Consider the following 249,629-nt stretch of genomic DNA (forward strand, 5'->3'; position numbering starts at 1 on the left):
TCATCTTGACTTTGGTAATCAACCAGGGATTTTATGTTTTTTTCTTGTTGTATGCGGTGGAGCAATAAAAGGAAAAAAATAAAAGAGGATATTTGTGAAACAGTGAATCAGCAAGTCTCATGAAATGCCATTTTGAAAGTTACCAGTTTTGATGATGACATACTAACTGAACCAGCTTCACCCACGCTAAGCTGCTGATATACTGACCTACATCTCACGACATTACCCCATTGTCTTTTATCTGTGCACAGAGCAATGAGGCAGATTTACTAAGCATAGAAAGGCATTCTAAACCTGCATACAGTGGTGTAATAGAACCCCAATTTATTTTAAAAACCCCCTGCCCCCGGCCCCCAAGCATCTTCCCCACAACCCCCTCTGTTGAGGCTAGTCAAGGCCACCCATGCTTGCCATTCAACCCTCACCCACTCTGTAGTTATGACCCCTTAGTGCCCCCACACAGTGGATTAAGTTAAGCCTCCTTAGTGCCCCCATACAGTAGAATGCCATAATTCTCCCTGCACAGTAGTTATGCCCCCTTAGTACCCCCATACAGTAATTATGCCCTCACATAGTAGTAATGCCTCATTAGTGTTCCAATACAGTAGAATGCCGTTATTCTCCTTACACAGTAGTTATGCCCACTTTGTGCCCCCTCACAGTATTTTTGGCCCTTTAGAGCCCCCACACAGTAATTATGTCCCCTAAGTGCCCCCACACAGTAGTTATGGCCCCTTACTGTCCCCACACAATAGTTTTGCCCCCTTAGTGCCTTCACACAGTAGAGTGCCCCCTTAGTGTCCCCTTCACAGTATTTACGTCCCTTTTGTGCCCCCACACAGTAACTATGGTCCCTTAGTTCCCTCTCACAGTAACTATGGTCCCTTAGTGCCTACACACAGTAGTTATGCCCCTTTAGTGCCCCCACACAGTAGTTATGGCCCCTTAGTCCCCTCTCACAGTACTACTCCCTTCTAGTGTCCACCTTACATTAGTAAAGCCCCTGTGGTGTTAATAAAATAAAAAACAATCATACTCACCTAACCTCTTTCCCCCAATAAACGGAGCACATCCCGCTCTCCCCAGCAGGCACAATGCGGTGATATCATTGAGTCTGCTGGGCGGAGTAGGAGAGCCCAGCAGACACAATGATGTCACTGCTTAGTGCCTTCTGGGGACAGTACAGGCCAGGTAATGAGGCCTGGACCGCAGGGGTAGAGATATCCATTATAGTCCAGGCCTCGTCTGCCAGTGCACACACACTACAGCTGCTACAGAGGTAGATAAATCTGGGGCAGGGATAGACACTTTTATCTAACGTTATACCAACTATTGGTTGGCTTACTTTTTAGACAAAATTAAAATACAAAATTGTGGCACAATTTTGGTGCATAATGGTTCATCTTCGCGCTAACCACCCCTTTTTCGAGAAAAAAATTAGAAATCCTAGTTTCACCAAATTGCAACAATTTGCAACACATTTTAGACATATTCTAGGTGCAGACACCTTAGTAATTCTGGGCCAGTGTTCCTAATAAAGTAGCAGGTGAGTAACTGATCTCATACAAATGATAGTACCCTGTACAGCTCTCTAGTATGGAGCCGTACAGCCTCTTCCCTAGAAGCAATGGAAGGCTATCCTGTGGTATATCCATAGACTTCGACCTCTGAGACAACAAGAGCAAAGGGACTGGATGTTAAGTCCTGGACCTTTGTACTTTTCACTCAGACACAGTGCCACTAGATCCTGGACATTTTATTACTATTAGGCCTCATGCACACGACCGTTGTTCTGGTCCGCATCCGAGCCGCGGACCCATTCACTCCGTGTGCTTTCCGCATCCGTTGCTCCGTTACGTAGCCCCGCAAAAAAAATATAACATGTCCTATTTTTGTCCGCTTTGCGGACAAGAATAGGCATTTATACAATGGGCCCTATGTTCCGTTCAGCAAATTGCGGAAGGCACACGGGCGTCTTCCGTGTTTTGCGGATCCGCAATTTGCGGACAGCAAAAAACTGAACGGTCGTGTGCATGAGGCCTAAGGGCCCATTCTGATGGCCGTAGTGCTTTGCGGATCCGCAAAACACGGATAGCGGCCGTGTGCGTTCAGCAATTTGCGGACCACACAATAATAGAAAATGCCTATAAGACATCCGGAACCACGGATGCGGACAGCACACAATTGCGGACCAGAAAATACATTTTCTATTTTAAGTCTCTGTAATGTAACGTCCGCAAATTGCGAATCGCACATTGCAGGTGTCCGTGTTTTGCGGATCCGCGAAACACTCACGGATGTTACTTTATTACTATTATTCTTCGGTGCATTTCTCATGTTTCATGTACATTTGGCCATAAGGTAACCCATCCAATAATGTCCATTGTTTGTAACAAAAAATATGGACACAATCTAAAATGCTCTTGAAATCTGAACATTTTTTTACTCTGTGAAAATGTTGATGACCATGTTCAATAATATGAGAAAATATGAATAGAAGTAGTGTCACTACACTGTCGTGTAGGACTAGCTCAGCTGAATGTAATGATACCTTTTGATTTTTGGAGAACAAAATACTTTATATCTGTATGTAAATGAACAGTTAAGTGCACCATGGGTGGGCCCAGGCCCCTTCTGTGCGCTTTTGCTTCTTCTGCCAGCCCCTCCCTTTCCTTCTTGATTGACAGAGCCTGCATAGTCATATCGCCTGACTCCATCAATCAAGAAGAAGAGCGAGGGTCTGGCAAAGGAAGCAGGAGCAGCAAGGGTGCACCGAAGAGGATAGAGCCTGCCTATGGTGCACTTAACTTCTCATCTGCATATGGATTAAAAATACTTTATGAATGAAGCAACAGATTGCTAAGTGAAATATATCATTCCATTCAACTGAGAAAGCCCTATAAGGCATTGTGCCTGGTTTATCAGTGAATTTTCGGCTGAAAGACTCCCTACCTCCTTGCGATTTGCTGTTTTTGTTTTTTAATGCTGCCTGTCCAGGAGCTTTTTTATTTTTCACTTTGTTTTGGGTTCACAAAGCGGTACTAGGGCTTGTTTATGGCACCATTTAACATTGCATACAATGTACTGGGAAGCTAAAAAAAAATCCAAATGGGGTGAAATGGGAATAAACTCATTTCAACCACAGTTTTCTAGGTTTCGTTTTTAGGCCCCTTTCACACGGGCGAGTATTCCGCGCGGGTGCAATGCGTGAGTTGAACGCATTGCATCCTCGCTGAATCCGGACCCATTCATTTCTATGGGGCTGTGCACATAAGCGGTGATTTTCACGCATCACTTGTGCGTTGCGTAAAAATCGCAGCATGCTCCTCTTTGTGCGTTTTTCACGTAACGCGGGCCCCATAGAAATGAATGGGGTTGCGTGAAAATCGCAAGCATCCGCAAGCAAGTGCGGATGCGGTGCGATTTTCACGCACGGTTGCTAGGTGACGATCGGGATGGGGACCCGATCATTATTATTTTTCCTTATAACATGGTTATAAGGGAAAATAATAGCATTCTGAATACAGAATGCATAGTACAATAGGGCTGGAGGGGTTAAAAAAATGTTACAATTTTTTTAACTCACCTTAATCAACTTGTTCGCGCAGCCCGGCTTCTCTTCTGTCTTCTTTCTTCAGGACCTGGGTAAAGGACCTGTGGTGATGTCACTACGTTTATCACATGATCCATCACCATGTTGATGGATCATGTGAATGACCATGTGATGAGCGTAGTGACTTTATCAAAGGTCCTTTTCCTCACAGATGAAGACAGAAGAGATGCCGGCTGCGCGAATAAGTGGATTAAGGTGAGTTAAAATATATATATACACTGCTCAAAAAAATAAAGGGAACACTTAAACAACACAATGTAACTCCAAGTCAATCACACTTCTGTGAAATCAAACTGTCCACTTAGGAAGCAACACTAAGTGACAATCAATTTCACATGCTGTTGTGCAAATGGTATAGACAACAGGTGGAAATTATAGGCAATTAGCAAGACACCCCCAATAAAGGAGTGGTTCTGCAGGTGGTGACCACAGACCACTTCTCAGTTCCTATGCTTCCTGGCTGATGTTTTGGTCACTTTTGAATGCTGGCGGTGCTTTCACTCTAGTGGTAGCATGAGACGGAGTCTACAACCCACACAAGTGGCTCAGGTAGTGCAGCTTATCCAGGATGGCACATCAATGCGAGCTGTGGCAAGAAGGTTTGCTGTGTCTGTCAGCGTAGTGTCCAGAGCATGGAGGCGCTACCAGGAAACAGGCCAGTACATCAGGAGACGTGGAGGAGGCCGTAGGAGGGCAACAACCCAGCAGCAGGACCGCTACCTCCGCCTTTGTGCAAGGAGGAACAGGAGGAGCACTGCCAGAGCCCTGCAAAATGACCTCCAGCAGGCCACAAATGTGCATGTGTCTGCTCAAACGGTCAGAAACAGACTCCATGAGGGTGATATGAGGGCCCGACGTCCACAGGTGGGGGTTGTGCTTACAGCCCAACACCGTGCAGGACGTTTGGCATTTGCCAGAGAACACCAAGATTGGCAAATTCGCCAATGGCGCCCTGTGCTCTTCACAGATGAAAGCAGGTTCACACTGAGCACATGTGACAGACGTGACAGAGTCTGGAGACGCCGTGGAGAACGTTCTGCTGCCTGCAACATCCTCCAGCATGACCGGTTTGGCATTGGGTCAGTAATGGTGTGGGGTGGCATTTCTTTGGAGGGCCGCACAGCCCTCCATGTGCTCGCCAGAGCTAGCCTGACTGCCATTAGGTACCGAGATGAGATCCTCAGACCCCTTCTGAGACCATATGCTGGTGCGGTTGGCCCTGGGTTCCTCCTAATGCAAGACAATGCTAGACCTCATGTGGCTGGAGTGTGTCAGCAGTTCCTGCAAGAAGAAGGCATTGATGCTATGGACTGGCCCGCCCGTTCCCCAGACCTGAATCCAATTGAGCACATCTGGGGCATCATGTCTCGCTCTATCCACCAACTGTAGTTGCGCCACAGACTGTCCAGGAGTTGGCAGATGCTTTAGTCCAGGTCTGGGAGGAGATCCCTCAGGAGACCGTCCGCCACCTCATCAGGAGCATGCACAGGCGTTGTAGGGAGGTAATTTTGACTTGTTTTAAGGACATTACATCAAAGTTGGATCAGCCTGTAGTGTGTTTTTCCACTTTAATTTTGAGTGTGACTCCAAATCCAGACCTCCATGGGTTGAAAAATTTGATTTCCATTTTTTTATTTTTGTGTGATTTTGTTGTCAGCACATTCAACTATGTAAAGAACAAAGTATTTCAGAAGAATATTTAATTAACTCAGATCTAGGATGTGTTATTTTTGTGTTCCCTTTATTTTTTTGAGCAGTGTATTTTTTTAACCCCTCCAGCCCTATTGTACTATGCATTCTGTATTCAGAATGCTATTATTTTCCCTTATAACCATATTATAAGGGAAAATAATACAATCTACACAACCTTGAACCCAAACCTGAACTTCTGTGAAGAAGTTCGGGTCTGGGTACCACAGTCGGTTTTTTATCATGCGTGTGCAAATCACATATCACCCGCGCGATAAAAACTGAACAACGGAACGCAATCGCAGTCAAAACTGACTGCAATTGCGTACCTACTCACGCGGGTTTGCCGCAATGCACCGGGACGCATCCGGACCTAATCCGGACACGCTCGTGTAAAAGAGGCCTTACAGTGTTCCCTATGTGATAAGACTGATCTGTTACCTTCATTCTCCAGGTCAGTACCATTACAGCGCTACTACATTTAGTTTTTCTTGTGTTTTAATACTGATTTTTTTTTTTCTTTGCATCGCCATAATGTTTTTATAGTTACGTCTACTGAGCTGTGTGAGGGATAATTTTTTGCAGGGCAATCTGTAGTTTTTACTGATACAGTTTTGAAGTGTGTATGACGTTTTGATCACTGTTTCTAAAAAAAAAAATTCCCGAAGGTGAAGCGATGAAAAAGCGGCAAGTTGGCCATTTTGATATATTTTTTCCATTACGGTGATCGGACATTTCGAGACACAGCCACAGGCAGTGGTAGCATCTGATCCTTTAGTAGGACCAAGGTTACCACAAGGAATGAACGGCTCCCCCGATCACCACGCAGGGGTGCCGGCATATCACCATGGCATCTGAGGGGTTAAATGTCTGCAATCAGTGTTATCGCTGATAAAACAGCAGAAATCTGTGGCCCCAGCTGCACTCCGGAGTGGGTGCCATTTTTTAAAGAACAGACTTCCACTGTCCATGGGATGTCCTCAAAGAGTTAAACCGTAACTGATGTAAAAAATGAAAATCATACATCATATATTACATGAAAATCTTTCTGTAACAAAACTAGAACCAGCCTTATATATCACATGGAACAACCCGATTAAATGTAAAAAGGTCCTCACCCACTTAGTTTGGCTGGCTCTGCTGGATCAGAACAGATATTACTGAGAAGCAAACAGGCCGGGACGTCTCCTGGCGCGTTTAACCACTTCCAGACCGGGCCATTTACCCCTAATTTTGAAAATCTGACATGTGTCACTTTATGTGGTAATAACTTTGGAATGCTTTTACTTATCCAAGCCATTAAGAGATTGTTTTCTTGTGACAGATTGTACTTCATGTTAATGGTAAATTTGAGTCAATATGTTTTACCTTTATTTATAAAAAAAAAAAATCCAAAAGTTAACAAAAATGGGAAAAAATTCACTGTTTTCTAAATTAGAATCTCTCTGATTTTAAGACAGATAATAATGCCTCATAAAATATTTATTAATTAACATTCCCCATATGTCTACTTTATGTTGGAATCATTTTAGTAATGTATTTTTTTTTTTTTTTTAGGATGATAGAAGGTTTAGAATTTTAGAAGCAATTTTTGAAATTGTTTGTCAACTTTTTTAAGGACCAGTTCAGTTCTGAAGTCACTTTGTGGGGCTTACATAATAGAACCAACCCATAAATGACCCCATTTTTAGAAATGACACCCCTAAAACTATTCAAAACTGGTTTTAGAAATGTTGTTAACCCTTTGGCCTCTTTCACACGGGCGTTGCGGGAAAATGTGCGGGTGCGTTGCGGGAACACCCGCGATTTTTCCGCGCGAGTGCAAAACATTGTAATGCGTTTTGCACTCGCGTGAGAAAAATCACGCATGTTTGGTACCCAAACCCGAACTTCTTCACAGAAGTTCGGGCTTGGGTTAGGTGTTGTGTAGATGTTATTATTTTCCCTTATAACATGGTTATAAGGGAAAATAATAGCATTCTGAATACAGAATGCATAGTAAACTAGCGCTGGAGGGGTTAAAAAAAATATAATAATTAACTCACCTTCTCCTCTTGTTCGCGTAGTTCCCGGTCTCTTCTTTACTTCTTTAATGATGAGCTGTGGGCTAAAGGACCTTTGGTGACGTCAGATCACATGCTCCAAACACATGGTCCATCACCGTGGTGATGGACCATGTGATTGGAGCATGTGATCTGACGTCACCACAGGTCCTAGCCGATAGTTCATCTTTTAAGAAGTAAAGAAGAGACCGGGAACTACGCGAACAAGAGGAGAAGGTGAGTTAATTTTAATTTTTATTTTTTTAACCCTCAATTGATCACCTACTAAGCATTCTGTATTCAGAATGCTATTATTTTCCATTATAACCATGTTATAAGGGAAAATAATACAGTGAATAGACTGTCACCTAGCAACCATGAGTGAAAATCGCACCGCATCCGCACTTGCTTGCGGATGCTTGCGATTTTCACGCAACCCCATTCACTTCTATGGGGCCTGCGTTGCGTGAAAAACGCAGAATATAGAGCACGCTGCAATTTTCACGCAACGCACAAGTGATGCGTGAAAATCACCGCTCATGTGAACAGCCCCATAGAAATGAATGGGTCGGTATTCAGTGCGGGTGCAATGCGTTCACCTCACGCATCGCATCCGCGCGGAATACTTGCCCGTGTGAAAGGGGCTTTTAGGTATTCCACAGGAATTAAAGCAAAATAGAGGTGAAATTTCAAAATGTCACTTTTTTTTGCAGATTTTCCATTTTAATCAATTTTTTTTCTGGAACACATCAAGGGTTAACAACAAAACAAACCTCAATATTTATTACCTTGATTCTGCAGTTTGCAGAAACACCCATATGTGGTCATATACTGCTGTTTGGGCACACGACAGGGCACAGAAGGCAAGGAGCTCCATATGGTTTTTGGAGGGCAGATTTTGCTGGAATGGTCTTTAGGCACCATGTTGCATTTGAAGAAGCCCTGAAGTAACCAGACAGTGAAAACCCCCAAAAAGTGACCACATTTTGTAAACTACACCACCCAAGGAATTTTTAAGGGGTGTAGCGAGCACTTCACTCAACAGCTGTTTCATATAATTTTTAATACTTGGGTGTGAAAATGAAAAAAGAAATTTTTTTTTGCAAGAAAATTGTGCTTTAGGCCCTTACTTTCTTTTTCACAAAAGATAACAGGAGAAAATCCCCCCCAATTTGCTTCCCACTTTACACTGAATACAGTAACACCACAATTGTGGTATTAAACTGTTATTTGGGGATACACCAGGGCTCAGAAGGAAAGGAGCGGCATCTGGATTTTCTAACATGGAATTTTCTGTCATGGTTTTTATGACCAATATTTTTTTTATTTTTTTATTGCTTATTTGTGCGAGACAAGCTGTACTTTCTATTGGCACCATTTTAGAGTACATTTGGCTTTCTGGTTGCTTTTTATCTAAATTTTTTTAGGTGAAGTCACAAAAAAGCTGTTTGGTGTAATTTTTCTATTTTTTTTTTTTACACTGTTAACTTGGGGTAGATCATGTTATATTTTTATAGAGCCAGTCATTACGGACGTAACGATACCAAATATGTATATTTTTTTTTACGTTTACACGTAGAAAAAAAATCAGGTTTTTGTATTGCCATTTTCTTAGAGCCATATTTTTAAAATTTTTCTGGCTATAGTCTTGTGTAAGGGCTTGTTTTTTGCGGGACGAGGTGACTTTTTTGCTACCATTTTGGGGTACATACGACTTTTTGATTGATATAGATCCAGTCATTACAAATGCAACGATACCAAATATGTATAGTTTTTTTATTTATTTTTTATTAAGTTTTACACAATAAAAACATTTAAAAAAAATCATGTTTTTGTGTTGCAATTTTCATAGACCCCTATTTTTTTTATTTTTCTGGCTATGGTCTTGTGTGGGGGCTCATTTTTTGCGGGATAAGGTGACGTTTTTATTGCAACCATTTTGGGGTACACACGACTTTTTGATTGATATGTTTTTTGTGAGGTGAGCGCAAGGTTTATTTATTTATTTTTTTAAGACGTTTAACTGATGCCGTAGATCATATGATATTATTATAGAGCCGGTCGCTGCGAACGCGGTGATACCAAATATGTCTGGGTTTTTTTCTTCAATTTTTTACTATTTTTTTAATAATGGATTTTGGGCGAAATATTTTTTTTATGTGAAGCTTTTTTTATAATTTTTTTTCCTGAACCCCTTATTTTATTTATTTTTTACATTTTTTTATTTTACACTTTGTGTCCCCCATAAGGTCATACAAGACCTCTGAGGGACATTTAACTTCATTTCTAACTATTGATTTCTCCTGTAACTGGGGCTGACATAGTAGCCCCAGTAACAGGGGAAATACACACCCCCATAGAGGCTATACAGCATAATACAGCGCTGTACAGCCTCAGTGCAGGGCTAATCGAGGTCTATGGAAGACCCGACAGTTCCTACACTCGCCCGGCCCCGGCGATCACATGACCGCCGGGCCAGGACAGGAAACGGCATAGTGCTGTGTATATCGTTGAGCGCTGTGTATACAGCGATCTATAAGGCAGGGACATATGTAACGCCCCGTGTGGCATTACCACACCTACGCCCTGTTTCTGTCTGGGTATGCAATCTCAATGTCATTTTATACATTTATTCCAGGTCCCATATATTGTGCATTTCCTGTTATGCATCTGTTTATGTTCAAATTTAATGTGCCAGGTTCACCAGCAGGTGGCAGCGAATATGGCCGAGCAGTAGATAGAGTAGAGTGAACCTTCCATTCCATTCTAACCCTCCTGTGGAGGACTGGGCAAGCCCCATGTCCTGTAGGAAGGGTGGGGACCAGTTAGTTCCAGTTAGTTGAGTGCTAGCTGACCCCTGCTAAGGGAGCAGGTCTGCAGTGCTGCGTCCCTCCTGGACATGTGCTGCCCACCCCAGACAGAACACCTCCAGTTCTGCTGGAACAGAGAGACCACTTCTCATTAGCCAGGAAGAAGTTGCCCTGTACCTTGCCATAGAGTCAGACAGAAAGAGAGAAGTTGCAGCAGAAAACAAAAGATAAAGTTCCTATTTAATCCTGACAGATGTAGCAGAGCCGAATATGTTTGCCTGCCATTTTCATGCTAAAACTTGCTGGAAACCAAGACCAAGTCTGTAAACTGTTTGAAGAAACGTTTCTGCAAAGTAAAGCTGCAGTTGAACTATATACAAAGTCTGGACTCAATCTCTTTCGTCATCCTCTCCACCACCTATTCACCCTATTTGCTCTGCTTCGTCCGGCGACGCCTGGGGTTCCGGATATCCAGGTAGGAGCATTGTGACAAGTGCTAAAGCCACACCTAAGGGACACTATAGGCAGCCCTCATACCTCTCTGGCATTCCTACACCTGGGTACCACCTACCACCAACACCATCTACTTAAGGGGACTCCGTTCCCTGTTGCTGAAATGCAACTGGCGTCACGAAAAATTACATTTACCACATTCTAAAAGGACTCTATCGCACGTATGGGAGTTGCACATACAGGAACGGTCCCTGCCTTCTCTCTGGGTTGCCCTGCTGTCACTGACAGTGGGCCCCCCGCTTTGCAGCTGCACGATCAACTGGACATGGGCGTGCCAAAGGGTGCGTAGACCGAGCCTCTAGGTGCTGAAGCAACGCCCTAATAGCACCTAGAGGCTTATTAGCATATTTTAAAAGTCTTTATTTTAAGAGAACGGCGGCAGGCAGGGAGTTATAAGTCATACAGTTATGTTCTGCTGACATTAGCACATCGCCAATGTCAGTCAGCTACATAAGGTTTTTTCTGATGACAGAAACCCTTTAAACATACCCTTACCCTACACACCCCTCTGGACTATGGGCAGGGTGAATGGGCAATAGCTAAATGGCTGAAAGACATTCCGTAGTTAATGATGTCTACTATATATCAGGCTCTGGAACGCAACCTTCGCTATTTACTATCCAGCCGCTACAGGGAGGTGACCCTACAAATTTATCACCGGGCATACATCTCTCTAGTTCGGGGTCACCGTATGGGCGTCTTTGAATCGTATGGGCGTCTTAATAGTGCTGGAACCCCTGGTCAATTAATGGTCTTTAAAATAGCATCCATATGAAGCAATAGTGCAGTAGATTTTTTTTTATCATTTTTAAACACATTTTGCATTTTATTAAAAGTTTCAATAAAGGTTTAATATAAACAAAACAAAAATAAGGATAAAAGACCATGTCAGAAACTAAAGAGAAGGCGTAAGAAAGACATGGAGGGAATCAGACACATGGCCAGTTCTGAGGTAAAGTTGCTGACAGAAATCTGGCTGATATAGTAGTTAGAGTGACCCTTTATAGTGAAAGAGGCATCTAATCCCCCTCCTGCGTTGAAGAGGAAGTGGAGGTGTCACATCTGTGCCAACAAATGAGCAGATGGTAAAAGGAGAAAATCCAATTCAGGCCTCTTGCTCACGAACGTAAGGGCTCCGTGCCCGTGCTGCGGACCGCAAATTGCGGTCTGCAATGCACGGGCACCGACCGCGGGACATCCGCATGCGGAATCGCGGACCCATTCACTTGAATGGTGTCCGCGATCCGTCCGTTCCGCAAAAAGATAGAACAAGTTAGATTTTTTTTGCGCAACGGTAGTGCTGTCATGGGGTTCCGTTCCGTGCTCCCGTTCCGCACCACATCTCCGGATTTGCGGACCTATTCAAGTGAATGGGTCCACATCCGTGATGCAGAATGCACACGGCCGGTGCCCCGCGTATTGCGGAACCGCCGCAGCATGGGCACAGAGCCCTTACATTCGTAGGAGCAACAGAGCCAAGTCTGAAAACCATTCCTCCAACGTGGAGGACACACTGATCCTCCAATGAAGAGGCAGAACTTTTCTAGCCACCTGGGAGAGGTGACACCCGTGGAAGGACACCGTAGGCAACAAGAATATAATTTGCCATTTTTGAATACAAATTTCTCTATCTACAGCTGACAAATATGCAGGACACAGCAGGAATTAGATTTTTATACTCCTACTCGGGGGCATATTATGGAATTGCTATGGATGCAGTTACTTTTAGGCTTATTGCACACAAACGTGTGCACTCAGTGGCCGTATTGCGGACCGCATTTGCATTCTGCATCACGGATGCGGACCCATTCACTTCAATGGGTCCGCAAATCCAGAGATGCGGAATGGTGCGGAACGGAAGCACGGAACGGAACCTGTATTTCCGTTCCGCAAAAAGATAGAACATGTCCTATCTTTTTGTGGAACGGCCGGATCGCGGACCCATTAAAGTGAATGGGTCCGCGATCCACTGCGGCTGCCCCACGGTGGGTGTTCGTGCATTGCGGCCCGCAGTACGGCCATGGGGCGCACACGTTCGTGTGCAAGAGGCCTTAGTTGCAGGTTGCACTTTATGCTTTTTCATTCAGAACACTCAATAGACATTTTCTTGTCTGTTCAGATGCACTTTATCACTTAAACTGATATATATGTGGTTAGGGCACGGTACCGGTGATCTTTTATGGGTTACACTAACACCCAACCATCTAGACTGAAACTTGAAAATTGTCTGATTATGGTTTATACCTTTCTAATTTATAACTATTTTATAGGGTAGTTTCTGGGAGCTGACATGGGGGTGTACAGTACGCCAGTGACCACTGTACCTCACAGACGTCACTACGTGTGTCACTATAGCCCTTTGGCAACCAGCACTAGAGAACACTAGTAGGTAGAATGGTGGAGCTGCACAAGGTGTGATGTCAGTCATGTGGGAAGGCAGTGTGTGGAGGGACTTTCCACTTCTCAGATTGTAGTGAACACACACCCAGTCCCCGGCTCCTCCTAGTACTTCTAATAGGCTGCTCCAAGTACTCAGTGCTCAATACCCAACACTGCCCTGAGCAAAAGAACTTGTTTGCTGGGGAAAAAAAAATCTGTGTAGAATCTGGTCATCTGCACAGCCAAGCTCCAAGGGTTCTCAGTGGGATCATCTATGGGTCTGGAGCATCGGTGAACCTTCTCCATAACTGCTGATCACAGAACACAGCCTTTGGTGACCCCATACCATTTTTTATACAGGAGAACTTAAGAAAGCCTTCAAAGGGGCAACTACAATCTCTCCCTTTTTTTGATACATATCCAAGGACAAGCGGATCCACTAAAGGTGATCCACCATGGCAGGTAAGTGTCTACCATGTTTTAGCCTTTTAGCTTATAAAAGTGCAGATTATAAGAAAATTATAGCAAAAAATAGTCTGTGAGGGTTAGACATATATAAAATAGAGTGACGCCCATAGGGGGCAGACATCTTTTAGGACTCCCTATAAGTAAGTCTACAATGGAATAAGTCTACAATGCATAGCAAATGGAAACCAGACAGATATTTTTTTATATTGAGCGCTACCACAAAAGTAAGTACAGTATTGGAAGTGTCTGGCTTAGTGTATAAGAAAATATGTCTAGTACTTTCTCAGATCAAAATGTGTTTTGTGTGGCGAAATCTCTTGCCAAATATGTGTTTTTGTCAATGTAGGTTTGTGAAGGAAGCCGAATGAATGAATGATCGGTGGAAAGTCTACAGATTAGTGTCATTTATTGTTGTCTTGGTGGCATAATTTTTGTGTAGTGACACAAGGGATTTTGTTATTACTGTAGCAAATTGTTATTACTGTAGTAAATTCACCAAAACTCAAAAAAGGAGAAGTTCTGTCTTCTCGGTATGTGTCACGAGAAAGGAATCGGTCACTTCTCCAAATTTGTAGTCACTCGTAATCAAACTGGGTATTCCTCTGAGCGGGCAGTATCGTTGTGGTGTACATAAATTTATGCCATTGAGAGAGATGAGGAAGTCCTGACATGATCAGTTGCAGCTGATCACCAGCTAATTACATGTGATAATGTTATCAGATATGCAGATCTGACACAGACATGGCCGAAGTGAGCTTTTCATTGGACTCAGATCGTTGTGAGATGGGTTTTCTACACAGCCCTGCAGTTTAACCGAGGGATTGTGATACACCAACACCTTTACCAGTAGAACATTTAATGATACTCTATGTTCAGATCAACGTTATGAACACTAGAGGGCGGAAGACTATTTCATGTCTAGATGTAGCAGAGCGGATTTTTTTTAAAATTGAAATTGTTGAGGTTTTATAGTATGGAAACTTAAACTAGGAACAAATAAAGTTTAAAACATGGGACCTAATATAAAAAAGTGCAAGAACAAAAATAAATTTAAAAGAACACATAACACATTTTAAGCATAAAACTGTCACTATTACAACTATTGACATACTCATACTGTATATATAACACCATTATAAATACAGTCAATTAAACTACCTAAGATAAAGGGATATTTCAAGATTTTTTTTTTATTGATGGTCTATCCTCAGGATAGGCGATCAATATCTGATCAGCAGTTGTCTGACACCCTGTACCCCTGCCGATCAGCTATTCCCAAGCAGCTTCAGTGCCAGAGTTACTCAGCTCCATTCACTGTATGGTTTAGCGAGCTGTTACTGCAGTACTGTTCCCATTCGCTTCAGTGGGAGCAATGCTGCAGTAAATACCTCCATCCATTATGCAATGGACAGAGCTGTGTAATTCTAGCGCCAACTTTCGGAGCTGGAGCTAGTGCAGAACAGCTGATCGGTGGATATGCAGGATATAAAAATGATAAAATACTCTAAGAGATTTATCTAACATTTTAAGAGGGTTGGCCCATCTGGGACATTAATGGCGTATTGCTAGGATATGACATTAATATCACATAGGTGCGAGTCCCACCTCTAGGAACAGCTTCTATCTCTAGAACGGGGAACCCCTAAGTGAAGGAGAGGACACTGCTCATGCGTGGCATGCTCTCCATTCATTGCCATGGAAGTTCTGAAAATAGAAGCTCACTTGGCTGTTTTTGAAATCCCACAGCAGTGAATGGAGAGCGCACTGCCGAAAGACCGGCCACCTCTCCATTCACCGCTATGGAACTGCTGGGAAGAGCTAGCACTCGTCTATTTTCGGAACTCCTATAGCGGTGAACGGAGGGTGGCCACACATGCCCAACTGCTCTCTGTTCACGTCAGGGGGCCCTATTCTGGACATAGGAGACATAGGACCTACACTTATCCTGGTAATATGCCATCAATGTCCCATATAGGGATGCACCTAATTAAAAGCATATGGAAAAGCAATCTTGGGTTCATTTCTTCAGCAGTATAAATAGTATACAAAATAATATGCCTCAAAACGCTACCTAAAAAATAACATGATACAAAATGTATAGCGAAAAAGTTAATGAAGTAATGCAGTGAAAAAAATCTATGCTGCCTTGAAGGCCCAAATCAGTATCATCCCTAATTCCTTTTCTTTTCCTTCCCTGTTGCCCTATTGATGATGGATCTGGATAATCACTTATCTCATGAGCACAATAGGCCTCATTTATCCACACTGTCTAACAGGAAATCCGTCTTAGTGGCCCATAGCAACCAATCAGAGCTCAGCTTTCACTTTAAGAAATGAAAGCTGAGCTCTGATTGGTTGTTATGGGCAACTAAGACAGTTTTCCTGTTAGGCTGAGTTCATACGAGCGGATGCCGTGCGTGGCATCCGCTCCGTGAAAGAGTGTCAAGACCCGATGCAGACTGCAGAGGCACGGAGCATTAACATGACTGATAATGCTCCGTGCCTCTGCAGTCTGCATCGGGTCTTGGCACTCTTTCACGGAGCGGATGCCACGCACGGCATCCGCTCGTGTGAACTCAGCCTTAGACAGTGTTGATAAATGAGGCCCAATCACTTTTAGACTGAATACAGCCTAGCCACAAGTCCTGCTTCAAAGTCCCCTGGTGATCAGCTTTTATGGCTACGGGCTCATGCACATGAATGTGTATGCTCCATGCTGTCGCCCGCAAATTGCGGTCCACAATGCATGGGAACCTTTCGTGTGCACGCAGTTTGCGGATGCGGACTAATTTACTTGAATGGGCCCGCGATTTGCAAGAGACGGTCTGCACCACAAAAAAATAGGACATGTTCTATTTTTTATTTTTTTTGCAGTGCGGACGCATGGACTGAAATCCCACGAAAGCGCTTTGTAATGTTTTCGTGCACTTCCGATACGTGCCTCCGTTCCACAAAAAGGTGAAGTCCTATCTTTGGTCGTATCTGACGGATGCAGACTCACTCAAGTCAATGGGTCCTCATCTGTGATACGGAGTGCACACGGCCAGTGTCCATATATATTGCGGACCGGCCATTTACGGTCTGCAATACGGGCACGGGGCACGCACTTTCGTGTGCATGAGCCCTAGTACTAAGTAATGTATTATTACATGCTTGCCATTAAATGAATGGCCGTCGGTGTAATACATGGAGAGCCCCTCTATGACTGAGCATGGAAAGGGGTTGTCTTCATGATAATGTCATGTATCTCGCACATAAAAAAATCCCACAAAAATAAAATAGAGCAAGAACAGAAAGGGGAATTTTGCCCAGAAAATCAGCTACTTCCCGATTTATCCAATTATAGCTACATCAGATTACATGATATTATCACATTATATTGCTATCACTGTATCACATGGGTGTATGGGTCTAGCTATCCATAGGTGGCCTCACTGATGGCACCTCCTACAATAAGCCAATGAAATCATTCAGTGTCAGTCACGTTCTACATAACCCTTTATGTTATCGTGCCCTAATAGACAAGAATTTTAGTAGGGGAAGGCCTATATAATGCTTAAAGAGGACTTGTCACCTCTCCTGACATGTCGGTTTTAGTAATATCCTTCATTCACCGTGCATTAACAATTCCCAACGTTATTTTCCTATGACTCTATGTTGTGCTATTCCTCTATTATTGCTACGAGAAGTTTATGAAGAAAGGTCCAGCTGTGGGCGTGTCCCTGCACAGTCTGTGATTTTTCATTCAGTGCTGCCAGTGTCAGACTGTGCAGGGGCACACCCCCAACTGCTAAGGGTACTTTCACACTTGCGTTGTTTGATTCCGGCAGGCAGTTCCGTTGCCTGAACTGCCTGCCTGATCAGGCAAACTGTATGCAAACGCATGTCATTTTTTCAGACTGATCAGGCATTTTTCCTGATCAGTCAGAAAAATGCATTGCAATACTGGATCCATTTTTCCGGTGTCATCAGGCTAAACGGATCCAGTATTTATTTTTTTCTCATTTTTATGGTTTAATAAGATTTTATTATCTTTTACAATCATAAAAGAAACATCACAAATTTCAGTATAAATACCGCATACAAGGATACATTCGTAAACAGCAGTATAGCATCAAGGACAAGGTATAAGCATGTATCTGTATCTGTATAACAAACAATCAGCTGTCATAAAGTCAGCGGAATCAAAGGCCCTGAAGGGGCTTAATAAGGCCTCAAACAAATGATGTATAGGCCAATAATTCTAGACAAACTTTGACATAAAAGAGGGGAGACAGGATGACACACAAGAGGAGGATGGGGGGGGGGGTTTCTCATTCTTAAAGGTCTGCGCATGCGCAGACCGGAAGGATGGATCCGGCATTCCGGTATTTTGAATGCCGGATCCGGCACTAATACATTCCTATGGAAAAAAATAGATCCGGCTTTCAGGCAAGTCTTCAGGTTTTTTTCGCCGGAGATACAACCGTAGCATGCTACGGTTTTCTCTTTTGCCCGATCAGTCAAAATGACTGAACTGAAGACATCCTGATGCATCCTGAACGGATTACTCTCCATTCAGAATGCATGGGGATATGCCTGATCAGTTCTTTTCCGGTATAGAGCCCCTGTGACGGAACTCTATGCTGAAAAAGAAAAACGCTAGTGTGAAAGGTAGCCTAAGGGCTCTTTCACACCTGCGTTCTTGTCTTCCGGCATAGAGTTCCGTCGTCGGGGCTCTATGCCGGAAGAATCCTGATCAGGATTATCCTAATGCATTCTGAATGGAGAAAAATCCGTTCAGGATGCATCAGGATGTCTTCAGTTCCGGAACGGAACGTTTTTTGGCCGGAGAAAATACTGCAGCATGCTGCGCTTTTTGCTCCGGCCAAAAATCCGGAACACTTGCCGCAAGGCCGGATCCGGAATGAATGCTCATTGGAAGGCATTGATCCGGATCCGGCCTTAAGCTAAACGGCGTTTCGGCGCATTGCCGGAGCCAACATTTAGCTTTTTCTGAATGGTTACCATGGCTGCCGGGACGCTAAAGTCCTGGCAGCCATGGTAAAGTGTAGTGGGGAGCGGGGGAGCAGTGTACTTACCTTCCGTGCGGCTCCCCGGGCGCTCCAGAGTGACGTCAGGGCGCCCCAAGCGCATGGATCATGTGATCGCATGGATCACGTCATCCATGCGCATGGGGCGCTCTGACATCATTCTGGAGCGCCCGGGGAGCCGCACGGACTGTAAGTATACCGCTCCCCCGCTCCCCGCTCCTACTATGGCAACCAGGACTTTAATAGCGTCCTGGGTGCCATAGTAACACTGAAAGCATTTGGAAGACGGTTCCGTCTTCAAATGCTTTCAGTACACTTGCGTTTTTCCGGATCCGGCGGGCACCTCCGGCAACGGAAGTGCATGCCGGATCCCAACAACGCAAGTGTGAAAAAGGCCTAAGGCTAGTTTCATGTATGCGGTACAGCCTTCTGGCAGGCTGTTCTGGCATAGGAATCAGCCGGACAGTAACTGCTGCCCGCTGTGGTTTCTGTCCAGCTGATTTACAAGAAATTTGCCGGGTTGCGGCCAGACCTCCGCCAGAACCCATTAGGGTCCATTCACATGTCTGCAATTTCGTTCTGCATTTTGCAGAACGGAATTGCGGACCCATTTATTTCTATGGGGCAGTACGATGTGCTGCCCGGATCCGGAATTACGGATACGCACTTCCGGGTCCGCTATTCCATTCCCGAAAAAAATAGAACATGTCCTAGTCTTGTCCGCAATTGCGGACAAGAATAGGCATTTTCTATTAAGTGCCGGCGATGTGTGGTCCGCAAAATGCGGAACGCACATCGCCGATGTCCGTGTTTTGTGGATCCGCAAAACACACACGGACGTGTGAATGGACCCTAATAGTTCTCCGGATCTGGAGAACTCTGGCAGGAGTTGGAATAGCCTGCTGGAATGCTGTGCCGCATATGTTAAATCTAGCCTAAAACAAAATTGTACCTTTTTTCTTTATAAATTTCTAGTAGGAATAATAGAGGGACAGCACAACATACAGTCATAAGACTAGGTGCTCCAGAATTGTTATTGCATGGGGAATGAAATTACTTACTAAACCAGACATGTCAGGAGAGAGAGAACAGGTCCTCTTTAAAGGCACAGGCAAGAACATTGTGGGAGATTTATCAAACTGCTGTAAAGTAGAAATGTCTTATTTTCCCCTAGTAACCAATCAGATTCCACCTTTCATTTTCCACAAGTTCTTTTGAAAATGAAAGGTGGTATCTGATTGGTTGCCATGGGCAACTAAGCCAGTTCTACTACTTTAACCCAGTTTGATAAATTTCTCCCATTAGGTTTATGGCTAGGACCTAAAATATGTTTTTAAGCGAAGAGGAGTCGACAGAAAAAAAAATTACATGGCACTGGATGAAGAATTAATAGTTGAAAGGTGTAAAACAATTGTGTCTGAACGTGTGCAGTACATTTTGTACATAAATAGGGCGTGCTTAGTGAATAGGATGCGGTTGGGGGAGGTGAGGGCTGGGGCTGCACAGGAAGCTTTGCAGGGCTGTAGCAGCAGTATTACCAGCTTACAATGCTGCCATCACAGCCTGTAGGCGAGGATTCATTGTTGACATGCCTCGACATCAGGCATCGGCAACCTTCGGCACTCCAGCTGCTTTGAAACTACAACTCCCAGCATGCACACTTTCTTGGCTGTTCTTGTAACGTCAATAGAAGTGAAAGGAGGATTTGAGGAGTTGTAGTTTCAGAACAGCTGGAGTGCCGGAGGTTGCTGATCCCTGTAGTGTTGAGAGAAGCGATCTTCAGATGCTTCATCCAAAGTCGCTTTGTTCAAAACTTCGGAATAATACTGTATGGAGATTCGTCTCCGTACAGTATTAGAATGTATGGGCTCCGATGAGCCGAAGTTAGTTATTCACAAAGTCGCTCATGACTTCGTTGAATACCTTCGGTACTTGATTTATAAAGTGGAAAACCACTTTAAAACTTGAAACCAAACTCGGCTTTGGTTCAGAGGTACTAGTTGGAACCGAAGCCGAGTTTGGTTTCAAGTTTTAAAGTGGTTTTCCACTTTATAAATCAAGTACCGAAGGTATTCAACGAAGTCATGAGCGACTTTGTGAATAACTAACTTCGGCTCATCGGAGCCCATACATTCTAATACTGGACGGAGACGAATCTCCATACAGTATTATTCCGAAGTTTTGAATGAAGCGTCTTCGGATGAAGCATCCAAAGCTCGCTTCGCTCAACACTAGATCCCTGCTCTACATGTTCTACAATGATATATCGAAACAGTAGGAACACCTTGGAACGAGCTTCCTGCAGCCGCAGTGGAAGTACATGAGTGTGAGCATGCCTGGGAGATGCTAGGGTCTAATGCTCACAGTCATATTATGGATCTGTGTTGCACACATCTGTAACATGCTGCCCATATGGCACCTCAGCTTTTGTATGAAGGAACATATAGGTTTTTGTGTATGAATCAGTGAGAAAAAAATGTGACATACCCAGGGGCGCACCACCAATGAGGCCAGGTGAGGTGATCGCACCAGGCAGCACCAGGCAGGGGCTAGACGGGGGCAGCCGAAGGGCCATGGGCTGAAGGGAAATGAATTGACATTAGGAATGGGGGGCACCGTTTCAGTTTTCTCCTCAGGCAGCAGAAAGGCTAGGTGCACCCCTGAACATACCCCACTGTATGCTGTTTTCCCGTAGAATGGCAGCACATGGAGCGCCAATGGGTCCATAGTACAGTTACATGTCAGTGCCAGTACTAGACTTTTTGCAGTGTGGCCCTACCATCAAGTATATGTCTTAGGCAACTTTCACACTGGCGTTTTGGCTTTCCGTATGCGAGATCCGTTCAGGGATCTCGCAAGCGGTCCAAAACGGATCAGTTTTGCCCTAATGCATTCTGAATGGAAAAGGATCCATATAGAATGCATCAGTTTGCCTCCGTTCTGTCTCCATTCCGCTTTGGAGGCGGACACCAGAACGCTGCTTGGTACAGGTTTTTACGTGAAGCTCCCCTACTGGAAGTTCTGCTAAACTGTTATACGTGTCAGTAGATCACGCTGTCATTTCTCACAGAGTAAATTTTACTTCACTTCAAGACTTTCACTTGAACTCACTGTAGTACGTCATTTAAATACTAGCGTTCTTGCTGTTGTGGCTTTACCCGTCATAGTCGCAAAATCAGGATTCTAAATGGCCGCTAAACCTAAAAGAGCAGATGAATAATGATACTTTACTAATAATAATACTTATGGATTTAAATTTAAATACATATTGCTTGGAAAAAATTGAAAAAAGCTTGTAGAAAACCCCTATTCAGCTATGACGCGTCCTCATTGAAGAGAGAGGAAGAGAGTTCGATCATCCTGCTCTCCAGCCAAGGGCCAGTGCTTTGGCAATGGTGGGGATCTGCATCTAACTGACATTTAGAAGGCTACTTTCACACTTGCATTTAACTTTTCTGGTATTGAGATCCGTCATAGGGTCTCAACACCGGAGAAAAACGCTTGCATTTGTCCCTATTCATTATCAATGGGGACAAAACTGAACTGAACAGAACGGAGTGCACCAGAATGCATTCAGCTCTGCGGTTTTCTGTGTGGCATTGGATGCGGCATGACACACAATGCAAGTCAATGGTGCTGGATCAGTTTTCTCGGACACAATAGAAAACGGATCCGTCCCCATTGACTTACAACGGTTTTAGAGACGGAACCGTCTTGGCAATGTTAAAGATAATACAACCGGATCCGTTCATAATGGATGCAGACGGCTGTACACTGCGTGCAGAATTATTAGGCAAATGAGTATTTTGACCACATCATCCTCTTTATGCATGTTGTCTTACTCCAAGCTGTATAGGCTCGAAAGCCTACTACCAATTAAGCATATTAGGTGATGTGCATCTCTGTAATGAGAAGGGGTGTGGTCTAATGACATCAACACCCTATATTAGGTGTGCATAATTATTAGGCAACTTCCTTTCCTTTGGCAAAATGGGTCAAAAGAAGGACTTGACAGGCTCAGAAAAGTCAAAAATAGTGAGATATCTTGCAGAGGGATGCAGCACTCTTAAAATTGCAAAGCTTCTGAAGCGTAATCATCGAACAATCAAGCGTTTCATTCAAAATAGTCAACAGGGTCGCAAGAAGCGTGTGGAAAAACCAAGGCGCAAAATAACTGCCCATGAACTGAGAAAAGTCAAGCGTGCAGCTGCCAAGATGCCACTTGCCACCAGTTTGGCCATATTTCAGAGCTGCAACATCACTGGAGTGCCCAAAAGCACAAGGTGTGCAATACTCAGAGACATGGCCAAGGTAAGAAAGGCTGAAAGACGACCACCACTGAACAAGACACACAAGCTGAAACGTCAAGACTGGGCCAAGAAATATCTCAAGACTGATTTTTCTAAGGTTTTATGGACTGATGAAATGAGAGTGAGTCTTGATGGGCCAGATGGATGGGCCCGTGGCTGGATTGGTAAAGGGCAGAGAGCTCCAGTCCGACTCAGACGCCAGCAAGGTGGAGGTGGAGTACTGGTTTGGGCTGGTATCATCAAAGATGAGCTTGTGGGGCCTTTTCGGGTTGAGGATGGAGTCAAGCTCAACTCCCAGTCCTACTGCCAGTTTCTGGAAGACACCTTCTTCAAGCAGTGGTACAGGAAGAAGTCTGCATCCTTCAAGAAAAACATGATTTTCATGCAGGACAATGCTCCATCACACGCGTCCAAGTACTCCACAGCGTGGCTGGCAAGAAAGGGTATAAAAGAAGAAAATCTAATGACATGGCCTCCTTGTTCACCTGATCTGAACCCCATTGAGAACCTGTGGTCCATCATCAAATGTGACATTTACAAGGAGGGAAAACAGTACACCTCTCTGAACAGTGTCTGGGAGGCTGTGGTTGCTGCTGCACGCAATGTTGATGGTGAACAGATCAAAACACTGACAGAATCCATGGATGGCAGGCTTTTGAGTGTCCTTGCGAAGAAAGGTGGCTATATTGGTCACTGATTTGTTTTTGTTTTGTTTTTGAATGTCAGAAATGTATATTTGTGAATGTTGAGATGTTATATTGGTTTCACTGGTAAAAATAAATAATTGAAATGGGTATATATTTGTTTTTTGTTAAGTTGCCTAATAATTATGCACAGTAATAGTCACCTGCACACACAGATATCCCCCTAAAATAGCTAAAACTAAAAACAAACTAAAAACTACTTCCAAAAATATTCAGCTTTGATATTAATACGTTTTTTGGGTTCATTGAGAACATTGTTATTGTTCAATAATAAAATTAATCCTCAAAAATACAATTTACCTAATAATTCTGCACTCCCTGTATTATCAGAAACAGAAGCGTTTTTGCTGATCTCTGCCGGATCAGGCAAAAACGCAAGTGTGAGAGTAGCCTAACCTGTCTGATTTACAGTTTATAAAGTAAATGGGCCCATGAATGCTGTGCTCGGCTACTGTAGTCAGTGCAGTAGACTTCAGAGCGCATGCTTGACCACCTCTCCATGCAAATTCCAGCGACCAGAGTCTTGGAGGTCCCAGCAGTCACGCCCTCACCAAAATAGCATTTGTCTCCTAATCAGTCAATGGGTGCTAAGTGCTTCTGGTCGGAATACTTTTTTTTTTATGTTTTCTCAGAAAAAATATGGTGTTTGGTACAATATTAATGAAGTTTCAATGCAGCTTTTTCCAACACATCCAAAAATGGATGGAATCTGTTTTTTCAGCTACTTTTTGATTAGAAAAGTATAAAAAGACCAGATCTGACCCTGGATGTAGCTCATAACTCCAATGCATTAGTGGATTTGCTGTGAAATGTGTAAGCAGTATACAGCGCTTCCATCAGTGGAATCCGAGTGGTGCTATGGGCAACTAAGCCAGTTTTCCTTTGCACCAGTTTTGGTAAATCTCCCCCTCTGTGTCTGGACAGAGATCTGATCTATTGACCGAATTGGCAACACATACATCATAACATTATAGCTGTAGTATCGGTTACCTAACTTACACTTGATAGGGTTTCTATAACTTCTATGGATCCAAGCACCAAGACATGTTCCAATTTTACAGCTAAGCATCTGTGACTTGGGAACCTCAACTAGAGGAGGGCAAGAGATAAAGGTACACTGATTATTTAGAAACTGTGCGCTTATACTAATAACTATATCTGTCGCTGCAATACCGCTATTGCTGCAAATAATCTAAAACATCAAAAAGTACAAATAGGTCCGGCGCGGCTCTAACCCCACACCTATTAAGACACCTTAGATAGAGGTATATGTGCGTACACAGCATGAAATCAAGTACAGTAAGGACCTTACTGAGCTCCGCTATAACTCGCTGCCCGTGTTTCTCCTCTCTTGTATACTGGTGCTTCTTATCGGGGTGAGATAAGAGGTCCTATCAACTAGTATGAGATAGAGTGTGCCCTGGCCGGTGGCGCCACTCTAGATCCTATCCGCTTACTCGCGCTCAGAGTGCCTAGTGACGTCACCTACTGAGTACGGATGCCTGAGAGTGTAAAAAATCGGACGCGTTTCAGATACTACGATATCCTTCATCGGGGATGTACACTGACTCTCCTGCTGTTCCTTTATATAGGCTCCTCTTCCCATCCCATTTTAACCTTTAATGCACCTTGCAGGACAGAAAAGAAGGTAACCTGGAAATTAAAGGGGTTTTCCAAGATATTTTTATTGATGTCCTATCCTCAGGATATGTCTCAATATACCCGACACCCCCGACGATCAGCTGATTGTAGAGAAGGCTGAGCGCCGTGCGAGCGTAACCTCCCTTTGTTTGTTTACCCGCTCGCCGTCAACATCGCAGCGGTGAGTAGGTGTAATTACAAGAAGCCGTCCCATTCACTTCCTCATTCAAATGCAAATAGTTAAATTTCTGAATTTAACCCTGCTGGGATACACTAATACCAGCAGGGTTAAATTCAGAAATTGAACTATTTGCATTTTGAATGAGGAACTGAAGCAGTTTTAAGTATCAGGTGCATTAAGGGTTAAAATGGGATGGGAAGAGGAGCCTTATTTGTAGCTTGCCTATAGATAAAAGATGCATAAATAGATCCAAATGGTTCCTTCCACCCTCTATACCACACTATGCCTAGAGAAGACCATACACATGAGATAGATGTTGGACAACAGCTACAGTAATTGTCCCGAATTGGTTAGTGGCCCAATGGGTATGTTTATTTCATTGGGGAGTAGGAAAAATGCAGATGCCAGATCCTTCCGGCAGTGGCTTGTCTCACTCAGGAAAAAAAAGGAGTGGGTATGTTAAACTCCAACATGCTAGATACTTCTATCCCTCAACATCTGCCATCAGGGGAGTTGTGAGGTCCTCATACACATTAGACCATCATGCAATCCTTTCAACCGGCTCTAATCTTAAATCATGCCATTTTTATTTGTGTTGTCCTGGAAAAGCCCTTCAGCGAGAGAGTGTTAACCATTAGAAACGGTTTTATTGCCCTGAAGACAATAACATTTCGCCGTGAACATTTGTCATCACTTGCCTTTGGTTTGCTTTGAAGTTCGTGTTCACTGTACTTTGAATTATGTCATTAGAATTTTTACATTATTCTTATCTATTTGTGTCAAATGTGTAATCCAAAATATCCTGGATGATGATGATGATGATGACTAAGCCTAAGACTGCCTCTCAGAATCTTTTTTTAGCTACCGTAAAGTAGGGTGAATGAGTGTCAGTAGCGAAAAGATATCTGTATGTGTTTGAAAATTCTGAAGATTACCACATTTTACCAGAAAGAAAATCGTAATCTACAATATTACATTTTTTTATTATCTCATATGGGAAAAATTCTATAACATCATCATAGGTATTTCTAGGGGTGACTACATACTGTATAAAACATGCACTTTCAACTGCATTCATGTATAGGTTTTCTTTTTAGAGGCACCATCTAAGTTTCATCCTCAAACGGGTTTTCCAAGATATTTTTATTGATGACCTCAGGATGGATCATCAGTATCAGATTGGCGGGGGTCTAACACGAAGAACCCCACCGATCAGCTGGTTAAAGAGAAGGCTGTGCGCGTTCCTGAGCAGCCTTCCCTTCATTGTTTACCTGCTCACCGTCAACATCGCAGCGGTATAGGAACGAGCCATCCCTTTGAAGTGAATGGGACGGCTTCTTGTAATTACACCTACTCACCACTGCGATGTTGACAGCGAGCAGGTAAACAAACAAGGGGAGGTTGCGCTCGCACAGTGCTCAGCCTTCTCTACAACCAGCTGATCGTCGGGGGAGCCGGGTATTGGACCCCCATCCATCCGATATTGAGACATATCCTGAGGATAGGACATCAATAAAAATATCTTGGTGGAAAACCCCTTTAATTCCCAGGTTACCTTCTTTTCTGTCCTGTTTAAGGTTGTATGCATTCCCATACAACGTCTCAATTTATATTAATATCTAAGATAATGGAAATAATTTATTTTCATGTCTGTTGATGGATTCAGTTCATGGATATTCTAAATATTGGTTTCCATGTGCAATTACAATTTAGAGAAGTATGTTCTGCCCCGTCATTATCATCTCATGTTCCCCATATGTCATCTCCATCTACTCCAGAAGTTAAAGGGGTTGTCCGAGAGTATAAAAAACTCCCCAATATGGCGGGCCCTCCACACTGAATATACCTACTCCGCTCCCCACTCCCTGCGCCGCTTGTGGTCCCCGCACCACCGCTGCTGCATCTTCCTGTGTGTGGATGAAAACATCGGGTGTCGGGGAAGAAGCAGCCAATGGCAGGCGGGGACGAGCCTCCCTAGCATCACGGGTGACGCTAGGGAGGCTCGTCCCTGTCACCGCCTGCCATTGGCTGCTCCCCCCGACACCGGATGTTTTCATCCGCGTACGGGTAGAAGCAGCAGCAGCGGTGCTGGGACCAGGAGCGGCGCAGGGCGTGTGGGAGGCCCTGTATATTGGGAGACTTTTTATACTCTCAGATAACCCCTGTAAGGTGACCATGCACATTGGTCTTAAGCTGATCAAAATGGACGATTTCAACGAAAACATGTGTTTTTCGAGTAAAACAATCATTTTTACCAAACGATGACAATAATCGTATGAGAAAAATGTGTCTGTTTTTTAAATTTTCATCCGATAGTTGGACGAAATATCTTTTGTTTAAAGAAAGATTGTCCGTGAACAAAATATATTTCTTTGAAAGAATTGTTCCTGAAAGATATTTCGTCCATCGCCCAGTGTCATTGAATGTGTATGGCCAGTTGGAACACACGGTGACTGCCAATGTGGACTAAAATGTATATGGCTGCATCTACAAAACGATCATTCACTAGATCAGTGATGGTAAACCTTTTAGAGACCGAGTGCCCAAACTGCAACCCAAAACCCACTTATTTATCGCAAAGTGCCAACACAGCAATTAATGGTGAAAAAGTCTAAGGCATATTGGTACACTATAGATTTTTTCCAGGGTACAAGTGCCCACAGAGAGGGGTCTGAGTGCCAACTCTAGCACCCGTGCCATAGGTTAGCCACCACTGCACCAGATCATTTCTTCAAATAATGTTCAACCATCAACCAACTTCTATTTATTGTGTATGGCCACCTTTACTCCTACCTTTGTGAGTGCATGGTCCAATGCTTCCACTTGCATATTTGAAAATTCATGTCTATTTGGAGAGGTCATATAAGAATGTTGTAAAGTATCAAACCAGGCACAGAGCTTAACTGGTTCTGAATTTTCTACTGCCTAGATTGGCAATGATACCAGTGGGCAGATGTTGGTACGTGGGTGGCCAGCCTACACCTTGTGGCAAACCTACATCATCTATATAAACTATTTGTGGTTTATATCTGATTAGTTCAACATTTTTGAATGTCATGAGAGAGAAGAGTGTTAGCCCCGCTGTATGACTTTTCTAAAATGGCTTGAACATTTTCCTCCATTCTTGGGCCTACACAGTCTTTGGCTTCATCGTATGATCAAACCAAACCGTATTTTTTATAATGCTCTAGTCTGCAAGAGATTTCTACCTGGAAATTAGGAAAGCCTTCTAGATATAGGTAAAGCAAAATCTAGTCTTAATCATTTGCTGGAATGTGATGTGGAATGTGGACCTTTGGTGTAAAGGGCCATTGCCTAGCGAATCTTCATCTTTCTCTAACCTTTTCCTTGTCCATGCATGTTTCAAGCAGGGAATTGTAATGTGAAGTAGCCACCATAGGCTGGGTTCACATCTGCGCTGTGAACTCTGGCATTTTGTTCCAGCGGGGGAAAAGACTGCCGGAGTTCAATGTATCCGGCATAGCCGGATACCATCGTACACACTGGATCCCCATTCACTGTAATTGGATCTGGCTGTTTGCCGACATACATGCCAGCTTTTGGCCGGACAAAAATGCTCCATGTAGTATTTTTTGTTTGGCCGAAAGCCGCCATATATGCTGGGTACTGTGAATTTCGGCAGTCTGTTCTTCTGCCCGAACAGACTGGCGGAGTTCACAGCCTTAGGAGAATGGCTTTTTATAGCCACTTGTGATACAGAACAGAACAGTAAGAAACAAGTTTTCACCAAAAACCTCTGACTGAAACAAATGACGTTAAAGTACTCCCAAGGCCAGGTCATCACCATAGACAAAGCTCCCACCGCTTCTGAAAAGTTCTCTCATGGAGCTAAATGATAGATTTACATTTGAAAAATAGTCAATTGCTTTGGAAACTGCACAATGGGTTTTTCATGAGAAGTATACCACAGTATATCCCCTTGAATCCTGACCTAGGCCTCTCACCCAGTTAAGCCAGTACTCTGCTCTGCACTGATGAGGGGCTATCTCCCCAAAACAGCTGTCTGCAGATGAGGTGCTGGCTAATTTAATATCTGAGTCGTGTCTCAAGGCCTATTTAAAGGGTCAAACATTGACTTATAGGATAGCTGCCTTAAATCTGGTGGCATTAGAGCTCATTTGCATACCCTCTTCCCAGCATTACAGAGAAGCATTGCCTGGCCTACAAGACTCCTCATGCCTACTTTGCACTCTCTATAAGGATAAATTGTATCTCCTGGATATAGATCTAAATATAACTCATCATTGCCAACTCTTCTGCAATATCTGACAGGTTGACCGAAAATGGGGAGACCTCCCTGACCTCCCAGGAGCCACAGAAGCCAGCCATCACTTCCTGGCAAGCAGCTCTGTCATTTGTTCGGGATGCTGCCTTATTAATCTCAGCCCTGATGCTTGAATGCATATCGAAGGGGTGGTGTCATGTCACAAAAAGTGTGATGTGGCCCACAAAAAAAGGGTATGGTCTGTGAAATGGGACGTGTCTATGAAAGGAAATGGCGGAGCACACATTTTGAAAACTAGGCAAGTATGTTCTAAAACCATAGATAGGAACTATTCACTAAAAATAAGTCAATATCCATATGTGCCAAAAAGTCCCTTTTATTCTGGAAATTCCCCACCATGCTGCTTGGAAGCATATCCAATTTCAGTGCAGTGAGGTGAGCACATGGACGCTGCTGTGTTTACTGTCAGCTTCATTGCGTGTGATTTGTAGTCACTTGACTCGATAAGCTTTTATCATCCCAGCAAAAGATCAAATCAGATATTAAATCCAAACAGATTAATACAATAGGCACCAAAATTATTAGAGAATGCATGTAGTAATTTGCATTTGAAGCATTATTAGTTGTGAGACATAGAGAATTTTATACACGTTTCCTGCTCAGTCTCAAATAGGGAAAAGTTTGATCAGAATTTGGAAGCTCTTTGGCTGGTCATGCAGTTTAGATAGCTGTCGGATGAATGCCCATTTGGGTATTCCTCCCAACCTCCCAGTACACATGCCTGTTTAGAAATTGAGCGTACATATGTTCTTAATGAGGAGACACCAATGGTAGCAACTTATCTTCTCTGAGAACAAAAGGATCTGGCTTGTTGAAATCCAAGAGCTCTAACCTTCTTTCCCATCTGCCTTCAAGGGAAAGTAGGCATAACCCCCATACACATTAGTTAATTGGCTGGTCCTGCAGAAATTGGTGCGTTTGGCAAACATTGACGGGTATGGCCAGCTTAAAGGGATTGGGCCATCTGGGACATTGATGGCATATCGCTGGGATATGCCATCACTGTCAAATAGGTGTGGGTCCCCAAAGTGAAGGAGAGTAGGAACTCCCATAGCAGTAAATTGAGAGCACACTGCACAAACACAGCCACCTCGCCATTCACCGCTATAGGACTTCACTTTGGGTGTCCCATTCTGGAGATAGGAGCGGGTCCCAGGCATAGGACCCACACCTATCTGATATTGATGGCATATCCTAGTGATATGCCATCAATGTCCCTGGTGGGAATGCCACTTTAAAGGGATTCTCCGGGAATTAAGAAAATGAAAATACTTAAATATTACTTTTATTATAAATATATTCCCAAATACCTTTCATTACTTATAATGGCTCATTTTGTGTGCAGAGCAATCATTGGGGAAATAAAATGGCCTCCGTCCTATTAGTACACACATAGCCTGTCCTAATCACACAGGAGTTACTGATCCTGAATACAGATGATGAGATCTTCAGCTCTATCTCTATGGGAATGGAGTTCATGAGGAGACATGAAGTACAGAGAGGACAGACAGGACAGACTGTGGCAATGGAGACTGTATACAAGAGCTGCTGCTCATCAGCCACATCCCCACCTCCTCTCTGTACTTCTTCATATCTCCTCATGAACTCCATTCCTACAGAGATTCAGTTGAAGATCTTTCAGCTGTATTCAGGATCATAATCCCTGACGAGCAGAGAGGATGAGGCAGCCCTTTAGCTCAGTGCTCTGAAGTAACTTGTCCTCCTGTGTGATTAGGACAGGTTCTGTGTGTACTAATAGGATGGAGGCCATTTTATTTCCCCAAGGATTGCTCCCCAGACAAAAAGACCCATTATAACTAATGTAAGGTATTTGGGAATATATTTATAATAAAGTAATATTAAAGTAATTTTATTTTCTTAATTCCCTGAGAACCCCTTTAAGGCCCCAAGTTCACATCATAATATGGCTAACTGCAGCAGCCACATACTTATTTCCAAAGATCTAGTTGGATCCCATTATGTGAGATCATGAAACCCATTCCCCGTCTGACTGGATGGGATCTGATTCCCATAACACAGTGGATGCAATAGCTTATACTGAAAGGTATGCTACAACTCAAAAATATCTGTTTCTACTGCATGATGTCCATGTGATCACTTGTACTGTTCTATCAATGGTGTAACTAGGAGATCCATAAGCCAAACGTTATAGTCCAGAGCAATGCATATTACTATAAAAGTGGCATTGTGGCTTGGTTGTCAACACCAGGATCATAGGTTTAATTACTTTGCAGGTCATCCTCAATTCCATTGCGGTAATGCTGGAGAACATCTCTATCAAGTTTACACTCTCTGCCTGTGTTCTCCGGTTTACGATAATTGTCTTCCTATGAAATTAGCTGTAGGGTAGGTCCTGAGATGGGGGACAAACTGCACAAGGTGTTGGTGCCATATAAATGTTACATGTCCAATGGCATATTTATTTAAAAATATGGATATAGTAACTCTATGTAACTAAGAGAGTGTGAAATCTATAGAAACACATCAGGCACTCGCCTTTCGTATAAGGCCTCTTGCACACGACCGTATGCCCTTTCAGATATACGGTCCGTGAGCGGGCCATATGTCCCGGAGCGGCATTGATCGTGCGCATGGGAGCACACAGCATCATAGAGTAAAATGATGCTGTGCACGTCGGGCCACCCGTGGGGCTATTATTCCGCACTCATAAAATCATATAAGTGCGGGACATAGCCCCGCGGGCGGCCCGACGTCCACAGCATCATTGTAATCTATGATGTTGTGTGCTCCCGTGCGCACGATCAATGCCGCTCTGGGACATATGGCCCACTCTCGGACCGTATATATCGGAGGGCATATGGTCGTGTGCAAGAGGCCTAGCGCTCCCTAAATGCCCTGAAGTCTTCAGTTTTGGCCCCTGTGAAGAACACTTTGAAGCTTGCTGCGTCTACAGTGACTTGACGTCTCGTGTTTTCTGAAGTTTCATTGATTCACAAATGACCCTCGCAACAAAATGTGAACTGTGACTTTTGCTTTCTCCCTCCTTCACACTTCCTACTGTTGCCTTTCTCTTCCTGTCCTCGTCTTTTCTATATAGTTGTTATTTGCATACCTACTGAAACCTTGAAAATGGAAAAAAGTTGTATTTCAGAACATGGTTCGCCTATTTATAGGATACAGAGTATAGTAGTGCTATAGTATAAATGTACAGTACATTATATCTGACCACATACTGGAAAAGATCTGGGCCCTATAGCCTCCCTTCCTGCTTCACTCAACTGCCATCTTGCACCCTATATGGTGGGCACCTGTGGGGGATGTTAAGGGGGTAATAAAATTGTTATGCAGTGTAAGGATCATTTTTACAGCCTGTGGGTTCCTCTGGGGCAATAAAAAGGGTTTTATATGACCTTCATGGACCCTATAGGCCAAAAATAATTTCTTTGATGGGTATCTGGGTGAAGGAACACTTTTGCATAAGTGAAATGAATGTTACTGCCTTTTGGAAAGACCATTTTTGTTTTCTGTGACTGGTAGGCAGCAGGTGGAGGCTAACAGTTGAGTGTGGGCCATTTTTGGCTTGGTCCCTTCCAGAAGTATCACTGGTTATACTGGTTATACAGATTTTGGCTCTGCCTCACATGGCACAGAGACCTACTGAATAGTTGTAGTCTTGGGACCAAGTGACATTGCTAGCATAGTTCTTTATTTTCATGCAGGTTTGTTGTTATATGTATATTTATGTGTAGGGTCACCTTTGAAGAAGCTACACAACTTTACTAGGACTTTGTTTAGAGAGGTTATCCATGAATTTAAAATACTATTTACTTACGTATCTGGAGGTCTTTCTTCCCTTTCTGTAGGTGGGCAGCAGCTCATCAAGTACCTGCATCTACCAGGATGCATTGCACTTAGTTCTTTTTAACCCCTTACTCCCCTTAATAGAAAATAGTCTCTCACATATAGCCTCAGAGATGCATATGTATGCATATGTATAGCCTCAGAGATGCAGATGCATATGTATTTCATTTTCCACTGAGAGATATAGCTATATACTTTATATGAACTTAGAAGTATGGATGAATGAATGAAAGGTGTCTGGAGCACTTCACCTGCTTCTCTATGAGATCACAACATTGACGTCGGGGGAAGGACCAGAGTGACAAACAGCAGGGGCGTTCCCGGAGAGAAATATGCAATAAACGTACATTTTTATTGCATGTATACTGCAATAATACTTCATTTGAAATGCTCTATTCATTGTATTGTAATACTTTTCATGGGATTACACTCATTATTTTTGCCTGCCATATAAAAAAAAAAGTCAGATTGCTAAAGTTATATCGGGTTGTTTAGTTCTCAGAGTAGTTGAGAAGGTTGTTAATGTTCGGTAGGTTATCTAGCCAGTGAAAAAAATGGCAGTTATAGAAACGTATAAGTGGGTACATTAATCTATATTCATTTATTTGTTGGAGAGGAGCCGCCTGTACATGGCTACCAATACGGAGGCGTTCGTGATTGTGAGTGTACTAGCTACTGGAACGCATAGATTTGACATTTTTAAACTGCTTTACATTTATCACATTTTCTATTATTTGAATTGTACCCATCTGTGGTATGTCTGAAGTACAATCATCATATATACTGGGGTGGTCCTGATTTTTAAAGGGGTTTTCCAGGATTTTGATATTGATGACCTAATTTGAAATTGGCAGTGTCTGACTTCCAGCACCCTCGCTGATTAGTTGTGATCCCTCTGCAGAATACCAAGGACAGCGCCATCCATGGGATAGCAGCTGTACTTGGTATCGCAGCTCAGGGCTGTTCACTTGGGCCTGGCCCATGTAACTGGTGAGCGGTGACATCACTGGACTGGGAAGAGGCCATGGAGTGCAGCGGCATCTTCAAACAGCTGATTGCGGGAGTGCCAGGACCCTGACACCTGCCAATCTGATATCGGTGACCTATCAATATCAGAATCTCAGATAACCCCTTTAAAGGGAATCTGTCACTAGCAATTTACCAAATTTTTTTTTTCATGAATCCATGTTTAACAGAGTACCTTTTTTCCATCTGTCTTATTCTTTTGATTGTCCGTCTTGTCATTTCTTCAAAAAATCGATTCTTATGATATGTAAATGACGCTGTAAGGAGCCCAGAGGGGCGTTCTTTTTTCTCCACGGTGCCCAGGAACGCCCCTCTGAAGTGCCGTGCCCGCCTAAATTTGAAATCTAATAACGCCTCCAAGTTCATCTAAATCGCCTCCCAGAGGCGCGGCTAAGTGCTCAACACCCCCCCTCCTCAGCGCCGCGCTCTGCGGCAAACAGACCGGCATCCCAAATCCCGCGCAGGCGCAGTGCCGACAGTCATCTTATCATAGCCCAGGAAATAGCCGGCACTGCGCCTGCGCGGGCGGGATTTGGGATGCCGGCGAGAGGAGGATCGGGGTGTTTGCCGCAGAGCGCGGCGCTGAGGAGGGGGGGTGTTGAGCACTTAGCCGCGCCTCTGGGAGGCGATTTAGATGAACTTGGAGGCGTTATTAGATTTCAAATTTAGGCGGGCACGGCACTTCAGAGGGGCGTTCCTGGGCACCGTGGAGAAAGAAGAACGCCCCTCTGGGCTCCTTACAGCGTCATTTACATATCAGAAGAATCGATTTTTTGAAGAAATGACAAGACGGACAATCAAAAGAATAAGACAGATGGAAAAAAGGTACTCTGTTAAACATGGATTCATGAAAAAAAAATTTGGGTAAATTGCTAGTGACAGATTCCCTTTAAGGATTTGCCCAAACCATGTTGACTTGGAACTTGACTTTAAGTCATAGCACTGTAAAATACAATGTGATGGGCATTGACCGGGACAGATTTGTATTAGTTGCCATTATAGCTTAATATTCAGTGGTACAATTTGTGAGCCAATGATAGCTAAGTATGTTGGAAATATATGATATTACCGATACAAATAATTGTACAGCATGGAGATATTGGTAGGTATTCTGTCATTGCATGACTGCATTGGTGCCGCAAATGTATTTTTCTTTGGCCATTGTTTGTATTTTTTAGATGGAAGCTTGCTGTTATGGTCTCATGCACACGACTGTGTCCATATTGTGGTCTGCAAACCATGGATCTGCAAAATATGGATACCTTCCGTGTGCCATCTGCATTTTTCTCACTCCCATCACTAGAAATGACTATTCTTGTCCACAACACAGACAAGAATAGGACTTGTTCTATAATTAGCGGACACGCGGATGCCAACAGCTTACAAGTGACATACGTGTGCTGTCCTTTTTTTCTGCGGACCCATAGAAAGGAATGGGTCCTTGTGCAATCAGCAGAAAAAGCAGATCGGACACAGATACAAAATACAGTCGCGTGCTTGAGGCTTTAACTGTTTAATTCAGTGTATGACCAACCTAGTAGATTCCTGCGCTTAAACAGTTAAAAATTATACCATGCTTCTGGCGTGGTAAAATGTTCCATTGCTGGTCAGGCTGCATTCTTTCTTAATTCCGTCAAATGCAGAAGAGAATAGGTTGGCAGGTCCCCAAATTCACCCCTGTCACAGACCACTTTAACCCATGGAGCTCAAAGTAAAACCTACATGATGCAACCTTATGTAAGTTCATAGAGTGAGCTCTATAAGAATGCTTGGCAGTCTGCTAACATGGCACAATGGTTTGTTTGCTTGGCAATATTCACATCATTTCAGGAGTCATATTGGCAAAGGATCATTAAAATATAAATCTGATGTCTGATTTTCATGTTTTATGTCAGTCATGGTATAACCCCTATAATCATCTTGTAGTGTCCAGGTACGGTGTGTATGCGAACTACATTATCGTTTCAATATGTATAATTATTTAGAATATTGCTAATTCTTTTTATAATGGGGTTTTCCGGCTCTTACGTTTTGATGACCTATCCTTAGGTGATAAATACAGTATCTAGTTGGTGTGGACCTGACTCTAAGCACCTATTGATCAACTGTTTGAAGGGTCTGCAGAGCTTGGACCGGCACTTCATAGCATACCAAGCACAGGCCGAGGAAGGAGCATCAGCACTATTCGAAGCACCGTGGCTCCTTCAACAGCTGATCAGCAGGAGTGCCAGGAGTGGGCCCGCCACTGACCAGATATGGATGTCCTATCCCGAAGATATGTCTCAGAATTTAGGTAGGTAGCTATAGCTCTATACTCTGTGGTCAGTGTCTGTTGGGCCCAGTGGACTCCCGTTCAGGTATATCGTTTTGAGATTCGGCAGATATGCAAACTAATATGTGCAGTATATATTAATGCCCACTGTGCACATTCATGAATATTGAGTAAAACAGCGGTATCCAACCAGGATGGGGGATCCGACCAGCCTTTGCCTTGGCCAAGATAGTAAAACTGGGGCTTGGTCAGCAAACTGAATCCTTGCTCTGGGTGAAAGAAAGGGGCACATTATTGTGTCAGGAGCAGGGCCCACTGGATGATCCTCTGGTGGGCCAGAGGATCATCCAGTCTGTGGTTGTGATCAAAATGGATAATAAACTAGTTCAGGGTCATCAAGTGCAGGGACAGACACAGGTAGATGAGGGGCCCCATGCAAGAACAGTATATGGAGCCCTGTTTATCCAATGGCTCATTATGGAGCACCCCCTTACATCTCTCTAACAAGAGCTCTTGTTTGTAGAGCTCCCTCTTATGTCTCCCTACATAATCAACCATGAAATTCATTAGCTCAGGCTTTTACCTGCAGTCTAACAGACAGTAGAAACTGATTTTAAGGTGACAGGGGCTCCATACCTACTGGGCCCTTGTGCAAGTCCACGGTTTGCCCCAATGGGATGTCCGCCCCTGATCAAGTCTTAGGTAGGATACATTGTACATATTATCATGGAGATTATTTTGTTTTTATTGCAGCGGAAACTTTTTTTTTTTTTTACTTCAACATCTTGACTGCTATGATACTGTAAATCTAGAAACCTGCTTGCTGATTACGTCTTCTTTTTGTTCTGATAGGTCATCATGTGATTATGCACAACACACTTATAGGTAAGTAAAGTGTGATGTCATATACAGCAATATAATGTGAGTCTGTCAGCAGTTTTGAGCCCTCAGAACTGCTGACAGCACCCTATAGGTGACAGAGAGCAGCACAGACATAACTTGCAGGCTGCATGACTAACAAATTGAGTTTTCATCACCCCTCGCGCTGCAAGTGCTCAGGAGGCAATCCCTTACCCTAAGTTCACACCTGAGCGTTTTACAGCGCGTTCCTATGCGCTGTAAAACGCACAACAAGGAGAAACCAATGCTTCCCTATGGGAATGGTTCTCACCTGGGCGTTTTACAGCGCGTACGATCGCGCTGTAAAACGCCCGACGCTCAAACAAGTACTTGAGCGTTTTTTTGGGCGTTTGTCGCGCGTTCCCGTACATAGACTTTCGGGAACGCGCGACAATGTGTGTTCGCTTGTCTCTGTATGCGCGCTTGTAAACGCCCGTACAATCGCACATACAGAGCGCTCCTTTCAGAACGCTCAGGTGTGAACCCGGGGTTACTGTTAAGTTCCCTTGGTTCTCAGCACTGAATGCCTCCACACTCCCATCTCTCTGCTCTGGGTGACAGCTCTAGCGTCCATTGAGGAGACCGCTAGATCCACAGAGGAGAAGGGACAGGAGGCGTTCAGTGCAAAAAGTAAATATGTTAATCCAAGGACAGACAGTCATAATGCTATTAGCTTGATATTTTAAAATTTATTATGACAGATAATGGTTCATCCTTGTATGGCTCATGTAGATAAATTCAGGGATTCTGGTACTAAGATGATAAAACTTATTTTCAGGTTTACAGTGTATAATTAGTGGGTCCCGACCCCCAGGACCCTACCAATGAGTGGAATGAAGAGGCCACAGCTGTTGCAAGAGTGCTGCAGTCCCTTTATTGGTTGTGCCTGGTACTTCATCTCATTCTGTTCAAGTGAACTGCAGTACTAGGCACAACCAAACCCATACTTATGGTGCTATATCTGGTTAAGCATGAAGGGGCCACAACCCCTCAGCAAGCGCCACATCCGCTTCGTTCTGCTGACTGGTGAGGTCCCAGGGGTTTAACCCCACTAATCCTGCATTTATGGCCTTTCCAATTGAAGGTCTCAATATTGTGTGACGTACCGAAAATAGTAGTAGTACCTACGAGAACTTCAGTGAATGCATGAAGCTTGATTTTTCTTGATCCTGGAAACCATGGCATGATGGTCTCCATACATCTAAAATTAAAAAATTTAAGTCATGCAGTGTTCCTGATACTTTATTCAATTTTTATGAGTTACAAGAAATAATTCAATAATATAAAAGAAACTGGATGGAAGTAAATGTTCCACACACAGACCTCTGGATGGGCTTGCTTCATGGTCACTTATCTGTTTCAGGTGAACCTTACATGGAAATATTCGAGCAGCCCCGTCAGAGAGGGATGAGATTCCGATACAAATGTGAAGGGCGATCAGCTGGCAGTATCCTTGGTGAACGAAGTTCAGAAAATAACCGCTCGTACCCATCAATCCAGGTATTAATCACTGGTAAATTTAAGACATTGCTATTAAATAAAGGACTAACCAATATCTTCTGATCTGTTATTGGAACACCAATATCTTCTGATCTGTTATTGGAACAATGTGCAGCATTTCTTGTCCATAGAATCCATTAGCTTCATTTTCAAGTGTATTATTTAGTAACTTCCTCCATGTACCAAGTGCTGAACATACAACATCTGTTCTACGTGCAATCATAGAAGGGTGATGACCACGCATGGAATATAGTAGCATGATATAAAGTCTAACCATAAGCATCCCATCATTATGGTCAGTGGAGGTTGTTTCTGCCTCTGTTTGGTGGAGCTTTTCTGAAGTGTAGGTGTTGACAATAATAATAGCCTATTGGATGATTATATCCTGAAAGAAAAATGACTTCTGACTGCTAAAAGCAACCAACACTGCCTCGGACTGAAATCACTTGGGCTCACCAGAGTAAATTATTCTGAGGGCCCACGCTCTGTGTATATAGGACCTTAAGGGCCATGTTTTATTAGGGATCCATTATTGTCAGAGCTTGGGCCCACCAGAGGGTCCTCTGGTGGGCCAGTCAGACGTGTACCGACACCTTCACTTTCTCCTACATGTGCAGTTTTAACCATGCCCTAATCCTGAGGAGTAACAATCAAGGCATTTCCAATATCTTTTCTAAATATCAGCTTAGGGCATGTTTAATAAGTAGAGGGGTTACCATGCTAAGGACTCTACCCTATTTGATGAGTGGAGAACGGTCTTCAGCCTTAATTCAGTGAGGACTCCAAGATGATGGAAAGCAGATGACTCTAGTACGCACTTACTGACCTCAATAGCCTAGGTAGGATACATTGCTAGATTTGCAGGTTTTATCACGGCTTGTATTTTCTTTCTTTTTTTTTTTTTTTTATCACGGTTATCAATTTTAGGCCAAAATTTTATATGCTGAAATGCTTATTTAGCAACCCACTAGTCTTTTTCTATTTTTAAAAGTGAGGGAGGTGTTAATGTTGAACCAGAACCACAGCGCACACGCACTCATGGTTCTAGATGTGTTTCGGAAATAAATATACACTCTTAAATAGCATTCATACAAGATGAACAACACAAATGTTCCACCCCACAGGAAGTCGCCTGTAGGAAGCCAACCATGAAGAGGTAAGATATTCAGTACAATCACAAGCCCATTCATTTGTATGTACACAGTAGTTGTGCTGCAGCATATGTATTTCATGTATTTGAACATGTCTTCTTAAAGAGGACCTGTCATCAGTTTTTGAATTTCACATGGCTAACCGATTCCCACTGATCCCTTGATCATTGTTGTGTTTTAGTTTTTTTGCAATCCATCTCCCCGTTCTGTAGTTAAGGCCCCAATACGTTTTGGTGCTTTATATGGTAATAGAAAGCCAAGGTCCAAAGGGAGGTGAACCAGCTGTCTGGTCCATGGGTGGTGTTTGCACCATCTCTCTGCTGCTGTCCAGTCATAGAGAACAGCGTCAGAACAATGTAGAAGTACAACGTTGTAACTAATCTCACAAGACCAGGCTGTGGGAAGACCAGACCAGATTTTAATATAGCTGAACACACTGCATCGCTCTGATGCTGTCCTCTATGAGAATAATGTTGTGGACCCATGCATGGAGAAGGGAGCTGGTCTCCAACCCTTTGGACCTTGGCTCACTATTAGCATATAGAGTAGCACCACAATGATTAGGGGACCAGTGGGAATCATGGCATGTGAGCCATGATGATTTCAAATACTGATAACAGATCCTCCTTAACAGCTTGTCTGATCTATAAGATCATCAGTTAACAAGATTCTACCGATGAAGTCAGAATCAGGAACCACCTAAATATGTGTAAAAAGTTACAGACCCCCTTACACATTAGTCTAATATGTATGGGGAGCTCCCGAATCAGGGAGAGAACAATCGGGTGAAATTAATATTTTAGCCCGGTCCTTTTGCTCTCCAGGGAGATAAGCTGCCTCCAGAAGAATCTGGCAGTGGCTTTTTCATTTTTCTCCATTAAATACACATACACATTTGGCCGAGCAGAACGTGTATGAGGATATTGTGAGGCAGCCAGGAGACATAGGTGTTGGCCAAACAACTATTCAATTTGTATGGCCAGCTTAATTGCTACAGTGGTTTCATCATAGCCCTTATACATAAGACTGAACATTATACCTATTATGTATGTTAACCCTTCAATCTGTCATTTTTAAAAATGTCCTCTTGAATGTAACCTACTTTTCTCAAACGATGCAAATATTATGTTTTGCCATTATTTGTTCCTGACTTTTAACTCAAGTGAATGAACATTTTTCTTTACAATTTTTTATATTTTTTATTTTGGCAGTACTATACCATTGAAAATTAAATACTAAATATTGTCATTCCAATTATATAGATGGGTAATCCACTGACAATTTACTGCTGCCATGAGTGAAAGATGTTACCTGCTAGTATAATGGTAGATGTAGAATTGAGATAGCAGTATGATAGCTCTATTATTCTCTTGACAGGCCTAGATAAAGATGCCCACAGAAGAGCATTGCATTGCTAATGGGTGATGCTCTAATTGAGTCACTCATCCCCCTTCCCTCTTTGGTCGCAGTGAACAGTATGACAAAGTCAGACAAGGCTGTTTACGCTGCTAAAAGTCCAGTAGAATTTTTTTAATAAATATTTACATATAGGCTGTTAATATATGTTAAAAAATGGTATTATCCTTTTAAATGATACAACCCTGTCTGCTTATAGACACCTGCCTGGTAGCTCATTGCCTACTGTGTATACATTGAACTCAACAATAAAACATTCTGTATTAAGCTCCCCCTAGTGGTGGCTGCTGAAAGCAAGAAATACTAAATGTAGCCTTACATCTATGCAGAGAATTTGAAGCTTTCCAGAAAAAGCTAAAATGTGATAAAAGGTGGACATGTGCATTAAGAAATCTCATTACTGAAATAATGCTTGAGGTCAATGTCATATGTTCCTCTCACATTTTACTTGCAGCTGCAGAACATGAACTACAATGGTAAAGGCAAAGTGAGGGTGACATTAGTCACAAAAAATGAACCATACAGGCCACATCCCCATGATCTGGTTGGGAAAGATTGCAGAGATGGGTATTATGAAACCGAATTTGGTGCTGACCGCAGAGTTTTGTGGTAAGTACAGTTCAATGATGCAGTTACCCTTCCTGTCTCTAAAATCACAGAGCCATAGAATGTATTTGTACCAAATTTTAATGATTTACAGTTTAAGGAATGACAGATATATATTAATATATAGACAGATATATATTAATATTTTTGTGCTAAGAATATTCTCTTGACTTGAGCTGAGGCTGGGAATACCAGACACAACCTAAGGAGAAGAGTTTCTAGGGGTAACAAATATCTCAGAGAAACCTTTTAACGATTTATACCCAACTGGAAATGCTCTGCTAGTTGGAAACCATGTTTGAAAGGATCTGTCCCATAGAGAGACCTTCGGATTTGGAAATTTATTAGAAATTAGGACAGTTGTTTAGACTATAATCGAATGGGTTGCCAGCTCCCAACTAAACGACGACCGAAATCTAGTTGAGGGGCTACAGGGAGCAGTCCTTCCTCTCACACTGTGTTGGCCTGAATGACCTAAAAGCTGCCATAATAGATCCTAATTGTTTCTGACACAACAGAGAATGTCTCAGACCAGCAATTCACATTTGTCTTCTGATATGTCTACATTTTGCTTAAAGGGAACCTGTAACCAGTTTTATGGTGTCCTAACTAAGGGCAACATAAATAAGTGACTGATTCTCTTAGCAAAATGCTGGGTCACTTTCTTTAATTGACCCAGTCAATCTGCCAACATCTTGTATTGAAAAGCTCCAGCTGATAATGATCAGTCATGAATATTCATGAGCTCCTGACTCTTCCCGCCTACCTGCTGCTGATTGACAGTTATTTTCCATATGAATCAGCAGCAGGTGGGCAGGGGAGTGGCTATAGCTCTGAATTAAATAAACGCTGGACTCACTGACATCACGCTGGACTCGAATCAGCTCATTAGCATGCGGCATGTGGCATCTTTGTGTGTATATTATGAAGTAACCATCTGTCACACCAGTAAGTGAATACATCTAAGGTACTTTTTAGTAGTTAATAATTGTATATAATTAGTTAGATTATAATCAAATATCCACATGACAGGTTCCCTTTAAGTAGGACAGTATTCTGATATGCATTGTATTTTGTTTTTTAGCTTTCAGAACTTGGGTATTCAGTGTGTTCGAAGAAGAGAAGTAAAAGATGCCATTCATTCCAGAATGATGCGGAAAATCAATCCTTTTGGAGGTAGGTGTCCTATTTATGTAGGAATACAGGTACTGTTTGCTTTGTAGTCCATCCAATAATGTAAATGCAATGGGTTGATGTTACTTAATGTGCATTTGAATTCCACTGTGTGACAGTACATTGGTTACACTGTATGCGTCCAGATTTAAGGCTCATAACGGCTATATCCGCCTTTGCAACTAATTCCTTTTTTTTATTGTTGCACTGCATCTAAAATAAATACAGTTTTGTGCACAGCAACTATGCATATATATGTCTCCATAGTAACAGACTACAAACAGACTTTGTGTAGTCTGATCCTGCAGTCATGTTAACATCCATCTGCCCTCTGTTTCTTGATAACCTGCAAAATGTATAGAAGCATGACTACAGGATGAGGTGACACAGCGTGTTAGTAGTCTGTAACCATGGAAACATATACCGTAGGTCTGCACAATACCTGGCAAAGGGAGATTTTTGATAAAGACTATATGCAATTTTTTTTCTTTTATTGGAGCAATGTGAATAGATTGGTTGTAAAGGGAGCCTTTTGAATTTCTATGGTTTTTAAGTCATTCCATACTGAATGTCAGGGAAACAGATGCTGAAAAAACATAATTCCAAAATGACTACAATACTAATGTGAAAACTATAATGGCACACAAAGGTGTTACTGTTTTTAATATATAAACATATCCCATCAATGGCGTAACTGAGGACTAGCAATTAATGTATCATCTATAAGCTCCGAATGAGGTGGCCTTCACCTTCTGGTTCGCTACCCAGTTCAGCAAGCAAGGAGTAAGTCATCTGCTGCAGTTGGCTACATGGATCTTCTCTTTATCCTCTGCAAAGTAATTAGAACAAGTTGCTGTTTAGCTGCCTAGCCAATAACACCAAACGTATTCATTGAGAAGATATTTGTTTTTGTAGCAACCAGACAGCACAGTTGGGTTGCTCAGGAAATTTGGATTTTGGGTGTGCCTCACATTGTGACTGCTGTGTCATATATGCAGATATCTTACTCACTGTCCAGCTTTTCCAGCAATTATAATGATTTACATAAGATGATTTTAATACTGCAAGTAATGATAAAATGAAAGTTTCAATAGAGAAACTGATCTGAAGATACAAAGACATACAAAACACAAGGAACTCATGCTGTCCACCTGAAGGCAAACCACCAGCTGCCTTCATGCCCAGACAGCACCCAGAGGAAACAGGGTAAACGTACACACTGGCACCTACACCCACCACAAACCGAATGGACCAGACAGCCCACCCCAGGAAGCCATCTTCTTGTTAAGAATAGACAGACAGATTGGAGCAGTGCAGTGTAACCACAATAAAGCACCTGTTATTGCACAAGATGCCAAACTTATATTTCCTGTTACATAGTAAGATATTCTAATTACCTTGACGTGGTAGAGGATGGACGCCATATTAGACATTGTTCTCATATAACAGGAGAGGGGAAAATCTCTGTTAACTGCATCTTGTAAAGTCACCTCCAGACACCACGATGGGTTGGCATACACAACTATTACCATTGATGTTAGCCTTTACTTTGCCTTTCTAGGTTGATACTATTGATAATGTTATACATTATTAGCAGGTTCATGCAATGTGAAATATTTTTTTCAACAAACTGTACGTCATATAGGATAGACATATTGTAGTGGATAAGTCCTATGGATAGGTGGAAGGGGCTTAGTTTGGATCCACGGTTCTCCCTAGTTATAAGCACCAAAGCATTAACAAGGAAGGAAGGAAGGAAGGAAGGAATTAACCCAAGTATTATCCTTATCATTAGCAAGGTACTGGAAAGGGGTAGGGGCAGTACAAGATTACATCTCAGGATCCTGTAGGCACAGATTTATTTTACTACCTAAAGGCCCTTTTACTTGGGTCGATGCCCATTAATTATTGGGAATCAACTGAGCGTTCCTGATAATTGCCTGATCATGAGCGGAGATGAGAGCTGCATTTATATGCAGCAATCATCCCCTCTGTTTGGGGATGAACGTTCCCATACTTTTTTTCTAGTTTGTTCATCATCAATATAATATCTATTGGAAAAATGATTTGCAGACTACTATTAAGAATATGTTTAGCCTTTTATTTCAAATCTATTGACATCTTTGAGGATTTTTTTTATATTATGATTGCATTCTACTTATCTTGGGCTGAAATATTTTTTCCCAATTGGTCTTATTAAAAATATTCAGCAGTTTGCCTTCTACAGCCTTCGGTTTCACTGGATCTGCAGGCGATTGCTTTTCCTTCTCAGTGAATTCCATCTGAGAACTGCTCTGATGGCTTAAAGGAGTTATCCTGGAAAAAATATTGATGACCTATCCTCAGGATTGGTCATCAATATCAGATTGGTGGGGGTCCAACACCCGGGACCCACACAGATCAGCTGTTAGAAGAGGTTGGGCACTCTGTGAGTGCTGCGGCCTCTTCCTAGGTCATGTAATGTCACCGTACATCAGTCCCAGTGAATGGGACTGAGCTTCAATACCAAGCATAGTCACTATACTGTGTACGGCGTTGTGCTTGGATAGCTGCTGGGAGTCTGCAGTCCGGTGAGCACCGCGGGTCTCTAAAACAGCTGATCAGTGGGGGTGCCGGGACTCTGACCCCCGCTGATGTGATAATGATGACCTATCCTGAGGATAAGTTATCATTCTTATTTCCAGTATAAACTCTTCAATCTAGCTTAAATGAGAGTATATGACCTGTTAGGAAATTATAAATAAGAGCTACATATCAAGCCATCACAGCAGTTCTCTGCCAGAATTCAGTGAGAAGGAGAAGGCATAGTCTGTAGATCCAGTTAAACTGAAGGTCGTAGAAGTCAAACTGTTGAAAATTGTTAATAAAGAGTAAAGACCATTTGAAAAAAATGATTTTTGCACAGGATAATTAGAGTGCAAAAATAATTTAAAAAAAATGCCAACCAAAAGGTCCATATCCTTTAAGTATAAGCAAACCATGTAGATTCCAAGTAGCACTTTTAAGAAGAAATATATTTTCCTCTCACAGAAACTGTTGTAATTGTTCTTCTGTAAACCACTGTTTATGTCTAACAGGAAGTGAAAGTGAACATTTGTTGGCTAGAATGGCCGGCCTGTCATAAGCTACTTCATCAGTAAACATGAAGTTGAAAAAACAAGATAACCCCATCTCTGCTGCCAAAGACAGGAAATACCTAATTTACCAAAAATTTAAAATAATAATTTCAGACAAAAAGTGGAAGCTAATGAGGACACATCTTTACTTTTTTAACCCCAATTATGGGCAACTGCTTCACTGTTTTCCTGCCCAGGTTTTCTAGATGAGACCTTCTGGGTTTCCATAAGTTAGGCAGCTGATAACATTATTACACTTGGCATCCGGCAACTGAACAGCTGCAGCAAAATCCCAAAATTCTAATTTTTCCCAATATCTCCCTTTTTTTTAAGTGCATGGAGTGATATCATGGTTTGCATGTTTTCTCTACAATCCCACTATATCTTGTTAATATCCCCAATAAAGGAAACTTTTACTGGACAATGATACCACTCTGGGCTTCATGTATAAATTTTAAAAATGTCATATTGGTATCTGATTGGTAGCTACAGGTGACCCTTTTGTCCATACTATTTATGTACATGAGGCCTACTGTGATTTAATAAAATACGGTATCATAATCCAGAGGAAACTGGGTTTATAGATTATAGGACTTTAGGTAGGTAAGGCTATTTTCACACTCACATTTTGGCTTTCCGTTTGTGAGATCCGTTCAGGGCTCTCACATGCGGTCCAAAACGGATCAGTTTTGCCCTAATGCATTCTGAATGGAAAAGGATCCGTTCAGAATGCATCAGTTTGCCTCCGTTCAGCCTCCATTCCGCTCTGGAGGCGGAGGCAGTCTGCTTGACGAAACTGAGTTAAACGGATTCGTCCTGGCACACAATGTAAGTCAATGGGGATAGATCCGTTTTTTCTGACACAATCTGGCACAATAGAAAACCGATCTGTCTCCCCATGACTTTCAATGGAGTTCATGACGGATCCGTCTTGGCTATGTTACAGATAATACAAACGGATCCGTTCATGATGGATGCATGTGGTTGTATTATTGTAACGGATCCGAATTTGCAGATCCATGACGGATCCGCCCAAAACGTGAGTGTGAAAGTAGCCCAGTATTATAGGGATGGGAGATCAGCCCTAACCTGGTCATACACTATCCATGACTTTATGCCTAGAGCAGTGGTGGCGAACCTATGGCACGGGTGCTAGAGGCGGCACTCGGAGCCCTCTCAGTACCAATATGCCTTAGACTTTTCCTGCCATTCATCAGCGCAGCGCACTGAATGCAGGCAGGCTAATATAGCTAAATGATAAAGTACATGGAAGATATAGTATATTGGACTGTAGTATTCAGGGTAAATTGCCTTGTTGACACTTTGCGATTAAGTGTGTTTTGGGTTGCGGTTTGGGCACTTGGTCTCTAAAAGGTTCACCATCACTGGCCTAGAGAGTCACTGTCAAAGGTCATACTGTACTTTGTATACATTACAATACAGAATATTTTTTTCATTTTTTAAATGCTATCTCCAAGGTCATATTGTGATTTGTATGTCAAGGATAGTACACTATGGTGGCATTTAATTTTTAAAAGAATTGACCAGAATTTGAAAAAAGGCCTGCATTTTTCCCCAAGCACGTAGGCTGCATCTAGTCGCATGGTGGCTCAGTGGGTAGCACTGGTGCTTTTCAGCACTGGGGCCCTGGATTTGAATCCTCCTGTGTGTTGTGCATTGGGGTTGAACGCCCTTATGGCAAGAGATGCGCTGTTTGTCAGATCCTTCTTCTAATCTTGGTCTCATACTTTCATAATTAAGATAGAAATATAAATCTTTATGACTAATTTATTTTTCACACTTCTTTTTCACTCACATGATATGATACAGAGTACAATGAGGCTAAAATGTCAGACACCTGCACCATTCATTATTGATCCTGTGTAAATGGAAAATAATTTTCTGCAGAAGTACTACCCAATTAGTTTGGTGCACGTTCTTTTCCTTTTTGAACATGTAACCTTCCTAGTGTATGGCAGTGAATGCGTTACCTTCAGACTTTTTCCATTCAGCAGCTGGCGACTTACTTGTTGCTTGACATATGCTGCTTTGCGTTCAGTACATTCATTTTGCTTCTGTCTCTCCTGGTTAGTATGACACGGCTGCGTCCCTTAATAGAAACAATGTGATGACAGCAGAAAGTTCTTTAGAAGTCACCTGATGCATGTACTAATTAGAACCTTCTGAAGACTTAGGGAGGCAGATGGCGTGGTAGAGAACCATTACCAAACCACAGCAAAACGAAATAGAAATTTATGATTTTTTTTCCTTGGTTTTACCAAGATTGTGGTATTCCACCTTATATGAATATACCCTCATAAGGGCTTGTTCACACTTTGTTATGATGTGGCTACATGGGCGTCCTGAGAAATTAAAGTGGCCCTGGAAAAAACCCTAAAAGTGGCCCCAGATACCACAGTGCAGTACAAAATACTTCTTAAATGAATTAATGCTGAGAGAATCAGATCTTTATGTACCTGGCTTTTGGCCAAGAGGAGGGTTTAGGTGGCCCTCTGGTCATTGGCCCACCAGGAAATTTCCGTGTAGGGTCTATGGCCAGTCCGCCCCTGTGTGGCTAAGAGCCTTGTGTAAATAATCAATAAGACCTCTTCCATCCCAGAGCTAATCACATTTCTGAAGGCATTCAATGTCTCCGTACTGCCTACCTGGGTTCATTGTCTCCGACATGCTGCCTAATCCCAGCCAAGCACTGGTTTTTGTCTGGCCCAATCCTGGCAATGGGGTCTGGTGGTTATCCAGCCCTTTCAGACTATGTTGGATACAATGAACTCTGGCAGCCTTATCCAGTCATCTAGCCTTCAAAATATAGCCCTTGTCAATGTCACTCAGATCTTTATACTTGCCTATTTTTCCTGCTGCCAACATGGTATTCCGGTTGTTAGAAGTTATCCCTTATCCACAGCACAAGATAACTATCAGAAGGATGGGCATATCCCATTCATCTCTATAGGAGTTCCGGAGACAGCTGAGTACAGTGGCTCCGTTTATTTAGGGGAGCTCCAAGGGGGGGTGGGAGGGCGAGGAGGTTATGCGAGGTCCCACCCTATGACAGGAGCCATTGTAGTGAGATAATCTATGTTATTCACTTCACCTGTAAGTATTTTTTATGTTCTAGCTGATCAGTGTATATGTAGAAGGGCCAAGTCTCCTCACCCTTTTTTACACTGTTGCTTAATAAAAATGATTGTAGTAAAAAAAAATCTGATTTGCTATGGCATGTGTTATAAAACTTTATGAGGCAAATTGAGTCACACAAAAGATTTACAGTGAAACTGTCACTCGGGTCACGGTACTATGCAGTAAATGTCACTTGTCGCTGGTTTGGAAGCAAGCTAGATCATATGTGGAGATTTTTTTATTATATTTTATAGAAAATCTCTCTGAGATAATTCCATCAGTGTTGTTGTCACCACTGGCCTGCAGTATGTGTGGTGTATGTTATAATGATAGATGGGGATCTGGCGGGAGGAGGTGAGCTTTATTTTAACTATAAGAACCACCCCATACAGCAGATAGTTAACACAGATATCTGAAAAGAGGAAGCGTAATGTGCAGGGGTGCACAAGTTCATAGGTTATTCACAATTAGGAAGGGTCTTGTCCTCGGGTCGGCTCGGTCTCTGTCAGCACTGTCTGCTGAGTCAATTATTAGGCAATTTGTGGTTGATTGAAACTTTCTGTTTGGTATTCAGTTACATGACACATATTATTACACTGCTAAAGTTATGGGGACAGCCCTTCTAATAAGGGGTTCACCTCTTCAGCTTCACTGTATTCATTCCCAGAAAGGGCACTTTCATCAGAAAGAGTTTTTTTAGCTAAACATTCGTAGAGAACATTTTTTTTTGTTCTTTGGCTGTTTTTCTTTTTCATTTTGGAAGTACTATGCTATTGAAAATAAAATACAAAATCATATCCTCCTATAGCAATCAGCACAGAGAGATAAAACATATGGATAGGTAACTCACTATCATTTTACTGCTGCTGTGTGGGGAAGATGTTATCTGAAGGTTATTTCTCATTATAACAGTAGGTGCAGAATTGGGATAACACTATGACCGCTCTAGTGTTCTCTGGATAGGCCTAGATGATGATGTCCACAGAAGAGCATGGCATTGATTAGTTTAATGTGTGATGCCTTAATTTAGTGACCACAGGGAGGCTCTCTCTGGTCACAGTGATGGTTTGACTGAGAGAGTTAAGCAAGGCTGTTTCCCATGCTAAAAGGCCAAGCAAAGAGAAAGTTATAGAGCCAGAGTAGGAAATAAAATATACCGGTATTAAGTAAGTTCAAAAACTTATATCCAGAAAACCAACCACCTGTTTCTTTAGTTTAAGAAACATTACATAGAATATTCACATATAGGTTAGTTGTGACTCTGGTGCCACCAGTTGGAAGGTGGTTATCTTCTAAGTCAATGTTCCATCTTTTAAACATGCCTTGAGACATAACGTAGGATATAAATATAATCCTAAATTATGGCCCGTTTAAAAGGTTAAACACTGCCTTCCAGGATAGCCACAGTCGAACTGGTGGCCCCAGAGGCATGGCTTTCTCTTTTTTTTTTTTTTTTTAAATAAGAGATAATTTGCACACCTTTTTCTCAGAGGAGTACTGCATGAACTGTTTCATTAGAATCAAGCATATAGCCTTGTGCTTTCCACTGACAACTGTAGGAGTAGAAGAATCAGTTAAATACACTGCTCAAAAAAATAAAGGGAACACTTAAACAACACAATGTAACTCCAAGTCAATCACACTTCTGTGAAATCAAACTGTCCACTTAGGAAGCAACACTGAGTGACAATCAATTTCACATGCTGTTGTGCAAATGGGATAGACAACAGGTGGAAATTATAGGCAATTAGCAAGACACCCCCAATAAAAGAGTGGTTCTGCAGGTGGTGACCACAGACCACTTCTCAGTTCCTATGCTTCCTGGCTGATGTTTTAGTCACTTTTGAATGCTGGCGGTGCTTTCACTCTAGTGGTAGCATGAGATGGAGTCTACAACCCACACAAGTGGCTCAGGTAGTGCAGCTTATCCAGGATGGCACATCAATAAGAGCTGTGGCAAGAAGGTTTGCTGTGTCTGTCAGCGTAGTGTCCAGAGCATGGAGGCGCTACCAGGAGACAGGCCAGTACATCAGGAGACGTGGAGGAGGGCAACAACCCAGCAGCAGGAGCGCTACCTCCGCCTTTGTGCAAGGAGGAACAGGAGGAGCACTGCCAGAGCCCTGCAAAATGACCTCCAGCAGGCCACAAATGTGCATGTGTCTGCTCAAATGGTCAGAAACAGACTCCATGAGGGTGATATGAGGGCCCGACGTCCACAGGTGGGGGGTTGTGCTTACAGCCCAACACCGTGCAGGACGTTTGGCATTTGCCAGAGAACACCAAGATTGGCAAATTCGCCACTGGCGCCCTGTGCTCTTCACAGATGAAAGCAGGTTCACACTGAGCACATGTGACAGACGTGACAGAGTCTTGAGATGCCGTGGAGAACGTTCTGCTGCCTGCAAAATCCTCCAACATGACCGGTTTGGCATTGGGTCAGTAATGGTGTGGGGTGGCATTTCTTTGGAGTGCCGCACAGCCCTCCATGTGCTCGCCAGAGGTAGCCTGACTGCCATTAGGTACCGAGATGAGATCCTCAGACCCATTGTGAGACCATATGCTGGTGCGGTTGGCCCTGGGTTCCTCCTAATGCAAGACAATGCTAGACCTCATGTGGCTGGAGTGTGTCAGCAGTTCCTGCAAGACGAAGGCATTGATGCTATGGACTGGCCCGCCCGTTCCCCAGACCTGAATCCAATTGAGCACATCTGGGACATCATGTCTCGCTCTATCCACCAACGTCATGTTGCACCACAGACTGTCCAGGAGTTGGCAGATGCTTTAGTCCAGGTCTGGGAGGAGATCCCTCAGGAGACCGTCCGCCACCTCATCAGAAGCATGCACAGGCGTTGTAGGGAGGTCATACAGGCACGTGGAGGCCACACACACTACTGAGCCTCATTTTGACTTGTTTTAAGGACATTACATCAAAGTTGGATCAGCCTGTAGTGTGTTTTTCCACTTTAATTTTAAGTGTGACTTCAAATCCAGACCTCCATGGGTTGAAAAATTAGATTTCCATTTTTTTATTTTTGTGTGATTTTGTTGTCAGCACATTCAACTATGTAAAGAACAAAGTATTTCAGAAGAATATTTAATTAATTCAGATCTAGGATGTGTTATTTTTGTGTTCCCTTTATTTTTTTGAGCAGTGTAGCAAAGCTCACAAAGTTTTACAGGGGCGCTGTCATGTATGCCAACAAGGGAATACACAGTTCCAGCTGTAAAGGTGTAAAGCGCCCTCCTGCATTCAACTGTATTGGCGTTCTCAGGACTTCGATACTGTTGAATACTGTAGCTGGGGCGGCAGTATTTTGTGCTGGACTGTACTATTTAGTTCTGTTGGGTCAGTATTTTGTGCTGCACTACAGTATTGCTGACCCTAACTTCTGTCAATTTGTACCCACCTACCACATGGGGCCACTTTTAGTTTATTTTCTAGGGCCACTTTAAGTTTCCTGTCCGCCTCTGACTGTGTGTCCGATCCTCCATGCACAAACAGCTGAATGTGGGCATGAGATCACTGGGGGGTCATTTACTAAAGATGGGCGTCTCACACGCCAGTCTTAAAAGGCCGTCCAATTTATTAAGGTCGCATGCATCTTAATAAATTTGTCACATCGGTATTGTGTGTACACCAGCTAAGAGCTGGAGCGGTTTTCAGATATTTTTTTATGCCAGTTTTCTGGTGTGAATTATTATAAATGGTCCGGGTTCTGTGGCCCCACCCATTTTGTTAAGTTCCACCCACTTTATTGGATTTGCAAAATAAAAGTCTCAACATTTTTGCACGATATGCGGCGGTGTGGTGTGTATGGGACCTAAGACTAGAGAATGGAGACTGAAATGCGTCTGGTTGCTGCAGGCATTTTTCATCTGCACTAGTTTTATCTCCCCCATAAATCCTTGTGACCTTTCATGTTTGAAACTAAATCTGCAAATGGTTTCCTTCCCTCTGCTCAGCGACCAGAAGGCACAACCTGAGTAGGCTTAGTACTGCACCTTGTTACATACGTGGGCGTCATCCTCCTCCACCTACCTTTATTTATGGGTGTAAGGGAAGTATTTCACAATATGGTTTAACCCTGTCAACCTTTTTTCACTGACTTGTGAAATGCTAAGATTAACCTCAGGAAGGCTGACAACCGTGAGAGAGGAAGATTTCGGGGGCCGAATCCTCCTGTTCCTCATGCTTTCACATTTCATACATTGGTGGCATTACCTTTGCTTCAACCAACCTTAGATACTTAAACCTATTAAAATGATAATTTATTTAGACACAAAAACATGAAGCCAAAAACTAAGCTGATCAGATTTCTGGGACATTTGTGACAGAGCCACCCACTAAAGTAGTCCTAAAGAGGACGTATCATCTCTCCAGAGATGTCTGTTAAAGTAACTACATGTAATAATTCTGGAGCATCTATTCTTATGACTCTATATTGTGCCATTCCTTTATTATGCCTTCTCAATTACACGCAGTTGCAGTGAAGGTCCAGATGGGTGTTACCAGTTGAGGGTGTGTCCCTGCACAGTCTGACACTATCCAATCAGTGCTGCCAGTTTCAGACTGTGCAGGAACACACCCATCTGGACCCTCATTGCAAATAGCTTGTAATTCATTGACAAACTTAATAGTAGGAATAATAAAGGAATGGTACTACATAAGAGTCATAAGTATAGATAATAGTCTCTTAAAACAAAAACATGTCAGGAGAGGTGACTGGTCCTCTCCTTAAAGGAATTGTGTACTTTTGACCATTGGGTTCTACTCATTCTGATGAGATGGGTATATAGAGAAATACAGAGAAGCTACATGGACAACGGGAAACAATAGAGATTGTCCACAGCTCTACTGAAAGTGATCAAATGACTTGAGCTTCTGAGTGTGCATGCTTCTCCATATCTGATACCATGTAGGAGGACCCAGCAGTTTATAAAACCTCAGTGGAAAGGTGTTGCTCTCTATTTTACCTTTGAGAAATGCCACCTAGTGCTATTCACACCAATTTCCGAAAGAGCTGCTATTGCCATGAATGAGTATTGATTTCCAGCTTCATATTTTCCATTGGCTTTTTTGCACATTTCTAAATCTATTTAACATGTTATAAAAAGTGAATATTGAATGAAATGGGAGAAATGTAGTGAAAAGGACAACAGGCCTCATTTACCAAACCTAACAGGAGACCTGACTGTACTGCTCATAGCAACCAATCACAGCGCAGCTTTCATATTTCAAAAGCACTATAAGGAATCAAAGCTGCACTGTGATTGGTTGCCATTGGTAACAAGGCCTGGTTTCCTGTTTTGATAAATTGTGTTCCCTATGTAATGCCAAATATGCATAGTGTCCAACAGTCTGTGAAGTGGGTGAGGTTTGTGAAAATCCCACCCCAAAGTGGGCATCGGGTGTTCTGGGAGATAAGAGGCATGTCAGAGTGTCCTTTTTGCCTCCATATACCTTTTTTTCCTTTTTTTGTTCCATACAAAGGTATACAGACAAAAAAAAATGTACTGAGCGATATACGTTTATTAAAATGGGAGCCTATTAATAATGTATCCCACTGCATGCCTACACAGTAGAATACGTCACACCTTCCGTTTTAGGGATACGTCAGGAGAATCTCCCAATGTATACCTCCGACGTAGGATCTGAACGTTACCAGAGCCTAACTCTCCAGTCATGTCCAATACAGCAACAGGCCAATAGGTTTTCTATTGTTTAACTACTATTTTGCAGCGGCTGTATATGCTTGTATACTGAAGACAAAATGCATATCTTCCAACTGAAACATATTTACTGATCCACTAAAAAGTCACTTCGTACGGAGATTAGTCTCCGTACAGTATTAGAATGTATGGGCTCTGATGAGCCAAAGTCAGTTATTCACGAAGTCGTGCGTTCGTTGAATGACTTCGATAGTTAATTTTTAAAGTGGAAAACCATTTTAAAACTTGAAACTGAACTCTGCTTCGGTTCCGATGGTATTAGTTGGAACCACAGCCGCGTTTGGACGAACCTCCGTACAGTATTATTCCGAAGTTTTGAACGAAGCGACTTCAGATGATGCATCCAAAGATCGCTTTGCTCAACACTAGTCAGGATAGGTCATCAGTATCAGATCAGTGGGGGTCTGACACCTGGGACCTCGCTGATCAGCTTGTAGAGGAGGCAGGCCTGAGCGCCGTGGCCTCTTCCTAGGCCATGTGATGAGCTGAGCTGCAATACAAAGCACAGCCACTATACACTGTACAGTGCTATGCTTTGAAAGCTGATGTAAGTCCTTTAAAGGGGTTGCCCATTCTTGTAGTTGACAACCCGAATGGTCCTAAAAAAAAATAAAAAAAAACACCATAAAAAACACCTATCTGCGGTCCCGGGACGCCAGTGCCCCTGCACCACTTCCAGGAAGTGGCTTGTTCCCATGACCACTGCTGCAGATCACAGACTACCTCAGTGGTCACATCTGCTTGAACGGTACGTCACTGCTAGTGATGTGCCCTCCAAGCAAATGCTGACACCAGTGATTGGCTGCAGGCGGTCAAGCCACTTCCTGGTCTTACGGGAAACGGAAACAGCAGGGAAGGGAGTCAGCGGCACAGGCACGGCAGGACAACAGACAGGTGAATGTATTGAATAAATGTATCGCCAAGTTGTATAATATTTGATGAAGCAAAATAAACCATAAGCAGTTTAAGTAACAGTACACATCATGTTTTCTCACCCACAGTGCGAGAGGACCAACTGCTGACGATTGAGGATTATGATCTAAACGTTGTGCGTTTGTGCTTTCAAGTTTTTCTTGCTGACGAGCATGGGAATTACACCAGAGCTTTACATCCTGTTGTTTCCAACCCAATTTATGACAACCGTAAGTTCTCCATAAATTGTACGATGTGCTAAACAATCAACTTAATGATATAAACTTTAGAAGAAATAGTGTGCAAAAGTTATAGTCAGCACTGACAGTATCCTACACAGAAGACTCTTCCTACCTGCTTGGACTAAATGAACTCACAAACTGAATATCTGAGTGAATGGATGAATGTCAGCACAACATGATGATTTTGGCTGGACCAGCCGACCAGTTATTGGGGGCATCCCGATGGCGAATGTTGGAGAAAAGAATGGTCTTGTATGTTGGATTTCAACATGCCCAATCCTTTTGTTTTTATGGGTAATAAGCAACTGCTGGAGGTGTCTGTCAGCCACTATGTCTCCATTGTGAACAGATGAACGCTCAGCAAAGTGTACATGTGTATGGGGTAGACCTGAGGAAAAGCTGTTGGTTGAACAAGCATTCAGCTGACAGCTATCTGAAAGTGTAAATCTGGCCATATACATGGGATAACTGTTCAGCTGACAGCTATCTCTTCCTATCTTATCATATACAACCATGCTCAGCTGTCCATGCATGGTTTATCTCCCCGAGAACAAAAGGATTGCCTATTTCGAAATCTAACGTGCCTGACCCTTCTCTGTTGGGGGAAGAGTCAGGAGGCCCCCCCTTTGGTGGGTTCAGCCAACATACACATAAGTTGTAAGGCCAGCTTAAAGCGTTTGTGAAAGAAAGGGGGGTGAGGGTTTGGCAAACTACCCTACTTGGCAGGACCTGTAAAGATAAGATTACTGACCTGCTTCCGGGTGCCGACTCCCTGCTACTTCTATTCCAGGCCTGTGATGCTCCACTGGGATCCCTTGATGTCAACATTCCGGTTTTACATCACTGCAGCCAATCACTGGCCACAGCGGTGACTGGCTCCCATTTTGTCATGTGACAATTTGTCATGATGTAAGGGGAGCTGGTCACCACCGCAGCCAGTGATTGGCTGGATGTTGACATCAAGGGAGCCCAGTGGAACATCGTAGGCATGAAGAAGTAGGAGCGGGAGCCAGCGCCGAGAAGCAGGTAACTAATCCTTCCTTTATAAGTGCGGCCAAGTGGGGAAGAGGGTTGCCAAAAAACCCTCCATTCTTGCACGATCCCTTAAAGGAGCAATTCCTGCTCAGTTGATTTAGTCCCATGACTCACTGCACAATGATGGCTATATCTCTTCATTATTCCAGGTATTGCTGCAGAACATAATGCAGAATACATTTGCCTTTATTACATTGTTAACCATTTCTTATTATTTATTCATTAAAATAATTTATAATTCCAGGTGCCCCTAACACTGCTGAACTTCGGATATGCCGAGTAAATAAGAACTGTGGTAGTGCAGCAGGAGGAGATGAAATATTCTTGTTATGTGATAAAGTTCAAAAAGGTGCATATTTCAGTTTTACTATTCATCCATCTATCTATCATCTATCTATCTATTTATCATCTATCAAATAGGAAGGGTAATACTGGTTTTGGATTTCCTCCATTTCTAAACAGGCTGCCTGACTGGGTTGGGTTGGCGAAGTCCAAACTGTTTAAAGATGGTTTTATAACATTTTCCAGCCTGATGAGCATCAGCAAATCTTCTTCAGAGGTCCTCAGAAATCTCCTTTGTTTGTGCCGCTATAAACTTCCACAAACAAAATATTCTGAAGATCAGACTGATTGTCATCCTGTTGGTTAATTAAACCTGATTTTAATTTCATCTTTAAATTACCGAAAGGTAATCCTAAAGATTCACACATTTTTACCACTCACAGACATGTGATATTGGATCATTTTCCTCAATAAGTAAATTACCCAATCTAATATTTTTGACTCATTTGTTTGATTTAGTTATCTTTATCTACTTTTTTGGAAAAATATAGTTTTAGGTCAAATTTATGCAGAAATATAGAAAATTCTGAAGGGTTCACATACTTTCAAGCATCTCTATATCTATATCTATCTCCGGTGTCTCCCCATAATCTTATGGATTAATATTTCCTACTTTAAATGTTTGCTACCTACAAGCAGATGCACATATTGGGTGAGATGAATTTAGCAGATATATTATACTAACACTAATTCTTCTTTTTATTTCTACCTCCCCACCCCCATACATACATAGATGACATTGAGGTACGATTTTTCACCAATACTTGGGAAGATAAAGGACAATTTGGACAAGCGGATGTGCATCGTCAAGTTGCTATTGTATTCAAGAGCCCTACATTTCCCTTTGATATCACTGAAGTCACAACAGTGAAAATGCAGCTTAGAAGACCATCAGATCAAGAAGTCAGTGAACCTATGGACTTCCGATACATTCCTTGTGAAAAAGGTAAATGCTTCAAAAAAGCCAAACTGTATCATTTCTACGACATGTTCTACTAGATAGACTTTTTGTTGCTGGTCTTATTTGTGTTATAATTATTATTATTACAATTATATTGTATAGCACCCTCATTCTCCATGGTGCTGTACATTGTCAAAGATTACAGCAAAGTGTCCATAAAAAACTTATAATCTACAAGGAATTGTTTAAGATTAGTAAAAAAAAAAAAAAGGTTACTTTTTCCCAAAAAAACATCTCTATTCACTTGACGATCATTACCCACCGGGCACAGGCCTCATTTGTAAATTTCAACCTGTGCTGGTGAATTTTCAGTTGACACATGCTCAGTTTGGATTCCAGCATTGAGAAAAGCCAACTGAGAAGTACTGTGCATGTGTCAATTGAACATTGCATGTGTGGGAATACAGGGCTAGGCAGGAAGACAGTGAGAATGCCAGACCCTGTCACTCAAGGGGAGAGTCAAAGAGGGAATATGGAGGTGAAGGGATGCTCCAAAGACTAAGCACTGAAGATCTAATTACCATAAGCAACATAGTCCTGCGCAGCCTATTGCATTAGGGTGTGCACCCTGAAGCACAAACACACACACCGCGCGCGCGTGTGTATGTACAGTGCTGCCCATAATTATTCATACCCCTGGCAAACTTTGACTTAAAGTTACTTTTATTCAACCAGCAAGTAATTTTTTGACGAGAAATGACATACTGTAGGTGTCTCCCAAAAGATAATAAGACGATGTACAAGAGGCATTATTGTGGAAAAAAAAAATAATTCTCAGCTTTTATTTACATTTGAGCAAAAAGTTGGCGTAAAAAAGGAGAAGCCTTCAACCCAAAGAACACCATCCCTACTGTCAAACATGGTGGTGGGAACCTAATGCTTTGGGGGTGTTTTTCAGCCAATGGACCAGGGAACCTAATCACAGTAAACGGCACCATGAAAAAAGAGCAAAACATGAGGATTCTCAACGACAACATCAGGCAGTCTGCAGAGGAACTTGGCCTTGGGCACCAGTGGACATTTCAGCATGACAATGACCCAAAACACACAGCAAAAGTGGTGAAGAAATGGTTAGCAGACAACAACATTAACGTTTTGGAGTGGCCCAGCCAGAGTCCAGACTTGAATCCAATTGAGAATCTGTGGAGGGAGCTAAAGATCAGGGTGATGGCAAGAAGACCCTCCAACCTGAAAGATTTGGAGCTTATTGCTAAAGATGAATGGGCAAAAATACCTGTGGAGACATGCAAAAAGCTGGTCTGCAATTATAGGAAGCGTTTGATTGCTGTAATAGCCAATAAAGGCTTTTCTATTGATTATTGAGAAGGGCGTGAATAATTTTGGACTGGACACTTTTTGCTCAAATGCAAATAAAAGCTGAGAAATGTTTTTTCCCCCACAATAATGCCTCTTGTACATCGTCTTATTATCTTTTGGGAGACACCTATGTCATTTCCCGTCAAAAAATTACTTACTGGTTGAATAAAAGTAACTTTAAGTCAAAATTTGCCAGGGACATGAATAATTATGGGCAGCACTGTATGTATGTATGTGTGTGTGTGTGTGTGTGTGTGTATATATATATATATATATATATATATATATATATATATATAATCAAACGAATGATGAGGCAGCACTTCCAGTATAGGGTGAATGGGTGTGGACCCCAAACTTTATTCAAGCGACGTTTCGGCCTGCTCAATGAGGCCTTTCTCAAGCTTGAGAAAGGCCTCATTGAGCAGGCCGAAACGTCGCTTGAATAAAGTTTGGGGTCCACACCCGTTCACCCTATACTGGAAGTGCTGCCTCATCATTCGTTTGATATATATCGTGGAGGAAGAGCCAACCTCTGTGGGGACTTTGCACCCGGTTCATCACATCTGACTGTGCTGCTGCATTATCTGGTTTTTATATATATTTATATATATATATATATATATATATATATATATATATATATATATATATATAGCCTTTATACCATTAGCCTCATTATCAGCCCTTATGCCTCATTAGCCCCCATTATGCCTCTCATTAGCCCCCATTATGCCTCTCATTAGCCCCCATTATGCCCCCAGCAGCCTCATTTTTTATCAAATAAAAAAACACTTACCTCTATGCTTCTGGATGCCGCCGCTCCTCGGCGCCCGCGATTTTCTTCCTCCTGATGTCAGCTCTCGGCTGTGCGCTCTGAACTGGCGCGCACAGCATGACGTCACAAAGCGCCTCAAGCTGTGCGCAACCCTGCACAGCCGACAGCCGAGAACCAGGAAGCGGTAAGTACAAAGCGTTAACCGCTTACTGGTCCTCCGGTACTAATGAGCGCTTCTAAAATGGAAGCGCTCATTAGTATTCGCCGGCCAGCAGGCTTGATTAGGGTGTGCCCAGGCACACCCCGTGCGCACGCCTATGATAAGCAATAAAACACAGTTTTCTCTAAAAAAAAGGGCGACAAATTTAAACAAGCAGGCTCAACTCCAATAGGCAATATGTCTCTTTTAGTAGGTTTGACCCTGCTGACAGAAGCTCTTTAAAGTATTACAAATGGTGGGTGGCATAAGGCAGGGAATTCCATGGGGGAGAAACCGGCCCCATTCACATTTTTGGTCATTTTTGGTCTGTTTCGAAATTAACATTTTTTTGTGGATTGGATGCTGACCCATTAATTTAAATGGGGCTGCAAAAAAATACGGACAGCACACAGTCTGCTGTCCGCATTCATATGTCCATTCTGGAGTACTGCAAAAAAGATAGAACACGTCCTATTCTTGTCCCTTTTGCAGACAAAAATAGGCATTGGTATAATGGGTCCCCCCCAAAATACAGATGCAACATGAATATCATCCCTATTTTTTGCAGATCCATGTTTTGTGGACCACAAAATATATACGGTCGTGTGAATGCACCCGAAGACATAAGAGTGTGAGAAAGTGATTAAAGTAGTTCAGTGGAGGAGATGTTAGCTGAGTGGAGAGCAGTGTCTGCAAGGGCAGATTGAAACCTGTAGGGGACAACATATATAGCAAACATCTGCAATTCTTAAAAATTTAATGCCATTGATATTCTGCATAAATCATTCATATACGGCTATTCTAATAGTGTTTTTCATTGGAATTCTATTTAGATAATTATGCTAAGAAGATGAAAAAAAATGAAGATATGTTGCAAAGATTTTATGGTGAGTAAAAAGACAAATCTAATATACCATGGGTAATACATAATGTACCCTTACGATGCCCCAATGTAGCCACATTAAAGGACCATACAATATACTAATAATAACCTCAATAAAGGCAGGTAGGTATGATAAGTGCTCCAACCAATTCAGCTGATTTACAGCAACTGTACCAATCCTGGACGCAAGAATCAATGTTATATTTTTTGAATGAGCAAGAATAATTTTGTCTATGACACGTTAATATGGTCGTCTAAAGTAGATAACTATGGTGATATCTTTTTGCAAAATATACCTACAGTATTAAGAACAAATTGCATGTCTCTTTCAGGTTCCCTTCGAAATCATCAAGTGGAAAAAACAACAAAGTCATTGCATGCCATGGAACGACCCATAAAGAAAGGTATTCAAATGGGAATTTCATATTTTCGCAATAGATATTTTTTTTATTTTTTATGTGGAATGATTCACCAAGCCCAAGACTTCTTTTGGGGAAACTTATTACGATATCAGATAACACAACCAAAACTAGCTAAAATTAATGCAGCAGATTCTGCAACATGCTAGTCCTGTGTATCCTATGGTTACTTACAGGAACCTTAAATATAGATATAAATGAGAAAAAAAGCAGAAGGCAAACGCTAAGTCTACAAGAGCTTCTGCAACTTCCTGAAATAGTTCTGTGGAAATCTGGCAGAGACGCAGCGGTCTTTTACCTCCTAGATGGCTGCTTCGCTATGATGTGGAGGAAGAGGTGGAGCTGGTCTTGCTTTGCTTCCTCTACTGAATCGTCACTAACCACTGAATGTGTACAGTCATCAATTTCTATGTACTTAAAGTACCTGATGTTCAAGACAAACAAACTAGTTGCTATAACCCAGGTATATAAATAATATTACCCAGAGGAAGGTGTCGCCAGGGACGGATTGGCCATAGACCTTACAGGGAGATTTCCCTGTGGGCTGATGCTCAGGGGGCTGCCCGAGCCCCCATCTCTGCTGCTTGCTGGGTACATAATACGCTATAAGTTGTAATTAACTGTGTGAGAATGCTCTCCTGAATTCAACTATGTCCTGCATCTCACCTCCTAAGCCCCCTGCCCCATATCTTAATCAGAGACAACTGGGAGAGGAGCAGAGAAAATGGTCTCTATTGATGGCCACCTCAGTGGGACAGCTTTTGGGGACAATATATTGTGCAGCACTGTGCTATATGGTATTTTGCGCTATGGTATTGCTGACCCCCCCCCCCTACTTTTGTTGCCCCGCCTCCTGTCAATTTAGACCCTCCTAAAGTGGCCCTGTATTTTTTTACAGGGCCACTTTAGGTTCCCAATCCGTCCCTGGGTGTCGCTAAAACGCACATTAGGGTGTACGGATTTCTGAGGTGCATACTCACTATGGGTAGGTTGGACACGTAATCTGTCTGCATTTATATACAGTATGTTACTGGGCGTAGTTGTTTAACTATTTCCTTTTGTCTGTGTCTCCATTTTACAATCGGCTACTTTTAGCATCTACTTATTAATGGGCATTTGTCAATGTTGAGACACTGAGACACATACAGTACAGACCAAAAGTTTGGACACACCTTCTCATTCAAAGAGTTTTCTTTATTTTCATGACTATGAAAATTGTAGATTCACACTGAAGGCATCAAAACTATGAATTAACACATGTGGAATTATATACATAACAAACGAGTGTGAAACAACTGAAAATATGTCATATTCTAGGTTCTTCAAAGTAGCCACCTTTTGCTTTGATTACTGCTTTGCACACACTTGGCATTCTCTTGATGAGCTTTAAGAGGTAGTCCCCTGAAATGGTTTTCACTTCACAGGTGTGCCCTGTCAGGTTTAATAAGTGGGATTTCTTGCCTTATAAATGGGGTTGGGACCATCAGTTGCGTTGAGGAGAAGTCAGGTGGATACACAGCTGATAGTCCTACTAAATAGACTGTTAGAATTTGTATTATGGCAAGAAAAAAGCAGCTAAGTAAAGAAAAACTAGTGGCCATCAGTCAGGTCAGTCAGTCAGCCGAAAAATTGGGAAAACTTTGAAAGTAAGGGCTATTTGACCATGAAGGAGAGTGATTGTGGAGGCCAGGTCATCTGGCGCAGCACCCAGTCACCGGACCTTAACCCAATCGAGATGGTTTGGGGTGAGCTGGACCGCAGAGTGAAGGCAAAAGGGCCAACAAGTGCTAAGCATCTCTGTGAACTCCTTCAAGACTGTTGGAAGACCATTTCAGGGGACTACCTCTTGAAGCTCATCAAGAGAATGCCAAGAGTGTGCAAAGCAGTAATCAAAGCAAAAGGTGGCTACTTTGAAGAACCTAGAATATGACATATTTTCAGTTTTTTCACACTTGTTTGTTATGTATATACAGGGAGTGCAGAATTATTAGGCAAGTTGTATTTTTGAGGATTAATTTTATTATTGAACAACAACCATGTTCTCAATGAACCCAAAAAACTCATTAATATCAAAGCTGAATATTTTTGGAAGTAGTTTTTAGTTTGTTTTTAGTTTTAGCTATTTTAGGGGGATATCTGTGTGTGCAGGTGACTATTACTGTGCATAATTATTAGGCAACTTAACAAAAAACAAATATATACCCATTTCAATTATTTATTTTTACCAGTGAAACCAATATAACATCTCAACATTCACAAATATACATTTCTGACATTCAAAAACAAAACAAAAACAAATCAGTGACCAATATAGCCACCTTTCTTTGCAAGGACACGCAAAAGCCTGCCATCCATGGATTCTGTCAGTGTTTTGATCTGTTCACCATCAACATTGCGTGCAGCAGCAACCACAGCCTCCCAGACACTGTTCAGAGAGGTGTACTGTTTTCCCTCCTTGTAAATCTCACATTTGATGATGGACCACAGGTTCTCAATGGGGTTCAGATCAGGTAAACAAGGAGGCCATGTCATTAGATTTTCTTCTTTTATACCCTTTCTTGCCAGCCACGCTGTGGAGTACTTGGACGCGTGTGATGGAGCATTGTCCTGCATGAAAATCATGTTTTTCTTGAAGGATGCAGACTTCTTCCTGTACCACTGCTTGAAGAAGGTGTCTTCCAGAAACTGGCAGTAGGACTGGGAGTTGAGCTTGACTCCATCCTCAACCCGAAAAGGCCCCACAAGCTCATCTTTGATGATACCAGCCCAAACCAGTACTCCACCTCCACCTTGCTGGCGTCTGAGTCGGACTGGAGCTCTCTGCCCTTTACCAATCCAGCCACGGGCCCATCCATCTGGCCCATCAAGACTTATTCTCATTTCATCAGTCCATAAAACCTTAGAAAAATCAGTCTTGAGATATTTCTTGGCCCAGTCTTGACGTTTCAGCTTGTGTGTCTTGTTCAGTGGTGGTCGTCTTTCAGCCTTTCTTACCTTGGCCATGTCTCTGAGTATTGCACACCTTGTGCTTTTGGGCACTCCAGTGATGTTGCAGCTCTGAAATATGGCCAAACTGGTGGCACCACCTAATATAGGGTGTTGATGTCATTAGACCACACCCCTTCTCATTACAGAGATGCACATCACCTAATATGCTTAATTGGTAGTAGGCTTTCGAGCCTATACAGCTTGGCGTAAGACAACATGCATAAAGAGGATGATGTGGTCAAAATACTCATTTGCCTAATAATTCTGCACGCAGTGTAATTCCACATGTGTTAATTCATAGTTTTGATGCCTTCGTAGTCATGAAAATAAAGAAAACTCTTTGAATGAGAAGGTGTGTCCAAACTTTTGGTCTGTACTGTATATCTTTACATTTTTGTTATATGGTAACTACATTTGTTATATGCCTGTATTACGTATACCACTTATTGGATGTCACTTATCCTCAGGACCACCGCACTTTTCTTGTTGATGTTTTTATGCATTTTTGTGTTAATAAAGTACTATACATTATTTATTTACTTGGGCTATAGTGACTCTTTTCTTTTTCTATAGGTTTGCATGATATATGCAAGTCAGTCTATTACTAGGGGCATTACGTATTTTTGGGTACCCTTAAAAGGGGATATTGTAGAAATTTATATTCCCATATCTGTTAACCATCTGTTGATTCTCATGTCCAAGACATTGCTCATTTTGTGGACTACTAGAGTCAAACTACTGCAGCTGAAAGGTTCAGATATCTTAGCGTGCATAGATTGGAAGTGACTAAAATGACTAATGGTGTATTTACATGTGCCGAATGAGCAGGCAATGATTGGTGAGGAGCCGTTCCTTCCCGATAATTGCCTGCTTGTCAGAGGAGGTGAGAGCTGCATTTACATGCAGCAATCATCTCTGCTGTATCTACTGTTATTGCTCCTCCTCATAAAGACTCATTGTTTCTGGAGTGCAGATTGCTGTTTACACTGCACAATCTAATGACCAGAAACTAGGATGTAATGTGCCTCATAAACGATTATTTCACCCGATAAATAGGCATTTGCTCGTTTATCGGGAGAGCGTTCATACAATTGGCCAACAATGTAAACTTTACCTTAAATATAGATAGAGGATGATGGTTGACATTCTGTGTTCAGCATCAATCAACACTTTGCAGTTAGTAGGAAAGTCCATTGAAGGGCCCAATGTCCAAATCTTGGCAAAGTTAGCAATACATGTATGAAAAGTGAACTCAACAAATCTTATCAGCTTCATGGCCAATGGACCAGTAATGGCAAACATCTAAACTATTCAGTAACCCAGCCAAATTAAAGTGTACCTCAAGCAGTATCTCATCCCAGAAGATTAACTGGTGGGGAGAGACATGAGTTCGGAAACTGTGTATGCAACCGTATGATGCTGGAAGCCTTTCCTGCAAAGCTAATTGTACAATTGTGCAACAAGATGGAATGCAGGAGACGCAGCCAGCATCATCATCGTTGGAGGTATCCGTGTAGTAATTTTATCTCAGCCAGTGCTACTTTGTTGGGATTCATTAGTGATTTATAATGTGTTTTTTTTCTTCTCCTCCTCCCAGAACCAGTAATGAATGAGACATGCGTGAAGCCTAAAAATGAAATTGATTCCATGCCAAGGTCCAGCCCGTCACTCTTCACTTTTAACATGCATACACTGCCAGAAACAGGAAATGTATCCACAGCACCAAGTTCTCAGAATTTCCTTTGGCAAAATGCAAGCACATCATCCAACCCAACTACCATCCCAAATTATGGTTATAATCTAAGCACCACGCCAACAATAAACATATCTGCTCAGAAAGCCTATCCGATGAGAAAAGCTCCAGAGGCTTCGGCTAACTCCTTGGATTTTAATGCTATATTCCACTCAAACACTGATCCTACTTTGCAAAAGGCGACATATGTTTCTGAGAAAGGCCTACCTAATACGTTTCGTGTGCCTAGTGTCTCTCAGTCCAATTACTCAATCCTATCTACTGAAAACACCATGTATGGATCACCATATCACCGAGACGCATACGAAACAGATTCCAATCAGATGATATTGAATTCATTGAATGAAACTTCTTGCTCCAGTATTTCTCAAGCCAGTTTTTACAGTTCCCCGTTTCATCCTACACAACCGGACAGCAACATGTCCAACCAGCCATGCGGTGATCTATTAGAAGCATCGGGTGACTATATTATGAGTGTTGATTCAGAATTCGAAACCATCTTGGAGAATATATCAAAAAGCATGGCCAACCAGTAGCACACCTAGAAACTGGTGTTATTTTTTTTTTTTCACGACGTTAGATTGACAGACCTCAGGAACCTAATTATTCCTCTGGACATGCGAAGTTTCAGAAATAATATAGTCAGTTGACCAGTTGGTAACTGGTAACTATGCTGTATACTGGATCAGGCTTCAAAAGGCAATTATAGTTACACCTCTTATGGACTGTTGACTTAGAACAATCTTAATTCTCATAGTCTTGAATCTAATATAGGTAATATCATACTCTTGCAGCCGATACGGTGGGTCATAATGGTTTCCTTTTATATACTGGAAATCCTCTCTTTTGTGATTGTCTGAGAAAAAAAAAATAAGTAGGAAGCACAAGTAGGGTAGGCCTGTACTAGCTGAAAATCCGCAGTATATTATAGAAGCAGTAAAGTCGATCTGACTTTACAAAACCCATATCAATTTATATTGCAGATATCCACCATGGATTCCACCATTTATAAGGCCTATGGGGAAAATTCGGGGCAAATTTGCATTAAAAATCTGTGATAATTCCTAATGTAACACATGTAGCTTTTGCTACAGAATTGATACTACAGAAAATCTGCCCCTGTGGCTGTACATTTACAAAAAAGTGCCACTTGGAAAGTCTTCTCAAAGTGCTTATTAGTGAGCACCTCACCGACGTAAGGTCTCCCATCCATGTAGCACAGCTGAGAGGGGTTACATGATAAGACTGGGACTACAGGGTAGCCCACGCCTAAGATAGACAAGGGGTGGATCCCCTTTATCTAGTCCTACAATTATCACTTTAGAGGTAATTTAGTGGGTGTACAGTACCCGAACCCAATAGTTTAGCTTTGAAAATAAATCATATTGGTGGTGTAATCTAAAAGCGCAACATCAGTACAAAATGTTGACCATCTACATTTTAAACAGTTATAATATAACCGTTTGCTTGACCAGTGTAAAGTATAGCTAAATATGAAGATTCGACAGTGCTCTTTATAAGGAGTTTTGTTTTACCTTAATATAGAAATGTTGCTTGTGGTGTGATCAGCTTTTTATACTTTTTTTTTTAACAACTACTATTATATTTGCTATTGTGCAAATATCTACATATAGATATAATGACTGTGTCATTGTAACTAGATCTCGGCTAAACCAGCTAATTAACATATCACTTGTAAACAGCTTTTTAACGATAAATTTATGGACATAACTTGGTTGTCATATCGGGCCTTAATGCGGCCAGAAGTCTCCTTTGCTCATCTTCATCTAGCTGTCCCATATGTTTATTTCTTAGTATAGAAAATGGTGATAGATTGTGAGATGGTAAAAATTGACGCAGCGTATGTGAACACAAATTTTTGTTTGCTCATATCTAGGGTGTTTCTTTAGTTGCGGGATCAGCAAACTCCAGCTTTTCTGAAACTACAACTCCCAGAATCCACCTTTCACTTCTATAGGACGTGTGTATGCTGGGAGTTGTAGTTCCACAACAGCTGGAGTGCTGACCCCCACTTTAATCTTCTATTAAGTATTGTTACCTCCATTTTTATTGGAATGTATAAAGGAGAATATGCAGATACACAGCATTAATCACTCCCCATCCTAGAAAAAGCTGTGAAAAGCAATATCCCAAAATCACTGAAACACTAATGTAAAATTACAGCATTTGTAGGCAAGTAGATTAGCAAAATGGGTCTGCTTTTATTTTTTCCCCAGCTCAAGCCTACAAAAGTGAATTGAGGTGAAATACCAGACACAGCTCATGGGCAAAAGTGGCACTGCTTCTAGGGGGTTAGGGGAGAAGACCCTCATAAATCCCTTTAACTCTGCCTCTAATGGTGGAGGTTAATCAAGGTAATTCTAATTAAGTCCTATTTAGGAACTGCTATGTGAAAAGTTTTTCTCCCTTCTTATGCCACTTTCACACAGTCAGCGTTTGTTCAGTGATTTCCATCAGTGATTTTGAGCCAAAACCAGGTGCGAGTAAAAAAAAAAACCACAGAACAGATGCAAATCTTTCCATTAGGCTGGGGCTACAGGGCAATCTTGAGCAGCCATAGAAATTAATGGGGGTCGCAGCAGTTTGCCACATGTGACCCTAAAATCACAAAAACTCAAAAGCTCCTGGATTTTCTACAATTTTGTGGTTGCGGCAAACATGCGAGTAGTGCTATGACCCCATTCATTTCTATGAATGCCCTGCTACACTGCGATCCTTGGTAACATGAGACCCATCGCATCAAAGATCGTTGTATAGCCCTAGCCTTAGACCTTAGCCTCCACACCGGTTCTGGCTCGCAATCACTGATGGAAATCACTGACCAAACACTGATGGTGTGAAAGCTGCATTATAATGAGAAACGTTGAGGTGAATGCCGGATACAAGCTGGGCTGAACTTAGGGGTGTGCCACCTCTGTAATCACACTACTGAAGGTTGTGATGACCAGGGCACCATGAGCTTGTACCCCTCATTTCACACTTTGTACCCCAACCTATGGAAAGGCAGGATGCAGCTACATTCCCTAGTTCCATCAGGCCGTGTATCACTGTATTATTTGGGAGCTACAGTATATGGTACATCATCACGTAGAGGGTACTGAGCAGGGTACCATCCTTCCTATGGCTAGGGCTGCTATATTATATACAGCACTTCCGTGCACCAGTCTTGATATTATGTTAACAGCACATGGCTAGATGTTAATACGCGGTATACAGCTGCCCATTAGATTCACCCAATTTATTTGCATGTAAAAAGGCATTGTTGTTTCAAGTGACTTCTCGTGTTTTACCACTGAGTGGATTACTTTATTTTTTTGCTAAGCAATATCTATATGATACCATTGTCGATATCCCTGATCAATGGGGTGTGATTCTAATGATTTCCAAAATGGAAAGTATCTACAATATTTTAGAAATGTATGATAGAAGTATGTTTCAAACATTGTCATATAGTAATAAGTGTCTGGTTATCTGGATCATCAAATTATAAGGGTTGACCGGCCTAGGAGCTAACAACCCCAATGGTCAACCCCAATAACTTGTGCCCAATTGAAAAAAAACTAAAAACTTGTCAGCAGTCCCGCTATTTCTGGTCCCTGGTGTAGCAGAAGTGGCTTGGTCCAGTGACTGCTGCAGCCAATCAATGGTCTCAGTAGATACACTAGTAGCCACCACTGATTGGCCACAGGGGTCACGAGACCAAGCGGCTGGAAAACGGTCTGCAGCGGGCCTGTGCAAATGTGAGGGGCATATACTATTGGGTTTATTGGCTCCTACCCTTTTAAACTCAGATTATATTTATAAGAAAAAAAGCAAAACCTACAATTCAGCTTTGTTACTGGTGATCTATTAGGGTCCAGTCAGACATGGCAAATCTGTTAAAGAAATATCTTCAACTGTCCCAAACATCCGAATAGGACGTGTAGAAATCCTCCTGCCTACCACCAACACAACCCCCATTCAGATGAATAAAACTGACCTTAAAAGGGTTTTCTGAGATTTTATTACAGATGACCCATCCATAGTATCTGATCGTGGGGGTCTGACATCCAGGACCCCCTCTGATCAGCTGTTTGAGAAAGCACTGGCTTTCCTGTAAGTGCCGCAGGTTTCTTCTTGCTCACCAAGCACCATACCGTACGTTATATAGCGGCTGTACTTGGTATTGCAGCTCAACCCCTTTCACTTCAATGGAGCGGAGTTGCGCCTAGGCCATGTGCCCGATGAACATTGAGTTACTGGCATAGGAAGAGCTGAGAGAAGGAGGAGCACTGGCGCCTTATCAAACAGCTGATCAGCGGGGGTTCTGGGTGTCGGACCCCCACCAATCAGATACCGTTGACCTATCCAGAGGATAGGTCACCAGTATTAAAATCTCAAAAAAAAAACCTTTAAGTTACAGCAATTTCTGCAACAAACCTACCTTCCTGGGATTAGTATATTAATGGCCTATCATTAGGAAATGGGATCAATATCAGATTGGCAGGAAATCGGCTCCAGCCATTGTGTAGTGGACAGAGCTGGTTGCTGCAGCGCTGCTCCCATTAAAGCAAATGAGAGAAATGCTGCAGTAAACGGCTCCTTCCACTACAGAATAGAGGGCGCTATCGCAGAAAAGCTTAACAAAAAGCCATCAATATAAAAGCCCGGAGAACCCCTTTAAAGCAATCTACACATGAGTACTCTCATTAGAAACCCTGCTTTGTATCTCGAGCCTTTCCATCATGAATGATGCAGGCCATTCCTAAAGCTTAGGCAGACAACTGACCCATGATTCATAATATAGGTACATCATATAAAACCACAATAATTAAACCAAATGTGATGTTTTAGTCAAGAAACATTTATGAAGCAGAGTCACGCATCCTTATTTGTAGGAGTTATTGCCATGTGCTTTTACGAGATGTTTATTCATCAAAATTTGATGACATTTTTTGCTTTCCAAAAACTATTCAACCAAAAAGGTAGGTTTCCTATGTAGAACATTGGACACAGTTTGCAATTTGTTGAGATATGGCTGCACAGATCTCTGGAAGAAATTCTCACTTATTGGAGAAAATGTTTATACCAAATTATTTGTATCCATCAAGTTGTTTTTTGTATTTAGTGATATTTACAAAAACTATTCTATTTTTTCCTAGTATGTTCTCCTCTAAGATTGTGCATTGCACCTACTGTACATAATAGCATTCATCTCTTTAGTAAGCTATAGATACTACAGAGAGCCTCTCCCCCTATGATCTCCATCATAAACAGGGCTCATGATCAAATATAAAACTGCTATCCCATCTCAGATGAATAGAAACAGACACATAGTGGGTGCAGTATACTCATATACCACATGCTACAATAAAGTGTCAGAAGAAACTTTATGCCAAGTTTTCTGGAATCCATACAAGAATCTCAGTTGTGCTTGATGGTACAGTATGGGTTAGTAGGGCTTCTTATACATTTAAGCCAATGCATATTTCACTGTAGGCACTCCATGCAGCGCCATACGGTACGTCTGTATAACACTGTATTAAGGCCATATTCACCCTTAGAAGCAATGCTAAGGATATGGCAACACATCCAGGTTTATTGCCGCAGTTTTGGAAGCCAAAATTGAGAAGTATAATATGATTAACTCCGGATGTTGGCTACCAAAATTACATCCCGAAAATTGAACGTCTGGCCGTACCCTAAGAGGAGAATATCTCTTTAATATGGCATCTGATATGAAAAAGGGTTTGACCCCATTGCTTTGTATCTCTGCTATGGAGCAGCAACCTAATTGTGTGTATGAACCTTTAGCCAAATTATGAAGGGGGGGAAACTTTTTTCCCCTAAGATGTGCAGTCAGTACACACAGAATACTAAATTTGTATATACTGTAGTACTTAAGATATACGTATGTTTTCTTCCAAAATGTCTGCAACTTTAAGATTACTGCCATAGATAACATGATTTATTTCTATGTTCCTGATAAAGTTCTCATGAAACTGTAAAACTGTATATACTGTAGCAATTTTGTTTATCTGCATAAAGGGTCAAACCTCTCATTTTTTTGAGAAGTTTTATTTTTACTTTTTTTTTTTTTTTTACCTTGTGCCAAATTGTATTTGATCTGAAAGTTTATGCCAATCTCCAGGTGTATTGTAATCGATTTTATTTTTAAATGCATCACTAAATAAATCAGTGGAAAACTTTTTGTGTTTTTTTCATTTTTTCATTTGAAACAATTGAAATATCCAGTGGTCATGTATTACGGGATCCCCGCCGATCTAATATTGATAATCTATGAATGAAATAAAGTTGACCTGATAGACCCACAAAATATAGAGGAAGTTAGTGACAGAGAAGAGGGGAAGAGTAATAAGAACACCCCAATGGAGGAGAGGATAGAAACGATGGACAAGAAGCTGACAGATATCCTGAATGTGGTACAGCAATCAAATCTAGCATTGGGCGATCTGTCGGCAAAAATTTCCACAGTTCAAGTAGATCTAGCTTTGATTAAAGACTAAATAAATAAAGTACGTGAGAAAGTCAAGGATCTAAAGGTGATTACAAGAGACTTAAAACAGTCTTAAAACAGAGGTGGACGGGATTAAGAAAAGGATGGAGGGGATGGAAATAGAAAGGAAGTCATTACAAGATAGAGTTACTGAAATGGAGGATAGGTCCCGCAGAGCGAATATACGTGTAGTTGGGTTCCCTGAAGGGGTGGAAAAAGAAGACCCAAGTGGGTTTATTCAACAATGGCTGCTGGAAGTGTTCGGCGTGGATCAATTCTCTATGTGGTTTGCGGTGGAGAGAGCCCATCGGATACCAAATAAACAGCTACCGGTCAGGAGCCCACCAAGAGCAATTTTAGTTAAACTGATGAATGCCAGAGATAGGGATAGTATTATGAAGAACAAAATAAATCTTCCGCCCTTAGAATACAGTGGAAGGAAAATAGAAATTTACCCGGACTACTCAAGGGCAACCCAGGCAAAACGTAGAGCATTTAGAGAGGTTAAGAAGAGAATGGCGGTAGCTAAGATTAAAAACTCTCTGTTCTATCCCACTAAACTAAGAGTGATCTATCAGGAGCAAGCACATTTTTTCACCCAACCGGAGGAGGTTTGTGAGTGGTTGGATGGTAGGGGGATAGGATCCTGAGTATATATAAGTATGACATAAGTGGGATTATATGTAAAGGAGGCTGGGTGGGGAGGCGGGAGGGATGAGTAAGAGGTTAGGCCCCTTTCACGAGTATTCCGCGCGGATGCGATGCGGGAGGTGAACGCATTGCACCCGCACTGAATACCAACCCATTCATTTCTATGGGGCTGTTCACATGAGCGGTGTTTTTCACGCATCACTTGTGCATTGCGTGAAAATTGCAGCATGCTCCTCTTTGTGCGTTTTTCACGTAACGCAGGCCCCATAGAAATGAATGGGGTTGCGTGAAAATCGCAAGCATCCGCAAGCAAGTGCGGATGCGGTGTGATTTTCATGCACGGTTGCTAGGAGACGATCGGGATGGAGACCCGATTATTATTATTTTCCCTTATAACATGGTTATAAAAAATTAATAAATAATTTAACTCACCTTAGTCCACTTGCTCGCGAAGCCCGACATCTCCTTCTGTCTTCATCTGATCTCTGTGCAGCAATAGGACCTGTGGTGACGTCACTCCGGTCATCACATGATCCATCACATGATCTTTTATTATGGTGATGGATCATGTGATGACCGGAATGACGTCACCACAGGTCCTGTTGCTGCACAGAGATCAGATGAAGACAGAAGGAGATGTCGGGCTACGCGAGCAAGTGGACTAAGGTGAGTTAATTTTTTTTTTTTTAACCCCTCCAGCAATGTTTTACTATGCACTCTGTATTCAGAATGCTATTACACTGCTCAAAAAAATAAAGGGAACACTTAAACAACACAATGTAACTCCAAGTCAATCACACTTCTGTGAAATCAAACTGTCCACTTAGGAAGCAACACTGAGTGACAATCAATTTCACATGCTGTTGTGCAAATGGGATAGACAACAGGTGGAAATTATAGGCAATTAGCAAGACACCCCCAATAAAGGAGTGGTTTCTTCAGGTGGTAACCACAGACCACTTCTCAGTTCCTATGCTTCCTGGCTGATGTTTTGGTCACTTTTGAATGCTGGCGGTGCTTTCACTCTAGTGGTAGCATGAGACGGAGTCTACAACCCACACAAGTGGCTCAGGTAGGGCAGCTTATCCAGGCTGGCACATCAATACGAGCTGTGGCAAGAAGGTTTGCTGTGTCTGTCAACGTAGTGTCCAGAGCATGGAGGCGCTACCAGGAGACAGGCCAGTACATCAGGAGACGTGGAGGAGGCCGTAGGAGGGCAACAACCCAGCAGCAGGACCGTTACCTCCGCCTTTGTGCAAGGAGGAACAGGAGGAGCACTGCCAGAGCCCTGCAAAATGACCTCCACCAGGCCACAAATGTGCATGTGTCTGCTCAAACGGTCAGAAACAGACTCCATGAGGGTGATATGAGGGCCCGACGCCCACAGGTGGGGGTTGTGCTTACAGCCCAACACCGTGCAGGACGTTTGGCATTTGCCAGAGAACACCAAGATTGGCAAATTCGCCACTGGCGCCCTGTGCTCTTCACAGATGAAAGCAGGTTCACACTGAGCACATGTGACAGACGTGACAGAGTCTGGAGACGCCGTGGAGAACGTTCTGCTGCCTGCAACATCCTCCAGCATGACCGGTTTGGCATTGGGTCAGTAATGGTGTGGGGTGGCATTTCTTTGGAGGGCCGCACAGCCCTCCATGTGCCCGCCAAAGGTAGCCTGACTGCCATTAGGTACCGAGATGAGATCCTCAGACCCCTTGTGAGACCATATGCTGGTGCGGTTGGCCCTGGGTTCCTCCTAATGCAAGACAATGCTAGACCTCATGTGGCTGGAGTGTGTCAGCAGTTCCTGCAAGACGAAGGCATTGATGCTATGGACTGGCCCGCCCGTTCCCCAGACCTGAATCCAATTGAGCACATCTGGGACATCATGTCTCGCTCTATCCACCAACGTCATGTTGCACCACAGACTGTCCAGGAGTTTTGGTGGTTATCGTGGGATGTTCTTTCTCCCTCTCCCCCTTCCCGCTCCCCCCTTCGCGGCAGGTGGCGGCAGATGCACTAGTGAGCAATTCATGAATAGAATATTGACGTGCAATATACGAGGGGATGGCCGAGAGCGAAACGGGTGGTCATATTTGACGCAGTGGCGAGAAATCTTCCCGCGAATATATGTCTTCTTGAAACACATCTTACAAATGAGAACATCAGTATTGCAAAAAGGAGATGGGCTAAATATGACTACCATGCTTGCTGCTCGGCCTACTCTCGGGGTGTTAGTGTCTATGTCCATGGGAACGTGGATTATATACCAATTGCCCACAGAATTGATAGAGAGGGCAGATTCGTCTTCTTGCATTGTCGCTTGAACGGCACTATTTGTATAGTGGCATTCGTCTATGTTCCTCCACCTTTTTCTATGTCTGTTATGTCAGACCTGGCAGACTTTATTGGCTCTAGATCAAGGTGCCCGGTTTTGGTAATCGGGGACTTTAATGATGTAATGAACCTAAAGGAGGACAGACTCTCCAAGGCTCATGTATATAAAGCAAACAAGGATAAACTTACATCGCTAAGAAGGGTCTGCCGGGAATTGGCATTGACAGACATATGGCGTTATTTGTATGGAGAGAAAAGAGTCTTCTCTTGCTTTAGTCGTGCTGACACAGTTAAGTCTAGAATAGATCTAGCCTTAGAGAACTCTGACCTCCTTAGATATGGTAATAAAAATGAAGCATGAAATACACACGATATCCAACCACTTTCCAACAGTAGTAACGATTAAAATTGGGCATGATAAGAAGAAAACGAGAAACTTTTCGATTAAACCTCCATTGGGTCAATTTGGTTAAGGACCAGGAAAAGATAACAAATGAGATCCGGGAATTTTGGCTATTTAATGCCCCGTCGGCACCCATGCAGTTTGTATGGGATTCTTTTAAAGCGTTTTTGCGCTGAGTTTATATGGCCAGAATTAATTGGGAAAAAAAATGAATATGCGGCAAAAGAACTAATTTTAAAAATGAAGGGTCCAGTCCTTACAAGAAGAGATAGATAATATTATGAACTCTGCTATACAATCTCAGTTTGAAGAAGATAGACTGAAATATAAAAATTATTTATCAGAAAAAGCACAACATAGTTTTTTTTTTTTTTTTACAGGAGCAAAATATTTCTCCCAGGCAGGGAAACCTGGAAGTCTTTTAGCATCCCTGATCCAAAACAAAAAAAATACCAATAGAATAAAAAATATTAGATTGGAAAATGGGACGGTTACTACGTGTTTAGAGGAGGTTGAGCGGAAGTTCGTTAGGTATTATAAAACCTTATATACAAATAATAATAAGCAGCAGGATGTAGATGTGGATACATTTTTAAATCTCCCTAAATTAACAGAGGAAGAATCTAAAATATTAAACCGACCTATAGACTTAAAGGAACTATCCGAGGCAGTCAAGACCATTCGGGGAAACTCTTCTCCAGGGACGGACGGCCTTTCGTTTGAAATCTATCGTCAATATGAAGATATAATCTTGCCAATGCTATTAGACTGGGGAACTTCCTCCATCTTTATCTGAGGCTGTGATCACACTTATTCTTAAAAAGGGTAAGGATGAAAAAGAGATAGGGGCATACCGCCCGATCTCTCTGTTAAATACAGATTATAAAATCTGTGCAAAAGTATTCGCCAATAGATTGAAGGGAGTCATTGATAGATTAATACATCCAGACCAGACTGGGTTTATACCTAAGAGAGTAGTACAATCCAGCATACGTAGAGCTTTTTTGAATATGCAGGTTGAGGAAGGGGGGGGGGAGCTCCCGCTCCATCCTGTCACTAGATGCTGAGAAGGCGTTTGACAGGGTGGAGTGGGAATACCTTTGGAAAGTAATGCATAGGATGAATCTGGGCCAACATTTTATTAAATGGGCCCACATTTTATATAATCATCCCAAAGCTAGAATAAACATTAATGGAGTATGGTCTGACCAAATAGAGTTGTATAGAGGAACAAGAGAGGGATGCCCCCTTTCTCCTTTTATTGTTTGCTCTATTTATAGAACTGTTGGCAGCTAGAATTAGATCAGACAAAGGGATCAAGGGCTTTGGTATGAAAGGGACCTTCGACAAGATAAGTATGTACGCAGATGATATATTGATCTTTCTGGAGAACCCAGCATCTCAGCTGTCTTATCTTATGGAATTAATAAATACGTTTAGTGATATTTCGGGATATAAAATCAACTGGGCCAAATCAGTATTGTTACCGCTTGATCAGGGAACCCTACCGAACTTAGTAGCAATTAGGGTATTAAAGCCCACGGAATCTTTTGAATATCTGGGGATTAAGCTGAGTGCAAGTATCCTAGACTTTACTAAATTAAATATTTCTCCTTTGCTGACTAGATGCAAAAGTAAAATAAGTGTCTGGCAGAAGCTATCGATAGGAAAGGCGGATAGAATTGCATTAATAAAAAGGGTGTTGCTTCCCCAGATTTTGTATATTTTGGCGGCCTGTCCAGTTTGGATATAGGATTGTTTCTTTACCCATCTGGAACGGCTGCTGAACGATTTAATCTGGGGAAGAAAAAGGGTAAAATTAAAACAGAAATATCTTTGGTTAGCGGAAGAGGATGGAGGGTTATCGGTCCCCTTTTTTCAGGGATATTATTTTGCTTCTCAAGTCCAGTGGTTAAAATCTGGAGGAAATAATATAAAGGAATACCTAGAAAGGGGCTTTAACGGCACAAAATATAAAGGAAAAAGTGCCCAATATGCCGAATGGTTGATTTAGCTTGGGGAAAAATAAGATTTTTTTTTAGGAATTTTGAACACTTCACATTTTTCACCTCTGTGGTGCAATAGCAATATGAGAGAATTTCAATTAATTGCAGAATATAAATATTGGGAAAATTATGGTATCATTCATGTATCACAGTTGGTTAAGAATGGGGAGATAAGAGCACTAAAAGAGTTATGTCCTGGAATAAATTTAGATTTAATGAATCGGTTTAGGTACCATCAATTATAACGAGCGTTTGAAGCTACACAAAACAGGGAATATTTTATTATAACAAAACACAAATTTATAGATTTTTGTCACCAATGCACGACAACTAGGGTCACTATTGCTCAAGTATATAGGTTAATAAGGAAGGGGTTGGGTAAAATAATAAAGTTTAATAGTGAGGAAAAATGGGCAAAGGATATAGGACTAAACACATTAGATTGGGGGAATATATATAAAAATGTAAAAAGGGCAACGATCTCTAGTAATTTCAGGATAATCTATTTTAACATTATCCATAGAATATACACTCACCTAAAGAATTATTAGGAACACCATACTAATACGGTGTTGGACCCCCTTTTGCCTTCAGAACTCCCTTAATTCTACATGGCATTGATTCAACAAGGTGCTGATAGCATTCTTTAGAAATGTTGGCCCATATTGATAGGATAGCATCTTGCAGTTGAGGGGCAGGCACGAAGCTCCCGTTCCACCACATCCCAAAGATGCTCTATTGGGTTGAGATCTGGTGACTGTGGGGGCCATTTTAGTACAGTGAACTCATTGTCATGTTCAAGAAACCAATTTGAAATGATTCGAGCTTTGTGACATGGTGCATTATCCTGCTGGAAGTAGCCATCAGAGGATGGATACATGTTCTCATTCTGTTTACGCCAAATTCGGACTCTACCATTTGAATGTCTCAACAGAAATCGAGACTCATCAGACCAGGCAACATTTTTCCAGTCTTCAACAGTCCAATTTTGGTGAGCTCGTGCAAATTGTAGCCTCTTTTTCCTATTTGTAGTGGAGATGAGTGGTACCCGGTGGGGTCTTCTGCTGTTGTAGCCCATCCGCCTCAAGGTTGTGCGTGTTGTGGCTTCACAAATGCTTTGCTGCATACCTTGGTTGTAACGAGGGGTTATTTCAGTCAACGTTGCTCTTCTATCAGCTTGAATCAGTCGGCCCATTCTCCTCTGACCTCTAGCATCCACAAGGCATTTTTGCCCACAGGACTGCCGCATACTGGATGTTTTTCCCTTTTCACACCATTCTTTGTAAACCCTAGAAATGGTTGTGCGTGAAAGTCCCAGTAACTGAGCAGATTGTGAAATACTCAGACCGGCCCGTCTGGCACCAACAACCATGCCACGCTCAAAATTGCTTAAATCACCTTTCTTTCCCATTCTGACATTCAGTTTGGAGTTCAGGAGATTGTCTTGACCAGGACCACACCCCTAAATGCATTGAAGCAACTGCCATGTGATTGGTTGACTAGATAATTGCATTAATGAGAAATAGAACAGGTGTTCCTAATAATTCTTTAGGTGAGTGTATATGACTCCAGTATTACTAAGTAGGATTTATAAAGAACGAAAATCAAACTGCTGGAAATGTGGAGAAGAGGCTGCTGATTATATGCACATGATATGGAGTTGTCTAAAGGTGCAATCCTATTGGAGAGAGGTCTTTGGCCTCCTAAGTGCAGAGTCTTTGATATCCCTTCCATTAAAACCGGAAGTGGCTGTCTTGGGTAGCATCCCAGTATTAATTAGGGAAAAAAAGAATCTGGATAAGAGGTCTTATGGTGGCAAGAGTTATCATCGCAAGAGAGTGGGGCTCTAAAACAGCACCCAATATTATTGAGTGGAAAAATCTACTTGTAAAGATTGAGAAGTTTGAGGAATATGCAATGAGCAGCTCAATTGGTTGCTGACGGGTGGCGCAGCTGCCTGGGCGGGGGTGGGGCGGCGGGGGAGAAGAGAGAGAAGAATATAATGTATACCCTTTTGGGGGGGACCGTGTAAGGTGCCCGCCGAGATAACCATCATGGGGGGGGGGGGGGGGGGGGGCTGGTTGCTTCAAGATGGGGAATAAGATAATTTGAATTGACAATGGGAGGTCTGAGCAAAGGCAATGTGGAATCTGGTGGGGAACTTGGTATTCCCCGAACTAGAACAGACGTACTCATCATTTTTTATATTGTTCTTGTTTTCAGTGATTTATGATATAACATTTGTGACTGCCTTGGCAGACTGTGTATTGATGAATTAGATTTTTGTATTGATGAACTCAGATTTTTGTATTGTCAAATTTCATTTTAATTTTGTATTATGAAATAAATTTATAAAAATAAAACATAAAAAAAAAAAAAAAAAAAATATTGATGATCTATCCTGATCTGAAGAAGTGCAGGCTAGGCGTTCTGATTGGATGCTGGGGGTGATGCTTTGGCTGATCTGAGACTGGTGGCTCTGATGGGAGGCTGATCTAAGGTTAATGGAGGCTAGAAAGGGTCAGATGGGGGTCTGATCTGAGGCTGATGTAGGCTGGGGAGTCTGATGGGAGGCTAATGGAGGTAGGGGGTCAGATCTGAGGCTGGGAAAGGGACAAAGGAAGGGAAAGTTGTAGAGGCAGGGGCATTGGCAGTTAGAGTGAAAGCTGAGTGAAGCCCTCTCTGGACCCCTCTGGGATGAGCTTGGCTGCCATTAATGAAAAATAAAGAACTAAATACAGTATATAATATTCTCAACTTAAAAATTATGTAAAACAAGAAAAGAGGGAGGCAGCGCCACATGTGCGGTGTCACTTTGTAGAGAGTGGTTTGATAAAGGTTAGGGTACGCTTACCATCTGTGGTTGTGAGGAGTCACAACCACTGTAGAGAATACCATTAGACTGCCATATTTGACCAAAATGGCACCTGTACTATATATAATATATATAGTGCAGACGCCATTTTGTGCTACAAGAATACAATGCTCTGGATTTTTTTAAAATAAGGCACACTTTCTGTAACTTACCCCTAAAGTGAGTTATATGTTTGACCAAATATAGCAGTCAATTTTTTAAGTGGAGAATTTTGTATAGCCCAGGAACGATGTTTCAAATATCAAAATGGCCCTCAGCAGCAAAAAGGTTCCCCTAATCTAATACAATAGATTTCAGGACCCTAATGCCTAAGGCCACATTCACACGTCAGTATTCAGTCAGTGATTTCCATCAGTGATTTTGTGCAGGTCTAAACACAGAACAGGTGCAGATCTTTCCCTCATACCTTATGTCTGCGGAGGCTCCAGTCCGGGTTGTGGCTCACAATCACTGATGGAAATCACTGACCAAACACTGGCGTGTGCATGAGCTCTTATCGTGTGAATAAGTCAGTGTTCGGTCAGTGATTTCCATCAGTGATTTTGAGCCAAAACCAGGTGCGGCTCTAAACACAGAACAGATGCAGATATTTCCCTTATACCTTATCTCTGTGTAATCTCCAATCCTGGTTTTGGCTCACAATCACTGATGGAAAACACTGATGTGTGAATAAGGCATAAGGCAAAGGTTATACAGCCTTATAAATCAGTATGAAGCCTCATTCACACGTCAGTGTTTGGTCAGTGATTTCCATCAGTGACTATAAGCCAAATCCAGGATTGGAGCTTCCAGAGACACAAGGTATGAGGCTAAGTTCACACGAACGTGTGTGATCCGTGGCCGTATTGCGGCCCGCAAATCGCGGGCCGCAATACACGGCCACAGTTCCGTGTGAATTCCGCATCACTGATGCGGACCCATTCACTTCAATGGGTCCGCAAATCCGGAATCGCGGAACGGCCGCACGGGACGGGACCCCTCGGAAGCACTACGGAGTGCCTCCGTGGGGTTACGTCCCGTACTTCCATTCCGCAAAAAGATAGAACAAGTCCTATCTTTTAGCGGAACGGCCGTATCGCGGACCCATTAAAGTGAATGGGTCCGCGATCCGATGCGGCAGACCTACGGCCGGCGATCATGCATTGCGGCACGCTATTTGCGGGCCGCAGCACAGGCACGGGTCACACACGTTCGTGTGAACTCGGCCTAAGGGAAAGATCTGCACACGTTCTGTGTTTAGAGCCACAACTGGTTTTGGCTCACAATCACTGATGGAAATCACTGACCAAAACATTGATGTGTGAATGAGGCATAATTCTGTGCGATCCTGTCGGAGGAAGGGAGGTCAGGATAGGAGCGTAGCTAAAGGCGCATGGGCCCTGGTGCAACAATTTAGCTTGGCCACTTACCCCCTTCCCTCAGGGGGCAGGGGAGCAGCTAGCCTTTCTGCTGCCGGAGGCAAAAATTTTAACTGAACCCCCATCATGCCAAATTCTCAACCTAAAACACCCCAGTCCTACTGTTAAAAGCCTACTTGGAAAACATGCAGCGCTACAAAACATACAGGGTGCAAAGAAAAAAAAAGGGGTCAGTCAGCACATCCCAAAACGCAGGTGCACGTTGCTATGGCTGAAAAAACTGAAAAAAATACAATGCAACAGCACTCTGCAAACCGAATAAAGTACAAAAAAGTATTCTAATGCTAATGCTATGCTTATTAGGTTAATTTGAGATGCTTGGCAAATACATTTTGTACAAAATTGTTTGGGCCCATCTGCCACACGTCAAGGCGATCTCTGTAAGACGGAAACCTAACACTAAATTCTACTTGTTATGTGCCATAAAATTCAGGGAGTGCAAGTTGCACATGCATGCTGGGCCCACCTTAATTTTTGGTGCCAAAATGGCCTCCATTAAATACAGGAAATGCAGGTACCAACATGCATGCCGAGCCCACTCCACACCTCTCCTGGTGCCAGATAGCCCCCAACTAATGCAATGAGAGTCCACCCTATACCTCTCCTGGTGCCATACAGGGTCATACAACACCACATATGTACCTCTTACATCCAGTGACGTCTCCTCTGATGTAGATATTATCTTTCATCATCTCCATTCGGACCAGACCACCTTGATGATTTCTTTCAGCCATCTCTTCTCTCTGCAGACATCTTAGTTTCCTACTTTTACATCATCCTCATCACCTTCTGAACACCCCATCCTGCCACCCCCAATGCTCTGCCCACTGTGCTCCCCAACACTCTACTGCCAAAACAGCCCCCTTGAAAATACTATTAAACCAGTATAAAAAATACCCCCTTACAATGTGTGTCAGTGCAAAATATACCCCCTTATAATGTGTGCCAGTGATGTCAGCGATGAGGTGCAGGCCCCTTCTGGCCTGTTTCCTGAGCTGTAGGCTGCACGGCTCAGGCAGTGCGATTATAGGCTACAGGCACGCCTGAAGCCTGTCAGAGGGAAAGGTGGGGCATGGAGACCGCGCTCCTTTGCCCCATTGCAGCACTTAACTGTATCGCCGCCCTGAGGACAGCAATACATAAATAATTAGTGGTGCACCACTGGCAAGAGGGGCCCTGTAGGCCCCCCTGGCTTAGGGTCCTGGTCAGTGGCATACCCAGGATGTTTGGCACCCGGGGCGGGTCCTTTCTCTGCCCCCCCTCATCAATACTTGACCACATACCTCTTACATCCAGGGACATCTACTGTCATGTAGACCTTCTCTTTCCGCTTCTCCTCCGTTAGACCGACATAGTTAGACAGACACGTTAGATTTCTCAGTTTTTCCATCAACCCCCCCATACTGGTGTCCCCACAGTGTCATCCTGCTGCCACCCCCAATACTGTGCCTGTTGTGCCCCCCCAATGCCCCAGGCACTATACTGCTGAAAAAATAGTGACCCCACACAGCACTGTCCCCCACACTGCCCCCATACAGTAGTTTCCCCCACACAGTAGTTTCCCCCACATTGCGCCATATAGTAATTTCCCCCCCACATAGTAATCCCTCCCCTAATTATTGCCCCCACTTAGTAATCCCTCCCATATTAATTTGCCCCCACACAGTATCCCACCATAATATTTTTCCCCCACATGTCCTCCTTTGTCCCCCAAAGTTGGCACATAAAATAAAAAAATTAAATAAAAGTTAAATACTCACCAGTCCAGGCGCTTGCTTACAGAGGAAGGCGCGCACACTTCACTGTGCTGCTGCATCCCGGCACAGGCGCCTGCGATTACGTCATCACACACGCCTGCGCGGGGATTTCACTACCGCATAGGCCTTAGGCCTATTAGGCCTGAAGCCTATGGCGGTGATCGGCGGCGAGGCAGGGAACTATGAGCTCCCGTGCCCCGCCGCAGTATGTGGGCGTCAGCGCTCCAGTAATGAGCGCTTCCATCTGTATTGTATTGCTTCTTGCACCCCCCTGAGGGCCGGCACCTGGGGCGGACTGCACCCCTCGCCCCACTGAGCCTGGTTTTAATTGAGACCACTGAGACACTGTGTATGCCCTAAGGCCTCTTTCACACGAGCGTGTCCGGATAAGGTCTGGATGCATTTCATCAAACCCGCGCGAGTAGGTACCCAATTGCAGTCAGTTTTGACTGCGTTCCGTTGTTCAGTTTTTATCGCACGGGTGCAATGCGTTTTGCACGCGCGTAATAAAAAACTGAATGTGGTACCCAGACCCGAACTTCTTCACAGAAGTTCAGGTTTGGGTTCAAGGTTGTGTAGATTGTATTATTTTCCCTTATAACATGGTTATAAGGGAAAATAATAGCATTCTGAATACAGAATGCATAGTACAATAGGGCTGGAGGGGTTAAAAAAAATAATAATAATTGAACTCCCCTTAATCCACTTGTTCGCGCAGCCGGCATCTCTTCTGTCTTCTTCTTTGAGGAATAGGACCTTTGATGACGTCACTGCGCTCATCACATTGTCTATCACATGATCTTTTACCATGGTGATGGATCATGTGACGGACCATGTGATGATCGCAGTGACGTCATCAAAGGTCCTATTCCTCAAAGAAGAAGACAGAAGAGATGCCGGCTGCGCGAACAAGTGGATTAAGGCGAGTTAAATTATTTTTCATTTTTTTTAACCCCCCCAGCCATATTGTACTAAGCATTCTGTATTAAGAATGCTATTATTTTCCCTTATAACCATGTTATAAGGGGAATTAATAATGATCGGGTCTCCATCCCGATCGTCTCCTAGCAACCGTGCGTGAAAATCACACCGCATCCGCACTTGCTTGCGGATGCTTACGATTTTCATGCAGCCCGATTCACTTCTATGGGGCCTGCGTTGCATGAAAAACGCACAAAATAGAGCTTGCTGCGATTTTCACACAACGCACAAGTGATGCGTGAAAATCACCGCTTATGTGCACAGCCCCCATAGAAATGAATGGTCCGGATTCAGTGCGGGTGCAATGCGTTCAACTCACGCATTGCACCCGCGCGGAAAACTCGCCCGTGTGAAAGGGGCCTTAGGGCGATGCTAGGGAGGCTTGTTCCTACCGCAGCCTGCTATTGGCTACCCCCCCTCTGTCGCCGGATGTTTTGATCCGCACGACAGGGAGATGCAGCGGCGGCCGGGTGTGCAGCAGAAGTAAAGGGGGTTCCTGGGGAGCAAAGTAAGTACAATCTGTGTGAGGGGCCTGGGCATTGGGAGGGGGGGGGGGTCCCCTTTAATTGAAAGGACGTTGCTAAAAATAATAGAAGTGAGGAGTTAAATTGGTGAAGTCATTCATTCTGTGAAATAACAGGTATCAATTTTGGCCCTTATTTAAGGTAGGAAGGTGACAAATGTTGCACGTTTGTTTGTTTACACATGTTTGTGCATTTACTTCTGATATACTGAGGAAAATTGGTCGATTAAGACATTGTTCTAAAGAAGAACATACTTTGATTAAAAAGATGTCTAGAGAGAAAAAAAACATAGAGAAGTGCAGCAAATTATAGGTTTTTGTTGAAAAAAGACATGACATGGCGACGCTTCTCATACCATGGTTTTGGGCCTATTTATTGCATACTAGGGATCATGGATCAGTTTGAATATATATCAAAATACATGAGGAGATCATGTTACTGAAAAAGAAATGCCATTGAAATAGGTGTTTCAGTGGGACAAAGAGCAAGTAAGCAAACAACATCTTGGTTACATACAAACAGGATTGAGGTAATGGAGCAGCCATCTCGATCCCTGGACCTCAATCCCCCTAGAGCGGGGATGCCCAACCTGCGCCTTTCCAGCTGTTGCAAAACGACAACTCCCAGTATGCTTGGACGGCCTACAGCTATACGCCTACAGCAGGGCATCGTGGGAGTTGTAGTTTTACAACAGCTGGAGGGCCACAGGTTAGGCATCCCTGCCCTAGAGAACTTGTGGGGCGACATCAAAAATGTGGTTTATGAGGCAAAACCCCCAAAAATGCAAAACTGTGGAATGTAGTCCTATTGTCCTGGACCGGAATACCTGTTCAGAGGGGCTAGAAGTTGGTCGACTCCATACAACACCGATGTCAAACAGTTCTCAGAAACAGTGGTTATGCCACTAAATATTAGTTCTTTCATTCAAAGTAAAGTGAAATCTCAAGTTTTTAAAGAAAAATGCTGGCGCTGCTATTTTTTGAACGTCCTAATATCTCTTTTTATTTACTTTGAGAAAAGGATTAACACAAAGTTGATACATTTTGTGATTGGTTTGATTTGGCAATAAATGTGTAGTGCATTTGTATTTAAGGAAATACAAGTTATTATAATGATTTAGCGATTAGTTTTTTTACTCACTATTATTATTTGAATACTACTGTAGAACATGTTGCGATTTTTCCTGAACACAGAAATGATCAGAAACAATTCTCATGTGCATATACCTATTGAAATGAATAGGACCGGATTCAGTCCAGATGCTGTCCATTCACAAACGGAACACATCCGGATGGAAAACTCGCTTGTGCGAAATTAGCCTCCATCCAGAGGCAATATGTTTTTGCAACAGATGCCATCTGGGCGGAACCTTGACCCATTCAATGGGTGCATACATGAGCATTATTTCACTGACCCATTCGGGAAAAATCTAAAAGCCTGTTCTATTTTCTTCCGTTTTTCACAGAGGTCCACCCATGCCAGTGGGTCAGTGAAAGAAAACTGACAGCACACGCATGGCATCCATCTGCAGTCCGTTTCTCACTGATAGTTGCTAGGAGATCCCGTATGCTGATCTTCAGTTTTTCTTCCTGTACTTAAAAAACGGATGCAAAACATATGCAATCCTGATGGAAAACAGAGAACACAATCGCAGACAACACTGATTCAACTTAAATGCAAATCCATCATTTTTCCATTGAACAGACCCTGGCATATTTGGTATCGCTCAGGCGAAAAAAAGACCTATACGTCCTTTTACAGACAGATTTAGTGGCCAGTAATCGGGAATGAACAAAATATTCCTGATAATTGTCTGATCATCAGGGAGATGAGAGCTACATTTACATGCAGCAATTATCTCCTCCGTATGGGGATGAGCAATCGCTACAGTGATCACTTGTCCCTATAGGTTCATTGTGTCTGGGCACCAGGTCAATGTTTACATAGAACAATCTGCTGGCCAGAAACAATGATTTTAGATACCAGCCAAAAGCCATGATTAGAGATGAGCAAATTTTTAAAAAAGTTGATTTGGACGCTTCGCCAAATTTCCCCCCAAAATTTGATTCGTTCCGATTAATTTACCACAAAGTGTGTTGAATCAGCCATATCCTGGCCTGCAGGAAGAATGTATCTCTGTGTACATCACTGTGCATTGCAGCAACATGCACAGCTAGTCCTTTCTGGTAGTGAAACTGTTACTGTGCGTCAGTATGACAGGCAGGTCACATACAGTATATGAACGTGTGCGTCGGCGTGTGTCACTATTAGTCTTATTTGGTCAGTTATGGGTCCAAAACACAGAACAGGTGGAGATCTTTTCATGATTTTGGCTCACCATACAGTAACTGCTGGGATTAACTGACCAAATAACTGAAGTGTGAACTCAGACTTACAGGTCAATGTTTGCATCAGGTCTAATGTTAAAGGGGTTGTCCGGGTTCAGAGCTGTACCCGGCCATACCCATAATTTCACACAGGCAGCCCCCCTGACTTGAGCATCGGAGCAGTTCATGCTCCGATGCTCTACTTTGCCCTGCGCTAAATCGCGCAGGGCAAGGGCTCTTTTGTTTACAATCACACACTGCCGGGTGGAAACTTCTGCCCGGCAGTGTGTTCGGTGACGTCATTGGCTCTGATGGGCGGGCTTTAGCGCTGCCGTAGCCGTTTTAGTGGGAGGAAGCCTGCCTAGCTGATTTCTAAGCTAGATTTATTAACTGAGACTTTAAAAAGTCCCAAAAAAGTGTCTCAATCTTGCTTCAGTGAATGGGGTGGTGCAGAAAATGGAGTAATATCTCAAGACATATTGGAATAACATTTTTTAAATCCTGTGACACATGATAAATTTGTCTCAAATTACAGCAACTCAGACTTCTGCGAAACTGACTAAAAAATTCCCCTCCTGATAAATCTGCCCCTATATGTTTTTCCTTTTATACAATGGGAGTCAAATGCAACTATAAGCATACACTGTAGTGCAGGGCGAGTCGAAGCTTAGTAGTCGCTATCTATAGAACAAGTGCATCAGGCCACTTTCACACAGTCAGTTTTTGATCAGTGATTTCCATCAGAGATTCTAAACCAAAACCAGGAATGGATGAAAAACAGAACAGGTGCACGTTTCCATTAAACCTGATCTCTGTGTCGGCTTCACTTCTAATTTTGGCTCACCATCACCTACGGAAATCACTGATCGAACACTGACCAAACATTGACTGTATGAAAGTGGCCTTAATACTCAGAGAAAAAAAACTATGAAGGAGCCACAGTGCTGAGCTAGTGATCTGAGGATAGCTGGGGATCCAACAGTCATATCCCCACCGATGAGGAAATCAAGACATATCATAGCAATATGCCATAACTTCCTAAGGGCTCGTACACATGAAGGTATTTTTTTTCCCTTGCCTGTTCGGAACCATTCACTTTAATGGGGCTGCAAAAGAAATGGAAATGACCCCGTGTGCATTCCGTGTCCGTATGTCCGTTCTTCAAAACAATAGAACATGTCCTAATATTGTCCGCATTAAGGACAAGGATAGAACTGTTCTATTAGGGCTGGCCATCCTGTTCCGCAAAATGCGAAATGCACACGGCTGGTATCTGTGTTGCGGACCGCAAAACAACAACGGTCGTATGCATGAGCCCTAAGGATGCATTCACACTACCGAATGTATTTTGTGGTCTGCAAAAAATACGAATGATGTCCATGTAGCAGCCGTTGTTTTTGTGGATCCATTGTAACAATGCCTTTCCTTGTCTTTTTTACGGCGATGTAGAAAGGACATACGGATGCGGACAGCACACGGAATGCTGTCCACATTTTTTGAGGGCCCATTGAAATGAATGGGTACACATCCTATCCGATGTAGATCGGATGGGGACAAAAAAAATCGTTGTGGGTTTTCATACGGTGCAGATTTGAAATCTCCAGCATGTCAATTTATGCTGCAGATCTCCATTGCAGATTTCAACCTCTTAAATGAAGAGGGCAAATTTGGAGTTTTCAGTTGTATTTTCTGTCCCATGTGGACGTATCCTAAGGGTTTCATTACAGCTGCCTTCAATGGGGTTATCCAGGAAAAAATATTTTAGACTTATCCTCAGGGGGTGCTATACCCGAGACCCCCACCGATCAGCTGTTAGAAGAGGCCTTGAGAACTGCAGCCTCTTACTAGGCCAGTGACTTTATTGTACATCGGTCACATGGCCAAGTTGCAGCTCAGCCTCATTCAAGTCAATGGGGTTGAGCTGCAATACCAAGCACTGCCACTATACAATGTACGGTGCTGTCCTTGGAAAGCTGCCAGGAGCCTGAATCGCTCACCAGACCTCAGGTAAGCACAGAGGCTCCCTGAAACAGCTGTTGGGGATGTCGGGACTTGGACCTCCGCTGATGTGATAATGATGACCTATCCTGAGGATAAGTCATCATGATCTTTTCCAGGATAACCCCTTTAACCGTTTTTTGTCTTTGCAGTATGCACCTGGAGGCGTGGCTATCTTCATCTTGGTCTTGCACTCCTAACTTATCTTTTCCACAGGTTGATTTGAATTTTTTTAGGCATAAAGCTGAAGCCTACTCTCCCAGTATTTACTAGAGGTCAGAAGGCACCAGGAAAGGTACTGTAGCATACAGAGTGGGCTCAGTATACATGTGGAACGTGCTTTCCCTAAATTGATTGGAGGCCAGATGGCGCAAAAAAAGGTAGCATTTATCGTAGCTTCCTGTCCAAAAGAGGTTACCTTGCCATGGCGGATGGACACACATGATTTTGATCAGAGTATATTTGCTAAGAATCTCTTCATATAGTGTGTATAGCATTAGTTCATATAGTTTGTGTTTGAAGAATGATGTTGCATTGTGTTTTATTTTGTATTTTCAGCCATGTCGATGCGCACCTGCACATCAGGATGTGCTACTAAGAGTACAGCTACATGGCATCACTGGTCACGGCCAGGGTCACAGGTTAGCGACGATCCCATAGAAATGAATAGAGTTTTAGCAAGAGTAGCACATTTGCTGCGGCTGCGACCCCTGAATCACAAGAAAATCCAACTCTGCTGGATTTTTTGCGATTACGATCTTGCAGTCACGGCCCATATGTGACTTTTGCTTTAACCCCATTTCTATGAGATCACCGCTACACTGTGATACCTCCATGATTCTGGCCATAACCAGTGTCGCCGTGTAGCTGTACCCTTACATTGGTTTTTGGCTTTGCATTATGCACTTGGAGGCAAGGCTGTCTCCATCTTGCTCATGCACTCGTGACAAACTCATCTTTTCTACAGCTTGATTTTAATTAGTGTAGCATAAAGCTGTAATCTGCTCTCCCTGTATTCACTGGAGGCCATTTTGGCACCAGGAGAGGTAAAATACAGAGTGGGTTCAGTATATACGTGGAACCTGCCTTCCCTAAATTCATTGGAGGCCAGATAGCAACAAAAGAGCTAGCATTTATTATACGTTCCTGTCCAGAAGTGGTCACCTTGCCATGGTGGATTGGCACAAATTATTTTGATCAAAATATATTTGCTAAGAGCCTCTCATTTATTTATATAGTGACTAAAGCATTACTTCACATATTCTGTTTTTGCAGAATGCCGTTGCACTGTGTTTGATTTTAACCCTATGCTATATTATATACCAATGCCCTTCATTATAGCACATTTGTGGGTTGGCATTGGCAAACATCAGTGAAAATAGAATTACACAGTTTCTCTTTCCCACATATCAGGCATTGACCACATGTCCACTCCCTAACCAGATTGAATACCAGTGTCTCCCACATGTAAAGCAATACAACTGTAGCAATGTGTGCTTCAGGCAGATTTGGTTTGATGCACCTGAGTAGTTTCTTATGACGCATGATGCCCACGCCACTGCACGTACACAAGTGGAAAGTCTTACATATATGAAAGACCTGACAGCACGGGGCCCAGGAATCAGGCTATTTTAATAACTAGCCAATTATTAATGTTTTCAAATACATTACAAACTAAGCTGATATTTCCAGTCATTTATAAAAGTTACATGTAAAAGACGTTTCACAGCTGGAACACAAGGCTTTGCATGTGAATTCATATAATTTTTACATGCGACACCCGCCTACTCTTTATTTTACCCAAACTCAATTGCTTTAGAGTCAGTCCCTTTTATAGGGAAAGTTCCCACATCTGACTAGACCTGAGAATATTCTGCTGCTCACCATACTTCCTCCAGTCTTCACACACAACATATAAGGACCTGACAGAGGAAGCTGCTGTCAATCTTGTGCAATGGAAATATACTGTATTTCTGTCTGTGTTGCAACGAACATTTTTGTGGTTATGGAAAGGAACCATAATCCCTAGATTTAAAGTGGAACAACATTAAACTGACTGAGCTGTTTTATTGGTATGTTTAAGAGCTCAAGCACACGAACATATGCCGCCCGTGCCGTCCACTGGGGACAGCAAACTGTTGTCCCCAATGCACAAGCACCGTTCAACTTGAATGGGTCCGAGATCCATCCGCAACGCAAAAAAAAAATATAGAGCTATTTTTTTGCGGTGTGGAAGCATGGACCAAAATGCCACGGAAGCGCTCCCTAGTGCTTCCGTGGCCTTCCGCTCCATACCTTCTGGATTGCGGACCCATTCTAGTTTGTGGGCCGCAATACGGGAACGGGCGGCATACGTTTGTGTACATGAGAAATTGACGGATTATAGGTACTCTCATTAGGCCATCTGCACAATTTATGTGTTTTTCCGCATGTACTTTCGTAACACATGCGGATTTTGGTGCACAAACGCAGAGAAATCCACACGAAAGTCTGTGCAGAATTCTGTTTGGAAAGCTTCTACTGTGTGCAGGTAGGCTCAACACTTAAGATCAAGTAACATGCTCTACAGCTTTTTTTTGGAGTCAGGAATAGGGGTATGATGATGGCAAATGGCCATTGAAGGCGAAGGTGGAAACACAGTATAGGAATGTGGGACTTGTGTACACAAAGAGGATGGTGTTGGGCTTTCAGCCAGGGGGAAAAACCCAGGGTGAAGCTCTGTTCAACTAACACCAATAGTTTAGAAGCCTTTTGCCAGCAGCAGCATCTTATTATGAAATGGGCTTCCTTGAGATATGTATGTAGACAACTTACTCACCCATATGGCCATGAAGAGAGTCAACAAAATGTAAACAAAAGTCTAATGCCTCAAAGAAGTGTAGTGATCAAGCTGGTGAAGGCTGTATAGTAAGTGGGTGACAAGCCACCTGGTCCTGGGGGTTTTCCAAGATTTTTGAACTGATGACCTATCCTCTGTACCTGATCAGTGGGAGTCCAACACCAGGACCCCCGCCAATCACAGTAGCGCCGCGGCCTTCTCTCTGCTCACCAAGCACAGTGGCATCCGCTTGTTAGTGGCTTTGCTTGTTATTGCAGCTCAGTCCTATTGAAGTGAATATCAAATACTGAGCTGTGCCTAAGCCATGTGACCAACGAACGTGACATCACATGGCCTAGGAAAGCTGCAAGAAGGTTGCAGTGCTACTGCAATAGTGTATTGCCTTCTCCAAATAGCTGATTGGTGGGGATCCCAGGTGCCATTCCCTATCGATCAGATACTGATAACCTACTGATCGGGAGGTCATCAGTTCAGAAATCTTGGAAAACCTTTTTAAGTTTGACCTCTTAACTCCAAATCTGGAGATCAGAATAGGGGCTCATGGACATGACTGTGATCAGCCCAGAAAATACGGTCTGTGTGACAGCCACACAGACCAACCACGCCAACCGGACCCAAACTGTGTCATAGTAACTTTATAGTCAGTCTCTATGTGATCACGACCCTATTGTTGTGTAATCACATCATCATGTGAATACACTGCAACAGCCCTGAGATCAGATACAAACTGACTGTATCATAAATTAGTAGGTCAGGGGAGCCGTGGTTGGTCCAGAAGATATGGCTGACACATGGACCTGGTTTCCCAGTCTGATCACAGTCGTGTGCATGATCAGTAACCCTTCTCCAGAAATCTAATAACTATAACTTGTAATAGTGTTACTCTGGCCCCCTTTTGAACTATTTCAGTGAGTTCGCTATCAGTCTATAGCAGTGCATGAAAGTTTGTGAACCCTTCGAAATGTTATATATTTCTGGATAAACTTGACCTAATACAATAAGTAGATAGAGATTAACAAATCAAGCAAGTGAGTCAAAAATATTAGACTTAGTCATTTGCTCACTGAGGAAATGATCCAATATCACATGTCTGAGTGGCAAAAGTATGTGAACCTTTAGGATTAGCAGATAATTTTTATTTTTTTTAATCAAATCTCTTTTTAAGATTTTCTGTCTCGACATAACGAGCAAAGTGAATACAGAGATGTAATGATTACAGCATAATAAAATACCAGATATCAGTATGAAGAGTCAAGACACAATATTGGGAGGTAAGGAGGAAAAAAGGGGGGGGGGTACACACCATGGAAACAGGGAAAAACAGGGGGGAGGGGGAATAGGGATGAGCAGTTATGGACATTTTACCAATGGCAACTAATACAAAGCCGAAAATAGAGATGGTATATCTGCATTAAGGCCTGGACAAGGGCACAAATCTCAGGAAAGGTAAGATAACGGTAAAATAAGCTCTCTCGGCGAAGGCAAATGCGAAAAGTAAAGGCAAGCAGAGGCAGAAGCGACTTGAGTAGACATAGGTTTCCCTCTACTACCCTGCAATGGTGGATCATAGCTAGTGAAGTTGTCTAAAAGGTTTTCCAAGGGTTCCATAGCCTAGCAAACTTAGCATGTGCTCTGTTAGCCCAGCCCGCTAACTCCTCCATCATACATATTTGATCCACTTTAACAAACCACTGGTCTTAGGTAGGAGGTTTAGTACTCAACCACTGAAGTGGAATCAGAAGTCTGGCTGCTTGGATAAGCATAGTGGGCAGATCTGTAGATGAAGGATGCCAGCAATCAGAGGAAAGCCACAAAAGTACCGATCGAGGTGATAGTTTGATAGAGGTTTTACAGATCTCATTGACCTTCTGCTCTACCTGATTCCAGAATATGTAAAGCTGGGGACACGACCATAAAATATGGGCTAAGGTAGCACTGTGTTGTTTGCACCTCCAACATGTGTCGGATTCAAGTAACCATTTTTTGAAGAGTTTCCTAGGGTCGTTGTACCACCTCATCATGGTTTTACAAGAATGCTCCTGGATCTTTATACACCGAGAAAACCCATGGGACCTTTGGTGGATCTGTCTAATGTCTCTCTGGGAGAAGGATACCCCTAGGTCACACTCCCATTCCTTAATATAGGCCAAGGGGACCTCCCCAGGGGCGGAGTTAAGGGATTTATACAGGAGTGCCGTAATATGTCGTGGGATTTTTTTCTCCCATAGCTAGGATTAGCAAATAATTTGAAGGTGAAATTAGAGTCGGGTGTTTTCAATCAATGGGTTGACAATCAGGTGTAAGTGGGTGAACAGTTTTATTTAAAGAACAGGGATCTATCAAAATCTGATCTTCACAAGACATGGTTGTGGAAGTGTATCATGGCACGAACAAAGAAGCTTTCTGGGGACCCCAGAAGATTTGTTGATGCTCATCACACTGGAAAAGGTTAGAAAAACCATTTGTAAAGAGTTTGGACTCAATCCGTCCATAGTTAGATTGTGTACAAATGGAGGAAGTTCAAGACCATTACTATCCACTTGTCGACCAACAAAGATCATGCTAAGATCAAGGCTTGTAATAGTCTACAAGGTCACCTCTAAGCAACTAAAGGCCTATTAGTTAATGGTCATGAGTCCTCTATCAGAAGGACACTGAACAACAATGGTGAGCACAGCAGGACTGCAAGGAGAAAGCTGCTGCTCTCCAAGGAGAACATTGCTGTCCGTCTGCAGTTTGTTAAAGATCACGCTTTTTGGTTTAAATGAAAAGCCTTATGTTTAGAGAAAACATAAAAACCTCATCCCATCTGTGAAACACGGTTTGGGTCTGTTTGCTGCATCTGGGCCAGGAAGGCTTGCTATCATTGATGAAATAATAAATTGTGTATTACACCAGCAAATTCTAAAGAAAAATGTCAGGAAATGTCAAGAGAGCATGTGTTATGCAGCAAGACAACAACCCTAAGCATAGAAGTCGTTCTAACAAAGAATGGTTAAAGAACAATAATGTTAAAGGGGGAAATTCATCATTCACCTTACATCTCTTTTGGGCACAGAAAACTAGCAAATCCTCCAGATTTGCAACTTTTCAATACATGAACATTTTCAATTCTATGAAAAGGAGGTGTGGCGAGGGTGGAGCGATTCTGTCGCAAAGGGTGAGGTCATTATTTATGCCAAAAACTGGTGAATAATTACTGAATCTCATTCTGGTGCATGGAGAGCCAAAAAAGGCAGTTCATTTATGATGAGGCCTACGCCTCGTCAAACATTACACACCTCCTCCAGCAATTGCATGCCCTATCAAGGACAGCGTAACATGAGCCAGTCTCAATAATCCAGGGCCAAAGTTCTGGATTGGCCAAATCAAAGTCCTGACGTTAATCCAATAGAATTGTAGTGGAAGGACCTGAAGAGAGCAGTTCATGGGAGGAAACCCACCAACATAAAATAATTGATGCTGTTCTCTACAGAGGAAAGGGCTAAAAGTCCTCCAAACCAATGTGCAGGACTAATCAACAATTGCCGGAAACTTTTAGTTGCAGTTATTGCTGACACACCATATACTGAAAGAAAAGGTTCACATAATTTTGACAATCACAGACAAGTGATCGCTTTCCTCCATAAATGACCAAGTCTAATATTTTTGACCAATTTGTTTGATTTGGTTATCTTTATCTACTTTTAGATAAATCTCATGTAGTTTTAGGTCATGTCCTTTCTTGGCACAGTCATGGTTATATACTATATGACTAGGACTATAAACTGCAGTCGCATGAATGGCAGTGCAGCCTCCCATTGAAAACAATGTGTGAATGGCCCATTATAGTAAAGAACCCCCTTCTATGTTGGAGAAGAAACCTTCTTTTCTCTAGATATAGAGGATGTCCCCTTGTTTTAAGTACAGCCCTTGACATACCCAGATGGGAGAGATCTAAGTATGAACCTATGACATATTTATACATGGTTATTAGATTACTCCTCAGCAGTCTTTTTTCTAAATCAAATAACCCTGATTCTGATAGTCTTTCTGGGCACTGTACTCTACCTATTCCATACATTACTTAAGTTGCCTACGTTTGAACGCAATAGCAATTTATTAGGACCGATAAAATAATCCTAAATTCTATGATGTCAAGTCTTTTACCAGGTTTATGATCTAGTAACTGTATGGGGATGTCACTTTTGCAGCCCAGGGCTGAGGAGGTGCTGTGGACAGGGCCACAACTATTCATCTCCATGGTGCATGTGCAAACTCCTGAATCCACCTCATCTGCGATTACGCAGAGAGACGTATAGTTCTGGCCCCGTGCACAGCAACATTCCCCTCCTGGGCTGCGTAAGATAACGTCTCCGTCCATAAACCAGACTAGAAACATGGTAAAAGACGCGATGTTGTTGGATGTAGGATTTTCCGAACACAAGCCTCACGTGCAGAGTGGCTGTTCCACAAAATTTTGAGATGGTAAGAAAATTGGAAACTTGATAAATGAATGTGGGTAGCTAGGAAATCGGTCAACAGCTATTTGTGACTAAAATGCTTACTTTTTTGGCCCAGTCCTCGTTTGGCCAGACAGCTTTCTTCTTATATTGTGTATAGGAACACAGTTGCCAATCAGTGGATGTGGGACAGGAGAGGACGGGCCATAGACCCTACAGGAAATTTTTGCTCACTGCTGCTGGCTGGATAGATCTCATTATTAGAGAAAGTCCAGGCAGCATGCTGAAGGTAGGGCTGGCTTGGTGCTGTGGGCCATATCTCAACTCCTAAGCCCCCTCATTATCTTAGAGACAATTGGAGAAGGAGGAGAGACTGTGGCAGCTCCTGATGACCATCACATAGGGACAAGCTTCTGGGGAAGCTTTTTTTGTGCCGCATAGTGGTATTTCGTTCTTTGGGATGGTTTTCTGTGCTGAACCATGCTATTGCTGACCATGCAACTTGTATTTGCCATGTCCACTTGTGCTGCCTCACGTTCTGTCAATTTGGACCCACCTACAACATTGGGGCCACCTTTAGTTTTCTTGCAGGGCCACTAAGTTCCCAGTCTGTTCCTGGTGTGTGAGCATACAAGGACTCTCAAGCTTCTGCTGTAAGGCCAGGTTAACATCATTGTTTTGTTTTTTTTTAGATGTAAAAAAGTCCTGCATGCAATCGCTAAAACGAATGCCAAATAAGCATAACGGATGCTCAGGGTCCGTATTTTTACATGATCCGTTTTTAACTTTTTTTTTTTGTTCTTCTGATGGATCAGAAGAACAGAAAAATAAAAGGTGATGTGAACCCGGGCTTAAAAGGCTTCTGTCACCCCCCATTGTGCAATTTTTATTAGCCGACATTAGCTATTTGCTAAGGTCAGCTGTGTGCAATCATACATGTCCTACCTTTGTCTGTGGCTTATTTCTGCATCAGCGATAATCGTCAGTCTTCTCTTCCGGGTGTAGTGTGATGTAATTGGCGCAGGCGCATTGAGGAAGGAGCTGGCAAGCGCGCGTCCTTCACTCAGTACCCTGGCGCCGATTGAGGAATGTTACGGCGCAGGCATTCAGCAGCAGACGGGGCCAGCGGGAGGAGGAGAGCGCTCGCTGGCCCTGTCTAGCAAGAGGAGATGGGGCGTGTCTAGAAGCGGCAGATGCAGCGGCTACCAGCAAGTACACGCCCAACTTGCTGGTAGTGAAGAAATTTGCATATGATAAAAGTATGATTTTTACAAGAAATAAGCCACAGACAAAGGAAGGACATGTATGATTGCACTCAGCTGACATTAGCAAATAGCTAATGTCGGCTAATGAAAATTGCACAATGGGGGGTGACAGAAGCCCTTTAACTGTGTGGATTCCAATGTTTGGCTTCCTCTGGAGTTGCTCGCGCACACACACCTTTTGCAGAGGTCAACTTTCCGTGAACTGTTTCTTTTATGGGATTCCACTACCAACCTGGCACTGTATACAAGCTCAGCCCTATTCATTTATATTATGATATAGTTACCGTATATTGTATATGACTCATCTTTTCATTTGTGCAGTATATGACAATCAGTACACAATACTAGCTGTGTACGTATACATGCAGTTAGTGCCTGTAGGAGGTGATTGTTAAAAGCCAGAAATGTATTATTTAACTCAATGATAGGGATCAGGCTATTTGGAGATCTGTAAAAGAAAAAGGTTTACAGAGTCACAACTAACATGGCAAAAACGGTGGAATTTTATTCTTAAAAATAATATTGAAACCCAAAATTATACACAGCATAGACCGTGAACCATCAGTATACAGCACACTGCCTGCAACCAGTTTGAAGGTACACATTTCTGAAGGTTTTCGTTCATTTCCTTCTTCTCTTGTAATCCATGTGGTATCTCCACGGGTTGCCTGTAAATTCCCTTATAACCTCCCTCAATGTAGTACAAACATTATATAAAAAAGAGGTTTTGACATCATGTGACTAAAAATAATTCATTTTCTTGTTCATCTTCACCTTTTTCGTCTTGCAGAAACATAATTCACATACTATGCCATGACTGTTAACCACATATAATGACAGATCAATATGATCCAGTGAATGCGGTTTTGTCCACTGTTGTGCCAATGCACACGATAAGTTTCAACTCTTGCAAAATATCAGTCTTCTAAAGAAGGCGGCCAGTCCACATCCACAGACTAACAAAGACAGAAAGAAAAAGGTAAGAGAATGGCCACATTACTAACACTGTTTAAAAGGAAGACTATAAACATAGACCGTCTTAAAGGGGCTGTCCAGGAATACCTGGAGAAATTCATACTCCCCTGCTCCATGCCTCTCTTCACTGGTCTCCCAGTCCTTGTCTGTCAACTTCCAGATGGAGTCATGTGCGCCACTACAGCCAATGACTGGCTTCAGAGGTGACATGTCTCCAAGCGGCATATTACCACTGGGTTTACGACCCAGTCATTGGCTGCGGCAGCGACCATGATTCTGTCTGTGCAGAAATTGACATACGGGGACCAGAGGACAAGGGAAGAGAGGCAGGGAGCCAGAACGGAGTGGGGGGGAGCAGGCGAGTATAGATTTTTCCACAGGTATTACAGGCTGGAGAGCAAATTTAAAAAATCCTGGAAAACCCCTTCAAACCCTGCCATATATTTATTACAGTGGCAGATGCTGTCTAGTCTAAGTTTAGTTTACTAAGTTTAGTTTAAAATCTTGGCGCATGGTGCCACAGGAATGTCATCTTTCCGCTAAGCCACACTCCTTGTAGGACAAGCTGCAGAAAATGTCTGAAAGTGTCTAAAACAATTAAGAAATGTATCTGAGTGTACAAGTATCTAAGGCCTGATTCACACGACTGTCCTTGGTCTGAGAAACATAGCCAATGTGTCAGCCATATTTCCCAGACCCAAACTGACTGCATCATAGTGATTTATAATACAGTCATTTCCAATCTGACTGTGGGTCTATTGTATTGTGCTCACATGGTCAGTCCAGAAGATGTGGCCGACACATTGGCCATGCTTCCCAGACTGAGAACGGTTGTGTGAATCAGGCTTAAGTCTCTGGAGTGTATGGAGTGGAGGTTATACATGTGCGCTGCTACTTCATTCATATGGGGCTGCCAGAGCACTGTACCTGGTTATCTTCTGCAGTCCCACAAAGATTCCATGAAGCAGAAGCACACGTCCACCACTCCAGGGACTCTGGAACCCCATTCTGGTGATTGATTAGACCCTTACCATTCAGATACACATCACCTATCCTATGGTGGTAAGTTCTTATGTAGGACAACTGGGCCAAAGTTTTCTGTTAAATCTCTCTAGGCCCCCTATTCCCCTTCACACAACCATTGAAAAACGTCTGCCTTCCTCCAGAACGACTAAGTGCATCTTTTTGAAGACCGATTTGCACAGACTACCTGGTTGTGGTTAAAAGCAACCAGAATTTTTTCATTAAAATCTATGGGTGTGTAAAGGGAAGCAGGGGATTTGGAGCTTTATATCAGAATATAGCTTCAATCCATACAAAGATAGAAATGTTGACAACTGGAGGTACATTTTAAATCAAAGCGCTGAAGCATTTTAAGTAATGGAGGAAATTTAAAAAATGATTATTCACAGAGCTTCAAAAAGTTAATTCCTAATATTTAAAAGTAAAATATCTTATATAACATTGTTGTATGGGGTGGCCCCCCCAACCTCGTAAAAGGACAGGCAATTAAGCATATTACATGGACATGCCAAAAAGTAACTAGTCATACTGCACTATTGCTAGGCCCATGACTACTACTGTATTCTGATTGAGCAGACAGGGGTATGAATCTTGCTGATTTTTTTATTTAATAAACTGCAGTTCAACCACCTCCCTGTTTAGGGGCCGCTGATTAAATTTTGCTCTGAGCCAAATTTTGCTTATATGAGATGAGAAAAACCTATTCTAAAAAAACTGCTACTCTTGTCCAAGGTCTTCACTTTGAACATGGACAGACTGTTGATTTGAATGGATATCTGTCACAGACGTACCAAGACATACGGACGTCCCCGCGACAGTGAGTGTCAGGAGATCTTTGAGACTGGCAACACGTGGTTTGATTTGACATGTTTACCTTGTGGTTCAATAGGCATCACACACACTATATCACTAACAGCAGAGAACTCCTCTCACCCTTGCCTTCAGTGTCACTGACAAATCTCGCCGCGATCTTCCAGCAGAGGATGAAACCGTCACTGGGCTCGGCGGATGCCCAGTGAAACATTTGAGGCAGATTCCCTCAGTTGAACCAGAAGAGTGGAGGCGCAGGCAGTTTTCAGAACTGAGGGCATCAGCCTCAAATGTTTCACTGGGCATGCGCTAAGCCCAGTGACGGTTTCATCCTCTGCTGGAAGATCGCGGCGAGATTTGTCAGTGACACTGAAGGCAGGAGTGGGCGGGGTTCTCTGCTGTTACTGACTGATATAGTGCGGGGAAGGGGGGGGGGGGACAACGGCGCTGCTGGGGGCGTAGAGTATGAGCCGAGGAGAGGCGTGCTTGGGATCTGCTGGAGGGCGGGCCTGGGCACTCAATGGGGGTGTTGCTGGGCACCATTGAACAAAAATAACGCCCCTCTGGGCACCTAACTAGCTCATTTGCATAAAGAATAAAGTGGATTTTTTTCAAGATAGAAACCAAGCAGCAAGGAAAGAAAAGCACATCTGGAAAGGAGGTAGTAAGTGCTACAAGAAAATCGTTTTAGTTTAATGGTGATGATTCTGGTGACAGATTCCCTTTAAGGCCTCAGGGGGACTCCCGTTCATCCTTTCTTTTGGAGGAACAGGTTGTCTCATTCCTGTCATTAGTACCAGGGTACTTTAGGGTTAGAAAGGGCTTTAGGTATTTCTGTTTATGAACTCACCTACCTTTGGGGTCTGTTCATACTGGTAGTCAGTGCTTTGGTTAGGGTTTTCACTAGGAGGTGTCCATCTTCCTTCCCTAGTATTCAGGCCTTATTTCCTTCCCTCTTTCCCTCCTATGTTCGGTGTGGGGTTTCCCTCCCACATTAGAGCGTGACATCATAAACTGTCTTTTTTTTTCTTGCTTGTTTGAGTGCAGCCATGGATCCAATTGCTGCACTGGCAGGACAGTTGCAAAGGCTGTCTTTGGAAATAGCCAACCTCCGCTCGACTGTATCGCAGATTCAGAGATCACAGGCTGTTGGTCCTGGTGGTAGTGGTGGAGACCAGACCTATCTGGAGCCTAAAGTGGCCCTCCCGGACAGATTCTTTGGGGGACGTGTTAATTTCATTTTGTTTAGAGAGGCATGCAAACTGTATTTTAGGCTACGCGCACACTAATCTGGGGGTGAGAATCAGCGAGTCCGTGTGGTTATTACATTGCTTAAGGCGGATACGCAGTCTTGGGCTTTTTCTCTGCTGACGGAATCACGGTCTCTCCGGTCGGTAGATGAATTTTTCGAAGCTTTGGGTTTTATTTATGACGACCCGGATCGGACATCCCTGGCTGAGACCAAGCTGCGTTGCCTTTGTCAGGGAGATCGTTCTGCTGAGATTTATTGCTCAGTTTAGGAGGTGGGCTACAGATACTGAGTGGAACGATCCGGCTCTCCGTAGCCAGTTTTGTCAGGGGTTATCAGAGAGGCTGATAGACGCTTTGGCCTTTCATGAAACTCCTGTGTCTCTGGAGGCTGCTATGTCTCTTGCCATATGCATGGATAGACGCCTGAGAGAGAGATCCAGGGGCCCTCCACTCTCAGGACGTACTATCACATGATGTATCTTCCTCCTCTGACACTTTGGGTGAAGATACTCCCGAGTTTAGGTCTGGGGATGAACCCATGCAGTTAGGGGGAGCTACTTCTGGATCCGCTTTTAAGCATACTGGTCGTAAGAAGGGAGTATGTTTTTTCTGCGGACAGTAGGGACATTTTATCGGAGTATGTTCATACATTCAGCGTAAAAATAAAAAGGGGAGGGCAATTAATTCCCATCTGACTCTTGGAGGGGTGAGAGGGCTGTCAGAGAACGTACATTTCTCTTTCACTGGTAGTACCCGATTTCTCCTGACTGATGAGGTGGCGCTAAAGTAAAAAACTGGGGAATGAGGTGTTTATAGACAGCGGGGCAGGGGTGAACCCGATTGATGCTCAGTTCTTCCGTATGCACGGGTTGTCACAGAGTGCATTAGAGAAAAATATTTCCATTTTTGCTACCGATTCTGCACCTCTAGCTCAGAAGTGTTTATCGCAAGTGGTGCATGATATCAGATTAAGAATGGGTGACTTTCATCAGGAATTTATCTTGTGTTTTGTGTTGGAGGGTCTCCCTGCTCTGGTGGTTCTGGGTTTGCCATGGTTGAGCAAGCACAATCCAACCATGGATTGGCAAGCTAGACAGATTCTGGATTGGGGTGATTATTGCGTTGACAAATTGTCTTAATACATTTTTCTGAGTGGATGCCAGGATTTACCTCCACATCGGGAATATGATTGTCCTATCAATCTTATTCCCGGAGCGAAGTTGCCCAAAACTAGGTTGTATAACCTTTCTGGACCTAAAAAGACTGGCCATGAGAGAGTATATTACCGAGAGTTTGGCTAAAGGACACATAAAACCTTCCAAATCTCCAGTGGCAGCAGGGTTGTTTTTTTTTGTAAAAAAAAAAAAAAAAAAAGACAGAGGTGTTCGGCCATGTCTGGATTTCCGTGAACTCAATCGGATTGTCCATGATCCTTACCCCCTTCCTTTGATTCCTGATTTGTTTAACCAGATTGTTGGTGCCCAGGTGTTCTCTAACTTGGACTTAAGGGGGTCATATAATCTGGTCAGAATCAAGGAAGGGCATGAATGGAAGACGGCTTTCAATACTCTTGAGGGTCACTTCGAGAATCTGGTCATGCCTTTTGGGTTGACCAATGCTCCTGCGGTTTTCCAGCATTTTGTGAATAACATTTTTCATCACCTTGTGGGGAGGTTTGTAGTCGTGTATTTGGATGACATACTAATTTATTCTCCAGATGTGGACATACATCAGGATTACGTTAGACAGGTGTTGCAGATCCTAAGAGATCATAAATTGTACTCAAAATTAGAGAAAAGTGTGTTTTTGCTGTACACGAGGTGCAATTTTTGGGATACCTGTTGTCGCCTTCGGGTTTTCGAAAGGATCTGGAGAAAGTCTGTGCTGTATTGGACTGGGATTGACCCGAAAATCGGAAGGCTCTTATGCGGTTTTTGGGGTTCACCAATTATTACCGAAAATGTATTAAGAACTATTCGACAGTGGTGAAACCCTTAACTGACATGACTAAGAAAGTGTGGTCCGATTCGGCGTTGCGAGCCTTTTCTGCAGTTAAGGAGTTCTTTCTTTTATGCTCCTATATTGGTGCAGCTGGATGTATCACAACCTTTCATTGTGGAAGTGGATGCGTCCGAGGTGGGAGTAGGAGCAGTTTTATCACAGGGCCAGTCACCTGGTAAATGGCATCCATGTGCCTTGTTCTGTAAAAAAAAAAAACTCTCTTCCACAGAGAGAAATTACGATATGGGTAACAGAGTGTTACTGTCTATTAAGTGGTCTTTCGATGAATGGCGTCATTAGTTGAAAAGGGCGATTCATCCGATCACTGTGTTCACAGATCACAAAAACCTGGCTTACCTGAAGTCAGCTAAACGACTGAAAGAGAGGCAGGCCAGATGGTCTTTGCTTCTCACCAGATTCAATTTCACTGTCCCTTATCGTCCTGGGGTTAAGAACGTCAAGGCAGATGCCTTGTCACGTAGTTTTCCTGGAGGTGGCGATTTTGAAAATCCGAGTCCTATTCTGTCAGAAGGGGTGGTGATATCCGCTCTATACCCTGACCTAGAGGTTAAGGTGTTAGAGGCTCAGGGAGACGCACAGGATTCTTGCCCCTCTGGGAAATGGTTTGTGCCATCGGAATTGCACCACAAGGTGTTTGAGGAGCATCATTGTACGTTCTTACAGGACACCCTGGGAGCAGATCCCCGCGACAGTGAGTGGCAGGAGATTTTTGAGACTAGCAACACAAGGTTTGATTTGACATATTTACCTTGTGGATCAATAGGCGTCTGTTGTTTCTGGTACTGGCCACACCCTTAACTTCCAGGTGTTGCTATTGTGGTCATTTAACTTTCCCTATTTATAGTTGTTTCTCCCACAATGTTGTGCAGTTTATAGCTTCAGTTGGACCTGTGGATAGCTGGTGCTTGGATCTCAGCTGAGTTCCTGGTGCTGCCATAGCTTCTTGGAAGTTAAGTGTTACCTTTCCCTTGCATTTCCTTGCTGTTTTGCTTAAGGCCTTAGGGAGACTCTTGTTCACCCTTCCTTTTGGAGGACCAGGTTGTCTCATTCCTGTCATTAGTACCAGGGTCCTTTAGGGTTAGAAAGGACTTTAGGTATTGCTGTGCATGAACGCACCTACCTTCGGGGTCTGTTCATGCTTGTAGTCAGTCAGTGCTTTGGTTAGGGTTTTCACTAGGAGGCGTCCATCTTCCTTCCCTAGTTTTCAGGCCTTTTTTCCTTTCCCCTTTCCCTCCTATGTTCGTTGTGGGGTTTCTCTCCCACTTTAGAGCGTGACCATATCATGTAATGCTTCATTTACCCTGTAGAGTCCCCGCAGGGACAGTAAACAGGTACTTACAAGTTCAATAAAAAATTACAGCTAAACAATGGAAGTACCGGCAGTAGGATAACCCTGTCATCAATCTATTATTGGGGTAACTTTTTAACAAGATGTGACTGTCCGCACTATACAGCCCCTTTAAAGGAAAGCTATTGAGTGATTCTACAATAGGGTGCTAGCAGTTCATATAATTTAAAATAGTGGAGACATCTTTGGAGAATTTCTTTAAAGGGAATCTACTTTATGCCTGGTGTAGAGTGCACTGAAAGGTATATTTGGCCCAATGTATTATTTTTCTTGCTTTTATACAGCACCAACATAATCTGCCGCAATGCACACAATATATTCACACACATTTCCCAGCAACTAACAATCTAGTTTTCCAATCTCAGACACTGGTAAAAACGCTTCACCACTAACCTCCACATCCAGCTCTAGGATATCAGCTGTAGTTTTCATCATGGAGCCAATATTTGGAACGGTTCTCCCGAAGTCACCATGTACAAACTCCTTTATATAGCTGCATCACTGTCAAGGAAGAAATACTTTGCAGAATGTTTTTTATTATTATTACATTTCAGAGTGGCCTTTTATTGTGGGCAGTCTAAGGCACTACTGTGCAATATTCATGCTGTCTAATCAACACCTTGATATGCCACACCTGTGAGGTGGGATGGATTATCTCGGCAAAGGAGAAGTGCTCACTAACACAGATTTAGACAGATTTGTGAACAATATTTGAGAGTAATGGGTCTTTTGTGTATGTAGAAAATGTTTCAGATCTTTGAGTTCAGCTCATGCAAAATGGGAGCAAAACTGATTTATATTTTTGGTCAGTGTACAGTCGTGGCCAAAAGTTTTGAGAATTACATAAATATTGGAAATGGTAAAAGTTGCTGCTTAAGTTTTTATAATAGCAATTTGCATATACTCCAGAATGTTATGAAGAGTGATCAGATGAATTGCATAGTCCTTCTTTGCCAAGAAAATTAACTTAATCCCAAAAAAACCTTTCCACTGCATTTCATTGCTGTCATTAAAAGGACCTGCTGAGATCATTTCAGTAATCGTCTTGTTAACTCAGGTGAGAATGTTGATGAGCACAATGCTGGAGATCATTATGTCAGGCTGATTGGGTTAAATGGCAGACTTGACATGTTAAAAGGAGGGTGATGCTTGAAATTGTTGTTCTTCCATTGTTAACCATGGTGACCTGCAAAGAAACGCGTGCAGCCATCATTGCGTTGCATAAAAATGGCTTCACAGGCAAGGATATTGTGGCTACTAAGATTGTACCTCAATCAACAATTTATAGGATCATCAAGAACTTCAAGGAAAGAGGTTCAATTCTTGTTAAGAAGGCTTCAGGGCGTCCAAGAAAGTCCAGCAAGCGACAGGATCGTCTCCTAAAGAGGATTCAGCTGCGGGATCGGAGTGCCACCAGTGCAGAGCTTGCTCAGGAATGGCAGCAGGCAGGTGTGAGCGCATCTGCACGCACAGTGAGGCGAAGACTTTTGGAAGATGGCCTGGTGTCAAGAAGGGCAGCAAAGAAGCCACTTCTCTCCAAAAGAAACATCAGGGACAGATTGATCTTCTGCAGAAAGTTTGGTGAATGGACTGCTGAGGACTGGGGCAAAGTCATATTCTCCGATGAAGCCTCTTTCCGATTGTTTGGGGCATCTGGAAAAAGGCTTGTCCGGAGAAGAAAAGGTGAACCCTACCATCAGTCCTGTGTCATGCCAACAGTAAAGCATCCTGAGACCATTCATGTGTGGGGTTGCTTCTCATCCAAGGGAGTGGGCTCACTCACAATTTTGCCCAAAAACACAGCCATGAATAAAGAATGGTGCCAAAACACCCTCCAACAGCAACTTCTTCCAACAATCCAACAACAGTTTGGTGAAGAACAATGCATTTTCCAGCACAATGGAGCACTGTGCCATAAGGCAAAAGTGATAACTAAGTGGCTTGGGGACCAAAACGTTGACATTTTGGGTCCATGGCCTGGAAACTCCCCAGATCTTAATCCCATTGAGAACTTGTGGTCAATCCTCAAGAGGCGGGTGGAAAAACAAAAACTCACTAATTCTGACAAACTCCAAGAAGTGATTATGAAAGAATGGGTTGCTATCAGTCAGGAATTGGCCCAGAAGTTGATTGAGAGCATGCCCAGTCGAATTGCAGAGGTCCTGAAAAAGAAGGGCCAACACTGCAAATACTGACTCTTTGTATAAATGTCATGTAATTGTCGATAAAAGCCATTGAAACGTAAGAAGTGCGTGTAATTATATTTCACTACATCACAGAAACAACTGAAACAAAGATCTAAAAGCAGTTTAGCAGCAAACTTTGTGAAAACTAATATTTGTGTCATTCTCAAAACTTTTGGCCACGACTGTATATTTCATTTTATTAATACTGTATAAGAATTCTCCAGATTATTAACCTTCTACTACTCACTCTCACTTTGAAGACTCTTTTGTTCAGTTCATACCACTTCAAGACCGGGTCACTCACCCCGATGAGACACATTTTCATTTGTTTTAGCACATGAGGCTACGAAAGCCATACTTTTTTTTGGTTATTTAAATACCTTCTGTGTTTTTTTTTTTTTTTGGGTGATACACAGGGATTTTTTTTGTATGCCAGTTTTATTATAGTCATTTTTGTTTTTATTTTTGACTAGCAGAAGGACCCGGCTTCGCATGGGTATATTTCATCTATTTCATTTAATGTTTGTGTGTGTAGTTAAAAGATATCGACAGTATCCACAATAACAGTAACATCTACAGAACCCCGCCCCTTCGACAGTGGCCACCACAGCAGCCACCCGTTTATTAGTGACCTCCACAGTACCCCGTCTCGTTAACAGTGATTTCCACATTAACCCGCCCCCTTTACAGTGATCTGTACAGAGCTCTGTTCCCTTAAAATGTGACCTTCACAAGACCCCGCCTTCTTAACAGTGATCTCTACAGCACCCCACCTCTTAACACTGACCTCCATAGCGGATGCCCCCTTTCACTGTGACCTCCACAGTTTCCTGTCACCTTAACAGAGACCTCCACCGCTCCCGCCCCTTTACCAATGACCTTCACAGCATCCCACCCCCTTATCAGTGACCTCCACAGCAGCCCGCCCCTTTAACAGTGACCTCCACAGCGGCGCCCCTTTATTAGTGACCTCTACAGTACCCCATTTCCACAACACACCGTCCCCTTAACAGTGGCCTCTACAGCAATCTGCCCCTTAACACTGGACCCCATAGCGGACCATCCCCTTAACTGTGACCTCCACAGCAGCCTGCCCCTAGGGTGGCCAGAGGTCCGGTTTTAGGCAGGACAGTCCAGCTTTCAGACTTCCTGTCCTCCGTCCGGCGCAGGACCTGGACGGACACAGGGATGTTCTTTTGAACAGCTCACTCTCAGACAGCAGTACTGTGTATTGTACTGTGTGAGCGTGATTTGCAGGGAGAAAGTCACCCTCCCTCCCACCCCTGCAGCTGACAGAAATTTATTTTTACCTTAACTTGTTCAATCCCTGTCGGCTGCTGAGTTAGGGGGGACCTGACCGGATCGGGGGCGTGGCTTAGCAGGACCTGGGGTGGAGTTTTTAAGTCCGTCTTTTGAGGGTGGCTTGAATAGCCACCCTACCTGCCCCCTGAACTGTGACCTCCACAGCACTCCACTCCCTTAACAGTGTCATCCATAGCACCCTGCCTCTTTAAAGCTGACCTGCAGCAGTGAAGAAAAATGGCTGGGTTGTTATGGAAACCTGGAGTAAAACTGTGTGTATGTGAAGACTAAGGGCCTGCGAGCTTCTATTGGCTAAGGGACATGTGACCATGTATGACAGTTGGGATATGAAGAGAAAGACTTGCAGGCTTGTATTTGCTAATGGAGGTCATTTTTTGGGAATATACTTTTGAAAATATATAAAGAAAAAAGTAATAATGGCCTGTTTTTCATATTTGAAAATAATATGGAATAAGGTGGCTCTACTATTAATCGTATGGAGTAAGATGCACTTGTACAAATTGACTTACCCTGTCTTCAACTAGTCATTTATGGAAATTATGTAGAAACTTTGACTGGCACTATTGCATTCGGGAGCATATGGATGCAAATATTTATTATTAGTGCAACACCCTACCACGCTGGCAAACCACGCTGGCAAACATATTAGTGCAACACCCTACCACGCTGGCAAACATATTTATTGACATTTTTTATATATTATAGTGGTGGAGGGATCAAATCTTTAGTGTTTACATTAGTATTACCTCCTATTTATTGAACATTGATTCTATCTTATTCTATTTTAAGTTATTTTAGACAGTTTTTATTGTACTACCCTGTTTCCCCGAAAATAAGACAGTGTCTTATATAAATTTTTGCTCCCAAAAATGCGCTAGGTCTTATTTTCAGGGGATGTCTTATTTTCCATGACACATGGGGATCAGAGGGGGGAATCAAAATGGCACAAGAGAATCAGAGGGGAGGGGGATTACCATTTTACAGTAGTACCCCCTTCTGATCATCCTGTGTCATTTTGATTCCCACCTCTGATCCCCCTGTGTCATTTTAAGTGATCCCACTACCCTGTGCCAGTGGACAGTGGATTATTTAGTCTCTCTCCCCCCTCCCACCTTCACCAGACATCCCCACTACCTTATCAAACATTTCCCCCCCACCACCTCAGTCACCCCTGTGTGTCCGTGCCAGCCAGATTCCACACAATGTGCCCAGCTCCTGCCCCGCGCGACTCACTGTCTAATCGCGAGTCAGCCAGATTCCGTCAGGGCAGAGCGAGCAGCAGGCGGCTTCTCCTGGCGGCAGCGCAGGCTCTCTGATTTAAAGAGACCTCGCACTGCCTGAACAGCTCTGGATGCGCTGCGGCCAATCAGTGAGCTGCGCGGCGGCAGCCGCCGCTACAGTCCAGAGGATTCAGACGCCCTATGGTAGCGTCAGGGGCCTTATATTCTGGCGGGGCCTTATTATCGGGGAGGTCTTATTTTCAGGGGGTTGCCTTATATTACAGCGAGAGGCAAAACTGGAAGTAGGTCTTATTTTCGGGTGAGGTCTTATTTTCGGGGAAAGACGGTAGGATTAAATAAATATTTGCATCCATATGCTCCCGAATGCAAGAGTGCCTGTCAAATTTTCTACATAATTTCCATAAATGTTTTTTCATATTTATTTCTCTTTCTCGTTAAAGGGGTATTCCCATGGGGGCATATCGCTAGCATATCTCTCCACAGCCACTAGGCTAACCAGTTTTAGTCTAGAGTCCGAAGGAGGCAGAGATGACCTGCTCTGTTTTTTGCAGGTCTTGCTGCTTTTTATTTTATTCATTATATTGTGCACCACGCAGCCAGATTACTCCTATTATAGGCAGAGTATTTGTAGTATCTCCAATGCTGTGCCCTCTTGGTACAGTCTGTAGCCCATACGGCTCCTGCATTACTGGGTGTTTCCCTCCCTTCCCCGGCTCTAATCTGTGCTAGGCAATCATGTGGCCCCCCTTCCTGCGGAGTGATGATTCCTTCCCCAGAGCTGTATTCATCACTCTTTTCTGGTTATGGCATGCATCTAGTACCCTATTACCGTCGTGCTCGGCGGTGTACTCGTACTATCTCCAGGCACTGTCTACAACATACCATCATCCTGGTTGTAGTATGTGCCTGGTAACCATATGTTCTCCCCCCTTCCTGCGTGGAGTGGAGTTGCAATTGTTAGATCCAGTATATGGCTGGCCTGTTCAGATCTGACACTCGGTGCAGTACCTCCTGAACCAGGCCCTCTGAGTGCACCAAGTATGATTGTCCCTGTACCAGGCATGATTTTTACTTTATTGCTTGACGCACTATTTAACCAGACTTCTCAGTCCTGTTATGCACCAGATAACCACACCCCCTCCACCATGGGCAGGTTGTTGGCTGTCATGTTAAGTTCATTCTTTGTCAACCCTATAAAGTGCTACTGTATTCCGCACAGCCACGTTACTCCATTTCAATATGGAGTACTCGCGTTGTTGTTACTGCCTCTCTGCTTTGTTTTCACAGAGTTACATGCCCCAGTCCTGGCAGAGTACCTGGATCACCACTGGATGTTCTGTTCTGCAGGGGTATGAATCATCGCAAACACCAGCCGCTACTGCAGATTTTGGGTCATTGCTGGACATCCTCTCTGATATGGCTGTGATAGGACTAGTGAGCGCCACACACCTACCTGGTGGGTGGAATATTCTGCTGCTCGCTCTGGTATCGGATATGGTCCTGTGGTTCTCCCATGGTCCGGGCGTTCTGGTACGCCCTTATGCTCTCTGATTAGTGGTGCTATATGACAGAAGTGCCATTCCCTTGGGCCTTGCCGATGTCTGCACCTGTCAGTTTCTTCCCCCTTCCTTGGGGGTTTTATTGTGCTCTGCTGGTAGCTGGTCTCTTCCGGCTTCCCCTGGCGACTTCTGCATACTTTCTGACATATGGATTTCTGGTGATTCTTTTACAAAATCCAGGGTGCTGTACTTGCCCATTCTGGGACAGTGTTATCCAGATTGCTAGTCACTACACTTAGGAGGGTTGGTTAACTATGGCCAATGTTTTTTCCCCTAGGGTGGATACATTTCATTTTCCCTTGATTTTCTGGCTATTGTTGTCCTCAGGTGGTCCAGTTCTGTGGACCATTCTTGAGCCTCTGACTGGGTAATCCTGCTTAGAGTCCATGCCCCAATGATTCTTCCACCATCTAGCTGGCCGGTTCCCTCTGGGAAAGCTACTCACAGCATCTCTGACCGCACATGCTCTGTATGACAGCTGCTTCTTTGGGCCCGGTTTGGTTCTTTTCCCTCCTGGGTCCCCATAGGCTTGTTGCCTTCTTGAGATTCTATCCTCTCTTCCCGTTCCCCCAGGTCAAGTACCTGGGAGTTTATTGCTATGGTTTGCAATTTACATCGTATTGGTCACTTTGAGATGGAGCTTTCCCTCGTTTTGAGAACTGTTCCTCTTTAGGCTGTTTGGAGTCCTCCCCCTCCTACTCCAATATCTCTCAGACAAGTGTGTCTCCGCTTGTATTACCAGGGCCTGCTACTGGTTTCCTTTTCCCTGAGACTTCATGTGGCCAGGGATATCTCTGGTCTTACATTTCACAGCAATATTTTGTTAGATTTTTAGAGGCTTGATCCTCGCCTCCTTTTTATAGGAAGCAAGTCTTTACTTACCCTTCTCCTGGCCATTACCTAAGACCCCCTCCTCCCCCAGGGATTGGCTGCTTTCTCTAGCAGGATGGAGTTTCCACCTTCTCATAAGGCGTTTCTCTTTTCCCTCCTGCCTTGCTGTGGAAGGAGGGTTGCTCCCTTCCCATGATGAGTCCTTGCTATGATTTCTCTCAATCGTTTATCCTCCAGTGCTTCCTTGTTACCTCTGTACCCTGGTCTTTACATGGGTTGGCCACGGACAGGCCGTGTTTTTGGTACCGAGACAATTTAGGGTTTTTCCTTGCTGGGTCCTCTTACTGGTTGGGTTCCTTTGCTTCCAGGCCTTCTGAATCGCCTTCCTTTTGCCGAGGGGTGGTCCACAGGGTCTTTTAGCCTGTTTCCAGGAAGTTTTTTCCTTGGTTAAGGACTGCTTCCGTCCTTTTTCCATGCATTTTCTCTCCTGCCAGGCACCTTCATAGTCTATTTTTTCTTTTTGGGTCTGTCCTCTTTTGGATTCTCCTCCTTGACATCCTTCTATATGCTTCTATATGCAGAGTGCTAGGTCTTTAACAACAGACGTTGCTGTGCTCCTCTCCTGTTTCTTCAGGGAGAGCCCTGGTTTTCCGGATCCTTCCTCAGGCTCTCTAGTGCGCACTTGTTCAGTTCTTGGTCCTAGTGCGGGACATCCAACCCTGCTCCCTATCCTCTAGCGCTTTATTTTTCCCACCTTGGGTGGAGCTGGGTGTTTACCTTGTTCCTTCTTGCAGGCCTGGTTACACAGGTGTTATAACAGTACATTGTGTTTAATTGCTAGTTTCTCTTTAACAGGGTCTAAAATATTAGCCCCAGTTATGGGGGGAATATAGCCGCTGTATATGCTTTAACAAGGCTGTTGAACCTTACTGCAGAACTGATCTGGTCAGTTACCCAGCAGTCTGTGCAGTTACCTAGTCCCTGGCAATCACATCATCATTGGAACCAAGGCAGGAAGCGGTATTGCCACTGACTTTTCGGTATATACAGCACTCATTAAAAGGTGTGTATACCTCAATGGCAGGGTCAGTAAAAATAAAATAAAATAAATAAAATAAATAAATCCCTGCCTTATCTATGGGGAGCACAGCTCCCACTACACCTTCACTATTAGTGTGCAGCTGCCATCTCTGCAAGGACGTTCAGGAGAGACATAAAAAGTCTATGGGTGCTCTGGAGTCCAGAATAGGTTAAAGAAGCATTTAGTTATTTTGTTCTCTTTTTTTTTTTGCAATTATTGTTCCCATAAGGATTAGGGCAGTGCAATCAATCAGCTTATTGGCCGATATACTGCAGAATTAAACGCACTGTTACTGACCCCCACGCTGACTGCACAAATCCTACAGCGTCTGCTGTGTGGGTCACAAGTCTTTCTACGGAAGCATATTATATTCACATAGAGATTGACTTGTGGTCACATTAATGAGCATAGTCCTTTGATGTAATCTTTCTATCCACATTTTATTTCAGTAATTTTAGTCAGATTGATTCTATAATATAGCATACATGGACAGTTGAGTCCAACACTGCAGACTCCGAGAGGGCAGTCCCCTACTAGAACATCTATATGCCCTAATTGGGCAAGGAGTCTTCAAGAAACAGAAGGTGTCACTGATGAAGCCATATGAGGCTTTGACATGCATCATTATGATGGCTGCCTTGTTAAAAGGGATACACGTTCCTGTTCAGGGGCGTACATAGAAATCATTGGGGCCCATAGCAAGAATCTTAATGGGGCCCCACTAACTCCGTCCACTGGCCCATCCCACCACCTGCCCTGGCTTCTCCCCTGCCATACCCCCAGCAGTTGCAGCCGTGTAGACATTAGGAGCTACTTTCACACTTGCGTTTCTATTTTCCGGTATTGAGATCCGTCATAGGGTCTCAATACCGGGAAAAAACCCGCTTTTGATTGTCCCCATTCATTGTCTGAGGGCACTGTCCACTATAAGCAGCACACAGGCACAGCTCATTGGGGGTGCTATGGTGGTGCTGGCATAATAGTATACCAGTGCCACCATAGCCCCCCTTGCCTTATGAACTGTCAGAACCTCCTAATGCATACCTCAGCTGCTGCAGAACATATAAAGCTTCGTTCACATCTGTGTTGGGGCCTCATTCGTGGATCAGGTCATAAATGCTGGACACAATTTTATAGCCTGGAAGATGGAAACCTGACAGATCTCATCATAGTCAGCGGGATCCGTCAGGTGTTGTCGTCCATGAAGTGCCAGATCCGGAACTGCAGTGATTTTCGTTGTTGTGCTGCTATGACGGCAGAACAGCGAACGTCACCAGCACAGAAGTGAACAAGTAATACACACCTCAGCTGCTGCAGAACATTATAATAGTGACAAGGGAACTACAAGTCTCATCATCACCAGATTATTATTGGAAATTAGGGAGCAACACAGGGAGAGGTGAAAGTGGAGAGAACTACAATTTCCAGCATGTCCAGGCTGTTATGATCAGATACAAGTAGATATTACACAGAGTATAAGGCCGGGTTCATATCACCGTTTAGTTTTCAGTTCTTCTGATCCGTCAGATAAACAGAAAAATAAAGGAAAAAAAATGATCCTGTATTTCAAGCATCAGTTCTGCACATTTGGCATCCGTTTATGCCATTTCTGTCGGAGATCCGTTATTTTAGACAGAAAAAAGTCCTGCATGCAAAACGGAAAACTAAACTGTGATGAGAATTCAGCCTAAGAAAAGAGAACTACAACTCTCAGCATGTCCAGATTATAGGACATCATCTAGTTGTACCAGGTAAGAGCTTTAAAAAGAAATAACTATAACCTCCAGTATGGCCAGACTTATTATGGGTCATCAGTATACATTCCAAAGAGAGGGTATAAGAGGAGAGAACTACAACTCCCAGCATTACCAGCCTGTACTAGGGCATACGTTTAAATTACATTGAGAAACATATAATACGACAAAACTACAACTCCCAGCTTTTCTAGGATGTTATGTTATCCCAGAACACCACTAACCTCTCCTTCAGGCGCCACACAGAAGCTCCGCCCCCTCACAGTGATATGCCACAGGTCTTTCACCAGTCCTCTGCACTGGTCACATGATGATGACATCACCAAAGGTCCTTTAGACTTCTGCTGCTCTGCTATTCATTGGCTTCCTGCACTGGTCACATGGTTGATGACATCACCAAAGGTCCTTCTCCACCTCTTACTTTCTCAGGTAGCCATACAAGTGAAGTGTAATTAGTGGGCGGGGCCTATCCTCCACTGCGGGCCCCCTTCCCCCAGGGGCCCCATAGCAGCTGCGTGGTCTGCCTCTATTGGAGGTACGCCACTGTTCCTGTTCTACTGTATATAAAAAAAACTGGTTGGTTTAGATTATTTCTGTTACATCAGCTTTCTGGAATAGCCACTGAAATTCAACAATGTTTTTTTTTTTTTTTTTTACGCATTGGAATGTCCTTTGTAGTTTACCTGGTTATTCCTGAAGTACAACTGTCACACCACCATTGACCTCTTATTCCACCTTTCCTTTTACTGCAGACTTCTTCCCCTTGTAAATGTAAGTACTGATTCATGTCGCACTAAAGCCAGAGCTACATCTACAATAGTGTGAGTGTGGCATGCACTGCATCATTCATGAGTTCCAATGGCCACTTTGGAAATTGCATGTCACTTGTCATGTAGGCCCAGTAATACTAGCTTGTCTGTGAGAAGAAATACCAAACAAAACCATCGCTCAAAAAAGAACTGACACTTGACAAGAATAAAGTCTCCTTAACCTTGGGAATATACAGTACTTCATGAATAATCCTTAATAAAGTAGACAAGTTGCAAATATTATATATATATATATATATATATATATATATATATATATATTAATATTAAATATAGACTACTATATTTAACCAAAAGGTAATTGGACAATTATCTAAAAAGCTATTTAATGGGCTTTATGGGCTATTTCCATTGTGAACCCATGACATGCAGTCAAAGGAGCTCTCAATGGAAGTGAAAATAAGAAGAAATCCATCAGAGAGATAGAGGAAATGTTAGGAATGGCCAAATCAACAGCTTGGTACATACTGGTAAAAAAAAAAAAAAGAGCGCTGTGGTGAGCTCACAAACTCAAAAGACCTGGCCGTCCACAGAAAACAACAGTAGAGCTGTACCAGAATGATGGGATGAAAGTATGGAGAAGGCTTGGAACAGCTTATGATCCAAAACACACCATATCCTCTGTAAAATATGGTGGAGGCAGTGTGATAGCATGGGTAAGCACGGCTTCCAATGGCACTGGGTCACTAGTGTTTATTAAGGATGTGACTGAAGGCAGGAGCAGCTGGATGAATTCTTAAGTGTACAGGGATATATTTTCTGCTCAGATTTAACCAAATGCAGCAAGGTTGATTAGACGGCACTTAACAGTACAGATGGACAATGACCCTAAACATACTGCAAAAGCAACCCAAGAGTTTTTAAAGGCAAAGAAGTTGACTATTCTGCAATGGTCAAGTCAAGAACCAGATCTCATCCCGATCGAGAATGCATTTCAAATGCTTAAGACAAAACTTAAGGTATAAAGACCCACAAACAAGCTGAGGAAAGCTTCAGTAAAGGCCGGCCAGAGCATCCCAGTGTTTTGGTGATGTCCATGGGTTCCTGACTTCAGTCAGTCATGTCTCCAAAGGATCATCTACAAAGTATTAAAAATGAACATTTATGGTAATGCTAATTTGTCAAATTACTTTTGAGCCCCTCAAATGAGGAGGCTTTGTAGAAAAACGGTAGCAATTGCTAAACGTTTCGTATTTTAGTTTGAGTCCTTGAATTAAACCTGAAAGTCTACACTTCAGTTGCGTCTCAATTATTTAATTTCAAATCCAATGTGGTGGCATGCAGAGCCTAAATCATGAAGATTGTCTCACTGTCCAAATATTTCTGGACCTAACTGTATTTTTTCAAGTGAATGGGAGCTGAGCTGTAGTACATCTGCACGACCACTAAACAGTGGACAAAGCCTGCCTCCAGCATTGTCCACTGTTTAGTTTCCAGCTGATCGTGAGGGTGTCACACCCCCAACTATCTCATATTAATGACCTATCCGGGGGTCCATAAAAAGATCTTTCTATTTGTATCCAGAACTAAAAAGTGGGAATCCACTGATTCCACAGGAAAGATGGTTTCATGCATGAAGACAGAAGGGGGGTCTTTACTGTAAGAGCAGTAAGAATATAAATATCTCCATCAGAAAAAGTTGTGAACTCTCTGAAAGTGTTTAAAAGGATCTTGGATGCATCTCAAGCATTACATTGTTACAAGTTATAGTTACTAGATGACTGGATATGATAAAGATTATCAAATTCAAGTCAGGAAGGAATTTTTTTACTTATAAATGAGGCTAAATTCACATGACAATAAAAAAAACTAAAAGTAAAATGGCATAACGGTCCATTTTTAAAAGCCATTGTTTCATGGATGCCTTTCTGAAAAACTGCCATGAAAATAGCCCCCTTGAATTGTATGAGTGCTGTTCATCTGTGAAAACGGATAATATAGGACATGCCCTATTTTTTGATGTCCGTTATTCATGGCCCATTAAAAGAACAGCCATGTGAACAGAACCATAGACTGCAATGATTCTTAAAATGGCTGTTTGATGGTGTTGTGTGAATGTACCCTTCGTATCTAGGATCCAGTTAGACAGTTCTACTGTAGATTCCTGTTCCTTTCCAGGAAAGCAACACATCTAACCTAAGAGATCCATCATAGATCACTTCTGCTAAGTTTATATTATACTGCTGCAATGGTGGAAGAAGGATACGTCCCAGCTTGTGTTTTCAAAAACAGGCGGAAATGGTGTTCGTCCCCATACTCTGCTTTCATAGTGTGAATCATTCTGCATCGAGCAGCCAGCGGTCGCCTGTGGAGGACTCTGAGAGGAGTTTTTTGTATGATCTTCAACTCCTGTAGGAGACATATAGAGCACAGTTGCAATCAATACAGTATGGATCTACTGTAAGGGAAACTTTACAATATTGCTATTTAAAGAGGACCTGTCCCCTCTCCTGACATGTCTGTTTTAGTATCCCACATGTAATAATTCTGGAGCATCTATTCTTAGGGAGACATCCTTTTACAATTCCTAGAAGTTATGAATGAATTACTAGCAGTTTGCCATGAAGGTACCAGTCAGGGGTGTGTCCCTGCAACGTCTAACACTAGCAGCACTGATTGGACAGTGTCAGACTGTGCAGGGACACACTCCCAACTGGTAACACCCATCTGGATCTTCATTGCAAACGGCTAGTAATTCATTTATAACTTCTAGCAGGAATAATACTGTACACGAATGATACATCACAGAGATGTAGATTGTTATTACATTGGGAATGCAAGTAATTACTGAAACAGACATGTCAGGAGATGTAACTGGTTCTCTTTAAGGATAAAGGGGTTCTGCACTTTGTTTAAACTGATGATCTATTCTCTGGATAGATCATCAGCATCTGATCGGCGGGGGTCCGACACCCGGGACCCGTGCCGATCAGCTGTTTGAGAAGGCAGCAGTGCTCCAGCAGCGGCGCTGCCTTCTCACTGTTTACCGCCAGCCCAGTGACATCACGATTTGTATGAACTTGCCTGGGTGGGGCTAAGCTCTGTTCACTTGAATGGAGCTTAGCCCCGCCCAGACCAGTGATACAAGTCGTGACATCACTGGGCCTGCTAAGGTAAACAGTGAGAAGGCCGCAGAGCTGCTGGAGCACCGCTGCCTTCTCAAACAGCTCATTGGCGGGGGTCCCGGATGTCGGAGGATAAATCATCAGTTTAAACAAAGTGCAGAACCCCTTTAACCTTAAAGAGAACCCGTTACCTCTCCTGACATGTCTGTTTCAGTAATTACTTGCATTCCCAATGTAATAACAATCTACATCTCTGTGATGTATCATTCATGTACAGTATTATTCCTGCTAGAAGTTATAAATGAATTACTAGCAGTTTGCAATGAAGATCCAGATGGGTGTTACCAGTTGGGAGTGTGTCCCTGCACAATCTGACACTATCCAATCAGTGCTGCTAGTGTTAGACGTTGCAGGGACACACCCCTGACTGGTACCTTCATGGAAAACTGCCATGGGGATAGATCATCAGTTTAAACAAAGTGCAGAACCCCTTTAATAACACAAGTCATATGCTTAAAATGTTTCTTTCAAACTATTTCTAACGTTGGCCTAAAATAACTACTCCCACTACCCATCACTTTCTATAATCCTCATCACGTCCTCTTTTTTCATGGTCTTCTTTTCCCACCCCTTTCTATCTTGGAACACTTCCTCAGTACTCTTACTTGAGGATACCCTCTTTAACATTGTTCCCAGTCCTGACTTGGACATGCTTAACCTGAGGCAGTCATGGTTTTTCTGTGGTTTATTATGATGTGGTTAATTTATGGTATACTACCCATCTCTCAACCATGTATAGCTAATATACTGCCCACCTTTTCTATATATTGACCTGGGGTCACCAAGTATCATGAGTGGATGTTCTGACCTTGTATATCTGAAAGATGTGAAAAAACACTATTAAAACATCTATGTAATAAGCTCTGCTACCTAGAACCTCTAGATATGCCCAGGCACTACAGAACTACAAATTCCATCTTCCAGGCCAGGAATCTACAGCCATTACACAATACTAATGATAAAACAAACCTTCATGTCATTGAGAAATTCTAGGTCTTCTTTCCTTATGGACTTTTCAGTCCAGATGAGTGCACTGTAGCACTTGGTCTTCTCTTCTTCACCTTCTTTCATATGTGCCACTGCCTCCCTTAAATATAAATACACATTGTTATATATCTATATTATAAAAATCAATGTGTGTCTGTCCTTCTGCCCTCTATAGGCATCCAAACACCCAAGCCATTGGACACCAAATTCGGCACATAGGTACATCAGGTGTACGAGAATGTTATTGTAAAAATCTCAGTTCTCTAGGAAATGCTGTTTCTGAGACACTCCCAAAAAATGTATTAACCAATAGGAGCTCGCAGGTTCTTCACCAATATCCTAAATGCCATACACAAAGTCACATGACCCTTATTAACCAATAGATGCCCGCAGGTCCTTCAGCCTTGACATACACACAGTTTTACACTAGGTTTCCATAACAACTCAGCCATTTTTCCTCACCATTAAGGGGCATAGTGCAGTGGAGGTTATGGGGAACAAGGTGCTGTGAAGTTCACTATTAAGAGGGCGAGGTGCTGTGGAGGTCACTGTTATGGGGTGGTGCACTGTGGAGGTCACTATTAAGGGGGCGTGCTGGTGCTGTTGTGTAGATCACTGTTAAGGGGGTGAGGCGCTGTGAAGGTCACTGTTAAGGGGGTGAGGCGCTGTGAAGGTCACTGTTAAGGGGGTGAGGCGCTGTGAAGGTCACTGTTAAGGGGGTGAGGCGCTGTGAAGGTCACTGTTAAGGGGGTGAGGCGCTGTGAAGGTCACTGTTAAGGGGGTGAGGCGCTGTGAAGGTCACTGTTAAGGGGGTGAGGCGCTGTGAAGGTCACTGTTAAGGGGGTGAGGCGCTGTGAAGGTCACTGTTAAGGGGGTGAGGCGCTGTGAAGGTCACTGTTAAGGGGGTGAGGCGCTGTGAAGGTCACTGTTAAGGGGGTGAGTCGCTGTGAAGGTCACTGTTAAGGGGGAAGGGTGCTGCACAGTTAACTGTTAAAGGGGAGGGTGGTGTGGAGGGTACTGTTAAGGAGGATGTGACACTGTGGAGGTCACAGTTAAATAGGCAGAGTGCTGTGGAGGTCACTGTTATGGGGACAGTTAATAAAATAAACAGTGTGTAAATGCCATTTTATATACACGCCCATTCTCCTTACTGCGAGGGATAACACTTGGAATCAGAGGCATTATGGCAGGTAAGATTTGTGATGATTTTACATCTTTAAAGATGATGAGAATGGTGCCAAAGGTTTGCCAGACAAATTTTCCTTGGAAATCTGGCACAAATTCTTACCTAGAAACAATCTGCAAGTCCCGGACTTTGATTTTGTCACTGTTGTTTATTTTCTGGAATATGAAAAAGACAGACAAATCCTCAACAAACATAATTCTACAAGTCTGTAACCCCCCCTGTAATACTCAGCGCCCTTCAAACAGTTCATATTCAGAGTGCTGACCCCTGATTAGGATAGGTCAGCCCTCATTCACTTGACTAGTATGTAAGTCTTTATCCTAATCTTAGACTACCTTCACATCTCCAATGTGTACTCTGGTCTGTTCCTCCGGCAAGTACACTGTATCCGGCATATCTGCACTCCACCAGATCCCTATAGACTATAATGGAATCTGGCATAAATCCCACTGGATCCATTTATAATCACTGGTGATCCAGCAGTGCCTGGCCGAGTCCGGCTATGTTGGAACAGACTACCAGAGTACACGTCGGAGATGTGAACCTAGCCTTAGTTGGTTCCCGCACTCACCCAACATGCACAGACTAGCATACATATAAGCCTGTTAGTGCTTCTTTTATACATGCTTTGTGTTGGTTTTATGCCTTATGGAAACGTGACAAACAGGTTCTGATGCTCTTAGAATACTAGTATTTACTTGAATTAGGAAACCTGAGAAGGTCCTGAAAAGTGATCCTCTATTACCCACTAATACAATGATTTTTTTTTTTTTACACCATCATTTTAATGAATTTACTGAATGTAAATGTGTACGGTATCCTAGCCTTTACTGTGGATAGGCAGACATCTCACCAACTTTTGGTCTGGTTGTGGAATCTACTATGGCGTGAGAAGATCCAGTTCAAGGGAATCTGAAGTTCAAGGGCCTGAATCGTTCACTTTACCAATCTAACCTTACATTTTACTCATTTTTAGAACTTTTAAGAAAAGGCTAAGCAAGACATTCACCACACTGCTTAGACCACCACCTTTTGTAGTTGGCACTTTTAAATATTGCATGCGGTATTTAGCCACATTGAAAAGTGACAAAGCGTGTTAGGCCCCTTTCACACCAGCGAATACTCCACACGGGTGCAATGCGTTATGCGAACGCATTGTGCCCGCACTGAATCTGGACCCATTCATTTCAATGGGTCTTTGCACATGAGCGATATTTTTCACGCATTACTTCTGCGTCGTGTGAAAATCGCAGCATATTCTATATTCTGCGTTTTTCATGCAACGCAGGCCCCATAGAAAAGAATAGGGCTGCGTGAAAATCACAAGCAAGTGCAGATGCGATGCGTTTTTCACGGATGATTGCTAAGAGATGTTTGTAAACCTTCAGTTTTTTATCACACGTGTGAAAAAAACGCATCAATGTGCATTTCACCTGCGCGATAAAAACTGAACTGAATGCAATCGCAAATAAACTGACTAAACTTGCTTGCGAAATAGTGCAAGTTTTCCTGAACGCATCCGGACCTAATCTGTATCCCTCGTCTGCAAGGGGCCTTAACCTCTTCAGGACACATGTTGTCCTGGTAATTAATGCGATCATCCGCCCGCCCCCTCTCTCAGGATAGCCGAGCGGTTTGCAGAGTGTCAGCACATTGCTGACACTCTGCTTGAAACGCCTGACATCTGTGCTGGCACAGATGCCATGCGTTTAACCCCTTCCATGCCGCGGTCCGTAGGGACCGCTGTATAGAAAAGGTTAAGAGGGAGGGAGCTCCCTCCCTCTCCCATCGGGGGCTGCTGTGCCTTTTCAGCGCCAGATGGGAGAGGGAGGGGGCCCCCTCCCTCCCCATCACCCACTGCTCTGCTGTGGCAGCGAGTGATGGGTACCATGGCAACGGGACGCCTTCACAGGCGTCCGGCTGTCCATGGTACTGATCAGAGGCTGTCCATGGTGCTGATTAGACTTCTGCTAAAGGCAGAAGTCTAATCAGACTTCGTGAAGTTAAAATGCAGTACAGTACACTATATAGTGTACTGTACTGTATTATACAGACATCATACCCACTGGATCTTCAAGAACCAAGTGGGTCTGGGTCAAAAAAATGTTAATTAAAAACAAAGTAAAAAAAAAACACAAAAAAAAAAAAAAAAAAAAAACATTTATCACTGATTAAAAAAATAAAATAAAAATTCCCTACACATGTTTGATATCACCGCATCCGTAACGACCTGATCTATAAAACGGTCATGTTACTTTACCCGCACGGTGAACACCATAAAAAAAAAAATATATGATGAAATAGAAATTTTGCCCACCTTACTTCCCAAAAAAGGTAATAAAAGTGATCAAAATTTTTTTATGTACGCCAAAATAGTACCAATCAAACCTCACCTCATCCCACAAAAAATGAGACCCTACCTAAGATAATCGCCCAAAAACTGAAAAACATGATTATTTTTTTTTGTTTCAAAAATGAAATAATTGTGTAAAACTTGCATAAATAAAAAATAAAAAAGTATACATATTAGGTATTGCCGCGTCCGTAATAAACTGCTCTATAAAAATATCACATGACCTAGCCGCTCAGGTGAATACCGTAAAAACAAAACAAAAAGTGTAATAGCAAGCGATCAAAAAGTCATACGCACCCCAAAATAGTGCCAATCAGACCGTCATCTCATCCTGCAAAAATCATACACTACCCAAGATATTTGCCCAAAAACTGAAAAAACTATGGCTCTCAGACTATGGAGACACTAAAACATGATTTTTTTGTTTCAAAAATGAAATCATTGTGTAAAGCTTACATAAATAAAAAAAATAGTATACATAATAGGTATCGCCGCGTCCATGACAACCTGCTCTATAAAAATATTACATGATCTAACCTGTCAGATGAATGTTGAAAAATAAATAAATAAATAAACGGTGCCAAAACAGCTATTTCTTATTACCTTGCCTCACAAAAAGTGTAATATAGAGCAACCAAAAATCATATGTACCCTAAACTAGTACCAACAATACTGCCCCCCTATCCCGTAGTTTCTAAAATGGGGTCACTTTTATGGAGTTTCTACTCTAGAGCTGCATCAGGGGGGCTTCAAATGGGACATGGTGTCAAAAAACCGGTCCAGCAAAATCTGCCTTCCAAAACCGTATGGCATTCCTTTCCTTCTGCACCCTGCCGTGTGCCTGCACAGCGGTTTACGACCACATATGGGGTGTTTCTGTAAACTACAGAATCAGAGCCATAAATATTGAGTTTTGTTTGGCTGTTAACCCTTGCTTTGTAACTGGAAAAAAATCATTAAAATGGAAAATCTGCCAAAAAAGTGAAATTTTGGAATTGTATCTCTATTTTCCATTAAATCTTGTGGAACACCTAAAGGGTTACCAAAGTTTGTAAAATCAGTTTTGAATACCTTGAGTGGTGTAGTTTCTTAGATGGGGTCACTTTTATGGAGTTGCTATCTAGGGGTGCATCAGGGGGTCTTCAAATAGGACATGGTGTAAAAAAAAACAGTCCAGCAAAATCTGCCTTCCAAAAACCATACGGCGCACCTTTCCCTCTACGCTCTACCGTGTGCCCGTACAGTAGTTTACAGCCACATATGGGGTGTTTCTGCAAACTACAGAATCGGGGCAATAAATATAGCATTTTGTTTGGCTATTAACCCTTGCTTTGTTACTGGAAAAAATGGATTAAAATGGAAAATTTGCCCAAAAATCTAAATTCTGAAATTTTATCACCATTTGCCATTAACTCTTGTGGAACACCTAAAGGGATAACGACGTTTGTAAAATCAGTTTTGAATACCTTGAGGGGTGTAGTTTCTAGAATGGGGTCATTTTTATGGGTGGTTTCTATTATGTAAGCCTCACAAAGTGACTTCAGACCTGAACTGGTCCCTAAAAAGTGGTTTTTTGAAAATTTCAGAAAAATTTCAAGATTTGCTTCTAAACTTCTAAGTCTTGTAACATCCCCCCCAAAAAAATATCATTCCAAAATTGATCCAAACATGAAGTAGACATATGGGGAATGTAAAGTAATAACTATTTTTATAGGTATTACTATGTATTATAGAAGTAGAGAAATTGAAACTTTGAAATTTGCAATTTTTTACAAATTTTTGGTAAATTTTTTATTTATTTTTTATAAATAAAAATGATTTTTTTTTAACTTCATTTTACCAGTGTCATAAAGTACAATATGTGACGAAAAAACAAACTCAGAATGGCCTTGATAAGTCAAAGCGTTTTAAAGTTATCACCACTTAAAGTGACACTGGTCAGATTTGCAAAAAATGGCCTGGTCCTTAAAGAGAACCTGTCACCAGGATTTTGTGCATAGAGCTGGGGACATGGGCTGCTAGATGGCCGCTAGCTCATCTGCAATACCCAGTCCCCATAGCTCTCTGCGCTTTTATTGTGTTAAAAAACTGTTTTGATCAATATGCAAATGACCTGATACGAGTCCTGTATCCGGAGATGAGTCAAGCGGAAAGGAGCCCAGCACCGCCCCGCGTCCTCCGAATCTCCTCCTTGCTGGCTGACGTCACAGAGCTGGAGCGCCGAAATCTCGCGATGCGCGAGCTAGCGCATGCGCAGTGTCGGCATCATGTTCATTCCCTGTACTGGCATCAGCACAGGGAACGAACTACGCATGCGCTAGCTCGCGCATCGCGAGATTTCGGTGCTCCAGCTCTGTGACGTCAGCCAGCAAGGAGGCGATTCGGAGGACGCGGGGCGGTGCTGGGCTCCTTTCCGCTTGAATCATCTCCGGATACAGGACTCATATCAGGTCATTTGCATATGGATCAAAACTGTTTTTTAACACAATAAAAGCGCAGAGAGCTATGGGGACTGGGTATTGCAGATGAGCTAGTGGCAGGTGACAGGTTCCCTTTAAAGTGAAATAAGGCTGTGTCCTTAAGGGGTTAAAGGGAATCTGTCACCTCCAAAATCAAAGTAAGCATAATGTCATGTAGGGGAGGTGCCCCGAAACAAACTTAGTTTTTTGTAAAAATCTTTTTTTTTTTAAATGTAAATAAGGTTTTCAGTGCACCATAGGTAAAGCTGTTTTATTTGTTGCACCATCGTTCCACCAGTAAACCTTAGCTTCTTTATTGTACTGCATGTTTAGGAGGGCCATCCACTTTATACAGCTTTCAGTCAGACACCCCATACACACATGAACACTGGGCTCAACCAAGTGTACAAGTCTTTTCACTGGGGAGGGGAGAAAGCACTGCCAAACATCTCTGGCTGTGGACAGGACATGCTGAACTTCATCAGTCCGGTCTTTCTTTTCCCACGGGGGGAAAGTAGGGACACATTAGATAGTGATCCGGTCCCGACAAAAGCAGGCGACATTAATTTGTATGATAGACTTGATATTTTATAACGTTAATTTGGGCAGAGTAGGTGCGTACAGAAGACAATCAGCTCATACATTAAGAACAGGTAGGGCGTAATATGCTTGCCCCGTGTCATGATATCTCAGTGAAAAGGAGGATTTGATTAATAAACAGGTAACCGAATGCAAATCACAGCATATGAAATAATTTGACATATTTTCCCATCTTATATTTCAATTTGCAAATGTGTGCTACTGCCTTGCAAATAATAATGTCTGATACAGGTTACACAATGACTCAAAGAGGAAGGAAACTGTAATAAAACCAAGATGCTAGAGCATGAGGAATCTAAATGTGTTCTAATGTAATGAAGTGCATAGATACAAAACATTCAACACCATGTACTAGTCCTGATGCGTTCTTAGAGTGCTCTCATTCGCTGGAGTACATATTCAGCCAATTGGTTTGTCCTTTCACTAATACATACATGTATGGGATTATTTAAAGCGAGTCGTTTACGTCCCCGGAGCACTATTAGGTGCAGTATTAGGCCTCTTGCACACGACCGTATGTATTTTGCGGTCCGCAAAAAATACGGATGACGTCCGGGTGCATTCCGTATTTTGCGGAACGGAACAGCTGGCCCCTGATAGAACAGTACTATCCTTGTCCGTAATGCAGACAATAATAGGACATGTTCTATTTTTTTGTGGAACGGAAATACGGACATATGGAAACGGAATGCACCCAGAGTATCTTCAGTTTTTTTTGCGGACCCATTGAAATGAATAGTTACGTATATGGTCCGCAAAAAAAACCAACGGAACGGACATGGAAATAAAATACGTTTGTGTGCAAGAGGCCTTAGATGAACAGAGTCTCGATTGCTAACTTATGCGTGCATACTTCTCCAGATCCCCCTGCAAACCACCACTAGTATACATTGACAGGAGCTCTCAGCTTGTGCTTACAAGGTCCTCTCCATTATGTGCGTGGAGCTCACAAGTCCTGTCAATGTATTCCAGTAGGACTTTATGGGGGTTGAGCATGCCCATGTCGCTTAGCAATACTGCATCTAATAGTATCAAGGGAAACCAGACTAAAGATTCCCTTTAATTTATGGGGAAAAGGACAAACAGCGCCAAAGGGTCACCAATACCTACGACAGTGATGAGGATCCTGAATATATTAACCTAATCAATCAAAATATATTGCTGTAGTTTGGGTAGAATTCCCCTTCAATGAACTGCAAATATACCTAAAATTGGTTTATAACCCATTGCCACAACAGCTGTAGGTGGAAAATATAGCTCATTTATGTAAAGCTCATAAGTGATGGACACTTCGTGCCACCAGACTGGTAGGTATACAGGGTGAGGCAAAGGTCTGGACGCACCCTGAGAACTGGTGTAATTTACTGAAATTTTACTTCCAGTATGTGAAAGTATTAATTAACGTTTTCCGCCGCCACATTGACTTCGGCTCAGGTTTTTCCAATGGGAAGAGGGTCATGTGGTATATCAATCTTGGCTAGAATTTACGCACTGAAAGTATTGATTTTGACCCATCTTACCTGTTTAGGAGGTAAGCAAGGTCAGTGTTTCCTAAAGTGCTTTACCTGACGTGTTCGATGTGTCCACCATTCTGCCGGATGCACTTGGTTAAAGGTTTAATCCAGTCTCCGTGAACACGCAGGTGATACTTCTCCACATCGCTGTAGGGTTCGCCATATTGCGTACTGCTCACCTGAAAAGGCAAACCCTACAGTGCTGTGAAGAAGTATCACCTGCGGTTCTTAAGCATGTTCACGAAGACTGAATTAAAAGTTTAACCATGTGCATCCGGCAGAATGGTGGACGCGTAGGACACGTCATCTAAAGTACTTCAGGAATGGTTGACCTCGCAAACAGGTAAGCAAACATTTTGTCCAATCAAACAAGACACCTAAAATTAATAAGAATCTTAGAAATTAAAAATGTATGTTTCATATTGAGAGACAATATTTGGCCCCAACGAACTGCTCCCATGATCTCTGCGTAGGGAAGCCGTTCTGGCCCAGGAGCGCAGTGCTCCTAGGGAAAAGCCTCTCAGATGCCATAGTGACAAATGACCACAGCAACTGAGAGGTTGAATGTCCATGCTCTGCATTATCGCCTATTTCAAACATTGAAAGTTTATTTTCTAGAAATGACACCAGCTAAATAGTTGCTGCAGAATCACCTGCTGAAGATCTTTCATGTCTTGTTGAGTGAACTGGACTCTGTGAGGATTTACAATTTCAATCGTAAATGGCCTTCCTAAAGACATAAGAGTTAGTTAGATTCAGCTTCACAGACGCGATAGGTGTCCTTTAATATGTACAAACCTCTCCCAAGGGTCCTGACGTCCACGTCCTCTCTTCCTGAAGATGAGAAGTTGAAACCTTACAAACACAAAGAGAAAATAAAGTATAAAAATCATTCAGATAATTCCTATGTAAAGCATTCTCATTGCCACAATAGACTGCATTAGCAATTCTTTCCGTGGCACTGCAATTAAAGGGGTTGTCCAGCCTTTGTTACGTTATGGCCTATCCTTGGGATAAGTCATCAGTATCTGATTGGTGGAGGTTTGACACCATGCACCCCCATAGATCAGCTGTTCTGTGTAGCTCCCTTGTCATCATCGCAGCCTCGTGAGCCCGCTCCATTCACTTACACTGTACCACAATGGCGCATGTAAGGGTTATAAAAAAAACGAATGGGAAGAAGCGTCAAAGAGCGATAGCACTGGCACAGCTCCTGATAACGGCAGAGTAGTATTACATTGCTACTATTACACAGCACTGCGCAGGGTGGGAAGGGGTTAAAAAATAGAGACATTTCAGGGACTTCAGGTATCATTTCCAAATCGACGATGTAGCAGATAAAAGCTATTCTGGGTAGTGGAGGAAAAAAACTGAACCCTGTTTCCCATGATTTACAGGGTTATAAACAGGCGCTGAAGAGATACAAGAGGACCACTCCCACTGATAAAGTTATTCAGCCGACCTGATTCAATGTGTTTTCATCAATACTATTTGCAGACTGTGCCTCAGCTGACGGCTCATGTGAAGCCTTATCGCTGATCTTCTGATAAGAATATGGCTTAAATGAGTGTTTATGTGGTCAGGAGATTGACACATAAGCCGTCAGTTGACGGAACTCAGGAGGAACAGTTTGCAAATAGACAGATTTTTAACTGCATGTATCACACATCCTGGTAATTTTTTATAAAGACCAACTTAAAAATTTCTTTTTAGCTAACAAATGAGTAAAATGCTAATAAAAATTGCTATGAATATGTCCATGGCCTTTAAGGCGACATGAATCCCATGGCATGAACATCACATCCAATAATTGTAAAAGGGGTCACGATGCAACAAGCTTTTGAACGTTTTGAACGCATATTTAGACTTTTAGAAATCCAGTTTCTTTTATGTAAACCTGTAAAATCCCCTCTGAAACAGGTCGAGCAACACTGTCCTGAAACACACCATGTAGACAATCTCCTTCATCATTTTTTAAGGACTCAAACAATTGCCAGAGGAAGAATCAAACTGACCTAGATTGTAACCTTCACCTGAATTAAAGGGGTTGTCTAGCCCAGGACATTTTTTTTTACAAAGAGCTTGAAATGCTATGAAATAACTAAAAAGTAAGACTCCCCTTATCCATCCCCTGCAGCTCCCATGCGGACCCTCTCTGGGTCTCTGTCAGTCTCTACTCAACTGGCTCCAGTGAAGATATATAGACAAGACACGAGACCAGTGCAGCCAATCAATGGCTGCAGCAGTGAAGTGTCAACATCACTAAGGTTACTGCGGTTGCCGGTGAACAGAGACGGACAGAGGACCCAGGAATCATGGACATGGGAGTGAGCTTGACATAAAAAGCGATCACTTTGACATCCCATATTATCATGTGCACCTATGAAACCATTCCCTGGCCTCAGAGGTCACGTGCCACTTGGGGACACATCACCGCTGAGGACACTGTATGGCTGTAGCAGTGCATATGACAAAGGATGGAGCACAGAGGATCAGAAGGAGTGGGGATGAAACCCTCGGTGCTGGAATGGAGCACCTGTGAACAGGTGAGATTCTTTTAGTCTTTATGATAATCACTTTCAGGGCTATAACGAAAATTGCTTTAGGGCAGGAAAACCCCTTTATATCTCTGTTCACACCTGTGTTATGATTTCTGTTATAAATGGAAACTGCGATGCAGGTGTTGGACTTCTTGCAATGTGGACCCCAATGACTTAAGGTAGATATACATCCGATGATTGTTGGGGCGTGAACAAGCGCCAGTATGAGCACTTGTTCCCAATCATTTGCCCGTGTAAAGGTGCCGTCGGTCACCCGGTGAATGAGCAAAGTGCTTATTCATCTGGTGAATTCATCATTCATGCAGACAGCTAAATCATTGTTTCTGGGCAGCAGATTATGCCACGTAAACAGTGACCTGTTGCCCTGAACCAATGAAGCCATATGAGGATGAGCGATGGCAGTAGCCCATACAATAGAGGTGATTGCTGCAAGTAAATACGGTTCTTACCTCCACTGATGAGTGGGCAATTACAGGGATGGAATGGATCCTTCCTGATAATTGCTTTCTCAGTTGGCGCATGTAAATGTGCCTTTAGAATTGGGTCAGTTCAGTTCTGCTGAGATGTCAATCTTTTGCACAAGAAAAATAGTGCTGCCTTTTTTATCAAAAATTAAGGAATTTGCAACGAAGGCTGCTATTGGAACCTCCAACACCGATGTGAACATTGCCTGATGCTGTTAATGGACCATGCTCACAGAGGACTGTGTACACTCCTCGCACACTTACTGACAGCCTTAAACACGGCCATAAGCTGTTCCGTTATCAACTCCTCCACCGAAGACTCCATCTTCCTCTCACCATCGATAACCCAAGGGGTCTGGGGCAAAGTCCGTGAATATTTGTTATATCTTCCTGCAACGTAATTACAACCAGAAATTGTGTCATTCAATATCTGATATAGTGCATTCCGAAAGTATTCAGACCTGTTCCCAATTTCCACAATTTTCCCACATAATCATCCTTCCCAATACTACTGATCTGCCACTAAGTGGATCCAGGTACCACATTATCCTCATACTATATATGCTCTAAAATAAAGGAGTTCTTTGATGAAATATGCTATAAAATGGTGACAGAATAAATTGGGCACAACAAATACAGACAATACAGCTGGACGGAGACCTCAACAATGGAGAAAAACACAGCACAGAGCCTGGCGTGGAGCATCGTGATCTCTGAAATTAGCTCTGACATCAATTAATAAAATTCCTCACCTACATAAACTACAGGAAATATAAGTATAAAATAAAGCGGTGCAGGAAAATTTACATTACCTGCCACGAAAACTGACGCATGGTTGCACTGGATATCAATAACTTGGCACGTCGTCTTTGGGGAAGATGGAGGCCATGGAAAGTGGCTATAAAACATATGCAAGATGTCCATGATTTATTTTGCTAGATGGTATCTAAACAGGTCACATACAGAGGACCTCATATAGAATAGCTGTGTAAATCATTCCTTCTTAATATCAGTGCCAGCTATGAATGTAATAATATCAGTTCCAGAATGAGTGGTGCATGGATAATATACGCACAAGGAAATGGCTGATGATGAACTGACTGCTGAGCCCCTTAGAGTACCTCAAGTAGAGCATGAATAATCTCTGCAAATGTCAACTTGGTAGTTACTCCTAATGACATTTGGATGGATGCCCAGCAACTAGCCTGGCCACTAGAGGTAACCATGATTGATCTCCATGCTCATGTTCGTACCAGCGTGAAGCTGGTAGTAAGTATTGCTGGCATGCTACCAACACTTTCACCGTAATACACACACATGATAACCTAAGATCTGGTGTGGTAGAAGGAAAGAAATCAAAAAGACAAAGCAAGGAAGACTGAAATACAGCATGGTCTGAAAACCAAAAGCACTTTCAGGTTATCTTTATGAACAAAAAACATGGGACTTCTTCATTTTGAGATAGTGGGGTAGTTCATAGCAGGCTTGGTTTCCATATCTTATGCACATGGATAAGTACACTGAAGGTTCACAATAGTGGCCGTCAAAAAATAGGACATGTCCTATTTTTGGCCGTTTGCATGGTCAGATGGACCACGTTAAAATCAATGGGCCCGTTTTAATGGCTGTGCAGACAGGAATGCTGGGGACGTCAGGTCCTTCTAGTTTATTTTGCCCCAGCAATTGATGCCTAATTTATACTGGGGTATGTTGGGGGTATTTTATATAAAGGGGGGCACTGTTGGGGAACTTTATACACTAGGTGGCAATGTTGAGGGGTATTTTATACTAGGGGAACACTATTGGGGGCATTTTATACACAGGGGGCACTGTGTGGGTGTAATATATACTGGGTCTACTAAGCGGGGCATTACAGACACAGATCACTACGGGTGACATTATACTGGGGGTACTGTGGGGTGTACAGAGGGCACTGCAGGGGTAGAAGCAGGGTGGATAAAAATCTATGAAAAAAAAAAAAAAAAAAAAGGATTTTTTTTTTTTAAATCAGATTTTTTTTATATAAAATGCTTTTTGGAGGAAAATATATTACCATCCAAAGGTTATGCCATCATAAAATAAAGATTAGTTTTTTAATTATGTAGAATAAGGCTGTACGTGGACTCCCATATTGTTGAATGGATTAGGCAGTGGCTGAGGGACAGACAACAGAGGGTTGTAGTCAATGGAGTATATTCAGACAATGGTCTTGTTACCAGTGGGGTACCTCAGGGATCTGTTCTGGGACCCATATTGTTTAATATCTTTATCAGCGAAATTGCAGAAGGCCTCGATGGTAAGGTGTGTCTTTTTGCTGATGACACAAAGATTTGTAACAGGGTTGATGTTCCTGGAGGGATACACCAAATGGAAAAGGATTTAGGAAAACTAGAGGAATGGTCAAAAATCTGGCAACTAAAATTTAATGTTAATAAGTGCAAGATAATGCACCTGGGGCGTAAAAACCCAAGAGCAGAATATAAAATCAGTGATACAGTCCTAACCTCAGTATCTGAGGAAAGGGATTTAGGAGTCATTATTAAAGAAGACTTAAAGGTAGGCAGACAATGTCATAGAGCAGCAGGAAATGCTAGCAGAATGCTTGGGTGTATAGGGAGAGGCATTACCAGTAGAAAGAGGGAGGTGCTCATGCCGCTCTACAGAGCACTAGTGAGACCTCATTTGGAGTATTGTGCTCAGTACTGGAGACCATATCTCCAGAAGGATATTGATTCTCTAGAGAGAGTTCAGAGAAGAGCTACTAAACTAGCACATGGATTGCAGGATAAAACTTACCAGGAGAGATTAAAGGACCTTAACATGTATAGCTTGGAAGAAAGACGAGACAGAGGGGATATGATAGAAACTTTTAAATACATAAAGGGAATCAACAAGGTAAAAGAGGAGAGGATATTTATAAGAAGACAAACTGCTACAAGAGGACATAGTTTTAAATTAGAGGGTCAAAGGTTTAAAAGTAATATCAGGAAGTATTACTTTACTGAGAGAGTAGTGGATGCATGGAATAGCCTTCCTGCAGAAGTGGTAGCTGCAAATACAGTGAAGGAGTGTAAGCATGCATGGGATAGGCATAAGGCCATCCTTTATATAAGATAGGGCCAGGGGCTATTAGTAGTATTCAGTATATTGGGCAGACTAGATGGGCCAAATGGTTCTTATCTGCCGACACATTCTATGTTTCTATATGTGTAATTTTTTTGGTAAATAAATTCCATTAATCCATTCACAATGTCATGCGCTTCCAGAGTTTTTTGTAAGATTATTGGGCAGTTTCTCTGCCTACAAGATATTATCACAGATGCTTGGTTTACTTTTGACTTTTGACTCAGCAGAGATCACATGCCTCTTCTTCACAGCAAAAATGTTATAACATGAACAGAGTTGAGAAAAATACCTTAATCCTAACTTCTACAAACCTATGAATGCAGAATCAGCCTAATCAAACTAATATGAAAAGTTGTTATTCTAAAAATCTTCATCTACTTGCATATTATTAGTTATACCAGCAAGAATTTGTCTTTATGTAGAAAACTATGATTTAAATCAAGCCTTACTGACTAGTGATTTAAATCAAATCCTGGGTAGAAGGCAAAAAATAAATAAACCAATTAAATAAAAATTTTATGCCCATGAAAAAAGGATGCAAAACTGGCATTAAAATTGGACAAACGGACAGAAAACGGTTGCACTCATGGATGGAGAATGGTCAGGAAAATATGCCAGAGTGTCCAATTTTTGCACAGTTGTGGAATGTAACCTACTTTCAAATGTACTGCTGCAGATATAGTTTCTTCCCTATATTTCTGACAAGGAGAGCAGTAATATAATAGTAGTCCACACAATCATCGGTCGCAGAGTTATAAAACTATCATCTGTACAGAATCTCTGGTGTATTCCTATGAGATGCAGCTTCACATTGCTGTCACCTACCGACAGGGAGAACCCCATTAGAAGCAGGAGGCCAGACTAAAGCTGCATCACATAGGAACACACTGGGAGTCTGCAGTGTAAGTTAGGGGACAGCAGTTCAGAGTCATGTACTGCCCTTAGACAGAACTCAGGGGAGAGCAAATGTTGTGTGATGAGACTCTGCGACCTCCGTATCTGGCAAAGCAGAGGCATGATGGGAAATGTAGGCTTCATTAGAGGAACCATATCAGAGGGGAAAGAAAGAACCAAGATGGAAGACAACCCATGAATGACACCAACTAAAACAGGTGTACACAAGGCACATACGCAAGAGTTTCTTCCTAATTGTCTATGCCCGGCTATAGCAAAAAATGCTGAAGTGCTTGTTTAAAGAGGGTCTAACACATAGCAATTTTGTGTCATAATAAATCTCAGGTTATAGTATAAACTCTTGGGAGTGTTCAATGACATTTTATGTCTTTTTAGTACAATTTTCAGGAAATAATAAATAAATGATTTATTCTGAGGACTGAGCGTGGGTGGGTTGCCTCATGAATATTTATACCAAGGTTACTAAGAACCACATACAAAATCCAGGGTGGTGCAGGGGAAATGTAGAGTTGGCAATCCAGACGAGTGGTCATCGATGTAATATATGAACGGGCAGAGCCTTTAAAAAAGGTGAGAGGAGTTCTCATTCTAGCTTGAAGAGGGGGATCCTGAAGAAGGACATACGGAAAGGTGTTGCATAAGTGTGACAACCCCTTTAAACTAGCTATAAAAATTATTTATAGCAATAGGAAAAAAAAAAAAAATGGTTCTCTCCCTCAACAAATGTTTAGAAGAAAATTGAGTTGTCATCTTTCATGTTGCTTCAAGAAATGTTTACTGAGCTCCGAGGAAAAATAATCCACAAAAGTATCTCTAACCATAATGCTGATGGGGGGTATTCTGCTAATTATGTGCACATATAGTTCTGTGAACTCTGAATAGCTTCCAAAAAAGAAGAAAGGAGAAGGTCAATTCATCAGCAGATGGTTAACAAGCAGGTATTGTGCACTTCCTCTTATCAGCTCCTCCTTCACACTGTTCTGTTAATAATATACTTGTACCAAGAAGTACAGCGGAACTCACAGGCAGAAATCACTCTCTTTTATCTTGTCAAGAGCCTTCACAACGGCCATTCTGGTGAAGATGGACTGCAGAAAGAAGAACAACCATTAGACCAATTCTATGGAGAGACGACACAGAGCTGAATATACATAGGATGGGACAATACATGAGGCAGTCATTCATTTTTGCTTTGAGATTTTTTCATTATAATAAAGGAAATGGCTCACCACCGAAAACTTTTTCATATGGCAGCGATGCTGTAAACTGGCTACTGAAATGAACTCATGTAATACATGGTTAGTCCAAGTCTGCAAGAGTGACAGTGGCTCTCCACTCTTCCCAAACCCTTCTCTATGATGTCCAAATGGACGGGAAACAAGGGTTGTCCCATCATATTTAATGAACGGAGCTGAACAAATGTTTAGTTTAACGCAGGACAGTGATGCTGGCAGCCATGTGTCACTTCAAAACCAAAGGGAAAGGGAAATTCATATGGTGCCTTCTCTTAAAGGACACCTGTCAGCAGGATCAACTCTCTTGGATTGGGAAGGGGTAAGCCTGCTGATTAAAATGATACCTGTCTTGTGAAAAACAGTTGTAGCATTCCTGTGAAAAACAGACTTTTACTCTTTTTGTAAATGATGCTTTAGTGCAGCAAGGGGAGTGGCCTGCACCTCAGCTTTCCAGTGATGACCACGCCCCTTGTGTGCTAAAGCCGTCAACTGCATAGAAAATAAAAGGCTCTCTCTGGAATGTCACAACCGATTTTCACAAGAAAGGTATTATTTTAATCATCAGGATCAGCACTACCAGTATGCCTGGTTTAGGGTCCATTCACACGTCCATAGTGCATTGCGGATCCGCAATACACCCGGCTGGCACCCCTATAAAAAAAAGCCTATTCTTGTCCACAATTGCGGACAAGAATAGGACATGCTCTATTTTTTTCCGGATCCGCGAACCGAAAGATCGGCGGCGTGCTTCGGAAATGCGTCCACAGAGAATGAATGGGTCCGCACCTGTTCCGCACAATTGCGGAAGTCTGAATGGAGCCTTAATAGGGATGACCCTGCTTACAGGTACTTCTTTAGAATGTGTGCCTCCTTGTGTTTTTATATTTGTGTATGGACTGTCTCTTATAGACCTAAATGTGTGATCTATGTTCCCTCCCAAATAACTATGGGAAATATGGTGGGTGCAAATACAGCTAAGTAAAAATAAAAGAAACCTCATATGTGCACACTGAACAAGGCCTTAATTTAACGTGAAAGGAGTCAAACGTTGAACCCGAGGTTCCCCACAAATGTTGGCCACCACAGCTCCAGTATATTGCATCACTCAAAAGTTACTTTTATGATTGGCTAAGGATTTGTCTTAAACAAAATACTAATCACCAGTTATCAGAATTATAATATCCAAACCACATTTTAGCTGTAAATATATTTTCTTTCACATAACTCACAGGTAAAAAAGTCATAAAAACTTATTTTTAGAAAATGAAACCAAAGTAAGAAAAAAAATCCCAAACCCGTCACATTGAATGTACTCTCCTATCTGAGGGAAGAGCTGAACAGATACATATATACTGTAGTTTTTGGGGAAAAGGCTGAGTGGAACTATAATCTATTTTTTCTTGTATTTTATCTATAAATCTAAAATATTTATTATTTTTTTTAAACAAGAAATACAAAAAGCTGAAGATAAGAATATGCCAACATTACAGGATACACAATCCAATATGTCAATCAGCACACAGCACAAATGTGTATAAAGTATATGCCCATATGTTAGCACATTAAAGGGGTTGTCCGAGTTATTTTTTTATTCTTTCTATGTTTCTAACTAGGCAAATGTAACAGCTTTCCAATTAATTCAGGTTTATCTCCAGTGGCTGGTTTCTCAGATTTCAGTGAGGGTCACATGACCTGTGATGTCAGCTTCTCTCCCTGCTCTGATAATGTTGGTGCACAAACCTAAGAGATCTGTACACGAGATGTCACTGTGCTGGCCACGCCCCCCTGCACTGTCGGCTGCGGCTTATTGCTCTTTCCCAGGATTTTTAACCCCTTCAGCTGCACAGACTCAGGGCTGAAGTGTTTACTGTGTAGCTGCAGGCAGTGAGGAGACAAATGCTGGGCACAGGAGCTGAAAGAGATGTTCTGCAGAGCATTGCACAACAGGTAGGGGGAAGATCCTGTGTGTATTAGCAGTATCATCGTACAGCTAGGACTTGTAGTTCTACACATACAACATGCTGCAGAGTCTCTCAGCAGGCAGACATGTCACTCAGGGCAGCTCTTGTATTCACTCCATTAGCAGTGTCATTATACAGCTGGGACTTGTAGTTCTACACATACATGCTGCAGAGTCTCCCATCAGGCAGACATGTCACTCAGGGCAGGACTTGTATTCACTCCATTAGCAGTGTCATTATACAGCTGGGACTTGTAGTTCTACACATACATGCTGCAGAGTCTCTCAGCAGGCAGACAGGTCACTCAGGGCAGCTCTTGTATTCACTCCATTAGCAGTGTCATTATACAGCTGGGACTTGTAGTTCTACACATACATGCTGCAGAGTCTCTCAGCAGGCAGACAGGTCACTCAGGGCAGCTCTTGTATCCACTCCCTTAGAAGTGTCATTGTACAGCTGGGACTTGTAGTTCTACACATACAACAAGCTGCAGAGTCTCCCAGCAGGCAGACATGTCACTCAGGGCAGCACTTGTATCCACTCACTTAGCAGTGCAGGGGGAGGGGCAGAGATTGTTTTTATTGCAAGTAAACAAAAGGGCAGAAGAGAACCAGGGAAATTAGGAAATAGATATTTTTTTGCCTAAAACTTACTTAGCTTAATTGTATATTGCTGACCATCAGATTCACAGTGCTATATATATTTTTTCTATAACTCGGACAACCCCTTTAAGGTGTAAGTAAAGGATTTTGAAAAACCATGACCTTATGTAATCTACGGTATAGAATGGCCCTGAAAATGTATCAGGATGCAGCCCAATATCTTACAAGGCCCTATTACTGCTTTATGTTGCTAGAAACTGACTATGCAAAGACATGGTGATATGAAGGGTGATTGGAATAGGGGGGAAAGCAAAAGATAAGATTAGGCTTTTTGTTTCAGAGTGCCCAGGATAACCGATAGTGAAGTAAGTTGAGAGGTACTTGTTATCTGTCTCCCACAGAAATGGTGGAAAATGTTTAAGATCTGCTATCAGAAAGTCTGAATGTGAGGACAGCCCCACCAAATATCTAACATAGTGCCCCTTTCTGTATAGCACCGCCAACACAATTCAGGCACTTATGGGAGCATACGGTTAATGTGCGTAAGCCAATAATGGACAAAATCTAGGTCTTCTCTTTCACATAAGATGCCATGTAAATACCATGCATACAAACACGAGTTTTCAAGACTGTCACTGTGTTCAAAAGTGCCTTTGTGCTCCAATTCCCATTTCTGGAAATACAGCTTAGCATTAAAAGCGGATACGTAAAAGTATGTGAAGAGCTTAGCATCAGTGACGAGAGAATAAAGAGATTGTCAACATGAGTAACGGATTGGAATGTTAGCCATGGTAGGTTTGCATCAAGCCTCTGAACCTGAAGGGAATAAAGGTAGGGTCATTTTCCATATAAAGACCTGACAAATGTACCTAATCTGTCACCAGGTGTATGCTGGCTAATCTGAGGACAGCATAAACTAGAGACAGAAACCCTGGTCCCATCGATTCGTCACTAACTGATTTATCGAGGATTTCACTCTACAAAAGTAGTATTTACCAGATTTACTCTAATTTACTCCAAAAACTGGGGAAGATTATAGTTCAGTGCTAGCCCCTGGGTGGCATAGATTTAAGTTTCTGGAGGGTGGAAGGCCAGAGATGTACATAATCTACCTATTAATAGGCAATCAAATATATAAAGCTGAGTGTATGTATGGCCGCTAAAGAAACCCACAGTCACATTTACAATCACAAAATTTGGCACACAGGTGTCCGGAAAGATTTTAGACCAGGTCTCAGCTCTCTAGCACGTACCGTTCCCGAGATATTCCCCAAAAATGCATTAGCCAATAGAAGCCTGCAGGTCTCATTTCCCAACTGCCATACACACAGTCACATGACCCTTATCAGCCAATAGAAGCTCGCAGGCCCTTAGTCCCCACATACACACAGTTTTACACCAGTTTTCCATAACAACCCAGCTATTTTTCTTCACTGCTGTAAAGGGGCAGGGCCCTGTGGATGACACGGTTAAGGGAGCAGAGTTCTGTGGAGGTCACAGTTAAGGGGACGGTCCGCTATGGAGGTCACTGTTAAGGGGCAGATTGCTGTAGAGGCCACATTTAAGGGTGTGCAGTGTTGTGGAAATCAATCTGTTAAGGGGGATGAGGTACTGTGGAGGGTCACTATTAAAGGGGCGGGCCGCTGTGCAGATCAGTGTTAAAGGGGCGGGTTATTGTGGAAATCACTGTTAATGAGACTGGGTACTGTGGAGGTCAGAAATAAAGGGCCGGCCGCTGTGGAGGTCACTGTTAAAGGGTCGGGCGCTGTGTAGGTTACTGTTGGGGACTGTGGAGGTCTCTATTAAAGGGGCAGCTGCTGTGGAGGTCACTGTTACGAGGGCAGGTTATTGTGGAAATCACTGTTAAGGAGACTGGGTACTGTGGAGGTCACTAATAAAGGGGTTCCCACTGTCAAGGTCACTGTTAAAGGGAAGGGCGCTGTGCACATTACTGTTAAGGGGGCAGGCTGCTGTGGAGGTCACTGTTAAAGGGACGGGCACTGTAGAAGTCGCTGTTAAAGGGAGGAGGGGACTGTGGGGGCCACTATTAAAAGGGCAGCGGGGTACTGTGAGGTAACAGTTAAGGGAGCAGGGTACAGTGGAGGTCACTGTTAAGGGAGCGGGGTACTGTGGCAGTCACTGTTAAAGGGGCAGTCGCTGTGGAGATCTCTGTTGAGGGGGCCGGGAATGGTGGAGGTCACAGTTAAGGGGACTGTGGTGCGACCTATGGTGCTGTAGAGGTCACTGTTAAAGGAGCGGGCCCCTGTGGAGGTCACTATTAAGTGGGCGGGGTACTATAGATGTCACTGTTATGGGGGATACTGTCTATATCCTTTAAAGGGAATCTGTCACCTATTTTGAGCATATAAAACCGTTAACATAGCAATGTGCAATAAAGTACCTTCATTCCAGCAAGGGTCTTCTTTCTTTTATTCAACTTTTCATTTAGATGAAAAAGCAATTTTTCTGATATGCTAATTAAGCCTCAAGGTGCCCAGAGGGGCGTTATTATTCTCCTCTAGTGCCCAGTAACGCCCCCCTGCAGTGCCCAGCCCGCCTTTCTTCCAAGCCCAGCACGCCTCTTAAAAAAATACATTTACTCCCACATCCTTGCCGAACGGCGCCGCCCCCTCCACTACATCATGTAATTTATTCACCCCACCATCCTTGCGTCCTCCTTTCTTGGATTCCGAAATCCCACGCAGCCACAGTATCGCTGACTGCCTGCGCCTGTACGATACTCGTGGGTCCTGAGGCAACAGCGCTCTGATTACGTCACTGGGCTCGGCGCATGCCCAATGACACTATTGAGGCTGTTGTCGTCAGGAGCCAGAGTATCGTACAGGCGCAGGCAGTCAGCGATACTGCGGGTTTCTGTCACCTGAAAAAGGGTATTAAGCTGGCTGACATTAGCGATGTGCTAACGTCAGCTGAACATAACTATAATAGTGCCATCTCACTGCCTGCCGCCGTTATTGAGAAAAACTAACTTTTATAATATGCTAATTAGCATCTCCGACCTCTGGCCACGCCCTGCTACACTAGATTGACAGGGCCAGGCAGCCTTCACCTCCTCCTGCCAGCCCTGTGTGCTGGGGAGATTTCACACCGTTCAGTATTCAGCGCAGGCCGCAGGCGCAGTGAGGAAGCTGGCAGCCCGCGAGCGCCCTTCACTCACTGCGCCGTGTACTAAACTAAACTAAACGGATTTACACTGCAGACAGGCCGGAGGTAGGAGACCAACGCTGCCTGGCCCTGTCAATCTAGTGTAGCAGGGCGTGGCCAGAGGTGGGAAAACGGAGCCTCTAGGAGCAGGGAAAACGGAGCCTTCAGGGGCAGGGGCAACCCCCCCCCCAACCCCCCCCCCCCCCCTCCCCCGGCCCTAGAGGCTAATTAGAATATTATAAAAGTTTGTTTTCTCAATAATGGTGGCAGGGAGTGAGATGCCAACAATATAGTTATGTTCAGCTGACATTAGCACATAATACCAATTTTTCAGGTGACAGAAACCCTTTGAGGAGACTGTGTACTATGGAGGCCACTTTTAAAGGGGCAACTGCTGTGAAGGTCACTGTTAAGGCAGCAGGGTACTGTGGAGGTCACTGTTAAGGCAGCAGGGTACTGTGGGGTCACTGTTAAGGCAGCAGGGTACTGTGGGGTCACTGTTAAGGCAGCAGGGTACTGTAGAGGTCACTGTTAAGGCAGCAGGGTACTGTGGGGTCACTGTTAAGGCAGCAGGGTACTGTAGAGGTCACTGTTAAAGGGAGTCTTTCACCTAATCTGAGCGTTTTAGACCGCTCAGATCAGGTTAGAGACTCTGACCCTCATTACAATGTTACCTTTGTTTCCTGGGTCCCTCGTCCAGATATTGAAAAGAAAAAAAAAAAAAACTTTTTAAATGAGCTTCTGAAGGTGCCCAGGGTCGGTGTTACTGGGAGATGTTTTTCAGCCCTTCCGTCCTATTATTACCTCCTCCTCTGCCTCCAGCCAGCGGACGTCACGAGCGGCAAGAGAAGAAGTCAGGCTGGGAACTGGCCCGCACCTGCGCACTGCTCTGCCCATTATGGACAGCTTTTCATATTGCGCATGCGCCGGCCAACTAAAGACAGCCGACCCTGGGCACCTTCAGAAGCCCATTTGCATAAGTTTAAAAAGTGTTTTTTTCAATATCTGGACGAGGGACACATAAAACAAAGGTAACATTGTAATGAGGGTCAAAGAGTCTATAACCTGATCTGAGCGCTCGAAAACGCTCAGATTAGGTGAAAGACTCCCTTTAAGGGACTGGGGTACTGTGGCAATCACTGTTAATGAGGGGGGTGCTGTGGAGGTCTCTGTAAAGGGGGCAGGAAACGGTGGAGGTCACAGCTAAGGGGACGGTATGTTATGGAGGTCAGTGTTAAGGGGCGGGGTGCTGTAGGTCACTGTTAAGGGGTGTGCCCCTGTGAAGGTCACTGTCAAGGGGTGGGGTGCTGTGGAACTCACTGTTAAAGAGACGGGCTGCTGTGAATGTCAAAGTTAAGGGGGTGGGCTGCTGTGGAGGTCCCATTTTAGGGAGGCAGGGAACTTTGCGGGGGGGGGGGGGGGTGTCAGTGTTAAGGGGTGGGGGCTGTGGAGTTCACTGTTAAGGCGGCGGGGTGCTGTAGAGGTCAATCTTATGGGAGATACTGTTGATATCTTTTAACGACACACACAAAAATTAAATGAAATAGATGAAGCCGGATCCTTCTGCTAGTTCTTAATAAATTATGAGCATTTCACTCCAGCGCACAGAGGATCTACACTGGCGCAGGAAACACCAGTCTTAAAGGATAACGGTCATATTTTTTTATTTTTTTTTGCTAAAGTGTAGGGCAAGTGATAGGTAACAGTTTTGCAATAGACTTTATTTTGCCAAAACGTTTATTTTTGGTCGAAAACTGGGGCTGAAATGGCCCTTAGCAGCACTCTTCAAAAGAGTGTTGCTAAGGGCCATCCGTCCATTAGAAAAGACGGGCTGTGCAGACGCTGTGCTTCTGACTCGTGCTTCCCTGGGAGACAGAAGGCTGGGCACAGGAGTCTTAGGAGTTAAAATTACATTTATATTCCCCCTTTCTATGCAATCTAATGCTCCGTTACATTCACTGACCTGCGATCCCTGTGATAGTAATTCATGTAGCAGCCGCCGGAAGTAGAAGCACTGTGCGCAGTGAGCCGGTGGCTGATTCATGAATTATTATCACAGGGATCGCAGGTCAGTGAATGTTACGGAGCATTAGATTGCATAGAAAGGGGGAATATGGAGAGCAATACATTCAGGATGCATCAGGATGTCTTCAGTTCAGTCGTTTTGACTGTTCAGGACGGAGATAATACCGCAGCATGCTACGGTTTTAACTCTGGCCAAAAATCCGGAACACTTGCCGGAATGCCGGATCTGGCATTTTTTTTTTACATAGGAATGTATTAGTGCCGTATCCGGCATTAAAAAGACCGGAATGCCGTATTCGTGAAAAAAATAAATGCCGGATCCGTTTTTCCGGATGACACCGGAAAGACGGATCCGACATTTCAATGCATTTGTAAGACGGATCAGGATCCTGATCAGTCTTACAAATGCCATCAGTACCCTAAGAAGGAACCCAGTAACTCAACAGAATACAGTAGTCGGTGCATCCTACAGGGAGTGTTAATAAAGGACATTTAGGCTGGGTTCACACCGGAGCGTTGTGAAAGGAGCGCTCTGTATGCGCGATTGTACGGGCGTTTACAATCGCGCATACAGAGACAAGCAAACACACATTGTCGCGCGTTCCCGAAAGTCTATGTACGGGAACGCGCGACAAACGCCCGAAAAACCGCTCATGTACTTGTTTGAGCGTCGGGCGTTTTACAGCGCTGTAAAACGCTCAGGTGTGAACTGAGCCTTATTGCCATGAACCAAAACTCTCATCTAAACAGATTTTTTTCTTAAACCTGTGAATAGTGCACATGCAAAACAGCTCATAGACTGCGATATCTATACAAATACTGCAGCGTGTGTCAACTAAACAGATAAAGAGAGGAACAAATGACTGCAGTTGCAAAAAGGGAAACAGAAGTAAAATTTCAGATGTCACCCTGTGCCCTTACTGCCACCTGCTGTAGGGAACTGATTAAAATATGGCTATTTTAAGTCAAACTTGTTGTGCACTCCTTGCAAAGGATGTGTAGAACATTCCGCCAATACAAACCACTTATGCAAAGTCTATTATACAAAACTTTGTCGTCAAAGCAAACGCAAATATTCTCTAGGGTCTAAGACAGGCAATAAAACCTGCAGGTTCAAGTGTGCAGCTCCCCGCTCTGAAAACCAACTCAATGGGTTGGTCCAAAAAGAAGTCAGACCCCTTAAAACTTTCATTGACAATTTCTCAAAGTTACTGTAAAGCCAATCCATATGAGCAAAGATGGTATGTCAGAAATATGCAAAAACTGCTACATTAGAGAAGGTTTTCTCTCTGAACCAGCATTTTCTTCCCAACGATGATGAACACTACTCCGCCAACACTGCGATCCTCATGCTGGATGAAAACTTATCACACTGTTGACACCATGGGCCAACGTAACACAAGTGCCCCCTTAAAAAGATTGTCCATCTTTTAGTCAACTGGAGCCATGCTGCATTACTCCAGCATGACCACTACACGGTGGACAGAGGAGCCTTCTGCTTCCTGCTCTGTCCACTGCTGCAAACAGCTGATATGTTGAGATGCCGGGTGTTGGACCCCCACCAATCTGATCGTGATGAACTATAAAAGGTAGATAGGTTATTTATATCTAAAAGATGGAAAAATGGTTATCCCATGACTAATGTAAGGAGATCATATAGTACATGACAATCCCATTCCAACAAAGCTAGAACCAGCCCTGTAAATCACATGGATCCAGAGATCTCCCCATTCATTGCTCTGCTAGATTTATATCAAGCTGACAGCTCAGGGGGAGTGTCTTTCCTGCTGCAGGGCAAGGGGGGCGTGTCCATGGTCTGCCTATCACAGCTCAGGAGGCAGTTGAAGGATGAAACTGAGCATGTGCGGCCATTTCAGTGAGCAGGTCAAAGAAATAGGAAAAAAAAAACAGGTGGCGCTATACAGACAAATTTTATTGAATAACTCAGTGACTATGCTAAATTTTTAATACAAACAATTGGACGGCACTGCGCTCTCTTAGGTCCGGGTGCGCGGTCAATAGGTCGGATCCCTCTAGAAATATATTAGAAAGACCAGCACTCAGTTTTCCTTAGCTGAGCAGAAATTTCTTTATTCGTCACCCATGTGACGCGCGTTTCGGCATCAGATTTGCCTTTATCAAATAACAGGTGATGATGTTGTATGGAGCTATCATCACCTGTTATTTGATAAAGGCAAATCTTATGCCGAAACGCGCGTCACATGGGTGACGAATAAAGAAATTTCTGCTCAGCTAAGAAAAACGGAGTGCTGGTCTTTCTAATATATATGCTAAATTTTTAGTCACATGCAAATACAAAAGTATTCAGATCCAGGTGCTGGTTTAAAAAAACTGTACAATATTTTTCATGGGACAGCCACTTTAAAGGGACACTGACAGGCCCAATAAGCATATTTAGGTATATATATATGACAGTACAGGTCTTATCAAGTGTATTAGAATCATCTAAGTATCCCCCTTGTCCACCTTATAAATACAGTAAACTGAAGTTTTATAACCTGGTTGAATCGTCTTCATTCTGCCCAAAGGGCGGCGTTTCATCTGCACTTGCGCCCAGCCAGCTGCCCCCAACTGCCGTTTTGAAGCGCCGCCCAGCTTATCAATATTCACTTCGCTGGGCGGCTACTACTGTCCCCGACGCAAGATCCGGCGCATGCCCAATACAATCCTCTGGGCATCGGCCTCCGGCTCATCTTCAGCGCATGCGCCCGGCACCCTCACTGGCCGGGATCACATTGCGCCTGCGCACAGTCTGCATCTCAGAGGCCGATGCAGCCTCTGCTTTATGCGCATGCGCCGGGCACTGTTCAGACGAGGCCGATGCCCATAGGATTGTATTGGGCATGCGCCGGATCTTTTGAAGTCGGGGACAGTAGTAGCCGCCCAGCGAAGTGAATATTGATGAGCTGGGCGGCGCTTTAAAACGGCAGTTGTAGCGAGGCTGGCTGGGCGCAAGTGGAGATGAAACGCCGCCCCTTGGGCAGATTGGAGACGAGACAGGCAGGTTATAAAACTTCAGTTTACTGTATTTATAAGGTGGACAGGGGGATACTTAGATGATTCTAATACACTTTATAAGACCTGTACTGTGATATATATATACCTAAATATGCTTATTGGGCATGTCAGTGTCCCTTTAAATTACATTTGTTGAAGTTGTCTATGTTGGGGATGTTAAACAACCATTGCTCTCAATTTAAAGAGGTTTGCTCCTCTCACATTGGTGGCATATCCTAGCAATATGCTGCCAATGTCAGATTTAAAAAAACTTGGCCCCCAAAATGAATGAGGACGCACTGTGCAAGTGCAGCCACCCTCCATTCACTTCTATTGGAGTGCCAAAAATAGACAAACACCAGCTCAGCTATTTCCTGGACTCCCATAGAGGTTAAAGGAGAAGTGGCCGCTCTTCCATTCACTTCTATGGAAGATCCAGAAAACAGCCGAGTGCACTTGCTCGGCTCCTTTCAGAAGTCCTTTAGAAGTGAATGGAGAGCATGCCACACATGCGCGGTGTGCTCCCCTTCACTTTCAGGGTCTGGTTCTAGAGATAGGTGCTTAGAATACTAAAACTTGCTTACCAAAGGCATGTTTCTATTGATCCACGGTACACTAAAAGTTCCTCAAAGTTAAATGTGAAACAAAATCTCATGATTAAATTTTGACTGATGTACTGAACTTTCCAGGAACTCTCTATTTACTTTCGCTACCCTTCATACCAAGGATTTTTTTTAAATGGGTTCTCTCATGAAACGTATTAATATGCACTGAACTGAGCATTTTAAATAATTATTGTAATATACAATACAGCCAATAAAATATATATATATTTTTTTCTGTATATTACATGTTTTTCTGATAGCGCCCTCTGCAGTATACCGTTATAGGCCACTTTCTCCTGCATTCAGAGGTGGACTAAGGTGCTCAGTAGCTTCCCTGCTCCCTAAGGCTAGCTTCCCGATTGTGTTATTAAATTTTCTCTGCCAGGACAAACTGTCGGATTTCACAGTATCTGGCATAGCTGGAAACTGCAGGATCCCATTGACTATAATGGGATCCGTCTGGTTTATGGTGTTCCATGAAATTATGGTACCTGTTAAAATCTGGTATCCTCGTCACTTCCGGTAGTGACGTAGGCGCACCGGAAGCTTCAAAAGGAGGTGTGATCTTAGAGCCCGGCACCTGATTGGCTGAAAAGAAGGCGTGTTGTCGCCTGCGCACAACCAACCTGGGTACCGTAATTTTACATGCAGCGCCTGTGAGCGCGCACAGGGAGGGAACCTTTGATTTACGGGCCACCGCGCATGCGCGAACTAGATTCCCTTGTGAAGCAGACGGGAGGGTACCTTCGATTTACGGGCCACCGTAAATCAAAGGTACCCTTCCTCCCTCCCTGTACGTGTTCACAGGCGCTGCATGTAAAATGACAGTACCCAGGTTGGTTGTGCGCAGGTGCCAACACGCCTTCTTTTCAGCCCGTAAGTCATAGGTACCCTCCCTCCCTGTGCGCGTTCACAGGCGCAGCCTGTAAAATGACTGTACCCTAGCTGGTTGTGTGCAGGCGCCAACACGACTTCTTTTCAGCCCGTAAATTATAGGTACCCTCCCTCCCTGTGCGCGTTCACAGGCGCAGCATGTAAAATGACGGTACCCAGGTTGGTTGTGCGCAGGCGCCTACACGCCTTCTTTTCAGCCAATCAGGTGCCGGGCTCTAAGATCACACCTCCTTTTGAAGCTTCCGGTGCGCCTACGTCACTACCGGAAGTGACAAGGATACCAGATTTTAACAGGTACCATAATTTCACGAACACCGGCATAAGTGCCGGGTTTTGGATGGACAAAAAACGCAGATGTGAAAGCAGGCTAACTTCTCTCAGTGCTAGCGTAGTAACCTCATGGAAAATCAGGAGTACTGGCCCAGACACCTTTCATTTATTCAACCCTACTTCTAAATTCAGAAAAATACATAGCTGTATCTCTGTATAGCCAGATGAGAAGGAAATTGTGGGTGCATCTGATACCATATGTATCTCTGGGGGTATATGTGAGGGACTATTTTTTGTGTAGGTGAGGAAGCGCTTAACAAGAGCTAACTGCAATTAATACTGGTAGATGCAGGTGCTGATGAGTTTCTGTCCACCCACAGAAAGGGAAGATATGAGTTACTGTAGAGCCAATCCATATGGCACACAATCTTTATGGCTTCATTGGCACAATTCTGCGACTTTTTGAAGTGTCCCATTAGTCCTACATGTCCAATTATGGCACCCATGTTGTAGAACCATTGGTAAAGCAAGACATCTCTAAAAATAGTGTTGCGCTTATAGCACCCAGCTACCCAAGTGACCGTATTACTATGACTTTTTGGTTCCTATAGAATAGACCAACGATGCTATCCCTAGCTTTCTTTCTTCTTGTAGTTATAGGACATGAGTATCAGTGTGGAGATACATTTATCTCCATTGAACGAGTCAATTGCCTTTAGTGGCTCTCACTTCGAGCCACATAAATTCTAAGGCATGTAGCATTTCTGTTTATGAAATTACAGTTAGCCCTGATGTATCTGATTGCTTATGGAGTATATACACTACTCACAAAAAGTTAGGGATATTTGGCTTTTGGGTGAAATTCATGGAAAACATAAAAAGTTCACGCTGCAGTGATATTATATCATAAAAGTAGGGGATTTAAGTAAAGGCATGCAGTGGTGATTTCCTCATCTCAAACTATTTATTGGAACAAAAGCCAAAAGTGGTGGGTACACCCCCACAAAAATGTCAGTGTCTCAGTAACTGGTCATGTGGCCTTGAGCATCAATTACTGTACAGCTTGACAACGACGTCTCATGCTGTTCACAAGTCGACATATTAACTGGTGAGCCACGGCATCCCACTCTTCTTGAAGGGCGGCCCTCAGGTCATTGAGGTTCTGGGGTACAAGGTTATGAGCCTCTACACGGAGAGTCAGCTGATCTCATAGGTTTTCAATGGGATTCAGGTCTGGAGGAAGTGCAGGCCACTCCATTTGAGGTACCCCAGTCTCCAGCAGCCGTTCCCTAATGATGCAACCTCGATGAGCTGGCGCACTGTCGTCTATGAAGGTGAAATTAGGCCTGTGTTGTTCATGCAAAGGCACAATGACTGGATTAATGATGTTATTCAAGTAGTATGGGCTTGTCACTGTACCATTCACAAAGTGTAGGGCAGTTCTGTATGGACTAGACACACCTGCCCACACTTTAATACTACCACCACCAAAGGCTAGTCTGGTGACAACAGTGGATGATACATAGCGCTCTCCTTGACGTCTCCATATTAATTGGCGGCCATCATTTCTGATCAGCATGAATCGACTTTCATCAATTAACAGCACCGAGGCCCACTGGTCCTTCGTCCAGCATAGATGCCCCATGACGCCTGTGGTCAGGTACCCTTGCAGGTCATCTAGTATGCTGATGTAAAAGGTTTTGAATGGTTTGATGTGACACTTGGGTGCCTCTCACCTCCCTTAAATGTGCCTGAAGTGGTGTAGCATTCATCATCCAGTTTTGCAGGGCATCATTCACAATAAGCGTTCATCAGTGTGTAATGTGGCCAAAGGACGTCCACTTCTATGCCTTTCTGTGACTCTTGCAGTGTCTCTGTATCTCTGTTGCAACCTGCTGATGACACTCTGTGACACTAAGCTCAGTGGCCACTACCATCTGAGAACAGCCTGCTTGAAGCCTCGCAATAGTGAGGTACTGTTGATCAATTGTTAGGTGTCGCCTTGGTCTCATGATGTCAAAATGTTAACAGCATGATGAGGAGGACTGTTTAAATACCAATTCTAGTTGAACCAGGAATTTTTGGGGAGATTCATGGATCAAACACCTGTTGTGAATTTTGCAGGTAAGCTCCTTGTTAGAGAACAGCAAGTTGTGCAAAAAGTACTTAAAAATTGAACAATTGGACGTGTGCATTCAAAAGTTTAGAGAAGATCACATTTAAGTGCATTTTAGGTTCATCCTGAAATTTCACTCGCTAGCCAATTATACCCAACTTATTGTGAGTAGTGTATATATTTTTGTATTTTTACTGAATATGAAGAACATTCAATGATCGATCAAATTCAACCACCTTCTACCCTGTTCAGGCTTCAAAACAACAAATAGGAAAAGAAACCTTCATAGAGAATCAGACAGACGCTCTAATGCCTTCTACAAAAAACACACACCTAGAAACAGCGAGTAAATAAACAAAAGCAATTTCCATCACTGCCTCCTCCTCCTATTACTTCCTCTTTCGTCACATTTTATTTAAATAATGAATTAAAACTGTATCACATTACTGACATCTCTATGCATAATTGTGTAGGTGTGATACAAATTATGATAACAATTCCAATAAATCTGACAGATTTCATACGGCTGCTATATTGAATCGTCTAAATCCCCCAACAGACCTTCCTACATTATGACAAGTCATCAACATCATGTTACCGCAGCTGCCCATCTAAACGATGACACTATGACATTTGGGGGAGGCAAAGTATAGGGACGGGCGTAAAATTCATAAGGTGAGTAAATTTAAATTGCTGTTTAATCCTATATAACATATTCTTTATTTCCAGGCTGATGTGCTATGCCAGACTTCAGGAGAGCGGGGCTAGCACAAGACGGAGCAGCGATGCATGCTCCTGCCTGTACATCGCTCAGTGCAGCCCCAGTGGAATCCGCTCGCTAGTAGAGAGCAAGTGCAGACAGGAGTTCAAATAGCACATTGCTCCTCTGCCTGTGCCCGCTCTGCCAAAGCCCGGCACAGCATGGCGCTGATGTGCTATGCCAGACTTTAGGAGAGTGGGGCTAGTATTGGTAGGAGCAGCGATGCTCAGTACAGCCTCTCTGCCTCTCCCTGCAAATCTTTGCTCTGTGAGTGGGCACAGACAAAGCATTCACATGACCACAACAATGCTGTGAAGTCTACATTTCCCATCATGTGTGTCTGCAGGGCACGCCTTTGAGCTTTGGCTGTCAGCGTGCAGAATCCAGTCCGTCAGAGTACACTAGTCTTCCTATACTGGGCATGCGCAGCATTTTAGATAGGGTGCAGCAGGGCTTAGAAAAGTTGATTTGCATAAAACTTTGTTAGAATACTGTATGGATCGAGTGCTCCGTACAGTATTAGAATGTATTGGCTCCTATGAGCCGAAGTTATTACTTCGCAAAGTCTCGCGAGACTTCGGGTAAGAACTTCAGAAATGAATTTCTACTGTTAAAAACCTTTTACTGTCTAATAATATTAGGAGAGCGCAAGTCATAGCGCAGATAGGAATGGCAGGGGATAAACATTGAGCCTTGGCATCGCTGGATACGACCAAAGCTTTCGATTCCGTAGAATGGATGTATTTATTAGCGGTGTTGCAGAGCTTTGGTTTTGGCCCTAAGTTTATCAAATGGATTGAGATACTATATCAGCACCCCAAGGCTAACATACTAGTGAACGGGACTCAATCGGATTCGTTTAGACTCCACAGAGGCACAAGGCAGGGATGTCCCTTGTCGCCATTGCTGTTTGCGGTGGCAATAGAGCATCTTGCCCTTAGGATAAGGCAGGACCACATCTTTTTGGGTGTCACCATGGGGGGTAGAGAAGATAAAGTGGGATTATATGCGGACGATCTTCTCCTCTTTATGGACAAGCCTGAGAGCGCGCTTCCTAGAGCGAATGAAATATTAGAAAAACTTTAGAAGATATTCGGGCTTGCACATAAACTGGACGAAGTCCGCAATTATGCCCCTCTGGGCCCATGCGTGGGCCTTGCAATTCTGTAATTTGCCAGTGGTTGACCACTTCAAATACTTGGGAATTGTAATTACCAGAGACCCCCATCTGTCGTACTCCAAAAATATAGAACCCTTGGAATCCCTGTTTGCTGACAAATTTAAAACGTGGAAGTCCCTTCCGTTATCAATTATGGGGAGATTAAACTTAGTCAAAATGATTCTACTGCCCAAGGGCCTATACCTCTTGGCACATGCATGCACACCTGTAACACGTGATTTTTTTGATCGCATTCATGCCTTGGGGCTACCTTTATTTGGGGGAAAGCTAGAAGGAAACTCTCCCTCAGTGTGCTACAAAGATCCAAACTACAAGGGGGTGCTGCCCTGCCCGACTTTTTCCTATACTACTTGGCCAGTCAGTTGAAATTTATATCTCCATTGGATTTGGCGGTAGACTTGCCAAATGCTGAATATTATCTTCAGGAATATTTACACATGTCCACTCTATGGCCGATATTGGAGAATACGCGACCTGTTCCCGCACGTCTTCTCCCTATACATAAACTAGCTCATCAAGTATGTGTCACAGCTGAGGATGGGGAAAACCCTCAGCCGTGCGATGTACAAAGATGATGGTCGCTGCTCGACCAGGACGACAGGATTAGGGAGCAGGTGACCTCCTAATCGCATCCCTAACCTGACCCTGACTCCTAGCTACATGAGCCAACCTTGATGGTAGGAGGGCTCATGCTCCTGAACCTAGAAGTCCCTGCTAGCCCTCAAGATGGCCCTAAACTAGGAGCTGGGTAGACAGCCCGTTACTCCTGGACACGGAGGAACAGGAGTCTAAAGTGGCCAAGCAACACAGACAGGGGAACATAAACAGACATATGGCAGTGACAGGTAAGTGAGCCTAGTACCACACTTAACTGCCACAGACACACAACCTGGAACCCAAGTGCTGCTGTCCACAAACACCAAAGACAGAGCACACCACACACATCACAGGAAACCAGATGCTGCAATAAGAAAAGACCAACAAACATCTACCAAACACCATACATGAAGTAAACACACATCTTCATAAACATAGAGAATCACAATTTATGACCACAAGGGTGGCCCTCACTGGCAGATGGAAATGTGACCAGGAGAGTTCCTCCAGCTTACAACAAGGCTGGAGTACCCCTCAGACATCATGTCTTAACTGAGGCTTTATAGCCCATGCAGCCACACCCACAATCGGACACACCCAGTGCACACACACACTAGGAAGGAGGTTAACCCTTCCAACACCAGGGAAGGGAAGACATCAACTTAAAGGGAAAGTGTCCAACACCTAAGTCACACTGTGGCTGTTGCCGCAAGCAATGACATGGGTGGCAACCGTGTCCTGGGAGTCAGCCCGAAGGCCGGGACACTGCCACCACATGTACACACTACAACCAAACGTTGCCACGGGCAACCACAGTGAGGGGAAGATGTCAGTGCACACCAAACATAAAAGACAGAGTGCACACAGACATACATACAGACACACAAACTCCAAAGGGACCGCACACATACCTGTTGTCCGCGGCAACCGCACTTGAGGCAAACTACATCAAGCCTCAAGCTGCGGTTGAAACAACAACCCAAACCGCGGGCAACTGTATGCGGCTCCCAAGGAGTCACGGCCAGAACCGTGGCCGTGACACTATGGAATGCTGCCAAAATGCAATCATATAGGGATCTCCCAGAAGCAATTCAGCTATGGGATAATCCCATGTTCGCACACTTAAAAATACTGGAGGGCTTAGCTGTATGGAAGCGTCATGGTGTACTTACTTTGTGAGATTTATATGACGGAGGGAACTTATACTCCTTTCTGCAGATGCAGGAAAAGTTCGGGGTGCCTCGCAACTTTTTCTTTAGATACCTGCAATTGAGGCATGCGCTTAAGGCCCAGTTTGGGGAGAGGGGGCAAGGCACTTCGAAATACCCTTTAATTGGCATACTAAAATCGCAAGGCCCGAGGGGCATCATCTCTGTGCTTTATACACATTTGCTCAGTAACCGTATGAAGCTGAACCCTCTCACTATAGAGAGTAAGTGGAAAATCTCAATACCGTCTGACGGCAGAGGACTGGAATGAGGCCTTAATGACCCCACTGAAAGTTTCTCCCTCAATTAACAATAGACTGATTCAGCTGTTTCTACTGCACAGAAGCTACCTTACGCCCACCAGGTTGCACAAAATGGGCAGATTATCTCATAATAGATGTCTAAAAGAGAATGCCGACTTCTTACCTCATTGTTGTCATTCGGTCTCCCCTGGTTACAGCCACCGCTCTTCTCTGGAATCCCGGTGGCCGCGCTGGCGCAAAAGACGCCTTTTCTCCCGGCTGGACGCTCGCTGTCCTGAACGCGCACGCCGCCGCTCATGCGCGATGGTGACTTCTTCCTGGCCAGAATAGTACAGAGCCGCGAACGCCGGCTCTGTACTATACTGGCCAGGAATAAGTCACCATGGCGCATGCGCGGCGGCGTGTTCAGTCCAGCGCGCGGCCCGGCCGGGAGAAGACTTTAATCAAGATGAAGCCCGCCCACAGCCAGAATCAAGGAAGTGAACAGTGCGCTGGCAACAGGTAAGTATGAAAAGGCGAAGTGGCATAACCCCTTTAATCCGAAGTCGCTTTGTTCAAAATCTGGGAATAGTACTGTAAGGAGATTCGTCTCCGTACAGTATTAGAATGTATAGGCTCCGATGAGCCGAAGTTAGTTATTCACGAAGTCGCGCGTGACTTTGTTGAATAACTTCAGCAGTTGATTTTTAAAGTGGAAAACCACTTTAAAACTTGAAACCGAACTCAGCTTCAGTTCCGACTAGTACCTCTGAACTGAAGCAGAGTTTGGTTTCAAGTTTTAGATTGGTTTTCCACTTTAAAAATCAACTACCGAAGTTATTCAATGAAGTCACGCGTGACTTCATGAATAACTAACTTTAGCTCAACGGAGCCTATACATTCTAATACTGTACGGAGACTAATCTCGATGCAGTATTATTCCCAAATTTTGAACAAAGTGACTTCGGATTAAGCATCCGAAGCCCGCTTCACTCAAGTCTAGCCCTTACCTCTAACAGCTCACAACCACTCACTTAGGCCTCATGCACACGACCGTTGTGTGCATCTGCGGCCGTTGTTCCGTTTTTTTCGTGGACCCATTGACTTTCAATGGGTCAGTGGAAAATTCGGAAAATGCACCGTTTTGCAGCCGCATCCGTGATCCGTGTTTCCTGTCCGTCAAAAAAATATGACCTGTCCTATTTTTTTGACGGACAACGGTTCACGGACCCATTCAAGTCAATAGGTGCGTGAAAAAACACGGATGCACACAAGATTGCCATCCGCGTCCGTCGGCTACTTTCACACAGACGGATCCGCTGATCCGTCTGCATAAAAGCTTTTTAGATCTGATTTTTCACTTAGTGAAAACTCAGATCCGACGATATATTCTAACACAGAGGCGTTCCCATGGTGATGGTGACGCTTCAGGTTAGAATATACTAAAAGAACTGTGTACATGACTGCCCCCTGCTGCCTGGCAGGTGCTGCCAGGCAGCAGGGGGCAGACCCTCCCCCCCCCTGTATTTAACACATTGGTGGCCAGTGCGGCCGGCCCCCCCTCCCTCCCTTGTATTTAACACATTGGTGGCCAGTGCGGCCGGCCCCCCCTGCCTCCCTTGTATTTAACACATTGGTGGCCAGTGCGGCCGGCCCACCCCCTCCCTCCCCCCCCCCCCTAATGAAAATGACCGACCCCCCATCATTGGTGGCAGCGGAGAGTTCCGATCGGAGTCCCAGTTTAATCGCTGGGGCTCCGATCGGTTACCATGGCAGCCAAGACGCTACTGCAGTCCTGGCTGCCATGGTTACTTAGCAATTTTAGAAGCATTATACTTACCTGCGAGGTCTGTGACCGGCCGGGCGCTCCTCCTACTGGTAAGTGAAAGGTCTGTGCGGCGCATTGCTTATAGCACAGACCTTTCACTTACCAGTAGGAGGAGCGCCCGGCCGGTCACAGACATCGCAGGTAAGTATAATGCTTCTAAAATTGCTAAGTAACCATGGCAGCCAGGACTGCAGTAGCCGCACTGGCCTCCAATGTGTTAAATACAAGGGAGGGGGGGCCGGCCGCACTGGCCACCAATGAGTTAAATACAGGGGAGGGAGGGGGGGCCGCACTGGCCACCAATGAGTTAAATACAGGGGGGGGGGAGGGAGGGGGGGTCTGCCCCCTGCTGCCTGGTAGCACCTGCCAGGCAGCAGGGGGCAGTCATGTACACAGTTCTTTTAGTATATTCTAACCTGAAGCGTCCCCATCACCATGGGAACGCCTCTGTGTTAGAATATACTGTCGGATCTGAGTTTCACGATCTAACTCAAATCCGATGGTATATTCTAACAGAGGCGTTCCCATGGTGATGGGGACGCTTCAAGTTAAAATATATCATCAGATTGGAGAAAACTCCGATCCGATGGTATAATAGGGACTCCTGACTTTACATTGAAAGTCAATGGGGACGGATCCGTTTGCAATTACACCATATTGTGTCAACGTCAAACGGATCCATCCCCATTGACTTGCATTGTAAGTCAGGACGGATCCGTTTGGCTCTGCACGACCAGATGGTCACCAAAACGACTTTTTTTTTCATGTCCGTGGATCCTCCAAAAATCAAGGAAGACCCACGGACGAAAAAACGGTCACGGATCACGGAACAACGGAAATCCGTTTTGCGGACTGCAAAAAAAAACGTCCGTGTGCATGAGGCCTTACCCTGTATTTTTATCGGTTTGAAAATAATTTAGCCAGAATGAGTGTTTATGTGCTGTAGATTGAGCCGTTAGAGCAGCTCCCGGACGGATTCAGTATGAAGCAGAAAGCAATAGTCTGAAGATGTAGCCTTTAAAGGGGTTCTCAGGGAACGATTTAAAATGGCCGCCATCAACCTGTCCTAGAATGTGACCAGGACTCGTTGTCTCCACTTGCAGAGATGCCTAGAGGGAGGAGGGAACGGGGACTCACTACACTTTGGCACTTGCATATACTACATGTTGCTGAGTTTTTCTGTCAGGCTGCTCAGCCATGATGGCATATCGTAGGCAGGATCGCATCATTACAATCTATTGTAGAGCAGTGTGGTGAGGCCTCACCCCCCTAAGCATCTTTGCAAGTGAAGGCAACCAGTCCTTCTTATATTCCAGGACAGGTTGCTGACAGACATTTTAAATCATTCCCGGAGAACCCCTTTAACTATACACTGCCAATACATTTAACTTGGATTATGTTTGTGGGCAAACCCCTTTAATTTTCCTCACTGCACATGTAAACCTGTACTTCCAGGGATGGGCGCACACTTACTTGTTTATTTTTGGTAGGTTTAAAACAGTCTTTGCACACCGTCGCCCTAAAAAGATAGGAAACAGTCAGTTTCAAGAAGGGCTACTGAAAGAATAAGACAAGATGAGATTCCTCAGTGAACCTGAAAATACGCCACAAACTATCTCTAAGGCCCCTTTCACACGGGCGAGTATTCCGCACGGATGCGATGCGTGAGGTGAACGCATTGCACCCGCACTGAATGCCGACCCATTCATTTCTATGGGGCTCTTCAGATGAGCGGTGATTTTCACGCATCACTTATGCGTTGCGTGAAAATCGCAGCATGCTCTATATTCTGCGTTTTTCACGCAACGCAGGCCCCCATAGAAGTGAATGGGGTTGCGTAAAAATCGCAAGCATCCGCAAGCAAGTGCGGATGCGGTGCGATTGTCACGCATGGTTGCTAGATGACAGTCTATTCACTATATTATTTCCCCTTATAACATGGTTATAAGGGAAAATAATAGCATTCTGAATACAGAATGCTTAGTAGGTGATCAATTGAGGATTAAAAAAAAAATAAAAAAAAATTAACTCACCTTCTCCTCTTGTTCGCGTAGTTCCCGGTCTCTTCTTTACTTCTTAAAAGATGAACTATCGGATAGGACCTGTGGTGACATCAGATCACATGCTCCAATCACATGGTCCATCACCACGGTGATGTACCATGTGATTGGAGCATGTGATCTGATATCACCAAAGGTCCTTTAGCCCACAGCTCATCATTAAAGAAGTAAAGAAGAGACCGGGAACTACGCGAACAAGAGGAGAAGGTGAGTTAATTTTTTATTTATTTTTTAACCCTCAATTGATCACTTACTATGCATTCTGTATTCAGAATGCTATTATTTTCCCTTATGAAAATAATACAATCTACAGAACACCGATCCCAAGCCCAAACTTCTGTGAAGAAGTTCGGGTTTGGGTACCAAACATGTGCCATTTTTCTCACGCGAGTGCAAGACGCATTACAATGTTTTGCACTCGCGCGGAAAAATCGCGGGTGTTCCCACAACGCACCCGCACATTTTCCCGCAACCCCCGTGTGAAAGGGGCCTAATCCTTTTTTCAAATTCGTTTTATAAAGCGGAGAATGCAACATAAAACTCTGCCCTTTTAGCTGAAGAGAAACTGATTAAAAGGGCATCTGTCACTAAGGAAGTCATTATCAAAGCTGGCTCAATGCCTGGCAGGCTGGCCTCTGCCAATTACATTCAGACCCCTCGTTCACCAATCCTGCCACAACTGTGAGAAAAACTCTTTATGCAAATTGCATATTAAAGGGGTTATCAAAGAGTTAGGCCTCTTTCACACAAACGTGACGGATTGGCTTCGGATGCGTTCAGTGAAACTCGCACCATTTTGCAAGCAAGTTCAGTCAGTTTTGCACGCGATTGCGTTCAGTTTTTTTCCGCGCTGGTGCAATGCGTTTTGATGCGTTTTTCACGCGCGTGATAAAAAAACTAAAGGTTTACAAACAACATCTCTTAGCAACCATCAGTGAAAAACACATTGCATCTGCACTTGCTTGCGGATGCAATGCGTTTTTCACTGAAGCCCCATTCACTTATATGGGGCCAGGGCTGCGTAAAAAATGCAGAACATAGAACATGCTGCATTTTTCACGCAACGCAGAACTGATCGTTTTTTTTTTACGCCTCATGTACACAGACCCATTAAAATGAATGGGTCAGGATCCAGTGCGGGTGCTATGCGTTCACGTCACGCATTGCACCCGCGCGGAAAACTCGCTCGTGTGAAAGGGTCCTTAGACAGACCTCCCAGAGTGGCTGACCCATGGCAGAGATCATACTTACCTGGTCACCGCCACTGGGTTCGGTGTGTAACTCTCCCAAGCTCTTCATCTCCCTGCCGCACTGAGATCAACATCGGTTGATGGGACAAGTGACCAATGTAGCCAATCACAGACAACAGCAGTGACCTGCTCCCCTTCCAGCATGACAAATGGTCACGTGATGAAAGGGGAGCAGGTCCCCGCTGCAGACTTTGATTGCTGCAGCAGTCATGTGTCCCACCCCCCCATCAACGGATGTTGATCTCAGCATGGCAGGGAGATAAAGAGCTTGGGAGAGTTACACACAAAACCCAGTGGTGGTGACCAGGTAAGTATGATCTCCTCCATGGGTCAGGTACTCTAGGAGGACTGTTTAACTCTTGGACAACCCATTTAAGTGCACAGACGGTGCACCACTCTGTGCACCCTAGCTCCTCCGTTGTCCTTTGATAGTCACTCCTCCTTCCTCTTCATTGACCGGGTCAGGAATCTGAATCTTCATCCCGCCTGTGGCTAGGAAAGGCCAGCAGAGCAGCTAGGGTGCACTGGGAAACTGGGGCCCACCTTCAGCGCACTTAAGAACTAATTTACATGAGGATTAAAAAGCGTTTTTCTCACAACTGCAGCAATGGATAGAGGAGAAAGAGAAGTATGTCATTTGCAAAGGTAGTCCTACACGGCATTGTGCCTGGTTTGATACAATACCATGTATATCACTACTGCTGAGAAGTTATTTCCCCTATGAAAAGCAGGTCAGGCATCAGTATGGACCTGGACAAAGGACGTGGCTAGGCCAGGGACAGTACTGTGGTAAAATCCTGACATCCCAGGCTTACTGTGTATATCTCATGCTGTACCAAGTATCACCCAGACTGGAGCAATCCCATTGAAGGCCATTCACTCTACCAGCCTGATGTATCTCATGTCCAGAAACATCAGGAGATCCGTATGGTAGAGAGGAACAGAAATGTAATTCTAGGGATGGAGCTGATGGTGAGATGACTACTGTAGAGAATAGAGATGGTGGTGGGACGGAGATGGAGGGACTGTATTTTTTATGGAGTGGGGGGGGGGGGGGGGACACATTATTAGGAATGGGATAAATATGTAAACGGAATATTTCCCAGTTACAGGAAACTCCAAAAATGGCAGAAGGTGGGGCTGGAAATCTGAACTGCTAGGAGGAACTGTCTGACATCTTGTGTACTATACTAGTCATTACAGTGACATTATTTATTATTTCAACTTCTGTAGTCATTCCACTGTAGTGACCTGTAGTCCATCTTTTTTCTTTGCTGTATAAGACCTTAAAAGAGTTATCTGCATTTCACCGGTCAGCAGATTTATGACACCGGCTGACCTGTTACATGTGCACTTGGCAGCTGAAGGCATCTGTGTTGGTCCCATGTTCATATGCGTCTGCATTGCTGAGAAAAATTATGTTTTAATATATGCAAATGAGCCTCTAGGAGCAACGGGGGCGTTACCATTACACCTAGAGGCTCTGCTCTCTCTGCAACTGCCGCACCCTCTCCACTTTGTTTTACTTTAGGAGGCTCATTTGCATATATTAAAACTTCATTTTTCTCAGTAATGCAGGCACATATGGACATGGGACCAACATAGACGCCTTCAGCCAATTTCATAGGTACAAATCTGCTGACAGATGTCCTTTAACATTAATGCTGAAAAGATTCCTACCGATCGAGGGCTGAGCACCCTGCGCTCCCCGGCATAACTAGGTTGCGGGCACTTTCTGGATCACGTGCTGTACTTTCAGTACGTGATCCTAGCCCGGTTACAACCTGCAAAGTTATTCCTTCTGGAAAGATATACTGCAACTAACAACCAAGCATTACCCTGTGTGCGACTGCGTGGGAATGCACCCGTTTTACAAGTAGAATAGTATTATGTATAGAAAAGAGTATCTGCGCTAGCGTACTAGCATAGATACTTTTTTTTTTTTTATACACGATCGTGGTTTCTATAATTGGTTATTGGACTGGTTGTCTACTTTTTGTATCTTGCTGCAGCAGAAGTACTGTTACAGGTGGTAGCGCTAGTGTACCATTTATTTTAAGAGTATTATGTATATATTTCAAGAAGGAATAACAGAGGGTTGTTATAAAGCTTAATTGTAGTAAAAGATGCTGCCAGATTGTTATTTAATAGGGAGACAACTCAACTGTTCAGCCACTCGCCATCTCAGCCAGAATTATTAATCAGAGTATTTTTTTAAACTCACTTTCTCCTAAGAGATATAGTTAAAGGGAGAGGGCCTGTCAGGTCCCTCATACTGCCCATCACTGAGGGCAGCAAAGTGTAATTACAGTCAAGCTGATTTCAGCAGTCTGTCACTTGGAGTTAACATGAAGTGTGCGACCACAGCAAGGATTCCAATGTTAAAGGCTACATGCACACGACCGGTGTGTGTTTTGCGGTCCTCAAATCGCGGATCTGCAAAACACGGATGGCGTCCGTGTGTGTTCCGCAATTTGCGGAACGGCACGGACAGCCTTTAATATAACTGCCTATTCTTGTCCGCAAAGCGCGGACAAGAATAGGACAGGTTATATTTTTTTTGCGGAGCCACGGAACGGAGCAACGGATGTGGACAGCACACGGAGTGCTGTCCGCATCTTTTGCAGCCCCATTGAACTGAATGGGTCCGCATCCGAGCCGCCAAAACTGCGGCTCGGATGCGGACCAATGAAACGGCCGTGTGCAGGAGGCCTAAGAAGGAGTCCGATTTTATGCAGGTGTGACTCCTCTCTCTAGCCGCTGAGTGACATGTTTCTCCATACACCATTCAGTAGCTGGAGAGCGGGGGAGCCCATATGTCATAATGAACTCCTTGCTGTGGCACTGGCCGTGCGCTGCACAGTTTAAAGGGGTTGGCCGAGATTTTGATATTGCAGACTTATCCTCAGGATAAGGCCTCTTGCACGCGACCGTATGTATTTTGGGGTCCGCAAAAAACTAATCCGCAAAAAATACGGATGACATCCGTGTGCATTCCGTATTTTGCGGAACGGAACAGCTGGCCCCTCATAAAACAGTACTATTTTTGTCCGTAATGCGGACAATAATAGGACATGCTCTATTATTTTGCAGAACGGAAATACGGACATTGAATGCACACGGAATAACTTCCGTTTTTTGGGCAGGCGCATTGAAGTTAATGGTTCCACATATGGTCCGCAACAAAAAAAACTGAACGGACACGGAAAGAAAATACATTCGTGTGCAAGAGGCCTAAGTCCTCAATATCATATCGGCGGGGGTCCGGCACCCCATTAATCTGCTGTTTGAAGAGGCCATGGTGTTCCTGTGAGTCCTGCCTTTTCCTTGGCCTGTGCCATCACATTCATTGCTCACATGGCCTAGGCGCAGCTCACTACCATTCAAATGAGGCTGAGATGCAATACCAAGCACAGGCACTATTCAATGGATGGCGCTGTGCTCAGTAAGCTGCAAGGTGGCTGTGGAGCTCGCAGGAGCAACACGGCGTCCTTAAATAGCTCATCGGCGAGGGTGCTGGGAGTAGGACCCCTGCCGATCAGATACTGATGACCTATCCTGGGGACAGGTCATCAATTTCAAACACCCGGAAACCCCCTTTAGCTTGCGAGTTCTTATAAACTACTTCCTGTCAACACCACTGAAATCAGCATGCCTGTCATTACACCATGCTGCCCTCAGGGAGCCAGACCCCTCAGGGAAGGCAGCACAAGCGGCCTGACAGGTTCCCTTTAAATGAAAATGTGACTTCTAAATTATTATTATTATTTTTTTAACTAATAAAAAAGGATACTGAAACATATTGCTTACTTTCAATCGGTTTTTATTTTATTTTTTATCTTCTGCACAATGTAAATGGGAATAGACTTCTATGGACTCGTGTTCTGATCATGCTCTGAGGCCTAGGCAGAGATCTCTGCGCAGGGAGGGGGTAGATAAGCAGTGACGCTATCTATATACAGGTGATATCTGTCATTGCAATCCTGCCTGTGATGACAATAAGATGACTGCCAAGAACAGGAATGGTCAGTGTATATTGTGAGGATCATTTTATAATACTGATAATGAAAATTATAATAATGAAAAATGATGATAAATTAGGAAGAACACCAACAAAAATAAAAAATAAAAAAACATGTTTAGCATAAAAACCTGGCATTCTCTGGCATTCCCTTTAAAAACAACCCAATTAAATGTACAATAGCTGTCGAAGTGTGACATCTTATATTTTATGTAATGTATTCTTAAACTTATTGAAGTGCTTAAAAAAAAAATGAGAATGGAATGTGTCATCAAAAAATGACATTTTCAAAGAATGTTGGGTGTTATATTTAATTTTCCATGTCATCTACAGTACAGACCAAAAGTTTGGACACACCTTCTCATTCAAAGAGTTTTCTTTATTTTCATGACTATGAAGGCATCAAAACTATGAATTAACACATGTGGAATTATATACATAACAAACAAGTGTGAAACAACTGAAAATATGTCATATTCTAGGTTCTTCAAAGTAGCCACCTTTTGCTTTGATTACTGCTTTGCACACTCTTGGCATTCTCTTGATGAGCTTCAAGAGGTAGTCCCCTGAAATGGTTTTCACTTCACAGGTGTGCCCTGTCAGGTTTAATAAGTGGGATTTCTTGCCTTATAAATGGGGTTGGGACCATCAGTTGCGTTGAGGAGAAGTCAGGTGGATACACAGCTGATAGTCCTACTGAATAGACTGTTAGAATTTGTATTATGGCAAGAAAAAGCAGCTAACAGTCTATTTAGTAGGACTATCAGCTGTGTATCCACCTGACTTCTCCTCAACGCAACTGATGGTCCCAACCCCATTTATAAGGCAAGAAATCCCACTTATTAAACCTGACAGGGCACACCTGTGAAGTGAAAACCATTTCAGGGGACTACCTCTTGAAGCTCATCAAGAGAATGCCAAGAGTGTGCAAAGCAGTAATCAAAGCAAAAGGGGGCTACTTTGAAGAACCTAGAATATGACATATTTTCAGTTGTTTCACACTTGTTTGTTATGTATATAATTCCACATGTGTTAATTCATAGTTTTGATGCCTTCAGTGTGAATCTACAATTTTCATAGTCATGAAAATAAAGAAAACTCTTTGAATGAGAAGGTGTGTCCAAACTTTTGGTCTGTACTGTATATTTTAAAAAATATCCTAAAATCCTGCAGTTTTCAAACTGGCCACCAAGCCTAATTACAGGTGGCCCTTCTTGATCTGTACAGATCACCTTCAGCAGTCATCTCATTATCATCACATGCAGGATTAACATGACAAATATCACCTCTGTATAGATAACACAGGATCCACCATTCACAATAGGTGATGAAGATTCAGACTCCTGTACTCCACTTTGCTATTTAAGAAAATGCTTTATTCAAAGAGCGATTTCCAGTCAAAAAAACGTTTTTCGGCAAATAGCCTTCTTCAGTATAACTGGTTGAGCCGCATGGATAGAAGAAAAAGCATGAAGATAAAGTACCCACAGCGGGTTGCAGAATGCTGCAATGGTACAGGAGTCTGAATTTTCATTATTACCTGGCCTGGGAACCATCTCCTGTTGCCCACACACTCAATCTATTGGCGTACCATCCAACCTTACATCATTCACAATAGGTGATATCACAGCTTATCTACTCCCTCTTGACCTCTGCACAGGTCACAGTACTAGACACCCTGATGCTGCAAGCGACTATCGGGAGGGAAGCGTTCCCTTCCAGCAGTCGCCAGATAGCTAGCAGAGGACACTGCTGCTCTTACATGCAACATGTCCTCTGCAGTATGGGGAGGAGCGATCGCTATGCCGTCACTCGTCCCCATGCAGGACAGTGGTGTGCCGGCGACGGATCGCGATTACACAGCACGATCTGCCGCTGGCAAATCCAGAATATTCATCATGCTAAAAGATCTGAATTTCCAGATGGAGTGTTTGCTCATTTATCGGGCAATCGGAGGCAGTATTAGACTGCCATGTGATCGCTAACGAGCGTTAATACAAATGTTCCTTAGCGATTATAGGGCAGAATATCTACCTGTCTAATACACCATTTAGTTCCTACACACACAGAGCTGAAGATGTCATCATGTATGTTATCAGATGTGTGTAGCATTGTAATTCATGACAGTCAGAGCAGTGAGGAGCACTCAGACCGCTCTTTAGCTCCCTGCTTGAACCAACCTATCCAGCTGTGAGTTAGGACGGGTTTTGTGAGTGCTAATAGGACAGCAGTCATTTTAATTCCTCTTATGACTTCCCCCTAGAGAAAAAGAGCCATTATAAATAATAAATTCTATATGGGAATGAGTTTATAATAAAGTAATATTTAGGTATTTTCATTTTTTTTAATAGTTCCCAGTGAAAAAAAAAACTATAGGTGACACATTCCCTTTAAATGTCTGAACACCCGCTTACCAGTGGCTCTGATTCTCCCTCTGCCTCTTGGTAGACCAGCGAACACCATGAAATAACATGGTCAAATGGTCAGAAATAGCTCCCCTGCTGATCTGCATAGATGGTATAATATGAAGCATTATAGGAATACACTTCCTAATATAAGCGCCTGCACCGCCAGCATGTAAACAAGGGTGACTTGCTGTGAATCAGTCAAGGATTACATATCCTGTACATTTATTAGATGAGTAATGTGTAAGTGACATGTACAGTGCTTTCCCCCCATCTGGTGCTATGACTAAGGTGCCTAATAATTAGAGAGAGAACTCCGGGGCAGTGTGACTTACAGGAAGTGGCAGTCCTCATCTGTTTCTTGGTGGTAGAACACCACCCCAACTTCAAAGAAACTCTAAAAACAAAAACATGATTTCAGGAACAGAACTGCGATAAACGAACCAGAAAATGAGAGTAATCTGCATGGTGATCAGGCATGAATGATAAAAGAGGCCACTAATCCTCAGCGATAGGCCTCATGCACACGACCGTTCCGTTTTTTGTGGTCTGCAAACCGCAGATCCGCAAAAAACGGAAGCCGCCCGTGTAGAAATGCCTATTCTTGTCCGCAAAACGGACAATAGGACATGCTATATTTGTTTTGCAGGGCCACACAACGGAGCAACGAATGCAGACAGCACACGGAGTGCTGTCCGCATCTTTTTCGGCCCCATTGAAGTGAATGGGTCCGCACCCGAGCTGCAAAAAACGCGGCTCGGATGCGGACCACAACAACGGTCGTCTGCATGAGGCCTTACTATGACAAACATTTGCAATGCGCTTTTCCCACAGGGACTCAAAATGCAGGGATAGTTGTGTGGCTGAGGTGACGCCCTGGGAAGTCAGGGGCTGCTATAGAACACACAATTTCAAAGGAAGCCAATTTTGCCTATTTGGATATTTTTGGAATGTCAAAGGAAACCAGAGTACAGGGAGGACACACAAACTCGATTCAGACCCAGGATTCCAGCGCTGCAAGGCAGCGGTGCTAACCACTGGGACACATTGGTGATACTATAAAGAGATAGATTATACTGCAGACAAAGTTTAGGGGGTCGTCCATCCGGTTTCAGAAGCAAATCTGAAAACCCCGACCTGAAATAAAGAGTAGGTAAGTAATTCCCACACAGATCCTGTACAACTGCTCCAATTCTCCTGGCTAAGCTCTATTTACCTGGCTGCAGCAGTGACGTCTTGTCAACAAGATGTGAACGCTGCAGCCCATCACTGGCCTCAGCAGTGCACCCGCCGGTGAGTGGCTGCAGGGGTCATGTGTTGTTGATATCACCTCACTGCTGCAGTCGGGTAACTAAAGCTCACCTGGGAGAACCGGAGCAGCAGTGCGGGATCTTACCTGACCTCTATTTCAGGTGAATCCTAGGGGTTTGTCCAATGTCCACCCATTCAAAGATGTTTTGCTATGACATGAGAGAATTGAAAGGAACCCTAGGCAAGCATATCTCAGGAAAACCAAGGTGCACACAAAAGGTGGTTCTAAAATCAAAGATCTCCATTCTCACTTAAAGGGGTTGTCCCATGATTAATGTGAAAATGAATATAGGAAATAATATAGCTCAAGATAATCTCTTTCTAACAAAGCTAGAACCAGCCCTGTACCTCACATGGATCCAGAGATTTCCCCATTCATTACTCAAGTTGTTCTGCTAAATTTATTTCAAGTTGGCTCAGGGAATGTGTCCTTTCTGCTGTGGCCTGCTCCCTATCACAGCATGGGGGGGTATGTCCTTTCAACAGCAGCTCCCTCTATAACAACTCATGGGGTGTGTCCTTTCTGCTGCAGCTGTCTCCCTGTAACTGTCATAGTTTCTAACAGTAATGCAACTGGTAACAGTTAAAGGATGGAACTGAGCATGTGCGACCACTTCATCGTTGTTACTAGGGATCGACCGATTATCGGTTTTACAGATATTATCAGCCGATATTCAGGATTTTGAACGTTACCGGTATCGGCATCTATTTTGCCGATATTCCTATAACTAATCGGGAACACGGATCGCGCTGCTGACAGCGCTCTCCGTGTTCCCTCAGCAGCACAGGGGAGAAGGAAGCAGTGTCTCCCTCCCCCTGTTCTGCTGCTGCCACCAATGAGAGGAGGGAGGACAAGAGGAGGGGAGGGGCTGTGGCCACTGTGCCACCAATGAAGATAACTCTCTCATTAATTCATATACAGGAGGCGGGAGCTGGCTGCAGAATCACATAGCCGGCTCCCGACCTCTATGAACGGCAGCTGCGATCTGCGGTAGTTAACCCTTCAGGTGCCGCAGCTACCGCTCATAGAGGTCGGGAGCCGGCTATGTGATTCTGCAGCCAGCTCCCGCCGTGTATATGAATTAATGAGAGAGTTATCTTCATTGGTGGCACAGTGCGCCCCCCCACCCAAGTTCCCCCAGTATTAATCATTGGTGGCGCAGTGCGCCCCCCCCAACCCCAGTATTAATCATTCGTTGTGCAGTGCGCCCCCCAACCCCAGTATTAATCATTAGTGGTGCAGTGCGCCCCCCCAACCCCAGTATTAATCATTGGTGTTGCAGTGCGCCCCCCCACCCCAGTATTAATCATTGGTGTTGCAGTGCGCCCCCCCCAACCCCAGTATTAATCATTGGTGTTGCAGTGCGCCTCCCACCCAAGCCCCCCAGTATTAATCATTGGTGGCAGTGGACACAGGGTCCCCTCTCCCCTCCTCCTCAGTGGAAGTTCCGATCAGAGCCCCAGCAGTGGGTGCGCCGATCGGTTACCATGGCAGCCAGGACGCTATTGAAGCCCTGGCTGCCATAGTCAGCTCCCTTGATGATGTGTGCACAAAGCACAGAGCAGCAGGGACAGTGTGAAGTGCTATTCACCCTGATATAGATCTATCAGGGTGAATAGGACAAGGGTTCTAGTCCCTAAGGGGGCTAAAAGTTAGTTAAAAAAATAAAAAAAAAGTAAATAAAAAAATAAATAATAATAATAATAATAATAAACACACCAAAATATTAATTATAAATGAAAAAGATTTATAAAAAATAAAATAAAAAATACACGTTAACAATAAACATTCATTTTCAGCAGATTTGTGTAGAAATTTAATTTTTTTTCAAAAATTTTAATTCACAGAGTATTGGTGTAAGTTATCAGCCTGAAAGTTCACAGATTATCGGTATCTGTATCGGCCCTAAAAAAATCTATATCGGTCGATCACCTGCTGAGGTTGACAGCGAAAAAAGGAAAAGAACAAATGCATTAAAAGTCCAAGTGCTGGTTTGCAGAAAGTAGATGCTGGGGGACAGTCGGCCATGAAACTATGGAATCTGCCAACAAAATCTCACAACACTCAGGATATTTCATTGTCCTCCAGAAGAAGCCAACGTACCTTGCTCACTGCTTGTACTCCCAATTCCTCGGAGATCATGGGGTGTATTATCCATTTGTAGGCCTCCTTTAGTTGGATAATATCTGCTTTTTCCAAAAGACGATCTTGCTTTCTGTTTAGTGATAAGAGCTTTTAGTGAAGACAACCTTCATTGTATAACATTATGAAGGAACTTTCCTAGGGATACATTAGAAACACTAGAAACATTGCTGTCTTACTTGTAGAAGACAAAATCAAAGCTTTACATCATCTATCCTGACATATGTGACTGTTTTAGGCTACTTTCGCACCAGCGTTTACATTTTCCGGTATGGAGATCCGTCATAGGGTCTCAATACCGGAGAAAAACGCTTCCGTTTTGTCCCCATTCATTGTCATTGGGGACAAAACGTAACTGAACAGAACGGAGTGCTCCAGAATACATTCCGTTCAGTTGCGTTCCCATACCGAAGAGCAAACCACAGCAAGCTGTGGTTTTCTTTCCGTCATGAGATGCGGAGAAAAACGGATCCAGCATGACCCACAATGCAAGTCAATGGGGATGGACACAATAGAAAACGGATCCGTCCCCCATTGACTTTCAATGGTGTCCATGATGGATCTGTCTTGGCTATGTTAAAGATAATACAACCGGATCCGTTCATAACAAATGCAGATGGCTGTATTATCAGTAACGGAAGCGTTTTTGCGGATTGCTGCCGGATCAGTTAAAAACGAAATGTGTGAATGTAGCCTTATTTTGGGAGTATATTTTCTTAGCACCGTGTTGTGCCGTTCCTTTGTTATACCTCCTGGAAATGCGTAAATTAATAAAACTAGGTGTTACCCTACGCAATGTCAACAGAGCAGGTCTTTTAGACATGCTGACACTTTCCAATCGGTGTTCATTGCTTTTCCATTGTGATGCACATTAGCGTATAAGCCTACTTTCACACTCGCGTTTTGTGCGGATCCGTCATGGAAGGATCCGTTCAGATAATACAACAATCTGCATCCGTTCTGAACGGATCTGTTTGTATTATCTTTAACATAGCCAAGATGGATCCGTCTTGAACACCATTGAAAGTCAATGGGGGACGGATCCGTTTTCTATTGTGCCAGATTGTGTCAGTGAAAACGGATCCGTCCCCATTGACTTGCATTGTGTGTCAGGACGGATCTGTTTGGCTCAGTTTCATCAGACGGACACCAAGCAGCGTTTTGATGTCCGTCTCCAAATCGGAATGGAGACTGAACGGAGGTAAACTGATGCATTCTGAGCGGATCCTTTTCCATTCAGAATGCTTTAGGGCAAAACTGATCCGTTTTGGACCGCTTGTGAGAGCCCTGAACGAATCTCACAAACGGAAACCGCCAGTGTGAAAGTAGCCTTATTCTCATCGGGTCCAGCCAACCTAATGTGTGTGGGGAGCCCCTAACACTCGCCCAATGCTTTAGTTCTCCCAGGAGATAAGCAGTCACCAGAAGCCGGTGGCTTTCTCCTCTCTCCCTATTGAACACACAAACCTGTTCAGCCAAACCAAATGTGTATGGGGGGAGCTGGGAGAGATAGCTGCCGGCGGAATGATCGTCTGGCTAAGGGCTAGCTTACGAGTGCACATAGCAAATCTAACAGGTCCTTACATCCTCCTCCTATTTCTGGTACGCGTAGCCGAATTTTCTGGAAAGCAATGTTCCTTTTTGATAATGAGGAACTATCTAGCTTCGTAGTCAGATAAGCCTCTGTCACATTCCTCAAACTATGGCAACATGTGCCTGAGTTTGTAACATTGAAACAGAAAGCTAGGAGGGAGGTGAAATTTAGTTTGTGCATGTTCAAAAACTACAAAAATTGGCATTAAAAAGGGTTGTGCAGCAAGTAATCCTCAGGATAGGTCATCAATATCAGATTGGTGGAGGTCCGACTCCCGACACCCCCGCCGATCAGCTGTTTGAAGACCGGGCGGCACTCGTACGAGCGCTACTTCCTCTTCAAGATTATACTGCACGCCATCTCGCTTGCAGTGTAATTACCTGTTCCCATCATGTGCATGGAACAAGCACGTGTAATTACATTGTGCCGCCGAGACTTGAGATGATGCGCAGTGTAATCTTGAAGAGGAAGTAGCGCTTGTATGAGCGCCGCCTCCTCTTCAAACATCTGATCAGTGGGGGTCGGACCCCCTGCTGATCTGATATTGATGACCTATTCTGGGGATGGTTCATCAATATTAAAGGCTGCGCTACCACTTTAACGGCTAGGAAGAAATTTTATGGGGCTCCTTTATGCAACAAAGAGAGACTTTTGCCATGCTTTAAAGGGAACCTGTTACAATCTTGTATTTTATTAATTAAAATCCCTTTCTATACTTAGGAGTCAAGTAGAAAAGAAAAAAACATGCAGAGCGCCTCATCGGTCTGTAGGTAGCGAAACCGCTATAGAGAGGGATACAAATGAGGCGCATTCTTGGTAACCTATTTTGATTGTTTGCCGGACACAACAACCAGTTGTACATATAATAAAACTGGTCTGGCCATCTGCATACTGTGAGAGTCACTCCGGGTGTAGCGGCCTTCGCTGGGTCATGGGTGGAGTGGCCCCCAATCATGGAAGATAGGCTTAGAAAAATGCTGGACTGGCGCTATTCTTTTTACTGTGCGCTAATATCAGGCAAACCATATATGGGATAACTCAGATCTGACACCATATAAACTGGTTGATGCGAACAGAGGGACCCCTGACCACTTCCATCAAATATGGGATCCATGGATACAAACTCAAACTGTGACGTCTTGAACACCTTTTAAGCCTTGCGGAATAGGAGTGTTTGGTGTATTATGTATAGGTATTATTATATTGACGTTACTGTACATTGTGGGGTGTTACTTTCCTTTTTTGCCATGACAGCGATTCTGATATTAAGCGATTGTTGGAGTGAGATGGGGAGGGATACGTTATTAGTGGGTGGCTCTTTTATGTTTGTAGGTTTTTAATGTTTCTTTAAAATCTATTAACAATAACCTTTAAAAAAATATTATGTACGAGGCAGTACAGAAGATGGCTGAAGGGCATAGATGGGCTATTCAGTGACTGACAGCCTCCCCTGTAGAGCTACACATACTGGACTCCGAACTATAAAAATAACAAGGGGGGTTAAATAAACAATATACAAGTTAGGCTACTTTCACACTGGCGTTTTGGTTTCCGTTTGTGAGATCCGTTCAGGGCTATATAATTATATATATATATTACACATACATACATACATACACACACTATATACATTATATATATTAGGGATGTCCTGATACCAGTATCGGTACAGATACCGGACATTTGCACGAGTACCTGTACTCGTGCAAATGTGGCCGATACCTCGTGGCCCAGATCAGCGGTGGCGTGGCCAATCTTCTTCCGGGCGGCTGCTGTGGTGGAGTGGCCTTATCTTCTCTTCCGGGCGGCGGCGCTGCTCCCAGCCCATCAGCGTGTGGACGGCAGCGTGTCCCAGCTGATCGGCTTGGGGGTGGGACTTCTGTGCGGCGGGGTTTCTAGTCCCATGCGGTTGCCTAGCACTGGAAGGAAGTTAAAGCCACTTCCTCCCAGTACTCTGAAGGATCTGCATGGAAAGGATTGCAGAAGGCCAGGTGGGTATGGTGGAGCATGAAATGGAGGAGAAATTCTGTTAATTTGGGGAAATGGGCATATAATAGTGATCCCCAAACAGTGTGCCTCCAGCTGTTGAAAAACTACACCTTCCAGCATGCCCGCACAGCCTTTGGCTGTGCGGGTATGCTGGGAGTTGTAGTTTTGCAACAGCTGGAGGCACGCTGGTTGGGGAACACTGGCATAAGCCCATTCCCCTCCTTATATGCCAGTGTTTCCCAACCAGTTTGCCTCCAGCTGTTGCAAAACTACATAAAACTGTTGTAATTGGTATCGGTGAGTACTTAAATAAAAGCATCGGTCCTTGTACTCAGCCTTAAAAAAATTCTAATCGGGACATCCCTAATTTTATATATATATATATATATATATATCCATCTATCTCACACCCTGCTAGGCTCCTTCTCCTGTATTCCATGCTACCCACAGATACAACTGCCTGTACAACTTGACATGGGGGGGGGGGACCGGTTATTACAATCCTGGAAACATCTTCCAGCTATGCTCACATCAAATTTTAGTCCATTCTGGTCCACAGAGTTCTGTTGTTTTTGACAGCGAGAATAACATGGTCTGAAGAACTACCTTAGCAACATATTGGGACTGAAAAACAAAATCTTCACACTGGTCAAGGTGAGAAGGCAGTGTCAACTGTCAATGTCCCAATTTTTTGCCTCTAGAGCTGTCGGAATTTTGAGTACATTGGTCAAAACCACCACATGAAAAGATGACTTCGGTTGACTTTCTAGAAAATATACAGTCAGGTCCATAAATATTGGGACATCAACACAATTCTAACATTTTTGGCTCTATACACCACTACAATGGATTTGAAATGAAACAAACAAGATGTGCGTTAACTGCAGACTGTCAGCTTTAATTTGAGGGTATTTACATCCAAATCAGATGAACGGTGTAGGAATTACTACAGTTTGCATATGTGCCTCCCACTTGTTAAGGAACCAAAAGTAATGGGACAGAATAATAATCATAAATCAAACTTTCACTTTTCAATACTTGGTTGCAAAGCCTTTGCAGTCAATTACAGTCTGAAGTCTGGAACGCATAGACATCACCAGACGCTGGGTTTCATCCCTGGTGATGCTCTGCCAGGCCTCTACTGCAACTGTCTTCAGTTTCTACTTGTTCTTAAGGCATTTTCCCTTCAGTTTTGTCTTCAGCAAGTGAAATGCATGCTCATTTGGATTCAGGTCAGGTGATTGACTTGGCCATTGCATAACATTCCACTTCTTTCCCTTAAAAATACTTTGGTTGCTGTTGCAGTATGCTTTGGGTCATTGTCTATCTGCACTGTGAAGCGCCGTCCAATGAGTTCTGAAGCTGTTGGCTGAATATGAGCAGATAATATTGCCCGAAACTCTTCAGAATTCATCCTGCGGCTTTTGTCAGCAGTCACATTATCAATAAATACAAGAGAACCAGTTCCATTGGCAGCCATACATGCCCACGCCATGACACTACCACCACCATGCTTCACTGATGAGGTGGTATGCTTAGGATCATGAGCAGTTCCTTTCCTTCTCCATACTCTTCTCTTACCATTACTCTGGTACAAGTTGATCTTGGTCTCATCTGTCCATAGGATGTTGTTCCAGAACTGTGAAGGCTTTTTTAGATGTCGTTTGGCAAACTCTAATCTGGCCTTCCTGTTTTTGAGGCTCACCAATGGTTTACATCTTGTGGTGAACCCTCTGTATTCACTCTGAAGTCTTCTCTTGATTGTTGACTTTGACACACATACACCTACCTCCTGGAGAGTGTTCTTGATCTGGCCAACTGTTGTGAAGGGTGTTTTCTTCACCAGGGAAAGAATTCTTCGGTCATCCACCACAGTTGTTTTCCGTGGTCTTCCGGGTCTTTTGGTTTTTCTGAGCTCACTGGTGCGTTCCTTCTTTTTAAGAATGTTCCAAACAGTTGTTTTGGCCACTCCCAATGTTTTTGCTATCTCTCTGATGGGTTTGATTTGTTTTTTCAGCTTAATGATGGCTTGCTTCACTGATAGTGACAGCTCTGTGAATCTCATCTTGAGAGTTGACAGCAACAGATTCCAAATGCAAATAGCACACTTGAAATGAACTCTGGACCTTTTATCTGCTCATTGTAATTGGGATCATGAGGGAATAACACACACCTGGCCATGGAAGAGCTGAGAAGCCAATTGTCCCATTACTTTTGGTCCCTTAACAAGTGGGAGGCACATATTCAAACTGTTGTAATTCCTACACCGTTCACCTGATTTGGATGTAAATACCCTCAAATTAAAGCTGACAGTCTGCAGTTAAAGCACATCTTGTTCGTTTAATTTCAAATCCATTGTGGTGGTGTATAGAGCCAACAATGTTAGAATTGTGTCGATGTCCCAATATAAAACAGTGGACACCACTTAATGCACTTTCTAAGATATGAGGAACATAAACAAGTGTGTAATACCAGATGAGTCCGGAGACCATTACTCACCTCATTTCCTGTTGGGCTTGCAGCCATGTAGAATGCTATATTTAGGCAAGGACACACCCAAAAAGAAAAAAAATAATAATATGATTACTATTATCAGTTGGGTTTTTCATTTACAATCGGAGTATCTAAGGCTGGTTTGGCACCACTGCAATTAACCATTTGCATCTACAAGCCCTGAAAAATTCTACTTTTACAACATCTCATTTACAACATTCAAAAAGTGCAGAGTGACTGTGGGTGACTTTTTAGCGAAGATCGCCGCTGATCGCTAGCACAGTGAGACTGGCTGATCTGTTCATTTCAGGATTGCTGCAGGGGGTACGGGGCCCCCGTTCTCATGATCAGTGGTGGGACCCCCACCGATCTAATAACTTAATCTAACCAGAATACCCCTTTAAGTTAGTGATAAAGGTGATACGGTAACTTAATAGACGGCTTGCAACCATCACTCATTCATTGTCAATGGGGACAAAACTGAACTGAAGGGAACGGAGTGCACCAGAAGGCATTGCTTTCTGTTTCATTGCGTTCCCATGGCGCACACAAAAACGCTGCGCCCTGGGATGCAGAGCAAGACGGATCTGGCATGACTCACAATGTAAGTCAATGGTGACGGATCTGTTTTTTCTGACACAAAATAAAACGGATCTGTCACCCATTGACTTACAATGGTTTTCATGATGGATCAGTTATGGCCATTTTAGAGATAATACAACCGGATCAGTTCATAACGGATGCAGACGGCTGTATCACCATGACGGAAGCGTTTTTGGTGATCCATGACGGATCCAGATGTGAAAGTAGCCTAAGGGTCCATTCACACGTCTGTAAGTGTTTTGCGGATCCGCAAAACACGGACACAGGCAATGTGCATTCCACATTTTGCAGATAGCACATCGCTGGCACTTAATAGAAAATGCCTATTCTTGTCCGCAATTACAGACAAGAACATGTTCTATTTTTTTCGGGAACAGAATTGCGGACCAGGAAGTGCGGATCCGCCATTCCGTATCCGGGCAGCACATCGTGCGGCCCCATAGAAATGAATGGGTCCGCAATTCCGTTCCGCAAAATGCGGAACAGAATTGCGGACGTGTGAATGGACCCCAACACTGCAGCATCAGACTACACAGCATACAGCTTCCAGTCTGTAACCACAAAATAATAAAATACTTTGTGCCTATAGCAAATCAAGGCTATTTAGAAAGTTGCATCCTTTTCATTTAAATGTACATGGGAAATACAAAAAAAAAAAACACTTAAAACAGGTGTAATTATCATTTGATTAAAACATCATTGGCAGGACGATCGACACTGATGCACCATAAATACATTTATTTTCTGAACATTGCAAGTATGGTACTTGGAGGAGATGGGGGACAACCTTGAACTCTACGCAAAATGGTGGGTAGGAGGAACAATCTGTCTTTTGGTTTGTTTTTTTAATGCTTTTTGTATTCTATTCCCAGTGCTCATCTGATGTCTGCCTGGGGCTGGCAATCTAGCATTAGCAAAATCTTTTCCATCTGACATTGTATACCAGAATTAAGGGGCAATCATAGAGTAGTAGAGCAGATCAGCTTTTGAATCATTTCCAACATGGAACCGGTTGTCCCTTTCCCTATCACAGAAGCAGGCTCCTCTCCATACCTTAAAGGGTTTGTCCAGCTTTTTGAACTATCTGCTGCACCTGTTGAGAAATCAGAGCCACCGGGTCCACAACACTGTATTCTGGCTCCCTTTGGCAGTCTTCTGGAATCTGTCCAGTAAACTTTCGGATGGAAGGGCCTCAGCAATGCCATGTCCCCAAACAAGCATGTGACCCAGCAATCTTTGGCTGCTGTGGCACAAGCAACTCCATCCATCCAGCCGTTTACAGGGTGACCACAGAAGGGAGCCAGGGATCCAGAACGGAGTGGCAAGGAACAGGCAGTATGATTTTTTTTCAACAGATACATATGTTGTGACACAAAGTCCAAAAAGCTGTACTTAATGGGGCTGTTACTGAGGCAAGATGAAACTGAAGCCTGACCACGAGGAGGCCGTAAAGAGTATGGTTTCTGTGCTGCACTGTTTCCGTAGCTCTCATGCCCTACAGTGGAGTGCCAGCCTGCTTCGCTGTTACCTGGTGGTCGGGACTTAGCCCCATCTCACCTTAGGTGTTTCACATATGAGCCCATACCTCCCCCACTTTATTGTTATGGTCCTGACTCACAAGGTTTCACCGGTTTACCTGGTCTCCGTGCCTATGGTTTGGCAGAGTTGTAATAAACTATTGAAAGGCAACTGTGAGAAAACGGCACGATTCGAAGAATCTAAAATCCTCGGCGCTTTACAGATCAGCAGCCTTTTGTCACACTTTAACCAGTTCCTGACCAGAAGCTCCACACAAACACACAATATGATCATGAGTGTTCATATAACTAACCTGACTTTCGAAAGCACATCACACAGTTGTCACATCTTACTCAGCCACATGACTTAGTCATAAGAAATGACAGCAGGGACGTACACAGAAATGACGTAAACTATTTTTTATTCTCTTTTGTTTTTGTTTGTTTTTTACTCCCCGCCTTCCATATGCCATAACTATTTTTACTTTCCCATTCACGTAGCCACGTAAGGGCTTGTTTTTTTAGAGGACAAATTGTATGTTCTGAGGGCACCATTCAATGTTTCATAAAGGGGTATAGGGAAGCTGGAATAAAATTACTAATGTGGCGAAACTAGAAAAGAAGATGCAACTGCGCCATTGTCTTACAGGCTTTACTTTTACTGTGTTCACTCTGCAGTCAAATAACATATAACTCTTACTCTGCGGGTCAGTACGATTACAGTGACACTACATTTATATAGTTTTTGTTTCGATTTATGGAGCTGTGTAAGGATTATTGTGCTTTTCCGAGAGCCATCTTTTAGTTTTAGTTACCTTTATGAGGTATGTATGACTTTATGATCACTTTTTATTACATTTTTTTTTCTTTCTGGGGACGAGGTGACAAAAAAATAAAAAAATAAAAAATTCTGCCTCCCCCCCCCCCTCTGGCATTTACCACACATATATATATTATGGTGATGTGTACAGTATAAGTGCTGGGAGGCATGTATATCCCATCCAGAAAGCTGCAATGGTTTCAGCAAAGTGTAGTTTGCTGAGACAGTTTTGTCTAGATGTTGTTCTGGGCTGGATTTCTTGTGGACTGGGGGGACAGGTTTGGTAGTGGGATCTGCCAGTTCCCCTTCATGTATTGTCTTTTTCTGGAGGTGATTGCAGGTGAGGCCTGCTGCTGTAATCACAGAGGGATAAAACAACCCTCTGTGTATGACTTAGGGGGGAGAAAGGCTGAGGAAGCCTGAGAGGCTGTGTGGTCTCAGCAGGAGGGCTAAGAAGCAACGAGGCTTTGTGAAGCCTGAATATACCAAAAAACAAAAAGGCTCACTCCGCAATATAACTACCATATATTATCACGTACTCACATGCCTATGGTATAAAAACCAATACAAATACCTACAAAAAAAAAAAAATATATAATACCAGACCGCATGGAATCAATATTATAATTTATTACTAAATTCATAGAAGAATCACATTAAAAACAAGTGCAGGGAAAAGGCGACATCAACCAGAGGGGGACACAATTGCACTAATTCATACTGCTCCAACATTTAATAAAAAATAAAGTGCAAGTGCAAAATATCAATAGTGTTACAAATTGCAAAGGCAGAATCAATTACCCATAATGTGCCTCCTCCGGGATGGCGACCACCCCGACGGGCGTTTCGGTGAACCTTCGTCTGGGGGGTGGCATCATCACTGCAGGACGCACACTAAATACTCATGATAAACAATCATAATGCTCAATGTAAATGTCATAGATTGTACACACCTGAACATGATATTCCTATAGAGCAGGCCGCATGTGTGTGACGTGATATGTCACGTGACAAATCAGTCACGTGATGCTAACGGCACATCCCGCGATAGTTGGGGGTTAATGTCAACAGCATCTAATAAATTATAGCGCATGCGCAAGCCTAGCATACTCCCGCTCCAATAATTATAAACAAATTATGATTAAATCCGTGTATAAGTGACGACAACCATGAGATATATATATATATATATTACATATTAGCTGCGTTCGCCAAAACGCCGTCGGGGTTGGCGCCATCCCGGAGGAGGCACATTATGGGTAATTGATTCTGCCTTTGCAATTTGTAACACTATTGATATTTTGAACTTGCACTTTATTATTTTTTATTAAATGTTGAAGCAGTATGAATTAGTGCCATTGTGTCCCCATTGGTTGAGGTCGCCTTTTCCCTGCACTTGTTTTTAATGTGATTCTTCTATGAATTTTGTAATAAAATATAGTATTGATTCCATGCAGTCTGGTAGTTTTTTGTGAAGCCTGAAGTTTGGAGGGCCTAGCGACTCCTACAGAAAGTGGGTCGCACGGTCAGAGTCGGGAGGACTTCTAGACCATCTCCCCCCAAGGGTGCAGGTGTGCTCACAGCCTGGAGGCTGCTGGACCGTATATGGCTGAGGAAGCCAGATCTAATCCTGTGTGTAAACGGCGCTCTATAGGTGAGGTAGAGACAACACGTGTATTAGGTAGAGCCCAGATGGCAGGCAGGTGTTTATTTTTATCTTTTAGACTTGAACCCCGTTGGCAGAAGAGTCTGTGATTGCGACCCCCAGATTGTGTGTATGTGTATGTGTGTGTGTATGTTTGTGTGTATGTGTGTGTGTATGTGTATGTGTATTTGTGTGTATATATATGTGTGTGTGTGTGTGTGTGTGTGTGTATGTGTATGTGTATGTGTGTGTATATATATATATATATATATATATATATATATATATATATATATATATATATATGTGTGTGTGTGTGTGTGTGTGTGTGTGTGTGTGTGTGTGTGTGTGTATATATATATATATATATATATCTCAAAAAAAATAAAGGGAACACAAAAATAACACATCCTAGATCTGAGTTAATTAAATATTCTTCAGAAATACTTTGTTCTTTACATAGTTGAATGTGCTGACAACAAAATCACACAAAAATAAAAAAATGGAAATCAAATTTTTCAACCCATGGGAGGTCTGGATTTGGAGTCACACTCAAAATTAAAATGGATAAAACACACTACAGGCTGATCCAACTTTGATGTAATGTCCTTAAAACAAGTCAAAATGAGGCTCAGTAGTGTGTGTGGCCTCCACGTGCCTGTATGACCTCCCTACAACGCCTGTGCATGCTCCTGATGAGGTGGTGGACGGTCTCCTGAGGGATCTCCTCCCAGACCTGGACTAAAGCATGTCCCAGATGTGCTCAATTGGATTCAGGTTTGGGGAACGGGTGGGCCAGTCCATAGCATCAATGCCTTCGTCTTGCAGGAACTGCTGACACACTCCAGCCACATGAGGTCTAGCATTGTCTTGCATTAGGAGGAACCCAGGGCCAACCGCACCAGCAGATGGTCTCACAAGGGGTCTGAGGATCTCATCTCGGTACCTAATGGCAGTCAGGCTACCTCTGGCAAGCACATGGAGGGCTGTGCGGCCCTCCAAAGAAATGCCACCCCACACCATTACTGACCCAATGCCAAACCGGTCATGCTGGAGGATGTTGCAGGCAGAAGAACGTTCTCCACGGCGTCTCCAGACTCTGTGACATTTGTCACATGTGCTCAGTGTGAACCTGCTTTCATCTGTGAAGAGCACAGGGCACCAGTGGCGAATTTGGCAATCTTGGTGTTCTCTGGCAAATGCCAAACGTCCCCCACCTGTGGACGTCGGGCCCTCATATCACCCTCATGGAGTTTCTGACCGTTTGAGCAGACACATGCACATTTGTGGCCTGCTGGAGGTCATTTTGCAGGGCTCTGGCAGTGCTCCTCCTGTTCCTCCTTGCACAAAGGCGGAGGTAGCGGTCCTGCTGCTGGGTTGTTGCCCTCCTACGGCCTCCTCCACGTCTCCTGATGTACTGGCCTGTCTCCTGGTAGCGCCTCCATGCTCTGGACACTACGCTGAAAGACACAGCAAACCTTCTTGCCACAGCTCGCATTGATGTGCCATCCTAGATAAGCTGCACTACCTGAGCCACTTGTGTGGGTTGTAGACTCAGTCTCATGCTACCACTAGAGTGAAGGCACCGCCAGCATTCAAAAAAGTGACCAAAACATCAGCCAGGAAGCATAGGAACTGAGAAATGGTCTGTTGTCACCACCTGCAGAACCACTCCTTTATTGGGGGTGTCTTGCTAATTGCCTATAATTTCCACCTGTTGTCTATCCCATTTGCACAACAGCATGTGAAATTGATTGTCACTCAGTGTTGCTTCCTAAGTGGACAGTTTGATTTCACAGAAGTGTTATTGACTTGGAGTTACATTGTGTTGTTTAAGCGTTCCCTTTATTTTTTTGAGCAGTATATATATATATATATATATATATATATATATATATATATATATAAATAAAATGAAACGTTGCATGTCCTGCATGGGTAAATAAACTTTTTTCTAATTTTATTTTATGGAGTGCTGCCTGTTTTTCGACTTATTTGCATTAAAAAAAAAAAAAGTCTCTCTAGAGACCCCCACCAAAAATCATATCAATATGAAGATGTGAGTATTATTTCAAGGGCTGTCTAGAGATCCAGATTTTTTTTTTGTGCATTTAATTCAATTGGTTTTGTGGATGTAAAAGCTACCCAGAGCACTGGTCACCATTACAGGGCTCTACAGGTGAGCTTTCCCACGCTGCGCTTCTGGTTGTCAAAAATACGAGCCTCAGGATACACTATAAGGGTCCATTCACACAAAATGCGGAATGGAATTGCGGACCCATACATTTCTATGGGGCCGCACGACGTGCGGGCCCGATCCAGAATTGCAGACCCGCACTTCCGGGTCCGCAATTCCGATCCTGAAAAAAATAGAACAAGTCCTATTCTTGTCCGCAATAGCGGACAAGATCAGGCATATTCTCTTAGTGCCCGCAATGTGCGGTCTGCAAAATGTGGAACGCACATTGCCGCTGTCCGTGTTTTGCGCATCCGCAGATCCGCAAAACACACACGGATGTGTGAATGGACCCTAAACCAGGGTTCCTCAACTCCGGTCCTCGGAACCCACCTACCCGTCAGGATTTGACAATACTTCAGGTATTCATTCTGTGGGATAAGTCCTGATGCACTTACACAAATTATATCACCTGCTGAATACTAAGGAAATCCTGAAAACATGACCGGCAGGTGGGTCCTGAGGACCGGAGTTGAAAAAAGGAGATTTTTTGTGAAACTCACCTGTAAAAATCTTTTTCTCGTCTTTTCCATTGGGGGACACAGACCATGGGTATAGCTTAGGCCACCACTAGGAGGAGACACTATGCAAATAATAAAAAACAGCTCCTCCTCCACTGGCTATACCCCCATGCTCCAACAGGAGTACCTCAGTGCGTGCAAAAGCAGTAGAAGAAGGAGATCAGAGACCAAATATTAACAAAAGAAAAGCAAAACCAAGGAACACCGCCATCGGGCCGTGAACCATAAGGTCCCACTAGAATAGAACTAACCCCTCCTGCAACAGACAAGAATAGGTGGGAGCTGTGTCCCCCAATGGAAAAGACGAGAAAAAGATTTTTCAGGCGAGTTTCACAAAAAATCTCCTTTTCTCGCCCATTCCATTGGGGGACACAGACCATGGGACGTCCTAGAGCAGTCCATGGGGTGGGAAGACCAGCACCTCCAGAGGGAAAACGAGAAGCCCTTCTTCAAGATGGTGGTCTCAACAGCCACGCCGTTAAACGAAGTGGTTGTAAATTCTGGTGGAAGAGAGGTCCTTGAGACAGTAGGTCCTCCCTGAGAGGAAGAGGCCACGGAACGTCCGCCAGCATCCGAGTGACCTCCGAGAACCAGGCGCGGCGAGGCCAATCGGGGGCGATGAGGATGGTCGGGATTCCTTCTGCCGCGACCCTGCGAAGAACCTTTGGGAGTAGAGGCAATGGTGGGAAGACATAGAGGAGTGTGAAGTCTTGCCACGGAGACACCAGAGCGTCCACCCCATACGCCTCCGGATCCCGAGCTCGGGCCAGGAACATGAGAACCTTGTTGTTGAGCCTGGACGCCATCAAGTCCACGTCCGGGCGGCCCCAACGGCGACAGAGGTCCTCGAATACGTCCGGATGCAGAGACCACTCTCCCGGATCCACCCTGTTGCGGCTGAGAAAATCCGCCGTCCAGTTTTTTTATCCCCTGGGATGAATACTGCAGACAATATTGGAACCTGAGCCTCTGCCCACTGGAGGATCCTCTTCACCTCCTGCATCACCGGCCGGCTGCGGTTTCCGCCCTGATGATTGATGTAGGCCACGGCTGTGGCATTCTCCCACTAGATCCTTACCGGGAGACCGTTATGAGGGGGGTCCAATGAGCCAGAGAGAGGAAAATTGCTCTGAGCTCCAATATGTTGATCGGAAGACGGGCTTCCACTTCTGACCACACCGCCTGAACCGTCCAAGCCTGGAGAACGCCGCCCCAACCCAGGAGACTGGCATCGGTGGTGACTACTGTCCACGAGATTGGGAGGAAGGATTTTCCCGAAGTCAGATTCTGAGGGGACAGCCACCACGGGAGTTCCATGCGAACCCGGAGGAGGAAGGCGGATCCAAGAGTCCAGACCCCTCGATGTCCTGTCCCAGAAGGACAGGATCGCCTGCTGCAGAGGCCGAGTGTGAAACTGGGCAAAGGGGACTGCCTTGAATGAGGCCACCATAAGTCCCAGAACCTGCATGCACCCCCGGATGGAGAGACACGGGGAATGTAGAAGGCGAGACACCGACTACCGTATCCTTGAGAACTTGCAATCCGGGAGGAATACCCAGGCTGCAGTAGTGTCCATAATCATCCCGAGGAAGGTCACCCTCTGGGAAGGTTGGAGAGAGGACTTCGGGAAGTTGATCAGCCAGCCGAACTGTTGCAGAGTCTGAACAGTGATCCAGATGCTGTCTTCGGCCTGGGGACGAGAGGGAGCCTTTATCAGAATGTCGTCCAGGTAGGGCAGCAGAGATATGCCATGATTGGCGCCAAGATCTTTGTGAATACCCGCGGGGCTGTAGCCAGCCCAAAGGGAAGGGCAACGAACTGATAATGACGGTCGCCAATGGCGAAGCGCAGGAACCTGTGGTGAGATTCTGCGATCGGGACATGCAGATAGGCGTCCTGGATGTCCACCGACGCAAGGAACTCCCCTGGAAGAAGAGAAGCAATAACGGAGCGGAGGGATTCCATCCGGAACCTCCGCACCCGCAGGGACTTGTTTAACAGCTTCAGGTCTAGGACCGGACGCACTGATCCCTCCTTCTTTGGCACTACAAAGAGATTTGAGTAGAAACCTGCCCCCTGTTCCTCCAGCGGAACTGGGACAACTACTCCCTTGACCAGAAGGGCAGAAACCGCTTGTAAAACGGCTGAGTCTCGGGCCGGATACCCCGGAACACGAGACTGAAAGAAACGTTCCGGAGGTCTGGAAACAAATTCTATCTTGTAACCGGAAGTTAAAATTTCCAGGGCCCAGGCGTCTTGAACGTGAGCTCTCCAGACATGCTGAAAGGAGAGCAGACGGCCCCCTACCGCAAGCAGTGGGGGCGCCCCTTCAGGCGGAGGACTGCTTGGGAACCGCGGGGCGGGCAGAACTCACTTGGAACTGTGCCCGCGGGCGCCAGGAAGGTTGAGGCTTAAAGGAAGGCTTCTTGCGGGAGTCTTGAGAGCCGTCGGAGGAGAGGGCTGTCGCAGACCTGGAGGAGAAGAACCGAAAGGACTGGTTTCTAGAGCCAGAGGGGCGAGCTCTGAAGGTGCACTTGGATCTAGATTGGGGCAGGTGTGTACTCTTGCCCCCCGTAGCGTCAGAGATAATCTCATCCAGCTTAGCACTGAAGACCCTGGAGCCCGCAAAGGGGAGGTTAGTGAGGGAGCGCTTTGAGGAAGCGGCGGCATCCCAGACCTTCAACCAGACCTCCCTGCGCTGAGTGACCGAGAGAGCCGAAATCCGCGCAAAGAGAGTGCCGACGTCCAATGAGGCCTCACAGAGGAATGTTGTCGCCTGGGACATCTGGAGGATGAAGTTTAGGGTGTCCGCAGAGGCATCCTGCTCCGCGAGGTCCTGATGATGGCGCTGCAACCACACCGAAAGCGCCCTGGCTACCTAGGCAGAGGCGAACGCGGGCTGCAGACCTGTGCCCGCCAGAGAGAAGATGGCTTTGGAAAGAGAGTCCAAACGCCTGTCAACGGAGTCCTGTAGGGAGGACCCATCCAGGACTGGTATTGCCGTATTCTTAGCCAATCTGGCCACCGGCGGGTCAACCTTAGGAGGAGAAGACCACTGCTGCACGTTATCTGCTGGGAAAGGATAAAGAGTATCCATGCGCCTTGTAGCAGAAAAACGGTGATTAGGGCGTTCCCAAGCCTTAGAAATGACCTTGGCGAACTCGCCATGAATGGGGAATGTGACAGCCTCCGGTTTTCTGGAGTGGAAGAGGCGGAATTCCTGGCTACTAGTAGAAGGAGGTTCCCCCTGGATGTCAAAGGTGTCACGTACCGCCGTGACCAAGTCTGCCACCATGGTGGAGAGCTTAGGTGAGGGTTCCGGCTCCGTGTCCTCGTCCGAGCTGGACCTTTCCCCTTCAGACCTGCAATCCCTGCGAGAGAGAGAGGCTGAACACGCCTCCAGTCGAGGGGGGGGAAGAAGAGTCATCTGAGAAGGGATGCTGCTGTGTACGCTGCCTCTTAGCGGTCGAGCATCCTCTGTGGGGGGCACCGGGAGGTGGAGTGGTGCTAACCACAGGCATCGCAGGCGGAGGATCAGTGGCCGCCATGCGTTCCATAAAGGCCATGGCCGCACGCGAGACTTGGGCCAAGTCCGCGGCCGCCCTATCTATAGCAGAGGCCCAGGAGGGCTCCGCGGGCTCCGAAGGGGCGGAGGAGGGACTGGGCTGGTTTGGTGGAGGGGGAGGAGGCAGTGGATGATCCTGTCTCGAGGCAAGGCAAGAGTCATAGTAGCCTGTAACCGATAGTGGCAAGCAGCAGACCTTACAGGATCCCAGTGGGACCTGAAGTGTTGCTTTCGATTTTTGGGAGGCCCCAGGTCTTGGCATGATGGCGGCAATCCCGGAGTTAGGGTCTCCTAAAAGTTTTGCAGAACACTATCAGTCCTACCGTGACCTGTGAGATGCTGGAGTAGCAGTCAAGCGTGGCGAGGCGCTGATGCAAAGCGGAAGCGTCGGAGCTGACGTGATAGGCTCCGCCCCCAGTCGCGTCACAGAAATCATGGGGGAAAAATTGCGGAAAAAAAAAAAATTACGCGCGGGAATATGAAAACAGGCAGACCCCGGCTCCGAAAATAGCGCCCACCGCCAGGATACAGGGGACAATAAGGAATCCCTCCTCCCTCTCAACCAGCCGGCCCTCTCACATGTAAGCCCTAAACAATCGTGTCACAGTGTGAGCACGGGGGGAGGGGGAGCTGCAGGAGAGCCGATGTACTTATCCGAGTCCTGCAGTCTTCACCCTCTGTTCCGGACCAGCATGGGGTCACCTCTTCAGTCATCTGGCACAAGGAGTGGCAGTGCACTGGATAGAGGGCAGGACTAGGTGACCCCGGATCTGGTAGGCCACCGGAGCTGCAGGTCAAGCCCGGTTCCACTTATCTTCTGGGGGGGGGAAAGGAGGTAGCCGGGGATGGCCATTCGACCCCGGAGCTCGCTCCACTGAGAGACCAGGGACGCACCATGCGACCCTGCGTCCTCGGTTTAGAAAAAAACAAACAGGAGAAGAAAAAACTACAGGGACAACCCTGCAGGAGCAGGAGTGTCACCTCCTTATCCGACATTAAGCTAAAACTGAGGTCCTCCTGTTGGATCACGGGGGTATAGGCAGTGGAGGAGGAGCTGTTTTTTATTATTTGCATAGTGTCTCCTTCTAGTGGTGGCCTAAGCTATACCCATGGTCTGTGTCCCCCAATGGAATGGGCGAGAAACCCTGCTATAAACCATCAAATCTGTCCGACACATGCTGCATTGTTTCCCACTATCTCAATTGCTCTGTATCTGCGCTTTTCAGTGGTCTACTTACCCCATCAGTCAGCAATAGCACGACATACCAATCATAGACATATGGAGGCCGCATTATTTTTCAGAGGGTTTTTTATTTCTATTGTGAATTCCATAGTACGGCATTGCTTATGAAAGTCTGGCGTCCAATGATAGCATGAAGTGACTGGAAAAAAAAAATCTGTTGCTGATTCGCTATGAAATTTGCACCAAAATCCCATGCATTGCAAAGGGTGAAATTTCTGGGGATAATCCGCACAATGAACTACAGATTTAAAATCCGCACAACGTGTCAAAATCCATGAAGAATCTCTGCTGCATGTGGAAGAGATTTGTTAAATTGCAATTCACTTTGCACCTTCTGTAATGCGCTGCAGATTCCCTAAAGAATAACCAAAATGTGGGACTAAGGCTACATTCACACGTCCGTGTGTGTGGATCCGCAAAACACGGACATTGGCGATGTGCGTTCCGCATTTTGCGGTCCACATATCGCCGGCACTTAATAGAAAATGCCTTTTCTTGTCCGCAAATGCGGACAAGAATAGGACATGTTCTATATTTTTCGGGATCGGAATTGCGGACTCGGAAGTGCGGATCCGCAATTCCAGGTCCCATAGAAATGAATGGGTCCGCAATTCCGTTCCGCATAATGCGGAACGAAACTGCGGACATGTGAATGGACCCTAAGAGTATCTACAGGTCTGTATAAGGCCCCTTTCACACGAGTGAGTTTTCCGCGCGGGTGCAATGTGTGACGTGAACGCATCAGTTCTGCGTTGTGTGAAAAATGCAGCATGTCCTATATTCAGCGTTTTTCACGCAGCCCTGGTCCAATAAAAGTGAATGGTGCTTCAGTGAAAAACGCATCGCATCTGGAAGTAAGTGCGGATGCAATGCGTTTTTCACTGATGGTTGCTAGGAGATGTTGTTTGTAAACCTCCAGTTTTTTTATCACGCGCGTGAAAAACGCATCAAAATGCATTGCACCCCCGCGGAAAAAAACTGAACAACTGAACGCAATCGCAGAGAAAACTGACTGAACTTGCTTGCAAAATGGTGCGAGTTTCCCTGAACGCATCCGGACCTAAGCGATCACGCTCGTGTGAAAGAGGCCTAAGGAACATACAGTGCCCTACGTGGCTTTCCACATGACATTCCCGCGTGTAGAGGACTTTAAAACTGCAATAAGGCATGGGCCAAAATTATTTTTTGGCAATAGAAAAAATTCCACTATTAATTTTTTTGCACTTTAAATTTACAACGTTCACTGTGCGACATAGCCAGCATGTTGTTTTATTGTATGGGTCAGTACAATGATGGCGATACCAAATATGTATAGCGTTATCTGTTTTTTACTACTTTTGCACAATAGTAGCACACCTCATGCAAAAGCAATTGTTTTTTATGCAAGTCAGAACTTCTCTGTTTTATAGCTGTATACAAGATTGTTTTTTGTGGGACGAGATGTTGTTCCAGTGGTACCATTATGAGGTAGGTGGGACAATTCTGTTATCATTTGCATTTTTTGTCTTTTTAATGTTGTTCAAAGGGGTGGTTTAAATAACATGTTATCTTTATTATTCAGGGTTATGGCAAACAGAGCAATAGATAAGCATACTGTAGATGTGTTAAGTTTTTTTTTTTTACCACTTTTACACAATAAAACCACTTTTTTATGGAAAAATGGTTTCCTGTATTTTTTTTATATAAATAAACGTGATTACCGTTTTTTACTCTCACTAGGAGACATGGCTTTTATAATGCAGTGGTATACCAATAACAGGGACAGGCTGCGTCAGTGTCACAGTCTAAGGCTCCATTCACACGTCCGCAAATGGGTCCGCATCCGTTCCGCAATTTTGCGGAACGGGTGCGGACCCCCTTTACTTCTCTATGGGGACAGAATGGATTCGGACAGCACAGTGTGCTGTCCGCATCCACGGAGCGCGGCCCCGATGTTCCGGTCCGCAGCTCCGCAAAAGATAGAACATGTCCTATTCTTGTCTGCAGCTGCGGACAAGAATAGGCATTTCTATAGGGGGTGCCGGCCGGGTGTTGCGGATCCGGAACCCTTAGGCTCCATTCACACGTCCGTAAGTGTTCTGCAGATCCGCAAAACACGGACACTGGCAATGTGCATTCCGCAATTTGCGGACCGCACATCACTGGCACTATAAAAGAAAATTACTTATCTTGTCCGCAATTGCGGACAAGAATAGGACATGTTCTATTTTTTGCGAAAACGGAAGCACGGATACGGAAGTGCGGATCCGCAAATGCGGACAGCACATTCCGACCCCATTGAAAATGAATGGGTCTGCAAAATTGCAGAATCGATGCGGACGTGTGAATGGACCCTAATAGACATACAGTCATCGCAGGCATAGGAGCCTTTGTTAGGCCTACGGCTGCCATGCCAGCAGATCAGCACCCCATGACCTATGCTCCTGAGGGGGCAATGTGACAGGGAGCCTCTGTGTAACTGCCTAGATGCCACATTCACTAATGAACGTGGCATCTAGGGCAGTGGTCGGCAACCCGCGGCTCGCGAGCCACATGCGGCTCTTTACACACTTTAATGCGGGTCTTCTGTGTGCCGGGCGCCCGCTCCCCTCCCTCCTCTCGGGCGGCCGCCCCAAAAGTCAGGACTCTGCAGCTAGCCTCTGTCAGTGCGCGCCCTGTGTGCAGCCCCGGCGGCCGGCTCCACACAGCTCCAGTCGGGTCATGTGGTATAGGGGGGGCGTGACTTTCTGTGTAGCGCCGCGGCGGCGAGGCAGCATCCTCTCTCTGTCTGCCGCCCTCAGAAGAAAACTGTGCCTCCCAAATCAGCAGCGTGTCATCCGGTAGGTGTAGCAATGGCCTGGCCTGCCTGCCTCTGGGGACTCAATTTCTGTGACAGAAAAATGAAGGTTTGGGGGGGGAATGAACTATATGCCTCTGGAACTTGGAAATGAGAGATGTGGGCAGGGCCAGGGAGAGACAAATGAAAGGGGTGACTGATGGCCATCATGGAGGGGGGGGATGATTATGAATTATGTACTCATATGAGAGATGTGAACTGTGAACAGGGCAAAAAGAAAGGGGTGACTGATGACCATCATGGGAGGGGGGGGGGGTGATTATGAATTAAGTGTGCCTAACTATGGAAATGAGAGATGTGAACAGGGCAGGGTAAAAAGAAAGGCGTGATGGCCATCATGGAGGGGGGGGGGGGGGGGGGGGAGAAATGTGACATGAGGGGAAAAATGTGACATTGTGGGATTGACATAAAAAGGGTTGATGTGAAAAGGGGGGTGTGGACATAAAATTGCGGAATATCGTAATCTAGGAGCCAGCAAAATAAGTTAGTGGCCAGGTTCTGAGGTCAATATATAACAGTACCAGTGAGGACTATTTGAGTGTGTTTTCACATACTTTTATATGTACTTTTTTAGTTGTATCTTGATTTTTATTTCATTTTATGTTGTCATTTTTTACTTTTATTCAACTTGACTGCAGAGCCAGTGCAATGTGTGCATGCCTGTTTTAATACTTTTACTTCTTGCCTACTGTTTGGGTGTATCCATCAAGGTGGAGAACCCTGCTTAATATATCCATGATGAGGCCCACTAATTTTATAATGCTATTTACACACACATAAGATGCCATATATGCGTCATCCACAGATAAATACCAGTGCGTCATCCACAGATCCCCCATAACAGTGCGTCATCCACAGATAAATACCAGTGCGTCTTCCACAGATAAATAACAGTGCGTCATCCAATATTCTAAATAAAAACTTATTGAAACTAAAAACAGTGTACCATCCTATGTATTTTCGGTTTTAAAAATGTGGCTCTCAAAATAAATTTCAATCGTGGTTTTGGCGAGATTTGGCTCAGTTGAAAAAAAAAGGTTGCCCACCACTGATCTAGGGCGTTAAGCAGCCAGCATCACAGTTAGGGCTTAAGCACACGAAGTCCGTAAATTGCAGATCTGCTAAACACTGATACAGGCTGTGTGCATTCTGTATTTTGCGCACTGGAACAGCTGGCCTCTAATAGAACAGTCCTATGCTTGTTGTAATGAGGACAATAATAGGACATATTTTTTTCGCAGAACGGACATATGGAAACAGAATGAACACGGAGTCATTTCCCTATTTTTTGTGGCCCCACTGAAGTGAATGGTTCCAAAAAACGGAATGGACAAGGAAAAAAATAAAAATAAAGTTAGCGTGCAAAAGCCCTTAAATCTTATGCAGGATGTTACATTGGGAGCCCTGCGTGACGGGATTCCGTGCTGACATGGAGCACTGTATCAGTATAGCCTGTCTTCAGTCCCTTCAGCCGTGCCAGGATTAACGGCGCGGATGGCAGAGACTGAAGAAAGTAGGCTGCACCGATACATTGCTGCAGAAGGGGAAAAAATTAATCGCCAGACATTAAAAGGCCAAATTAATGAGATTATTTTGATTAATTGCCCACTCCTAAATGCAATTGGTCTCATTGAAAGACATCGGTTTCCATCAGTTTTATTAATTCATCCAACAAATCATGATGGGATTCTGAAAAAAAACAAAAGCAGATGGTATAGAACAAATAAAAACGGCCATAAGTTTGAGTCACACAGAAATCAATAGGCCTAATTTTTTCTTCCATTCACGCCTGATTTTGACAGAAATTGCAGAGAAGTCAAACTTAGCAAAATTTAGCTTGAAATTTGCAACATAATAATCTTTATTTATATAGCGTCAATATATTCCACAGTGCTTTACAACTGAGGGGTTCATTTTCAAAAAAATAGAAAATGTATCTAAAAATGAATTAGAACAAGAGGAATGAGGGCCCTGCTCACCAGATCTTACAATCTATGAACACATGTCTACTTAAAGTGGGCACAGTCATAATGTAAATGTACTTTAAAGGGGTTGTCCAGCTTTTTGGACTTTTTTCTTTTTAACTGTCAACCCCTGCCCGCTGCCCCTGTCCTATAAACGTCTGGAAGTATGGTGTCATGTGTGCTGGTGTGATGTGTCCCCAGGCAACACGTTACTGCTTGGTCATGTGCTGCTCGGGGACTTGACAAAGCTGAGGCCAGTCACTGGCTGCAGAGGTGCACATCATCCAGCGGATGACCACTGAAGAGAGCCAGAACAAAACGCTGCGGGGGAAAGGTGAGTATGATTTTTTTCTTCAAACAGGTACAGCAGATAAAAAAGAATTCAAATAAAGCAATTAAATACGCCATTATTAAGATTAATAAAAGTGCCGCATTTGTTGTGTTTTGGCCACTTTTTAGAAAAGGGGCATGGACAAGGGGGATTCATAAAATGCACCAGACTTATTAATGGGGCGGACCGTCATTTTGGTGCAAAAACGAGATTTTGTGAAACTCACCTGTAAAATCTGTTTCTTGCTTGATTCATTGGGGGACACAGACCATGGGTATAGCTGCTTGCTGCCATTAGGAGGCGACACTAGGCTGAAAACTGTTAGCTCCTCCCCCGCCAGCTATACCCCCTCCGGCCAGGAGAGAGCTCTAAGTTCGTGCAATAGCAGTAGAAGCATAAGGATATTACAAAAACCAAACGCACACGGTCAACGGACGCAAACGGGGGTGGGTACTGTGTCCCCCAATGAATCAAGCGAGAAACAGATTTTACAGGTGAGTTTCACAAAATCTCGTTTTCTCGCTTATATCATTGGGGGACACAGACCATGGGACGTCCCAAAGCAGTCCCTGGGGAGGGAATACAAAACCAGAGATAGGAAAGTAAGAGAACCTCGTGACCGCCATCACACCGCAGCCAGCAAGACCAGGCGGCCCAGAGCGGAGTCCGCAGAAGCAAGAGTGTGAACCCTGTAAAACTTCGTAAAAGTGTGGAGGGAAGACCAGGTCACGGCTTTACACAACTGAGCCGCTGACGCCTGGTGGAAGTGAGCCCAGGAGGATCCAAGTGCCCTGGTAGAAGACGGGCCCTTGCGACAAAAGATCGGGTCGGAGAGGAAGCGGGTACGGAACGTCCCCTAGTAGGAGGACAAGATCAGAATACCATGCTCGGAGCGATCAGCAGGGTCTGAACGCCTTCCCACTTGATCCTGCGGAAAATCCGAGGCAGGAGGGACAATGGCGGAAAGAAATAGAGGAACGTGAACCCGTCCCACGGCGCCACGAGCGCGTCCATTCCGCAAGCTGCGGGAACCCTTGCGCGGGCAAAGTAGCATGGAGGCTTGTGATTTAGGCCGGAGGCCATCAGATCCACGTCCGGCCGTCCCCAGCGATGACAGAGGGCGTCGAATACTTCCAGATGAAGAGACCATTCCCCGGGGTCTATCGTCGTCCGGCTCAGGAAATCTGCCGTCCAATTGACAACGCCGGGAATGTGGACCGCCGACAGGGCCGGAACATGGGTCTCCGCCCACCTGAGGATCCTCGCTGCCTCTGACATGACGGTCAAGCTGCGAGTCCCCCCTGATGGTTGACATACGCCACAGCTGTGGCATTGTCCGACTGGACTCGGACATGAAGGCCCCGCAGGAGGGGAGACCAATGGCGCAGTGAGAGAAAAATCGCACGAAGCTCCAAGACATTGATGGATAGTCTGGACTCCGACGGAGACTATACGCCCTGGGCAGTCCGAGTGCCGAAGACCCCTCCCCAACCCCGAAGACTGGCGTTGGTCGTAATGACCGTTAATCTGATCGGAAAGAAAGACTTCCCCACTTCCAGGTGAGTTGGGGAGAGCCACCAAAGGAGGTCCAACCGAACCTGTTGAGGAAGGGAAAACCGACGATCCAAGGACTCCTCGGACTTGTCACAGGTCGAGAGGATTACTCGCTGAAAAGACCGGGTGTAAAATTGAGCGAATGGCACCGCCTCAAACGAGGCCACCATAAGGCCCAACACCCGCATACAAGTCCAGATGGAAACTGTGCGCTGCCGAAGCAACAGGAGCACCGCGCTGCGAAGGTCATTCACCTTGTCCGCTGGATGACGCACCCGAGCTGCCCCGGAGTCCAGAATCATACCGAGTACCCGAATCCGAGTGGACGGGACCAGGGAGGATTTCCGAAGGTTCACTATCCACCCAAAGCGGGCGAGAGTGTCTAAGGTGATCTGCAGACTCTCCTCGCACTGCCGGAACGACGACGTTTTGAAGAGAATGTTGTCCAGGTACGGAATCAAGGTGATGCCTCCGGAGCGAAGAAGGCCCATAAGCGGAGCGAGCACCCTCGGAGTAGTAAACACCCTCGGCGCAGTCGCCAAACCAAATGGCAGGGCGACAAACTGGTAGTGGTCCGAGTGGACTGCGAAGCGCAAAAAACGATGGTGGGCGATCGCGATGGGGACGTGCAGGTAGGCGTCCTGGATATCCACGGAAGTTAGCCATTCCCCTTGCGCCAAGGAAGCTAACACGGAGCGAAGAGACTCCATGCAAAAACGGTGCACTCGAAGGTAACGGTTTACCATCTTGAGGTCCAACACCAGGCGGACCGCTCCCTCCTTCTTGGGCACAATGAAGAGGTTGGAGTAAAAACCAGAAAACCGCTCCCTCTCTGAACGGGGGAGATTACTGCCCTGACCAGCAGATCTTGAACCGCCTGAAAGAAGGCTCCCACACGAGACGGCTCCCTGGGGGGAAGGGGACAGAAAAAAACGGTTTGGAGGCATGGATTTGAACTCCAACTTGTAGCCTGAAGTGACCACCTCGAGCGCCCAGGCGTCTGAGATTGGGCCTGCCAAACCTCCTGAAAATGAAGGAGCACCTTCATGCTGGGGATTGCTTGCCAAAGGAAGAGCGCTGAGGCTGCGCCCGGGAACGCCAGGCGGGCTGTGGCTTGAATGAAGGCTTCCGCCGTTGCTCCTGGGTGGGCTGCCTTGCAGTCGAAGGAGCCGCCGGGCAGGTGCCCGTGAAGTGACGAAAGGACTGGCGAGGCGCGGAAGGACGCAGTCGGGAAGAACACTTGGGTTTGGGCTGCGGAAGATGGGTGCTTTTGCCACCCGTGGCCTCAGAAATGATTTAGTCAAGTTTGGGCCCAAAAAGACGAGAACCAGCGAAAGGAAGGTAGAGAAGGGAACGCTTGGAAGAAGAATCGGCCTGCCAGGCCTTTAACCAGAGTTTCCGCCGAATGGAGATGGCAAAGGCGGAGGACCGCGCGACCATGGAGCCCGCGTCCAGAGCCTCCTCGCAAAGGTACTTCCCCGCCTGGGATATCTGGGCCGCCAGAGCCCGGAGTTCTGTGCGGGAAAGGTCAGAGTCTACATCCTGATGTAAGCGCATGGCCCATTCAGAAACTGCCTTAGCCACCCACGCTGAAGCGAAAATGGAACGGAGTGCCGAACCGGTGGCAGAAAAAAAAAAAACGACTTCGCCAGCGATTCGACCCGCCAGTCCACCGGGTCCTGCAGAGAGGAGCCGCCCGCAACCGGAAAAGTGGTATTCTTGTCCAGGCGAGCCACCGGCGGGTCCACCTTAGGAGGGGAAGACCACTTACCCACCCAATCCAGGGGGAACGGATAAAGAAGATCCAGCCGCTTGGGGATCAAGAAACGTGAACCTGGCTGTTCCCACGCTTTAGCGGTGAGAATGGGAAAAGTCGTCATGTACCGGGAACGACTTGGGAGCCTGCTTTGTTGCGCAGGAAAGAAACTCCCTGGTGACTGGAAGAGGGGCCCTCCTCTTGAAGTTGAAAGGTGTCCCGGATTGCCGAGACCAGACTGTCCACTAAGGCGGCCATCTGGGACGAGCGGTGCGGATCCAGATCCGTATCCGACTCGGCGAGTTCTCCTCTGGATGAAGGGTCCCCAACCAACGAGGACGCCCTGGACAGCGAACCGGGGGGGGGAAGGGGAGGAGAAGGCGATGCATACGAGGAGGAGAAGCGTTCCTGCCTGGGACGCTTGCTGGGGTGTCTGCTCCTGGATGGTACGCCCTGGGAGAGAGCAGGTTGCGCAGGTGACGACGTCTCCACCAAGCGACCTATTAAGGAAAGGGTGGATTGGGAGATCTTAGATAGGTCAGTCACCGCCCGGGACAGGGATTTGGCCCATTCCGGTTCCATACTTCCAGCAGAAGGGTGCACGTCAGTGAACTGCGACTGAGGCGGCACGCTCTGGGTGGCCTGGCATGAGGCACAGAGGGGGTTGGCCTGACCCCTAGGAAACTTCACATTGCATGAAGTGCAGGCATAATGGGTAGCCCTACCGAGTACCTGGGGCGCGGGATCCGCTGGGTCAGACATGACCTGTGTCAGGGAGCCAGAGAGGGTACAGAGAAGGGGAGCAGCACTGGTCCTACCAGAGTGGAGCAGTTTAACCCTTGCTGGCACGTGTCCCCAGGGGCAGGAAAATAGGCTCTGCCCCCCTCCAGCCACCCGGCGGAAGAACGGACCAACGGCGCGAAGCTCCGCCCCCCTGCTGCAGCGCTGCCAGGATCCAGAGGAGAAGGGGTCCAAGGCCAATGTATGAATGGGAGATCTCTCCCAGGAACAGAAAAAGAGGAAGGGGGGGGGGGTGGCGGCAAGCGCAGCGCCGCCACCCGCGAATCGCTGAGGCCAAAAAGAAAAAAGCCGCCGCACAAGAACGCTCCTGAATTAACTCCCCCCGTGCCGGCGGTGCCCTGCAGACAAGTCCCCAGGTACAATCTCCATGTCTCCCCATAATAGAGAGTCCAGCCCCTTGGGTACACAGAACACAGACAGACATACTTAACTGCCTTTATCTGTGTTCTTCGCCAATCTGAAATGGACCAGCGGTGCCACCTCTTCAGTCCCTGGCACAAGTGACAGGGACCGGGTTGGAGGGCGGGAATAGGTGGCCCCATGGCTGGGGGGAGCATGAAGGTCAAGCTCTCCTGGTCCACTTTGTCTTCTTGTGGGGGGCAGAGCGGTGGAATAAGCGTCCCCCGGGGATACAGAGGGTCTGCCTCTTACGACACTAAGCTAAAAACTGAGCGCTCTCTCCTGTCCGGAGGGGGTATAGCTGGCGGGGGAGGAGCTAACAGTGTTCAGCCTAGTGTCGCCTCCTAGTGGCAGCAAGCAGCTATACCCATGGTCTGTGTCCCCAAAGATATAAGTGAGAAATATCGTTGTTAACTAAGCTAGCTGAGAGGTCTAACAGGTCTGACGAGCAGGAAGAAACCTGATAATTGCTTGTTCAGTCAGCGCATAAAAAAAGTTCTTTCAAAGAGAAGAATAAAAATAAACAAAACAACAAGACGCTCACTATGTTGCTGCAGGGTGAAGGTGAATGTGTCCAGGTAATACAGCAGACTCTTCATAAGGCTGATTTCACATCAGCGTTCAGCCTTTTCGTTCTCCTGCTCCGTTATAGGGGCAGGAGAACAGAAAGGATGGATTCGGCACATAACGGAGCCTACGGACCCCTTAGACTCTAATGGGGTCTGTTAGGTTTCCCCTCAGAAGAGGATTGGAGCAGAGACAAAAGTTGTGCCCGCAGGACTTTTGTCTCTGCTTAAAAATCTTCCTCTGAGCGGAAACCTAACAGACCCCATTATAGACTATGGAGTCCGTAGGCTCTGTTCCGCTCAGTTATGTGCCGAATCTGTCTTTTCCGTTCTTCTGCTCCTATAACGGAGCAGGAGAAGGCTGGACGCTGATGTGAACTCAGCCTAAGGCCTCTTGCACACAAACGTTTACGTTCGTTTTTTTTTGTTCTGTATACGGAACCATTCATTTTAAAGGTTACGCAAAAAAAAAAAAAAAAAACACGGAAGGTACTCCGTATGCCTTCCTTTTGCATATTTCCGTTCAAAGATTGAACATGTCCTATTATTGTCCGCATAACGGACAAGAATAGTACTGTTCTATCAGGGGCCAGCTGTTCCGTTCCCCAAAAAACAGAATGCATACGGACGTCATCCGTATTTTATAAGGATCAGTTTTTTGCGGACCGCAAAATACTGAAAAAGCCATACGGTCGTGTGCAAGAGGCCTAATGCAATGCATTGTTTGGACAGAAACAGAATGTAAGAAGAGAATGGGACTTTTTCTCCCTCTCTGTTTAGTCCCACACATAAGCATGAAAAATGACGTAATACCCAACGCTCAAGAGCACTCTCATGCTTTTTTTTTTTTTTTTTTCTCTATCACATAGTAGGAGGGAGTACACTTTTAGGGACTCGTAAGGGGAATCCCTTAAGACCTGTCTGACACAATGTGTGAGTCACCAACTCTAACAAGTGTCATGCAAACGAGAGCACAGATGTATGTCATACAGAGAAGAGAGAAGACGATTAAGATCTGCGCTCGGACACCAGTAACTTATCAGCTAGCTGCCATGTATAACCAAGTCTAACCTTTACACAATACCATATAACTAACGAGCGGTTTACTATTAACCAATTCAAGACCGGCCATTTACCCGCATCCTAACCAGGCATATTTTCAGTTTAAAGGGGTTGTCCTGTTTCGGCGATTATTGGTTAATAGGCTGATTTTCAATAACAGCCTACATAAAAGTGGGTTGTACCTTTATTTCTTTTTTCAGAGGTCTCCATTCTTCAGACTGGACTTGTGTGATTTTTTTTTGTTCAGCTGTGACACTACTAACTGGTGTGCTAAGCCTCGTCTTCCGCTTAGCAAAGAGCCCTCAGCCCAGTGACATAGGGTTGCAGCGGGTATCGAATTATTGATACCCAACCGATACTTTTGTACCGGTATCGATTCGATACTGGGATTTGATATTTACAGATACTGCGTAGCCTAGTATTGTAGAACATGGCGCGCGCTGCTCTCACAGCTGGGAGACGGGAGGAAGAGGGGAGGGGCTGTGGCCACTGCGCCACCAATGATGATTAACCCATTAATACAAATATAGGCGACGGGTGCCGGCGGCAGAATCACATAGCCGACACCCGGCCTTTGACAGGGCGCTGCGATCCGCGGCACCTGAGCGGTTAACTGCCGCGGATTGCAGCGCCCTGTCATAGAGGTCGGATGCTGGCTATGTGATTCTGCACACAAATACAGGAGGCGCAGAATCACATAGCCGGCACCCGCCTCCTGTATTTGTATTAAAAAATTAAAGTCATTGGTGGCAGTGGCCACAGGGTCCCCTCCCCTCCTTCTCATTGGTGGCAGTAGCAGTTCTGATCGGAGCCCCAGCAGTGTAATCCTGGGGCTCCGATCGGTTACCATGGCAGCCAGGAGGCTACTGAAGCCTTAGCTGCCATGGTAATCTCTCTGCTGCTGTGTGTACTATGCACAGGGCAGCACCGAGAGTGTGAGGTCCTATTCACCCTGATAGAGCTCTATTAGGGTGAATAGGACAAGAGATGAAAAGATACCAGGTTCTAGCCCCCAAGGGGGAAATAGTTATTAAATAAAAAAGTTAAAAAAAATATATATATGAATAATAAATCTAATCAAAATTTTGGTATCGTGACAACCCTACAGTCACATCACCGGCACAGAGGGGCATTCTGGAGCACTAAAGGAGGCTGTTTTGGAGGCGGGAACTTGCAGCGCTAGAGAACGCGCCTCTGTGTCGGTGATGCTAGCATATACATGGAAGCAGGGAGGGTTTGTGCCTGTAAGCTTTGACAAGGGCAGTTTTAGGGGTGTTACCAATAAGGGGAGGAATAACAGGAAGCGGAACACTGATGATGGGGAGTGGTAGGGGCGAAGACGTCAAATCGAGTCGCGATGCTTTGTGGGACCCAAAAGGCAGTGCGGCAGGAAGTGACACAGAGGGAGAGCTGCGATGTAAACAATAACCATCGCAACATCAGCGGAGGAGGGGAAAAATAAAAACACATGGAAACCTTCAGGGGGACGTAAAGCTATATGTAAATGTGATTGCTATTGTCAGTTAAAACGACTGTGATCCCGGACAACCCCTGTAAGTAATTGCATCTTAGAAAGCCATAACTTTTTCCCCCCGTTTGGTTATGTAAATAATTGTTGCACCTTTGTTTGGCGATACATGGAGCTTTATTTTTATGGCATTTTCACTTGTTTATTCACTTAGCATTTTGTTAATTGCTAAAACTAAACTATTAACACTTCTATTTTTTAAAGCATTCTTACTTTGCAGCATTTTCCACACCTGCCTAAGTCTTCTTTCACACTTGCGTTTTGTCTTTCCGTTTCTGAGATCCGTTCAGGGCTCTCACAAGCGGTCCAAATGGGATCAGTTTGCATTCTAATGCATTCTGAATGGAAAAGGATCCGCTCAGAAGGCATCAGTTCAGTCTCCATTCCGCTTTGGAGACGGACACCAAAACGCTGCTTGCAGCCTTTTGGTGTCCGTCTGATGAAACTGAGCCAAACGGATCCGTCCTGGCACACAATGGGAGAAGAGCGTGACGAGGGAGGGAGGGAGAAGAGCGTGACGAGGGAGGGAGGGAGGGAGGGAGAAGAGCGTGACGAGGGAGGGAGGGAGGGAGAAGAGCGTGACGAGGGAGGGAGGGAGAAGAGCGTGACGAGGGAGGGAGGGAGAAGAGCGTGACGAGGAAGGGAGGGAGGGAGGGAGAAGAGCGTGACGATGGAGGGAGGGAGGGAGGGAGAAGAGCGTGACGAGGAAGGGAGGGAGAAGAGCGTGACGAGGAAGGGAGGGAGGGAGGGAGGGAGGGAGAAGAGCGTGACGAGGAAGGGAGGGAGGGAGGGAGAAGAGCGTGACGATGGAGGGAGGGAGGGAGAAGAGCGTGACGAGGGAGGGAGGGAGGGAGGGAGGGAGAAGAGCGTGACGAGGGAGGGAGGGAGGGAGAAGAGCGTGACGAGGGAGGGAGGGAGGGAGGGAGAAGAGCGTGACGAGGGAGGGAGGGAGGGAGAAGAGCGTGACGAGGGAGGGAGGGAGGGAGGGAGAAGAGCGTGACGAGGGAGGGAGGGAGGGAGAAGAGCGTGACGAGGGAGGGAGGGAGGGAGGGAGGGAGAAGAGCGTGACGAGGGAGGGAGAAGAGCGTGACGAGGGAGGGAGGGAGGGAGGGAGGGAGAAGAGCGTGACGAGGGAGGGAGGGAGGGAGGGAGGGAGGGAGGGAGAAGAGCGTGACGAGGGAGGGAGGGAGGGAGGGAGAAGAGCGTGACGAGGGAGGGAGGGAGGGAGGGAGGGAGGGAGGGAGAAGAGCGTGACGAGGGAGGGAGGGAGGGAGGGAGGGAGGGAGAAGAGCGTGACGAGGGAGGGAGGGAGGGAGGGAGGGAGGGAGAAGAGCGTGACGAGGGAGGGAGGGAGGGAGGGAGAAGAGCGTGACGAGGGAGGGAGGGAGGGAGAAGAGCGTGACGAGGGAGGGAGGGAGGGAGGGAGAAGAGCGTGACGAGGGAGGGAGGGAGGGAGGGAGAAGAGCGTGACGAGGGAGGGAGGGAGGGAGGGAGGGAGGGAGAAGAGCGTGACGAGGGAGGGAGGGAGGGAGGGAGAAGAGCGTGACGAGGGAGGGAGGGAGGGAGGGAGGGAGGGAGAAGAGCGTGACGAGGGAGGGAGGGAGGGAGGGAGAAGAGCGTGACGAGGGAGGGAGAAGAGCGTGACGAGGGAGGGAGGGAGGGAGGGAGAAGAGCGTGACGAGGGAGGGAGGGAGGGAGGGAGGGAGAAGAGCGTGACGAGGGAGGGAGGGAGGGAGGGAGAAAAGCGTGACGAGGGAGGGAGGGAGGGAGGGAGGGAGGGAGAAGAGCGTGACGAGGGAGGGAGGGAGGGAGAAGAGCGTGACGAGGGAGGGAGGGAGGGAGAAGAGCGTGACGAGGGAGGGAGGGAGGGAGGGAGAAGAGCGTGACGAGGGAGGGAGGGAGGGAGGGAGGGAGAAGAGCGTGACGAGGGAGGGAGGGAGGGAGGGAGAAGAGCGTGACGAGGGAGGGAGGGAGGGAGGGAGAAGAGCGTGACGAGGGAGGGAGGGAGGGAGAAGAGCGTGACGAGGGAGGGAGGGAGGGAGGGAGGGAGAAGAGCGTGACGAGGGAGGGAGGGAGAAGAGCGTGACGAGGGAGGGAGGGAGGGAGGGAGGGAGAAGAGCGTGACGAGGGAGGGAGGGAGGGAGGGAGGGAGAAGAGCGTGACGAGGGAGGGAGAAGAGCGTGACGAGGGAGGGAGGGAGGGAGGGAGAAGAGCAGAGCGTGACGAGGGAGGGAGGGAGGGAGAAGAGCAGAGCGTGACGAGGGAGGGAGGGAGGGAGAAGAGCAGAGCGTGACGAGGGAGGGAGGGAGGGAGAAGAGCGTGACGAGGGAGGGAGGGAGGGAGAAGAGCGTGACGAGGGAGGGAGGGAGGGAGAAGAGCGTGACGAGGGAGGGAGGGAGGGAGAAGAGCGTGACGAGGGAGGGAGGGAGAAGAGCGTGACGAGGGAGGGAGGGAGGGAGAAGAGCGTGACGAGGGAGGGAGGGAGGGAGGGAGAAGAGCGTGACGAGGGAGGGAGGGAGAAGAGCGTGACGAGGGAGGGAGGGAGGGAGGGAGAAGAGCGTGACGAGGGAGGGAGGGAGGGAGGGAGAAGAGCGGGAGGAGGGAGGGAGGGAGGGAGAAGAGCGTGACGAGGGAGGGAGGGAGGGAGGGAGAAGAGCGTGACGAGGGAGGGAGGGAGGGAGGGAGAAGAGCGTGACGAGGGAGGGAGGGAGGGAGAAGAGCGTGACGAGGGAGGGAGGGAGGGAGAAGAGCGTGACGAGGGAGGGAGGGAGGGAGGGAGAAGAGCGTGACGAGGGAGGGAGGGAGGGAGGGAGAAGAGCGTGACGAGGGAGGGAGGGAGGGAGGGAGAAGAGCGTGACGAGGGAGGGAGGGAGAAGAGCGTGACGAGGGAGGGAGGGAGGAGGGAGAAGAGCGTGACGAGGGAGGGAGGGAGGGAGGGAGGGAGAAGAGCGTGACGAGGGAGGGAGGGAGGGAGGGAGGGAGGGAGGGAGAAGAGCGTGACGAGGGAGGGAGGGAGAAGAGCGTGACGAGGGAGGGAGGGAGGGAGGGAGAAGAGCGTGACGAGGGAGGGAGGGAGGGAGGGAGGGAGAAGAGCGTGACGAGGGAGGGAGGGAGGGAGGGAGGGAGGGAGAAGAGCGTGACGAGGGAGGGAGGGAGGGAGGGAGGGAGGGAGAAGAGCGTGACGAGGGAGGGAGGGAGGGAGGGAGGGAGAAGAGCGTGACGAGGGAGGGAGGGAGGGAGGGAGAAGAGCGTGACGAGGGAGGGAGGGAGGGAGGGAGGGAGAAGAGCGTGACGAGGGAGGGAGGGAGGGAGGGAGGGAGAAGAGCGTGACGAGGGAGGGAGGGAGGGAGGGAGGGAGAAGAGCGTGACGAGGGAGGGAGGGAGGGAGAAGAGCGTGACGAGGGAGGGAGGGAGGGAGGGAGAAGAGCGTGACGAGGGAGGGAGGGAGGGAGAAGAGCGTGACGAGGGAGGGAGGGAGGGAGGGAGAAGAGCGTGACGAGGGAGGGAGGGAGGGAGGGAGGGAGAAGAGCGTGACGAGGGAGGGAGGGAGGGAGGGAGAAGAGCGTGACGAGGGAGGGAGGGAGGGAGAAGAGCGTGACGAGGGAGGGAGGGAGGGAGGGAGGGAGAAGAGCGTGACGAGGGAGGGAGGGAGGGAGGGAGGGAGAAGAGCGTGACGAGGGAGGGAGGGAGGGAGGGAGGGAGAAAAGCGTGACGAGGGAGGGAGAAGAGCGTGACGAGGGAGGGAGGGAGAAGAGCGTGACGAGGGAGGGAGGGAGGGAGGGAGGGAGAAGAGCGTGACGAGGGAGGGAGAAGAGCGTGACGAGGGAGGGAGGGAGGGAGGGAGGGAGGGAGGGAGAAGAGCGTGACGAGGGAGGGAGGGAGGGAGGGAGAAGAGCGTGACGAGGGAGGGAGGGAGGGAGGGAGGGAGAAGAGCGTGACGAGGGAGGGAGAAGAGCGTGACGAGGGAGGGAGGGAGGGAGGGAAGGAGAAGAGCGTGACGAGGGAGGGAGGGAGGGAGGGAGGGAGAAGAGCGTGACGAGGGAGGGAGGGAGAAGAGCGTGACGAGGGAGGGAGGGAGAAGAGCGTGACGAGGGAGGGAGGGAGAAGAGCGTGACGAGGGAGGGAGGGAGAAGAGCGTGACGAGGGAGGGAGGGAGGGAGAAGAGCGTGACGAGGGAGGGAGGGAGGGAGAAGAGCGTGACGAGGGAGGGAGGGAGGGAGAAGAGCGTGACGAGGGAGGGAGAAGAGCGTGACGAGGGAGGGAGAAGAGCGTGACGAGGGAGGGAGAAGAGCGTGACGAGGGAGGGAGGGAGGGAGGGAGGGAGAAGAGCGTGACGAGGGAGGGAGAAGAGCGTGACGAGGGAGGGAGGGAGGGAGGGAAGGAGAAGAGCGTGACGAGGGAGGGAGGGAGGGAGGGAGGGAGAAGAGCGTGACGAGGGAGGGAGAAGAGCGTGACGAGGGAGGGAGGGAGGGAGGGAGAAGAGCGTGACGAGGGAGGGAGGGAGGGAGAAGAGCGTGACGAGGGAGGGAGGGAGGGAGAAGAGCGTGACGAGGGAGGGAGGGAGGGAGGGAGGGAGAAGAGCGTGACGAGGGAGGGAGGGAGGGAGGGAGAAGAGCGTGACGAGGGAGGGAGGGAGGGAGGGAGGGAGAAGAGCGTGACGAGGGAGGGAGGGAGAAGAGCGTGACGAGGGAGGGAGGGAGGGAGGGAGAAGAGCGTGACGAGGGAGGGAGGGAGGGAGGGAGAAGAGCGTGACGAGGGAGGGAGGGAGGGAGAAGGCCGTGACGAGGGAGGGAGGGAGGGAGGGAGGGAGAGAGGGAGGGAGGGAGGGAGAAGAGCGTGACGAGGGAGGGAGAAGAGCGTGACGAGGGAGGGAGGGAGGGAGGGAGGGAGGGAGAAGAGCGTGACGAGGGAGGGAGGGAGGGAGAAGAGCGTGACGAGGGAGGGAGGGAGGGAGGGAGAAGAGCGTGACGAGGGAGGGAGGGAGGGAGGGAGGGAGAAGAGCGTGACGAGGGAGGGAGGGAGGGAGAAGAGCGTGACGAGGGAGGGAGGGAGGTAGAAGAGCGTGACGAGGGAGGGAGGGAGGGAGAAGAGCGTGACGAGGGAGGGAGGGAGGGAGGGAGAAGAGCGTGACGAGGGAGGGAGGGAGGGAGGGAGAAGAGCGAGACGAGGGAGGGAGGGAGGGAGGGAGAAGAGCGTGACGATGGAGGGAGGGAGGGAGGGAGAAGAGCGTGACGAGGGAGGGAGGGAGGGAGGGAGAAGAGCGTGACGAGGGAGGGAGGGAGGGAGGGAGAAGAGCGTGACGAGGGAGGGAGGGAGGGAGGGAGGGAGAAGAGCGTGACGAGGGAGGGAGGGAGGGAGAAGAGCGTGACGAGGGAGGGAGGGAGGGAGGGAGGGAGAAGAGCGTGACGAGGGAGGGAGGGAGGGAGGGAGGGAGGGAGAAGAGCGTGACGAGGGAGGGAGGGAGGGAGGGAGGGAGAAGAGCGTGACGAGGGAGGGAGGGAGGGAGAAGAGCGTGACGAGGGAGGGAGGGAGGGAGAAGAGCGTGACGAGGGAGGGAGGGAGGGAGAAGAGCGTGACGAGGGAGGGAGGGAGGGAGAAGAGCGTGACGAGGGAGGGAGGGAGGGAGAAGAGCGTGACGAGGGAGGGAGGGAGAAGAGCGTGACGAGGGAGGGAGGGAGAAGAGCGTGACGAGGGAGGGAGGGAGAAGAGCGTGACGAGGGAGGGAGGGAGAAGAGCGTGACGAGGGAGGGAGGGAGAAGAGCGTGACGAGGGAGGGAGGGAGAAGAGCGTGACGAGGGAGGGAGGGAGAAGAGCGTGACGAGGGAGGGAGGGAGAAGAGCGTGACGAGGGAGGGAGGGAGAAGAGCGTGACGAGGGAGGGAGGGAGAAGAGCGTGACGAGGGAGGGAGGGAGAAGAGCGTGACGAGGGAGGGAGGGAGAAGAGCGTGACGAGGGAGGGAGGGAGAAGAGCGTGACGAGGGAGGGAGGGGGGGGACAGAAGAGATTGTCTGCAATTGCGGACAAGAATAGGACATGTTCTATTTTTTTGCGGAACGGAGTGCAGACCCGGAAGTGCGGATCCGCAATTCCGTGTCCGGGCAGCACATAGTGCTGCCCCTTAGGAATGAATGGGTCCGCAATTCCGTTCCGCAAAATGCAGAACGAAATTGCGGATGTGTGAATGGAGCCTAAAAGGACACTATAGTCCCAGAACCAGTGCAGTTTAATGTAGTGGTACTGGTGTCTATAGCCTGTTCCTGCAGAGAACAGACACTGTGCAGTACTGGTGTTAAAGGAGCATTATAGTGCCAAGAAAACAAACTCATTTTCCTGGCACTATATAGTTGTTAGGAGTGGGGCACCCTTGTGTCCCCCTCCCACTGGGCTGAAGGGGTTAAAACTCCTTCAGCCACTTATCTTTCTCCAGCGTCGGCACTGGGAACTCTTCTCCCCGATCCTCCTCTCAGCTATGAATGCGCGCGCATTCAAAACTATGTTCCGCGTCTTCCCACTGTAATTTTCACAGTGAGAATCGCGGAAGCACCTCTAGCGGCTGTCAGGGAGACAAGAAGCTTGATTAACCCTAAGAGAAACATAGCAGTTCTTTTAATTTAAATGCTGAGAAAGGGGTGGAAAATATGTGATGTCATGATATGTGCAGATCATCTGATAAGGGGGGGGGGCGGTAATTTTTATCTTGCGTAGGGCGGCAAAAATCCTTGCACCGGCCCTGAATGTTCATGCACAAACCTAAGGCCTCTTTCACACGGGCGTTGCGGGAACACGCGCGATTTATGCGCGCGAGTGCAAAACATTGTAATGCGTTTTGCACTCGCGTGAGAAAAATCGGCATGTTTGGTACCCAAACACGAACTTCTTCACAGATGTTCGGGCTTGGGATCGGTGTTCTGTAGATTGTATTATTTTCCCTTATAACATGGTTATAAAGGGAAAATAATAGCATTCTGAATACAGAATGCATAGTACAATAGGGGTGGAGGGGTTAAAAAAAAAAAATTTAACTCGCCTTAGTCCACTTGATCGCGCTGACGGCATCTCCTTCTTTGCCGATTGTAGGAACAGGACCTGTGGTGACGTCACTCTGGTCATCACATGATCCATCACCATGGTAAAAGATCATGTGATGACCGGAGAGTGACGTCACCACAGGTCCTGTTCCTACAATCAACAAAGAAGGAGATGCCGTCAGCGCGATCAAGTGGACTAAGGTGAGTTAAATTATTATTATTATTTTTTTTTTTAACCCCTCCAGCGCTATTTTACTATGCATTCTGTATTCAGAATGCTATTATTTTCCCTTATAACCATGTTATAAGGGGAAATAATAATGATCGGGTCATGCTCTATATTCAGCGTGAAAAACGCTGAATATAGAGCATGCTGCGATTTTCACGCAACGCACAAGTGATGCTTGAAAATCACTGCTCATGTGAACAGCCCCATAGAAACGAATGGGTCGGTATTCAGTGCGCGTGCAATGCATTCAACTCACGCATCGCATCCGCACGGAATACTTGCCCGTGTGAAAGGGGCCTAAGAGATCTGTACACCAGATGTCACTGTGCTGGCCACGCCCCCCTGCTCTGCCGGCTGCTGCTTATTGCTCTTTCCCAGGATTCTTAACCCCTTCAGGAGCACAGACTCAGGGCTGAAGTGTTTACTGTGTAGCTGCAGGCAGTAAGGAGACAAATGCTGGCTGAAAGAGAAGTTCTGCAGAGGATTGCAGGTAGGGGGAAGATCCTGTGTGTATTAGCAGTGTTATTATACAGCTGGGACTTGTAGTCCTACACATACAACATGCTGCAGAGTCTCCCAGCAGGCAGACATGTCACTCAGGGCAGCTCTTGTATCCACTTCCTTAGCAGTGCAGGGGGAGGGGTAGACATTGTTTTTATTACAAGTAAACAAAGGGCCCGAAAAGAACCAGGGAAATTAGGAAATAAATATTTATTTTGCCTAAAACTTGCTTAGCTTAGGCTACTTTCACACTCGCGTTTGGTGCGGATCGGTCTTGTATCTGCACAGACAGATCCGCACCGATAATGCAAACGCTTATATCCGTTCATAACGGATCCATTTGCATTATTCATTTTTAAAAAAAGTCTAAGTCAAAAAGGATCCGTCTTGACTTACATTGAAAGTCAATGGGGGGGGCGGATCCGTTTTCAATTGCACCATATTGTGTCAGTGAAAAACGGATCCATCCCTATTGACTTACATTGTAAGTCAGGACGGATCTGTTTGGCTCCGCATCGTCAGACTGTCATTAAAACGCTGCAAGCTGCGTTTTAGTGACCATCTAAAAAACGCAACGGAGACCAAACGCAGCCAAATTGATGCATTCTGAACGGATCCTTATTCATTCAGAATGTATTGGGGCTGAACGGATCTCACAAACGGACCCAGAAACGCCAGTGTGAAAGTAGCCTTAGTTATATATCGCTGACCATCAGATTAAGGCTACTCACAAGCGGCCCCGAACGCATCCAAATGCATTGGGATGGCTCCGCTTGGCCTCCGTTCCGCTCAGCAGGCGGACACCCGAACGCAGCTTGCAGCGTTCGGGTGTCCGCCTGGCCGTGCGGAGCCAAACGGATCCGTCCAGACTTATAATGTAAGTCAATGGGGACGGATCCGTTTGAAGTTGACACAATATGGTGCAATTTCAAACGGATCCGTCCCCCATTGACTTTCAATGCAAAGTCTGGACGGATCCGTCTGACTAACTTTCACACTTAGATTTTCTTCTGAAATATAATGCAGACGGATCCGTTCTGAACGGATACCATCGTTTGCATTATAGGAGCGGATCCGTCTGTGCAGACACCAGACGGATCCGCTCCGAACGCAAGTGTGAAAGTAGCCTTACAGTGCTATATTTTTTTTTCCATAACTCGGACAACCCCTTTAACAGCTGCAATGTACCATTCAAGACTCGGATTGCTGAGGCCTATGATTGGCTGCAGCAGTCATGGGACCAAGATACTTCCTGGGCCTGTGGGGACCAGAAGCATCAAGGAATGAAGCAGCGGTGGGACCACAGACAGACGAGTGGGTCTGTATTAAGAAGGGGTTTTCAAGCCATGTCAAATTTACTTTCGAAAACCGATTAGAATGTCATAAAAAATAAAAAAGTAGTGATACATTTCTCATCCCAGCCACCCTCCCTCTTGATGGATGTGACTGCTGCAGCATTTCATTTTCAGCATAAAGCTGGAATAAAACCCCCTCCAAAAAAATAAATAAAAAGGAATTGTGGGACTATTTCTCTATTTCACCCACAAATAATTTTTTCCCTTTTCCAATATAAGACACAGTAAATTTAATGGCGCCATCAAAAAGTGTTTTACAGATCTTCATTTTATTGTATGCATGATGTTCTACAACATGAAGATTAGCAGCTGCAGAAGTTAGAACACACCACCTATTCACCTCTTCTATAACACAGTCTGTATCTCATTGCAGCATTATTTGATAGGGGGAGGGGAATTTTTTAATGCCAAATTCCCTAGAAGCTGCCCTGCAACTGAGCACCATTCACTTTTCTCTAGGAATTATGGAGGTCTCAGCCGCTGGACCCATGCAATCAGTACATGTTGGCATATCTAACTGTAGTGAGAAAACTCCCTTAGGGGGGTATTCCGGTTGTTTCAAATTATCCCCTAGATAACTATTAGGTCGGTCAGGGTCCTACCGCTGGGACCCCCACCAATCACAAGAACAGGGGCCCCAATTCTAGAAAGAGCTGAGTGCTGTACTCAGCTATCTGCAAATCCATAGAAATTAATGGAGCGGCCGCGTTGATATTAGGGGGGCTGCAGGGGCCCCGTTCTCATGATCAGTGGGGGTCCAAAGCAGTAGGATTTAATAGATACCCCCCTATCCTGTGGATAGAAATAACTTGAAACAACCGGAATATGCCTTTAAAGTATAAAAGCAAGACATCATAAGCGTGCACAAATATTTTACTTGTGCAAGTGCTCCCTCTGCTGGTGAATTGGTAAAATATACGATTTTTGTCTGTAAATGGGTTTTCTGAGATTCTGATATTGATGACCTATCCTCTATATAGGTCATCAGTATATGATCAGTGGGGGTCCAACATCTGGGACCCCTGACGATCAGCTGTTTGAGGCGGCTGCGGCCCTCTGGTCAGCACCGCTGCCTCCTCGCAGCTTACAAAGCAAAGCAATGCTCGTCTTTACAGCTCAGCCACATGACCGGCAAACATGACGTCACTGGCCTAGTTGATCGGTGGCAGTGCCGGGAGTCGGACCCCCATGATCAAATATTGATTACCTACCCTGAGGACAGGTCATCAATATTAAACAGTCATAAAACCTCTTTAAAGTTCAAAAACATGTATTTGTTTGGTCACTATATCATATGCATGTTTAGTCACCACTACATCAGCTGTAAAGCTACTATGAAAGGGCGTCTCATACGTTTCCCTCTCTGATGGCAGTATAGTGCAGTGACAGGCCCACTGATTTCAGAGGTCTTTTATTTGTCATTAACCCTTAGAGGACCGGGCGATTTTCTATTTTTGTGTTTCCGTTTTTCACTGCTTTCCCAGAGTCATAACTGTTTTTATTTTTCCGTTTACATAGTCTGATGAGGGCTTATTTTTTGCGGGACAAGTTGTGCTTTCTAATGGCACCATTTCTGGTTGCATTTAAAGTAGTGGGAGGCAGGAACAAAAATTCCAAATGGGGTGGAATTGGAAAAAAAAACGCAATTCTGACAGTTTTATTTTTCTTTTACATTCACTATGAAGAACAATTGACCCGTGTCCTTCATTCTCCAGGTCAGTACGATTACAACGATACCACACTTGTATATGTTTTCTTGCATTTTAATACATTTAAAAAACTTTTACACTTTTTTTTATCATTACCATATTTTGACCCCTATAACTTCTTTGTAGTTACGCGTATGGTGCTATGTGAGGGCTCATCTTTGGTAGGGTGATCTTTACTTTTCAGTGATACCATTTTGAAGTGTGTGTGACTTTTTGGTAATTTTTTTATAAAAAATTTGAGGGGAAATTAAGTGACAAAAAAATTGGCAAATTGGCCATTTTATTTTATTTTTTTTACTTTACGCCATTCGCTGTATGGGATTGGGATTAATATTGTTCGATTTTAATAGTAGTAGTTTAATAGTAAGGACGTGCCAATATATATATATATATATATATATATATATATATTTTTTTTTTTTTTTATCTTTTTCTTCTTCTTTTTTTAAGTCACCCTGGGTGACTATAACTATAACTGGCTGGCATTGCAAAATTGCCCATTGTGTTCATTGATGGCTACATAACCATTAGAATTCGAAGTTGATTAGTTCAAACACTTTGGGGGAGATTAACTGGTGTAAAGTAGAACTCGCCACGGCATCTGAGGGGTGGAATGTATGTGATCAGCATTATGGCTGATCCCATAAATGTGCTGTGGGTCTCACAGCAGAACCCCGGTGGTCCTGGTGCCCGCTCCCTCCCTAAGGCACTGCCTGTAAACGCTGTACATGCTGACAGGTGATAGACAGAACACAGGTATTTTGCACATAGGAAAGTATGAGTAAAGTAGTAAAGTTTTGAGTAGAGTATGGGTGTCCTGAGGATTGAATGGTCTGGGGCTGGGGAAATGTATGAACATGAGTGCCACTGCAATGTTTGCAGGCTGCTCCGGTCAATGGGTGGCAGGCGTTAGGGATTTTACAAGAATATAACTGAAAAGCTAAATAATGTTATGTTAGTTTGGAAAGAATACTAATATTCCCTTACCTCTCTCACTAATAGCTGTGCTGGGAGGGACACTGAGAAAACAAAGTCTTGAAACTCGTACCCAGCGGACTGGACGTTATGGAAAATCTAGAGATAAAAAAAAGATAGGCACACTGTCAGTTTATAAAAAGGAATATCAAGTAATGGACGACACTAAAGAAATCTGCAATCACTGTGCAAGTCTATGGCCATACTGCTTGAAAGTATACACAAGTGTCAAACTAATGACTGTACAGCGAGACATCGAGAAGCAAAGTGTACAAGGAAATGGGAAAGACAGTTTTAAGGGGGTTCACCACCTTTTTAACATATTTTAGGTCCCCACCTCGCCACGGGACCTGTGGAGGGAGGCATACTTACCTGTACCTGTTGCTCAGTGTTAGCTCCTTCTCTTCGCAGTGTTCCTGCTTATCAATGGGAAGGGGGGGTTATGTGTGCCGCTGCAGCCAATGAGTGGCCGAGGCCGTGATGTGTCCCCATGCAGCACATCACTGGGTCATATGCCACTTGGGTAACACATCACCGCTGCGACCAGTCAATGGCTGCAGTAGCACATAACCCGTGTCCATGTCAGAAGTTGACAAGCAAGGATTGGAGCTCTGCAGACAGAACCAAACTGCAGGGAACAGGTTAAGTATGCTTCCTTCCACAGGTCTATTGGGGAGGGGGGGGGGTCCAAATTTTTTTTCCAAAGGTGCAAAACCCTTTTAAAGTTTAAGGTCTATAATAAGCCACTAGGGTGCATGGCATCAATCTGCAGCCACTGCGTGCAGAAAACCCGCAGCATTTTACAGTAGCAGCAAAAACGAATGCGAGCATGTGCCCATATTATAGCTTCGTGAGTAGGCCTGACTCGTGCAGGGTCTCCATTACTGCACACGGGGACAATACCTTTTTAACAAACTCTGTACTGCAGTGCTGCTGCAGAATCCCCAGGCACACATTACATGTCTGAGGCTCTTCGCATACATCAGCATCTTTGACATTTCCAGAGATCTCATTCTTGCACCCATCCAAAGCTTCCAACCGGACCTTCTTAGTAGGTGGGGAAATGTCTCCATCACTTCGCAGGAACTTCCACAACTCAGCAGCCAGTTCCTAAAATTGAAATAATGTATATAAGTACATACCGTAAATTTGGATTTACCGGTCTCTTTAGACTTCCTTTTATATCCATGTAACATAATTTAAACTTTTAACCTGTAATTTTGATATTAATGTTCTCAAAGCTCTTACTACCAGGAGAACCAACATAAATACTGAATACATCCAGAAGGCAAGATGCGCTGCATAAAATACTGTCAGGGTGAAAATGGCCACACATTGGGATACATTTATTAATCCTATAGATGGCACAGGCTTAGGCTACTTTCACATCTGCGCTTTCCCTTTCCGCTATTGAGATCCGTCATAGGGTCTCAATAGCGGGGGAAAATGTTTCAGTTTTGTCCCTTCATTGTCAATGGGGACAAAACTGAACTGAAGGGGACGGAGTGCACCAGAATGTATTCTGTTCTGTTTCATTGCATTCCCATGACGCACACAAAAGTCCTGGTTTTGAGTGCGTCCTGGGATGCGGAAAATGGATCTGTCCCCCATTGACTTACAATGGTTTTAGAGACAGATCAGTCATTGCTATGTTACAACCAGATCCGTTAATAACGGATGCAGACGGTTGTATTATCCTAAGCGCTCGTTCACACAAACGTGTGCTGCCCGTTGCCGTATTGCGGACCGCATTTGCGGATCCGCAATACACGGGCACCGTTCCGTGTGCATTCCGCATCACGGATGCGCACCCATTCGGCTGGGCTATGGTCGGTGCCCATGCATTGCAGACCGCAATTTGCGGTCCACAGCACGGGCACGGGCTTCACACAGTCGTGTGAACGAGCCCTAATGGAAGCGTTTTTTGCTGATCCATGACGGATCCAACAAAAACGCAGATGTGAAAGTAGCCTTAGGCCGGCTGTCTAGACCTGCACCAGATTTATCACAGGGGCTCAGGCTGGATGATAAATGAAGTGAAGGGAGAGACACTTTTCTCTATACCAACTATTGGTTGACTTTGTTTGGGATGGCAGAATGGTGGTGTAATTTGGGCACCAAATGTTGCTATGCCATGTCCCTGTCACATGATGCCTTGCCCCTTGTCTGACTAGGCGCCGAAAATGTCTCTAAATCTATATGTGCAAAATTGCACCACATTGCAAGTTTTGGCCACAATCAACACTATAAAACCACTGCCTAGTAGGGCTGATCATGGTAAATTAAGTCAGCCTTCTATGGCTGCAATTGGATATACCATTGCAGCAAAATTCATACTTATTTTTATGCAAATGAGGTGGTCGGAGTACCGAGGGGCTGGTCTAGCCCCATGGTGCACTACTTCACCTCCTCCTATCCCTATCTGCCGCTCTCCCTCCTGCACTGATTGACAGGGGAAGGCATCACCACTGTTTGGATGCCTTGGATGCCTGCTCCTGAAATTCTGCACATGTGCCTGTGAGATTTCAATCAGGAAATGCACAGCGCAGACCTCAGAGTGGGGACGGCTTCATGAGCTGCACTGCGCATGCGCCGATAAAAATCTCGCTGGTGCATACTCTTTGTTGTATATAGCAACTGATCACAGCACAGCTTTCATTTTTCAAGAGCAGAAAATGAAATGAAAGCTGCGCTGCGATGGGTTGCTATGGGCTACAACGACCACTTTTCTTTCAGACGGTGTCATAAACCTTCCCCATCGTTAATACAGACCTGGTATGGAAGCCGATAAGGTGCTGGGAATCCGACGCAGCAGAAACGGAGAACACATCTAGGGCATGTTCCGGAAGTCAACAGCAGCTCAGCGACTGGCTTGTACTTTTCTTCTAGCAGAAGCATGTTATGTGGCCTGCGAGACAAAAAATACACTTTTTATGGCAGTATATCACAGGAACAATACACCATGAATATGTCTGTGCTTCTTATATTAAAGGGGTTGTCTCACTTCAGCAAATAACATTTATCATGTAGAGAAAGTTAATACAAGGCACTTACTAATGTATTGCGATTGTCCATATTGCCTCCTTTGCTGCCTGGATTCATTTTTCCATCACATCATACACTGCCTGTTTCCATGGTTACAGACCACCCTGCAATCTATCAGCGGTGGCTGTGCATGGATACTATGGAAAAAAGCACTAGCCTATGTGAGCTCCCACGTTCCAGGCCACCAGAGAGGCCGGCACGTTTTCCTATAGTGTGCAAGCTCGACCACTGCTGATGGATTGCAGGGTGGTCGTAACCATGGAAACGAGCAGTGTATAATGTGATGGCAAAAATGAATCCAGGTAGTAAAGGAGGCAATATGGACAATCAGAACACATTAGTAAGTGCCTTGTATTAACTTTCTCTACATGATAAATGTTATTTGCTGAAGTGACACAACCCCTTTAAATAAGATCTATAAGTTCACATCAGTCCCTGCAAGACAACACGTGCTGCATCGTGAGACATAGTGTTTTCTACAGTGTAATGCAGAGGACACTACATATACCAGAAAGCACTACATCACTGTATTCACATCTCCGGCAGTAACTCCGGTATTCTACCGGCTGAGGAAAGGACTACCAGAGTTACCGTATCTGGCATAGCTGGACACTGCTCAACACCCCCGGATCCCCATTATAAATATACATGCAGTGTTCTGGCTGTGTACAGCATTCTCCGGCTATGCTGCACACAGATTTTCCATTTTTCTATTACTCATGAGACAACCCCTTTAAAGAGGACCTTTCATAGTTTTTTATTAATTGAGGTAAATACCTTTACTTGCTGATGCTGCCACCCTGCCTGATTTATTAAAATATCGCTCCTGCGCCCCGCTGTAGTTTTCCCGCTTAGTATGCTAATACTGAGCATCGGTACAGGGAGGAGGAGACCCCAGGGTTTCTCAATGGGCGTCTCCTTCTCCCTGGCTGTGCCGCGATCCAATCACAGCAGAGAGCGTCACAGCCAGGGAGAAGCAGACGCTGCTTGAGAAACCCTGGGGTCTCCTCCTCCCTGTACCGATGCTCAGTATTAGCATACTGAGCGCGAAAAATACAGGGGGGCACAGCGGGGCGTAGGAGCGATATTTGAAAAAAATTTGACAGGGTGGCAGCATCAGCAGTACCCCGCAAGTAAAGGTATTTATCTCAATTAATAAAAAAAAAACATGAAAGGTCATCTTTAAAGGGGTTTTCCTGGATTTTGACACTGATGGTTAGGGAGATCTCGTTCACTGGTCACATGGTCTAGGCACAGCCCAGTCCCATTCCTTTATTAAACAGAAATATGCCTTAATTAGGTATATTTATGGCGCAAAGGTCCTTTGCGTCACAATCTGTGACTTCTCCCTGCTCACGCCAAGTCTAAAAAAGGGGAGCGTGGGCGTAGAAAAGGGTCTAAATGTAAGACAGCTCGGAAGCTGCCAAAGTTATATAGAGGCCGGCGCCTCTTTAAAACTTTGGCGGATCCTTTGTCAGCACAGAGCCTTATTAAGACCGACGTCTGAAACGGCAGTCTTAATGTATGTGCCCCTCAGTGTGTCAAAGTGGAACAATTTGGCCCATTTTTTAGACAGATTTTTGACGCAGACACATTAGTAAATCCACTGTGTGCAAAGAATGCAAAAAATAAAAAAGTCATAAAACCAACGGGTGAATAAAAAATAAAAACAATAAGAGAATGCAGCGTTTAGGGCTCTTTCATACGAACAAGTTTTTCGTCTGAATGCGATGTGTGTGGTGAACACATGGCATCCGGACTGAATCTTGACCCATTCAAATCAGTGGATCAGTGCATATGAGTGTCGTTTTTCACGCATCATTTCTATGCGTAGACTGTCTATGCCAGGCATCCTCAAACTGCGGTCCTCCAACTGTTGCAAAACTACAACTCCCAGCATGCCCGAACAGCCTACAGGTATCAGCCTACAGCAGGGCATTGTGGGAGTTGTAATTTTACAACAGCTGGAGGGCCGCAGTTTGAGGATGCCTGGTCTTTGCTCCTGAAGGGGATTTTATATACATTCCCCAAAACGCGTTGAGCTTCTTTCTAATAAGAAACCTTATGTTTGGAAGTACCCCGGGTCATCATCCTTGTGGACGTGGTGGTTTTAACATACTACAGGCGATCTCGGCGAGGGAGGAGAGGGTGTCAAGTGTCTTGAGTTTATCTTGTACACCCCCCCCTCCCCCTCCCTAGTGGAGTAAGGGACATATTCGATTCAACTGGCCTGTCAATTCACTGTGTATACCGCCTATGTGTATACTTTTTATGAGCTAAAAGATAAGATTGCTCTTTTTTATACCAATTGTGCCGTTTTTTTCTATTCACATGTCGCGTCCCATACACTTGTTGTTCTTATTGTCCACAGAAGTGTCATTCTTCACGTGGGGAAAACACATGTCATCCGGATATAGAACCATCAGTTTTTTCCTGAACAGATTCTGACATAATCTGTATCTCTTACGTGAAAGAAGCCTAATTCCGGTGGATTTTTTATATACAGGTAAATAAACGCCAGTACCAAATTCATATGTGTGAGGACGCTGAGGCCTACTTCACACGAGCGAAGCCCCATTCACTTCTATGGAACCAGAGCTGTGTGAAAGAAAACGCAGAATATAGAACACGCTGCGCTTTTTCCTGAACGCAGAAATGACGCGTGAAAAACCACGCTCATGTGCACAGACCCATTGAAATGGACGGATCAGGATTCAATCCGGATGCTGTCTGTTCACAACAAACATTGCATCCTGATGGAAAACTGATGTAAAAGAGGCCTAAAACGGGTTAAAGGGGACATATCCCCATCTTCCTCCCTCTGCAGTGTTCCCAGTGACATCATTGGCGCTAATGGGCGGTCTTTAGCTCTGGCCTGTTTCACAGACTAGGGCAGCGCTAAAGCCCATTAGTGCTGGTGACGTCACCTGGTTCACTGCTGGGCGGAAGCCTGTGCCTAGCAGTCCCTATGGAGAGCCCGGTACGTCACTGGATCTCTGCACTCACCCATCATCCCACACCTTCTTTGACTGCAGTAATGAATTACTCATCAAATGAAGGGCTTATTTACATGGCCATAAGTGTTTCGTGGTGCGCAAATCGTGAATCCGCAAAAACACGGATACTGGGCGAGTGCATGCTGCCATTTTTTTTCCGCATTTTGTGTGGCCCCATTTTGTGTGGCCCCACTGTGGCTGCCACTATGATCGGTAGCAACAATGCAGATGTGAACAGAGCCAAAGACTCATGATGTGAACAGTAGTCTGTCAATGCACCGAATGCACCTTATATAGTGTGTGTGTATATAATATTATATTATATATATATATACACACACACAATATAAGTACATTATACACCGCCCTTCTTGTCATGCAGCTCCCTCTTACCTATGCGCTGGATAATGATGATGAGACAGGGTCCAGCGATGTGCTGCACAGGAATAGCTTGTGAATGAATTAGGAAGCGATACCTCAGACCGGACACATGAGTGCTCAGCACAGCAGAACTATGTGCAACACGAGTGCGTGGTAAAACACACACGGACCGAAGTGTTTGTGTCCCGTGTACCGGGGGAAGACTTAAAGGAACGGACAGGCAGCTTCAGTGTGAACCTGTGGAGAAACTGAGGTGGCTGCAGCGTAAGCGCTCCCCCTGCTGGCTGCTCTACGGAAATACATGCCTCACATGGCCAAGACGTCTTCAATTATGCTTGTTTTAAGATTTGAAGGAGTTATTGAAAACCATAGTTCAGGCAGTTTATTCTATAAACATTGCCATTTACAGTTCCCTTATAGACAAATTGAAAAAATGTGGGCAGCGCCCCTCCTCCTCACCAGACCTGTGGAAGGAAGTACACTTTCCTGCTCCCTGCTGTTTGGTTCACTACACTCAGGTTCCCCTGCTTGTCAACTTCTGGAGTGGATGGGGTGTGCTGCTGCAGCCAATGACTGGCTGCAGCAGTGATGTGTCCCCCAAGCAGCATATAACCGGGCGGGTCATGTGCTGCTTAGGGGACATACCGCTGCAGCCAGTGACTGGCTAACTGGCAGGGAATTCTAGGTGTGCTAACATGCTACATGTCCTCTTTTTAAGGGTTCATCCAGCTGTGTACAAGCTTAGAACCAGCAGGGGGCGCTCTTCATTCTTTGCCACTCCAGGGTCGGAGCATACTACCAGGGCTCATGCCACCCTAGGCACGGAGATTAATATGGCCTATTTCACTGGCTGCCACAACAAGGGAAATTGATCATAGACCAGTGTTATACGCTGGTCCATAATGTCCGCTGAGCGGCAGGAGGATCATGCGCCCAATTTATGACTAGCTTTTTTTTTATATAACCTACTCTTTAGAGCCCATTAGGAACCTGCAAGATTTTTTGCTGCATCCAGAAGATCTCCATTCCCAGTTCCTCTCCACGATGTCACCACCCAAAATGTCATCTCGCCAACCACAGAAGGGCAGGAATGAAGCCTTTGTTTGTTTTGTATCAAAGTTCCAGCGTAGAGAAAACCCCTAAAAATCACAATTTTAATGATATACCTTAAAAAAGATCCCAGTTGGACCTACTATACAAAAAACAAAAAACAAAAAAATACATACAGGGTATGTAATGAGACCCACAATCATAGAGGCCTCCCCTCAGTTACTGCTCCCCCTGGTAGGCGCCTAAATTTCCCTGTAGGGTCTATAGCCAGTCTGTTACTGGTCATAGCAAGTGGTCTGAATAATTAAGTCCATGCCAAATTTTAGGTCTTCTAAATGTATGTTTTTACCATACTTTCTCATTATCAGCTATTTATGGGGGAAAACCTGATTATTTTATTTTAGCACAAGGCCGCAACATAACAAAACGTGAAAAAACTGAATCTGAAGACTTTCTGAAGGCACTGTATATCCCTTACGCCACCAAAAGATGGGCTATAGGGGTTTTCCTACGGAATAGGTCATCAGTATCTGATTGCAGTGGGTCCAACTTCTGGAACCCCAGCAGATCAGCTGATTAAAGATGGCGGCCTCTTCCTAGGTCACTGATGTCAAGTTCACCACTCAGATGGTCTATGTGCAGCCCAGTATCATTCAAGTAAATGGGGCTGAGCCACAATACCAAGCACAGCCGCTGTACAGTGTATGGTGCCGAGTTAAGGGTGAGTTCACATCTGCTTTGGAGGTTCCGTTCGCAGATTCCATTAAGAGGACAGGAATTTTTCATCCGGTTAAAAACAAGATTCCTAACAGAAATTGAGCGGACTCTAGTGTAGTCAATGGAGTCTGTCCAGCTCTGTTCGGATCAGTTATGTGCCCTATCCGCCACTTTTGTTATTTCCTCTAACGGAGCAGAACAATGGAAAAATAATGTGATGTGAACACAGCCAAAGCTGTGAGTAGGCCAGTTGTTGCCGGGCATCGTACCCCACCAATCACATACTGCTGACCTATCCTGAGGATAGCTCATCAGTATTAAACACTCAGACAACCCCTTTAAGGGCATTATGTGCCCGTAAAATGAGATCTACAATAGCAGGCATAGATTTCGGTCATCATTTATGCCAGAAAGCTGATGTAAATGATGATGGATCTGCTGGGACCGATGTCCCTGCCCGCTCTCTACCCAAGTCACTAACCCTTATCAGAAAGGAAAGTGGCAAGGGCGGCATAGAAATGGCATTTGTAGATGGCACTAGAAGGATTATTGACCCTTCTCTATTCCTAGCTTTGGACGCTGAGAAGGCGTTCGATCCAGTGCATTGGGGCTATTGAGAGCAGTATTAAACAGGTTTGGGTTCTTTGGAAACATATTTAATGCAATCTCGAATGGGATAAGAGAGGGTTGCCCGCTATCCCCTATTATTTTTGCACTTGTAGTAAAACTCCTGGCAGAGAAAACTAGATCCCATAGAGATATCCCTGGACTAAAAGTAGGGAATACTAACCACAAAATAGGACTTCGCAGACAGCATCATTCTTGCCTTCTCTGATGCTATTAATTCACTTCCTAAAATAATGCAGGTATTATCCTCGTTTAGTGCTGTTTCTCATTACAAACCGAATACCACTAAGCGCCAAATTCTAAACCTGGGCCTAAGAAATCGCCGCGGCCATATCAACTGGCTCTATAAAAATATCACATGAGCTAACCCCTCAGGTGCACACCGTCCAAAAAAAAAAAAAAAAACTGTGCTAAAAAAAAAAATTTTTTGTCACCTTACATCACTAAAAGTGCAGCACCAAGAGATCAAAAAGGTGTTTGCCCCCCAAAATAGTACCAATCTAACCGTCACCTCATCCCACAAAAAATGAGCCCCTACCTAAGACAATCTCCTAAAAATAGAAATAAACTATGGCTCTCAGACTATGGAGACACTAAAACATGATTTTTTTTGTTTCAAAAATATTATTGTGTTAAATGTAAAAAAAAAATTAAAAAGTAGACATATTAGGTATCACCGCGTCCGTAACAGCCTGCTCTAAAAAAAAATACCACATGACCTAACCCCTCAGGTGAACACCGTAAAAAGTATAAAATAAAAACAGTGTAAAAAAAGCCATTTTTTTGTCAACTTACATCACAAAAAGTGTAATACCAAGTGATCAAAAAGTTATACGCACCCCACAATAGTACCAATGAAACCGTCATCTCATCCCACAAAAAATGAGATCCTAGCTAAGACAATCGCTCAAAAAATATAAAAAACTAGGGTTCTCCGAATATGTAGACTCTGAAACATGATTTTTTTTTATTCAAAAATGCTGTTATTGTGTAAAACCTAAATAAATAAAAATAAGTATACATATTAGGTATCGCCACATCCGTAAGAACCTGCTGTATAAAAATATCACATGACCTAATCCCTCAGGTCAAAAAAACAAAAAATGTGTATAAAAAAAGGCATTTCTTGTCACCTTACATCACAAAAAGTGTAATAGCAAGCGATCAAAAAGTCATACGCACCCTAAAATAGTGCCAATCAAACCTCAAAACGTCATCTCATACCGAAAAAGATGAGCCCCTAAATAAGACAGTCGCCCAAAAAAAAATAAAAAAATATGGCTTTCAGAATATGGAGACACTGCTTTATTATGTAAAACTGGAACTAACAACCTGCTCTATATAAATACAACCTGCTCTATATAAATACAACCTGCTCTATATAAATACAACCTGCTCTATATAAATACCACATGATCTAACCTGTCAGATGAACATTGTAATTAACAAAAAAAATAAAATGGTCCCAAAACAGATATTTTTTGTTACCTTGCTTCACAAAAAGTGTAATATAGAGCAATCAAAAATCATATGTACCCTAAAATAGTACCAACACAACTGCCACCTTATCCGTTAGTTTCCAAAATTGGGTCTTTTTTTGGAGTTTCTCTTCTGGGGGTGCATCAGGGGGTCTTCAAATGTGACATGGCAGCTTAAAATTATCCCAGTGAAATCTGCCTTCCAAAAACCATATGGCGTTCCTTTCCTTCTGCGCCCTGCCGTGTGCCCGTACAGCAGTTTATGACCACATATGGGGTGTTTTTGTAAACTACAGAATCAGGGCAATAAATATTGAGTTTTGTTTGGCTGTTAACCCTTGCTTTGTTAGTGGAAAAAATTGATTAAAATGGAAAATCTGCCAAAAAAGTGAAATTCTGAAATTTCATCTCCATTTTCCATTATTCTTGTGGAACACCTAAAGGGTTAACAACGTTTGTAAAATCAGTTTTGAATACCCTGAGGGGTGTAGTTTGTAAAATGGGGTCATTTTTGGGTAGTTTTTTTTATGTAAGCCTCACAAAGTGACTTCAGACCTGAACTGGTCCTTAAAAAGTGAGTTTGGGAAATTTTCTGAAAAATTTCAAGATTTGCTTCTAAACTTCTAAGCCTTGTAACGTCCCCAAATAATAAAATGTCATTCACAAAACGATCCAAACATGAAGTAGACATATGGGGAATGTAAAGTAATAACTATTTTTTGAGTCATTACTATGTATTATAAAAGCAGAAAAATTTAAATTTGGAAATTTTTCAAAATTTTTGGTAAATTTGGTATTTTTCTATAAATAAAATTTTGCCAATGTCATGAAGTACAATATGTGATGAGAAAACATTCTCAGAATGGTCTGGATAAGTAAAAGTGTTTTAAAGTTATTACCACACATGTCAGATTTGCTAAAAATGGCCTGGGCAGAAAGGTGAAAAAAATGTATTTAACGAATTAACATCACGGCCTTTAACATCCATATAAATATCATTAATTTCCTTAATAAATATTATTTGATTTAGATGGACTTTGTCTTATTTATCTGGAACCTTTGCCCATCATGTGGTTTCCTGGTGTATGAGGGAGATAAGTCACAGAACTGGGACGATCGGCAATCAATTGATCAGTCCTTTGGATGGCCGTACGGTAAAGCGTGGATGGTTCCCTTATGCCTGCGAGCGACTCTGCTGCAAAGTGTCGTTGGTCGATTGGTCAGGCCTGCGCAGCGCTCTGCAGTGAAGTATCGCTGCCTGGTGGATTAGTTAGGCCTGTGCATGGCTCTGCAGCGGAGCGGGATGGCGGCTCAGCCACCTCCTCCTAAACCGTGGGAAACCCGGCGGGTTCTGGGCGGAATCCCCACCACTTCGTTCCAGTGAGTGTACACTGCAGGGGGGATACTGGGAGGGGGGCGGCGGTGGTGGTACGGGTCAGCGGGCTGGGGCGCCGAGTCACCACAGGGTCCAAAGTTCAGCCTTGTTTATGTGGGTGAGGAGGTTACTGTGCCCGGGGATCAGGCTGGCAGGCCTGGCACACTGCCCCGGCATGCAGAGCAGCCCGTGTGTTTATCACTGTCCATGGGGCGGACGCTGGGGCTCTCGTTCTTTTAGACATTTTCTATGAGATATATATATTTTAGACATTTTACAAACATTAGTGATCCCTGTGGTCTCCATAGAGCTGTATACGGTTAACCCTTTCCCGTCACTGCAGGGTTTTTTTTCTCTCCCAGAGCCATAACGTTTTTATTTTCCCATTTGGTATCAGCGCTTGTTTTTGCAGTTTTTTTTTTTTAAATGTACCATATAATGTATTAGGAAACGTTAAAAAAGCTGTGGCATTGAAAAAAAATAATTGGCCATCGTTTTTATTAGATTTTTGTTCTTGAAGCATTCACTAAACTGCTAAAATGACATGTTTAAGGGTTTGTCCATCTTCGAGGACCTTTCTGACGGATGCAGATGCGGGCACATATGAACATGGGACCTAGGGCTTGTTAACACGACCGTTGGTGTCCTGTGCCCGTGCTGTGAACCGCAAACTGCGGTCCGCAATGCACAGGCACCTTCCGTGGGCCAGGCGCATGGGGATCGAAGACCCATTAACTTCAATGGGTCCGCGATCCCTCCGTTCCGCAAAAAGATAGAGCATGTTCTATCTTTTTGCAGTGAGGAGGCACAGAACGGAACCCCAGAAAGCACTCCGTAGTGCTTCCGTTCTGCATCTCCGGATTTGCTGACCAATTGAAATGAATGGGTCCGCATCCGTGATGCGGAATGACAACGGAGCGGTGCCCATGTATTGCGGATCCGCAAATGCGGTCCGTAGCACCGGCACGGGACACCTACGGTCGTGTGAACGAGCCCCAACACAGATGTCTTCAGCTGCCAAGCACACGTGTAAAGCCTCATTTCCATCAGTGATTGTGAGCCAGAACCCGGATTGGAGCCTCCACAGACATAAGGGAAAGATCTGCACCTGTTCTGTGTTTAGAGCCGCACCTGGTTTTGGCTCACAATCACTGATGGAAATCACTGACCAAACACTGACTGTGTGAATAAGGCGTAACAGGTCAGCCAGTTTCATAGGTACAAATCTGCTGACAGATGCCCTTTTAAAAATGAAAAAAATAAAAGGCTTTTCTTAAAGGGTTTCTACCACTTCGTTTTCACATAATTAGCTGTCAGACACTAGCGATCCGCTAGTGTCTGCTCTGCCAAACCATCCTAATATAATAGCTTATTGTGCAGCCGTTTCGCTAAAAAACGAACTTATATTGATATGCTAATGAGCCTCTAGGTGATATGGGGGCGTCATTAGCACCTAGAGGCTCGGTCTACTTTCACAAAATGCCGCCGCCCAGCGCGTCCCTCCAGCCCGCCCATCTCCTCCGGCATGCGATCCTCCCTGTGAGCCAGCGGACGAATTCTCGCGCATGCGCCGTGCGCGTCTGTCTTCGGCGCATGCGCAGTGAATATCTGACCTCTCCCTGCTCAGACATCTCCACTGCTCCTGCGCCGATGACGTCATAGTGCTCCGAGGAACAGGCGCAGTGGAGATGTCTGTGCAGAAAGCGGTCAGACATTCACTGCGCATGCGCCGAAGACAGATGCGCATGCCTGAGAATTCGTCCGCTGGCTCACAGGGAGGATCGCATTCCGGAGGAGATGGGCGGGCTGGAGGGACACGCTGGGCGGCAGCAGTTTGTGAAGGTAGACCGAGCCTCTAGGTGCTAATGACGCCCCCATAGCACCTAGAGGCTCATTAGCATATCAATATAAGTTCGTTTTTTAGCGAAACGGCTGCACAATAAGCTATTATATTAGGATTGTTTGGTAGAGCAGACACTAGCGGATCGCTAGTGTCTGACAGCTAATTATGTGAAAACGAAGTGGTAGAAACCCTTTAAAGAAAACAAAAATTATTTGCAGTATACTTATGCCCCAAACTTATTTTTTAAAGATTTTATTGAGGCAAGTACAAATATTACACAGTTACATAGGTAATACGGTTGAAAAAAGACAAATGTCCATCAAGTTCAACCAAGGGATAGGTGGGGACGCGAATCCCAGAAGGAAGTGAGACTCAGATTTCTACACGTTTTCATAAGCATTAATGTTGTTTACTTTTAAGAATTCGTCTAAACCCTTTTTTAAAACTGTCCACTGTTCCTGCTGTGACCACGTCCTGAGGACGTCTATTCCACAGATTCACAGTTCTTACAGTAAAGAAGCTTTGATGCTTCTGGAGACTGAACTTTTTCTTCTCCAGTCAGAGGCAGTGCCCCCTTTTTATTTTGAGCGCATTTTATATGGAACAGCTTTACACCATATTTTGTGTATGGCCCATTTATATACACTGCTCAAAAAAATAAAGGAAACACTTAAACAACACAATGTAACTCCAAGTCAATCACACTTCTGTGAAATCAAACTGTCCACTTAGGAAGCAACACTGAGTGACAATCAATTTCACATGCTGTTGTGCAAATGGGATAGACAACAGGTGGAAATTATAGGCAATTAGCAAGACACCCCCAATAAAGGAGTGGTTCTGCAGGTGGTGACAACAGACCTCTTCTCAGTTCCTATGCTTCCTGGCTGATGTTTTGGTCACTTTTGAATGCTGGCGGTGCTTTCACTCTAGTGGTAGCATGAGACAGAGTCTACAACCCACACAAGTGGCTCAGGTAGTGCAGCTTATCCAGGATGGCACATCAATGCGAGCTGTGGCAAGAAGGTTTGCTGTGTCTGTCAGCGTAGTGTCCAGAGCATGGAGGCGCTACCAGGAGACAGGCCAGTACATCAGGAGACGTGGAGGAGGCCGTAGGAGGGCAACAACCCAGCAGCAGGACTGCTACCTCCGCCTTTGTGCAAGGAGGAACAGGAGGAGCACTGCCAGAGCCCTGGAAAATGACCTCCAGCAGGCCACAAATGTGCATGTGTCTGCTCAAACGGTCATAAACAGACTCCATGAGGGTGATATGAGGGCCCGACGTCCACAGGTGGGGGTTGTGCTTACAGCCCAACACCGTGCAGGACGTTTGGCATTTGCCAGAGAACACCAAGATTGGCAAATTCGCCACTGGCGCCCTGTGCTCTTCACAGATGAAAGCAGGTTCACACTGAGCACATGTGACAGACGTGACAGAGTCTTGAGATGCCGTGGAGAACGTTCTGCTGCCTGCAACATCCTCCAGCATGACCGGTTTGGCATTGGGTCAGTAATGGTGTGGGGTGGCATTTCTTTGGAGGGCCGCACAGCCCTCCATGTGCTCGCCAGAGGTAGCCTGACTGCCATTAGGTACCGAGATGAGATCCTCAGACCCCTTGTGAGACCATATGCTGGTGCGGTTGGCCCTGGGTTCCTCCTAATGCAAGACAATGCTAGACCTCATGTGGCTGGAGTGTGTCAGCAGTTCCTGCAAGACGAAGGCATTGATGCTATGGACTGGCCCGCCCGTTCCCCAACCTGAATCCAATTGAGCACATCTGGGACATCATGTCTCGCTCTATCCACCAACATCACGTTGCACCACAGACTGTCCAGGAGTTGGCAGATGCTTTAGTCCAGGTCTGGGAGGAGATCCCTCAGGAGACCGTCCGCCACCTCATCAGGAGCATGCACAGGCGTTGTAGGGAGGTCATACAGGCACGTGGAGGCCACACACACTACTGAGCCTCATTTTGACTTGTTTTAAGGACATTACATCAAAGTTGGATCAGCCTGTAGTGTGTTTTTCCACTTTAATTTTGAGTGTGACTCCAAATCCAGACCTCCATGGGTTGCAAAATTTGATTTCCATTTTTTTATTTTTGTGTGATTTTGTTGTCAGTACATTCAACTATGTAAAGAACAAAGTATTTCAGGAGAATATTTAATTAATTCAGATCTAGGATGTGTTATTTTTGTGTTCCCTTTATTTTTTTGAGCAGTGTATTTGTATAGGTTAATCATGTCCCCCCCCCCTTAGGCCTCTTTCACACGGGCGTTGCGGGAAAATGTGCGGGTGCGTTGCGGGAACACCTGCGATTTTTCCGCGCGAGTGCAAAACATAGTAATGCGTTTTGCACTCGCGTGAGAAAAATCGCGCATGTTTGGTACCCAAACCCGAACTTCTTCACAGAAGTTCGGGCTTGGGATCGGTGTTCTGTAGATTGTATTATTTTCCCTTATAACATGGTTATAAGGGAAAATAATAGCATTCTGAATACAGAATGCATAGTAAAACAGTGTTGGAGGGGTTAAAAAAAAAAATATTTTTTTTTTAACTCTCCTTAATCCACTTGCTGCCGCTTCCGGCATCTCGTCTGTCTCCTTCTGTGGTGAGCATTCATTCCAGGACCTTTGATGTCACTCCGGTCATCACATGATCCATCACCATGGTAAAAGATCATGTGACGTGCCATGTGATGACCGGAATGACGTCATCAAAGGTCCTGTAACTGTATTTAATGCTCACCACAGGTCCTATTCAACAAAGGAGACACAAGGAGATGCCGGGCAACGCGATCAAGTGGACTAAGGTGAGTTAAATTATTATTATTTTTTTAACCCCTCCAGCCCTATTTTACTTTGCATTCTGTATTCAGAATGCTATTATTTTCCTTTTTATAACCATGTTATAAAGGAAAATAATAATGATCGGGTCTCCATCCCGATCGTCTCCTAGCAACCGTGCGTGAAAATCGCACCGCATCCGCACTTGCTTGCGGATGCTTGCGATTTTCACGCAAACCCATTCATTTCTATGGGGCTTGCGTTACGTGAAAAACACAGAATATAGAGCATGCTGCAATTTTCACGCAATGCATAAGTGATGCGTGAAAATCACCGCTCATCTGAACAGCCCCATAGAAATGAATGGGTCGGTATTCAGTGCGGGTGCAATGCGTTCAACTCACGCATCGCATCCGCGCGGAATACTTGCCCGTGTGAAAGGGGCCTTAAATGTCTCTTCTCAAGACCTAAATAAACTCAATTCTTTTTAATTTTTCTTCATAACGAAGACCCTCCATGCCCCTTATCAGTTTAGTCGCTCTCCTCTGTACTTTTTCCAGCTGCAGTGCGTCCTTTCTATGGACTGGTGCCCAGAACTGAACTGCATATTCCAGATGAGGCCGCACCAGCGCTTTGTAAAGTGGTAGTATTACATCTCTGCCCTGTGAGTCCATGCCTCGTTTAATGCAGGACAATATCCTGGGGGCCTTAGAAGCAGCTGATTGACATTGTATGCTGTTATTTAATCTACCATCTACAAGGACACCGAAATCCTTCTCTATAAGTGACTCTCCCAGTGTTACATCACCTAGGACATATGAAGCATGGAGATTATTACTACCAAAATGCATTACTTTACATTTATCCACATTGAACCTCATTTGCCAAGTTGATGAACACTCTGAGTGATTGGGCAAGTCAGCTTGTAGTTTATGGACATATTCCATAGACTGTACAGTACTACATAGTTTAGTGTCATCTGCAAAAATAGTTATAGTGCTATTAATCCCGTCCTCAATATCATTAATAAATAAATTTAAATAGAGGGCCCAGCACTGAACCTTGGGGTACACCACTTATAACCTGGGGCCATTCTGAATAGGAATCATTGACCACAATTCTCTGGACACGGTCCTTCTGCCAGTTTTCAATCCAATTACAAGCTTTTACTTTACTAAGACCTTACTTTACTTGATAAGTGCCTGAGGGACAGTATCAAAAACCTTTGCAAAATCCATAAACACTACATCCACAGCCGCCCCTCTGTCCAGGCTACTACGCACCTCCTCATAAAAACAAATCGGGTTAGTCTGACAACTTCTGTCCTTGGTAAATAGTCACATACTCCTGTATATAGTCCCTTAAGATTCCTTCAGACATTTTTCCCACAACAGAAGTTAAACTAACTGGTCTATAATTACCTGTGGAGGACCTTGATCCTTTTTTAAATATGGGCACCACGTTTGCCTTGCGCCAATCACTTGGCACTGTACCAGTCCCTAGAGAAACCTTAAAAATTATAAACCGGGGCACAGCAATGACTGAACAGAGCTCTTTAGGGTCCATTCACACGTCCGCAAAATGGGTCCACATCCGTTCCGCAATTTTGCGGAACGGGTGCAGACCCATTCATTTGCAATGGGGCCGGAATGTGCTGTCCGCATTTGCGGATCCGCACTTCCATTTCCGCAAAAAAAAAATAGAACATGTCCTAATCTTGTCCGCAATTGCAGACAAGATTAGGCATTTTCTATTATAGTGCCATCGATGTGCGGTCTGCAAATTGCGGAATGCACGTTGCCAGTGTCCGTGTTTTGCGGATCCTCAATTTGTGGATCCGCAGAACACTTACGGACGTGTGAATAGACCCTTAAGCACTCTTGGGTGTAATCCATCTGGACCCGGAGTTTTGTTCACATTTACCTTATTTAACTTCTCTTTGACCATATCTACAGTTAGCCAATTGAGTATATCACTGGATGTAATAACAGCCCCATCACCACAGATATCAGCTCCTTTCTCTTCTTTTGTATATGCAGAGCTAAAAAACCTATTTAGGAACTCTGCTTTTTCCTTATCTTCAGTGACTAACGCCCCTTTACCATTATTTAGGGGACCTACCTGCTCAGACCTATAATTTTTTTTTTTTTTTTTTTTTTTTTTTTTAGCATTTATACACTCGCCTAAAGAATTATTAGGAACACCATACTAATACGGTGTTGGACCCACTTTTGCCTTCAGAACTGCCTTAATTCTACGTGGCATTGATTCCACAAGGTGCTGATAGCATTCTTTAGAAATGTTGGCCCATATTGATAGGATAGCATCTTGCAGTTGATGGAGATTTGAGGGATGCACATCCATGGCACGAAGCTCCCGTTCCACCACATCCCAAAGATGCTCTATTGGGTTGAGATCTGGTGACTGTGGGGGCCATTTTAGTACAGTGAACTCATTGTGATGTTCAAGAAACCAATTTGAAATGATTTGAGCTTTGTGACATGGTGCATTATCCTGCTGGAAGTAGCCATCAGAGGATGGATACATGTTCTCATTCTGTTTACGCCAAATTCGGACTCTACGAACATTTTTCCAGTCTTCAACAGTCCAATTTTGGTGAGCTCGTGCAAATTGTAGCCTCTTTTTCCTATTTGTAGTGGAGATGAGTGGTACCCGGTGGGGTCTTCTGCTGTTGTAGCCCATCCGCCTCAAGGTTGTGCGTGTTGTGGCTTCACAAATGCTTTGCTGCATACCTCGGTTGTAACGAGTGGTTATTTCAGTCAACGTTGCTCTTCTATCAGCTTGAATCAGTCGGCCCATTCTCCTCTGACCTCTAGCATCCACAAGGCATTTTCGCCCACATGACTGCCGCATACTGGATGTTTTTCCCTTTTTCACACCATTCTTTGTAAACCCTAGAAATGGTTGTGCGTGAAAATCCCAGTAACTGAGCAGATTGTGAAATACTCAGACCGGCCCGTCTGGCACCAACAACCATGCCACGCTCAAAATTGCTTAAATCACCTTTCTTTCCCATTCTGACATTCAGTTTGGAGTTCAGGAGATTGTCTTGACCAGGAGCACCCCCCTAAATGCATTGAAGCAACTGCCATGTGATTAGTTGACTAGATAATTGCATTAATGAGAAATAGAACAGGTGTTCCTAATAATTCTTTTTAGGTGAGTGTATATTTAAAAATAATTATAAATCAAAGCCCGCAGACGAAAGCAAATCTGCTGCGGTTGAGTTGTGGGATGTTTGGAATAAAGATCACAATGGATTCCACATAAAGACATAGAAGAGCTGTTAGCAAACCTGGCAGCGTGTTCAGTAGATAAGAAGGAAGGGAATAAAGGGGGTAAATGAAGAAAACACAAAAGCATCAAAATATCATAGAAACTGGGATAGTCGCCTATATACTCCCGCACAGAGGGCTGGGACATCTGCCTATATGGCCTGTTTCTCTGTAAATCCATGATATACATAAATATTCACCTTACTGATCACATCTCCTAAAGGGCTCGTTCACACGAATGTGTGATGCCCGTTGCCGTATTTCGGATCCGGGTACCGTTCCATGGCCATCCTGCATCATGGATGCGGACCCATTCGTTTCAATGGGTCCGCAAATCTGTAGATGTGGAACGGAAGAACGGAACACTACAGAAGCACTATGGAGTGCTTTCTGGGGTTCCGTTCGTGCTTCCGCACCGCAAAAAGATAGAGCAAGTTTTATCTTTTTGCGGAACAGAAGGATCGCAGACCCATTCAAGTAAATGGGTCTGCGATTTCCCCATGCGCCTGCCCCATGGACAGTGCCCTTGCCTTGTGGACCGCAAATTTGCGGTCCACAGCACGGGCTTCACACAGGTTCGTGTGAATGAGCCCTAAGCTGGGGATTTTCCCTGATCTCCAATTAAGGGGATTGAGCCTCCTTTCCCAGCTGCAGTAGTGTAGTCACCTCACACCTGACCACTGCAGCCAGCCACTGACCTCTTCAGTGCACCACTGAGACCAGTAATTGGCTGCAACAGTGATGTGTTGTCAACGTGACATCGGGAAAACATAGCCCTGCTGGAAGATCCACTGCAGGATCTGTCGGGTTACTTTATTATAGGCCGATCCCCAGAGTCTTCTGGTTTCCTCAGGTTTGGAAATTAGCCCAAAGACTGCCCTCCAAAAATATTATTTTGGCCCATTCCCATATATGGTCATAGTGTGTGTTTTTTTTTTTTTTTTTTTTTTTTTAATCGATTGAGCTGTGTGAAGGATTTTTTTCTTTGCACAAGGTAAGCTGAAATTGTATTGGTACCAATTTGGGGTTTGAATTTTTGATAAACAAAAATAATTTTGCCATTATGTTTTCTCCTCAGTGTTCACCATACAGGCTGAAAAAAAGACTTTTATGGACACGTCAATACCAATTCTTATTTTTTTAAATTGTTTAAAGTGACCCTCTTGTTTAATAAAAAAAACAACACTTTAAAGGGGTTCTCCGGGAATTAAGAAAATGAAAATACTTAAATATTACTTTATTATAAATATATTCCTAAATACCTTTTATTACTTATAATGGCTCATTTTGTCTAGGGAGCAATCATCAGTGAAAATAATAAAATGGCTGCTGTCCTATTAGTACACACAAAACCTGTCCTAATCACAGAGCAGGACAAGTTACTTCACAACACTGAGGTATAGAGCTGCCTCATCCTCTACTACTTGTCAGGGATTATGATCCTGAATAAAGCTGATAAGATCTTCAGCTGAATCTCTGTAGGAATGGAGTTCACAAGGAGACATGAAGTACAGAGAGGACGGACAGGACAGACTGTGGTAATATGGGGGATGTGGTAACGGAGACTGCATACAAGTGCTGCTGCTCATCAGCCACATTCCACCCCCCCCCCTCCTCTCTCTGTATCTCATGTTTGCTCATGAACTCCATTCCTACAGATATTCAGCTGAAGATCTTATCTGTATTCAGGACCATAATCCCTGACAATTAGTAGAAGAGGATGAGGCAGCTCTTTAGCTCAGTGTTGTGAAGTAACTTGTCCTGCTGTGTGATTAGGACAGGTTTTGTGTGTACTGATAGGATGGCAGCCATTTTATTTTTCCTGATGATTGCTCCCTAGACAAAATGAGCCATTATAACTAACAAAAGATATTTGGGAATTTATTTATAATAAAATAATATTTAAGTATTTTCTTAATTTCCGGAGAATCCCTAAGAGGGCTCATGCACACAAACGCATGTATTTTGCGGTCCGCAAAACACAGATCCGCAAAAAATACAGTTGACATCTGTGTGACATCTGTATTGCATCCGTTTTTTATTTTGGCGGATCCATTGTAACAATGCCTATCCTTGTGCGCAAAACGGACAATAGGACATGCAGAAATGGAATGCACAGTCATTTCCAGTTGTGTGTTTTTTTTTTTTTTTTTTTTTTTTTTTTTTTTGCAAATCCATTGAAGTGAATGGTTCTGCATGCGGGCTACAAAAAACCGGAATGGACACGGAAAAAAAATACCTTTTGTGTGCATGAGCCCTAACTGTAAAATGTACAGAACACTTGATGACCTCCTCTTTATCTTTGCTGCAGATCTGGGCACTTCTTCTGCCATCCAAGATGGCGGCACCGCTTCTCAGACTCCCTTTTGGACGCTGTGCATTTGGTAGCCAAATATGCTTCCAGTGCACCCTCCCCTCTCTCCACAGAGATCCCTAGGAGGGTTTGGGGGGGCACACAGGGTGCAGTCTACATTTTATTGCTTTGGTGGGTGCAGGGGTTGCTGATTAGTCTTTCCTGACTGCTGAGTCTGGAGGAGGAGGGCGCAGGTGCTGGGTGCGGGGGGACACACACTAGAGCTGGGCTCTGCATGCAAGAGTGGAGACAGCACTTGTCAGCAGGGGGCGCTCACAAGAGCAGTGTTGGAGAATGCTGTTGCAGACAAGCAAAGCATATGGCCAGCAATACATCTCGGGGAGCTATATATCCCAGCCTTTTCAAGATCTTTATTACTGGGAATGATGTATTTACTTGTCAAAGCTGAGCATTTGTTACAGTGTATCCAATAGCTGTCAACCATCCTAGATCCAGTGGGACAGTCCTGGATTTCAGGCATCCAATACTTGACCCGCTTCTCTGCTTTTATAATTATACACTCTGAGGGAAGCACAGGGATAGGGGTTTAGCGGGGCATGCTGTAGATCTCCCGGGACAGCTCCTGAAATCCAAGACTGGTCCTGGCTTGGTCGGTAGGTATGGAGTACACTGTAACAAACGCTCAGCTTGGAGAAATAATTCTACATCGGTCCCAGCATCAAAGATCTTGAAAACGTCTCGAAAATGAAACCCAATTTGTTTTCGTTCCGATTTTCCTTCTGCTTCGTAGATTCCAGGCTGCTGTATTCTGCTGATGGACCTTGTGATTTTTCTGCTTTATTGTGTTTGTGGTGAGATTTATTTGGGAAATTGACTGTAGATTTCCATGGACTTTAAAAGTGAAACTATTGAGTTATAATTTACATTGTGATTTGATATGCTCCTTAACCAAATAATAGTTAATATTTCTATTTGTAGGTCAGCTGACTTGAGAGCCAGCACTATCACCAGACCTGGGCAGCCAACTCTTACCAGGGTGCCACCACCTATACCACCCAGAACTTCCCAGCAGACCAGTACAGGTACACTCAATACCTACCGACCTGCATACAGCTCTTTTTCACCAGGCTTTGGCTCTTATGGTTCTTACGGTTCCTACGGAAGTTCCTTTCATGGAGGCTACAGTCCTTACGGCTATGGGTACAGCAGTGGACTTGGCTATAACCGGTTCCAGACAGATGAGGTACCACCTAGCAGATTTGTGCGTCAAGCTGAAGAAAGTAGCCGTGGGGCCTTTCAGTCCATTGAGAGCATCGTCCACGCCTTTTCTTCAGTCAGCATGATGATGGATGCCACCTTCTCTGCTGTTTATAACAGCTTCAGGGCTGTTCTGGATGTGGCAAACCACTTTTCCAGGCTAAAGATCCACTTCACTAAGGTATTTTCTGCATTTGCACTTGTCAGAACCATCCGGTTCCTTTACCGACGTTTGCAGAGACTTTTGGGTCTGAGGAAGGGCTCCGAAAATGAGGATTTGTGGACTGAGAGTGCTGGGACTGTGGCTCGGGTCGGTTCGGAGAGTGACAGAGCCAAATCATGGCCTATATTCTTATTTTTTGCTGTCATTCTTGGTGGACCCTACCTCATTTGGAAGCTCCTGTCTTCTGGTAATGGCGAAAGTGTTGAAGGTGAGTGTGAACAAAGTCTGGAAAAAAAAATATATATATGTGGCAGTTTTTTTTACGTTTATGGGTTAACAGGATCGCCACTGAATAGGGAAGAACTCTGACCAACATGACATTTAAACTAGAGCTCTACCACTGTCTTTCTGAGGATTGGACTACCAGGATCCCACCAGTACTTAATTCCACACCATAGTCTATATGCCATCATTTGTAGCGGTGGGCACATGCATGTAGCAGTGTTATTGGAGCAACAGTTCAAGGAATGACCTATAATTTGAAATTTGACCAAATAAAGGGAAAAAATTCCTTATATGCCACCTGATCTGTTTATAAATTTGTGGCTCATGGGATATAGTAGATGGATTTCCCATGGGTGCTGTGTTCGGGATAGAACAAAAATGGTAATATTCTTCTGAAAATGTGTTCATGCCAGATGCATTATCAACTTTTTCCTACTTAAAGCATCGCCAAGTTTTCGGCAAACTTTGCGTTCACTTGTATCTGGCATTTTTCGCCAGTTTCCGCATGTGCTTGCTGAATGTCTGGTTTACTGTTTTCCCAGATATGTTTAGTGGAGGCTAGCTGCCTTCCACTGCCCAGAGACAGTAGAGGATATTCTCCTTCCTAATTGTCTCACAGTCACTCAGAGACCGTAAAACCTGTTTTAACTCAATTGTTCATGTTTTGTCTAGAAAACATAAACTGGGCAAGCGGGGAAGGTGACCATGTGGTGGGAAGAGCTGAATACGACTTCACTGCTACATCAGAGGAGGAGATTTCCTTCCATGCGGGAGACTTACTCAACCTGGCTCCAAAAGGTACCAAAATCTCTCCTTTACCTTGTCAGTGGTTGGTTTAGTTCTCAAATCAAGGTACCTCAACTATCCTAATGCTAAAAAAAACCTCATAATATCATTGTTGTCAACAGTCCTGGAAGGGGTGGGGCTGATTTACCCCCTAAGTGGGCAGTTTATGGGTGTTTTGGGGTGGGTATTAGACGTGGTCACAGTATATGTTGCCAACTATTTTATATATACAGTCAGAAAATACATGTCATGCAGCAGGCACACTCTAAAATCTGTAAGCTGGAGCCAATGGCCAGTTATGCAGGTTTTACAGGATTTTGCGGTACAGTGCTGTTCTCATCCACTGCAGCAATGAGTGTTTGTTTTGTAACTGAGCCCCCGGTGGGTTGATTTTAAGCTGTTTAGGGCTCAGGCAAATGACTATGTGCAATCCACGAAACATGACCGCGTGTCGTCCACATCTCCTGGACAAAGGCCCATCTGACTCATTGCATCATAGTGTTTTATGATGCTCTAAATTCCCATCTGACTGCAGTGAGTTCGGAGCAGATGGTCTGCCGTTGGTTCAGGAGATGCCGGCGACACGTCGGGCCGCGTTTCCCGGACTGCACAGTCGTGTGCATGGGCCCGTATTTAAAATCACAGTATTTATCAGAATCCATAAATCGCATGGTGGCGTGCTGTTGTTACATCGCTCATACACAAGTTTATATACTGATGGCTCCAATTTAAAGAGGTGTTTTGCTTAAAAAAAATAAAAATGTACCTATCCTTAACTTGAATGGTGGGGGTCCAGCTCGGCCCCAATCGGCAAAACGGAAGGGCATCAGGTGAAATGCAGCAGTCCATTGACTACAGTACGTGGGACAGTGCCATCCATACTGGTGTGGCTGTGCCTGGTACTGTAGCTCACTTAGCTCAACCACGTTCACTTGATGAGACACAACCACATTTGTGTTCAAACTAGGGTTGCACCGAGTATCGAACTTTCGATACCCAATCGCTACTTTAGCACCCGGATTGATCCGATCCCGGGATTTGCTATTTTCCAATACTACCCTGCGCTACTGTGCAGCCTAGTATCTTTTAGACTTGGAGAACATGGTGTGCGCTGTCTTTACCATGTTCTCCTGAGCCGGCACAGTGGAGAAGAAGAGTCCCTCCCTCCCCACTGTGACGCAGCCACCAATGAAAAGAGAGGGGAGGGGCTGTGAAGCTGCCACTGCCACCAATGCAAATTGCACTGAGGAGGAGGTGAGGGGCTGTTGGCTGTATCGCACAGTTTGCACCTGGCTTCAATGACTGGGCACCGCGATCCGGTGAACCCTGTCAATTAACCCCTCAGGTGCCGTACCTTAAAGCGGTTTGGCAGGATCCCCGTCATTGAAGCATCCCCGCCTCGTACATTTGTATTAAGGGGTTAATTATATTGATTGGTGGTGCAGTGACTCCCCTTCCCCCGCAATCTCCTCAGTGTTCTCTTCATTGGTGGTGCAGTGGCAGCTTCCGATCGGAGCCCCAGCAGTGTAATCGCGGGGCTCCGATCGGTTACCATGGCAGCCAGGACGCTACTGAAGCCCTGGCTGCCATAGTCGGCTCCATGCTGCTGTGTGCACAGAGCACAGGGAGCGTGTAAAGTCCTATTCACCCTGATAGAGCTCTATCAGGGTGAATAGGACAAGGGTTCTAGCCCCTAAGGGGACTAATAGTTATTAAAAAAATAAATAATAATATTCCGTTTAAATCGCCCCCTTTCCCAATTTTACATATAAACAATAAAAAAGTAAACCTATTACTTATCGCCACGTCCGAAACAGAACTATTAAAATATTACAAAATATATCCTATGCGGTGAACGCCATAACGGAAAATAAACAGGTGATTTGCCTTTTTTTTTTTTTTTTTAGTCCCCTTGTTCCCCTCCCCCCGAAAAAAAATAATAGGATAGGACTGTTTTATTATGGGCCAGACGTTCAATAAAATGCAGAATGCACGTGGCTTTTTTGGTGTTTTAGTTCTCTTTTGCATGGTTTCAAAATTTTGGTATCGTGACAACCCTAGTTCCAACAGTTTCTAATGATCGGTGGGGGGGGGCCTCCACAGTCATACACCTATAGCCTATTAGAAAAACCCCTTAAACTGTGTCCTGTGAAGCTGATCCTAGTGTGTGTGACATAAGAGCTCCACCAGGGACAAGGACTAATGTGAGTGATTGAGTCTGCACGTGACTTCTGATGTCTTTTACAGCCCTTAACGATTAAAGTGCTTTCCTTTTTCAGAGCAACAACCTAAAGTAAGAGGCTGGCTACTTGGAAGTGTGGATGGGCAAACAACAGGATTTGTTCCAGCCAACTATATCAAAATCCTGGGCAAGAGAAGAGGCAAAAAGGCTGCGGAGCCGGAGAAGAGGCAGGAGGAGGAGCAGCAGCCGTTCCCTAACCCTACCACGCTGAGCCCTGCGACCCCAGTGGCCACATTAGAAGAGCAGGAAGCCGCACTAGAGTCTGTTTTCGTGGAGTCTGACAGCACAGCACTTCCTAGCGATCCAACCTTAAGCCACAGGGACACATTTGATCTGTAGACGTACATGGGTCTGGGGTGAGGTGCAGTGTGCTTACACCGAGCTCATAGTGAATATGCAGCTGCACTGCATAGGGTGCACACAGCCATATACAGCAAGTTCAGTCTAATCGTTACAGGATGTCTTCTGGGTATAAGGTTGTATAGATGTCTATCACTAGATTAACACGCAAAGGGAAGTGGATCTAATGTTTTCTTACAATACTGTGATTATGGAGCTTTTGGTCTCATCGGACAGACCTAAAGGGGCAACTTTTTCCCTGTTACTGTTGATTTTTAAGGAGGTTTACTTGATGAGCAACTAGCTGCCTTTGCATGTGATGGTATACTGATAAAACGCAACCCTCATTGGGGACTACCTGCGAATTCTGGCCATGATCTTTTACAGATTTTATGGGGTGGTGGGAACGCCACAACTAATTGTCTGCAGAAACATCCACCATGGATCCGTGTGCAAAATCAATGACTTACATGCCGCTTTGCCACTGATTTCACCTTTTGCATTTCAAAGGATAAAATCTGCAGTGAAGATCCACAACCTGAATGACATGCTGCAGTTTTAAAAGGGTTGGCCACTATATACTAGCCGCACATGTACTGGGGATAACACCTGCATTCAGCTGGTAATGGGCATTATGAAACCATTGGTGCCAACGTCCAGTGGTTTAATGTTCCTAATTTATAATCTACTTGCAGGTCCACTTACCTGCTGCGATATGAAAATGGCCACTGAGGGCGGGTCCCGTTCATCAGTGGCCTCCATTCTCTTAAGGTCCCTTTACACTGGACGACGATCTAGCAGATTGTCGTGAAGGAAGCGTTCCTTCCCAATAATCTGCTGATCACTAGCGGATTATTTACTCAGCACTATCTGCCACTGGGAAATGACGATCTTTTTTGCTACACAAAAGATAAAATTACTCGATGAACGAGCGTTTGAATCGTTAATCGGCGGTGCATTTACACTGCCAGATAATCGCGTTACTAGTATATACCGGTAATCTGTTCAATTGTCGCCTGTGTAAAGGGCCCTTCACCCCGGAGACGTACTATGCAAGCACAAACCCTGTCTGTCCCCATTGGAAGTGAATGTATGTGCTGTTCCCAGCACATGTGTAAGAGTATTTTCACACTTGCGTTATTCTTTTCTGGTATTGAGTTCCGTCGTAGGGGCTCAATACCGGAAAAAGACTGATTAGTTTTACCCTAAAGCATTCTGAATGGAGAGCATTCAGTTCAGTCCCTCTTACGTTTTTTGGACGGAGAAAATACCACAGCATGCTGCAGTTTTCTCTCCAGCCAAAAATGCTGATCACATGACGGATCTGGCATTAATTTACATTTGAAGTGTATTAGATCCGGCATTAAGTGTTCCGGCAAAACGGATCCGGCTTTCTGGTCTGTGCATGCGCAGACCTTTAAAAATGCAAACAATTTTTTTTATACCGGATCGGTTTTTCCAGATGACACCGGAGAGACTGATCCGGTATTGCAATGCATTTGTCAGATGGCTCTGCATCCGGATCCGTCTCACAAATGCATCCATTTGCGTCCAGATTGCAACGGAACTGCCTGCCGGAATCCTCTGCCGCAAGTGTGTAAGTACCCTAACTAGTAACAGATAGTGGCCTGCCCCTTTAAAATCCACACTGCAGGTCAGTTTACACTGCCGTTTTTTTTTTTTTTTTTCTTTTGACAGCATGTGATTGAGATTTCTTAAAATCATATCCACGTTTCTGGTAATGAAAAGCACTGCTATTTGACACCTGAAAATCCACAGCGTTTCTACCCCGTTCAGACATACCCTAAAGCTCTGTTCACACTTTGTCTTTTCTACGTGCTGTATATGCCCATAGGTCTCCCTGTACTTAACGTATGCCAAGAATGTCCTTCTGGCATACACTGCGTAGTCTACTATGGCTACGCAGAGGACCGAAAAAGAAGTATACAATGGAAGTTGATGGCCAACCTCTGATGGAAGTGGAGACTGAAGTGTGAACCGAGCCTTAAACATAGGCACAAAACACATAACTAAGACCTTCTGCCATTATACAGGCAGTCCTAGAGGCATTCTCGTGGCGGGATCACATACCTAAGCCTGTACCCATCCTTTCTGCCGGCCGTGCAGTCAATTTCCACCATGACTACAACATTTCACGAGTCGTCATCTGCATCTGAGAGTAATAGTAATCCAATACCTGGTAACACAGAAGTAATTTTTTTTTTTTTCGCAGGAAGATTTTTAACCTTAATTTTTTTTTATTTTCTACAGTAATACTAACAAGTGCTATTCTAATTTTTCACTTTGCTGAAAGGCATGGAGAATTTCCCTATGGATACTGTACCACTGATATCTGTGCCCTAACTACTGCTTCAGCATGCTATGCTGAAAGGGATTCTCCTCGATGGACAGTCCCTACTTGTTAGAAGGGTCCCTTGACAATAAGCAAATCAAAGATAGGTCCTCCTGCTGGCACCCCTAACGAGTAGCGGTAATGTAGGGAAACCTGGCACTAAGTGTACCGTTTTCCTAGGAGAACTTGATCTATTGCAGGGATCAGCAACCTCCAGGACTTCATCTGTTCAGAAACTACAACTCCCAGAATGCTTCATTCACTTCTGTGAGAGTTAGAACAACAGCCAAGCATGTTTGCATGCTGGGAGTTGTAGTTTCACAGCAGCTGGAGTGCTGAAGGTTGCTGATCCCTGAGCTATCGTATTAATAGGTCATTAATATCTGATCAGAGGGAGTCAAACACCCTGCAGTCTCTGCCGCTGGAACTAGCACTTTGATTGGAACAGTCTGATGTACTGGCTATAAGCGGGTTACTGCAGCTCAGCGCCCATTCACTTCAATGGTAACGGAGGTGCAGTGACCCAGCACGGCCACTACGCTTTGAGTGGAGCTGTCTGCTTCCTGTTCCATGGAGAGAATGGAAAAAAATGGGCTAAAAATAAAGCATTACTCGCCTCCACCCATCCTCCACTAGTGCTGTTGTGACGATGTTCTCCACTTCCTATCCCAGCTCGACACACCAGAAGGTTCTGCTCAGCCTTTCACTGGCCTTAGTGTTGACCTGACACTGCTAGTGAATGGCTGAGTGGGCCTTTCCTGGCATTTCAAGCGTGTTTGGACAGGAAGTGTAGAGTAGCGGGGACCAGAGCAGCTGCAGAGGATCGGTTGAGGTGAGTTAAAGAGGACCTTTCACCACTCCTGACATGCCTGTTTTACTAGCTTTAAACATTCCCCATGTAATAACAATTCTGGAGAATCTATTCTTATGGCTCTATGTTGTGCCCTTCCTTTATTATTTCTACTAGAAGCTATGAATAATTGCTAGCAGTCTGCAGTAAGGGTACAGAGGGGAGGTAACAAGTTGGGGGGGGTGTACCTGCACAGACTGAAAATGGCTGCACTGATTGGATAATGTCAGACTGTTCAGGCACACCCCCCAACTGGTTACCTCCCCTCTGTACCCTTACTGCAGACTGCTAGCAATTATACATAACTTCTAGTAGAAATAATACAGGAATGGGACAACATACAGACATAAGAATAGATGCTCCAGAATTGTTATTACATGGGGAATGCATGAAGCTATTAACAGGCATGTCAGGTCCTCTTTAAGCTTTTTGTAAAAAAAAGAGTTTTCTATGAAGAATTTTTATTTCAGAATTCCCTAATAGGAATAATAACGATAATTTATTTCTGAACTGGACAACCCCATTAATGTAGATCTGTCCATTCACATAAGAAGTTGATTTTGAACTTTTTCATAAAAAAATAAGATTAGGGTACCTTGTCATTACAATGGCTTCACCTGCATGTCTGTGTTCTCCAGTTTAGGTTAATTGACATTAGGGCACATAGGGGCACCAAAGGTAATATTTTACAGCTTTTCAAACAGAGCAGACACCTTTTTGATTCTGTTTGAAATTGTGAATGGCGCAGCGCACAAAACACTGTACAGTCCAGTCACTGTAGTCCGTTTGGTCAGCAGAGTTTGTTTTTCCCTCAAAGAGGCCCTGTAACTTTTCCTGGCATACCCCTTGTGATAATACTACTGGAGCATCTATTCTTATGACTCTTAGGCTACTTTCACACTAGCTGCAAGAAACTCCGGCAGGCTGTGATCCGTGCTGCCGCTAGTGCATGCGTGCCCCCGGACTACCGCTCCGGCCCCATTGACTATAATTGCATTCAAAGCCACCTCTCGGCATGTTTGCCGTACTGACGCCGGAACTGCGGCCCGCTCCCATTATAGTCAATGGGGCCGGAGCGGTAGTAGGGGGCACACGGGAGCATGGATCCGACAGGCTGTTCACCTGCCGAAGTTCCTTGCCGCTAGTGTGGAAGTACCCTTAGTTGTGCCGTTCCTTTATTATTCCTGCCTAAAGTTATTAATGAATAACAAGCGGTCAAGGTCCAGCTGGGCGTCACCTTTTGGGGGGTGTCCCTGCACCCTCTGACACTATCCATTCAGTGCTGCCACTGTCAGACTGTGCAGGCGCCCCCCCCAACGCCTACACCCCTATGGACCTTCATTGTAAACTGTTATGAATAAATTACTAACTTCTAGAAGGAAAAATTAAGGAATGGCACAACATAGTCATAAGAATAGATGTACAAGAATTGGTATTACATGGGGAATACAAGTAGTTACTAAAACATGGCGGCGACAGTTCTGTAAATTTAAGGAGAATGTATGAGACGCATGAAGGGAATTACTGGTTGTGCTGCGGTAGTAGCCTTGTCATTACCCGCAGGTTGTCAGACATCCAAGATATGGGTGTATAGCAGGGATCAGCCAGGATGCTACACTCATTTCTATGTGAGCTCTTAGAAGAGCAGAGCAAGTATGCATGCTGGGAGTTGTAGTTTCACAACAGCTGGAGTGGCGCAGGTTGCCTACCCCTGGTGTACAGGGTTTGAGCAGGAAATATGGGGACAGTCACCCACACAAGTTTGGTAGTTCACCTAGCATCGATTTTAGTTGGACAATGTGTGTATAAATCCAATCTGACAACTCCATTCAAAGATGAATTGCAAATTCTCCAGAATAGGCCCTTCTGCATACCAGCTTCCTAGAGTCATGTATATGGCGTTGTGTGGGCCAAGAAGCAGCACCAGGCGGTAGAAGAGGACCACGGCCCTATGTGGAGGCAAAATGTCACTGCTTCCTAATCTGAAAATCTCAGATCACTGTATTGCAGACTTTGAATATAGCATTAAAGGTCCACGTCGGTTAATATTTAATTGTAAGGCGTTCAGGATTCTGATACATAAGCGACACTTTATTTTTTTTTTTAGTTCCTCATTTAGTAATGTAATGTTTAGGCGCTTCTCCATATCCTGTTTAGTGACATTGCACAAGTTCTTCTATGCTGTGGACTTGTTTTGGAGTGCAGATGTGGAGACCTGCCTGGGCTCCCGTAGAAACCCCACATGTAGATGACAAAGGTTCCTCTGTGGTTTCGTACAGTCAGGCGGAGGCTTTTGTCCTGGAATGTCTATCCTCTTACATGAGTTTGCTTTTGTCTAAAGTTGACAATAGATCTTCACGAAGGAGTGTTTAAAGGGGTACTTCTGTCAGAAAGAGGCTTTTTTTTTTTTTTTTTTTTCAAAGAAATAATTTTTCAGATGTTTTCGTTTTGGCAGTACTATACGATTGAAAATTAAAGTATAGGCAATCAGCACAGGTTGATAAAGAGGGAACTTGTCAATTGTGAGGGGAACATGTGATCTGTTCTAAAAATAGTAGATTAGTCGAATTTGGATAACAGTATGACAGCTGCATTGTTCTCTTGACAGAAGAGCATTGCCCTCATCAGTGTGATGCTCTAATTGGGTCATTTATACCCTTCCCTTTCTGGCCACAGTAATTGGTCTGACTGAGAAAGTCAAGGAACGTTCTTCAGATTGCTGGGGGCCCTTGCCGATGAAGGATAACCCCTTTAAGGCTCATGCACACTAATATGTGTTGGCCGTGCCCGTATTGCGGCTCGCAAACAACAGGTCTGCAATATACGGGCAGAGGCCTTATCGGCACTGTTTCACGGATGCAGACCCATTCACTTGGATGGTTCCACAATCTGAAAGATATGAAGCGGAAGGCCATGGAAACACTACGGAGTGCTTCGTGGCATTTCGGGCCATGCCTCCACACCGCAAAAAAAAATAGAACATGCCCAATTTATTTTTTTGCGGTGCTGCCAAATCGTGGACCCAGTTGAATGAGTCTCCATCCATCAGCACTGGCGACACGGACGGTGGATGGGCATTGCGGTCCCCAATGAGTGGCACATGTTTGTGTGCATGAGTTCTTACGCACTTGCCTTGCGGAAGTGTTTCTTTTGCTGTGACTTTTTTGTATTAGGCCTAAAAATGGTTAATCCATTCTCCTATAAAAATCAGTAACAGCCCTGTCTAGGGTAGGGTTCACACCCAGTTTTTGGAGGAGGTTTCAAAGCAGATTTTCCTGCAGGCTTTTAAGACAACACTAGAAGTGGATTCTGAAGGAAGTGGAAATATAAAGGAAGAACTGATACTTCTCCTTCCCGCTGGATCCACGTGTGGCTTTGGCTGAAAAACCTGTAGGAAAATCAGCCTCAAAATCTTCTCCAAAAAACACTGGATGAACCTACCTTTTAGAAGAGCAAATCTCACCCCCTCTGTTCTGCTACTGGCATTTAGTAGGTGCGGTTCTCTTCAGCTGAGCTTGGAGAAGTCATCACATGGATCTAGTTACAGGTCCAGGCATAAAAAAATGAGGGCTATAAAGTTTGGAGAGAAAGGCTGTATAAAGCACGCCCATATGAGATGGCGCTTATACGGCTAACGTGATGTCTACATAGAGGGCACGGCTGATAACATGATCCCCCTGTCTGAATATTTGGACAAGATTTACCAAAAGTCTAAACCTTTTTCGCAATACACCTCTGATTCCAGACTAATTGGTCTCGCATCAGTTGCTATGAATTGCTTTTGGAGAAAAGGTACAAGGCTGTGAATGACTACTATGGGTATTTGATGGCATATGTTCTCACACTATTAGGGTACGGTCACGTGGCTTAGATATCATGCTGATTTCCGAGCATCGTCCACACCACAGTCCTCGTGGGAGATGTCAGCATGGTGTATGAGATGCTTTCCTGCACCACTGTAATGTCAGGAAACTGTTGTAAATAATTACAGTTCTCGAGATCTTTCTGATCAGAATAAAATAGTCTATTTTAATAAAAACAATGGCGGCGTGCTATGTCATCTGAAATAAATGTTCTAAATATTTATAAGACACTTGTGGCTGTTTTTTTTTTTTTTTTGTTCCGGAGAATTTTTCTAAATTATTAGCATTTTGTTATTCTCGATGGCTGTGCCAGATATGGATCCGGGACCAGCACTCCATTGGTACCTATAAGGCTACGTTCACATGCTCAATCGCCAAGGGGAGTTGCTTGATGCATCATCTTGCACCTAAATTTTGACACATTCAGGGGCATTTATCAAGACATTTAGGCCACTATTGTGGCGTAAATAAGTCACAAATTACGGCACACGTCTTGTGCACCATAATTTGTGACTTTATTAACCTTCTCTGCATTTTTCCAAAGTGCTGATAAAAGGGACCATCTGCCATATTTACTAGAACATTCGTAGTGGCGGAAGTTATAGCTGAAGTCTGCC

At 44.6% G+C, this 249,629-nt stretch overlaps 3 protein-coding genes across 5 annotated transcripts; 2 read left to right on the forward strand and 1 right to left on the reverse strand.

Annotated features, from left to right (window-relative positions):
• The first annotated feature begins 13,218 nt into the window (after positions 1–13,218).
• REL (REL proto-oncogene, NF-kB subunit) lies at positions 13,219–73,220 on the forward strand. Of its 2 annotated transcripts, XM_040429726.1 has the most exons (11): positions 13,219–13,508; positions 37,683–37,715; positions 39,094–39,230; positions 42,252–42,406; positions 43,488–43,579; positions 56,562–56,702; positions 57,994–58,098; positions 58,825–59,037; positions 62,180–62,233; positions 62,562–62,633; positions 67,234–73,220. In XM_040429726.1, exons 1-11 carry the CDS (start codon positions 13,502–13,504, stop codon positions 67,923–67,925), a joined length of 1,701 nt encoding a protein of 566 aa, XP_040285660.1. In that variant the 5' UTR covers positions 13,219–13,501; the 3' UTR covers positions 67,926–73,220. The 2 variants fall into 2 exon arrangements, with proteins under 2 accessions (XP_040285660.1, XP_040285659.1); XM_040429725.1 differs by lacking the exons at positions 13,219–13,508; positions 37,683–37,715 and having other exon boundaries at positions 38,884–39,230.
• Positions 73,221–100,212: 26,992 nt separating this feature from the next.
• On the reverse strand, positions 100,213–221,550 carry PUS10 (pseudouridine synthase 10). 2 transcript variants are annotated; one of them, XM_040429727.1, is made up of 18 exons: positions 221,400–221,550; positions 217,738–217,873; positions 215,869–216,075; positions 214,978–215,064; positions 178,229–178,263; positions 172,108–172,219; positions 169,028–169,089; positions 160,430–160,475; positions 138,274–138,338; positions 134,022–134,107; positions 133,474–133,599; positions 130,983–131,039; positions 130,838–130,914; positions 123,361–123,413; positions 122,055–122,172; positions 120,167–120,309; positions 107,549–107,648; positions 100,213–100,682 (listed from the first exon to the last, which is right to left on the reverse strand). In XM_040429727.1, exons 2-18 carry the CDS (start codon positions 217,861–217,863, stop codon positions 100,644–100,646), a joined length of 1,539 nt encoding a protein of 512 aa, XP_040285661.1. In that variant the 5' UTR covers positions 217,864–217,873; positions 221,400–221,550; the 3' UTR covers positions 100,213–100,643. The 2 variants fall into 2 exon arrangements, with proteins under 2 accessions (XP_040285661.1, XP_040285662.1); XM_040429728.1 differs by lacking the exons at positions 100,213–100,682; positions 107,549–107,648 and adding an exon at positions 121,841–121,902 and having other exon boundaries at positions 120,192–120,309.
• A 4,950-nt stretch (positions 221,551–226,500) lies between these two features.
• Positions 226,501–242,518, forward strand: PEX13 (peroxisomal biogenesis factor 13). The gene is made up of 4 exons (XM_040429729.1): positions 226,501–226,639; positions 237,853–238,562; positions 239,252–239,377; positions 241,645–242,518. Exons 1-4 carry the CDS (start codon positions 226,542–226,544, stop codon positions 241,944–241,946), a joined length of 1,236 nt encoding a protein of 411 aa, XP_040285663.1. The 5' UTR covers positions 226,501–226,541; the 3' UTR covers positions 241,947–242,518.
• Positions 242,519–249,629: the final 7,111 nt, after the last annotated feature.

Source organism: Bufo bufo, chromosome 4 (assembly GCF_905171765.1).
Source record: "Bufo bufo chromosome 4, aBufBuf1.1, whole genome shotgun sequence".
In the NCBI taxonomy this organism is placed as follows: domain Eukaryota; kingdom Metazoa; phylum Chordata; class Amphibia; order Anura; family Bufonidae; genus Bufo; species Bufo bufo.

Bases quoted from the DNA above. Each gene is read 5' to 3' on its own strand.
- REL (XM_040429725.1), top strand. From the start codon at position 39,027: ATGGAAGTAAATGTTCCACACACAGACCTCTGGATGGGCTTGCTTCAT. The intron at 62,234-62,561 runs GTGAGTAAAAAG...TGTCTCTTTCAG, and splicing joins TATGTTGCAAAGATTTTATG to GTTCCCTTCGAAATCATCAA. The intron at 62,634-67,233 runs GTATTCAAATGG...TCCTCCTCCCAG, and splicing joins GGAACGACCCATAAAGAAAG to AACCAGTAATGAATGAGACA.
- PUS10 (XM_040429727.1), bottom strand. From the start codon at position 217,863: ATGCTTCTGCTAGAAGAAAAGTACAAGCCAGTCGCTGAGCTGCTGTTG. The intron at 215,065-215,868 runs GTATTGTCCCCG...TTTTATCTCTAG, and splicing joins GTACAGAGTTTGTTAAAAAG to ATTTTCCATAACGTCCAGTC. The intron at 122,173-123,360 runs GTAAGAATTTGT...TTTATATTTAAG, and splicing joins GACTTGCAGATTGTTTCTAG to GGAGGCAGTGGCACATATGA.
- PEX13 (XM_040429729.1), top strand. From the start codon at position 226,542: ATGGCTCTGCAGCGGAGCGGGATGGCGGCTCAGCCACCTCCTCCTAAA. The intron at 238,563-239,251 runs GTGAGTGTGAAC...TGTTTTGTCTAG, and splicing joins TAATGGCGAAAGTGTTGAAG to AAAACATAAACTGGGCAAGC. The intron at 239,378-241,644 runs GTACCAAAATCT...TTCCTTTTTCAG, and splicing joins ACTCAACCTGGCTCCAAAAG to AGCAACAACCTAAAGTAAGA.